This window comes from Taudactylus pleione, unplaced genomic scaffold (assembly GCF_031769625.1).
Source record: "Taudactylus pleione unplaced genomic scaffold, aTauple2 ptg000001l, whole genome shotgun sequence".
Lineage (NCBI taxonomy): Eukaryota > Metazoa > Chordata > Amphibia > Anura > Myobatrachidae > Taudactylus > Taudactylus pleione.
Window position 1 is genome coordinate 13,446 of NW_028284404.1, and position 288,358 is coordinate 301,803.

Here is a 288,358-nt window from a genome sequence, read left to right on the forward strand (position 1 = left end):
GCAGGTACAGTGTATAGCTGTACTATTATTACCTATATCCTCTATATACATACACTGTATACATTACACACCCAGAGCAGGTACAGTGTATAGCTGTACTATTATTACCTATATCCTCTATATACATACACTGTATACATTACACACCCAGAGCAGGTACAGTGTATAGCTGTACTATTATTACCTATATCCTCTATATACATACACTGTATACATTACACACCCAGAGTAGGTACAGTATATAGCTGTACTATTATTACCTATATCCTCTATATACATACACTGTATACATTACACACCCAGAGCAGGTACAGTGTATACTGTACTATTATTACCTATATCCTCTATATACATACACTGTATACATTACACACCCAGAGCAGGTACAGTGTATAGCTGTACTATTATTACCTATATCCTCTATATACATACACTGTATACATTACACACCCAGAGCAGGTACAGTGTATACTGTACTATTATTACCTATATCCTCTATATACATACACTGTATACATTACACACCCAGAGCAGGTACAGTGTATAGCTGTACTATTATTACCTATATCCTCTATATACATACACTGTATACATTACACACCCAGAGCAGGTACAGTGTATAGCTGTACTATTATTACCTATATCCTCTATATACATACACTGTATACATTACACACCCAGAGCAGGTACAGTGTATAGCTGTACTATTATTACCTATATCCTCTATATACATACACTGTATACATTACACACCCAGAGCAGGTACAGTGTATAGCTGTACTATTATTACCTATATCCTCTATATACATACACTGTATACATTACACACCCAGAGCAGGTACAGTGTATAGCTGTACTATTATTACCTATATCCTCCTATATACATACACTGTATACATTACACACCCAGAGCAGGTACAGTGTATAGCTGTACTATTATTACCTATATCCTCCTATATACATACACTGTATACATTACACACCCAGAGCAGGTACAGTGTATAGCTGTAGTTATGATCCCGGTGGTCAGGATGCTGGCGCTCAGAATACCGATGCCGGAATCCTGTCGCTAGAATCCCGACTGCCGGCATTCTAATGGTAAGTATTAGGATTAGGGGGAGGGTTGGGGTTACAGTTAGGCTTCGTGGGGGGGAGTGTTAGGGTTACGCTGCAATGGGGAGGGTTAGGCTGCGGGGGGTTTAGGGTTAGGCTGCAAGGGTGGAGGGTTAGACTTGCAGGGGGCGGAGGGTGAGGATTAAGCTGCTGGGAGGAGGAATAGTGTTCACTGCGCTGGGGGAAGGTTATGGTTAGGCTGCGGGGGACAAGTTTAGGGTTACACTGCGTGGGGGGAAGGTCAGAGTTAGGCTGCGGGGGGGAGGATAGGGTTAGGCTGCGGGGGGGAAGGTTAGCGTTAGGCTGCGGGGGGGGAGTTTAGAGTTAGGCTGCAGGGGGGGGAAGGTTAGGGTTAGGCTGTGGGGGGAAGGTTAGGGATAGGCTGTGGAGGGAAAAGTTAGGGTTAGGTGGATAGGCTGTGGGGGGAAAGGTTAGGGTTAGGCTGTGGGGGGAAGGTTAGTGTTAGACTGCTGGGGGAAGGTTAGGGTTAGGCTGCAAGGGTGGAGGGTTAGATTTGCGTGGGGTGGAAGCTGAGGATTGGGCTGCGGGGGGGAGGATTAGGGTTACACTGTGCATGGGGGGGAAGGTAAGGGTTAGGCTGCGGGGGGAAGGTTAGGGTTAGGCTACGGGGGGGGGAAGGTTTGGGTTAGGCTGCAAGGGGGAAGGTAAGGGTTAGCCTGTGGGGGGAAGGTAAGGGTTAGGCCGCTGGGGGAAGGTTAGGGTTAGGCTGCGGGGGTACAAGGTTAGGGTTAGGCTGCGAGGGGGAAGGTTAGAGTTAGGCTGCAGGGGAGGGTTTAGGGTTACGGGAGGATTAGGGTTAGGCTGCAGGGAAGGGTTTAGGGTTACGGGAGGATTAGGGTTAGGCTGCAGGGGAGGGTTTAGAGTTAGGGGATGGTTGGGTTGGGATTCTGAGTGTCGGAATGCCGATGTCAGTATTGTGACTGCCGGACCCAACCCGTTAAATGCAGCTCATTTTCTCTTCAAATTGGAATTCTCACAGTATCTTAGAATTGTATAGACCTTGACTTGAGCCAAAAATAGAACTTTTCTTATGCTGCCAACCAGAGATATGTCGCCCGAAATAGATAACATTTTTGTAAAAACATAATTTTCAAAATCTTGTAAAAAATAAATAAATAATAACTTTGGACACGAATCTCAGACTTCACCTTTTATGGCACCAAACTATTGGTGTACTTGTACCTCCCACAAAAACTAAGACCTGAGATTTCTTTCCAAACTGAGATGATGGCGCCCAGAAAAGTAATAATCACATGAATGTGTTGTTCTGATTGAGCCCCCCTTTCAGTCAATCAAACATGAGATAGGGTAAATAATGTGTAACCAAAAATGTAGCCCAAACTTTGAACACAATAGTTTTCATCCCAAGGCTCTATCACCTCTCAGTCCTCAGATATTTGCATGAACGCCTACAAACATGATAATCGCTGTCCGCCATGGTTTAACGATGGCTGCTGTTTTTTTAAAAGGAAGCAAGTGAAAGAAAAATATTTATTGTTTGGAACTATTAGCGTATAAGGGTGATAACTGTCAAAACATTAGTTTTCCGGAAGTCGTTTTCGGCCAGGAGCGGTGTCCCCACAGCATATAACTACAGTATTATGTTATTGTTTATGTTATTTACATTGATGATTATCCTCTAGTTAAATTGGACAATATCCCAAGATGAAAATAGCTTCTAACTATTTAATAGGTGTCTATGGGGCATATTTATGTGGGTTTTGCAGTAGTTGGCTGTTAGTTGTGAGTCTTTCTGCAGGCTGGCCTCCCCAATCCCCCATATAGAGGCTACACCCCTGGTCTTATTATGCTACAACACGTAGGCCCCCATGCTTGTACCACCCCCCCTCTCCCCCATATTAGTGGGAGCCCAACCTGGCTGTCTATCCGGTTCAGGAATATAGGGGGCATCTGACATATTTGTATTTCATTAATTTTAATGTGCAGAGTTTCTCGCCTGCCTGCAGATGTAGCCCTCTACAAGGCCTAGAAGAGAAATGAGTGGGATATTCTAATGATGTATTTTGGATGCATCTGCAAAAACACATGCAAGCGCGTCTAGTGGGTGCCTACCCTGGGTGTACCACGTGTGTGTCGCATATCAAATACAACTCTTAGCGCTGTTTCTACTCTTGTTCCCAGGTTATGTGGTCTCTTCTCCGCAACAAGATTTGGTGATGCTCATTGTATGAAGCAAACATGCTGCGTATGTGATAAGGCTGAGAAGAACACCGCCCATACAGAAAAAGATACAAGGTGAGGGGCACAAAAGTACCAATGTCCGGAGGGGACTTCGAACCTGGTGATTTCGGCAATGCACCTTTGCGTAACTGAGTCTGGGGCCTTTCACCTGCGGAATTGCTAGGGTGAGGAAGTTGTACAGATTGGTTCCGGTTGTAGTCCCACAGTAATGTTACTGACGCGTTTCGTGGAATAAATCTCACCTTAATTTGATGAAATTGTGGGTCATTACTCAACAAAATGCGTCTGTTACGCTACGTTAGGACTACCACTGGGCCCATCGTTAAACATCCTCAAACTAAATTTCAGTTTAATATTAATCCCTGCTCGGTTCAGCAAGTGCAATGCAGAGATTACTACATAGGACTTAAATTATGTTTATTTTCTGTGAGTTAGTGAATCCTGGATATGATCATACCCCATACCCCATATGATCATACCCAGAAATTGAAATCCGGATACAGCTACGCATTCTCCAAAAGGGGCGTAACCATCTCACACAAGGGGGTGTGGTCATGTCTCAGTGGGTGTAACCACATCATGGGGCTTTCCTAGCATTTACTAAGTGCTAGGTCGTCCCTAACAAGTCTCCCCTAAGATCACCCAATAATTGCCATGGTCACCAGAGATGCCTCCCAACTTCCTGCATGCCGACATCAGGACAGTCCCCTCAATTTGCAACTGTCCCTGCTAAATTGGGACAGTGGGGAGATATAAAATGACTGAACCCTAGGGGGTAAATTTACTAAGAATCGAGTCTAGGAGAGTTTGCTTTTTTTTCAACTCAATTAGCTACGCCGAAACTCGGGAGATTTGAGGCTACTTAAACTCTCAAATTTACCAAGAAATGAGTTTAGCTGAGAGTGAGATGTCCAATGGTGAAGCAGAGCGAGATTTCTCTCCCGAGTAGCAGGGTTTGCAGGAGATTACTCACCCCAGATTGCAGTGTCTTCTATTTGCAAAACTCTCCCGAGCAAGCAGCCTGCACATATCAGTGAGATATGTGTAAGCTGCTTGTGTTCTAACCTGTCAAAAAACGGGTCTACAGGTGCCAGCATGCCTGCCCTTTGGCACTTGTGGAACTACAAGTGTCAGCAGACGGACAGCACCTGTACCTCCTACCTATACCAGCCGGTCTGTCCACTTGTCCCATGCAGAATCCTTAATGACTGGCCCTGCAAGGTAAGATTTCATACTTACCTATATCCTGGCGCTGGTCTCCGCAGTATCCCATGGACTTGGCAAAAAAATAAAATTCTTTACCCGAGCCACAGACCCGGTATGAGTATGTGTGTTGCCACACATACTGATAGCTCGCGAATGCCAGCTGACGGGACTGCAGAGCGGCTGCTGATTGGCTCAGTCTACTGACAGTTCCCACGTGGTGTTGGTTTTTAAATTACGGTGGAACCCTACACATTTTGTTGCCCGTAATTTTAGAAACCAGGACTGGCTGGCAAGTCCGGGGCTGGTTAAGCTTTAGGAGGGGGACCTATGTAATTTTTTATTTTTTTTTAACTTTTAACCTTTTTTTTTTCACAATTTACAGGCAGAAACATACATGGATCACAGTGATCTGTGTGTGTTTCTGCCAAACTCGCAGATCACAGGCACAGGTGTATTTATTTCACGTGTTTTTACAGGAGAGTTTTCCCATCTCATGAGAGTTTAGAAACTCTCTGTTTGGTAAATTCCCGAATCCTATCTTCACCAGTGAAAAGGTTCTCGAGTTTTGCTGATGGTGAATTGAAGAGAGTTTGCTAACTTTCCAGTATTTTCCCGTAGCAAAGGAGATATCTCTCCCGAGTTTGAGAGTGGAAAAAAAATGCCCAAACTCTCCCAAACTTATTAAATTTACCCCTAGGTGCAGTGGCGTAACTAGGGCAGGGCGAGCGGGGTTCGTGCCCTGGGCGCCATTGGACCGGCGGCGCGGGGGGCGCCGTCGGCCACGGTAGATAGCCAGTGTAGCGCCGACCGCAATGAGTGCGGTCAGCGCTACATATTTGCACAGGACCGGCGCTAGGCTTCCAGCGCCGGTCCTGTGCTGCACGCCTGAGCCTGTTCCCTCCCCCTGAGCGCTTGCCCAATAGCGCTAGGAGGCGGGCTCAGGCTGTGCATAACACACGCATCGCCGCCAGCGCTGTGTGTTAAACAGCAGCCAATGAGAGTCAGATAGACTCTCAATTGACTGCTGCAGCACCCACTGCAAGAGCCGGACTTCCGTCCGGCTCCTGGAGTGGGTAATGGGACTGACGTCATGACGTCAGTCCCATAATGCTGAGCGCGCCAGCCCGGGCGGACTGGCGGGCGGGAGCGGCATCGCGGACAGGAGCAGGAGCAGCGTGGAATCAGGTAAGTATATTTTTAGATATATTTATTTATTTTTTAACCTATCTGCACAACGGGGGAGGGATTGGCTACTACTGGGAGGACCTCTACTGGGGGAGGTGTGGCTACTACTGGGGGTGCCATTGGGAGGACCTCTACTGGGGGGGGGCTACTCTACTGGGGACTACTACTTGGGGGGGGGGACTACCACTGGGGGCATTCTAAAAGGGGCCTATTACTAGAGGCACTGTACTCGGGGGACCACTACTGGGGGCAATAATTGGAAGGGCCACTACAGGGACCACTGGATAGGGGGGGTCACTACTGGGAGCCTGCATCAGGGGGACCACTACTGGGGGCACTGCATGGGAGGGGGGGACACTACTGCTGGGGGCACTATATAAGGGGCTTACTGCTAGGGGCACTGCGGGGACCACTACAGGGGGCACTAGATAGGGGGGATCACTACAGGGTGCCTGCATAAGGGGACCACTACTGGGAAAACTGCATGGGGGGGACTACTGCTGGGGGCACTATATAAAAGGGCACTGCATAGGGGGGGGACTACTACTGGGGGCACCATATAAAGGGCACTGCATAAGGGGATACCGCTACTGGGCGCACTGCATTGTGAGGACTGCTACTGGGGGCACTGCATAAGGGAGAACACTACGTGGGGCACTGCATTTGGGGGGGCCACTACTGGGGGTACTGAGTAAGGGGAACTAATTGGGGGCTGTATAAGAGGGACCACTACTGGGGATACTATATAAGGGGCACTACTATGGGCCTGCATGAGAGGGACCACAACTGCATACTGGGGGTACTGTATAAGGGGTACTACTGGGGTTAAGGTGCATATGGATAGGAATGTTCAGTTTGAAAATAAAGGGGTGTGTCATGTTGACACGCCCCATTTTTAAGTGACCACGCCCATTTTTGCCGTGCGCGCCTTCGGCGCGCGCACATGGGGGGGGGGGCTCCCTTTTCAAATTTGCCCTGGGCTCCAAATACCCTAGTTACACCACTGCCTAGGTGTTTTTAGGAGCATTCCTATGCATCTAAACTGCGAGGATGCTGCAAAACCGCGTCCTGCTGCTTCAGAGGCTAAACTTACAGATGACAATTGAGTTTTCTTGTACATTTTTGTAAGCAACATTATTGTTCACATATTTTAGTATAAATAATTTATAGAATAATTCTGTTGTCAATTGCATCCTAAAGTATGGTTCGGATGCATCTCAGTTTTGTAGTATCCCTAGTGTGTGTGTGATTCACCTCTTCTAATTAATCTCTCCCAGTTTCTAAAATTGGACAATAATTTTCAGACACTTTGGGGGAGATCAGTTAGGTACAGGGGGTTTACCCCACAGCTAATTGAATGTGCTGCCCGATTCAATTAACTGCGGAAACTCCGCTTGCTAAACCCCAGAGGGTGGATTTTTTTCCTCGCAGCCTCAGGAGCAATCTGCGTTAAAATGCAGACTCTGCCGGAAAACCTATACATTCCAGCACAAATACCAGGCAACAGATCAATAAAAAGAAAGACCAATAAATGCAATTACTAGGAGCAAATGGTACTCCTGGAAACAGGTGTATCTACATTTATATCCAACTTTGCATAGGCCACAGTTCCGTCGACTAGCCCTGTCTAACCTTTGCCGACATGAGAATGCTCCAGGGCCATACAAAGCCAAAATACAAAACCGGGTCATCTGAGTAAGGGTAACAACTATACATAGTAGTAAATGTGAGCGTAAAATATAATTAATACAGATTTATTCAGCACAACCACATAGTTTCAAATGTGGGAATAATACTGATACATAATGGATGTGTCATATACCAAGTGGCTGAGCTAGTGGACCAAGGGGAAGGGCACAAATACAGGAGGGAGGGCCTTGCCTGCCAGAGCTTACATTTTAGAAGGAATGGCGAGGACTGGAGAAACATGGGTAATGGATGTGGGATAATGGATATAGGTGGGATAAAGGATATAGAAACAATACATTTATGTCTGGCTGGGTAACGAGAACATCTTCTCTGACAGTGGGAGGAGAACGTTCTCCTGGATGTTACATGGTCATGGTCAGTAGTCCTTCTGCATTTTCCCTTCTTTCCTTACTTCCTTCTTTCCCTCCTAATTTCTGTCTCTTTGTTCCAGATGTCTCACAGTTTGACTCTTATCTGTGCTCTCTGGCTGTCTCGTGTCTATGGATCTGTGGACAACAGCACAACAGGTGAGAGGGGAGGATAATGGGAACTGCTGCTAGTACACTACGGGGGTTCTGTACCGGCCTCTCCTGACAGATCTCCGCATGGTGTGCAGTCATGTTATCATTATAGTAATTGTACTTATGTGTTATCAGAATTATGGTAACGGTGTTGTAGTACAGGACTGGGATGTGGTAACGGTGTTATAGTACAGGACTGGGATGTGGTAACGGTGTTATAGTACAGGACTGGCATGTGGTAACGGTGTTGTAGTACAGAGCTGGGATGTGGTGACGGCGTTGTAGTACAGGACTGGGATGTGGTAACGGTGTTGTAGTACAGGACTGGGATGTGGTAACGGTGTTATAGTACAGGACTGGCATGTGGTAACGGTGTTGTAGTACAGAGCTGGGATGTGGTGACGGCGTTGTAGTACAGGACTGGGATGTGGTAACGGTGTTGTAGTACAGGACTGGGATGTGGTAACGGTGTTGTAGTACAGGACTGGGATGTGGTAACGGTGTTATAATACAGGACTGGGATGTGGTAACGGTGTTATAGTACAGGACTGGGATGTGGCAACGGTGTTATAGTATAGAGCTGGGATGTGGTAACGGTGTTGTAGTACAGGACTGGGATGTGGTAATGGTGTTATAGTACAGGACTGGGATGTGATAACGGTGTTATAGTACAGGACTGGGATGTGGTAACGGTGTTATAGTACAGGACTGGAATGTGGTAACGGTGTTATAGTACAGGACTGGAATGTGGTAACGGTGTTGTAGTACAGAGCTGGGATGTGGTTACGGTGTTGGGGTACAGGACTGGGAGGTGGTAATGGTGTTATAGTACAGGACTGGGAGGTGGTAACGGTGTTATAGTACAGGACTGGGATGTGGTAACGGTGTTGTAGTACAGGGCTGGGATGTGGTAACGGTGTTGGGGTACAGGGCTGGGAGGTGGTAACGGTGTTGGGGTACAGGGCTGGGATACAGGACTGGGATGTGGTAACGGTGTTATAGTACAGGACTGGGATGTGGTAACGGTGTTATAGTACAGGACTGGGATGTGGTAAAGGTGTTGTAGTACAGGGCTGGGATGTGGTAACGGTGTTGGGGTACAGGGCTGGGATGTGGTAATGGTGTTATAGTACAGGACTGGGATGTGGCAACGGTGTTATAGTATAGAGCTGGGATGTGGTAACGGTGTTGTAGTACAGGACTGGGATGTGGTAATGGTGTTATAGTACAGGACTGGGATGTGATAACGGTGTTATAGTACAGGACTGGGATGTGGTAACGGTGTTGTAGTACAGGACTGGAATGTGGTAACGGTGTTATAGTACAGGACTGGGATGTGGTAACGGTGTTGTAGTACAGAGCTGGGATGTGGTTACGGTGTTGGGGTACAGGACTGGGAGGTGGTAATGGTGTTATAGTACAGGACTGGGATGTGGTAACGGTGTTGTAGTACAGGGCTGGGATGTGGTAACGGTGTTGGGGTACAGGGCTGGGAGGTGGTAACGGTGTTGGGGTACAGGGCTGGGATACAGGACTGGGATGTGGTAACGGTGTTATAGTACAGGACTGGGATGTGGTAACGGTGTTATAGTACAGGACTGGGATGTGGTAAAGGTGTTGTAGTACAGGGCTGGGATGTGGTAACGGTGTTGGGGTACAGGGCTGGGATGTGGTAATGGTGTTATAGTACAGGACTGGGATGTGGTAACGGTGTTGTAGTACAGGACTGGGATGTGGTAACAGTGTTGTAGTACAGGACTGGGATGTGGTAACGGTGTTATAGTACAGGACTGGGATGTGGTAACGGTGTTATAGTACAGGACTGGGATGTGGTAACGGTGTTGTAGTACAGGACTGGGATGTGGTAACGGTGTTATAGTACAGGACTGGGATGTGGTAACGGTGTTGTAGTACAGGGCTGGGATGTGGTAACGGTGCTGGGGTACAGGGCTGGGATACAGGACTGGGATGTGGTAACGGTGTTGTAGTACAGAGCTGGGATGTGGTTACGGTGTTATAGTACAGGACTGGGATGTGGTAACGGTGTTGTAGTACAGGGCTGGGATGTGGTAATGGTGTTGGAATACAGGACTGGGATACAGGACTGGGATGTGGTAACGGTGTTGTAGTACAGAGCTGGGATGTGGTAACGGTGTTATAGTACAGGACTAGGATGTGGTAACGGTGTTATAGTACAGGACTGGGATGTGGCAACGGTTTTGTAGTATAGAGCTGGGATGAGGTAACGGTGTTGTAGTACAGGACTGGGATGTGGTAACGGTGTTATAGTACAGGACTGGGATGTGGCAATGGTTTTGTAGTATAGAGCTGGGATGTGGTAACGGTGTTATAGTACAGGACTGGGATGTGGCAATGGTTTTGTAGTATAGAGCTGGGATGTGGTAACGGTGTTGTAGTACAGGACTGGGATGTGGTAACGGTGTTATAGTACAGGACTGGGATGTGGTAACAGTGTTGGGGTACAGGGCTGGGAGGTGGTAACAGTGTTGGAATACAGGACTGGGATACAGGACTGGGATGTGGTAACGGTGTTGTAGTACAGGGCTGGGATGTGGTAATGGTGTTGGAATACAGGACTGGGATACAGGACTGGGATGTGGTAACGGTGTTGTAGTACAGAGCTGGGATGTGGTAACGGTGTTATAGTACAGGACTGGGATGTGGTAACGGTGTTATAGTACAGGACTGGGATGTGGCAACGGTTTTGTAGTATAGAGCTGGGATGAGGTAACGGTGTTGTAGTACAGGACTGGGATGTGGTAACGGTGTTATAGTACAGGACTGGGATGTAGCAATGGTTTTGTAGTATAGAGCTGGGATGTGGTAACGGTGTTATAGTACAGGACTGGGATGTGGCAATGGTTTTGTAGTATAGAGCTGGGATGTGGTAACGGTGTTGTAGTACAGGACTGGGATGTGGTAACGGTGTTATAGTACAGGACTGGGATGTGGTAACGGTGTTGGGGTACAGGGCTGGGAGGTGGTAACAGTGTTGGAATACAGGACTGGGATACAGGGCTGGGATGTGGTAACGGTGTTGGGGTACAGGACTGGGATGTGGTAACGGTGTTGGGTACAGGACTGGGATGTGGTAACAGTGTTGGAGTACAGGGCTGGGATGTGGTAATGGTGTTGGGATACAGGGCTGGGATGTGGTAACAGTGTTGGAATACAGGGCTGGGATGTGGTAACGGTGTTGGGATACAGGGCTGGGATGTGGTAACAGTGTTGGAATACAGGACTGGGATGTGGTAACGGTGTTGGGGTACAGGGCTGGGATGTGGTAACAGTGTTGGAATACAGGACTGGGATACAGGACTGGGATGTGGTAACGGTGTTGTAGTACAGGGCTGGGATGTGGTAATGGTGTTGGAATACAGGACTGGGATACAGGACTGGGATGTGGTAACGGTGTTGTAGTACAGAGCTGGGATGTGGTAACGGTGTTATAGTACAGGACTGGGATGTGGTAACGGTGTTATAGTACAGGACTGGGATGTGGCAACGGTTTTGTAGTATAGAGCTGGGATGAGGTAACGGTGTTGTAGTACAGGACTGGGATGTGGTAACGGTGTTATAGTACAGGACTGGGATGTAGCAATGGTTTTGTAGTATAGAGCTGGGATGTGGTAACGGTGTTATAGTACAGGACTGGGATGTGGCAATGGTTTTGTAGTATAGAGCTGGGATGTGGTAACGGTGTTGTAGTACAGGACTGGGATGTGGTAACGGTGTTATAGTACAGGACTGGGATGTGGTAACGGTGTTGGGGTACAGGGCTGGGAGGTGGTAACAGTGTTGGAATACAGGACTGGGATACAGGGCTGGGATGTGGTAACGGTGTTGGGGTACAGGACTGGGATGTGGTAACGGTGTTGGGTACAGGACTGGGATGTGGTAACAGTGTTGGAGTACAGGGCTGGGATGTGGTAATGGTGTTGGGATACAGGGCTGGGATGTGGTAACAGTGTTGGAATACAGGGCTGGGATGTGGTAACGGTGTTGGGATACAGGGCTGGGATGTGGTAACAGTGTTGGAATACAGGACTGGGATGTGGTAACGGTGTTGGGGTACAGGGCTGGGATGTGGTAACAGTGTTGGAATACAGGACTGGGATACAGGGCTGGGATGTGGTAACAGTGTTGGAATACAGGACTGGGATGTGGTAACAGTGTTGGAATACAGGGCAGGGATGTGGTAACAGTGTTGGAATACAGGACTGGGATGTGGTAACAGTGTTGGAATACAGGACTTGGATACAGGGCTGGGATGTGGTAAAAGTGTTGGTATACAGGGCTGGGATGTGGTAACAGTGTTGGAATACAGGACTGGGATGTGGTAACGGTGTTGGGGTACAGGACTGGGATGTGGTAACAGTGTTGGGGTACAGGAATGGTATGTGGTAACGGTGTTGGAATACAGGACTGGGATGTGGTAACAGTGTTGGTATACAGGGCAGGGATGTGGTAACGGTGTTGGGGGACAGAGCAGCTTAAGCATTTTATATATATGTTCAGCACCAAAGCTCTCATGGAGCTCACCATTGCTGTAAACCTCGAAAATGAACTCCAACAGTTGCCCAGCAGTCACCAGTTCTTATAAACTACCATAAGTAAAGGGTTGGGACATGTCAAGGAGATACTTAGCGGAGCTGGTGTAGTTGTCCCCCATGCTGTTGTGGGACATGATGGAGAACTCCTCCCTGTTGTCCACCACGTGCCTCACAATTAGGTCACACACCTCCCTAGCCATTAGCTGAGTGTTACACATGAGATAGGAGAGAGATCGGAGCAGACAGGCTCTGTGTCCTGTGATGGGGACAATGGTGTAAGGCATCATCTCCCCTTTAACATTCAAAACTCAGTTGCCATGTTTGAAAAAATAAAAACTCCAAATACAAAGAAAGTGAAGTACCCAAATGGAAAAAACTTAGGGCTCGATTCAGACCTGGTCGCTAGATGCATATGCTCCTTCTCAGAGTATGCAAATCCGGCTAAGTGACGGCAAAAGGCAGGTGAACGCACGGCAAAGTATAAGCACACCCACTATCTTGGCGTGCGATCACTTTGTGTATGCAGACGCCCACCAGCCTGTCTTAAGACACCCACTTGCATACGTCATCTCCAGGAAGTCTCTGCAACCATCGGTACATCGGGTACCATCGGAAGTGAACGCAGCGCTTTAGGTTGACTATACCCTCAGTGTAAAAGTCAGCCAGGTGATGTGTACAATGACGCTGCCTCTTAATTATGCACGCCTCTGCCGCGCTCAGACATGCCTGCGTTCGCACCTCCACTCCCCCTTTTCTAGCGGCCTGCCCCTGTTACCACCCACAAACGGTTTCTCCTGTCACTCATTCAGCTGGGCTGTCTATGCTGGGTCAGCGAACGCTTCCTGATCTTTCGCAGTGCTTCGCGCACTGCGATGTATGCGCACGTGCACTGCGATGTATGCGCACAAAAAAACGAATCATCGACAGCTACGAGCGATCGCTTCTTAGCGTCCGGGTCTGAATTGGGCCCTTAGTCCTTAGCAGGGATGATTCCAGAGGGGGGACAGCAGCGCAGTCCAATATTCACGTAGAGGAGCCACACCAAGGGGTAAATTTACTAAGATTCCAGTTTGGGAGAGTTTGCATTCTCTGGAGAGTTTGTGCATTTTTTTCCACTCGTAAATTTACTAATGTAAAACTCGGGAGAGAGATCTCCTATGCTACAGGAAAATACTGGAGAGTTAGCAAACTCTCTTCACTTCACCATCGGCTAAACTCGAGTAACTTTTCACTAGTGAAGATAGGATTCGGGAATTTAACAAGAGGAGAGTTTATAAACTCTCATGAAAACGGACAACACTCCTGTAAAAATGTGTGAAATCAGGGCCTGATTCAGAGCCGCTCGTAAGCGGCCGCTCGTTCGTTCGGAGCGATGTTTTCCCAACTGCGCATGCGTACGGATCGTAATACGCATGCGCGAACCAGTCAGTGCGGCCGAAAATCGTTTGTTCGCTAATTAGCGAATGCCTGCTATTTTGAGTGACAGGAGGAGGCGTATGTGGGTGGTAACAGGGGAAGGTGCTTGAAAACGGGGTGTGGAGATCCGAACGCAGGCGTGCTTAAAGGTCAAAACGGGCGTTTTAAGGGTGTGCATAATTAATACAGCTGCATCATTGACCACGTCACTGGGTTATTTTATAGTCAGAACTGCTCGCAAGCTTGCGGTAGGAAAAACCAACCACAAGAATAGCGAGCAGTTCATACGCTGGTCGATGTACTCGATTAATCTAATAAATAGCGGACATGACGTAGGATGCGAGCGGCCAGGGGGCGTATTTTTCCAAAAAACGACCGCATGTTTTGTTCGCTCGTTCAGACCTAGAGGTGTGAATAGACCGCAAAGAGCGAACGGTTCATTTGAATAGCCACCCCTTTTTTCTGAACGAGCGAGCGCAAATAGCGTCCGGCTCTGAATGAGGTCCTCAATTCACCCGCCTGTGAGCTGCGAGTTTGGCAGAAACATACACAGATCAGTGTAAGCCATTTATGTTTCTGCCTGTATATAGTAAAAAAAGGGCTAAATGTAAAAAAAAAAATGACATAGGGTCCCCCCCCCCCCCCAAAAGCATAACCAGTCCCAGACTACTCAGCCAGTTCTGGTTCCGAAAATTACAGGGAACAAAACGAGTAGGGTTCCATCGTAATTTAGGATCCAGCACCTGGCTGCCAGGCCAGCGCTGGTTTTAAATATAGGGGGAAAAACATGCGTATGGGTCCCCCTATATTTAAAACCAGCACTGGACCCAAAACGACCGGGGTGTAATGCCATAGCCAGGAGACCCTATCACCGGGGCTCCATGGCCAATGCATTCACACCCCAAGCCGGGGATTTCAGAAGAGGTGGGGATGCCCCTCTCCTGAAACCCAAGGCTTGGTCTGAAGCCCGGGGCACTTCCCCGCACCCCTGGGCTGTAGGTACAGGGGTAAAAATTTGGAGAATTGTTAAAAACTATTGTATTTTTTCAGCTTATCGTGTAGCGACCTCATTTAATTTGAAAATCACTCAAACCTCTTTTAAATATCTAGGGATTCAAATAACTTCCAATCTGCATAAGCTATACACAGAAAACTTCACTCCGATAATAAAATCTATCCTTTCCCAATTGACTAACTGGCTCCATCTTCCACTTTCACTTTTTGGGAGAATTGCTCTGATCAAAAGCATTATTTTCCCGAAGCTGACATATCTCATGCAAATGCTACCGTTAGCTTTATCACATAGGGATAGCAAAACTTGCACTACAGCATTTACAAAATTTATTTGGCAAGGTAAAAAAACCTAAAATACCTAGAGCTAAACTGGTACAATCTAAATGTAATGGTGCCCTAGCCTTTCCTGACATACAGGCCTTTTCACACGCAACCTTTTTCAGAGACATATATCGGACTGGCTACTATCTAGCTACACATATACGAACAAAACTTTAGCAGAAGCTCAAGGGCTGATTCAGACCCGCTCGCAAGCGCTATGCGCTCGCAAGTGGGTCGATGTTTTCCCCCTGCGCATGTGCCGCTTTCGGCGTGTGCATGCGCGAGACCCGGCCAGCGATGGGCACTCCGTCGCTACGGGTCTTGCATCAAAACGGGGCGGTTGTCGATTGTGATTGACAGCTCACCCCGTTTTGGAGGCGGGCAGGGGGAGTGGCTACACAAATGGAGGCGTTCCCGAAGGACCGCCTGCCGTTTGTGGGAGGCACCACTGACATCACCAGCTCACTGGGGCTTGCGGGAACGAGACCCTACCACAAGGGGCTTGTTGCAAGCCCTGATGGTCGCAACCATCACCTGGTCGCTTGCAAAAGCTGTGGGTGGTCCCCCACAGCTATGCGAGCGGCCAGGAGGCCGAAACAAAAAAGAAAAAAACGCTCTGATTCAGAGCGAGTGCTCTGAAAGAGTGTCCGGCTCTGAATCAGGGCCTGTGGGCCACTCGTTCGCTCCGAGCGATGTTCGCACATCTGCGCATGCGTATGGGTCGTAATGCGCATGCGCCACCCAGTCATTGCGGTCGGAAATCGTGCGCTCGCAAAACAGGAAGTGCCTGCTAATTTGAGTGACAGAATGAGGCGTTTGTGGGTGGTAACAGGGGAAGGTGCTTGAAAACGGGGGAGTGGAGATCCGAACGCAGGCGTGCCTAACGGTCAAAACGGGCGTTTAATGGGTGTGCATAATTAGCAAGGGAGTGTCATCGACCACGTCACTTGGTTGTCTTTTAGCCTGAACTGCTCGCAGTGATTGCGGGAAGTAAAACCTACCACAAGCACTGCGAGCAGTTCAGATGCCTTTCGATGTACTCGATTAATCTCATAAATAGCGGAGATGACGTATGATGCGAGCGGCCAGTGTGCGTCTTTACAAAATAGTGAGCGCATGTTTCGTTCGCTCACTCAGACATAGAGGCGTCAACAGACGGCAAAGAGCGAGCGCTCAATTTAAATAGCCGGCCCCTTTTTCTGAACGACCATTCGCAAATAGCGTCCGGCTCTGAATCAGGGCCTGTGTTCCATCCTTATGTTCCTGCTGTGCTAGTACATCTACATAGATCAGATATACCTCCACACTTACCCAATCATCTTCTTCTCAGGGATACATACAATGCATGGAGAGCAATCACCAAAAGACTCACGCTAGACTATACTTTGTCTCGTCATATACCCATATGGGGCAACCCAGACTTCCCGCCCTCTCTCCAAAATGCATGGTGTCACACATGGAAACACCAAGGTATTCGAGCCATATGTGACGTCTTTGATCCAGGAGGAGCTCTTATGTCTTTTCAGCAACTTAGTACAAAATATTCCTTACCTCACAAACACTTATTCATGTTCCTCCAAGTTCCACATTGTGTGAAATCTAAACTATCCCATACCTCAGCCCCAATGCATGCTAAGTCTGACCCATTAGAATCCCTCTTGTACTGACTTAGTACTACTTCATATCATATTAGATACCGATATGCTGACTTGATTCCCGGAGATCCTATGAAATTATGGTCTAATTTACAAATAAATGGGAGAAACAGTTTGATGGTTTAGAGAATTTCTTAACAATGGTCTCCTCTACAGATAAAGTAATGAAAATACCTCTGCACAGCTTCAAGAAAGTCATTATAAAACTCTCCATAGAGCATATATTGGGCCAAAACGCAGAAAACATATGGTTTTGGTTTTCATCTGGTTAGCAGGGGGCCTAGAATGACACCCTGCAGCCCGAATCTATGCTTCAGTGCGGCCTGGAGCGTCCTTAGGATGCATTGCTGTATTCACCGGCAAATGTGGTCCCGCCCCCGTGTAAGGTCACTTGGAGGGAGCGTGGCCTGCACCGGGCCCGCAAATAATGTTATATATATCAAAATGGCCCTCGGCAGAAAAAGGTTCCCCACCCCTGTCCTAAATGTTCCATGGAACATGCTTCCTTTACACGTTTTTTGGTCTTGTTCAAGGATCAAGAAATTTTGGTACAAAGTATTACATTTTATTAATCAAACTTTTCAGATACGACTCCACTTTTTGCCTATTCCATTTTTGTTCGCTCATTTTGATTTATGGAGGGCTCAAGCCTCTATTGAACATATAGGGCCTGATTCAGAGGCGCTCGCTGTGTGCGAGCGCTCGCTCTGAATCAGGGCGGATTTGTTTTTTAAGCTTAAGCCTCGAGGCAACTCGCATTGTTGTGGGTGAACACCCACAGCATGAGCGAGCGGCCTGGAGATGGTCGTGATTATCGCGACCATTGGGCTTGCAACGAGTCCCTGTGGTAGGGTTTCGGCTCCTGCAAGCCCGAGTGGACTTCCTGCTCTAATAGAGCAGGAAGTCCACTACTGAGATCACGAGTGATGTCAGTAGGGTCGCCCACAAACACCAGACGTTCCTACAAAACCAGGTGAGCTGTCACTCACCAACGACAGCCGCCCCGTCTTGTAGCGAGCCCCGGAGCGACTGAACTTCAGTCGCTCGCTGGGGCTCGCGCATGCGTACGCCGGAGGTGGCGCATGCGCAGGGGCCAAACAGATCGCGAGCGGGTCTGAATCAGGCCCATAATACCATTACTAACTCTTATAGTGACCTTAGCAAAACAAAATTATTTTGAATAAATGGATAAAAAAAGTTTTCCCCTTCTTTAAGGGAATTGCAGTCTGCTGTAATGGAGCATTTATATATAGATAGATGGAACGCTTTGTATGATGTTGAGCATGGTGTTAAGCGTTTCTATAAAAAATGGGAACCTTACTTTCCGACTCTACCAACAGCGTCACTGGGGGCGATTCAAATGTTTTTTAGGTCGTGATAATTAATGAGTTTGCTATACAATTGTTCTGGGCGCTCATTAATTATCGCCCTCTTCGCCGCCTATGAGACGAGGTTTAGCTGTGTAAAACGGCTAAACCTGTCTAAAATTCTGGTTAGAGCGCGTTAACTGCGGTTAATATTTTGTCATGGACTGGCAGGCTCATACAACTATACATATACATAACTACATAAAACTACACACAGTGGTGTAGAGATGTATGAAGCCCTTAACCTCCCCTCCCCCCTCCTCTCCCCTCTCCCTTCCCCCCTCCTCTCCCTTCCCCCTTCCTCTCCCCTCCCCACTCCTCTCCTTCCACCCTCCTCTCCCTTCCCCCCTCCTCTCCCCTATCCCCTCCCACTCCTCTCCCTCCACCCTCCTCTCCCTTCCCCCCTCCTCTCCCCTATCCCCTCCCACTCCTCTCCCTCCACCCTCCTCTCCCTTCCCCCCTCCTCTCCCCTCCCCCCTCCTCTCCCCTCTCCCCTCCCCCCTCCTCTCCCTTCCCCCTTCCTCTCCCCTCCCCACTCCTCTCCCTCCACCCTCCTCTCCCTTCCCCCCTCCTCTCCCCTATCCCCTCCCACTCCTCTCCCTCCTCTCCCTTCCCCCCTCCTCTCCTTCCCCACTCCTCTCCTTCCCCACTCCTCTCCCTCTCCCCTCCCCCCTCATCTCCCCTCCCCCCTCAACAATATTTAGTTTTTTTCTTCTATATGTAAAAATTGTGCTTCGGATACTTATGTCCAACAGTTATATCACTGCTACTGTGCTCATATTATATTGTATGTTTTGTAATTATATCACTTGATGTGCTCCCCCTTTCTTGGGTGATATATTATGTATTTTGTTGCTCCGACGCACTCTAATAAAATGTTATTAAAAAAAACCAAAAACTATTGTATTTTACAGTGGAACTACAGGTGCCAGCATGCCTGCCCTTTTGCATTTGTGGAACTACAATTGCAAGCAGGCGGCCGGACCCTACACCTCCACTATAAAATAAATATAAAAAAAAACACAGTACACAGACAACGTCCGCTGATTGGCTCCAGTTCCTGACAGTTCCCACGTGGACTGGTCAGTGAGTCAGGAGCCAATCAGCGGCCGCTCTACAGTTAGCGCCCGTTGATTGGCTGGCGGCTCCTGACAGTTCACACTGATCAGTCAGGAGCCGGGTAGCGGTGTATGTGGTCACACACATACACCGCTACAGTAAGTATATGGATCGGGTGCCGGTTTGTTTGTTTTCCACGACCCCTGGATGCTACGGAGACAGCGTGAGGATGGAGGTGAGTATAGGATCTTTTTTTCAGGTACTCCAAACGGATTCTATGGGAACAAGTGGACCTGAACATCTGGCAGCAGGTACGTATGTGTGAGTGAGGTAGGTAAGTGTGTAATAAAGTTGTACTAGACAATGTCTGTGTACTGTGTTTTTTTAACTATTATTTTTACAGTGGAGGTACGGGTGCCGGCCGCCTGCTGGCATTTGTAGTTCCACAAGTGCAAAAGGGCAGGCAGACCAAGCCTGGGGTTTCGGGAGAGGGGGGACCCCTTCTTGGGGGGGTCCCCACCTCCCCTGAGATTCCTGGCTTGGGCTGACCGGCTTGGGGAGTGAATGCTTTGGCCATGGAGCCTCGGTGATAGGGTCTCCTGGCTGTGGCATTACACACCGGTTGGTTTGAGTCCGGTGCTGGTCTTAAATATAGGGGGACCCCTACGCATCTCCCCCCCCCCCCCCCATATTTGAAACCAGGACAGGCCCTGCAGCCAGGTGCTGGGTCCTAAATTACGGTGGAAGCCTACATGTGTTGTTCCCCGTAATTTTAGGAACCAGGACTGTCTATGCTTTGGGACCCTACACCATTTTTTTTTTTTACATTTAATCCGTTTTTTGCAGCTACAGCACACAAGCAGCCTTCGCATATCTCACTGATATGTGCAGGCTGCTTGCCTGGGAGAGTTAGGCAGAGAGAAGACACTGCAATCACGGGTGAGTAATCTCCTTCAATACGTACTACTCAGGGGAGATATCTTCACCATCGGCCAACTCACTCTCAGCTAAACTCACTTCTTAGTAAAGTTGTGAGCTTAAGGAGCCTCAAATCACCCGAGTTTTGCCGATGCTAATTTAGTTGAATAAAAAAAAAATAGACCAGACTTGATTCTTAGTAAATTTACCCCCAACTGTCACCCCAAATACTGCCAAACATCACTGGCAGTTGGTGTGACTCCCATATTTGAATATTGGATTGCGCTGCAGCCCCACCTCTGAAGACACCACTCTACCCAGACAATGAGCTTACAGTCCCACAGCACTTGGGACGTGGGACCTTATTCAGACCCGCTCGCAAGCGGGTCGATGTTTAGGCCCTGCGCACGCGCAGCGGCCGCACTGCGCGTGCCCAAGCCACGGAGCGAGAAAGAAATTATCTCGCTCCGGGGCTCGCTACCAACGGGGCGGCGGTCAATGTTGATCGACAGCTCGCCCCGTTTAATGGGAGGGGGGGTGGGTTCACAAACGGAGGCGTTCCTTAAGGAACGCATGCCGTTTTGTGGGCGGCCGCACTGACATCAGCAGTGATGTCAGTGGGGAGCTTCCTGCTCGATCAGAGCAGGAAGCTCCCTGGGGCTTGCGGTTGCCGAGACCCAACCTTAGGGTCTCGTCGCAAGCCCCGATGGTCGCGATGGTCTTGACCATCGCGACCATCAACCTGGTCGGTCGCTAAAGCTGTGGGTGGTAACCCACAGCTTAGCTAGCGACCAGGAGGCCGCACTTCAAAACACAAGCGGCTGCCCACATTCAGTGCGACCGCTCGCATTTTGCGAGCGCCTCTGAATGAGGGCCATGATGCTTTGTCACCCAATCACGTCGGTCGAGAGGAAACATTTTACCAATTTTCACCCCCTCAAGGAGTCAAATTTCAAAAAATCCCTACTAAGAGGGTGCTTATGTCATGAAAGGAATATACTCCCTGATTTTCATGTTTGTAGGTCAAGAGGTCTCGGCAGGGCGTTGAGTCAGTGGGTCAGTAAGGACATTTGTTTATATATATATGTGTGTGTATTAGCTGATGTACCCGGTTTCACCTGGGTAGACCTTAGATATTTACTGTTTCCATTTTTATCTCACCACTCCAGTGACACATCAATCCTTCACCTGTAAAGTAAGGCATCCCTTCCCTCACTGCTATAGTAAGACATTATCTTCCCTTACCTGTATACTAACACATTCCACTCACTCACCTCTGTAGTAACACATTTCACTCACTCACCTCTATAGTAACACATTTCACTCACTCACCTCTGTAGTAACACATTCCACTCACTCACCTCTGTAGTAACACATTTCCCTCCCTCGCCCATGTTGTATCACATTCCCCTCACACATCTATGTAGAAATACAATCCGTCCCTCACATCTGTAGTAACTTATTCCCCTCCCTCACCTCTGGAGTAACACATTCCTTTCCCTCACCTCTGGAATAACACCTTATCCCTGCTCATCACCGTAGTAACACATTCCTCTCCCTCACCTCTGTAGTAACACATTCCCTTCCTTCACCCGTAGTAACACATACATACATGCATGTCAGGCAGGACATTGCACAGGGGAGGAAACATTTTAGCCCCTTTCACCCTCTTAGGAGTCAAATTTTGAAAAATCCCTTCTTAGTGGGCACCTACATCAGGTCCAGGGGTTTGGGCTGGGCATTGATGAGTCAGTCAGGACATTTGTTTTATATATATATACAAGAGTGGAGAAGGTAGCGCCTCCTATTGCAGTATTGTATAGTGAATTTTAACCACCACCAGGTGCAATCACCTCTATGTGGATGGGGGTGTACCTTGAAAAGTGGATGTTGTTCAGTAGAGCCTAGTTTATTGTAGGATCCTACAATAAACTAGGATCTACTGAACAACATCCCCCACCCAGTTATGATATCGGGTTGTTCATAGGATCCTGAGATTGCGGACTAATAAGGTCATTCGTGTTGTTAAAAAGTGGTGTTTCCACTTTCCAAGGTACACCCCCATCCACATAGAGGTGATTGCACCTGGTGGTGGTTAAAATTCATTATACAATACTGCACTAGGAGGCGCTCCCTTCTCCACCCTTTAATTTTATGGACCTCATTCAGAGTCGGTCGTAAGCGGCCGCTCGGTCGTACCCAGCGATGTTCGCAAAACAGCGCATGCGTAAGTTTCACAATGCGCGTGCGCAATCTAGTTGTTGCGATCGGAAATTTCTCTCTCCTTCAACTTGGCCAGGTCGTTAGTTTGAGTGACAGGATGAGGCGTTTGTGGGTGGTAACAGGGGAAGGTGCTTGTGAACGGGGGAGTGGAGATCTGAATGCAGGCGTGCATGACTATGCAAATGGCGTTTTATGGGAGTGCATAATTAAATTAAGTAGTGTCATGGCACATGTGACATGGGAGGTTTTTACACTGATTTGATCGTAGTGCTTAAGAGAGGGTATGGTCAACCTTAAGCTCTACGACCAGCTCCGATGGTCTCGATTAATCCTTATATGCCCGGAGATGACGTGTAATGCGAACGAGAAGGGGGCGTGGTTTTAGTCTTACGGCCGCATCCTCCCCTCGCTCATCCAGCTAACGATCCCATCTTAACGACGCAACTTGCGAGCGCTTCATTTGCATATCCGGCCCCTTTTCCCTTACGACCGAGCGGCCGCAATGACCGACTCTGAATGAGGTCCTAGATGCTGTCGGAACAACAGTCTATGGGAGAAGAAGCAGCCACCCTTGAGATTTGGGGAGTGCATCTGTCAAGGATTAATAACACATTAATCTGACTGAATACAGACAGAGCGCCGTTACCACTTTTTCTTTATATATATATATATATTATAGTACCTATACCCTGTATACACACTATATACATTGCACACCCACAGCAGGTGTAGTGTCCGTGTATATATAAAATTCTTTAAGTAACATTTCTATCACTTCATCATCCTCAGTTCAACAATATGTTGTTGACATTTTGAATGTCAACAACGTACGTGTCGACTAATTAACCTTCCGGTAACGGTGCTGGTTAGAGGACTGGGATGTGATAACAATGTATAGATACAGGAGTGGGGTATGGTAACAGTGCTGGATAGAGGACTGGGATGTGATAACAATGTATAGATACAGGAGTGGGGTATGGTAACGGTGCTGGTTAGAGGACTGGGATGTGATAACAATGTATAGATACAGGAGTGGGGTAGGGTAACGATGCTGGTTAGAGGACTGGGATGTGATAACAATGTATAGATACAGGAGTGGGGTATGGTAACGGTGCTGGTTAGAGGACTGGGATGTGATAACAATGTATAGATACAGGAGTGGGGTATGGTAACGGTGCTGGTTAGAGGACTGGGATGTGATAACAATGTATAGATACAGGAGTGGGGTATGGTAACAGTGCTGGTTAGAGGACTGGGATGTGATAACAATATATAGATACAGGAGTTGGGTATGGTAACGATGCTGGTTAGAGGACTGGGATGTGATAACAATGTATAGATACAGGAATGGGGTAGGGTAACGATGCTGGTTAGAGGACTGGGATGTGATAACAATGTATAGATACAGGAGTAGGGTATGGTACCGGTGCTGGTTAGAGGACTGGGATGTGATAACAATGTATAGATACAGGAGTGTGGTATGGTAACGGTGCTGGTTAGAGGACGGGGATGTGATAACAATGTATAGATACAGGAGTGGGGAATTGTAACGGTGCAGGTTAGAGGACTGGGATGTGATAACAATGTATAGATAGAGGAGTGGGGTATGGTAACGGTGCTGGTTAGAGGACTGGGATGTGATAACAATGTATAGATAGAGGAGTGGGGTATGGTAACAGTGCTGGTTAGAGGACGGGGATGTGATAACAATGTATAGATACAGGAGTGGGGTATGGTAACGGTGCTGGTTAGAGGACGGGGATGTGATAACAATGTATAGATACAGGAGTGGGGTATGGTAACGGTGCTGGTTAGAGGACGGGGATGTGATAACAATGTATAGATACAGGAGTGGGGTATGGTAACGGTGCTGGTTAGAGGACTGGGATGTGATAACAATGTATAGATACAGGAGTGGTGTATGGTAAAAATGCTGGTTAGAGGACTGGGATGTGATAACAATGTATAGATACAGGAGTGGTGTTTGGTAAAAATGCTGGTTAGAGGACTGGGATGTGATAACAATGTATAGATACAGGAGTGGGGTATAGTAACGGTGCTGGTTAGAGGACTGGGATGTGATAACAATGTATAGATACAGGAGTGGGGTAGGGTAACGATGCTGGTTAGAGGACTGGGATGTGATAACAATGTATAGATACAGGAGTGGGGTATGGTAACGTGCTGGTTAGAGGAATATGATGTGATAACAATGTATAGATACAGGAGTGGGGTATGGTAACAGTGTTGGTTAGAGGACTGGAATGTGATAACAATGTATAGATACAGGAGTGGGGTATGGTAACAGTGTTGGTTAGAGGACTGGGATGTGATAACAATGTATAGATACAGGAGTGGGGTATTGTAATAGTGCTGGTTAGAGGACTAGGATGTGATAACAATGTATAGATATAGGAGTGGGGTATGGTAACGGTGCTGGTTAGAGGACGGGGATGTGATAACAATGTATAGATACAGGAGTGGGGTAGGGTAACGGTGCTGGTTAGAGGACTGGGATGTGATAACAATGTATAGATACAGGAGTGGGGAATGGTAACGGTGCTGGTTAGAGGACTGGGATGTGATAACAATGTATAGATACAGGAGTGGGGTATGGTAACAGTGCTGGTTAGAGGACTGGGATGTGATAACAATGTATAGATACAGGAGTGGGGAATGGTAACGGTGCTGGTTAGAGGACTGGGATGTGATAACAATGTATAGATACAGGAGTGGTGTATGGTAAAAATGCTGGTTAGAGGACTGGGATGTGATAACAATGTATAGATACAGGAGTGGTGTTTGGTAAAAATGCTGGTTAGAGGACTGGGATGTGATAACAATGTATAGATACAGGAGTGGGGTATAGTAACGGTGCTGGTTAGAGGACTGGGATGTGATAACAATGTATAGATACAGGAGTGGGGTAGGGTAACGATGCTGGTTAGAGGACTGGGATGTGATAACAATGTATAGATACAGGAGTGGGGTATGGTAACGGTGCTGGTTAGAGGAATATGATGTGATAACAATGTATAGATACAGGAGTGGGGTATGGTAACAGTGTTGGTTAGAGGACTGGAATGTGATAACAATGTATAGATACAGGAGTGGGGTATGGTAACAGTGTTGGTTAGAGGACTGGGATGTGATAACAATGTATAGATACAGGAGTGGGGTATGGTAACAGTGTTGGTTAGAGGACTGGGATGTGATAACAATGTATAGATACAGGAGTGGGGTATTGTAACAGTGCTGGTTAGAGGACTGGGATGTGATAACAATGTATAGATATAGGAGTGGGGTATGGTAACGGTGCTGGTTAGAGGACGGGGATGTGATAACAATGTATAGATACAGGAGTGGGGTAGGGTAACGATGCTGGTTAGAGGACTGGGATGTGATAACAATGTATAGATACAGGAGTGGGGAATGGTAACGGTGCTGGTTAGAGGACTGGGATGTGATAACAATGTATAGATACAGGAGTGGGGTATGGTAACAGTGCTGGTTAGAGGACTGGGATGTGATAACAATGTATAGATACAGGAGTGGTGTTTGGTAAAAATGCTGGTTAGAGGACTGGGATGTGATAACAATGTATAGATACAGGAGTGGGGTATAGTAACGGTGCTGGTTAGAGGACTGGGATGTGATAACAATGTATAGATACAGGAGTGGGGTATGGTAACGGTGCTGGTTAGAGGACTGGGATGTGATAACAATGTATAGATACAGGAGTGGTGTATGGTAAAAATGCTGGTTAGAGGACTGGGATGTGATAACAATGTATAGATACAGGAGTGGTGTTTGGTAAAAATGCTGGTTAGAGGACTGGGATGTGATAACAATGTATAGATACAGGAGTGGGGTATAGTAACGGTGCTGGTTAGAGGACTGGGATGTGATAACAATGTATAGATACAGGAGTGGGGTAGGGTAACGATGCTGGTTAGAGGACTGGGATGTGATAACAATGTATAGATACAGGAGTGGGGTATGGTAACGGTGCTGGTTAGAGGAATATGATGTGATAACAATGTATAGATACAGGAGTGGGGTATGGTAACAGTGCTGGTTAGAGGACTGGGATGTGATAACAATGTATAGATACAGGAGTGGGGTATGGTAACGGTGCTGGTTAGAGGAATATGATGTGATAACAATGTATAGATACAGGAGTGGGGTATGGTAACAGTGCTGGTTAGAGGACTGGGATGTGATAACAATGTATAGATACAGGAGTGGGGTATGGTAACGGTGCTGGTTAGAGGACTGGGATGTGATAACAATGTATAGATACAGGAATGGGGTATGGTAACGGTGCTGGTTAGAGGACTGGGATGTGATAACAATGTATAGATACAGGAGTGGGGTATGGTAACGGTGCTGGTTAGAGGACTGGGATGTGATAACAATGTATAGATACAGGACTGGCACATGATAACGATACTACTGGGATATAACAACTGTATATGTTGGAATATGGGGACTGGGATAGGATAATACTATCAGGATCACAGGGCATAATAAATTTGGCCCGTATTCAATTAGAAGTGAAAAGCCGAGATCCGGAATTTTTTTTTCGCCTGTCGCAAACTTATTTCCATATTCAATTCCACCTGCTTTTCCCGTATATGCAATGCAATGTAATAGGTGAAAAAAAAATTTGCCTCTGAATAGCAGGAGAAAAGAAGTGCAAAATTTTTGTTTTGGGGTACAAAGTTGGGAAAACACTCAGAACTCTTGGGACAGCCCCCAATGGACAACTGCGTCAAATAATTCCAGAAAAATATTATGAACACCCCGAAAAAGTACTTTGAATTTGAGAGCGAAAAAGCACAAAGTGTGGGGATAAGTTTGCAAACTAGTAAAATAAGGTTCTGGGGGTGCACTAACAAGGGGTCATGTGTTTTTGGAATTGCAGATGCTTTTATGACGGAGGAATTTCACTTTTATTTACAACTACACTATATAGACAGTAAAAGATGCTAGCACCCTTTTTCAGGTACCCCAAATTTGCCAGGACTATTTATTTTCACCAGAAAATACTGCTTTATGCCATTCTTCACCACTTGTGCAAAGACGCTAAATTAGAGGCTATTGTACCAACTAAAGTACCCCAAACAGTTTTATTAGGGCTATTCGGGCACTACTACATGGGTCCCCAATGCTTCGGCATCTTTTTAGGGGGTTCAGGCTGATTTCCCCGATTCTGACACCACTTTCCGCCTGTTTTGACTTCACGTGTCTCCTTTTTCTATTAGAGCAGAAAGTCCACTCGGGCTAGCAGGAGCCGAGACCCTCCCGCAGGGTCTCGACTCAAGCCCGATAATTGCGACTATCGCCAGGCCGCTCGCACTAGCCATGGGTGGTCATCCACAGCTTTGCAAACGGCCTGGAGGCCGAAAAAAACCCCCCAAAAACCCTGATTCAGAGCGAGTGCTCGCAAACAGCGAGCGCCTCTGAATCAGGCCCTGAGATATAATAACAATATCGGGAAATGGGACTGAGATATGATAAAGGATTACGGGACTATGGTTTGATAATACTATTGGAAATCTGCAGTTGTATATGATAACATCTTCTGGAAATGGGAGTGGGATATGATAACTTAGGGCCTGATTCAGTACGGATCGCAATAGCGATTATGCACCCAGTCTCACTGCGATCATATGCTAATCCTCTGCGATTGCTATGCCATTGCACCACAACATAAGGACGCCCACCTTACCTCACACACATCCTCTGACCTTAATCAGGAATTGCTAACTTCAATGCACGCTCTAAGGCCTTAGGCTGCGCAAGGCATCGCAGTGGATAATTTATGCACTCCCATGCAACGTCGTTCAAATGCATTGGCATGCCTGCATTCCCCGACCACCCCCCCATCACCACCCACAAACGGCACTTCCTGTCAATCACTCTGCGATGGGTTTGCATAGTGATTGGTATGTGTACGCGCACTGCGATCCTTGCTGAATCAGGCCCTTTGACACTGCTATCACTACTATGGATAGTGTCAGGAGATGACACTACTATCACTACTATGATACTGGTGTCAGCATAGGGGCTGGGATATGATAGTGGTGTCAGGTCAGGGGCTGGGATATGATAGTGGTGTCAGGAGATGGGCTGGGATATGATAGTGGTGTCAGGAGACGGGCTGGGATATGATAGTGGTGTCAGGAGACGGGCTGGGATGTGATAGTGGTGTCAGGAGATGGGCTGGGATATGATGGCGGTGTCAGGAGATGGGCTGGGATATGATGGTGGTGTCAGGAGACGGGCTGAGATATGATAGGGGTGTCAGGAGACGGGCTGGGATGTGATAGTGGTGTCAGGAGATGGGCTGGGATATGATGGCGGTGTCAGGAGATGGGCTGGGATATGATAGTGGTGTCAGGACAGGGGCTGGGATGTGATAGTGGTGTCAGGAGACGGGCTGGGATGTGATAGTGGTGTCAGGTGTCAGGAGATGGGCTGGGATGTGATAGTGGTGTCAGGAGATGGGCTGAGATATGATAGTGGTGTCAGGAGATGGGCTGGGATATGATAGTGGTGTCAGGACAGGGGCTGGGATATGATAGTGGTGTCAGCAGACGGGCTGGGATGTGAGAGTGGTGTCAGGAGATGGGCTGGGATATGATAGTGGTGTCAGGAGACGGGCTGGGATGTGATAGTGGTGTCAGGAGACGGGCTGGGATGTGATAGCGGTGTCAGGAGATGGGCTGGGATGTGATATTGGTGTCAGGAGATGGGCTGGGATATGATAGTGGTGTCAGGAGACTGGCTGGGATATGATGGTGGTGTCAGGAGATGGGCTGGGATATGATAGCGGTGTCAGGAGACGGGCTGGGATATGATAGCGGTGTCAGGAGACGGGTTGGGATATGATAGCGGTGTCAGGAGACGGGCTGGGATATGATAGCGGTGTCAGGAGACGGGCTGGGATATGATAGCGGTGTCAGGAGACGGGCTGGGATATGATAGAGGTGTCAGGAGACGGGCTGGGATGTGATAGTGGTGTCAGGAGATGGGCTGGGATGTGATAGTGGTGTCAGGAGATGGGCTGGGATGTGATAGTGGTGTCAGGAGACGGGCTGGGATATGATAGTGGTGTCAGGAGATGGGCTGGGATATGATAGTGGTGTCAGGAGATGGGGTGTCAGGAGACGGGCTGGGATATGATAGTGGTGTCAGGAGACGGGCTGGGATATGATACTGGTGTCAGGAGATGGGCTGGGATATGATACTGGTGTCAGGAGACGGGCTGGGATATGATAGTGGTGTCAGGAGATGGGCTGGGATATGATACTGGTGTCAGGAGATGGGCTGGGATATGATACTGGTGTCAGGAGATGGGCTGAGATATGATAGTGGTGTCAGGAGATGGGCTGGGATGTGATAGCGGTGTCAGGAGATGGGCTGGGATGTGATAGTGGTGTCAGGAGATGGGCTGGGATGTGATGGTGGTGTCAGGAGATGGGCTGGGATATGATAGCGGTGTCAGGAGACGGGCTGGGATATGATAGTGGTGTCATGAGACGGGCTGGGATATGATAGTGGTGTCTGGAGATGGGCTGGGATATGATAGTGGTGTCAGGAGACGGGCTGTGATGTGATAGTGGTGTCAGGAGACGGGCTGGGATATGATGGTGGTGTCAGGAGATGGGCTGTGATGTGATAGTGGTGTCAGGAGACGGGCTGGGATGTGATAGTGGTGTCAGCAGAGGGGCTGCGATATGATGGTGGTGTCAGGAGACGGGCTGGGATCTGATAGCGGTGTCAGGAGACGGGCTGGGATATGATAGTGGTGTCTGGAGACGGGCTGGGATATGATAGCGGTGGCTGTAGAAGTGGCGGTAATATGATAGCGGTGTCAGACATACATTAATCTCTTCATCAGGCTTACTCCTAGAACCAATAAGATGTAAAAATTTAAATATCTAAAACTGTATCACATTTATTCAAGAAGAACATTTGCCCCTGTCCGGGCAGTGCCAATGTCTGTGCCAACTTGGAAGTAGGAAGCTTTTGCAACCACCATTACTTGGTAACCCACCCCTGATCCTAACACTCTCTCTAACTACCGCCACATCTCTCTCCTCCCCTTTGCCTCCTGACTCCTGGAGCGGATTGTCTACAACCACCTTACAGGCGACCCTTTCCAATCCCTTTCCACTTCCGCTCTCTCCACACTACTGAAACTGCCCTCAGAAAAGTCAGCAATGACCTCCATGCTGCCACATCCAGGGGCTACTCTCTGCTCATTCTTATCAACCTGTCTGCTGCGTTTGACACTGAGGACCACCCTCTCCTACAAATCCTTCACCCCGTTGGTCTATGTGACATTGCCCTCTCCTGGCTGTCCTCTTATCTCTCTGACCGCTCTTTCTCCATCTCCTTTCATGACTCTACTCCCACACCACCCCTCCCTCTTCCTCTCAGTAGATGTCCACCTAGGTTCTGTTCTGGGGCCTCTCCTATTCTCCCTCTATACGTCCTCTCTAGGTGAGCTCATCAGCTCTTTTGGCCTCCAATATCGTCTTTATGCTGATAAAACTCAGATCTAACTTTCCTCCCTTGACTCTCTCCCTCTCTCCTCACTCCGCATATCTGTTTCTCTGCTATCGCTTCCCAGATGTCCCAGCGCTTTCTTAACGTTAACATGTCTAAGACTGGGCTGATCGTCTTCCCTCCCTCCCTCATAACCTTACACTCTCATTATCTATTGACAGCATTGACAGCACAACTATCACCTCTAGCTGAGTCTGCTGTCTTGGAGTTATCCTTGTCTCCTTCCTCTCCTTCAAACCTCACATCCACACTACTACCCGCCCACGTCTCTCCTCGCATGCCGATTACTTCCTCCCACTCCTACACCCAAGATTTTACCCGTGCTGCTCCCTACTTCTGGAATTATCTCCCGCTCCCTATCAGACTCTCCACCTCTCTACTAAACTTCAAACAGGCTCTCAAGACCCACTACTTCATCAAAGCCTTCCAGCTCTCATCCTAACCCGCTGCTCCTTCCTCACTGTCTACCCCATGTGTGACACCCCTGTCTGTCTGCCCCTCCCCTTTAGAATGTAGGCTTTCCTGAGCAGGGCCCTCTACCCTCATGTGATTCTCCTTCCCTTACTCATACTGTCACATCCTCCGTACAATGACACCTAACCCTTGGATGTTGCCGCCCTCCTATTTGAGTGTTATGATCATGGATACAGCAATGTCTATACACCCTGCCCTTGTCTCACATTGTGTTGTACTATAAGTCACTGTTTTCTTGTTTTGCTCATTTGTATGGTGCTGCGGAACCCTTGTGGCACCATAAAATAAAAGCTAATAATAATATGTTCTCATGTAGATTATAGAGACCATTCTGCATAGGATAGTGCACATGTCTCCCAGTGCTTGTAACCTACTCTGATTCCTTCTGTGGTGTTGCTAGAAATACTTTCCTATGTCTAATTGTGCCTGGCACGAGGGATTGGGCATGGTAGACTACACACTACATCTTTGGCGCACTGCATGACTGAACTTTTCATGCGCTGCCTATTAATTATTAATACTACCTGCATATGGGCAGAATTACTCTGTGACCGCTATAAAGATCAGTTGTCTGTGATTGCAGTCAGAGCGTCCGGAAACCATCGAGGATTTTTACCAAATAAACTCTGCAATTAATTGTATTTTTATGATCCAATTGATTCAGTTCATTGTTTATTACTGATGATAGAAGTAGCGTTGGACAGACTTCCTGTGCAGGCCATCCTGATATAGAGTGGCAGTCGCATATAGATGCAGCTGCATTGGCCTAAAGATGCGTCTTGGTGAAAATTAATGCACTCTAAATAAGGATGTGATGTGGATATGAAGATTATATCTTACACCTTGTGCTTGGAGTGGCGGTTTGGCTGCCTTACTGAACATATGGAGGCTTATCACATATGGAGGCTTATCACATATGGAGGCGTATCACATATGGAGGCGTATCACATATGGAGGCGTATCACATATGGAGGCGTATCACATATGGAGGCGTATCACAGATGGAGGCGTATCACATATGGAGGCTTATCACATATGGAGGCGTATCACATATGGAGGCGTATCACGCCTCTGAGATACATCCCATTTTGATTTACACAGATCTTGACTGGTGTTATACGGAGATGTACAGTATAATTTGCACCAACATAAATAAGGTGGAAGAGAATTTTATGTGTTAATGAATAGGCCCCTCAGTCACACACAGATATACAAGGGTCACATATCAGATTGATCAGCACAGTCTCCTGGTGCGGCCTAGTCGCATCACATTGCGACTTAGATGCATTTTCGGCACAAAAAGACGCCAAAATGATGCACGACGTTAGCAGAGTCTCACAGGACAAAGCACTTTGGCACAACCGCAGAAAAGACGGGTGAGGACACACCTGTGTGTACAGCTCTGAGTACGTAATCAGCACTGGGTTTGGGCACACTCGCCTACTTTCTTATTCCTCTGCTCCCAGCAGGGATAGGGGGCACAATGGTGTGCATCATCACCAACCTGATCTCTGTCGCGATTCGCCGTCGCTATGGGTCTCGCACCAAAGGGGGCGTGCTGTCGACGGAGAGTGACAGCATGCCCCCTTTGGTGGGCGTGCCGGGGGCGTTGCTGCCCAGGCGGAGGCGTTCCCATGGGTACGCCTACCGTCTGGGGCCGGCCCCACTGACATCACTAGTGATGTCAGTGGGAGTGCTTTTGGCTATGATAGAGCCAAAAGCACTCCTGGGCTTGCGGCAGCGAGACCCTACCGCAGGGTCTCGTTGCAAGCCCGATGGTCGCGATGATCTTGACCATCGCGACCATCTTTTTGGCCGCTCGCATAAGCTGTGGGTGGTTACCCACAGCTATGCGAGCGGCCAGGAGGCTGCGCCAATATTAGGTAGGAGGGCCCTGATTCAGAGCGAGCGCTCTTGTCAGAGCGTCCGGCTCTGAATCAGGCCCTCTGTCTCCTAACACTGCTCAGTAAATAGACACCTTAGTGTCAGTAGTACCTATGGAACTGATTGGTTGTATTCACCTGGATATTTATAGTGATCTCTTTAGCTAAGTTTAGTTGGAAACATTTTAAAATAATTTCCAGAAAGACTTTGCTGCTGACCCAGAGCATTTCCTCACGTCAGACGCGGTTCCGTCCCTGTGATTGTTCAGGTGCTAAAATCTCCATCAGGTTCACTGAGTTTACTGTATAGGCCAATACGATAAGTGCACATTCCTCCCAACTCTCAATTTGGGGATCTCATAAGGGGTAGGAGAGGGGTAAGGGGAGTTTGCCTGGAAGTGGGTGGAGCATACTCTTAAAAGTGGGTGTGTTAGGTTGGAAAGTGGGCATGTAAGGGTGGAATGGGGGTGGGTTTTTTAGCCTATAAATTGGTATGTGAACAGATAGTGGGAATAGCATCTATTACACAATATAGTTGATCAATATTGAAAAATAGGGGCATTTCCAGGAGGTAAAATCTTTAAAAACTGGGACTGTCTGTAGAAATGAGGGGCAGTTAGTAAGTCTGGCCAGATACACTGGTGGAGGACTGTGCCAGGACACAATATAGAAAGTAGAGGCTGGAATGAGTACAGCGCACTGGGACCGAGTTCTGGCCATTTGTACTTTCTTCTGGCAGGTAACCCGTTCTCTCTCCCCTTTCATTGCAGGATGCCGGATCATACACCCTCCTCGAGACGGGGGAATACGTTACCGAGGTCTGACGCTCTCTCAGGTGAAGGCAGTCGAGACGCTCCCTGTGGATTATGAGATCGAATTTGTTTGCCGAGGAGAGAGGGAGATTTCTGGCCCAAAAGTGAGAAAATGCCAGCGGGACGGGACCTGGACAGATATGGACAAGCCCAGCCGTTGTCGTAAGTGTCTGCTCTGTGATTGGCTGACTCTCCTGCCTTATACTGCACTCTATTGTGAGCACTCACTTACCGGTTACTGCACTCTATTGTGACCACTCACTTACCACCAGTAATTGCATTCTAATGTTACTTTCTTGTAGTGTGACCGCTCACCTACCTGTTACTGCACTCTATTTGAGCACTCACTTACCTGCTACTGCACTCTATTGTGACCACTCACTTGCCAGTAACTGCATTCTAATGTTACTTTCTTGTAGTGTGTCTGCTCACCTACCTGTTATTGCAATCTATTGTGACCGCTCACCTACCTGTTACTGCACTTTATTGTGAGCACTCAGTTACCAGTTACTGCATTCTAAAGTTACTTTCTTGTAGCGTGTCTGACTGCACTCTATTGTGACCGCTCACCTATCTGTCACTGCACTCTATTGTGAGCACTCACTTACCGGTTACTGCATTCTAAAGTTACTTTCTTGTAGTGTGTCTGACTGTGCACCTACATGTTATTGCACTCTACTATGACCTATTGTAGTGTCATTTTGTACACATATGTACCAGTTACTATACTGTGTTGTTACTTACTTGTAGTGTATCTGACTGTGCTCACTTACCTATTACTGCACTCTATAGTGAACACTCACCCACCTGGTACTGCACTGTATTGTAACCTTATAGTAGTGTGACTCAGTACACTCATCTACCAGTTACTGCACTGGATTGTAACCTTATAGTAGTGTGATTCAATACACTCATCTACCTGTTACTAACCTGTATTGTGACCTTTATAGTTGTGTGACTGAGTACACTCATCTACCTGTTACTGCACTGTATTGTGACCTTATAGTAGTGTGACTCAGTACACTCACCCACCTTACTGCACTGTATTGTGACCTTATAGTAGTGTGACTCAGTACACTCATCTACCTGTTACTGCACTGTATTGTGACCTTATAGTAGTGTGACTCAGTACACTCATCTACCTGTTGCTACACTGTTTTGTGACCCTATTGTAGGTTGACTCAGTAAACTCAACCACCTGGTACTGCACTGTATTGTGACCTTATTGTAGTGAGACGCAGTACACTCACCCACCTGTTACTGCACTGTATTGTGACCCTATTGTAGTGTGACTCAGTACACTAACCCACCTGTTACTGCACCATATTGTGACCTTATTGTAGTGTGACTCAGTACACTCATCTACCTGCTACTGCACTGTATTGTGACCTTATTGTAGTGTGACTCAGTACACTCACCCACCTGTTACTGCACCATATTGTGAACGCTCACCCACCTTTTACTGCAATGTATTGTGCCCTTATTGTAGCTTGACTGACTGTACTCACCTACCTGTTACTGCATTGTATTGTGCCCTTATTGTAGCTTGAGTGACTATACTCACCCACCTGTTACTACACTGTATTGTGACCTTATTGTAGCTTGACTGACTGCACTCATCTACATGTTACTGCACTGTATTGAGCCCTTATTGTAGCTTGACTGACTGTACTCACCTTCCTGTTACTGCACTGTATTGTGCCCTTATTGTAGTTTGACTGTACTCACCCACCTGTTACTGCACTGTATTGTGACCTTTTTGTAGTGTGACTCAGTACACTCGAGATCTACCTGTTACTGCACTGTATTGTGACCCTATTGTAGTGTGACTCAGTACACTCACCAACCTGTTACTGCACTGTATTGTAACCTTATAGTAGTGTGACTCAGTACACTCATCTACCTGTTACTGCACTGTATTGTGCCCTTATTGTAGTTTGACTGACTGTACTCACCTACCGGTTACTGCACTGTATTGTGCTTATTGTAGCTTGACTGACTGTACTCACCTACATGTTACTGCACTGTATTGTGCCCTTTTTGTAGCTTGACTGACTGTACTCACCTACCTGTTACTGCACTGTACTGTGCCCTTATTGTAGTTTGACTGACGGTACTCACCTACCCGTTACTGCACTGTAATGTGCTTATTGTAGCTTGACTGACTGTACTCACCTACATGTTACTGCCCTGTATTTTGCCCTTATTGTAGCTTGACTGACTGTATTCACCTACCTGTTACTGCACTGTATTGTGGACGCTCACCCACCTGTTACTGCACTGTATTGTGATCTTATAGTATTGTGACTGACTGTACTCATCTACCTGTTACTGCACTGTATTATGCCCTTATTGTAACTTGACTAACTGTACTCACCTACCTATTCCTGCACTGTATTGTGCCATTATTTTAGTTTGACTGACTGTACTCACCTACCTGTTACTGCACTGTACTGTGCCCTTATTGTAGTTTGACTGACGGTACTCACCTACCCGTTACTGCACTGTAATGTGCTTATTGTAGCTTGACTGACTGTACTCACCTACATGTTACTGCCCTGTATTTTGCCCTTATTGTAGCTTGACTGACTGTATTCACCTACCTGTTACTGCACTGTATTGTGGACGCTCACCCACCTGTTACTGCACTGTATTGTGATCTTATAGTATTGTGACTGACTGTACTCACCTACCTATTCCTGCACTGTATTGTGCCCTTATTTTAGTTTGACTGACTGTACTCAACTACCTGTTAATGCACTGTATTGTGACCGCTCACCCACCTGTTACTACACTGTATTGTAAGTAACCTTTTAGTAGTGTGACTCACTACACTCATCTACCTGTTGCTGCACTGTATTGTGGCCGTATATTAGTGTGACTCAGTACACTCACCCACCTGTTACTGCACTGTATTGTGTTCTTATAGTAGTGTTACTGACTGTACTCACCTACCTTTTACTGCACTGTATTGTGAACGTTCACCCACCTGTTACTACATGGTATTGTGGCTTTATTGTAGCTTGACTGACTGTACTCACCTACCTGTTACTGTAATGTATTGTGAAAGCTCACCCACCTGTTACTGCACTGTATTGTGACCTTATAGTAGTGTGATTCAGTACAATCATCTACCTGTTACTGCACTTTATTGTGACCTTATAGTAGTGAGACTCGGTAAACTTACCCACCTGTTACTGCACTGTATTGTGACCTTATAGTCGTGTGACTGACTACACTCATCTACCTGTTACTGCAGTAACAGGTAGATGAGTGTACGGAGTCACACTACTATAAGATCACATTACAGTGCAGTAACAGGTAGATGAGTGTACTCACTGTATTGTGATCTTATAGTAGTGTGACTGAGTACACTCATCTACATGTTACTGCACTGTATTGTGACACTATTGTAGTGTGACTCAGTACACTCATCTACCTGTTACTACACTGTATTGTGCTCTTATAGTAGTGTGACTTAGTACACTCATCTACCTTTTACTACACTGTATTGTAACCTTTTAGTAGTGTGACTCACTACACTCATCTACCTGTTACTGCACTGTATTGTGGCCGTATAGTAGTGTGACTCAGTACACTCACCCACCTGTTACTGCACTGTATTGTGATCTTATAGTAGTGTGACTGACTGTACTCACCTACCTGTTACTGCACTGTATTGTGAACGCTCACCCACCTGTTACTGCACTGTATTGTGACCTTATAGTAGTGTGACTGACTACACTCATCTACCTGTTACTGCAGTAACAGGTAGATGAGTGTACGGAGTCACACTACTATAAGATCACATTACAGTGCAGTAACAGGTAGATGAGTGTACTCACTGTATTGTGATCTTATAGTAGTGTGACTGAGTACACTCATCTACCTGTTACTGCACTGTATTGTGACTTTATAGTAGTGTGACTGAGTAGACACATCTACCTGTTACTGCACTTTATTGTGACCTTATAGTAGTGTGACTGACTACACTCATCTACCTGTTACTGCAGTCACACTACTATAAGGTCACAATAAAGTGCAGCAACAGGTAGATGAGTGTACGGAGTCACACTACTATAAGATCACATTACAGTGCAGTAACAGGTAGATGAGTGTACTCACTGTATTGTGATCTTATAGTAGTGTGACTGAGTACACTCATCCACATGTTACTGCACTGTATTGTGACACTATTGTAGTGTGACTCAGTACACTCATCTACCTGTTACTGCACTGTATTGTAACCTTTTAGTAGTGTGACTCACTACACTCATCTACCTGTTACTGCACTGTATTGTGGCCGTATAGTAGTGTTACTCAGTACACTCATCTACCTGTTACTACACTGTATTGTGCTCTTATAGTAGTGTGACTTAGTACACTCATCTACCTTTTACTACACTGTATTGTAACCTTTTAGTAGTGTGACTCACTACACTCATCTACCTGTTACTGCACCATATTGTGAACGCTCACCCACCTTTTACTGCATTGTATTGTGCCCTTATTGTAGCTTGACTGACTGTACTCACCTACCTGTTACTGCATTGTATTGTGCCCTTATTGTAGCTTGAGTGACTGTACTCACCTACCTGTTACTGCATTGTATTGTGCCCTTATTGTAGCTTGACTGACTGTACTCACCCACCTGTTACTACACTGTATTGTGACCTTATTGTAGCTTGACTGACTGCACTCATCTACATGTTACTGCACTGTATTGAGCCCTTATTGTAGCTTGGGTGACTGTACTCACCTACCTGTTACTGCACTGTATTGTGCCCTTATTGTAGTTTGACTGTACTCACCCACCTGTTACTGCACTGTATTGTGACCTTTTTGTAGTGTGACTCAGTACACTCGAGATCTACCTGTTACTGCACTGTATTGTGACCCTATTGTAGTGTGACTCAGTACACTCACCCACCTGTTACTGCACTGTATTGTAACCTTATAGTAGTGTGACTCAGTACACTCATCTACCTGTTACTGCACTGTATTGTGCCCTTATTGTAGTTTGACTGACTGTACTCACCTACCGGTTACTGCACTGTATTGTGCTTATTGTAGCTTGACTGACTATACTCACCTACATGTTACTGCACTGTATTGTGCCCTTATTGTAGCTTGACTGACTGTACTCACCTACCTGTTACTGCACTGTACTGTGCCCTTATTGTAGTTTGACTGCCGATACTCACCTACCCGTTACTGCACTGTATTGTGCTTATTGTAGCTTGACTGACTGTACTCACCTACATGTTACTGCCCTGTATTTTGCCCTTATTGTAGCTTGACTGACTGTATTCACCTACCTGTTACTGCACTGTATTGTGGACGCTCACCCACCTGTTACTGCACTGTATTGTGATCTTATAGTATTGTGACTGACTGTACCCATCTACCTGTTACTGCACTGTATTATGCCCTTATTGTAACTTGACTAACTGTACTCACCTACCTATTCCTGCACTGTATTGTGCCCTTATTTTAGTTTGACTGACTGTACTCAACTACCTGTTAATGCACTGTATTGTGACCGCTCACCCACCTGTTACTACACTGTATTGTAACCTTTTAGTAGTGTGACTCACTACACTCATCTACCTGTTGCTGCACTGTATTGTGGCCGTATATTAGTGTAACTCAGTACACTCACCCACCTGTTACTGCACTGTATTGTGTTCTTATAGTAGTGTTACTGACTGTACTCACCTACCTTTTACTGCACTGTATTGTGAACGTACACCCACCTGTTACTGCACTGTATTGTGACCTTATAGTAGTGTGACTGAGTAGACACATCTACCTGTTACTGCACTTTATTGTGACCTTATAGTATTGTGACTGACTACACTCATCTACCTGTTACTGCAGTAACAGGTAGATGAGTGTACGGAGTCACACTACTATAAGATCACATTACAGTGCAGTAACAGGTAGATGAGTGTACTCACTGTATTGTGATCTTATAGTAGTGTGACTGAGTACACTCATCTACATGTTACTGCACTGTATTGTGACTTTATAGTAGTGTGACTGAGTAGACACATCTACCTGTTACTGCACTTTATTGTGACCTTATAGTAGTGTGACTGACTACACTCATCTACCTGTTACTGCAGTAACAGGTAGATGAGTGTACGGAGTCACACTACTATAAGATCACATTACAGTGCAGTAACAGGTAGATGAGTGTACTCACTGTATTGTGATCTTATAGTAGTGTGACTGAGTACACTCATCTACATGTTACTGCACTGTATTGTGACTCTATTGTAGTGTGACTCAGTACACTCATCTACCTGTTACTGGACTGTTTTGTAACCTTTTAGTAGTGTGACTCACTACACTCATCTACCTGTTACTGCACTGTATTGTGGCCGTATAGTAGTGTGACTCAGTACACTCTACCTGTTACTACACTGTATTGTGCTCTTATAGAAGTGTGACTTAGTACACTCATCTACCTTTTACTACACTGTATTGTAACCTTTTAGTAGTGTGACTCACTACACTCATCTACCTGTTACTGCACTGTATTGTGGCCGTATAGTAGTGTGACTCAGTACACTCACCCACCTGTTACTGCACTGTATTGTGATCTTATAGTAGTGTGACTGACTGTACTCACCTACCTGTTACTGCACTGTATTGTGAACGCTCACCCACCTGTTACTGCACTGTATTGTGATCTTATAGTAGTGTGACTGACTGTACTCACCTACCTGTTACTGCATTGTATTGTGCCCTTATTGTAGCTTGACTGACTGTACTCACCCACCTGTTACTACACTGTATTGTGACCTTATTGTAGCTTGACTGACTGCACTCATCTACATGTTACTGCACTGTATTGAGCCCTTATTGTAGCTTGGGTGACTGTACTCACCTACCTGTTACTGCACTGTATTGTGCCCTTATTGTAGTTTGACTGTACTCACCCACCTGTTACTGCACTGTATTGTGACCTTTTTGTAGTGTGACTCAGTACACTCGAGATCTACCTGTTACTGCACTGTATTGTGACCCTATTGTAGTGTGACTCAGTACACTCACCCACCTGTTACTGCACTGTATTGTAACCTTATAGTAGTGTGACTCAGTACACTCATCTACCTGTTACTGCACTGTATTGTGCCCTTATTGTAGTTTGACTGACTGTACTCACCTACCGGTTACTGCACTGTATTGTGCTTATTGTAGCTTGACTGACTATACTCACCTACATGTTACTGCACTGTATTGTGCCCTTATTGTAGCTTGACTGACTGTACTCACCTACCTGTTACTGCACTGTACTGTGCCCTTATTGTAGTTTGACTGACGGTACTCACCTACCCGTTACTGCACTGTATTGTGCTTATTGTAGCTTGACTGACTGTTCTCACCTACATGTTACTGCCCTGTATTTTGCCCTTATTGTAGCTTGACTGACTGTATTCACCTACCTGTTACTGCACTGTATTGTGGACGCTCACCCACCTGTTACTGCACTGTATTGTGATCTTATAGTATTGTGACTGACTGTACCCATCTACCTGTTACTGCACTGTATTATGCCCTTATTGTAACTTGACTAACTGTACTCACCTACCTATTCCTGCACTGTATTGTGACCGCTCACCCACCTGTTACTACACTGTATTGTAACCTTTTAGTAGTGTGACTCACTACACTCACCCACCTGTTACTGCACTGTATTGTGTTCTTATAGTAGTGTTACTGACTGTACTCACCTACCTTTTACTGCACTGTATTGTGAACGTTCACCCACCTGTTACTACATGGTATTGTGGCTTTATTGTAGCTTGACTGACTGTACTCACCTACCTGTTACTGTAATGTATTGTGAAAGCTCACCCACCTGTTACTGCACTGTATTGTGACCTTATAGTAGTGTGACTGACTACACTCATCTACCTGTTACTGCAGTAACAGGTAGATGAGTGTACGGAGTCACACTACTATAAGGTCACAATACAGTGCAGTAACAGGTAGATGAGTGTACTCACTGTATTGTGATCTTATAGTAGTGTGACTGAGTACACTCATCTACATGTTACTGCACTGTATTGTGACACTATTGTAGTGTGACTCAGTACACTCTACCTGTTACTACACTGTATTGTGCTCTTATAGTAGTGTGACTTAGTACACTCATCTACCTTTTACTACACTGTATTTTAACCTTTTAGTAGTATGACTCACTACACTCATCTACCTGTTACTGCACTGTATTGTGGCCGTATAGTAGTGTGACTCAGTACACTCACCCACCTGTTACTGCACTGTATTGTGATCTTATAGTAGTGTGACTGACTGTACTCACCTACCTGTTACTGCACTGTATTGTGAACGCTCACCCACCTGTTACTACACGGTATTGTGGCTTTATTGTAGCTTGACTGACTGTACTCACCTACCTGTTAATGCACTGTATTGTGAAAGCTCACCCACCTGTTACTGCACTGTTTTGTGACTTTATAGTACTGTGACTCAGTACACTCATCTACCTGTTACTGGACTGTACTGTAACCTTATAGTAGTGTGACTCAGTACACTCATCTACCTGTTACTGCACTTTATTGTGACCTTATAGTAGTGTGACTCAGTAAACTTACCCACCTGTTACTGGACTGTGGGCCTGATTCAGAGCCGGACACTATTTGCGCTCGCTCGTTCAGAAAAAGGGGCTGGCTATTTAAATGAACCGTTCGCTGTTTGCGGTCTGTTCATGCCTCTATGTCTGAACGAGCGAACAAAACATGCGAACGTAATTTTGAAAAAAACGCCCCCTGGCCGCTCACGTCATACGTCATGTCCGCTATTTATTAGATTAATCGAGTACATCGAAAGGCGTCTGAACTGCTCGCTATTCTTGTGGTTGGTTTTTCCTACCACAATCATGCGAGGAGTTCTGACTATAAAACAACCAAGTGACGTGGTCAATAACGCTGCTTTGTTAATTATGCACACCCTTAAAACGCCCGTTTTGACCTTTTAAGCACGAGTGCGTTCGGATCTCCACTCCCCGTTTTCAAGCACCTTCCCCTGTTACCACCCACAAACGCCTCATTCTGTCACTCAAAATAGCAGGCATTCGCTATTTAGCGAGCACACGATTTTCGGCCGCACTGACTGGTTCGCGCATGCGTATTAAAATCCGTACGCATGCGCAGTTGTGCGAACATCGGTAGGAACGAACGAGCGGCCGCTTACGATCGGCTCTGAATCACGCCCTGTATTGTCCCCTTATAGTAGTGTGACTCAGTACACTCATCTACCTGTTACTTCACTGTATTGTGCCCTTATTGTAACTTGACTGACTGACTATTCACCTACATGTTACTGCACTGTATTGTGCCCTTATTATAGCTTTACTGACTGTACTCAACTACCTGTTAATGCACTGTATTGTGACCGCTCACCCACCTGTTACTACACTGTATTTTAACCTTATAGTAGTGTGACTCAGTACACTCATCTACCTGTTACTGCACTGTATTGTGCCCTTATAGTAGTGTGACTCAGTACACTTACCCACCTTAATGCACTGTATTGTGATCTTATAGTAATGTAACTCAGTACACTCATCTACCTGTTACTGCAGTCACACTACTATAAGGTCACAATACAGTGCAGTAACAGGTAGATGAGTGTTCTCACTGTATTGTGTTCTTATAGTAGTGTTACTGACTATACTCACCAACCTTTTACTGCACTGTATTGTGAACGCTCACCCACCTGTTACTAGATGGTATTGTGGCTTTATTGTAGCTTGACTGACTGTACTCACCTACCTGTTGCTGCAATGTATTGTGAAAGCTCACCCACCTGTTACTGCACTGTATTGTGACCTTATAGTAGTGTTACTGAGTACACTCATCTGCATGTTACTGCACTTTTTTGTGACCTTATAGTAGTGTGACTCAGTACACTCATCTACCTGTTACTGCACTATATGGTGCCCTTATAGTTGTGAGACTCAGTACACTCATCTACCTGTTACTGCACTGTATTCTGGCCGTATAGTAGTGTGACTGCTGTAACAGGTAGATGAGTGTACTCAGTCACACTATGATTGTACTGAATCACACTACTATAAGGTCACAATACAGTGCAGTAACAGGTAGATGAGTATACTCACTGTAGTGTGACTCTGTACTCTCATCTACCTGTTACTGCACTATGTTGTGACCTTATTGTAGTTTGACTGACTGTACTCACCTACCTGTGACTGCACTGTATTGTGCCCTTATAGTAGTGTGACTGACTGTACTCACCTACATGTTACTGCACTGTATTGTGACCGCTCACTCACCCGTTACTACACTGTATTGTGCCCTTATTGTAGCTTGACTGACTGTACTCATCTTCCTGTTAATGCACTGTATTGTGACCGCTCACCCACCTGTTACTACACTGTATTGTAACCTTTTAGTAGTGTGACTCACTAAACTCATCTACCTCTTACTGCACTGTATTGTGGCCGTATAGTAGTGTGACTCAGTACACTTACCCACCTGTTACTCCACTGTATTATGATCTTATAGTAATGTGACTGACTGTACTCACCTACCTGTTACTGCACTGTATTCTGGCCGTATAGTAGTGTGACTGCTGTAACAGGTAGATGTGTCTACTCAGTCACTCTACTATAAGGTCACAATACAGTGCAGTAACAGGTAGATGAGTGTACTCACTGTAGTGTGACTCAGTACTCTCATCTACCTGTTACTGCACTGTATTGTGACCTTATAGTAGTGTGACTGACTCCACTCATCTACCTGTTACTGCACTGTATTGTGACCGCTCACCCACCTGTTACTACACTGTATTGTGCCCTTATTGTAGCTTGACTGACTGTACTCACCTACCTATTCCTGCACTGTATTGTGCCCTTATTTTAGTTTGACTGACTGTACTCACCTACATGTTACTGCACTGTATTGTGACCGCTCACCCACCTGTTACTACACTGTATTGTAACCTTTTAGTAGTGTGACTCACTAAACTCATCTACCTCTTACTGCACAGTATTGTGCCCTTATAGCAGTGTGACTCAGTGCACTCACCCACCTGTTACTCCACTGTATTATGATCTTATAGTAATGTGATTGACTGTACTCACCCACCTGGTACTGCACTGTATTCTGCCCTTATAGTAGTGTGACTCAGTACACTCATCTACATGTTACTGCACTGTATTGTGACCTTATAGTAGTGTGACTCAGTACACTCATCTACCTGTTACTGCACTGTATTGTGCTCTTATAGTAGTGTGACTCAGTACACTCATCTAACTGTTACTGCACTGTTTTGTGACCTTATAGTAGTGTGACTCAGTACACTCATCTACCTGTTACTGCACTGTATTGTGCTCTTATAGTAGTGTGACTCAGTACACTCATCTACATGTTACTGCACTGTATTGTAACCTTATAGTAGTGTGTTTCAGTACACTCATCTACCTGTTACTGCACTGTATTGTGACCGCTCACCCACCTGTTACTACACTGTAATGTAACCTTTTAGTAGTGTGACTCACTAAACTCATCTACCTCTTACTGCACAGTATTGTGCCCTTATAGCAGTGTGACTCAGTACACTCACCCACCTGTTACTCCACTGTATTATGATCTTATAGTAATGTGATTGACTGTACTCACCCACCTGGTACTGCACTGTATTCTGCCCTTATAGTAGTGTGACTCAGTACACTCATCTACATGTTACTGCACTGTATTGTGACCTTATAGTAGTGTGATTCAATACACTCATCTACCTGTTACTGCACTGTATTGTGACCTTATAGTAGTGTGACTGACTCCACTCATCTACCTGTTACTGCACTGTATTGTGACCGCTCACCCACCTGTTACTACACTGTATTGTGCCCTTTTTGTAGCTTGACTGACTGTACTCACCTACCTATTCCTGCACTGTATTGTGCCCTTATTTTAGTTTGACTGACTGTACTCACCTACATGTTACTGCACTGTATTGTGACCGCTCACCCACCTGTTACTACACTGTATTGTAACCTTTTAGTAGTGTGACTCACTAAACTCATCTACCTCTTACTGCACAGTATTGTGCCCTTATAGCAGTGTGACTCAGTACACTCACCCACCTGTTACTCCACTGTATTATGATCTTATAGTAATGTGATTGACTGTACTCACCCACCTGTTACTGCACTGTATTCTGCCCTTATAGTAGTGTGACTCAGTACACTCATCTACATGTTACTGCACTGTATTGTGACCTTTATAGTAGTGTGACTCAGTACACTCATCTACCTGTTACTGCACTGTATTGTGCTCTTATAGTAGTGTGACTCAGTACACTCATCTACATGTTACTGCACTGTATTGTAACCTTATAGTAGTGTGTTTCAGTACACTCATCTACCTGTTACTGCACTGTATTGTGACCGCTCACCCACCTGTTACTACACTGTATTGTAACCTTTTAGTAGTGTGACTCACTAAACTCATCTACCTCTTACTGCACAGTATTGTGCCCTTATAGCAGTGTGACTCAGTACACTCACCCACCTGTTACTCCACTGTATTATGATCTTATAGTAATGTGATTGACTGTACTCACCCACCTGGTACTGCACTGTATTCTGCCCTTATAGTAGTGTGACTCAGTACACTCATCTACCTGTTACTGCACTGTATTGTGACCTTATAGTAGTGTGACTCAGTACACTCATCTACCTGTTACTGCACTGTATTGTGCTCTTATAGTAGTGTGACTCAGTACACTCATCTAACTGTTACTGCACTGTTTTGTGACCTTATAGTAGTGTGACTCAGTACACTCATCTACCTGTTACTGCACTGTATTGTAACCTTATAGTAGTGTGTTTCAGTACACTCATCTACCTGTTACTGCACTGTATTGTGACCGCTCACCAACCTGTTACTACACTGTATTGTAACCTTTTAGTAGTGTGACTCACTAAACTCATCTACCTCTTACTGCACAGTATTGTGCCCTTATAGCAGTGTGACTCAGTACACTCACCCACCTGTTACTCCACTGTATTATGATCTTATAGTAATGTGATTGACTGTACTCACCCACCTGGTACTGCACTGTATTCTGCCCTTATAGTAGTGTGACTCAGTACACTCATCTACATGTTACAGCACTTTATTGTGCTCTTATAGTAGTGTGACTCAGTACACTCATCTACATGTTACTGCACTGTATTGTGACCTTATAGTAGGGTGACTCAGTACACTCATCTACCTGTTACTGCACTGTATTGTGCTCTTATAGTAGTGTGACTCAGTACACTTATCTACATGTTACTGCACTGTATTGTGCTCTTATAGTAGTGTGACTCAGTACACTCATCTACCTGTTACTGCACTGTATTGTGCTCTTATAGTAGTGTGACTCAGTACACTCATCTAACTGTTACTGCACTGTTTTGTGACCTTATAGTAGTGTGACTCAGTACACTCATCTACATGTTACTGCACTGTATTGTGCTCTTATAGTAGTGTGACTCAGTACACTCATATAACTGTTACTGCACTGTTTTGTGACCTTATAGTAGTGTGACTCATTACAGCCATCTACCTGTTACTTTACTGTATTGTGACCTTATAGTAGTGTGACTCATTACAGCCATCTACCTGTTACTTTACTGTATTGTGACCTTATAGTAGTGTGAATGAGTACTTTCATCTACATGTTACTGCACTGTTTTGTGACCTTATAGTAGTGTGACTCATTACAGCCATCTACCTGTTACTTTACTGTATTGTGACCTTATAGTAGTGTGAATGAGTACTTTCATCTACATGTTACTGCACTGTTTTGTTACCTTTATAGTAGTGTGACTCAGTACACCCATCTACCTGTTACAGCACTGTATTGTGACCTTATAGTAGTGTGACTCAGTACACTCATCTACCTGTTACTGCACTGTATTGTGACCTTATAGTTGTGTGACTGAGTAGAGTTATCTACCTCTGTACTGTCTCATAGTAGTGTGACTTATGCTATCATTGCTGTGCCCTCTGCTGTTACTGAAGTCTTTCTGTAGTATTGATGGCATAACACACGTGGGACAGTAATTTGGTATGACACGTACAGGCAAAAGCAGCCTTACAGAGGCGGGTACTCAGGGCCGAAATATGTGGCACATAATACACCAAATGAGTCACATTGGGCCTGATTACGAGATGCACGCACTGCTGATGTCGGATATAGTGGAGCGAGTGTGTCCGTACAGAGTCACAGTTGTCATTTGAGGCACACGCAGGGATAGTGTGTTGAACATGTAGTTGGCTTTCTTGGGCGGAGATGGTCTTTGTCACGGGTGTGCCTGGGAAAGTGGTTGCGTGTACAGACGCTTGAGGGCTCACACAGGAGGCCATACGTGGAAGGAGAAACTACACCTGCCATAGGGCTGATGCAAGTTTAGATGATACGACCAATGGTGGCATCTAAGGACGCAGCAATCGGTATTACTGTGTGTACGGATGCTGAGAGTGGATGTGTCAGTCCTTGCTGGGAGTGGGTGTGTCAGTTCTTGGTGGGAGTGGGTGTGTCAGTCCTTGCTGAGAGTGGGTGTGTCAGTCCTTGGTGGGAGTGGGTGTGTCAGTCCTTGCTGAGAGTGGGTGTGTCAGTCCTTGCTGAGAGTGGGTGTGTCAGTCCTTGGTGGGAGTGGGTGTGTCAGTCCTTGGTGGGAGTGGGTGTGTCAGTCCTTGGTGGGAGTGGGTGTGTCAGTCCTTGCTGAGAGTGGGTGTGTCAGTCCTTGGTGGGAGTGAGTGTGTCAGTCCTTGCTGAGAGTGGGTGTGTCAGTCCTTCCTGAGAGTGGGTGTGTCAGTCCTTGCTGATTGGAGGTGTGTCAATTCTTGATGAGAGTGGGTGTGCCAGTCCTTTATGAGAGTGGGTGTGCCAGTCCTTTATGAGAGTGGGTGTGCCAGTCCTTTATGAGAGTGGGTCTGTCAGTCCTTGCTGAGAGTGGTTGTGTCAGTCCTTGCTGGGAGTGGGTGTGTCAGTCCTTGCTGATAGGGTGTGTGTCAGTTCTTGCTGAGTGGGTGTTTCAGTCCTTGCTGATTGGGGGGTGTCAATTCTTAATGAGAGTGGGTATGTCAGTCCTTGATGAGAGTGGGTGTGTCAGTCCTTGATGAGAGTGGGTGTGTCAGTCCTTGCTGAGAAGGGTTGTGTCAGTCCTTGCTGAGAGGGGGTGTGTATCAGTCCTTGCTGAGAGAGGGTGTGTATCAGTCCTTGCTGAGAGAGGGTGTGTCTGTCCTTGCTGAGAGAGGGTGTGTCAGTCCTTGCTGAGACAGTGTGTGTCAGTCCTTGCTGAGAGGGGGTGTGTCAGTCCTTGCCGAGAAGGTGTGTCTCAGTCCTTGCTGAGAGTGGGTGTGTCAGTCCTTGCTGAGAGTGGGTGTGGCAGTCCTTGCTGAGACTGTGTCAGTCCTTGCTGAGAAGGGGTGTGTCAGTCCTTGCTGAGAGGGGGTGTGTGTCAGTCCTTGCTGGGAAGGGGGGTGTCTGTCCTTGCTAAGAAGGTGTGTGTCTGTCCATGTTGAGAGGGGGTGTGTCTGTCCTTGCTGAGAGGGGGTGTGTCAGTCCTTGCTGAGATGGGGTGTGTCAGTCCTTGCTGAGAGGGGGTGTGTCAGTCCTTGCTGAGAGGGGGTGTGTCTGTCCTTGCTGAGAAGGTGTGTGTCTGTCCTTGCTGAGAATGGGTGTGTCTGTCCTTGCTAAGAGAGGGTGTGTCAGTCCTTGCCGAGACGGTGTGTGTCAGTCCTTGCCGAGAGGGGGTGTGTCAGTCCTTGCCGAGAGGGTGTGTCTCAGTCCTTGCCGAGAGGGTGTGTCTCAGTCCTTGCTGAGAGTGGGTGTGTCAGTCCTTGATGAGAGTGGGTGTGTCAGTCCTTGCTGAGAAGGGTTGTCTCAGTCTTTGCTGAAAGTGGGTGTGTCAATCCTTGCTGAGACAGTGTGTGTCAGTCCTTGCTGAGAGGGGCTGTGTCAGTCCTTGCTGGGAGGGGGGGTGTCTGTCCTTGCTGAGAAGGTGTCTGTCCTTGCTGAGAGTGGCTGTGTCTGTCCTTGCTGAGAATGGGTGTGTCAGTCCTTACTGAGAGGGGGGGTTTCTGTCCTTGCTGAGAGTGGGTGTGTCAGTCCTTGCTGAGAGTGGGTGTGTCTGTCCTTGCTGAGAGTGGGTGTGTCTGTCCTTGCTGAGAGTGGCTGTGTCTGTCCTTGCTGAGAGTGGCTGTGTCAGTTCTTGCTGAGAATGGGTGTGTCAATCCTTGCTGAGAGCGGGAGTGTCAGTCCTTGCTGAGAGGGGGTGTGTCAGTCCCTGCTGAGAGGGGGTGTGTCAGTCCTTGCTGAGAGCCGGAGTGTCAGTCGTTGCACATTAGAGAGCACAAATGTACAGAAGGGAGTGTCTCTGTATTGGCATTTGTATAAAGTCGCAGACCTTTCAGCCGCCAATAGATGCATCTGTGGGCGACTGGGTGTGTCAGTCCTTGCTGAGAAGGGTTGTGTCAGTCCTTGCTGAGAAGGGTTGTGTCAGTCCTTGCTGAGAAGGGTTGTGTCAGTCCTTGATGAGAAGGGTTGTGTCAGTCCTTGATGAGAAGGGTTGTGTCAGTCCTTGCTGAGAAGGGTTGTGTCAGTCCTTGCTGAAAGTGGGTGTGTCAGTCCTTGCTGGGAGGGGGTGTCAATCCTTGTTGAGACAGTGTGTGTCAGTCCTTGCTGAGAGTGTGTGTGTCAGTCCTTGCTGAGAAGCGGTGTGTCAGTCCTTGCTGAGAGGGGGTGTGTGTCAGTCCTTGCTGGGAGGGGGGGTGTCTGTCCTTGCTGAGAAGGTGTGTGTCTGTCCATTCTGAGAGGGGGTGTGTCTGTCCATGCTGAGAGCCGGAGTGTCAGTCGTTGCACATTAGAGAGCACAAATGTACAGAAGGGAGTGTCTCTGTATTGGCATTTGTATAAAGTCGCAGACCTTTCAGCCGCCAATAGATGCATCTGTGGGCGACTGGGTGTGTCAGTCCTTGCTGAGAAGGGTTGTGTCAGTCCTTGCTGAGAAGGGTTGTGTCAGTCCTTGCTGAGAAGGGTTGTGTCAGTCCTTGATGAGAAGGGTTGTGTCAGTCCTTGATGAGAAGGGTTGTGTCAGTCCTTGCTGAGAAGGGTTGTGTCAGTCCTTGATGAAAGTGGGTGTGTCAGTCCTTGCTGGGAGGGGGTGTCAATCCTTGCTGAGACAGTGTGTGTCAGTCCTTGCTGAGAGTGTGTGTGTCAGTCCTTGCTGAGAAGCGGTGTGTCAGTCCTTGCTGAGAGGGTGTGTGTGTCAGTCCTTGCTGGGAGGGGGGGTGTCTGTCCTTGCTGAGAAGGTGTGTGTCTGTCCATGCTGAGAGGGGGTGTGTCAGTCCTTGCTGGGAGGGGGAGTGTCTGTCCTTGCTGAGAAGGTGTGTGTCTGTCCATGCTGAGAGGGGGTGTGTCTGTACTTGCTGAGAGGGGGTGTGTCTGTCCTTGCTGTGAAGGTGTGTGTCTGTCCTTGCTGAGAATGGGTGTGTCTGTCCTTGCTGAGAGTGGGTGTGTCTGTCCTTGCTGAGAGTGGGTGTGTCAGTCCTTGCTGAGAGTGGGTGTGTCTGTCCTTGCTGAGAGTGGGTGTGTCAGTCCTTGCTGAGAGGGGGTGTGTCAGTCCTTGCTGAGAGTGGGTGTGTCAGTCCTTGCTGAGAGTGGGTGTGTCTGTCCTTGCTGAGAATGGGTGTGTCTGTCCTTGCTGAGAATGGGTGTGTCTGTCCTTGCTGAGAATGGGTGTGTCAGTCCTTGCTGAGAGTGGGTGTGTCTGTCCTTGCTGAGAATGGGTGTGTCAGTCCTTGCTGGGAGGGGGGGTGTCTGTCCTTGCTGAGAAGGTGTGTGTCTGTCCATGCTGAGAGTGGGTGTGTCAGTCCTTGCTGAGAGTGGGTGTGTCTGTCCTTGCTGAGAAGGTGTGTGTCTGTCCATGCTGGGAGGGGGAGTGTCTGTCCTTGCTGAGAAGGTGTGTGTCTGTCCATGCTGAGAGGGGGTGTGTCAGTCCTTGCTGAGAGTGGGTGTGTCTGTCCTTGCTGAGAGGGGGTGTGTCAGTCCTTGCTGAGAGGGGGTGTGTCAGTCCTTGCTGAGAGGGGGTGTGTCAGTCCTTGCTGAGAGTGGGTGTGTCAGTCCTTGCTGAGAGTGGGTGTGTCTGTCCTTGCTGAGAATGGGTGTGTCTGTCCTTGCTGAGAGTGGGTGTGTCTGTCCTTGCTGAGAGTGGGTGTGTCAGTCCTTGCTGAGAGGGGGTGTGTCAGTCCTTGCTGAGAGTGGGTGTGTCTGTCCTTGCTGAGAGTGGGTGTGTCTGTCCTTGCTGAGAGTGGGTGTGTCAGTCCTTGCTGAGAGGGGGTGTGTCAGTCCTTGCTGAGAGTGGGTGTGTCAGTCCTTGCTGAGAGTGGGTGTGTCTGTCCTTGCTGAGAATGGGTGTGTCTGTCCTTGCTGAGAATGGGTGTGTCTGTCCTTGCTGAGAATGGGTGTGTCAGTCCTTGCTGAGAGTGGGTGTGTCTGTCCTTGCTGAGAATGGGTGTGTCAGTCCTTGCTGGGAGGGGGGGTGTCTGTCCTTGCTGAGAAGGTGTGTGTCTGTCCATGCTGAGAGTGGGTGTGTCAGTCCTTGCTGGGAGGGGGAGTGTCTGTCCTTGCTGAGAAGGTGTGTGTCTGTCCATGCTGAGAGGGGGTGTGTCAGTCCTTGCTGAGAGTGGGTGTGTCTGTCCTTGCTGAGAGGGGGTGTGTCAGTCCTTGCTGAGAGGGGGTGTGTCAGTCCTTGCTGAGAGGGGGTGTGTCAGTCCTTGCTGAGAGGGGGTGTGTCAGTCCTTGCTGAGAGGGGGTGTGTTTGTCCTTCCTGAGAGTGGGTGTGTCAGTCCTTGCTGAGAGTGGGTGTGTCAGTCCTTGCTGAGAGTGGGTGTGTCTGTCCTTGCTGAGAATGGGTGTGTCTGTCCTTGCTGAGAATGGGTGTGTCAGTCCTTGCTGAGAGTGGGTGTGTCTGTCCTTGCTGAGATGGGGTGTGTCAGTCCTTGCTGAGATGGGGTGTGTCAGTCCTAGCTGAGAGGGGGTGTGTCAGTCCTTGCTGAAAGTGGGTGTGTCAGTCCTTGCTGAGAGCGGGAGTGTCAGTCGTTGCACATTAGAGCGCACAAATGTACACAAGGGAGTGTCTTTGTATCGGCATTTGTATAAAGTCGCAGACCTTTCAGCCGCCAATAGATGCATCTGTGGGCGCTTCTTTGTCCACCTCTTAATCAGACCCATTGTATCTTTTGCGCAGTTGCTTGTTGTTATACATTCCCCAGGTATATTTTCCTCTGCGCTCTCAGTATCTCTTCTGTGGGCTTCTCGCACTGTGGGTTAATGTCACCTGTCTCCCTTTTCCCTGCAGTTCCCACCTGTCTCCGCATGCACCTGAAGCTGGAGAATGGGCAAGCGGATGTCAGCATGTCTGGGCGCGTGCCAATGGAGGGCACAAGTGTACGATTCAGGTGTGACCCGGGCTTCTTGCTGGTCGGCTCCAGTCATAGCATGTGCACCAAGTCGGGCAAGTGGGACCACCCCAAACCTACCTGTCAAGGTGAGGCCAGAAATATGGAGAGTGACTGTAAGATGCAGAGGTGTGTGAGTCACACATTGGCACATAGCAGCAGTGTAGGTGTAGACGGGGGAGTGACTGTAAGATACAGCGGTGTGTGAGTCACACATTGGCACATAGCAGCAGTGTAGGTGTAGACAGGGGAGTGACTGTAAGATGCAGCGGTGTGTGAGTCACACATTGGCACATAGCAGGAGTGTATGTGTAGACGGGGGAGTGACTGTAAGATGCAGCGGTGTGTGAGTCACACATTGGCACATAGCAGCAGTGTAGGTGTAGACGGGGGAGTGACTGTGAGATGCAGCGGTGTGTGAGTCACACATTGGCACATAGCAGCAGTGTAGGTGTAGACGGGGGAGTGACTGTAAGATGCAGCGGTGTGTGAGTCACACATTGGCCCATAGCAGCAGTGTAGGTATAGACGGGGGAGTGACTATAAGATGCAGAGGTGTGTGAGTCACACATTGGCACTTAGCAGCAGTGTAGGTGTAGACGGGGGAGTGACTGTAAGATGCAGCGGTGTGTGAGTCACACATTGGCACATAGCAGCAGGGTAGGTGTAGACGGGGGAGTGACTGTAAGATGCAGTGGTGTGTGAGTCACACATTGGCACATAGCAACAGTGTAGGTGTAGAGAGGGGAGTGACTGTAAGATGCAGAGGTGTGTGAGTCACACATGGGCACATAGCAACAGTGTAGGTGTAGACAGGGGAGTGACTGTAAGATGCAGATGTGTGTGAGTCACACATGGGCACATAGCAGCAGTGTAGGTGTAGACGGGAGTGACTGTAAGATGCAGTGGTGTGTGAGTCACACATGGGCACATAGCAGCAGTGTAGGTGTAGACGGGGGAGTGACTGTAAGATGCAGAGGTGTGTGAGTCACACATTGGCACATAGCAGCAGTGTAGGTGTAGATGGGGAGTGACTGTAAGATGCTGCAGTGTGTGAGTCACACTAGGGCACATAGCAGCAGTGTAGGTGTAGACGGGAGTGACTGTAAGATGCAGTGGTGTGTGAGTCACACATGGGCACATAGCAGCAGTGTAGGTGTAGACGGGGGAGTGACTGTAAGATGCAGAGGTGTGTGAGTCACACATTGGCACATAGCAGCAGTGTAGGTGTAGACAGGGGAGTGACTGTAAGATGCTGCAGTGTGTGAGTCACACTAGGGCACATAGCAGCAGTGTAGGTGTAGACAGGGGAGTGACTGTAAGATGCTGCAGTGTGTGAGTCACACTAGGGCACATAGCAGCAGTGTAGGTGTAGACGGGGGAGTGACTGTAAGATGCAGCAGTGTGTGAGTCACACATGGGCACATAGCAGCAGTGTAGGTGTAGACGGGGGAGTGACTGTAAGATGCAGCGGTGTGTGAGTTACACATGGGCACATAGTAGCAGTATAGTTGTAGACAGGGGAGTGACTGTAAGATGCAGAGGTGTGTGAGTCACACATGGGCACATAGCAGCAGTGTAGGTGTAGACAGGGGAGTGACTGTAAGATGCAGAGGTGTGTGAGTCACACATTGGCACATAGCAGCAGTGTAGGTGTAGATGGGGAGTGACTGTAAGATGCAGAGGTGTGTGAGTCACACATTGGCACATAGCAGCAGTGTAGGTGTAGACAGGGGAGTGACTGTAAGATGCAGTGGTGTGTGATTCACAAATTGGCACATAGCAGCAGTGTAGGTGTAGACAGGGGAGTGATTGTAAGATGCAGCGGTGTGTGAGTCACACATTGGCCCATAGCAGCAGTGTAGGTGTAGACGGGGGAGTGACTGTAAGATGCAGCGGTGTGTGAGTCACACATTGGCACATAGCAGGAGTGTAGGTGTAGACGGGGGAGTGACTGTAAGATGCAGTGGTGTGTGAGTCACACATTGGCCCATAGCAGCAGTGTAGGTATAGACGGGGGGTGACTGTAAGATGCAGCGGTGTGTGAGTCACACATTGGCCCATAGCAGCAGTGTAGGTATAGACGGGGGAGTGACTATAAAATGCAGAGGTGTGTGAGTCACACATTGGCACATAGCAGCACTGTAGGTGTAGACGGGGGAGTGACTGTAAGATGCAGTGGTGTGTGAGTCACACTAGGGCACATAGCAGCAGTGTAGGTGTAGACGGGGGAGTGACTGTAAGATGCAGCGGTGTGTGAGTCACACATTGGCACATAGCAGCAGTGTAGGTGTAGACGGAGGAGTGACTGTAAGATGCAGTGGTGTGTGAGTCACACATTGGCACATAGCAACAGTGTAGGTGTAGAGAGGGGAGTGACTGTAAGATGCAGCGGTGTGTGATTCACACATTGGCACATAGCAGCAGTGTAGGTGTAGACGGGGGAGTGACTGTAAGATGCAGTGGTGTGTGAGTCACATTGGCACATAGCAGCAGTGTAGGTGTAGATGGGGGAGTGACTGTGAGATGCAGCGGTGTGTGAGTCACACATTGCCACATAGCAGCAGTGTAGGTGTAGACGGGGGAGTGACTGTAAGATGCAGCAGTGTGTGAGTCACACATTGGCACATAGCAGCAGTGTAGTTGTAGACTGGGGAGTGACTGTAAGATGCAGCGGTGTGTGAGTCACACATGGGCACATAGCAACAGTGTAGGTGTAGACAGGGGAGTGACTGTAAGATGCAGAGGTGTGTGAGTCACACATGGGCAAATAGCAGCAGTGTAGGTGTAGACAGGGGAGTGACTGTAAGATGCAGAGGTGTGTGAGTCACACATTGGCACATAGCAGCAGTGTAGGTGTAGACAGGGGAGTGACTGTAAGATGCAGCGGTGTGCGATTCACACATTGGCACATAGCAGCAGTGTAGGTGTAGACAGGGGAGTGACTGTAAGATGCAGTGGTGTGTGAGTCACACATTGGCACATAGCAACAGTGTAGGTGTAGAGAGGGGAGTGACTGTAAGATGCAGCGGTGTGTGAGTCACACAATTGCACATAGCAGCAGTGTAGGTGTAGATGGGGGAGTGACTGTAAGATGCAGTGGTGTGTGAGTCACACATTGGCACATAGCAACAGTGTAGGTGTAGAGAGGGGAGTGACTATAAGATGCATCGGTGTGTGAGTCACGCAATGGCACATAGCAGCAGTGTAGGTGTAGACAGGGGAGTGACTGTAAGATGCAGAGGTGTGTGAGTCACACATTGGCACATAGCAGCAGTGTAGGTGTAGACAGGGGAGTGACTGTAAGATGCAGCGGTGTGTGAGTCACGCATTGGCACATAGTAGCAGTGTAGGTGTAGACGGGGGAGTGACTGTAAGATGCAGCGGTGTGTGAGTCACGCAATGGCACATAGCAGCAGTGTATTTGTAGTCGGGGGAGTGACTGTAAGATACAGCGGTGTGTGAGTCACACATTGGCACATAGCAGCAGTGTAGGTGTAGAAGGGGGAGTGACTGTAAGATGCAGCGGTGTGTGAGTCACACATTGGCCCATAGCAGCAGTGTAGGTGTAGACGGGGGAGTGACTGTAAGATGCAGCGGTGTGTGAGTCACACATTGGCACATAGCAGCAGTGTAGGTGTAGACGGGGGAGTGACTGTGAGATGCAGCGGTGTGTGAGTCACACATTGGCACATAGCAGCAGTGTAGGTGTAGACGGGGGAGTGACTCTGAGATGCAGCGGTGTGTGAGTCACACATTGGCACATAGCAGCAGTGTAGTTGTAGACAGGGGAGTGACTGTAAGATGCAGCGGTGTGTGAGTCACACATGGGCACATAGCAGCAGTGTAGGTGTAGACAGGGGAGTGACTGTAAGATGCAGCGGTGTGTGAGTCACACATTGGCACATAGCAGCAGTGTAGGTGTAGACAGGGGAGTTACTGTAAGATGCAGAGGTGTGTGAGTCACACATTGGCACATAGCAGGAGTGTAGGTGTAGACGGGGGAGTGACTGTAAGATGCCGCGGTGTGTGAGTCACACATGGGCACATAGCAGCAGTGTAGGTGTAGACGGGGGAGTGACTGTAAGATGCAGAGGTGTGTGAGTCACACATGGGCACATCACAGCAGTGTAGGTGTAGACGGGGGAGTGACTTTAAGATGCAGCGGTGTGTGAGTCACACATTGGCACATAGCAGCAGTGTAGGTGTAGACGGGGGAGTGACTGTAAGATGCAGCGGTGTGTGAGTCACACATTGGAACATCGCAGAAGTGTAGGTGTAGACGGGGGAGTGACTGTAAGATGCAGCGGTGTGTGAGTCACACATTGGCCCATAGCAGCAGTGTAGGTGTAGACAGGGGAGTGACTGTAAGATGCAGAGGTGTGTGAGTCACACATTGGCACATAGCAGCAGTGTAGGTGTAGACGGGGGAGTGACTGTAAGATTCAGCGTTGTGTGAGTCACACATTGGCACATAGCAGCAGTGTTGGTGTAGACGGGGGAGTGACTGTAAGATGCAGAGGTGTGTGAGTCACACATGGGCACATAGCAGCAGTGTAGGTGTAGACGGGGGAGCGACTATAAGATGCAGAGGTGTGTGAGTCACACATGGGCACATAGCAGCAGTGTAGGTGTAGACGGGGGAGTGACTGTAAGATGCAGCGGTGTGTGAGTCACACATTGGTACATAGCAGCAGTGTAGGTGTAGACGGGGGAGTGGCTGTAAGATGCAGCGGTGTGTGAGTCACACATTGGCACATAGCAGCAGTGTAGGTGTAGACGGGGGAGTGACTGTAAGATGCAGTGGTGTGTGAGTCACACATTGGCACATAGCAACAGTGTAGGTGTAGAGAGGGGAGTGACTATAAGATGCATCGGTGTGTGAGTCACGCAATGGCACATAGCAGCAGTGTAGGTGTAGACAGGGGAGTGACTGTAAGATGCAGAGGTGTGTGAGTCACACATTGGCACATAGCAGCAGTGTAGGTGTAGACAGGGGAGTGACTGTAAGATGCAGCGGTGTGTGAGTCACGCATTGGCACATAGTAGCAGTGTAGGTGTAGACGGGGGAGTGACTGTAAGATGCAGCGGTGTGTGAGTCACGCAATGGCACATAGCAGCAGTGTATTTGTAGTCGGGGGAGTGACTGTAAGATATAGCGGTGTGTGAGTCACACATTGGCACATAGCAGCAGTGTAGGTGTAGAAGGGGGAGTGACTGTAAGATGCAGCGGTGTGTGAGTCACACATTGGCCCATAGCAGCAGTGTAGGTGTAGACGGGGGAGTGACTGTAAGATGCAGCGGTGTGTGAGTCACACATTGGCACATAGCAGCAGTGTAGGTGTAGACGGGGGAGTGACTGTGAGATGCAGCGGTGTGTGAGTCACACATTGGCACATAGCAGCAGTGTAGGTGTAGACGGGGGAGTGACTCTGAGATGCAGCGGTGTGTGAGTCACACATTGGCACATAGCAGCAGTGTAGTTGTAGACAGGGGAGTGACTGTAAGATGCAGCGGTGTGTGAGTCACACATGGGCACATAGCAGCAGTGTAGGTGTAGACAGGGGAGTGACTGTAAGATGCAGCGGTGTGTGAGTCACACATTGGCACATAGCAGCAGTGTAGGTGTAGACAGGGGAGTTACTGTAAGATGCAGAGGTGTGTGAGTCACACATTGGCACATAGCAGGAGTGTAGGTGTAGACGGGGGAGTGACTGTAAGATGCAGAGGTGTGTGAGTCACACATGGGCACATAACAGCAGTGTAGGTGTAGACGGGGGAGTGACTTTAAGATGCAGCGGTGTGTGAGTCACACATTGGCACATAGCAGCAGTGTAGGTGTAGACGGGGGAGTGACTGTAAGATGCAGCGGTGTGTGAGTCACACATGGGCACATAGCAGCAGTGTAGGTGTAGACGGGGGAGTGACTGTAAGATGCAGAGGTGTGTGAGTCACACATTGGCACATAGCAGCAGTGTAGGTGTAGACGGGGGAGTGACTGTAAGATGCAGAGGTGTGTGAGTCTCACATTGGCACATAGCAGCAGTGTAGATGGGGAGTGACTGTAAGATGCAGCGGTGTGTGAGTCACACATTGGAACATCGCAGAAGTGTAGGTGTAGACGGGGGAGTGACTGTAAGATGCAGCGGTGTGTGAGTCATACATTGGCCCATAGCAGCAGTGTAGGTGTAGACAGGGGAGTGACTGTAAGATGCAGAGGTGTGTGAGTCACACATTGGCACATAGCAGCAGTGTAGGTGTAGACGGGGGAGTGACTGTAAGATTCAGCGTTGTGTGAGTCACACATTGGCACATAGCAGCAGTGTTGGTGTAGACGGGGGAGTGACTGTAAGATGCAGAGGTGTGTGAGTCACACATGGGCACATAGCAGCAGTGTAGGTGTAGACGGGGGAGCGACTGTAAGATGCAGAGGTGTGTGAGTCACACATGGGCACATAGCAGCAGTGTAGGTGTAGACGGGGGAGTGACTGTAAGATGCAGCGGTGTGTGAGTCACACATTGGTACATAGCAGCAGGGTAGGTGTAGACGGGGGAGTGGCTGTAAGATGCAGCGGTGTGTGAGTCACACATTGGCACATAGCAGCAGTGTAGGTGTAGACGGGGGAGTGACTGTAAGATACAGAGGTGTGTGAGTCACACATTGGCCCATAGCAGCAGTGTAGGTGTAGACGGGGGAGTGACTATAAGATGCAGTGGTGTGTGAGTCACACATTGGCACATAGCAGCAGTGTAGGTGTAGACAGGGGAGTGACTGTAAGATGCAGAGGTGTGTGAGTCACACATTGGCCCATAGCAGCAGTGTAGGTGTAGACAGGGGAGTGACTGTAAGATGCAGAGGTGTGTGAGTCACACATTGGCACATAGCAGCAGTGTAGGTGTAGACGGGGGAGTGACTGTAAGATGCAGAGGTGTGTGAGTCACACATTGGCACCAGTGTAGGTGTAGTATAACTTGTGAGCGCCTTGTAGTGCTGGGCGTCTTTTCATGTGACTTTTTCCCTTCAAATACATTTGCGATCGGAATTGCTGATCTGCCGGGTGAAAACGCCGGCCGACCAACATCTATGTTCACCGATCCGTCGCAGGATCGCTGAAATATTACATGTTAAATGTCCCCGATTTGACGATAGCGATAATTTTTTGATTGCGACCGTCAAATGGGGAAAATCCAACATGTTGCAGCATCGCGGGATTGTGGCAATCCGTCACTGATGGATGGGCCCCATTTTTCCTGAAATTAATCACATTGATTATTGGATAATTATTGGACAAGAAAGGGCACATCTCTCCCTGCAAGGATAATACTGTAGGTGGAGGCAGGCCTACTAATACTTACAAACGCAGATTCACAGGTGTGAATACCGTAGTACTTTAATACAGCATTCTCTGTAGTCACCACTAGGGGGCCCCCTTGTATAAGTTTTGTGTCCCACATGTGACCGTTCAATGCTGACAAAAATGTCTCTGTAATTATATTGTGTCATTGCAGCAATAAAAATGATTTCTGACGCTCTTTGTGGTCTGTATATTGTATTTCTTGACACTGTTACATCATGTCCAATGCCAGGTTTGTGAATGCTGCACATGTGTCTTGCTACATGGAGTTAGGCCACATTTTGTATTCCATGTATGTTGCAGTTGTCGTGTGTGGTTGTCAGGGAATTCAAATTGGGTTTCAGGATCGTGCTTGGCTCAGTGAATAAAGTGTCACTGAGGCAAAGCAGCTGTTAAAAAGTGGGAGGAGTAATTAGAGGTCCTCCACATGACTGACAGATACCATTGTTACTATGCCGGAGCCCAAACAAAGTAAGCATGTTCCAGCATCCTGTAATGGCGGCCCACGGAATGCCGTTGGTTAGCCACGCCGTCTGTTAGCCTGATGCATTTGGGGACTGTAAATGGCAAACTATGTGTTCCCTGGGGACGCCCTGTATGGCTGAGGAACTCCACATCGGGGGCCTGATTCTGAGTCCTGCGTAATGCAGTCGCAGTTCCGGATGCCTCCAGCGATTGGTAGTCCTTTCCGCCCGTCATATACGTCTGTGGTTTTACTGCCCCCAACCCTCCGGTCACCAGAGCAACCGCCATCACCAGTAACGGCACATACACCAGTACACCACCCCTAAGCTTGGTGCAGAGGACGCCAACTGCAAATGGTGTGCACTGTGCATAGGCGCAATTCAGAATGGGTCACAACTCTGTCTACTGTCTACATTTCCACGGGACTCTAATCTTACGTGCGAATGCCCCTTCACACCCATTCAGCCGTCGGCGCGAAGCGACTGAGTTGCGTAAGACTCGTTCGGAGCTGCGCTGAGTTGCGTGTGCCGACTGCGTCGCATGTGCAGTGCGCAAAAAATAATCGTGAGACACGGCTGCATTCGGACTGGCGCGCAACTTGGAATCGGGCCTTGGGTGTTTTCACTAGGTTTAAATACATTTTTACACTTCTGTCACCGGCAACTTTTTAAATAGAGTTCACGGTTATGCCGTCCAGTGTCCCAATGATGAATAGGCAGAAACTGGAGCCATTATTGTTGTGCTGCCTGAGAACGAGAGCAGCGTCCTCCATTTCATGGGAACTGGGCGGGAAGATCGTCCTGTGTGAGCCGTGAGCTTCTGTGCTGTTTATTCTAAATGCAGTTAAAGTATTAAGCTACATACACAGGTAAAGATTTTCTGTCCAACCAGCCAACTAGTTGATTGGTTGGTATGAAAGCAAATGACAATCAGCAATTTGCTCCCAAACGCCGGAAAATGGACGAAAACTGTTGTTTGAACAATAGTTTAGATCAAACATTTCACAAACTTGTCTGACGCCATTTTCATCTGTTTTCTGGCATTTAGGAGCAAATTGCTGATCATCAGTTACTCCCATACGTTACCAGATTTTCATTCCAACCAATCAACTAGTTGGATGGTTGGACAGAGAATCTTTACGTGTAGCATACACACACAACGATTTAGTAAATGAACGATTTTAGTAAACGATTTTCGTTCATTTTTCCCTTGAAAAAATGAACGAAAATCGTTTACTAAAATCGTTCATTTACTAAATGTAATGAACGATTTTTTTGAACTACAAACGATTTTTGCATATTCCCTTACTGAAAATCGTTCAGTTGGTCAGTCTGACTGAACTACAAATGTGAACGCGCATGAACGATAATGGTTCGTTTTAACTCAGAAAGTGAACGATCTTTTTTCAACGATTGAACGATAAACTAGATCATTAACGATAATCATTCAAAAAATCATTGTGTGTGTATGCATGTGTCTAATACCGTCCTGAGACCGGGTCACACATGGCATCATTGTCACCAGGATCTATACCGCAGGCGGTGCCAAAATGTTCTCCATGTTGTGGCAAAATCTGATGACGCTTAGTACATTCTGCAGTTATGTATATATTCTATGTATTGTATGCAGCCTAGAGGGTTTGACACTTAGGGCCTGATTCAGAGATTAATGGAATTGCAGAGACGCACACATGTGACTGTGCAGTTCCGTCCATCTCAAATGCAGCAGGAGGTGTCTACACATCACCTTACTGCGTCTGTGATCCCAGCGCTGCGACCCAGGTTGCAGCCTGGGATCACCGTCACAGCCATGTGCAGACCCTAAATCATTGGAGGTGTGCGCCAACCATCGGGTTAGCGTACATCTCTGAATGGGGCCCAGAGTTCTTAAATGTGCGTGCGGCGGCCATTGTTGGGGAGGGTTTTGGAGGAACCCTCTCCCGGTACATTTTGTGAAGTGTAGCCCGTAGGCGGTGGTGGCCAAACTCCAGAATGCTTCGCAATCGCCATAGAAACCTATAGGAGTTGTGGCTGCTATCGGAAATGGTGCCGTGTCCCTGCTTCATACATTGGGGTGATACTTATTATTTACGGATATTCCCCGAAAATTGGTGGAGTTTGCCTTAAATATATAATGATAAATAGCCGCCTAAGTGATCCTTCTTCCTTCACAGGTATCAGTCTGGGCTAATGTCTCCTGGCCTAACTGTGCAGCAGTATAACATTCATTCTCCCACCTTCTCCAGCAATCTAACCTGTCTCTTACCTTTCTTGCTAACACTTGCTGCGTCCCTGCAGTCAGGCGGACGGACTCTTCACGTAAGTCTCTGTGTCTACCTGTGCTGTAGCCGTGTTGTCTCTGTGTGTCTGCCTGTGCTGTAGCCGTGTTGTCTCTGTGTGTCTGCCTGTGCTGTAGCCGTGTTGTCTCTGTGTCTACCTGTGCTGGAGCCGTGTTGTCTCTGTGTGTCTGCCTGTGCTGTAGCCGTGTTGTCTCTGTGTGTCTGCCTGTGCTGTAGCCGTGTCATCTCTGTGTGTCTGCCTGTGCTGTAGCCGTGTCGTCTCTGTGTGTCTGCCTGTGCTGTAGCCGTGTTGTCTCTGTGTGTCTGCCTGTGCTGTAGCCGTGTTGTCTCTGTGTCTACCTGTGCTGTAGCCGTGTTGTCTCTGTGTGTCTGCCTGTGCTGTAGCCGTGTTGTCTCTGTGTGTCTGCCTGTGCTGTAGCCGTGTTGTCTCTGTGTCTACCTGTGCTGTAGCCGTGTTGTCTCTGTGTGTCTGCCTGTGCTGTAGCCGTGTTGTCTCTGTGTCTACCTGTGCTGTAGCCGTGTCATCTCTGTGTGTCTGCCTGTGCTGTAGCCGTGTCGTCTCTGTGTGTCTGCCTGTGCTGTAGCCGTGTTGTCTCTGTGTGTCTGCCTGTGCTGTAGCCGTGTTGTCTCTGTGTCTACCTGTGCTGTAGCCGTGTTGTCTCTGTGTGTCTGCCTGTGCTGTAGCCGTGTTGTCTCTGTGTGTCTGCCTGTGCTGTAGCCGTGTTGTCTCAGTGTGTCTGCCTGTGCTGTAGCCGTGTTGTCTCTGTGTGCCTGCCTGTGCTGTAGCCCTGTTGTCTCTGTGTGTCTGCCTGTGCTGTAGCCGTGTTGTCTCTGTGTGTCTGCCTGTGCTGTAGCCGTGTTGTCTCTGTGTGTCTGCCTGTGCTGTAGCCGTGTTGTCTCTGTGTGTCTGCCTCTGATGTAGCCGTGTTGTCTCTGTGTGTCTGCCTCTGATGTAGCCGTGTTGTCTCTGTGTGTCTGCCTGTGCTGTAGCCGTGTTGTCTCTGTGTGTCTGCCTGTGCTGTAGCCGTGTTGTCTCTGTGTGTCTGCCTGTGCTGTAGCCGTGTTGTCTCTGTGTGTCTGCCTGTGCTGTAGCCGTGTTGTCTCTGTGTGTCTGCCTGTGCTGTAGCCGTGTTGTCTCTGTGTGTCTGCCTGTGCTGTAGCCGTGTTGTCTCTGTGTGTCTGCCTGTGCTGTAGCCGTGTTGTCTCTGTGTGTCTGCCTGTGCTGTAGCCGTGTTGTCTCTGTGTGTCTGCCTCTGATGTAGCCGTGTTGTCTCTGTGTGTCTGCCTGTGCTGTAGCCGTGTTGTTGTCTCTGTGTGTCTGCCTGTGCTGTAGCCGTGTTGTCTCTGTGTGTCTGCCTCTGATGTAGCCGTGTTGTCTCTGTGTGTCTGCCTGTGCTGTAGCCGTGTTGTCTCTGTGTGTCTGCCTGTGCTGTAGCCGTGTTGTCTCTGTGTGTCTGCCTGTGCTGTAGCCGTGTTGTCTCTGTGTGTCTGCCTGTGCTGTAGCCATGTTGTCTCTGTGTGTCTGCCTGTGCTGTAGCCGTGTTGTCTCTGTGTGTCTGCCTGTGCTGTAGCCGTGTTGTCTCTGTGTGTCTGCCTGTGCTGTAGCCGTGTTGTCTCTGTGTGTCTGCCTGTGCTGAAGCCGTGTTATCTTTGTGTGTCTGCCTGTGCTGTAGCCGTGTTGTCTGTGTGTGTCTGCCTGTGCTGTAGCCGTGTTGTCTCTGTGTATATGTGTCTTGTGTGGACTTTGTGTTACCCTTCCTGTCCGTATTGCTAAGATCTCCCGTCTCCCCTGTGACTTTTCCTGTTATTTTCGATTTTATCCAATGACCTCTTTTTATGAAGCCATATTTACCCTCTTTCATTAACCATTCAGTGCAGAGTGCAGGAAGCGGGGTTGGGGGGGGTCTGTTATAAATATTTATTTTGGTTTTATACACAACCCACATTGATATCTCTTCTCATTGTCTGCCCCCTGTCAGTCCCTTGTGCCCAGTCAGCCCTATGACGGTCACTGTACTGTGACTGAATCCGGTCTTACTAGCAGGGAGAGCGGCAGCACTTCACAGAAAAAGAAAAAATTCCAGCACATACCTTGTCTTATAGGAAATACACGAGCGGCAGCACTTGTCTGAAGTGTTGACGTGCGTCTGTCAGACTGGGGGGCATATTTACTAAACTACAGGTTTGTAGAAGTGGAGATGTTGCCCATAGCAACCAATCTCACTGTACTTATCATTTATCTATCACCTTTTAGAAGATAATAGCTGGAATCTGATTGGTTGCTACATACAGTCAGGTGCGTAAATATTGGGACATTGACAGAATTTTCATATTTTGGCCTCTATTCACCACCGCAATGGCTTTGAAATGAAACAATCAAGATGTGCTTTAACTGCAGACTTTCAGATTTAAGTTGAGGGTAATTACATCCAAATCAGGTGAACGGTGTAGGAATTACAACGGTTTCTATATGTGACTCCCACTTTTGCAGGGGCCAAAAGTAATGGGACTAATAACTCAAAAGCTATTTCATGGACAGGTGTGGGATTTTCCCTCGTTATTTCATTATCAATTAAGCAGGTAAAAGGTCTGGAGTTGATTCTAGGTGTGACATTTGCATTTGGAATCAGTTGCTGTCGACTCTCAATATGAGATCCATAGAGCTGTCACTATCAGTGAAGCAAGCCATCATTAGGCTGAAAAATCAAAACAAACCCATCAGAAAAACATTAGGTGTGGCCAAATCAACTGTTTGAAACATTCTTAAAAAGAAAGAACGCATCGGAGAGCTCAGCAACACCAAAAGACCCGGAAGACCACGGAAATCAACTGTGGTGGATGACAGAAGAATTATTTCCCTGGTGAAGAAAAACCCCTTCACAACAGTTGGCCAAATCTAGAACACTCTCCAAGAGGTAGGTGTATATGTGTCAAAGTCAACAATCAAGAGAAGACTTCACAAAAGTGAATATAGAGGGTTCACCACAAGATGTAAACCACTGGTAAGCCACAAAAACAGGAAGAATAGATTAGAGTTTGCCAAACATCATCTAAAAAAGCCATTACAGTTCTGGTACAACATCCTATGGACAGATGAGACAAAGATCAACTTGTACCAGAGTGATGGGAAGAGAAGAGTATGGAGAAGGAAAGGAACTGCTCATGATCCAAAACATACCACCTCATCAGTGAAGCATGGTGGTGGTAGTGTCATGGCGTGGGCATGTATGGCTACCATTGGATTGGTTCCCTTGTATTTATTGATGATGTGACTGCTGACAAAAGCAGCAGAATGAATTCTGAAGTGTTTCGGGCAATATTATATGCTCATATTCAGTCAAATGCTTCAGAACTCATTGGACGGCGCTTCACAGTGCAGATGGACAATGACCCGAAGCATACTGCAAAAGCAACCAAAGAGTTATTTAAGGCTAAAAAGTGGAATGTTATGCAATGACCAAGTCAATCCCCTGACCTGAATCCGATTGAGCATGCATTTCACTTGATGAAGACAAAACTGAAGGGAAAATGCCCCAAGAACAGCGAGGAACTGAAGACATTTGCAGTAGAGGCCTGGCAGAGCATCACCAGGGATGAAACCCAGCGTCTGGTGATGTCTATGCGTTCCAGACTTCAGGCTGTAATTGCCTGCAAAGGATTTGCAACAAAGTATTAAAAAGTGAAAGTTAGATTTAGGATTGTTTAGTTTGTCCCATTACTTTTGGCCCCTTAAAAAGTGGGAGGCACATATAGAAACCATTGTAATTCCTACACCGTTCACCTGATTTGGATGTAATTACCCTCAAATTAAATCTGAAAGTCTGCAGGTAAAGCACATCTTGTTTGTTTCATTTCAAAGCCATTGTGGTGGTGAATAGAGGCCAAAATATGAAAATTCTGTCAATGTCCCATTATTTATGCACCTGACTGTTAAGGCAACATCTCCACTTCTATAAACCCGCATCTCCAGCTGTTGTTGGACTACATATACCAGCTTACCTTGTTAGCCAGAGGCCAGATTCTTTCCTGCAAACTAAAAGTAGAAAGCTGCATGTTCCTAAACATCAGTTCAGTGCACAAAATGGCTGCCACTTACTAATGTTCATATAGACACCAGTGATTTTAAACTTTATCGTATTGACAATAATGAAGGCCATTTTGTTTGCTGAACTGAAATACCACCAATCGATTCACTAGGAACTAGTGGCATCACTGCTTGTGACTATGTCGTCCGTGCCACAAAATGTCTGCTTCCACCGTGCAGGAAATGGGCGCTCATTAATAAACCCTTCAGTTATTGCACCTCAGGCATCAAAGCTTGCGATTTAATATTAATATGCTTTAGTGGGTTTATTTTCTCCTGACGATATATATGAAAGTAACTCGCTAAACTCATTAAAGAGCTGCTATACTTTTAAATCCTGCATGTACAGTATATGTACTTTCACATCCATATATCTGATTTATATGCTGCGGGAAGTGCCTCTGTATCGGGTCTGAGCTACAGTTTGACTGTAATGGCGTGATCACCGGGGATGTAAACACTTGTAGACCTGCTGCGCTATCCTATTTAATTGGATGATTTGATTCCCGTCTGTAACCTGAACCAGGTTTACAGAACTGTTTCATGCACACAGACACCTCCATATAGTGCAATTCCAGCCTGTTATACCCCTGCAGGGGCAGTCCGCCATCATCCCTCTAAGTGCCCATAATCCAGTAGTGACTGACACTCATAGATCTACAGGCAATAGTTGTAATTTCACCTACAGTCTGAGAAACCTGCGCTGTTCAGTGTCTGAGCACAGGGCTAAGCACCACTGTCCTAATGTCATTAGACGTATTCCCACTCTCTGATGTAATGCAGTATACGGTACTTGTAATTCCTCTTCTGCAGTATCAGATACCTCACAGAGGAACCAATGGTATTGTGCTGTTTATTATGCTGCTAAGTTTCAGGTCTGAATCATAGAGCTAGAGAGAGTCATCTGGAATCGTGTGGCTTTATATATAACGCCATTTATTCACCATTCCAGAAAACGTTCCCCAAAAAATATATGTGCGTGTTTATGATCTGTATATGTGTGTGTGTACAGTATGTATGTGTGTGTGTTTATATATACTGTTATTTTGTACTTTGAAATCGATCCTCAGTCTAAAATCAGGGGTTTCCACCCACAGTCCTCAAGGCACACTAACAGTCCAGATTTTAAGGATAGCCATACTGGAGCACAGGTGACTTTATTAGTACCTCAGTTATTTTGATTTAACCATCTGTGCTCAAGCCTGGATATCACTAAAACCAGGACTGTTAGTGTACCTTGAGGACCGAGGTTGGGAATCACTGGTCTAAATGCTAAGATGGTGGACTGTGCCGAGCCCGGAAACCATATTGTCTGGGCATTGGTTGCTAGGGTCGGCTAGCTGTAGCAACAGGCAGGGAGATATTGACGGGAAACAAATCTTTATTTTCCAATCGCTAGAAATGACAATTAGATAGTGAAAACCATTTAAAACAGGGATTAGAACTGCCTTTATGTTTATATGAGAAGGTTTTTGTGAAAGTCTCCCTAATAGCTGGCAACATTGTGGGGTATTCCTGACATCTTAATCCCCTCAGTTTTGCTTACAGTACAAATCTGTAGATAGCTGGGCCTCATTTATTATCAATGAGTTTTATCATTCACAATGAGTAATAAAACTCGTTGCGTATGATAATGGTGCTCCAGCCAATCAGCTCCCAATTGTCATTTTTGAAACAGATGACAGTTGGGAGCTGATTGGCTGGAGCACCATTATCATACGCAACAAGTTTTATCTCTTGTTGTGAATGATAAAACTCATTGATAAATGAGGCCCCTCGATGCTAAATAATCTGTCATGAGGCTCTAGCATACTGGTTTAGGGCCCACTTACCCTCTCTGAAGACAAAATACTATGGGGCCTATTCATCATCGAAGGCCGTATGGCCTCTGATGACAAAGTATTGAACTCGCTGCGAGAGATACTTAAGGAAACGTGACACTGGAGCAATTCATCATTCCTCCAGTGAGGGGACAGCTGCTCCGAAAATCAGTTGTCCCCTTGGTTGGTATCGCAGCTACTTCTGTAGTTATGTTACTTACCTGCTCCCCGTCATCCTGGCTACGCATGTACAAAGCTGCCGGAGAGGAAGTGAGAAGGTAGCGGAAGGATCTGCTTGGATCCCTCTTCGCATCCCCGGAACTCCTTCCTATAGGAAGGAGCAGGGATCCGAGATCCGTCTGAAGATGGCGCTTGTTCTCGGAATCAAACTCCGAAAACTTTCAGTTTTCAGAGTTTGCTGAATATCAGGGGTCCTATCGGACCCCTGATGATGAATAGCCTGGTAACCTAAATATGCGGAAACTAGCCTTTCCGCTTTGTTACCGGTCCATTTATAGTTTGATGAATAGGCCCCTCTACCTGGTTAGAGTAATTGCAGGCCCCTCAGTGCTTACTGGTCCCTAGGCAAGAGTCTTGGTTACCTAATGGATGACCCAGCCCTCTGCAGAGTCCATCTGCCAGGATGGATTCAGGAGATTGGGGGTCTTCTGAGACCAAGGGTAATCTCACTAAAGGTGCCTACACACATAGCGATATTTTACCTGATCTGGCTGATTCCAATGCATTGGAACGACAGATCGTGTAAAATATTCCCAAATCGTGAGTCCCCACTCACGATCACGATGCGATGCGCATCCCCGCAGGTCGCACATCGTATCTTGAGATCTGCCGTGCTGTAGGGCAGATCTGACAATCTCAAATCACGATGCACTGGATAGTTTAGGAGGCACGATAAATCGTATGTCAAATTGGCATCTTTTTCAGACCAAATTGTGCCCACGACTGCCGGGGAGCTCCCGGGGAGAGTTCAGGGGGAAATCGTACACATCATGGGATTGTGAGCACATCGCTATGTGTGTAGGCACCTTAACAGTATAGTGCCCACCACTTTTAAAAAATACAATAATTAATAAATGTCATGGTCCTGCACGCTAGCAAGTGTTCTGCTCGCTGGGAGCAATAGAATAGACAAAAAATTCCAGCACCCTTTTTTTTTTTGGTTCATGGAAATAAAATGGAACATGTGCAAACTGAGTGGGGAAATGAAATATTGTAATTTAATGCCCTATATCCACATTTTTAAGCATAGTATCCTGCCACAGGTATAGGAAAACCATGCTTTGCGTTACACATTTTTAGCATTGGTTTTAAAGTGGATGTAAAGTCAAAAATATACATATTCGTATGTCATAGAGGAGGGTGAACTGTATCATGTTGTATTTCCCCTAAAATGATTTGGTTACTCACTGCACACTGCTACATTCCTTTGATTATCCATTCCATAACATTAATCACTGACTTGGATCAATATATATTACCTCATTGTTTGCGACCAAAAAGAAATGAGGAAGATATAAAGCACTGTTATACTATTTACTTATTCCTGGTTTTTGTGGTAGATTTTTCCCTGTAGATGCAATGCATTGTCATGGCCATTTAAAAATGGTTTGCTCTCATTATATACAACGCTGAGCCACAGATATGGCGGCCATCATTCATCACTAGGTTAATAGAAAACAAATAGCCGTCACTTACATACGCATCATATCGATGAGAATAGATGCTCCTTATTTGGAGAACCTATTTATTTGTGTCTGTTCTCTTTCATTTATTTTTCAGTAAAGAAAAAAAAAATTAAAGCATTTTTTTTTAAAAGCCCAACATATGCGAAGAGGTTACCATATAGAGACCCAAAAACACCCGTACTAGTATGTTATCATGGTTTATTTTTTATAGCACCACCAATTTACACAGTGCTGTAGGGATGTAGTTGATAATCCGGCGGACGAGATGCCAGTGGTCGATATACTGATGCCGGCATAATGCCGCTGGGCAAAATGCCGATGCCGCTATCTCTGCATGAATCAGGGTACCGGCATCGGAATCCCGTCAGCCGGCATCCCGATCATGAGAGACCGCAGGCAGGTAAGTATGAGCCGTGGCTGGGAAGGGGTGGGGGGGGGGGGGTTAGGTTTAGGCACGTCCTGGGGGGACTTGGGGTTAGGCACCCCCCAGGGAGGGTTAGGAGGGGGAGTGGGCGGGTTAGCGGTAGGCACCACTGGGGTGGAGGTTAGGGTTAGGCACCACCCAGGGAGTTTTAGGGTTAGGCGACACCAAGGGAGGGTTAGTGGGGGGGGAGAGGGGAGGGTTAAGATACTTACCTTCCTTCATCGGGATCTCCTCCCTAAACAGCCGCCAGTATTTCAATCCCATTCCGTGCTGTAGATAGCAAATAAATCATTCATAGCGGTCTCTGCTCCACTGGAGCTTCCAATATAAATATACAAACACACACTAGGGCTAAATTGTCCGAAGCCAATTTACCTACCAGTATGTTTTCGGATTGTGGCAGGAAACCCGTGCCAAACACGTGGAGAACATACAAACTCCATGAGCAGGAATTGAACCCATGATCTTAGTGCTCTGAGGCAGTAAGGCTAGCTGCTGTGTCACTGTGCTGGCAAATACATCTTTTATTTACAATTAGAGTGACAGAGGTGCAGAGACGGCGGGCTCCGGCCACCATGTCACTGATTGGATGGGTCGTCTGACCGCTGTAACCCTTCAGATGCGCTGCTTTCCTACGCCACTGTAATGTGCTGTCTATAAGAGCGCAATATAGTGCAGATGAGATGTTTAATGTGCTATGAAATACAGGACAGTACGTTGCCTTGCCAGAGCTGCATGGAGCCTGGGAATCCATTATCACGCAGGCTTGGAGCAGGGAGAGTGAGAGCGTGGGGATAGGTACAGTAAGTGTACATATAAAATACAGTCCTGTTATGCAGGAAGATTTCCATGGGCCTGGAAAACCCATTTAAATTAGTTTTGCCATCTCAGCCTTACCACAGTGGGTGCTGTAATGTAGAGCGTTATGGTAATGGAGATACTTAGCGTGTGTGTGTGGCATATTATATATATATATATATATATATATATATATAATATGTGTGCAGGAAATGATAATATCCTATGTCTCTGTAAAAATAGGATTCGGTTCAGGAGAAAATGGGGTGAGCTTAGAGGGGCCACAGTGCAATATTTATATATAAATAGCAATTCCACATCAATTCAGTATGTTTACATTGTTTGTACTGTTATTCTCCCCAACCTATAGTTACACTAACCTAAAGTAACGCTAACCCTATATCAATGTCGACATTTTGCAGGTTTCGACATTAATGATGCCGACGTAATCAGTGTCGACCTACTGCTGTATACATGTCAACATTGTGGACGGCACTATCCTGACTGCACACCATTGTGCACAGTATATCTGTCTGACAGGTTTCTATTATTATAAAAATGCCCCGTATTGTTGCTGCCTGTGCAATGGACGTTGTAGAAATACACTAGCACTCAGCAGCGTCCAGTGAGCAACTTCTGAATAACTTTGTGATTATCCAGCGATCTCCTGGCATTGGGCCTGATTCAGTAAGGAACGCTATTGCGTAAGCAGCTGTAAATTTGCACGGAACGCAGCTGCGAAAGTATGCTAATGCCTGCCGCAGCTCAGCTGCCATAGAGACGCCCATTGCTGCTTTCTCACATACCTCGCACTCCTGCGTATACATCGGTACCATCGACGCATATTGACGCGTCACACACATCTACACCAGGTCTGACCATCCGCACAAACTGCAAGATTCGTTGCACGTGGTGAGTACACAAGCTGCGTATGCTGTCGCAGTGGTTAATTTATGCACGCCCATGAAACGGCGTTCAAATGAACAGGCACGCCTGCGTTTCCCCCGACCACTCCCCTAGTCACCACCCCCAAATGCTCACAGCCTGTCACTCACTCTGCGATGGGATCCTCAGTGTGTCCCTAATCACAGTGAGATCGCTGCGCACGCGGAGGGCGTTGCATATTCATGCGCAGTGGTAAACAATTGATCGATCTGCGTTCGTAATTTCAATTGCGTGCGCTGCTGAATCAGGCCCATTGATGTTAATATTTACTTATATGGCACCAGCGTACTGCGTGAGGACTTACAGTTAAAGTGCGTACACACTGGGCGATATTTTGGGCAACGGAACGATAACGATATCGTCCAAAATATTGTTCAGTTTTTGTGCAAAAAGGATCAACGATAACGACCAGCGATGCGTGCTCCCGCAGGTTGTTGGTCTTTGACGTTCATCGCCTGAACATGCAGGCCAAGCTGGCGATATTGTCAGGTTGTTGCATGTTCGGGACTGAGGGAGGGAGCCCGGCACTGAACGATATTGTTCATGATATCATTCAGTGTTTGTGCTCAGTGCCGTTAACGACATTGAGCACACTCCTGCCGGGGACACACTAGACGGTGTCTCTCAGGGAGCAAAGCATCTAGGCTCCTTCGTGCGCATGCGTGAGACCCGCTACGACCGACAGCGCCGGTCGTAGCGGGTCTCTTTCCAAAGGGGGCGAGCTGTCGATGTTGATTGACAGCTCGCCCCGTTTGGAAGGCGGGCCGGGGGGGTGGCAGCCCAAACCGAGGCGTTCCCATGGGAACGCCTACCGTTTGGGGGAGGCCCCACTGACGTCACTAGTGATGTCAGTGGAGAGCTTCCGGCTCTGACAGAGCCAGAAGCTCTCTGGGGCTTACGACAAGTGAGACCCTACCCTAGGGTCTCGTCGTAAGCCCTGATCAGAGACCATTGCGACCATCACCCTAGCGGTCGTTTACACCCACAGCCTAACGACCGAAACAGAGGCGGGCGGTCAGGATGCAATTGGCCGCCCAGTTTCTGAGCGACCGCTTGCATCCTCCGACCGCCTCTGAATGAGGCCCTTAGTGTGTACGCACCTTTAGGGACAAACATATCATATAAATAAAGGATAATAATAATAATAATAAACATGATAATATAAGGAGGCTGGACATCAACAGAAATACGGGGTTAGAGGACTCGGCTGGTGAGCTCACATCTACGAGATATGTACAGTAAAGAGACTCAAACCAATAACATTTCACAACATTGTGTCCGTTAAACAGATGAACCGCACTGTAAGCACAAAGGGGTCTTAATAGTGACCCCTGCAGGTATTTCTGGCCCAACACATTTAGAAGCTCTTTTTGGTCCTTTCAATGTTTTGACAACGTGCTGTGGAACTGTAAGTCCCAGAGTGACATGCATGCTGGGTGTTGTGGTCCTCCAGCAGCTAGAGAGGCCCAGTTTGCCCGCCGCTCCCATATTCCTGCCCCAATGTTACGTCCCGCTGACACTGACCACTTCTCTCTGTGTATAGAGATTGTGAAAGATTCTGTAAAAATCCTTTTGACCTAAATACAAATTGAATGAAGGAGAAAGATGGGGAGGGGGACTAGTGCATGGGGAGCATAAATAAATGCAAGGCCCCCCCCCCGCTCCTCTGTAACCTGCCGTATATTTGTTCTTCTCACCGCTCCCCAATTCTGCGTCTACTTTGCCGTACCTAAATCTGTGCCTCCCACCTCCCGTGCTTTATTCTCGTACCTCCCTCCATCTCCCTGGCTGGCTTCCCACCCTGCTAACTCTAATGCAGATTTCCGAAGCATTTACTGACATCTAGCAGTTTTTTACTGACGTGGTATTTCATTGTAGAGAAGATTGTGTGATAGTGGGAAGAGAACGGGTTCTAGCGGGGTAAAGTCAGAAGTTCACATCTGTATTGCGGATCTGTTGTTTTGCTGCTGTTCAGTACTGATGTGATGAGGAGAGACTTTTGCTGACCTTTATTTCCATCTGACTGATAGGTGTCAGTAAATTGAATAATGTTAGTGCGCTCGCTTTGTGTGTTCGTTATTCCTCTGTAAAGTCCCCATTGTCTCGGTTACTGTCTTCCACCCCCCTTTGGGTTTCTCTTCTCAGCGCCTGTCGGTGGCGATCTTTTTTCTTTTATGTCTGACATTTATCGCAGCAGGTCTCCCTGCAGTTTTCTGTCTATATCGGCCATCCTCTGCCATCACCGTGTTCCTAAGGCCTTTAGCTGTGTGTGTCTGTCCCTATTGCTTTCGCTTCCTACATCTGCTCTGACCAGTGTCTTCCTCCCGTACCCTGTGTCTCTGTCCCGTACCCTCATGTCTCCTTTTTGTACCCCTGTCACATACCTCTTTGGCTCTGTTCCCTACCCCTGTGCCTCCTTCCCGTACCCCGTATCTCCATCCCATGCTCCTGTGTCTAAGTCCTGCGCCCCTATGTCTCGGTGCAGTACCCCTGTGTCCCGGAGCAGTACCCCTATGTCTCGGTGCAGTACCCCTGTGTCTCAGTGCAGTACCCCTGTGTCTCGGTGCAGTACCCCTGTGTCTCGGTGCAGTACCCCTATGTCTCGGTGCAGTACCCCTGTGTCCCGGAGCAGTACCCCTATGTCTCGGTGCAGTACCCCTGTGTCTCAGTGCAGTACCCCTGTGTCTCGGTGCAGTACCCCTGTGTCTCTGTGCAGTACCCCTGTGTCTCGGGCAGTACCCCTGTGTCTCGGTGCAGTACCCCTGTGTCTCGGTGCAGTACCCCTGTGTCTCGGTGCAGTACTCCTGTGTCTCGGTGCAGTACCCCTGTGTCTCTGCGCTGTACCTGTGTATCTTTTTTGTACCTTTGTGTCTCTATCGCTTAGCCCTTTGTGTCTGTGCCATACCCAGGGGTTCATGTCGTGTACCCCCTTGTTCCTGTCCCATATTCCAGTGTTTCGTACCCCTGTGTCTCTCTCCCGTACCCCTTTGTCTCCATGTTGTACCCCCATGTCTCTGTTCCGTACACTGTTTCCCTTCTCTGTACCCCCATATCTCCATAACGTACCCTTTGTCTCTGCTCTGTACCCCCCTTGTCTCCATCCCGTACCCCTGTGTTTTATCACCCTGTATTCTTTTTCTGCTCACTCCCTGCCCCATGCCATCCTATTAGCTGTGCCCCCTGTATCCATTCCTCTCCCTTGCCCCTCACATCCCCCTCTCACTTCTCATTCTCTTTGTAATCCCTCGCTCCCTTCGGCGTGGGTGACATCAGTGTGTCTCCTCCCTCCTGCTCCTTCTCTCGCTCCCTCTCTCCATCTCTCTGTCGCTCTCTAGACTGCAGAATAAAAATCAGGAATCATGCAGATGCTGCGTCTCTCTCCTGCCACATCCATGGGCTGTCTCGCTGCACTGTCTCTGCCTGCCTGATCTGGCTGTCTCTGGCTTGCGGTTTCCCAGGGCAGCATCTCCTCTCCCCTTCATCACTCCCTGACCGCTCTCTTGTGTTGCTGATCACATATTTGCTTTATTCCCTGCCAGTCTCATCATTCCACCTGTTCTCCCTCCTGGCTCCCCCCTGTTGATCTCTCTCCCTGCACTCTGCCTCCCGGTCTCTCCCAGCTGTGTAGCATTCTCTGCCGTGCGCTGCTCGCAGCTCCACCGCACTCTTGCACCTTTTAACCCTCTCCGATCCCTGAGTGTACAATGTCTCCCTCAATCCCTACTCTTTCAGGCCTCCTCTTCCCCTTCTTCACCCCCCTCCCACAGTGATGTCTCTCCCCCTGGTCATGTTTGTCTCTCTGTGTCTACCTGTCCTGACCCTCTTGCTGTGTGATGCGGTCTCAGGTAAGAAAGCCCTGCACGTGGGTGCTCTCTTCCCCATGAGTGGGGGGTGGCCCGGTGGACAGGCCTGCCACCCAGCTGCCCAGATGGCCTTGGAGGATGTCAACAACAGAAGGGACATCTTGCCGGAATATGAACTTCGGCTTATACACCATGACAGCCAGGTGAGCAGGATTGGAGAGGGGGGGCACTTGTGGTGTTAGGGTATCTGTATTGTGGGTGGAGGGTACAGCTGAGAACTACCGATGCGAAAGTCGGAATGATACTGAGTTTGGGTGCTGCTAGGTAACAGTTAGGAAGTTACCTGTCTCATCTGTATATGACACCTGTATGGTTAGGTTTTAGTGATTGTAACTGAGGGACAGAAGAGAGACAGGGGGGCAGATGTACTAAGCTCTGGAAAGTGATAAAGTGGAGAGTGATAAACGACCAGCCACTCAGCTCCTAACTGTCATGTTACAGGCTGTGTTTGAAAAAATGACAGTTAGGATCTGAGTGGCTGGTGGTTTATCACTTTCCAGAGCTTAGTACATCTCCTCCGGAACTCTCAGCTGAATAGTTCAGAGACAGCATACAGGTGACAATGAAAACGGGACTCAGTCATTCATTAGTCGGTGACTATGAATAAAAACAGGGACAAATGTAGGAGAATATGTATTCGGAGTAAGGAGATGTTGAATGTCAGTGTCAGATAGGAAAGTGAGAGGGGTTAGTGCATGAAGTAGAAGCCGACAGAAAGTGAGGGGGAGGGAGAGATTCTGTGTGAAAGTGACAGGCGACAGAAAGAGACAGCAGGGGAGGTGAGAGACAGCTGTTCCAGCAGAGGGGACGTGAGACCACCGTAGGGGGGCCCCGGAGACGGTGTGAGTGACCTTTACTGAGACTATCTCTGAGGGGGGTAGAGAGCGCAGGGGGTGCAGCCAGTCTCTCTCACAGGATTACCCCCTGCGCTCTCATTATTCCACTTAGCTCTCACTGTTACCACGGCAACAGAGGAAAGGGTAAAATATTCCGGAGAATAGAGATAGACGGGGAGAGAGGAATGGGCAGAAGGGGAGGGGAGGGGGTAGAGAAAGAGACAGATGGAGAGACAAAAACACGAGGTAGAAAGAGAGGATGAGGAGGGAAAAAGAGTGGTCTCATTATCTACCTGCCCTCTCTGTAACCCACACGTTCTCAATCACAGTAACCAGATGATATATGCATGTCTTCCTATGACTTATTCTTCCCTTCCTCTCTCATTCTCCTCTCTGAATCCTGCGCTGATCAGTGTGACCCCGGCCAGGCTACGCGCCACCTGTACGAGTTGCTCTATAATGACCCAATAAAGATTATGCTGATGCCAGGGTGCAGCAGTGTGTCGACTCTCGTGGCAGAGGCAGCTCGCATGTGGCATCTCATTGTGGTAAGCGGCTGTCTCTCGCTGCTGATCGCGTTTACCTGTTCTTTACCCCCTCGTGTCCTCAATCCCAAACCTTCACCAACTTCCAGTAACAGTATTCCTGCGCTCTAGCTTCCTCTTTCCCTATGTAACTCTCACTTCTGCCTCTCATCCTCCGGTCTGTCACTCTCACTTCTGCCTCTCATCCTCCGGTCTGTCACTCTCACTTCTGCCTCTCATCCTGCGGTCTGTCACTCTCACTTCTGCCTCTCATCCACCGGTCTGTCACTCTCACTTCTGCCTCTCATCCTCCGTTCTGTCACTCTCACTTCTGCCTCTCATCCTCCGGTCTGTCACTCTCACTTCTGCCTCTCATCCTCCGTTCTGTCACTCTCACTTCTGCCTCTCATCCTCTGTTCTGTAACTCTCACTTCTGCCTCTCATCCTCCGGTCTGTAACTCTCACTTCTGCCTCTCATCCTCCGGTCTGTCACTGTCACTTCTGCCTCTCGTCCTCCATTCTGTCACTTCTGCCTCTCATCCTCCAGTCTGTCACTCTCACTTCTGCCTCTCATCTCCCATTCTGTCACTCTCACTTCTGCCTCTCATCCTCCGTTCTGTCACTCTCACTTCTGCCTCTCATCCTCCGGTCTGTCACTCTCACGTCTGCCTCTCATCCTCCGTTCTGTCACTCTCACGTCTGCCTCTCATCCTCCGGTCTGTCACTCTCACTTCTGCCTCTCATCCTCCTCGTACTTCTGCCTCTCATCCTCCTTTCTCTCACTTCTGCCTCTCATCCTCCGGTCTGTCACTGTCACTTCTGCCTCTCATCCTCCGTTCTGTCACTCTCACTTCTGCCTCTCATCCCCCAGTCTGTCACTCTCACTTCTGCCTCTCATCCTCCGTTCTGTCACTCTCACTTCTGCCTCTCATCCTCCGGTCTGTCACTCTCACTTCTGCCTCTCATCCTCCGTTCTGTCACTCTCACTTCTGCCTCTCATCCTCCGGTCTGTCACTCTCACTTCTGCCTCTCATCCTCCGGTCTGTCACTCTCACGTCTGCCTCTCATCCTCCGTTCTGTCACTCTCACTTCTGCCTCTCATCCTCCGGTCTGTCACTCTCACGTCTGCCTCTCATCCTCCGTTCTGTCACTCTCACGTCTGCCTCTCATCCTCCGGTCTGTCACTCTCACTTCTGCCTCTCATCCTCCTCGTACTTCTGCCTCTCATCCTCCTTTCTCTCACTTCTGCCTCTCATCCTCCGGTCTGTCACTGTCACTTCTGCCTCTCATCCTCCGTTCTGTCACTCTCACTTCTGCCTCTCATCCCCCAGTCTGTCACTCTCACTTCTGCCTCTCATCCTCCGTTCTGTCACTCTCACTTCTGCCTCTCATCCTCCGGTCTGTCACTCTCACTTCTGCCTCTCATCCTCCGTTCTGTCACTCTCACTTCTGCCTCTCATCCTCCGGTCTGTCACTCTCACTTCTGCCTCTCATCCTCCGGTCTGTCACTCTCACTTCTGCCTCTCATCCTCCGTTCTGTCACTCTCACTTCTGCCTCTCATCCTCTGTTCTGTAACTCTCACTTCTGCCTCTCATCCTCCGGTCTGTAACTCTCACTTCTGCCTCTCATCCTCCGGTCTGTCACTGTCACTTCTGCCTCTCATCCTCCATTCTGTCACTTCTGCCTCTCATCCTCCAGTCTGTCACTCTCACTTCTGCCTCTCATCTCCCATTCTGTCACTCTCACTTCTGCCTCTCATCCTCCGTTCTGTCACTCTCACTTCTGCCTCTCATCCTCCGGTCTGTCACTCTCACTTCTGCCTCTCATCCTCCGTTCTGTCACTCTCACGTCTGCCTCTCATCCTCCGGTCTGTCACTCTCACTTCTGCCTCTCATCCTCCTCGTACTTCTGCCTCTCATCCTCCTTTCTCTCACTTCTGCCTCTCATCCTCCGGTCTGTCACTGTCACTTCTGCCTCTCATCCTCCGTTCTGTCACTCTCACTTCTGCCTCTCATCCCCCAGTCTGTCACTCTCACTTCTGCCTCTCATCCCCCAGTCTGTCACTCTCACTTCTGCCTCTCATCCTCCGGTCTGTCACTCTCACTTCTGCCTCTCATCCTCCGGTCTGTCACTCTCACTTCTGCCTCTCATCCTCCGGTCTGTCACTCTCACTTCTGCCTCTCATCCTCCGGTCTGTCACTCTCACTTCTGCCTCTCATCCTCCGGTCTGTCACTCTCACTTCTGCCTCTCATCCTCTGGTCTGTCACTCTCACTTTTGCCTCTCATCCTCCGTTCTGTCACTCTCACTTCTGCCTCTCATCCTCCGGTCTGTCACTCTCACTTCTGCCTCTCATCCTCCTCGTACTTCTGTCTCTCATCCTCCTTTCTCTCACTTCTGCCTCTCATCCTCCGGTCTGTCACTCTCACTTCTGCCTCATCCTCCGGTCTGTCACTCTCACTTCTGCCTCTCATCCTCCTTTCTCTCACTTCTGCCTCTCATCCTCCGGTCTGTCACTCTCACTTCTGCCTCTCATCCTCCGTTCTGTCACTCTCACTTCTGCCTCTCATCCTCCGGTCTGTCACTCTCACTTCTGCCTCTCATCCTCCATTCTGTCACTTCTGCCTCTCATCCTCCATTCTGTCACTTCTGCCTCTCATCCTCCATTCTGTCACTTCTGCCTCTCATCCTCCATTCTGTCACTTCTGCCTCTCATCCTCCATTCTGTCACTTCTGCCTCTCATCCTCCTTTCTCTCACTTCTGCCTCTCATACTATATTCTATGACTTTCACGTCACTCATCATTCTAAGTGGGCCGCGTAAATACCTTTGTTTCCAGGGATATCTTTTGCATCTATTATACGCTGGTAAAGTGCGCATTGATGGTGATGATGATGATGACTGGTATTCAGACTAAGGGGTATATTTACTAAAGTGCGGGTTTTTAGAAGTGGAGATGTTGCTCATAGTAACCAATCAGATTCTACTTAACATTTATCTAGCACCTTCTAGAAGGTAATAGCTAGAATCTGATGGGTTGCTATGGGCAACATCTCCACTTCTGAAAACCCGTACTTTAGTAAATATACCCCTAAATGTATGGATAGGCGGTCTGTGCATACAACTCTGTATGTTTTCTTCCCTCTCTCTTCACCTCTCTATCTCTCTCTATTCCTCTCTCCCTCTCTCTTCACCTCTCTATCTTTCTATTCCTCTCTTCCTCTCTCTTCACCTCTCTATTCCTCTCTCCCTCTCTGTTCCCCTCTCCCTCTCTTTTAACCTTTCTATTCCCCTCTGCCGTTTTCTTTACCTCTCTATCGCTCTGTATTCCCCTCTCCCTCTCTCTTAACCTCTCTATCTTTCTCTGTTATTCTCTCCCTCTCTCTTCACTTCTCTCTCTCTATTCCCCTCTATCATCACCTCTCCCTCTCTCATCACCTCTCTATCTCTTTTCCTCTTCCCCTCCCTCTTCACCTTTCCCTCTCTTCACCTCTCTATCTCTCTTTCCTCTTCCCCTCCCTCTTCCCCTCTCTATTTCTCTCTATTCCTCTCTCCCTCCCTCTTCACCTCTCTATCTGTCTCTTTTCCTCTTCCCCTCCTCTTCACCTCTCTATCTCTCTATTCCTCTCTCCCTCTCTCCCTCTTCACCTCTCTATCTGTCTCTTTTCCTCTTCACCTCCCTCTTCGCCTCTCTATCTCTCTCTATTCCTCTTTCACTCTCTCATCACCTCTCTATCTGTTTCTATTCCTCTCTCCCTCTCTCTTCACCTCTCTATCTCTTTTCCTCTTCCCCTCCCTCTTCACCTCTCTATCTCTCTCTATTCCTCTTTCCCTCTCTCTTCGCCTCTCTATGTCTCTCTTTTACTCTTTCTTCACCTCTCTATCTGTCTCTATTCCTCTTTCCCTCTCTCTTCGCCTCTCTATCTCTCTCTATTTCTGAAGTTTTTGTGGACTTTGTGCTGAAATAGACATTTACAAACCTATCTTATGTTTATTCCTCTTTTGGCCCCTCGGTTCGTACAGACTTTATTTTTCTATACTGTTTGATTATTCTTAGTCACTGTTGCTTTCTTGACCCTGCAGCTTTCTTATGGCTCCAGCTCTCCGGCGCTCTCAAACCGTCTAAGATTCCCGACCTTCTTCCGCACACACCCGTCGGCAACCTTGCACAATCCTACCAGGGTCCAACTTTTCAAAAAGTGGGGATGGACTAAGATTGCGACCATACAGCAGACTACTGAGGTCTTCACCTCTGTAAGTGTCTGCTAGGACAGGATAGGTCAGACCCAAAGTAACCTGCAACCAACTGGCTCAGATGGTACCCCAGTAGTGTACGAGGATGGACCTTTTTAACCTAATAAAGTGTTGCCCTCTTCCCCAGCAAAAAACTTATGAGAAGGTTACAGTTACCAACTCTTGTTACATTTATTAAAATCACGAACAATGGGCTCATGTTTTCAGGTGTCTCTTAAACAAAAATAGTTACAATCTTATATCCTCTATATTAGCAGGCCGCATGCTATTCCCAGCAGGCCCCATGCTACAGAGGGCACCATGCTATTCCCAGCAGTCCCCATGCTTTCTCCCAGCAGTCCCCATGCTTTCCTCCAACAGTCCCCATGCTACTCCCAGCAGACCCTATGCTACAGAGGGCATCATGCTGCTCCCTGCAGTCCCCATGCTGCTCCCTGCAGTCCCCATGCTACTCCTAGCAGTCACAATGCTACTCCCAGCAGTCCCCATGTTACCTCCCAGCAGTCCCCATGCTACTCGCAGCAGTCCCCATGCTTTCTCCCAGCAGTCCCCAGTAGTCCCCATGCTATTTCCCAGCAGTCCCCATGCTATTTCCCAGCAGTCCCCATGCTATTTCCCAGCAGTCCCCAGTAGTCACCATGCTTTCTCCCAGCAGTCCCCATGCTACTCCCAGCAGGCATCACCAAACTATGACGGGTTAAGTTTATATCTTTGTCACCTAAGAAAAATATATAACAAGATGGTTGACAAACGAGGCTAAGGGATTCAAATATATTATGATAACCTTGTTGGAGCTATTGGTTTTTTTTTGTGTTGATTTTATTTACTTTAGTTTTTGATTATTTGGAGTATATACTGTACTGTAGACTTCACAGTTATTACAAACCGTCCTCTATATAGCAAATAGTTGGCCCTCATTGTACTTGTAAAGCTATGCTTGGCCCAAGGGATCTCTAAATGACTGAGATTATGAATATATATCTCATGATGGTCTATGAATATGACATTAAAAGATCATTAAATCTGGATTGTTGGGCCATTATAGTTTTCGTTACTCTCTTTTTATTATTATTTATATTTAAATTTGAATAAAATCTCCACACATCTCAAAGGCTTTTGAAGGAAGGGAGATGATATCATAAGACCTGTCTGCTGCAATATCACATAACTCATTATCTTAATAACTGGGCCCTTCCTCCCCATAGAAATCCCGCAGGTCTCTATAATTACAAGACATGTCAGACCTTTCGAGAGGCTTCACTGATTAATTCCTTCCCTTTTTAGACTCTGGACGACCTGGAGGAGCGCGTGAAGGAAGCCGGGATTGAAATCACCTTCCGACAAAGCTTCTTTTCCGACCCAACGGTTCCGGTGAAAAATCTCAAGGTACAGGGCTCGTGTCCTAGTCGTCTCTTGGGAGATGGCTGCTGGTTGGAATTAGAATTCATCGAGCGCAGCGTCCTTCCCGCGAGACTAAGCTTTAGTCGATGGTTAGGACTGCACCGCAACGATTGACTCTCTGCGTGGTCAATAAAGCTCATTAATTGACTTCACTCTACCACATTCCCTCGTCTGCCTCCTCTGTTCTCTACCTCTGCTTTCTTCTTTTGTCACTGACCTGGAGTCCTTTCTGTCCCTTCTACCTTCACTTCTCCTTCAATGCTCCAAAGTCTTGATCTGCTCTCTATCTTCTCTCCTCATTGTATTATTATCACCGCTCTTTATCTCTACCTTTCAGCGGCAGGATGCCAGGATAATAGTTGGATTATTCTACGAAACTGAAGCACGGAAGGTCTTTTGTGAGGTAAAATGAGACATTTCTTACTGGTTCCTCTGCGGTACATGACGTTTCTTGTTCTTAGAACTGCTGCTTCTTAATCTTCTCAATATGGAGTCACCTCCGAGTTGTTGTCGGCTGTACAGCGCTATGATCTTGTACACATCCTGACTCTGCACGTCCCCCTGATCTTAAGGTTCATACAGTATGTGTCTCCTGAAGTTATCTTTTTGAGGTCCCTTTAGAAGTCTATAGGGGAGATGTATTAAAATTTTGGAGAGAGATAAAGTGGAGAAGTTTCCCAAACCAACCAATGAGATTCTAACTGTCATTTTACATGCAGTGCTGGATAAATGACAGAAGCTGATTGGTTGCTATGAGCACTTTATCTCTCTCCAAGATTTGATACATCTCCCCCCATATATATATATGTCACCACATAATATTCGCTTTTTTTCTACATGAAAACCTTACAGGTTCCCTCGATTCTCAAAAACTTCTTCATGACTTCTTCTTTCATAAGGTCTACAAGGAACGTCTCTTTGGTAAAAAGTATGTTTGGTTCCTGATTGGTTGGTATGCCGACAACTGGTTCAAGACTCCCGACCCAGCCATTAACTGCACCGTGGAGGAGATGACTCGGGCCGTGGAGGGTCACGTGACCACAGAGATAGTAATGCTGAACCCAGAAAATACACGTGGCATCTCCAACATGGTACATTTTTACCACTGGTTATGTGACTGCGCCGTGCTCAGGCTCCTCCCTTCTATTGCTCCTCTTTGATGTATCTCCCTTACTCTCTTCCCAGACATCTCAGGAGTTCATGGAGAAGCTTCAGAAGCGTCTCGGTAAGGACCCAGAAGGGGTTGGAGGTCTGCAGGAGGCCCCTCTTGCATATGATGCCATCTGGGCCCTTGCTCTTGCCCTCAATAAGACCGCCTATGAATTGTCCAAGAAGGGATTATGGCTGGAAGACTTCAACTACAACAACGACAACATCAGCCGGGAGATCTATAAGGCCATGAACTCGTCTTCCTTCGACGGCGTCTCAGTGAGTTCCCCCCATTCATCATCAGGTCTTTGATTTATACTGTGGTGTCACCAGCATTTCCCCGTCGCTGCGTATCATTTGTGCTCCATCATGTTCTTCTGCCTGCCCTTCTCTCAGGGAGCAAACGGATGATTCATTTCCCTCATCTTTTATACATAGCGTGACATTTTCAGAATATTAAAATACAAATATAAGAACTTCAGGAAAACATTTTTGGTGTATTACCCGTGTATTTTATTCCATCGCAAATGACAAAATGAAGACACTTTAAAAAAAAATAAAAAGAATATTTGTAAACTATGTACTTGAACACAATTCTTTAGAGAACAATGCACCAAATTTATTAATGTGTATAAATATGATTGTTGCCGTCTACAACGTTTTCTGCTCAGTTGTGGAAAAGTTTTCAAAAATGTTTCCCTTATTTTTATTTTATTTTCTTCTAGCAACTGTGACGTTCAGTCGGGCGGGTTAGGGTCCCTCTCCTGGGTAGAAGGACTCCTTTCTTACACACACACAGCAGCAGGGAAGCAGCACACCAGTCTGGATGCGAGTAAAAGCTGGTCGGCGCCAGTCTTTATTGTACAATGTCAGAAATAACATAAAGAAAACATAAACATAAATCCTAGCCCTGTCGGGGCACTAACTTCACAAGTGACTTCCCTTACTACATGATCCTGGCAGGGCCTAATGCCCTCACCAGCCGCAAAAACATAACACAGTCCTCATAGCTAGGTTTCCCAGGGTCTCTGAGCAAACTCCCTGTCTGCTCACCCAGGTGAGACACTCAGCCCTAAACAAACTAAGCATATGTTGGCCATTCTCAGCTGGAAGCCCTAATGAGCCTGTTACCAAGCTGAAAGGCCCAAAACCTGGAGTGGCCGTGGGTGGAGCCCTTCCTCTCACCCACAACTCCCAGAACCCAAACCGGCTTTTCAAAAAGCCAAGAATCAAGCCTGCTACACTGCAGACTTTCCCCCTTAGGGATTTTAAACACATAGGACAGGAATCTGGGATAAATGTCCCTGTCACAGACCACTTTACCAGTGATCCTATCACACAACCTAGAAGAGAGTCTATTGCATGGCTCTGCAGGGTTTTAAAAGTGTCGTCACTTTCAAGTGTGTTGGCTTACACGTGACACCATGTTGTTTCATGTGTTATCTCCATAGCACTCAATAGCATTGCACGTACACCTTCAATCACCTTGCATTGGGACTAATTCGTAGCTGGGTACCTGTACATTTCTGTCTTTCTCTTATCTACATGAGTCTCCCAACAGTATCATCACCTAATGTTTATTCCCACTTCATGTTTATGTCATTACCACCTTTGACACGCATCCGTACTTCAACCCCCAGGGTCACGTGGTCTTTGACGCAAGCGGTTCTCGTATGGCCTGGACGCTTATAGAGCAGCTTCAAGGTGGGTGATCTTGGGATCCGATCCAAAGAGTTGCATAGAGACCAGGGCGAGTATTTGGGCTATTTAGATGGCGTTCTGTACACCCCAAATACCCCAAAATCTTCTTAGACTCTCACTCCGAAATGGTCTCTCTCCAATACAGAACACCTCCACTAAATTGATTAACAGTTGGGGATGAAAACTGGTGCTCAGACTAAAGGTGATGTCTCCCATAGCAACCTGTTTAGCTTTTGTTTTCATAATTCCCCAATGGTGTAGCTATCACACCTGTCAGGTGTTTGTTGTCAGCAGTCTGATACTAGATGAGTGTGATCTGGTCTAAGCTACCTTCTCCTTCCGTGGTTGGTGGGTGACCTTGCAGTTGCACCAGTAACCACAACCCATAATTCTTCCAGGCAGTTCCGTTCTGCCTGATGGTTTTAGTGGACTGGTCGTACGTTAGGCGATGTGTGGCCAGTTTTGTTCCCATGATGAGCGTAACTGACTGTCAGATGATAAGCTGATATTTGATTGGCTGCTTTTGGGTACAGTGAATTTGTTCTGTGTACTATCCCCCTCTTGTTCCACAGGTGGCATCTACAAGAAGATTGGGTATTATGACAGCACGAAGGACAATCTCTCCTGGTATAACAACGACAAGTGGATCGGTGAGTTAAAAGATGGGACATTTCGCCCACATGATCCTTTACCCAAAAACATCTTGTGAGATGTATCAAACCTTGGAGAGAGAGAGATAGTCCCAACCAATCAGCTTCTAACTGTTATGTTACAGGCTGTGTTTGAAAAAGACAGTTAGGAGCTGATTGGCTGGTACTTTATCTCTCTCCAAGGCTTAGTGCATCTTCCCCTAAGTCTCTTCTGTGTGATTATCATCCCTCCTCCTTTATGTCCCTTTCCTTCCATCTGTATTTATTTCTCATTTCCTGTCGTCATCCTCCCTTTTGTTCTCAAACAAATGCTCTCATCAGTGCTTATTTTTGGCACTCTATATTTATCTCCGATGTCTGCATCCTCGCACTCTCCCCCTGCTGGTTTTACTGTCTGACTCTATCTATCTATCTATCTCATATTTAGGGGGGTCTCCTCCCGCGGACCACACCAAGGTGATCATCACTTTCAGATACGTTTCTCAGAAGCTCTTCATTTCTGTCTCGGTTCTTGCTGGACTTGGTATACTCCTGGGGTTTGTCTGTCTGTCCTTCAACATATACAATAGTCACGTGCGGTGAGTGCCAGGGCTTTTGGGCCATGTACAATATGTTAGATCAGTTCATTGGAGAGGAGAAAGTGAGTAGAAGTGTGATTGGTTCGCAGAGGAGAGTAGGAAACCAGTGAGAGTGGGGAAGAGAGGAGAGAATCAGGATGAGGGTGAGTGGTGACCAGAGAAAATAGTAGGGATGAGGGTGAGTGGAGAGCAGAGGAGAGCGTGGGGATAAGGACGATTGGTGAGCAAGAGGGTGAGTGGTGAGCATTGGAGTGAGTGATGAGAATTGGAGATAGTGTGGATGAGGGTGAGAGGTAGGCTCTGAATAAGATAAACTGTGGATTAGTGGTGGGGATGAGGGTGAGTAGTGGTGATGAGGGTGAGTATTGAGGAGAGAGGGGATGAGGGTGAGTGGTGGTGATGAGGGTGCGTAGTGAGGAGAGAGTGGGGATGAGGTTGAATGGTGAGGAAAGGAGAGAGTGTGGGATGAGGGTGAGTAGTGCGGAAAGGAGAGAGTGGGGATGAGGGTTGGTAGTGAGGAGAGAGTGGGGATGAGGGTGAATGGTGAGGAGAGGAGAGAGTGTGGGATGAGGGTGAGTAGTGAGGAAAGGAGAGAGTGGGGATAAGGGTTGGTAGTGAGGAGAGAGTTGGGATGAGGGTGAATGGTGAGGAGAGGTGATAGTGTTGGATGAGGGTGAGTAGTGAGGAGAGGAAAGAGCGGGGATGAGGGTGAGTGATAAGAATTGGAGAGAGTGTGGATGAGAGTGGGTGGTGAGCTGTGGATATGATAAATTGTGGGTGAGTGGTGGGGGTGAGTAGTACGGATGAGGGTGAGAAGTGAGGAGAGAGTGGGGAAGAGGGTGAATGTTGTGCATAGAAGTGAGTGGGGATGAGAGTGAGTGATGAGAATTGGGGAGAGTAGGGATGAGGGTGAGTGATGAGAATTGGAGAGAGTGGGGATGAGGGTGAGTGATGAGAATTGGAGAGAGTGGGGATGAGGGTGAGTGATGAGAATTGGAGAGAGTGGGGATGAGGGTGAGTGATGAGAATTGGAGAGAGTGGGGATGAGGGTGAGTGATGAGAATTGGAGAGAGTGGGGATGAGAGTGTGATGAGAATTGGAGAGAGTGGGGATGAGGGAGAGTGATGAGAATTGGAAAGAGTGGGGATGAGGGTGAGTGATGAGAATTGGAGAGAGTGGGGATGAGGGTGAGTGATGAGAATTGGAGAGAGTGGGGATGAGGGTGAGTGGTGAGCAGTGGAGAGTGGGAATGAGGGTGAGTGATGAGAATTGGAGAGAGTGGGGATGAGGGTTAGTGATGAGAATTGGAGAGAGTGGGGATGAGGGTGAGTGATGAGAATTGGAGAGAGTGGGGATGAGGGTGAGTGATGAGAATTGGAGAGAGTAAGGATGAGGGAGAGTGATGAGAATTGGAAAGAGTGGGGATGAGGGTGAGTGATGAGAATTGAAGAGAGTGGGGATGAGGGTGAGTGGTGAGCAGTGGAGAGTGGGAATGAGGGTGAGTGATGAGAATTGGAGAGAGTGGGGATGAGGGAGAGTGATGAGAATTGGAAAGAGTGGGGATGAGGGTGAGTGATGAGAATTGGAGAGAGTGGGGATGAGGGTGAGTGATGAGAATTGGAGAGAGTGGGGATGAGGGTGAGTGATGAGAATTGGAGAGAGTGGGGATGAGAGTGAGTGATGAGAATTGGAGAGCGTGGGGATGAGAGTGAGTGATGAGAATTGGAGAGCGTGGGGATGAGAGTGAGTGATGAGAATTGGAGAGCGTGGGGATGAGAGTGAGTGATGAGAATTGGAGAGAGTGGGGATGAGAGTAAGTGGTGACTGTGGAGAGGATAGAGTGGGATGAGGAGGAGCAGGGAAGGGAGTGAGATTGAGTGTTGAGCTGTGGATAGGAGAAACTGTGGCTGAATGGTGGGGTGTCTCCATTCCTTATCAATTTAAAAGGACCTTGTTTTTTTTACCTTTGCACTATAACTGCCCTTATGCTGTATTTGTGAAAGCTTGTAGTGCAATCACTTCTTTTCTTTGTTTATCAAATGTTTTCAGTGTTCCCCCTCTTACATCTCCAACCTTATCCCATGCCACTGACTGTCTCCTTGCCTCTGGGCTGGTCACTGTACCTCCTTCTCCTCCTGCAGCCAATACTTCTCTCATGCTGCTTTCTCTTCTCTGGAACTCCCTGCCCCACCCTATAAGACTGTCTACCAGCCAGTAGGCACAGTGCTGCAGTGCTGGGCAGTCAGAAATTCCATTTCTGTAGGAGATCAATGAGAGGTGACAAGCTGGCAGCTTTTTACCAATACACCCCAGAGGTCATTCAGAAACTGTATGGTAAAATCCGCTGGTTAATTCTGTAATAGAAATTCACCTCTAGGGACTGTCAAGCATGGAGTACCTCCATTTATAGTTCTGGAACAGCTGCTCCTTAATGATTGTAGTCACTGGTCTAAGCCATTAGATCACAGCCATACAGTTACAATTCTGGGAGTACCACCATTATACTGGGAGACAGCTGTATGATACATAAAGTAAGAAGATGGTCATTATGTTGCTTTATCTTTATTGCAGGTACATTCAGAACTCCCAACCCCACCTGAATGATGTGACAGCCGCAGGCTGCATCCTGGCCCTCGCAGCCGTGTTCCCTCTCGGCCTCGATGGGTATCACATTGAGACGTGGCACTTCCCGCTGGTGTGCCAGGTGAGAGGCTGCCGTACATGACGCGACAACAAAAGCAAGATCAGGACAGTTGGGCAGACCGTGAGATGAGGCACATATATCACCAGGCGCACCAAGCAACACACATTGGGACAGTCAGCGGAGTCATTTACCCACAGTGCAGCTGTCCAGTAACATGTCATATAGTAGATATCTGGGGCTAAATGTGATAGACTGCGAGCCGCCCCCGTTGCGGGAATACATGCAAGTATGGCCGTATTTTTAAAGCAGCAAGCGTGTTAATGGCTAAACCAAGCTGCTTTAGCCTTTATCATGCTTGCTGCTTTAAAAATACGGGCAACTCGCATGTATTCCCGCAGAGGCACTGGCTCGCAGTCTATTACATTTAGCCCAAGGTTTTCTGTCTCAAATTCCAAGTAAATATTGTACCATCTTACAATGTACCCGTCACCGGTATACCACACTGGGACAAAGGGGGAGATGTATCAAGTGGAGAGAGTTAAAGTACCAACCAATCAGCCCCTAACTGTCATTTTACAGGCTCAGGTTGAAAAATTACAGAAGTTGATTGGTTGGTACTTTATCGCTCTCCAAGGTTTGATACATTTCTCCAGTCTTTCGTGCCTAACAGATGAATGGTTCCTTGTGGTTGCATTCTCATTAACGTCTGTTGCCCACAAAATGGCTGCCACCACTGTATAGGCGATGGGTATGCTTTAATGATTAGGAAAGATGAATGTAAACGGCTGGAGGTAGTGAGGTCACCAGTACTGTATATAGACTGTGTGTCCATTCCTCTTACACTTTGTAATCTCTACCCCTGTGTGTCTTCTGATGACTCCCGTCCTCCGCTGTTGGGTTCCCGTCGTGTCACACAGGCCCGTCTCTGGCTCCTGGGTCTGGGCTTCAGCCTGGCGTACGGCAGCATGTTTACCAAGATCTGGTGGATTCATACAGCATTCACTAAGAAGGACGACAAGAAGGAGAGGAGGAAGGTAAGGCTGTGATCTTGTGTAATCATTGGCGAGTGATGGGGGTGGGCTTACTAAGGACCTTCCGCTGAGGAGTCTGCTCTTGGAAATAAAATGTCTGCCATCTTACGGCTACTGGATATTGGTGATATTACTGTAATGTCTTATAAATGCTTCCATGAAGTTATTGTTGGTACTGTGTGAGCATTCTTCAGTGTTTCATTGGATTTTGGCCAGTAGGTGGCACTGTTCTGTTGGTGATCGGTTGATACTTCATTTTAGCAGAGCAAGTGGTCTATTTGTATATTCTAAATAGAGGCTTAAATAGCCAGGCTATTCCAGTGTTTTGCTCCCAAAGTCCAGGACCTCATATAACATAAAGTCCCGTCAGTGTGTGCACAGGAGCATCAGTAGCAGGGATAATTGGTACCCTGAGCAGCTTATCCGTCCATTTTTGTTTCGTTTTAACTGAAATAGTGAAAAGTGGGGACTGAGACCTAAGTAATGTGGGTTAGACTGTTTGGGTGTCATTTAATGAGGTGTAAGAATAACCTGCAGCATGGTTACATTGTGAATGGAAGTGCCCACAGTGTAGTTGGAGATATACGTCTCTCCATAATGCACATGCTAGCTCCTGTATGCAGACAGGAGAGAGGCAGGAAGGGATGGGCAAGCGTTCGGCGAGTACAGTGCTCAGGCCCCGGCGCAGAATACGCCCTGATGATGACGACCGGTAGCCGTGTCTGGATGGCTGATTGCGCCTGGACCCCTCTTACTGATATAAATCATTTATGTGGCCGCCATGTTGTGTGACGTTGCTGAATTGTTACACGGGGAGACAGTGATCGTGCGCAGTATTTATGTGAATTAGTACTTTTATTTTGTATTCAATTCTACTTCGCATGGTAAATGTGACTTTTGCATTTTATCAATAACTCTGGGGGTGATTCAGCTTGGGACGGAATTGTAAAGCTTCATGCAGGCAGCTGTGCAGTTCCGTCTTTGCAAATATGCAAATGCAGCAGGAGGTGTGTATGACACCCCCTGTATGACACCCCCTGTATGACACCCCCTGCTGTATTTGCGATCCCAGCACTGCAACCGAGGTCGCAGGCTGGGATCATCATCACGACCATCGGTGGTCGATGATCGCAATGGTGGATGGCGCCAGGCAGCCAAGTAAGTCTCAGCTTACTCAGGCAGGCCGGCTTGTGAGGCCAGGAAACTGCGCCGGTGGACGCAGCCCCTGGCCTTGCCACTGTTCTCTTCTGGTATAACCCAGGCGTATATACTACTGTTCTCTCCTGGTGTAACCCAGGCGTATATACTACTGTTCTCACCTGGTGTATCCCAGGCACATATCCTACTGTTCTCTCCTGGTGTAACCCAGGCACATATCCTACTGTTCTCTCCTGGTGTAACCCAGGCACATATATTACTGTTCTCTCCTGGTGTATCCCAGGCACATATCCTACTGTTCTCTCCTGGTGTAACCCAGGCACATATCCTACTGTTCTCTCCTGGTGTAACCCAGGCACATATATTACTGTTCTCTCCTGGTGTAACCCAGGCACATATCCTACTGTTCTCTCCTGGTGTAACCCAGGCGTATATACTACTGTTCTCACCTGGTGTAACCCAGGCACATACACTACTGTTCTCTCCTGGTGTAACCCAGGCACATACACTACTGTTCTCTCCTGGTGTAACCCAGGCGTATATACTACTGTTCTCACCTGGTGTATCCCAGGCACATACACTACTGCTCTCTCCTGGTGTAACCCAGACACATATACTACTGTTCTCTCCTGGTGTAACCCAGGCACATATACTACTGTTCTCTCCTGGTGTAACACAGGCACATATACTGCTGTTCTCTCCTGGTGTAACCCAGACACATATACTACTGTTCTCTCCTGGTGTAACCCAGGCACATATACTACTGTTCTCTCCTGGTGTAACCCAGGCACATATACTACTGTTCTCTCCTGGTGTAACCCAGGCACATATACTGCTGTTCTCTCCTGGTGTAACCCAGACACATATACTACTGTTCTCTCCTGGTGTAACACAGGCACATACACTACTGCTCTCTCCTGGTGTAACCCAGACACATATACTACTGTTCTCTCCTGGTGTAACCCAGGCACATATACTACTGTTCTCTCCTGGTGTAACACAGGCACATATACTGCTGTTCTCTCCTGGTGTAACCCAGACACATATACTACTGTTCTCTCCTGGTGTAACCCAGGCACATATACTACTGTTCTCTCCTGGTGTAACCCAGGCACATATACTACTGTTCTCTCCTGGTGTAACCCAGACACATATACTGCTATTCTCTCCTGGTGTAACCCAGACACATATACTACTGTTCTCTCCTGGTGTAACCCAGGCACATATACTACTGTTCTCTCCTGGTGTAACCCAGGCACATATACTACTGTTCTCTCCTGGTGTAACCCAGGCACATATACTGCTGTTCTCTCCTAGTGTAACCCAGGTACATATACTACTGTTCTCTCCTGGTGTAACCCAGGCACATATACTACTGTTCTCTCCTGGTGTAACCCAGGCACATATACTACTGTTCTCTCCTGGTGTAACCCAGGCACATATACTACTGTTCTCTCCTGGTGTAACCCAGGCACATATACTACTGTTCTCTCCTGGTGTAACCCAGGCACATATACTACTGTTCTCTCCTGGTGTAACCCAGGCACATACACTACTGTTCTCTCCTGGTGTAACCCAGGCACATATACTACTGTTCTCTCCTGGTGTAACCCGGGCACATATACTACTGTTCTCTCCTGGTGTAACCCGGGCACATATACTACTGTTCTCTCCTGGTGTAACCCAGGCACATATACTACTGTTCTCTCCTGGTGTAACCCAGGCACATATACTACTGTTCTCTCCTGGTGTAACCCAGGCACATATACTACTGTTCTCTCCTGGTGTAACCCAGGCACATATACTACTGTTCTCTCCTGGTGTAACCCAGGCGCATATACTACTGTTCTCTCCTGGTGTAACCCAGGCGCATATACTACTGTTCTCTCCTGGTGTAACCCAGACACATATATTACTGTTCTCTCCTGGTGTAACCCAGGCGCATATATTACCGTTCTCTCCTGGTGTAACCCAGGTGCATATACTACTGTTCTCTCCTGGTGTAACCCAGGCACATATACTACTGTTCTCTCCTGGTGTAACCCAGGCACATATACTGCTGTTCTCTCCTGGTGTAACCCAGACACATATACTACTGTTCTCTCCTGGTGTAACCCAGGCACATATACTGCTGTTCTCTCCTGGTGTAACCCAGGTACATATACTACTGTTCTCTCCTGGTGTAACCCAGGCACATATACTACTGTTCTCTCCTGGTGTAACCCAGGCACATATACTACTGTTCTCTCCTGGTGTAACCCAGGCACATATACTACTGTTCTCTCCTGGTGTAACCCAGGCACATATACTACTGTTCTCTCCTGGTGTAACCCAGGCACATACACTACTGTTCTCTCCTGGTGTAACCCAGGCACATATACTACTGTTCTCTCCTGGTGTAACCCAGGCACATATACTACTGTTCTCTCCTGGTGTAACCCAGGCACATATACTACTGTTCTCTCCTGGTGTAACCCGGGCACATATACTATTGTTCTCTCCTGGTGTAACCCAGGCACATATACTACTGTTCTCTCCTGGTGTAACCCAGACACATATATTACCGTTCTCTCCTGGTGTAACCCAGACACATATATTACCGTTCTCTCCTGGTGTAACCCAGGTGCATATACTACCGTTCCCTCCTGGTGTAACCCAGGCGCATATACTACTGTTCTCTCCTGGTGTAACCCAGGCGCATATACTACTGTTCTCTCCTGGTGTAACCCAGACGCATATACTACTGTTCTCTCCTGGTGTAACCCAGGCGCATATATTACTGTTCTCTCCTGGTGTAACCCAGGCACATATATTACTGTTCTCTCCTGGTGTAACCCAGGCACATATACTACTGTTCTCTCCTGGTGTAACCCAGGCACATATACTACTGTTCTCTCCTGGTGTAACCCAGGCACATATATTACTGTTCTCTCCTGGTGTAACCCAGGCACATATACTACTGTTCTCTCCTGGTGTAACCCAGGCACATATACTACTGTTCTCACCTGGTGTAACACAGGCACATATTCTACTGTTCTCTCCTGGTGTATTCCAGGCGCATATACTACTGTTCTCTCCTGGTGTAACCCAGGCACATATACTACAGTTCTCTCCTGGTGTAACCCAGGCACATATACTACTGTTCTCTCCTGGTGTAACCCAGGCACATATACTACTGTTCTCTCCTGCCCCCAGTAGTAGTCCTCCCATGCAGTGCCCCCAATAGTGGTACCCCTTATGCAGTGCCCTTTAAACAGTGGCCCCAGTTGTAGCCTCCCCTATGCAGTACCCCCATTATTGCCCTTTATATAGTGCCCCCAGTAGTGGTCCCCCAATGTATTGCCCCCAGTGGTAGTCCCCCCCCCTTGTAGTGCCCCTAGTAATAGTCCCCCCCTTGTAGTGCCCCCGGTAGCAGTCCCCCCCCTTGTAGTGCCCCTAGTAGTAGCCCCCCTTGCAGTAGTCCCCCCCACCTTGTAGTGCCCCTAGTAGTAGTCCCCCCCATGTAGTAGTCCCCCCTTGTAGTGCCCCTAGTAGTAGCCCCCCCTTGTAGTAGTCCCTCTAGTAGTAGTCCCCCCCCTTGTAGTGCTCCTAGTAGTAGTCCTGCCTTGTAGTAGTTCCCCCCCTTGTTGAGCCCCCAGTAGTAGTCCCCCTTGTAGTAGTACCCCCCTTGTTGAGCCCCCAGTGGAGGGTCCCCCCCTATGCAGTGCCCCCAGTAGTAGCCCCCCTTGTAGTGCCCCCCCCCACCCCCCAGAAGATACACACGTAATACTAAAAACTGTCCTGAATCCCTGCTCCGGCTCCCGCTGCCACTATCCCTCATCCGTCCGTCCTCCTGGGCCGGGCCGCTCTGCATTATGGGAGAGACGGAGCGCATGAGTAAGCTCCAGCCCGGCTCCGGCAGTGGGCGCAGCAGTCAGAGAGAGTCTGACAGACTCTCATTGGCTGCTAATTACAATAAACACACAGCTGCCGGCGCCGACGGTCAGCGCTACACGCGCTGTGCAACTGTGTCACAGAGACACAGTCTGCCCGTGGCCCGCATGATCGCAGCTGAGGCGCCCTCCACTATGTGGCGCTCTACTCAGCTGCATACCATGCGTATTGGTAGAACCGGCCCTGGTTAAGTGTATACTTGCCAACTCTCCCTGATTGTCGGGGAGACTCCCTGAAATAGTAGCAATCTCCGTAACTCCCTGAAGAGTCTAGCAATCTCCCTGATTGCACCTTACCCCTATTATGTAGCTGTTATATAAACAAAATCAGCAATATATACATTCAAATGGGATCATTAGTGCCATTTCCATGCATTGGTTATAAGGCACCATGATCCCTATGGTTACATGTATTTTCTGAAAAGTATCGGTGTGAATTCATTAACAAATAGATCTTACTAACTGCTTTGGGGCTTATTTACATAGGTGTTGCTTCCACAATCTCCCTGAAATGCTTTTTCAAAAGTAGGTACGTATGGTTCAGTGTAGGTAGTTTTAGCTCTCCCTCCCTGCCTGCTGTGTGTTAGGGAATACAGTGTGTCTCATCCTCCTGTGAGCAGCTCTCTGATTGGCTGATTGCTTGCAGCTCGGTGCAGAAGTGTACATTCCATTCCAGCACAAAAGAATAATATATCTGCCCTGTATTAATATAGATGCTATTCTTATATAACGTTGCAGTCAATGTGATTATTATGTGTGATCGAAGCTGTAGTATACATTTATATACAGCTGTAGTGTACATTTTTCTACTTCAGGGTCCATAGGGTATCCACAGGATACCTTGGGGTATAGGTGTGACGTCAGTCGCAGGGCACCAAAGAGTTAAGCTTTCAGCCTCCCAGGATGCACTAGGTCCCCCTCCTATACCCCGCCCCCGGGCCAAGGCACCTCAGTTTAGTTTGGTGCCCGGCCGGAGTCGGGTGCACCTGTTGGAGTGGGGGCTAGAAGAGCCCCTGAAGCTTATTCTTCATGCAGCTGTGGCTGCACATCTGGATGAACAGCATGGACAGTCAGTCCTGACGTCCATGCTGTCTTCCCTACACCCCGCCGGTACCAGAACGCCGGTACTGATCCGGGGATGCTGGTGGGCGTCTGGGGTCACAGCTAGCGGTGACCCCAGATGCTCCGGACCATGGCCGGATTCAAGGGGGACAGAGGTAAGCAGCGGGGTCCCGCGGTGGGTCCCCGCTGATCACATGGTCCTAAGTCCCCAGGCAGGGGGCTCCCTGGGGACTGGCTGCAGCGTGGAGCCAGGCGACCAACCTGCGCTTCCACTACCCCCTGGGACAGCGGACCGCAGCAGAGCGGTAGCGCTGCGGCGTCCCAGGGGTTAAATGCATGCCAGGGGAGCGCGCCTTCCCTGTCTCACAGCCGGCGCCTCCCCCGCTGCACACAGCCCTCTCTGCATGCTGCCGACTGGTCCTGTGGCAGCGCTCCTCCCCCAGGCCAGCCTCCTCTCTGCTCCTCGGCGGCCATCTTCTCCAGAACGCATGGTGAACGCTGCTGGAAGCGCTGGACGGAAGCATCGTGGTCTGGGTCCCCCCGCATACCTCTCCTCCGCTGTGGTCAGGTCTGTGTATGCAGCGCTGTGTCCTACCAGGCCCTGTGTCTGTGTAGTTGAGTGATCAGCGCTGTTAGTGCAGGAATTGTTATTTCTCTGCATTGTATGTGACTGTGCTAGCGCTGCTGCCTGTAACTTTTCTTCTCTAAACTGTCAGCTTTATTACTGTCCCTGTTCTTTCTGCTAAAGCCCTTGCGGTGCGGTGCTGCAGGGTGGTCTCTCGCCTATTTAATACTTAATTGGTGAGAGAGGTCACATACGTGGTGCCATCATGTCTGAAAGTGATTTTCCCCTCCGGCTACAGTGTACCACGTGCAAAGTACCGTTAGCGGAGGGGGAGGGTAGCGCGGAGGGCCTTTGCCGGCAGTGTTTGTACATGGCGGGGCCTGTTACGGTTACAGCACCGGTACAGGAGCCGCCCTGGGCTTGTTTCGCTCAGGCGTTAACAGCTTTAGTGGGCCAGTTAGCTCCGCAGCCCGCGTTTACTCCGATGGGTTTGTCCCAGCAGTCTGTGGTGTCGTCACCCATGCAGGGGTTCCCACGACAATTGGTGGTACCCCATAGTCTCCCTATTTCCCCGCTCCCGGGTTCTCAGGAGCCAGCGTGGGTTAACTCCCTGACGAGTTCTGTACAGCACTTGTCGGATGTGTTGCAAGGGGAGTCTGTGATGCGGTCTCATAAAAGGCCGGTGGCGTCTCTGTCCGCTCCTTATGAGGATGACGAAGGGACGTCTGATGATGGGGAGATTCTAGATCCTTACGATCAGGAACCTCTCCATACTAAGGACGCTGATGCTAAGTCCAAAGTATATATTCCTGGACTTATTCGGGCGGTCCGCACAGCCTTGGTGATTGAGGACGAAGTTCCCCCAGCGGCTAAATCTAAGTATGCCTTTTTCAAAGATGTGAAGGGCAATGCCACAGTCTTTCCTCTTTCGGGTCAGTTGGTGGACCATTTAGAGGAGGCGTGGAAACAACCTGGCAAAAGATACCAGCCGCAGAGACGCTTGGCGGTGGCTTATCCGTTCGCGGATAATTATTTTGCTAAGTGGGAATCCCCTCCACAGGTGGATTCTCACGTGACCCGTCTTGTCCGTAGTGCCACATTGCCGATGCCATCCATGTCCTCCCTTAAGGATGCTACGGACCGCAAGGTAGAAATCTGCCTGAAGTCCGCTTATTCCCTTGCAGGGGGGGCAGCACGGCCGGCTATGGCCATTTGCTGGGTTGCCAGAGCGATGGAGCGCTGGGCGGATTCATTAGAGGCTTCTTTTGAATCCGACTGTCCGGCCGATCAGGCGGAGTTGATTGGCAATCTCCGTGATTCGGCCACCTACATCAACGAGGCGGCTCTAGACATTAGTACTCTGGTGTCTAGAATTTCTTCAGCAGCGGTAGCTGCTCGTCGCACCTTGTGGCTGCGATCCTGGAAGGCGGACGCAGATTCCAAGAAAGGTCTGGAAGCGTTGCCGTTTACCGGAGAAGTTCTCTTCGGTCCGGATCTGGATAAGATTGTGGCCACGCTGGCGGCAGCCAAATCTGCCTGTCTCCCGTCGGCCGCTGCTCCTTCTGGTTCGGGACCATCGTCCTTTCGGTCATCTAGGGCCCAGGGCAGGCCCAAACCACAGTCGTTTCCTCGACAGGCTGGCCCTAAGAAATCGGTCAAGCCCCGGAAGCAGGCATGGAGTACCAGACGTCCGGCCCCAAGCCAGATGACAAGCCTGCGGCCTGACGGTCCGGGCCTCCCTTTGGGGGATCCCAGGGTGGGAGGCCGCCTGCTACAGTTCGCCCAGTGTTGGTCGACCACTACGACAGACACTTGGGTTCTGGAGGTGGTTTCCCACGGATACGCCCTCTCCTTCCGGCACAGACCCCCGGCTCGCTTCTTCACCACGGGTCTCCCATCAGACCGGAACAAGGCTACGGAGCTGCGGAAGGTATTGCACACTATGCTCCAGGCTGGAGTTATAGTGGCGGTTCCATTCTCCCAGAGGGGCCAGGGTTTCTATTCAAATCTATTTTTGGTACAGAAACCCAATGGGTCATATCGTCCGATTCTCAACCTCAAAGCACTCAACAAGTCTTTGCGGGTCCCGAAGTTTCGGATGGAGACCCTACGGTCCATCATTCTGGCGCTGGAACCTGGGGACTACTTGGTGTCATTGGACATACAGGACGCTTACCTGCATGTCCCTATTCTTTGGCGCCATCAACAGTTCCTCAGGTTTGCAATCAGCAGCGACCACTTCCAGTTTCGGGCGTTACCTTTTGGCCTGGCAACAGCACCACGTGTTTTCACCAAGGTGATGGCGGTCATGGCGGCTTCTCTGCGGCTGCAGGGAGTCCGCATGTTGCCATATTTGGACGACCTGTTATTGGTGGCAGGATCTCCAGAGCTCCTGTTACGCCACTTGGACCTGACCATTGCACTGCTGCAACGGCACGGCTGGCTAATCAACTGGCAGAAGTCCACTCTAATCCCGTCTCGGAGGATTCTGCATCTTGGAGCCTTATTGGACTCGGGACAGCAAAGGATCTTCGTGACGGAGGACAAGATCTCTGCTTTACAGTCAAGGGTGCGCAGTTGTCTGCACAGCCGCCGGGTGTCCTTACACTCGGCGATGAGGTTACTGGGCTCCATGGTGTCGGTGTTCGACATGGTGGAATACGCCCAGTTTCACTCCAGACCTCTGCAGCACCTGATCCTGTCCAAGTGGAACGGGCTGACTCAGTCTCTGAAGTCCCAGACGATTGTGCTCACCCAGGAGGTTCGCCTGTCCCTTACGTGGTGGTTACAGACGACCCACCTCAACAAGGGACGTCCGTTCTGGGTTCCAAATTGGGTCCTGTTGACAACGGACGCCAGTCTTCGGGGCTGGGGAGCAGTTTCGGGTCCACACTTGTTCCAGGGCAGGTGGACGCCGACAGAAGCGGAGCTTCCAATAAATATCTTGGAACTCCGTGCGGTCTTCAATGCTCTCCAGCAGGCACAGCGGTTTCTCCAGGGTCGCCCGGTGCAGGTCCAGTCGGACAACGCTACCACCGTGGCCTACATAAACAGGCAAGGAGGAACTCGCAGTCGGGCGGCTCTCGTAGAGGTCTCTCGGATCCTGGTTTGGGCGGAGCGCAATCTTCCGGCCATATCAGCGGTCTTCATCCCGGGAGTGCTCAATTGGGAGGCGGACTTTCTAAGTCGCCAGGACGTTCATCCGGGGGAATGGTCCCTGCACCCGGACGTTTTTCAACTACTGGTGGACAGGTGGGGTCTTCCAGAAATCGACCTCATGGCGTCCCGGCACAACAACAAGTTGCCGGTGTACGGGTCTCGCACAAGAGACGAAGGGGCGTCTCTGGTGGATGCTCTGTCCGTCCGGTGGACGTTCCGGTTCGCATACCTGTTCCCTCCGGTCTCCCTTCTTCCACGGGTAATCCGGAAATTCAAACAGGAAGGAGGGACGCTCCTGTTGATAGCTCCCGCGTGGCCCAGACGGCACTGGTTCTCAGACCTTCAGGGTCTGTCCGTGGACATTCCTCTGCGGTTGCCGCTACGACCGGACCTTCTGTCTCAGGGTCCTTGCCTTCACCCGGACCTGACTCGGCTGTCTTTGACGGCGTGGCTGTTGAGACGGCCATGCTGAGGTCCCGGGGGTTTTCCAGCTCTGTGGTGCGTACCATGTTACGAGCTCGGAAACCGTCTTCCGCGAGGATATACCATCGCGTGTGGCATACGTTCTTCCAGTGGTGTCGACCGAGAGGTTATGCACCGCGGGAGTTTCGTCTGTCTCGGATTCTCGCCTTCCTGCAAGCGGGACTAGATCATGGGCTTCGCCTTGCTTCTTTGAAGGTACAGGTTTCGGCCCTATCTGTCTGGTTTCACCGTAGGATTGCTACAATCCCGGATGTGCGCACCTTTATGCAGGGTGTTCTCCGCATTCAGCCGCCCTTTGTTCCACCTGTGGCGCCTTGGGATTTGGCTGTGGTCCTGAGGGCTCTCCAAGGACCGCCGTTTGAACCACTGGGCTCAGTGGATCTTAAATGGCTAACAGCCAAGACTGTTTTCCTTCTGGCCATTGCTTCGGCCAGACGTGTTTCTGAGTTAGGGGCTCTTTCTTGTAGACCCCCTTTCTTGGTTTTTTATGGGAACAGGGCAGTGCTCCGCACTCGGCCCGAGTTTCTTCCCAAAGTTGTTTCCCAGTTTCATATTAACGAGGAAATAGTTGTTCCGGCCTTTAACTCACCGGGTCTTTCCGTGGGTGAGGCCTCTTTGGATGTTGTGCGGGCCTTAAGGACTTATGTTGACCGCACTTCTTCGTTTAGGAAGTCGGACGCTTTGTTTGTCCTCTTTGGCTTCCGTAAAAAGGGTTGGCCTGCTTCAAAGCAAACTTTGGCAGCCTGGATCCGTATGGCTATTTCTGAAGCTTATCTTCATGAAGGCCTACCGGTCCCTCCTTCTCTGAAGGCTCATTCCACTAGGTCTGTGGGTCCTTCGTGGGCAGCTCGACGTGGTGCCTCGGCAGTTCAGATCTGCAAGGCTGCTACGTGGTCTTCTGTCCATACCTTCGTGAGGTATTACAGGTTTGACACCTTCGCCTCTCAGGATGCTTCCTTCGGGCGGCGGATTCTCCTTTCTGCACAGGAGCGTCCCCACCCTTAAAGGATACTGCTTTGGGACATCCCCAAGGTATCCTGTGGATACCCTATGGACCCTGAAGTAGAAAATATGAGATATGGTAAGAACTTACCCTTGTTATCTCTATTTCTCCGAAGTCCATAGGGTTCCACAGGACTCCCGCCCTGTCGCACCTGTGCTGCAGATGGGCTTTGCTCTGGTCACCGGTTTTCCGTCTCCCTCTGGTGAGAATGTGATTCTTGTATGTGTCCAGATCTTTGTTCTCTCTCTTCCTTCTCCTCCTCCGGCCTATGGCTTGGTAACTAACTGAGGTGCCTTGGCCCGGGGGCGGGGTATAGGAGGGGGGACCTAGTGCATCCTGGGAGGCTGAAAGCTTAACTCTTTGGTGCCCTGCGACTGACGTCACACCTATACCCCAAGGTATCCTGTGGAACCCTATGGACTTCGTAGAAATAGAGATAACAAGGGTAAGTTCTTACCATATCTCATATTATTTTTTAAATTAGATAAAGTATCACCTTCTCAGGGCCAGATTATCAATAGTTTGAGTGAGACTGCAGACCCAGGCCTCCACATAAAAATAGGCCCATCATTGTGACAGCATTATGATGATAGGCCCATCATTGTGACAGCATTATGATGATAGGCCCTTCATTGTGACAGCATTATGATGATAGGCCCATCATTATGACAGCATTATGATGATAGGCCCTTCATTGTGACAGCATTATGATGATAGGCCCATCATTGTGACAGCATTATGATGATAGGCCCATCATTTTGACAGCATTATGATGATCAGCCGCCCAGCTGGCCCCTCGGTTAGGCAGAAATCATAAGTATTCAAATTGTATTTCAGTCATGCAATTCTACTACTTTTATGTAGTTAGGATGACATTGGGGCTAAAATTATGGGGTGGACACGCCGACATGGCAATGGCCACACCCACACAGCTCCTCTGCTTCTCGCAATAGGCCCTTAATAATTTTCAACCCCAGGTACATGTGGCCATTGATCCAGCCCTGCACCTACTATTTAATACTCTGCAATCATATGTGTCTGGGGGGGTTGGATACAGGATGCCGACACCTGTATCCCTACAGGGTTAGGATACCGACACCTGTCGGTAAGTATCTGAACACTACCACTAAACCTAACAACTCCCCCTCCCTCCCCCCTGCAGCCTAACCCCTCCCACGGCCCTACCCAAACCCTCCCCCTAGTGCCTAACCCTCCCTGGTCGGGAAGCTGGTGCTGGGATTCTGACTAGTGTCGGGACTCCGGCGCCGGCAATCTAAGTGCCGACAGCCGGGATCTCAACTGCACCCCGTCTGGAGCCTTCTGTTACCGCACAAAAGCCGTTAACACAGACCAAGAGCTTTTGTTAATGATATTAATCCAGTTATTAATATTAATCCTATGATATTATTATGATATGATATGATGATATATTATTAATGAATATTAATCCTGTTATTAATCCAGGAATTTTTATTAGTCATTGTTTTGTGTGTTAACTGTTGGCCTTAATATAACCAGCATATACTGATGTCACACACCAGAGATAATCCCAATATAATGCACACATTATGATGATACATCTATACACTCTTGCAAATAACATCGGTATAAATGCTTTGCTGCGATGCTGTCACTGGGAATGCTGTAATGGTATCACTGGGAATGCTGCGGTGCTGTCACTGGGAATGCTGCGATGCTGTCACTGGGAATGCTGTAATGGTATCACTGGGAATGCTGTAATGTTATCACTGGGAATGCTGTAATGGTATCACTGGGAATGCTGCGGTGCTGTCACTGGGAATGCTGTAATGGTATCACTGGGAATGCTGCGGTGCTGTCACTAGGAATGCTGCGATGCTGTCATTGGGAATGCTGCGATGCTGTCACTGGAAATGCTGTAATGGTATCACTGGGAATGCTGCGGTGCTGTCACTGGGAATGCTGCGGGGCTGACGGCATTTACAGATGATAATTCTAATCATTTACATTTCCTTTGGGCTCATGCACATCATAGTATAAAGTTTACATGTCTGTACGCTACTGTATGTTCATGTACAAATGCTTCCTGTCGTCTCGCACACTAGAATAAAAGTAATTGAAACACATGAATATTTGTCAAATCATGTTTTTCTTTCCAAGTAAAAAAAAAAAAAATGTACTTAATGACGCCACAGCTCAGTAACTGGCACAGAACGCAGCACATAGAAATGTTTCTGCAGATATATACATTGACGGTTGTTGTATTAATGTACTTGTTATACACTTAAAGGGGCTGCTATTAAGTCGGACACAGAGCGGCTGTATTTGCGGCCATCGCGGACACTAGATTTAGGGTCCGATTCAGACCAGGACGCTAAACCGCGTTCGCTCGCTATGGGCGATAGTCGCCCATCTGCGCATGCGTATGCGGCAAAATACGCATGCGCGAACCAGTATTTGTGATGGGGAAGTGCTCGCTCCAAGCCCGCAGACGGGCCACTCCTTTGAGTGACAGATAGTGCCGTTTGTGGGTGGTAACAGGGAAAGGTCCGGGAAAACGGGGGAGTTGATGTGCGAACGCAGGCGTGTCTGAGCGTCAAAACGGCGTTCTGTGGGCGTGCATAATTAGCATGTCAGCGTCATTGTACACGTCACCTAGTTGTATTTCAGCCTGCAGTGATCACAGTGCTTGCGGTGGGGTAGGGTCTACCTTAAGGGCTACGAGCAGCTCCGATGGCTCTCGATGTTACTTCCTGGAGATGACGTGTGCTAAGAAAAAAATGGGCGTCATCACACCGGCGAGCGTTCACTCTGTCGTCGCTCTCTAAGACATAGAGGGCGTCTTTTAGCCTGGCTGTGCGATCGCGGCATTTCAATATCCGCCCCCTGACAGCTGCGAGAGAGCGCAGCTTAGCGTCCAGGTCTGAATCGGCCCCTTACTACTTTATGCTGAAGAGAGATTCCTTACAGCTAACAGGAGAATCTCGTGCGTCCTCAAGCAGAACGCCGCATAGCCCCGTTATTTTAATGTCACAGCCATCATCATCAGCATCTGCACAGGCACCAGTCCCACGCTACAAACAGGCTTTCTCTTCCCAGTATGCACGACTCAGATCGCACAGAGCTTTAGATACATGCCCACGGCACCCCCATGACTCTCAGGGTGGTTCCATGCCCGAATTTCACGGAAAAACAGATCCGGCCAAGTTCCGTCCTACTCAGAATAGGACGTACGCAAAAATGCGCAAATTCGCATCTGCGCGTGAGCTGTGTGCTATAGCTCGCCATCTGCATCTGTACACAAAATTGTCCCCAAAGGACTTAAAAACCCACATTGGTGTGAATGAGCCCTAAATCCAACAGAAGATCGTCCAATATTGTCAACTTCATTAGTTATAAAGAAATTCCAAACTATTCCTAATATGTTTTGTCCAGAAGGATAAGGATGAGAAGAGGAGGGATCACTCGTACACAGATGATAAAGGAAAACGGCATTATAGGAATAACGCTTAAACGTGAATATGTGTACTTATCGCTTATTCAGCAAGGATCGCAAGTGAGAGAACGCATGCACTCGGCCGCTGCGTGTATATGCTAATCAATGTATACGCACGGCAACCGCTGCTTAAGATGCAGACGGCCAGCACTACACAAGGCCGCCCACTTCCCTTTACGCAAAGCCTGAGTAGTCCGCAGACAGCGGTAACATCGAGAACCATCGGAACCAAACGCACAATAGAGGTTGACCTGATGTCATGCAGGATTTTGGCCACTTCCTGCGTGCATCGAGTCATCTGGCTGCGTATGCCGCCGCACTGCCGTAATTATGCACGCCCCTATAACGGCGTCCCAATGCACAGGCACGCCTGCGCTCGCCCGACCATTCCCCGTCACCACCCACAAACGGCACTTCCTGTCAATCAATATCGGAAGGGTATGCGCACACACTGCGTGTAGTCTGCGTACCCTTACCCGATCACAATGGCTAGCTCGCGCACACGCAGTGCGATAACACTGGCCAAGTGTGTGCGTGCGTTCTCTCACTTGTGTTCCTTGCTGAATCAGCCCCTTAGCTAGATAGAGCACGAGAGAGAGGATAGATAATACACAGAACAAATATACAAACTCTTTTCATGTTGAATGAAACCACTTTTCGTAACAAATTTATTTTCAAAAACTAATATATGGGGTCATTTTCTATAAATGTACGACAGTATCATCTGCTTTTTAATTAAGATTATTAGGAATCTGTGAAATTTGTATTCCCCACGCAGCAGCGTTAGAAGTCTGTGCGCTTTTCAGTGAAGCAGCCGACCCCCCATGGAGAGGCAATAGAGCAGAGCGGAGTGTCAGCATTTCTGTCAGCGAGGGGAGGGGGGAGAGAGGGAAATAAAATTCATGGGGCGAGGGTTAGAGATCAGAAGGACAATGGCGGTCAGAAGGGAAATAAGAGACCGATAACAATGGTATAGTTACACAGGTCAATTAATTTCAACCTCCTCTAAATTCTAATTGTGTTGATCCGCAACACAGGGGGAAGAAACTCCCCAGGGGAGCAACAGCTAAATGACCCGCACTAGGAGAAGTGATATTGTGCTGGCTCTCCTCATTATATATGTAATCGTCTTAGAGGTTCGCAGGGGACTGTGTAAGGCAGAGCAGTCTTGGGCTACCTGTTGTGGTGGAACTACAAGCCCCAGCTCACTATGTGTTCCGCCATAGCTTGAGGGCCATGCTTTGCTTATCTCTGTGGGCATCCCAACTGGCTTTTCTCACTATTATGATGAGAGGGAACGTAAGGGACCGGAGATCCTGCACAAAATTATCTGCAGGAATAGCGTTCTCTTAATGTTCAGATTTTTTCTGGGGTGAAATGAATCTTGTTTGGAGCTACTCATGGATCGCTATGTAATTTAGAATAAATGTGTTTTTCGGGTTGTGTCTCTGCCAAAGAGCTTACTTATTAATAATAATAATAATAATAATAATAATAATAATAATCTGCAATGTGCATGTGGTAGCTGTTGCTATGACAACCATTCATGCATTTCCTAATTAGAAAAAAAAATAACCCACAGGCTGTGTTGCTATGGGTTACAGGACCCTTGCCTGCTCCACCTCCCTTTCGAAAAGCTTTAGCATACGATTTACAGATGCGTCCACGTACATCTATCCTCCGTGCGCTATAAGTGATATGCGGCATGCCTACATTCTTGGCGCGACTGCGGGTGTATCAGCGGCTGTGACGCTGTAACGTAGCGTTTCGCATACAGACACAGCCGCCGTCACACACAGGATATAGGCATGCCGCATATCATGTTACACATCTGTGTTTAATGTCATTGTAAAGAAATATAGACATTTGTACACCTCTGTCTGCTCCACGCCCTGCACAGATGCAGTTAGGAATACTTTATTTTCTCATTATGTACCGTGCGGTAAGGGGTGCGGAAGGGACTTCTGAGGAGCAACCGAGCTGCTGCGTGCAAAAAAAATACATAACGAGAGAGAAATAAATGGGTTCAGGGTCCCTTTAAAGCCTCCCCCCCCAAAAGTGTTGCAGGAAGACGCTCTCCTCCTGGAGTTAGGTAGAACTGACAAGCATAGCGAGATAAGGATGACAGGGGAAATCAGACATGGGGGGGGGGGGGGACGGCAGTAAGATCATATTTTTTTCCTTTGCTTTGTGTTTCCGTGGCAACAGACAGCGACGCAGTGCAGGAGCCTCACTCTCGTACCTGCCCCCCCTTCCTCATCGCACATCATCTGTACAGAGGGAGAGGCGGCAGAATCACACCTCATCATGAGGAGAGATTACAGAGGAAACAGCGGTGATCAGACTTAATATAGAAGATGGAGTATGACAAATAACAGCTGGGGGCTGCGCGCGGCGTCTGGTGCCTTTATCTGAGCAGATCCTGTGCTGTCCCCTCCGGACATATCGCACATTCGGGAGCCTGGCATCTCCCTTTCTGCTGGCATCTTTCTCCAATTCCCTCCATCTATACAGTACACCCAGCTGCAATAATCATCTGGGCCCCTCTGCCCGCTTTGGGGAGGATGGCTTGTCGGCCTTTGCAGGCGGATATTGCCCATCTCTAAAACATTTGCGTTGAGTTGTTGCTGTGCGGTGAACGCTGCACGTTACGTCGTCTGCTGTTCTGATTTTATTACACTGGAATGGCCGGGCATGTTTTGTATAGCGAGAGAAGCCCAGGAACCCATCTGCGCCGCCATGCAACTTGCATGTCTCCTGTCTGCCCTATAATAGCTGCATGGCTCCTGACTGGGGGACCTTGGTTTTGCAGCAACCTGGCCACATGCCACTTCTGCCCATGGTTTGTAATTGTAACACTGGAAACCACCTTTACAATGAAAGCAGTTAGAGCTTTACTTCCCCGTTACATGTATTGCTCACTTTCAGTCAACTTTAATATATTGGTGAATTTGTACCATACTGCGGCTTTTACGAAATGCATTGCCTTATAGGCCTGTCTTCCATGTCAGATGTCCTGATTTCTTTTTATCATCCGGGGAGCGTTGTTTATTTTGGGTTTGGTGTAAGAGATAGACAGTAATTAGTCTAGATAGACACCAGATGTTAGTCAATAGTTAAGGTGCATACGCACATGATTTTTTGAACGTTTTAACTATAACAACGTCGTTATCATTCAAAAAATGTAAAACGATAAACGATGAACGATTATCGTTCATGCGCGTTCACGTTTGTCGTTTGTAGTTCAGTCAGACTGGCCAACTGAACGATTTTCAATAGAAGTTGCAACATTTTTCCTTCAACCCACAGAAAATCGTTTATTAAGTAAAGTAAAACCAACTACTTTGTAAAACGATTTTCGTTCACTTTTTCAAGGGAGAAACTGAAAGAAAATCGTTCAACGAAAATCGTTCATTACTTACATCGTTGTGTGTGTAATATGTATGCACCTTTAAGCTGCATACACAAACAACGATTTTGTTACCAACGATTTTATGAACGATTTTTATGAACGATTTTCTGTCAGATTTTTTAATGTGTAATGAACGATTTTTATGAACTACAAACGATTTTTGCATATTCCCTTAATGAAAATCGTTGAGTTGACAAGTCTAACTAAACTACAAACTACAAACTACAAACGTGAACGGGCATGAACGATAATCGTTCATCGTTTGACTCAGAAAGTGAACGATTTTTTTCAAACGATTATCGTTAAACGATATCGTTTAACGATAATCATTAAAAAAATCGTTGTGTGTGTATGCAGCTTAAGACAGGGAAAAAAGTTAGACACAAACAAAAGTCAGACACACTAAATTTAGACATGTAAAAAGTTCGACAGGTACAAAAGTTCGACATGAAAATGGTCGACACAAAAATGGTCAACTTTTTTTTTTTTTATAGCCATAATCATCTGCCTAACCCTAACCGTCTGGGTAAGTGCCTAACCCTAACTCTCCAGTAAGTGCCTTAACCCTAAACCTAAAAAAAAAAGTGTCGATCTTTTTCATGTCGAACTTTTGACCCTGTCGATCTTTTGCACCTGTCGAACTTTTTACATGTCTAACTTTAGTGTGTCTGACTTTTGTCTGTGTCGAACTTTTATCCTTCTCTAACTATTAACCGTCTAACATCTGGTGTCTATCTAGGCATTGTCTAACTAATTACTGTCTGTCTAAAGTCCGGAACCCGTTTATTTTGACTTTCCGTTGGATACAACATAGATCTGCTTTACTCCCTGCCTTGGATACCATTGTATCTAGTGTGCAGCTCTGTGTAATTCAAATTAGCAGCTGTCTATGGGGGAGATGTGTCAAACTTTCTAAAGAGGAAAAAGTGGAGACGTTGTCCCTAGCAACCAAATCCGCTTGCAACTGTCATTTTATAGAAGATTCTAGATAATTGACAGTAAGAAGCTGATTGGTTGCTTTTGGCAACTTCTCAATTTGATACATCTCCCCCTAAATTAGAAGTATACCGTGTTAAACAAAACATAGGTAAGAGTGGCATGTAAAACCTAAGAAGTTAAAGTTGCCGGCTGGTGGAAAGCTCCTAACAGTTGGCGCTATATGATGCATGGATCATAATATGTTCTGTGCCGCTGCGCGCTGCCTGGTGACGCCATATACCGCAGTCTCACAGGGACTGGCTGAGAACATCGTGCCCGACGGCTCAGGTTCCCTGCACTTTTCATACATACATCATAATGCTCCATATGCCCCGGTACACACGGTTATATATCTTAATCTGTGGACGGTAATACTCTCAGCCGTGCCTGCAGGCCTGCACTCAGTATCCCAGTTATTAGGATGCCGGTGATTTATAATCGCTTATCACTGTAATGGCCTCATTTCTGCCGGCTCGGTTACTTTGTCTCAGCACGTTATTAATGGATCTCAGTACCCCCGTTCCCGGCGTCTTGTCAGTTTGTGACATTTCATCCAGGACTCTGCTTTGGATTATAGGGTTATAAATCTCTTATTTTCCCCTTTTTTCATTACACTGTACTTGTCACCTTTAAGATAATGTTTTTGGCTGTTGGATAAATCTTTGGGTGGAATATAATCAGCGCTACACATCTGTGAGCTGTACCCAGTAAAATATGTCCCGTCTTCCGACACCTTCAGAATGTCGCCCTGCTCGGAAAATACATTGTTGGTGAAAGGTTCCTGCTTTGTGTTATCAGTTTGCGTGTTAGGCATGCAGGAGGTAGCGTTATGGGGCCTATTTTTATAGCGAGGTTCTTAGTTTACTTTAAAGACACCAACAACCAAGACCCAGGTTCTTTTGGGGGATCCTCCCATTGTGTTGCCCAGCGGATGAGTGCCAGACATCATCTCCACCTTGTAATGCTTATGTTATTTTTGGACATGTGCTGTGATGAAACTGCTTAAAGTACTGTTCATTATTATACAGTCAGGTGCATAAATATTGGGACATTGACAGAATTGTCAGATTTTGGCCTCTATTCACCACCACAATGGCTTTGAAATGAAACAAACAAGATGTGCTTTAACTGCAGACTTTCAGATTTAATTTGAGGGTAATTACATCCAGATCAGGTGAATGGTGTAGGAATTACAACGGTTTCTATATGTGCCTCCCACTTTTTAAGGGGCCAAAAGTAATGGGACTATCAACACAAAAGCTATTTCATGGACAGGTGTGGGCTATTCCCTCGTTATTTCATTATCAATTGAGCAGGTAAAAGGTCTGGAGTTGATTCTAGATGTGACATTTGCTTTTGGAATCAGTTGCTGTCGACTCTCAATATGAGATCCAAAGAGCTGTCACTATCAGTGAAGCAAGCCATCATTAGGCTGAAAAATCAAAACAAACCCATCAGAGAGATAGCAAAAACATTAGGTGTGGCCAAATCAACTGTTTGGAACATTCTTAAAAAGAAAAAACGCACCGGAGAGCTCAGCAACACCAAAAGATCCGGAAGACCACGGAAAACAACTGTGGTGGATGACAGAAGAATTATTTCCCTGGTGAAGAAAAACCCCTTCACAACAGTTGGCCAAATCAAGAACACTCTCCAGGAGGTAGATGTATATGTGTCAAAGTCAACAATCAAGAGAAGACTTCACAAGAGTGAATATAGAGGGTTCACCACAAGATGTGAACCATTGGTGCGCCTCAAAAACTGGAAGACCAGATTAGAGTTTGCCAAACAACATCTAAAAAAGCCATTACAGTTCTGGAACAACATCCTATGGACAGATGAGACAAAGATCAACTTTTACCAGAGTGATGGGAAGAGAAGAGTAAGGAGAAGGAAAGGAACTACCCATGATCCAAAACATACCACCTCATCAGTGAAGCATGGTGGTGGTAGTGTCATGGCGTGGGCATGAATGGCTGCCAATGGAACTGGTTCCCTTGTATTTATTGATCCTGTGACCTCTGACAAAAGCAGCAAAATGAATTCTGAAGTGTTTCGGGCAATATTATATGCTCATATTCAGTCAAATGCTTCAGAACTCATTGGACGGCGCTTCACAGTGCAGATGGGCAAAAACCTGGCCTCCTGACCGCTCGCTAAGCTGTGGGTGACCACCCACAGCTTTAGCGGGCGGCCAGATGATGGGGCTTGCGACGAGACCCTTGTGGTAGGGTCTCGTTCCCGCAAGCCCCAGTGAGCTTCCTGCTCTAATAGAGGAGGAAGCTCACTACTGACATCAGAAGTGATGTCAGTAGGGCCGCCCACAAACGGCAGGCGTTCCTTCAGGAACGCCTCCGTTTGTCCAGCCACCCCCCTGCACCCCGCCTACAAAACGGGGCAAGCTGTCGATCAACGTCGACAGCCGCCCCGTTTGTAGCGAGCCCCGGAGCGATTTCTCTCTCGCTATGGGGCTTGCGCACGTGCGCGGTGCCCCACCATCGACCCGCCTGCATTTTAGAGGTTTCTAAATCAAGCTGATTACATGTAACGAGACGTGAAAATGACTATCATTGTCCATATCTGCACTTTTACATGCGTTTGAATTGCACTGTGCTGAAGTGTGTTGTTGTTAACACTTCGGGGCTTGTGCAGAGTGAAGTATACGTTCGTTTGTGTAGCGTATCTTGTGTGTATCGGCACTGCATATGTTTAAGAAATAAGTGTGCGAAAATGCGTAGCCGCTGCATTCAGATGGCATCTACCCTTTCAGCCGGAGTGAATCGGTGTTCTCACGAAGGGTTAAGTTCAGTAAAGGTGCATCCACGCCAATGCATCTCATGCAGCCCAGCCTGATTGGTGGTGCACCGAATATAGGGCAGGTGGAAGTACACACTGACGACGATGGTGACTTGTAGTAAGCCAGACGCGTATGCTGCCGGCGCGGAGACGGACGCATATATCGATCTGCGTACATTTTATGCCATTTTCCTGTGCACGTTTCCATTATACGACCAGCCCTGCTTCGGCCATGCCTTGTTCCATATCAGTGCACCTGACATCCGTCATCCCAGCAGAGTGCTTACATTCATCTCAATGGCAGCATCAGAGCACCGTCCTGCTATGTCACAGACACTTGACCAAGAAACGTACATTGTTAATGCATGGAAATTGTTATACAACTTATACATGTGTGCATTGGGGCTTATCCAGGGCGCTCTCTGTGTGGAGTTTCTATGTTTTCCCCACACTGGAGTGGGTTTCCTCAGTGTGCTCCAGTATAAATAAGTTAAATAACTGTGAATATATAATAATTAAATACATTAGTGTTGTTATTTGCAATTAAATAAAGACACATTGTGAATGCGTGTACATAGCCAGAAGAAACTCCTAGTGGGGCCCAGGCCCTGGTTAGAAGCGCTGAGCTTACAATCTGTTTCCTGTCAGGTGGTCACAGCGCAAAAGTTACCTCTAATCGGTCTGTTTCAGGGTCAGAGCAAAATAAAAGTGCAAGTGACTTTGCATCTAGAACAAACCATGTTGCAATACAAGGAGGACAAATACATTTATTATTATTCCTTGCAGGGTAAATACTCTCTGCTTTTGCATGTAGCCCACACTTCCTGGGCAGCTTTCTTCTTACACTGCAATTTAGATTTGAGTGTGGACTCTCCCCTCTCAAATCTAAATTTATCTGCGCACGTTCTTTTTGTTTACGTTACTCCCCACATACAGCCCAATGTGTGTATAACGTACAGAGGGCCTGATTCATCGACCCGCGCTCACAAGCGGGTCGATGGTGGCCCAGTGCGCATGCGCAACGACGGAGCCGGCTCCGTCGTGCACATGCGCGAGACCCGGATAGCGACGGGCAAACCGTCGCACCCGGTCTCGTACCAAAGGGGGCGTGCTGTCGATGTTGAGTGACAGCACGCCCCCTTTGGTGGGCGGGCCGGGGGAGTGGCTGCCCAGACGGAGGCGTTCCCATGTGAACGCCTCCTTTTTCAGGGCAGCCCCACTGAAATCACAAGTGATGTCAGTGGGAGTGCTTTCGGCTCCGTTAGAGCCGAAAGCACTCTGGGGCTTGCGGCAACGAGACCCTACCACAAGGGTCTTGTCGCAAGCCCGATCTTCCTGGCCGCTCGCTATAGCTGTGGGTGGTCACCCACAGCTATGCGAGCGGCCAGGGGGCCGCTCTGAAAAACAAGAACGACGGCCCTGAATCAGAGAGCGCCGGCTCTAAATCAGGGCCAGAGCCCCCTTTCATTAGTCCTTAGCAGCGCCATTCTCAATTCAAATCTAAATGAGTGTGTTGTAGATTGCTGGCTGTATTGCATGGCACTCCGCGGTGAATTACACATCAACGTCACTTAAAGTGTTGGCTTCAACATACCCTCATATACAGATGTGTCCTTATACATCTTTGCCGCGGTATCGCTAAAAAGCCGATCTCGGCGCGTCAGGTCCCATGATACACTGCTAGCGCCGGGCGTCTTTTTTGCAGAAAATGTGACTAGGACGCACCAGCAGACTGCGCTGATTAATCTGATGTGTGACACTTGTATATCTGTGTGTGACTGATGCCGCGTATCCACTAGGCGACATTACTCAGTCATCGTAATCGTGCAGTCGCTCAGCGATCGGGCACAAATCGCGCACATTAATGTCAGAAACGACCAGCGATGCGCGCTCCCGCTGGTCGTTTCTGACATCAATCATCGCTTGAACATGCCGGTTAATCTGCCGATAATGACAGATAGACCATGCACGGGGATGATTGATGTGCCTACACTGAGCGACTGAATGTTCATTGTAGCCACAGCACAGACTGCTAAACGACTGCATGATTACAATGTCACAGTCTGCTATTGGATACGCACCGTAAGTCTCTGCATCTGTATACGAAGTGCTAGAATGTAGCGGTCGCAGCTTTTTTTCATTCCAAGTGCCGTTGTGCTCCATGTACAGACTCAGGAGCACACATATATACAGGTGTCACATATCACATTACTCAGCGCAGTCTCCTATATACAGACTCAGGAGCACACAGATATACAGGTGTCACATATCACATTACTCAGCGCAGTCTCCCATATACAGACTCAGGAGCACACAGATATACAGGTGTCACATATCACATTACTCAGCGCAGTCTCCCATATACAGACTCAGGAGCACACAGATATACAGGTGTCACACATCATATTACTCAGCACAGTCTCCTATATACAGACTCAGGAGCACACAGATATACAGGTGTCACATATCACATTACTCAGCGCAGTCTCCCATATACAGACTCAGGAGCACACAGATATACAGGTGTCACATATCACATTACTCAGCGCAGTCTCCCATATACAGACTCAGGAGCACACAGAGGTGTCACATATCACATTACTCAGCACAGTCTCCCATATACAGACTCAGGAGCACACAGATATACAGGTGTCACATATCACATTACTCAGCGCAGTCTCCCATATACAGACTCAGGAGCACACAGAGGTGTCACATATCACATTACTCAGCACAGTCTCCCATATACAGACTCAGGAGCACACAGATATACAGGTGTCACATATCACATTACTCAGCGCAGTCTCCCATATACAGACTCAGGAGCACACAGATATACAGGTGTCACATATCACATTACTCAGCGCATTCTCCCATATACAGACTCAGGAGCACACAGATATACAGGTGTCACATATCACATTACTCAGCACAGTCTCCCATATACAGACTCAGGAGCACACAGATATACAGGTGTCACATATCACATTACTCAGCGCAGTCTCCCATATACAGACTCAGGAGCACACAGATATACAGGTGTCACATATCACATTACTCAGCACAGTCTCCCATATACAGACTCAGGAGCACACAGGTATACAGGTGTCACATATCACATTACTCAGCACAGTCTCCCATATACAGACTCAGGAGCACACAGGTATACAGGTGTCACATATCACATTACCCAGCACAGTCTCCAATATAGAGACTCAGGAGCACACATGTGTCACATATCACATTACTCAGCACAGTCTCCCATATACAGACTCAGGAGCACACAGATATACAGGTGTCACCTATCACATTACTCAGCACAGTCTCCAATATAGAGACTCAGGAGCACACAGGTGTCACATATCACATTACTCAGCACAGTCTCCCATATACAGACTCAGGAGCACACAGATATACAGGTGTCACATATCACATTACTCAGCATAGTCTCCCATATACAGACTCAGGAGCACACAGATATACAGGTGTCACATATCACTTTACTCAGCGCAGTCTCCCATATACAGACTCAGGTGCACACAGATATACAGGTGTCACATATCACATTACTCAGCGCAGTCTCCCATATACAGACTCAGGTGCACACAGATATACAGGTGTCACATATCACATTACTCAGCGCAGTCTCCCATATACAGACTCAGGAGCACACAGGTATACAGGTGTCACATATCACATTACTCAGCACAGTCTCCAATATAGAGACTCAGGAGCACACAGGTGTCACATATCACATTACTCAGCACAGTCTCCCATATACAGACTCAGTGGCACACAGATATACAGGTGTCACATATCACATTACTCAGCACAGTCTCCCATATACAGACTCGGGAGCACACAGATATACAGGTGTCACCTATCACATTACTCAGCACAGTCTCCAATATAGAGACTCAGGAGCACACAGGTGTCACATATCACATTACTCAGCACAGTCTCCCATATACAGACTCAGGAGCACACAGATATACAGGTGTCACATATCACATTACTCAGCGCAGTCTCCCATATACAGACTCAGGAGCACACAGATATACAGGTGTCACATATCACATTACTCAGCGCAGTCTCCCATATACAGACTCAGGAGCACACAGATATACAAGTGTCACATATCACATTACTCAGCGCAGTCTCCCAAAAACAGACTCAGGAGCACACAGATATACAGGTGTCACATATCACATTACTCAGCATAGTCTCCCATATACAGACTCAGGAGCACACAGATATACAGGTGTCACATATCACATTACTCAGTGCAGTCTCCCATATACAGACTCAGGTGCACACAGATATACAGGTGTCACATATCACATTACTCAGCGCAGTCTCCCATATACAGACTCAGGTGCACACAGATATACAGGTGTCACATATCACATTACTCAGCGCAGTCTCCCATATACAGACTCAGGAGCACACAGATATACAGGTCTCACATATCACATTACTCAGCACAGTCTCCCATATACAGACTCAGGAGCACACAGATATACAGGTGTCACATATCACATTACTCAGCGCAATCTCCCATATACAGACTCAGGAGCACACAGATATACAGGTGTCACATATCACATTACTGAGCACAGTCTCCCATATACAGACTCAGGAGCACACAGATATACAGGTGTCACATATCACATTACTCAGCGCAGTCTCCTATATACAGACTGAGGAGCGCACAGATATACAGGTGTCACATATTACATTACTCAGCGCAGTCTCCTATATACAGACTGAGGAGCACACAGAGATACAGGTGTCACATATCACATTACTCAGCGCAGTCTCCCATATACAGACTCAGGAGCACACAGAGATACAGGTGTTACATATCACATTACTCAGCGCAGTCTCCTATATACAGACTCAGGAGCACACAGATATACAGGTGTCACATATCACATTACTCAGCGCTGTCTCCCATATACAGACTGAGGAGCACACAGATATACAGGTGTCAAATATCACATTACTCAGCACAGTCTCCCATATACAGACTCAGGAGCACACAGATATACAGGTGTCACATATCACTTTACTCAGCGCAGTCTCCCATGTACAGACTCAGGAGCACACAGATATACATGTGTCACATATTACATTACTCAGCGCAGTCTCCCATATATAGACTCAGGAGCACACAGATATACAGGTGTCACATATCACATTACTCAGCGCAGTCTCCCATATACAGACTCAGTCACACACAGATATACAGGTGTCACATATCAAATTACTCAGCGCAGTCTCCCATATACAGACTCAGTCACACACAGATATACAGGTGTCACATATCACATTACTCAGCACAGTCTTCCATATACAGACAGTCACACACAGATATACAGGTGTCACATATCACATTACTCAGCGCAGTCTCCCATATACAGACTCAGTCACACACAGATATACAGGTGTCACATATCACATTACTCAGCGCAGTCTTCCATATACAGACTCAGGAGCACACAGATATACAGGTGTCACATATCACATTACTCAGCGCAGTCTCCCATATACAGACTCAGGAGCACACAGATATACAGGTGTCACATATCACATTACTCAGCACAGTCTCCTATATACAGACTCAGGAGCACACAGATATACAGGTGTCACATATCACATTACTCAGCGCAGTCTCCTATATACAGACTGAGGAGCACACAGATATACAGGTGTCACATATCACATTACTCAGCACAGTCTCCCATATACAGACTCAGGAGCACACAGATATACAGGTGTCACATATCACATTACTCAGCGCAGTCTCCTATATACAGACTCAGGAGCACACAGAGAGACTCAGGAGCACACAGATATACATGTGTCACATATCACATTACTCAGCGCAGTCTCCCATATACAGACTCAGGAGCACACAGATATACAGGTGTCACATATCACATTACTCAGCACAGTCTCCCATATACAGACTCAGGAGCACCCAGATATACAGGTGTCACATATCACATTACTCAGTGCAGTCTCCCATATACAGACTCAGGAGCACACAGATATACAGGTCTCACATATCACATTACTCAGCGCAGTCTCCCATATACAGACTCAGGAGCACACAGATATACAGGTGTTACATATCACATTACTCAGCGCAGTCTCCCATATACAGACTCAGGAGCACACAGATATACAGGTGTCACATATCACATTACTCAGCACAGTCTCCTATATACAGACTCAGGAGCACACAGATATACAGGTGTCACATATCACATTACTCAGCGCAGTCTCCTATATACAGACTGAGGAGCACACAGATATACAGGTGTCACATATCACATTACTCAGCACAGTCTCCCATATACAGACTCAGGAGCACACAGATATACATGTGTCACATATCACATTACTCAGCGCAGTCTCCTATATACAGACTCAGGAGCACACAGAGAGACTCAGGAGCACACAGATATACAGGTGTCACATATCACATTACTCAGCGCAGTCTCCCATATACAGACTCAGGAGCACACAGATATACAGGTGTCACATATCACATTACTCAGCACAGTCTCCCATATACAGACTCAGGAGCACCCAGAGATACAGGTGTCACATATCACATTACTCAGCGCAGTCTCCCATATACAGACTCAGGAGCACACAGATATACAGGTGTCACATATCACATTACTCAGCACAGTCTCCCATATACAGACTCAGGAGCACACAGATATACATGTGTCACATATCACATTACTCAGCGCAGGCTCCTATATACAGACTCAGGAGCACACAGAGATACAGGAGTCACATATCACATTACTCAGTGCAGTCTCCATATACAGACTCAGGAGCACACAGATATACAGGTGTCACATATCACATTACTCAGCACAGTCTCCTATATACAGACTCAGGAGCACACAGATATACAGGTGTCACATATCACATTACTCAGCACAGTCTCCCATATACAGACTCAGGAGCACACAGAGATACAGGTGTCACATATCACATTACTCAGCGCAGTCTCCATATACAGACTCAGAAGCACACAGATATACAGGTGTCACATATCACATTACTCAGCGCAGTCTCCCATATACAGACTCAGGAGCACACAGATATACAGGTGTCACATATCACATTACTCAGCGCAGTCTCCCATATACAGACTCAGGAGCACACAGAGATACAGGTGTCACATATCACATTACTCAGCACAGTCTCCCATATACAGACTCAGGAGCACACAGAGATACAGGTGTCACATATCACATTACTCAGCGCAGTCTCCATATACAGACTCAGGAGCACACAGATATACAGGTGTCACATATCACATTACTCAGCGCAGTCTTCCATATACAGACTCAGGAGCACACAGATATACAGGTGTCACATATCACATTACTCAGCGCAGTCTCCCATATACAGACTCAGGAGCACACAGAGATACAGGTGTCACATATCACATTACTCAGCACAGTCTCCCATATACAGACTCAGGAGCACACAGATATACAGGTGTCACATATCACATTACTCAGCGCAGTCTCCCATATCACATTAATCAACACAGTCTGTTGGTCTGTCCTGTTTGCATTACATTGTGAATTAGGCGCATTTTTGGTAAATAAGACACCCAACGGTAGAAGAGTAGCATGGGACCTAGGGGCTCACTCACACCAAGGAAGTCACGCTGCATGGCGTATTGACGCTACATGTATGAGAACACATCTGTACCCCAGAGTAAGGTGGTAGAGGTGCAGGTGGAAAGGTTGCTGAGTGTGTCTATACAGACAGCGCTAAGTTCCTCGGAACCTGAGCACAGTGCAGATAATTACTGGAGGGCAAACCTTGCTAGGTTTCGCTCGCAGCTCTATGAGGTACAAGCAAGGTTCTCCTGCCCGTGTAACCCGCTTTATGGTAGTGCTCAATGTACCAGTGGAACCTCTGGCCCTAGTGACTGGTAGATATCGTAGGTGGAGAGAGGAGAGATCAGGGGTGGACTGGCCACCTGGCACTTCTGGCAAATGCCGGAAGGGGCAATGGCCTGATGAGTCAGTCCAGCTGCCTGAAGGCATGGCCATGCAGCTGTGCCTCCCGGTGCTCTGCTTGGCCCGGCATGCTGAGACCAGGGAGAGCCATGAGGCCACACCCCCATGATGTGCTGCCACATTCATTTTACGTCATACACTCCAAGTGCCATGGCCGATTATTGCCCTCAGTCCGTCCCTGGGAGAGACCCAGTATGTGTGTCAGACAAGCACCGGCGGCTATATAGATCTGAAATGAATGGGAACATGGGCCCTCATTCAGAGCCGTACGCTCTGAGCAGAGCGCACGCTCTGAATGAGGGCCGGCCTCCATGAAAATGGAGCGTCCTCCTGGACGCTCGCATAGCTGTGGGTCACCACCCACAGGATATACGAGCGTGCATTTTGATGGCCGCGATGGTCGTGACCATCACGACCATCGAAATTGCGAGCCGGAGCCTGCGGTTGAGGTTTTCAACCGCAAGCTCCGGAGTGATTTTGGCTCTATCAGAGCCCAAATCACTCCCACTGACATCACTAGTGATGTCAGTGGGCCGGCTTCTGACGGGAGGCGTTCCCGTGGGAACGCCCCCGTCAGGGAGGCACGCCCCCGGCACGCCTACCAAAGGGGGCGTGCTGTCAATCAACATCGACAGCACGCCCCCTTTGATCAGACACAACGAGCGAAGGACTTTCCTTCGCTCGTTGCGTCTGGCGCATGCGCACGACGGAGCTCCCTCCGTCGTGCGCATGCTCAGTCCATAACATCGACCCACTTGCGAGCGGACAGCCGCTCGCGAGTGGGTCTGAATCAAGCCCATTCTTCCCCTGTCCCACATATAATTATTATATGAGGAATAATATAAACCTTTTTAGGGCTTATTCACATGTATGCAGAGTGCACACATTACGGTTATACCACGTTACCCCCATGCACACCACAGGGGCGCACTAGATTTAGGCCTTGATGATCCCTACAGAAGAGTCCTCTTTTCTCCTTTTGAGGCATATTTACTATCTATCAGATTTTATACCCGATAATTTACATATCTTATAACAGCAATACAAAATTAAGGAGCGCCCAGATGTATAAAGATAAAAACGGATGTAGGGACGGTGGCTTCGAGACTAGCCTGTCCCTGCGATGTGTTAGAAGTAAAGTTATCGCTAACATTTATTTCTTCTCCGTGGACCGCGCGCTAATGCACATGCGCAACCTTCTGACCATGCATATGCTGCCGGCCATTGCCAGAGGGGGTTCCTACGGATCCCTCTCCCGGTAATTACTTTGAAGAGTTGCCCATCTGAAGACGGTGTTAGCCACCTGTGCAAGCTCCAGAATGCTTCGCTGGGTATATTTGGCAATAAAGCAGCCTTATGGGAACCTAGGGGGGCTAGATTTGCCTACGAAATTGCAGGATTGCAGCAGATATCTCCAATATTTGCTGCGATCTCCTGTACATACATCCTGGGAATACTTGTGTGTACCCCCGAAAACCCACCAATATTCATTGATAAATAGGCCCGTTATTGATATAACATCACCCCCCTGACTCTTGGGAGCACCACCAACATAAGGAGAACTCTCTTTTTCTTCATCTATTTTATATTAGTTGGTATCTTAAGTGTGTATTAAAAAGTGTGCCCATAGCAACCAATCAGATTCTAGCTATTATCTTCTAGAAGGTGCTAGTCAAATGTTAAGTAGAGTCTGATTGGTTGCTGTGGACAACATCTCTTCTAAAACCCATTTCTAAAATCTCTCACTTTAGTAAACGTACCCCTTAGAATGCATGATGTGTGTATGACTAAGAAGTGCAGGCGAGCTGTTTGTGGCCACGATATCAGCTTGCGGGTGTAATCTGGGCACCAGATGTGACCGCACACCTGAAATCGGTGCCCTGGTCCCTGGCATCTCTCTCTATGTCTAGTATTCAGCCCCCCGGCCACGTCTGTCTGCAGAGATCTGTATCTAGCAGAGCGCTGCTGTCCTGGTTCATTGCACAGTGCAGCACATAACCCCATTCTGTCACCGCACCGCGCATAGCCAGACACTGCGATAGCCGAGCCCTTGTCAGGGCCTCAGAGGTGATCACTACAGTAATATCTATTAACAAACAGCCTAGAGCTCATCGCCCCAGATGGAACCAGCAAATAATACCGTGTAAGATCACGATCCAGGGCTGGAACAACCACTGGGGAAATTACTATCGCTGCTGTTTTTAAATCTTGAAAATAAAAATAATTGCAGATTTCCCGGCACGTGGAACAAGAGTCAGGTAATCTCCTTGTGCTTGGAGTAATTCCCCTAATGCATTCTAGTGATTACTGAGGGAAGGACAATTGCCATGGGAGATCTGGGCTTTGAGGGTCTGTATTTCGACTTTACCAGTGAGGTATTACAGTCACTGTTACCTGCCATGGAGGCATGAGGCTTGTGCAGCCTAGAACTGCAGTTACATGTACAGAATAGCCACTAGAGGGCGACGTGTGAGAACGCAATTGCTCATGATCATTGCTGGGTGTTTTGTACCTTGGAGCTCATTCAGACCCGCTCGCTCGATGCGTATGCAAATTTGGGACGGCAGGCGATCGCACAGCAAGGCATTAGCACGTCCACTATGTCTTGGCGTGCGATCGCTTTGTGTATGCAGACGCCCACCAGCCAGTTTTAAGACGCCCACTTGCGTACGTCATCTCCAGGAAGTGTATGCAACCATCGGGTACCATCGGATGCGATCGCAGCGCTTGTGGCTGACCATACCCTGCCGCAAGCACTGCGAGCACTTCAGTGTAAAATTCAGGCAGGTGACGTGTACTATGATGCTGCGTCTTAATTATGCACGCCTCTGAAATGGCGTTGAGACGCTCTGGCACGCCTGCGTTCGCACCTCCACTCCCCCGTTTTTAATGGCCTGCCCCTGTCACCACCCACAAGCGGCTTCTCCTGTCACTCACTCTGCTGGGCAGTCACTGCGATGCGTACGCATCCTAGTGAGTGGGTCTGAATCAAGGGCCTGATTCAGAGCCGGACGCTATTTGCGCTCGCTCGTTCAGAAAAAGGGGCCGGCTATTTAAATTGAGCGCTCACTCTTTGTGGTCTGTTGACGCCTCTATGTCTGAGCGAGCGAACGAAACATGCGCTCGCTATTTTGTAAAGACGCCCCCTGGCCGCTCGCATCATACGTCATCTCCGCTATTTATTTGATTAATCGAGTACATCGAAAGGCGTCTGATCTGCTCGCAGTGCTTGTGGTAGGTTTATCCTACCGCAATCATGCGAACAGTTCAAGCTAAGAAACAACCAAGTGACGTGGTCGATGACGCTGCTTTGTTAATTATGCACACCCTTAAAACGCCCGTTTTGTCCGTTTGGCACGCCTGCGTTTGGATCACCACTCCCCGTTTTCAAGCACCTTCCCCTGTTACCACCCACAAACGCCTCATCCTGTCACTCAAATTAGCAGGCACTCGCTATTTTGCGAGCGCTCGATTTTCGACCGCAATGACTGGTTGGCGCATGCGCATTACAACCCATACGCATGCGCAGATGTGCGAACATCGCTCGGAGCGAACAAGCGGCCGCTTACGAGCGGCTCTGAATCAGGCCCCAAGTCCCTTATTCCATGGAGGGTGATGTCACATATGTGGATGAGACCTATTTTTGGAGTACATAATTATTTGTTTTTACCAATGCTGGTGAGCAGTATTTACCGCTCAGCGTATGTTATATTAGAGTATATATTGCAGATTTGAACTATTTATTGAAATGACTGTAACATTGCAGCGTTTGTGCCTTTTCTCGCCAGCAGTCTCAGACGGTGGAGCCCTGGAAGCTGTATAGCACGGTGGCGCTGCTGCTGGGCCTGGACGTGATCGTGCTGGGCATCTGGCAGATAGTGGACCCTCTGCAGCGCACTATAGAGGTGAGAGGTGGGGGGAGGAGGAGAGGACAGATTGTTCCAGAAAACGGAAATAAAAATCTACCTTGTTCTCGCCCCGATTTGCACCAGTTATAGGGTGGCCGCTGTGTGGCCTGGAGAGAATGTTAGGCTTTTAGTATGGCTGTCGTAATTACTGCTAACTTCAAATAGACTATAGCGACATCATTAAGGTTAAAAAAGACACTGGTCCATCCAGGTAATCTGTTCATAACTTGTAATTGTGTGGATCCAGAGGGCGAAAAACAGACTCACCCCCTTCCCCAACCCCCACCAACTGTCTAGTCACTAGAGTCTAGTGCACACCTTAAACATTTTAGCTGCTCTGTGTTATCATAGTGTACCCAGGTGCATGGTGATGTCACAGTGTGTTCAGGTGCATGGTGATGTCACAGTGTGTGCAGGTGCATGGTGATGTCACAGTGTGTGCAGGTGCATGGTGATGTCACAGTGTGTTCAGGTGCATGGTGATGTCATAGTGTGTCCAGGTGCATGGTGATGTCATAGTGTGTGCAGGTGCATGGTGATGTCATAGTGTGTGCAGGTGCATGGTGATGTCACAGTATGTGCAGGAGCATGGTGATGTCACAGTGCAAACAAAAAATATGGTGGTCGCTCATATCAGCTTAATGACATAGCACAGGTGCTTGTAAAGGGCGGGGTTTACACTGATCACAGAAAAAAAGGGATTTGCCCTCCAGCACACTGCAGCAAAATCAACAAAAAATACTTAAATCCTACATGATAATAGAGATTCAGAGGTATAAGTTACACACATTTGCAAATATATGAATAAGCGCCAGGCCATCGTCAAGGCTCCTCTATACTGGAGTCCCTAACATTAAGGGGTTCACGTCCGAGAAGCAAGGTACCCCCAAAAATTCCAATACCAAGGACCATCCCCAGGGCATCACATGAAAACGGGAAAAAAAGGTGATAGTGAAGTGTAAAGAATAGATGTCACAGTGTGCCCAGGTGCATGGTGATGTCACAGTGTGCCCAGGTGCATGGTGATGTCACAGTGTGTGCATTTGCACAGTGATGTCACATTGTGTGCAGGTGCATGGTGATGTCACAATGTGTGCAGGTGCATGGTGATGTCACAGTATGTTCAGTAGAATGGTGATGTCACAGTGTGCGCAGGTGCGTGGTGATGTCACAGTGTGTGCATTTGCATAGTGATGTCACATTGTGTGCAGGCACATATAGAAACCGTTGTAATTCCTACACCGTTCACCTGATTTGGATGTAATTACCCTCAAATTAAATCTGAAAGTCTGCAGGTAAAGCACATCTTGTTTGTTTCATTTCAAAGCCATTGTGGTGGTGAATAGAGGCCAAAATATGAAAATTCTGTCAATGTCCCAATATTTATGCACCTGACTGTATATATGAGTATTCTTTGTACATGTAGTAGGTATATGAGTATTCTTTGTACCTGTAGTAGGTATATGACTATTGTTTGTACATGTAGTAGGTATATGAGTATTCTTTGTACCTGTAGTAGGTATATGAGTATTGTTTGTATATGTAGTAGCTATAAGAGTATTGTTTGTACAGGTACATGTAGTAGGTATATGAGTATTGTTTGTACATGTAGTAAGTATTGTTTGTACATGTCGTAGCTACAGTATATGAGTATTGTGTGTACATAATGTAGGTATATGAGTATTGTGTTTACCTGTAGTAGCTATAAGAGTATTGTTTGTACATGTAGTAGGTATATGAGTATTGTTTGTACATGTAGTAGGTATATGAGTATTGTTTGTACATGTAGTAGGTATGTGAGTATTATTTGTACCTGTAGTGGGTATGTGAGTATTGTTTGTACCTGTAGTAGCTATAGGAGTATTGTTTGTACATATAGTAGGTATATGATTATTGTTTGTACTTGTAGTAGGTATGTGAGTTTTGTTTGTACAGGTATCTAGTAGGTATATGAGTATTGTTTCTACATGTAATAGGTACATGAGTATTGTTTGTACATGTAATCGGTATATGAGTATTGTTTGTACATGTAGTAGGTATATGAGTATTGTTTGTACATGTAATCGGTATATGAGTATTGTTTGTACATGTAGTAGGTATATGAGTATTGTTTGTACATGTAGTAGGTATGTGAGTATTATTTGTACCTGTAGTGGGTATGTGAGTATTGTTTGTACCTGTAGTAGCTATAGGAGTATTGTTTGTACATGTAGTAGGTATATGATTATTGTTTGTACTTGTAGTAGGTATGTGAGTTTTGTTTGTACAGGTATCTAGTAGGTATGAGTATTGTTTCTACATGTAATAGGTACATGAGTATTGTTTGTACATGTAATCGGTATATGAGTATTGCTTGTATATGTAGTAGGTATATGAGTATTGTCTGTACATGTAGTAGGGATATGAGTATTGTGTTTACCTGTAGTAGCTATAAGAGTATTGTTTGTACATGTAGTAGGTATATGAGTATTGTTTGTACATGTAGTAGGTATATGAGTATTGTTTGTACATGTAGTAGGTATGTGAGTATTATTTGTACCTGTAGTGGGTATGTGAGTATTGTTTGTACCTGTAGTAGCTATAGGAGTATTGTTTGTACATGTAGTAGGTATATGATTATTGTTTGTACTTGTAGTAGGTATGTGAGTTTTGTTTGTACAGGTATCTAGTAGGTATATGAGTATTGTTTCTACATGTAATAGGTACATGAGTATTGTTTGTACATGTAATCGGTATATGAGTATTGCTTGTATATGTAGTAGGTATATGAGTATTGTCTGTACATGTAGAAGGGATATGAGTATTGTGTTTACCTGTAGTAGCTATAAGAGTATTGTTTGTACATGTAGTAGGTATATGAGTATTGTTTGTACATGTAGTAGGTATATGAGTATTGTTTGTACATGTAGTAGGTATGTGAGTATTATTTGTACCTGTAGTGGGTATGTGAGTATTGTTTGTACCTGTAGTAGCTATAGGAGTATTGTTTGTACATGTAGTAGGTATATGATTATTGTTTGTACTTGTAGTAGGTATGTGAGTTTTGTTTGTACAGGTATCTAGTAGGTATATGAGTATTGTTTCTACATGTAATAGGTACATGAGTATTGTTTGTACATGTAATCGGTATATGAGTATTGTTTGTACATGTAGTAGGTATATTAGTATTGTTTGTACATGTAGTAGGTATATGAGTATTCTTTGTACCTGTAGTAGGTATATGAGTATTGTTTGTATATGTAGTAGCTATAAGAGTATTGTTTGTACAGGTACATGTAGTAGGTATATGAGTATTGTTTGTACATGTAGTAAGTATTGTTTGTACATGTCGTAGCTACAGTATATGAGTATTGTGTGTACATAATGTAGGTATATGAGTATTGTGTTTACCTGTAGTAGCTATAAGAGTATTGTTTGTACATGTAGTAGGTATATGAGTATTGTTTGTACATGTAGTAGGTATATGAGTATTGTTTGTACATGTAGTAGGTATGTGTGTATTATTTGTACCTGTAGTGGGTATGTGAGTATTTGTGTACCTGTAGTAGCTATAGGAGTATTGTTTGTACATGTAGTAGGTATATGATTATTGTTTGTACTTGTAGTAGGTATGTGAGTTTTGTTTGTACAGGTATCTAGTAGGTATATGAGTATTGTTTCTACATGATCATAGGTACATGAGTATTGTTTGTACATGTAATCGGTATATGAGTATTGTTTGTACATGTAGTAGGTATATGAGTATTGTTTGTACATGTAATCGGTATATGAGTATTGTTTGTACATGTAGTAGGTATAGAGTATTGTTTGTACATGTAGTAGGTATGTGAGTATTATTTGTACTGTATGTAGTGGTATGTGAGTATTGTTTGTACCTGTAGTAGCTATAGGAGTATTGTTTGTACATGTAGTAGGTATATGATTATTGTTTGTACTTGTAGTAGGTATGTGAGTTTTGTTTGTACAGGTATCTAGTAGGTATGAGTATTGTTTCTACATGTAATAGGTACGTGAGTATTGTTTGTACATGTAATCGGTATAATGAGTATTGCTTGTATATGTAGTAGGTATATGAGTATTGTCTGTACATGTAGTAGGGATATGAGTATTGTGTTTACCTGTAGTAGCTATAAGAGTATTGTTTGTACATGTAGTAGGTATATGAGTATTGTTTGTACATGTAGTAGGTATATGAGTATTGTTTGTACATGTAGTAGGTATGTGAGTATTATTTGTACCTGTAGTGGGTATGTGAGTATTGTTTGTACCTGTAGTAGCTATAGGAGTATTGTTTGTACATGTAGTAGGTATATGATTATTGTTTGTACTTGTAGTAGGTATGTGAGTTTTGTTTGTACAGGTATCTAGTAGGTATATGAGTATTGTTTCTACATGTAATAGGTACATGAGTATTGTTTGTACATGTAATCGGTATATGAGTATTGCTTGTATATGTAGTAGGTATATGAGTATTGTCTGTACATGTAGAAGGGATATGAGTATTGTGTTTACCTGTAGTAGCTATAAGAGTATTGTTTGTACATGTAGTAGGTATATGAGTATTGTTTGTACATGTAGTAGGTATATGAGTATTGTTTGTACATGTAGTAGGTATGTGAGTATTATTTGTACCTGTAGTGGGTATGTGAGTATTGTTTGTACCTGTAGTAGCTATAGGAGTATTGTTTGTACATGTAGTAGGTATATGATTATTGTTTGTACTTGTAGTAGGTATGTGAGTTTTGTTTGTACAGGTATCTAGTAGGTATATGAGTATTGTTTCTACATGTAATAGGTACATGAGTATTGTTTGTACATGTAATCGGTATATGAGTATTGTTTGTACATGTAGTAGGTATATTAGTATTGTTTGTACATGTAGTAGGTATTTGAGTATTATTTGTACAGGTGCATGTAGTAGTCTTATGAGAATTGTTTGTACATGTAGTAGGTATATGAGTATTGTTTATACATGTAGTACCTATATGAGTTGTTTGTACATATTGTAGGTTTATGAGTATTGTTTGTACAGGTATCTGTAGTAGGTATATGATTATTGTTTGTACATGTAATAGGTACATGGGTATTGTTTGTACATGTAATCGGTATATGAGTATTGTTTGTACATGTAGTAGGTATATTAGTATTGTTTGTAAATATAGTAGGTATATGAGTATTGTTTGTACCTGTAGTAGCTATAAGAGTATTGTTTGTACATGTAGTAGGTATTTGAGTATTGTTTGTACATGTAGAAGCTATAAGAGTATTGTTTGTATATATTGTAGGTATATGAGTAGTGTTTGTACCTGTAATAGCTATAAGAGTATTGTTTTTACATATTGTTGGTTTATGAGTATTGTTTGCACAGGTATCTGTAGTAGGTATGAGTATTGTTTGTACATGTAATAGGTATATGAGTATTGTTTGTACATGTGATAGGTATATGAGTATTGTTTGTACATGTAGTAGGTGAGTATTGTTTGTACAGGTACCTTTAGTAGGTATATGAGTATTATTTGTACATGTAATAGGTATATGAGTATTGTTTGTACATGTAATTGGTATATGAGTATTTCTTGTAGTATTTCTAGTTTGTATATTATTATTATTATTATTATTATTATTATTATTATCATCATCATTTATTTATATGGCGCCACAAGTGTTCCGTAACACCTTACAAAGTACAAGTTGTAGACAAGCGACTTACAGTACAATACACTACAGGACAAGGACATGGATAATATATATTGCTACATTAGCGACCATAACACCCAGATAAGCAGCAGAGATTAAGCACCAAGTGTTAGGTGCCCTAGTGGGGAGTAAGGAGTAGATGAAACTAAAGTAGGGAGAAGCACAAGAGGGTAGAGGGCCCTGCTCATAAGAGCTTACATTCTAAAAGCGGAGTATTTGTAAATGTAGTAGGTATATGAGTATTGTTTGTACATGTAGTAGGTATATGAGTATTGTTTGTACATGTAGTAGGTATATGAGTATTGTTTGTACATGTAGTAGGTATATGAGTATTGTTTGTACCTGTAGTAGGTATATGAGTGTTAGTACCTGTAGTAGCTATAAGAGTATTGTTTGTACATATGTAGGTTTATGAGTATTGTTTGTACAGGTACCAGTAGTAGGTATATGAGTATTGTTTGTACCTGTAGTAGCTATAAGAGTATTGTTTGTACATCTTGTAGGTATATGAGTATTGTTTATGTGCACTGTAGCTTAGTCTGTCTTAGTCTTTACAGTACTCTGCTCTCCCTCCTTGGCAAATGCATTTGTTGTACTCTCCATTCCAGGAGTTTACTAAGGAAGAGCCTCGTGGAGACCTGGATGTCCTCATCCTCCCCCAGCTGGAGCATTGCAGTTCTGTGAAGATGAACACATGGCTTGGTGAATTTATCGCAGTTCTCTAATCTCTCCTTCCCTCCAAAGCTTCAGGGCCTGATTCAGCAAGGATCGCAGATGCTAATACGCACGCAATCGGCCCATTGTTGCGTTCCTCGCATGCGTATGCATCGCAGTTCGCATTCGTGAACTAGCTATTGTGATCAGGACTGCGATCGCAGTGACTACGCAGACCCCTCGCAGAGTGATTGTTGGGAAGCACCGTTTGTGGGTGGTGACTGGGGGCGGGGGGTCAGGGAACACAGGCGTGCCAGTGCGTTCGCACGCTTTTGCAGGGGCGTACATAAATTAGCCACTTCAATGCCATACGCAGTGTGAGGTCTTATAGCGTGCGTGGTTGCTAACAATTCCTGAGTAAGGTCAGAGCTTGTACAAGTGTGCGTGAGGCTGCGATGGTACTCCATTGTACCGATGGTTTTGCAGTCTTGCTAAACATTACGGATGTGTGTAAGGTAAAGTGGGCGTCCTTGTGTAGTGCTGAGTTTGCATTGCGATCGCAATGGATTAGCCTACTATCGCAGCTGAACTGCGTGCGTGCGTATGCAATATTGCAATCCGTAGTGAATCAGGCCTTTAGTTCTAACAATGACTGTAACATCTTCCCAGCCCCGTTGTCCCCTTACTGTCACATCTATAGTCTCTTCTCTGCCTCCTCTTCTTCAGTCTTCTGACACCCCTCCTCTATGACTGATACTCAGGTATTGTCTACGGCTCTAAGGGTCTCCTCCTCCTGCTTGGGATTTTCCTGGCCTACGAAACAAAGAGCGTCTCAACTGAGAAAATCAATGACCATCGTGCGGTGGGGATGGCCATATACAATGTTGCAGTGAGTATTCCGAGTAATTGTACTGAGAGATAAGCCCTGAGAAACCAATGGTCCCCTGTTTACCTATACAGTCAGTAACTGCCAAATTGTTTTGTTTGTGGCACAAAAAAGTCCAACCACCTCTAGCGCCAACAACACAATGGACACCTCACCTCATCCGTTTGTGAAATGCTCATCACCCGCTGACCCTTAACTGCTACAGTGCCATATTTTTGATTTCAGGTTCTTCAACACCACCATGAGTTTTGGTCGTGAGAGTACTGACTGGATGATGAACAGGGGTCCTACTGGATATATATTATATATATAATATCACATGTTTTTTGAGATAGTGTTCCTCCAGGGCTGCCTTATCCCTGTCTTATCCTTATCCCTATTGTTCACTAGGTCCTGTGTCTGATCACCGCACCAGTCACCATGATCCTCAGCAGTCAGCAAGATGCCTCCTTCGCCTTCTCCTCTCTAGCCATCGTCTTCTCAGCCTACATCACACTGGTCGTGCTGTTTGTACCTAAGGTGAGGAACCTCGTGGCACATGAATAAGAGGTGGTTCTGAGTGAGCATCTCTGCTACTTCCATGGTCAAATTCTTCAAAGTCTTTCATGGAACTGGGAGGTTCCTTAGTGGGAATGGGTATGTAATGCCGGCTGTCGGGATTCCTCCTGTCAGAATACAGGGGTCAGGTTACTTACCCTTGTCCCCCTAACCCTCCCTTATTGTAGCCTAACCCTAACCCTCCCCACCCCGCACCCTAACCCTCCACGTTAGTGCCTAAACCTGTCTCCCACCTTCGTGCCTAAACCTAACCCTCTCCCCTTAGTGCCTAACCCTAACCCCCCCTGTAGTGCCCAACCCTAACCCTCCCCCTTAGGGGTGCCTAACCTTGACCCCCCTTCCAAAACCTATCCCCACTATACTCCCTAAGACTAACCCTCCCTCGCAGCTAACACTAAGGGCGCCTTGGACTTACCCCATTCAGCTTGGCGTTCTGGCGTTGGGATTTAGATAGGTGTCAGCATTTCAACTCCTATCTTAAATCACTTGTCAGGATTCCCCTGTCGATATTGAGACCAGCGGCATTGTGGCCGTCGGTCTCATAGCTACATCACCCTTAGTGGACTGGACTGTCCCGTGTTTTGACTGGGCAGACAAGGGAATGGGTAGAGAAAGAATATTAATTGGTTAGTAATGGATGAAGAAACACTCCTATTATAAAAGCATATATGAGATCATAATTGAGGCTACAGTTTGACAGTAGACTGCACCAAAGGGGTTTCAAGGTTTTGACTCATAGGAGTTTACTTACTAGGCACTGTCACTTCCTGGAGTGTTTAAGCCTGAAATTTAAAAGGGCAATGCTAAGAAAAGCAAGACATGGGGTGGACTTGGGTATCAAAGTTAAAGGGTAACATCACCCAAATATTACGCTGCCTATGTAAGACAATTAAGTTGGGTTCTATTGCTTGCTGTAATAAGTTCTGATACTTGAAAAAGGGCTAATTCTTGGAACTTATTGGAATCTCAGGTTTATGAGAACCTGTGCACGGAAAGACTGTAGTGTTATTCATATCAGCCAATCGGGTGTTTTCATTTGTTTTCTAAACTGCAATACAAAGCTGTCAGCTAGAATTTGATTGGTGACTAAAGATCCACAGTTGTCCTGGGCACTAGTTATCATAACCTGCTCCCCCTGCTGTTGACATTTGACAAACAGGTTGTGAATTACCACTTTCTTAGCAACCTCATGGAAATAGTCAGCTTGTTTTCATATGGGCAGTTATTATCTGCCTATATGGCATTGTAACTCATCGGAGAACCTGTGATAGATAAAAATTGATCAAGAGTGCGACAGTGGCAACCAGTAAAGTGTCCTCCATTTCATGTTATGGGTCTTGTCTTGATAAGATTGTACCTGCTCCGCCCATTCCTTTAGAAACCTCAGATCTTCTCCAACATCTCTGTCTTTTGAATACTCCGAATTTGCTGATGTCTTTTGCAAATGTAACTCTGAGCCTTCAGCCATAACATTGTCTACTTGATTGGGGCATCAATTTAAAGACCTACAGAAGATCATGTCTACTCTCACCTTACCAGGGACTTTTATTAATACATATTCAGGGCGGGTTTCCATTGTTGAGAAGATAGGTCCATTGTATCAATTCCTATTGACTATAGAGGGTTGAACAAAACAACCACCAAAATATGGTACCCCTTTTCCACTCATCTTGGTCTTTTTTGATCAGAGGAGCCTCAACATTCCCAAGACACATGGAACTATCTCATCCCATTAGAAGAAATGTAAGTATTTGCCAAGCTTGAGAAATCTGTCTTTTAATAAAAGCAGATTTCATTCTTGGAACACTTTATCATACAATCTGGCCTTCAGATAGATCCTGCAATAGTCTTTGCAGTACTTAGCTGGCCACAAACCAGAAGCTGTACAGTACATTCTAGGCTTTGCCAGTTACTACTAGAAGCCATCATGGCCCTCATAAGAAAAGGGGCTAGATGTTGTGTTTAGCCTCCAGAATCTGTGTCCTCCAGGTCATTAAAAAAGCTTTTTGTTTGGCCCTGGTGATAAGACAATCTAAAGCTATTATATCCTTTTATCTTGACGTATCTTCAATCCGGCTTATATCTGCGCAACAAACTAGGCCGACACTAACCATGCGGAAATTTTCATCTGCCGAGAAGAACTACTCTGTTAGTGACAGTGAATAAATATTTAGCTGTTAAACTTGCCTTAAAGGATGGAAACATTTTAAAAGAAGTACTCTTCTCTTCCCTTCATTTTCTTCTCTTTTATCTTCTTCCCTTCATTTCCTTCTCTTCCCTTTACTACCTTTCCTTCTCTTCCCTTCCCTTCATTTCATTCTCTTCCCTTTACTACCTTTCCTTCTCTTCCCTTTACTACCTTTCCTTCTCTTCCCTTTACTACCTTTCCTTCTCTTCCCTTCCCTTCATTTCCTTCTCTTCCCTTTACTACCTTTCCTTCCCTTCATTTCCTTCTCTTCCCTTCCCTTCATTTCCTTCTCTTCCCTTTACTACCTTTCCTTCTCGTACCTTTCCTTCTCGTACTGTACCTTTCCTTCTTTTCTCTTCTCTTCCCATCTCTGCCCCTTCCTTCTCTTCCTTTCTCTTCTCTTCTTTTTCCTTTCTTCCTGTTCCATCTCTTCTTCCCTTCTCTGCTTTTCATTCTCTTCCTTCCCGCTTCTTTTCTCTTTTCTTCTATTCTCTTATCGTTCCATTCCTCCTCTTCCCCTTCCTTCTCTACCCTATCCTTATCTTGCCCTTTTTTTTTCTCTTCCCTCTCCTTCCCTTTCCTTCTCTTACCTTTCCATTTCTTACCTTCTCTGACCTTTTCTTCCTTCCTTCTCTTCCTTTCTCTTCTCTTCTTTTTCTTTTCTTCTTGATCCATTTCTTCATTCATTTACTTCCCTTCTCTTCCTTCCTCCTTTTCCCTTTCTTTCTCTTATCTTTCCTTTCCTTCTCTCCTCTCTCCTTCTCTTTCCTTCTACCCTATCCATCTCTTGTCCTTCTTTCTATTCTTTTTTCTCTTTCAGTTCTTACCTTTCATTCTATATTTTCTTATTTCCTTCCCTTCCATTTCCTTTCCTTCTGTTTCTTTTCTTTGTTTCCCTGTTCTTCCATTCCCTTCCCTTCTTTCTTTTCTTTGTTTTTCTTTCTTTTTTCTTTTCTCTTCCCTTTCCTTCTCTTTCTTCCCTTTCCTTCTCTTTCACTTCTTTTCCTTTTTTCTTTCCTTCCCTTCATTCTCTTCCCTTTCCCTCTTTCTTTTTTCCCTTTCTTTCTCTTTCTTTTCCTTTCCTTCCCTTTCTTTCCCTTTCCTTTCCTTCTCTTCCTTTTCCTTCCCTTCCATTCTATTCCCTTTCATCCTCTTTCTTTTCTTCCCTTTCTTTCCCTGTTCTTCCATTCTCTTTCCTTCTCTTCCCTTCCCTTTACTTCTCTTGTGAGAACTACTGCTCTTCCTCAATCCTAGTGACAAGAATGTCTGCAGGTGTCCTCTTCTATCAATGTTTGTAAATCCCTCATGAGCAGGTGTTTTTGGCCCACAATTTTCCAGACCATGCAGGCAGTAAGACAGCACTGAACCAGATATTATTGGTGACGTGATTTAACCTCTTCGTCGCTGAAGCATTTTACGCCTCTGTGCTGAGCCTATTTTGGCACTTTCTGAGCTGGTCACATTCCAACATCAATTTCAATCTTTTTTATACAGTAGCCACACAAATAATAGAACTATTTAAAAAAGACATTGAAGAAAATGTAGTCTCTGTGATGTCCATGGCTTCTCTGCAATGATCTTCCATCTTTCAAATGACTGTACCCCTGACTTTATTGAAGTCAGACGGTGATATCGTCATCCCTGGACTTCTTAGTGATTGCTCCAGTGTTTTTGTTATTCTGTGGTGATCACACATGATTACCTTTCAGGGGCAAAATCACTTGAAAGAGGGGACTTGAGTCTGCAGGTCCCAAGATTGGGAAGATTGGATAATTTTAATGCCCTCCCTGATTCCCTTTGTTTTTACAATTATCCACTGTATATTTAGTTGCTGAGAGGTGGCTAGGCTCAATGACATCATCGACCCCTGGCACGATGATGCAATGAAGCCTATCGCCTCCCCATCTTCCACCATCAGAAACTAGCAGTGGGTAATGTTTGGGTAAGCTTTTTTTCTCCCTCTGAAATTTGACAGCGATGAGGATGCATCCCACTCGTCTTTAGCAGTTTTGAGGTATATGCTGAGGACAAGTCCCACTCATCCTTAGCACTGAAGGCATTAAAGGAGGGTGTAGACGATTTTGGCTCAGCCTATATTCCCTGGTCTTCCTCTTACTCTAACCATTGCAGGAAATAAATGGATTGTATTTCTGTGGACATGATCACGCATCCTCCACCCTATAACAATTTCACAATTATCTGGTTCATTGGGGATAATTTTTCTAACAAGTATCACTTTGTTCCCCTCAAGGGTGTTTCAACTCCATCTATTCTTGACAAACTCCTATATTAAAGAAATCTTCCATTTACATGGACTAGTTCTCTGTTTTGTGTCTTTCTCCATAGCATTTGCACCCCTGCAGTGGCATTAGTCTGCCACTGGGTAGAGACATTTCAGTAGCAGTAATCAGAATGAGTGAATAGTTGTTGCTCTCTTCTCCCTGACTCAGTATAGGGATAAGTTGTAGTGAAGGGTGGGTTTGGCACTCAGAGAGGGGTTCAGCATATCTCAGGCAGGGCAGTGGGGGAAGAGATAATGAGACACTGCTTCAGCCTTTGAACCCTGTGTTACGTACAGATGAGAAGACTGATTACCAGGGGAGAGTGGCAGTCCGAACAGCAGGACACTCTGAAGACCGGATCTTCCACCAACAACAACGAAGAGGAAAAATCTCGGCTGCTGGAGCGGGAGAACCAGGAACTGGGCCGGATCATTGCCGAGGTGACGTTCTGCTTTCTCCATAGCCACCGGCATGTGTGTGTGTGTGTCTTCCCAAATACGTCCTTATGCTGACTTGTGCCACTTTATAAAGTGTCATGTGACGGACCTGGCGAGAGCGCCAACATTCCGTGACCGACCACTTTGTGTCTCTCTCGTCCTTTGTGAATTTTTTTTTCCTTCTCTTTTCCTCTCGACTCATTTCCCCTCTAGAAAGAAGAGCGGGTCCTGGAGTTGCGCCAGCAGCTGCGCTCTCGCAGGAAACAGTCCGTGACGCCCCGTGAAAACTGCTCTGACAATCACTACCCTAATTCCTCCGGGGCCGTCTCCTCTCTGTACCAGCCGGGCTTCCCTCTTGCTAGGTGCCTGGTAGCGGAGGGGGGCGACAAGCTGGGGAGGAACAGCTGCGATGGAAGCAGAGTCCATCTACTCTACAAGTAGAGACGCCACGAAGCAGGCAGCCACGTATTCCACATAACTGTCAGTACACTGTGTGGCCTCTCTTCCAGGATGTGTCTTCTCTGTCTCTGCCCCATGTCTGTCTTTCTTCCATCTTCCCTCCCTTCTCTGTCTCCACGCACTCTTCTATGTCTCTCTGTAGCCTGGATGTCTCATCTATTACGGCACTTTATACAGATCAGCCTACACTAGACACAGATTCCTGTCCCTGTGGAAGCCACACTTGTGAAGCACCCGAATAACACCCCCTGCCCCCGCCCCAGCCTCTCCCCCTCAGGGAATATTCATTATCTAGTCATTTGCACCCACTGCACTTACAACATGTTTTCTAAACTGTGATTGGCTATTGCAATAAATAAATAAGAGAAGATTTTTTTCATTGTTTTGTTATTAATTTAGTTAATGAGTAACTTCCCAGTTATTGCAAACAGATGGCTCTCTGCAAACAGCTGTAAATGTGCACAATGCAGGTCTGGTCAGAACAGAGGCACACACACACTGCAGGAGCAGAGGCACACACACACACACTGCAGGAGCAGAGGCACACACACACACTGCAGGAGCACAGGCACACACACACTGCAGGAGCAGAGGCACACACACACTGCAGGAGCACAGGCACACACACACTGCAGGAGCACAGGCACACACACACTGCAGGAGCACAGGCACACACACTGCAGGAGCACAGGCACACACACACTGCAGGAGCACAGGCACACACACTGCAGGAGCACAGGCACACACACACACACTGCAGGAACAGAGGCACACACACACTGCAGGATCAGAGGCACACACACACACACTGCAGGAGCACAGGTGCACACACACACACTGCAGGAGCAGAGGCACACACACACACACTGCAGGAGCACAGGCACACACACACTGCAGGAGCACAGGCGCACACACACACTGCAGGAGCAGAGGCACACACACACTGCAGGAGCAGAGGCACACACACACTGCAGGAGCAGAGGCACACACACACTGCAGGAGCAGAGGCAAACACACTGCAGGAGCACAGGCACACAAACACTGCAGGAGCACAGGAACACACACTGCAGGAGCACAGGCACACACACTGCAGGAGCACAGGCACACACACACACTGCAGGAACAGAGGCACACACACACTGCAGGAGCACAGGCACACACACACTGCAGGAGCACAGGCACACACACACTGCAGGAGCACAGGCACACACACACTGCAGGAGCACAGGCACACACACACTGCAGGAGCACAGGCACACACACACTGCAGGAGCACAGGCACACACACACTGCAGGAGCACAGGCACACACACTGCAGGAGCACAGGCACACACACACACACACTGCAGGAACAGAGGCACACACACACTGCAGGATCAGAGGCACACACACACACACTGCAGGAGCACAGGCGCACACACACACACTGCAGGAGCAGAGGCACACACACACACACTGCAGGAGCACAGGCACACACACACACACTGCAGGAGCACAGGAGCACACACACACTGCAGGAGCAGAGGCACACACACACTGCAGGAGCAGAGGCACACACACACTGCAGGAGCAGAGGCACACACACACTGCAGGAGCAGAGGCACACACACACTGCAGGAGCAGAGGCACACACACACTGCAGGAGCACAGGCACACACACACTGCAGGAGCACAGGCACACACACACTGCAGGAGCACAGGAACACACACTGCAGGAGCACAGGCACACACACACACTGCAGGAACAGAGGCACACACACACTGCAGGAGCACAGGCACACACAAACACACTGCAGGAGCACAGGCACACACACACTGCAGGAACAGAGGCACACGCACACTGCAGGAGCAGAGGCACACACACACTGCAGGAGCACAGGCACACACACACTGCAGGAGCACAGGCACACACACTGCAGGAGCACAGGCACACGCACACTGCAGGAGCAGAGGAACACACACACTTCAGGAGCACAGGCAGACACACACTTCAGGAGCACAGGCACACACACTGCAGGAGCACAGGCACACACACACACACACTGCAGGAACACAGGCACACACACCCTGCTGGAGCACAGGCACACACACACACACACACACAAACTGCAGGAGCACAGGCACACACACACTGCAGGAGCACAGGCACACACACGCTGCAGGAACAGAGGCACACACACGCTGCAGGAGCACAGGCACACACACTGCAGGAGCACAGGCACACACACACACACACACTGCAGGAGCACAGGCACACACATACTGCAGGAGCACAGGCACACACACTGCAAGAACAGAGGCACACACACACTGCAGGAGCAGAGGCACACACACACTGCAGGAGCAGAGGCACACACACACTGCAGGAGCACAGACACACACACACTGCAGGAGCACAGGCACACACACACTGCAGGAGCACAGACACACACTGCAGGAGCACAGGCACACACACACTGCAGGACTACAGGCACACACACACTGCAGGAGCACAGGCACACACACTGCAGGAGCACAGGCACACACACACTGCAGGAGCACAGGCACACACACACTGCAGGAGCACAGGCACACACACACACACACTGCAGGAGCACAGGCACACACACACTGCAGGAGCACAGGAACACACACTGCAGGAGCACAGGCACACATCTATACTGCAGAGCAGCACTGGGCAGAGACACATCTATACTGCAGGGCTGCACGGGGCAGAGACACATCTATACTGCAGAGCTGCACGAGGCAGAGACACTTCTATAGTCTATACTACAGAGCAGCACGGGGCAGAGACACATCTATACTGCAGAGCAGCACGGGGCAGAGACACATCTATACTGCAGGGCAGCACGGGGCAGAGACACATCTATACTGCAGAGCTGCACGGGGCAGAGACACATTTATACTGCACGGGGCAGAGACACATCTATACTGCAGGGCTGCACGGGGCAGAGACACATCTATACTGCAGGGCTGCACGGGGCAGAGACACATCTATACTGCAGAGCTGCACGGGGCAGAGACACATCTATACTGCAGAGCTGCACGGGGCAGAGACACATCTATACTGCAGAGCTGCACGGGGCAGAGACACATCTATACTGCAGGGCTGCACGGGGCAGAGACACATCTATACTGCAGAGCTGCACGGGGCAGAGACACATCTATACTGCAGGGCTGCACGGGGCAGAGACACATCTATACTGCAGGGCTGCACGGGGCAGAGACACATCTATACTGCAGAGCTGCACGGGGCAGAGACACATCTATACTGCAGGGCTGCACGGGGCAGAGACACATCTATACTGCAGGGCTGCACGGGGCAGAGACACATCTATACTGCAGAGCTGCACGGGGCAGAGACACATCTATACTGCAGGGCTGCACGGGGCAGAGACACATCTATACTGCAGGGCTGCACGGGGCAGAGACACATCTATACTGCAGAGCTGCACGGGGTAGAGACACATCTATACCGCAGGGCTGCACGGGGCAGAGACACATCTATACCGCAGGGCTGCACGGGGCAGAGACACATCTATACCGCAGGGCTGCACGGGGCAGAGACACATCTATACCGCAGGGCTACACGGGGCACAGACACATCTATACTGCAGAGCCGCACGGGGCAGAGACACATCTATACTGCAGAGCAGCACGGGGCAGAGACACATCTATACTGCAGAGCTGCACGGGGCAGAGACTCATCTATACTGCAGAGCAGCACGGGGCAGAGACACATCTATACTGCAGAGCTGCACGGGGCAGAGACACATCTATACTGCAGGGCTGCACGGGGCAGAGACTCATCTATACTGCAGAGCAGCACGGGGCAGAGACACATCTATACTGCAGAGCTGCACGGGGCAGAGACACATCTATACTGCAGGGCTGCACGGGGCAGAGATATCTATACTGCAGGACTGCACGGGGCAAAGACAAATCTATACTGCAGAGCAGCACGGGGCAGAGACACATCTATACTGCACGGGGCAGAGACACATCTATACTGCAGGGCTGCACGGGGCAGAGACACATCTATACTGCAGAGCTGCACGGGGCAGAGACACATCTATACTGCAGGGCTGCACGGGGCAGAGACACATCTATACTGCAGAGCTGCACGGGGCAGAGACACTTCTATACTGCACGGGGCAGAGACACATCTATACTGCAGGGCTGCACGGGTCAGAGACACATCTATACTGCAGAGCTGCACGGGGCAGAGACACATCTATACTGCAGGGCTGCACGGGGCAGAGACACATCTATACTGCAGGGCTGCACGGGGCAGAGACACATCTATACTGCACGGGGCAGAGACACATCTATACTGCAGAGCTGCACGGGGCAGAGACACATCTATACTGCAGGGCTGCACGGGGCAGAGACACATCTATACTGCAGAGCAGCACGGGGCAGAGACACATCTATACTGCAGAGCAGCACGGGGCAGAGACACATCTATACCGCAGGGCAGCACAGGGCAGAGACACATTTTATACCGCAGAGCAGCACGGGGCAGAGACACATCTATACTGCAGAGCAGCACGGGGCAGAGACACATCTATACTGCAGAGCTGCACGGGGCAGAGACACATCTTTACTGCAGAGCTGCACGGGGCAGAGACACATCTATACTGCAGGACCGCACGGGGCAGAGACACATGTATACTGCACTGCAGGGCTGCACGGGGCAGAGACATATCTATACTGCAGAGCTGCATGGGGCAGAGACACATCTATACTGCAGGACTGCACGGGGCAGAAACACATCTATACTGCAGAGCTGCACGGGGCAGAGACACATCTATACTGCAGAGCAGCACGGGGCAGAGACACATCTATACTGCAGAGCAGCACGGGGCAGAGACACATCTATACTGCAGAGCAGCACGGGGCAGAGACACATCTATACCGCAGGGCAGCACGGGGCAGAGACACATTTTATACCGCAGAGCAGCACGGGGCAGAGACACATCTATACCGCAGGGCTGCACGGGGCAGAGACACATCTCTACCGCAGAGCTGCACGGGGCAGAGACACATCTATACCGCAGAGCAGCACGGGGCAGAGACACATCTATACCGCAGGGCTGCACGGGGCAGAGACACATCTATACTGCAGGGCTGCACGGGGCAGAGACACATCTATACTGCAGAGCAGCACGGGGCAGAGACACATCTATACCGCAGGGCCGCACGGGGCAGAGACACATCTATACCGCAGGGCTGCACGGGGCAGAGACACATCTATACTGCAGGGCCGCACGGGGCAGAGACACATCTATACTGCAGAGCAGCACGGGGCAGACACACATCTATACCGCAGGACTGCACAGGGCAGAGACACATCTATACCGCAGAGCTGCACGGGTCAGAGACACATCTATACCGCAGGGCAGCACGGGGCAGAGACACATCTATACTGCAGGGCTGCACGGGGCAGAGACACATCTATACTGCAGAGCTGCACGGGGCAGAGACACATCTATACTGCAGGGCTGCACGGGGCAGAGACACATCTATACTGCAGAGCTGCACGGGGCAGAGACACATCTATACTGCAGGGCTGCACGGGGCAGAGACACATTTTATACCGCAGAGCAGCACGGGGCAGAGACACATCTATACCGCAGGGCTGCACGGGGCAGAGACACATCTATACTGCAGAGCAGCACGGGGCAGAGACACATCTATACCGCAGGGCTGCACGGGGCAGAGACACATCTATACTGCACGGGGCAGAGACTCATCTATATTGCAGGGCTGCACGGGGCAGAGACACATCTATACTGCAGGGCTGCACGGGGCAGAGACACATCTATACCGCAGAGCAGCACAGGGCAGAGACACATCTATACTGCAGAGCAGCACGGGGCAGAGACACATCTATACTGCAGAGCAGCACGGGGCAGAGACACATCTATACTGCAGAGCAGCACGGGGCAGAGACACATCTATACTGCAGGACTGCACGGGGCAGAGACACATCTATACTGCAGAGCTGCACGGGGCAGAGACACATCTATACTGCAGGGCTGCACGGGGCAGAGACACATCTATACTGCACGGGGCAGAGACACATCTATACTGCAGAGCAGCACGGGGCAGAGACACATCTATACTGCAGGACTGCACGGGGCAGAGACACATCTATACTGCAGAGCAGCACGGGGCAGAGACACATCTATACCGCAGGGCTGCACGGGGCAGAGACACATCTATACCGCAGGGCTGCACGGGGCAGAGACACATCTATACCGCAGGGCTGCACGGGGCAGAGACACATCTATACCGCAGAGCTGCACGGGGCAGAGACACATCTATACCGCAGGGCTGCACGGGGCAGACACACATCTATACTGCAGGGCTGCACGGGGCAGAGACACATCTATACAGCAGAGCAGCACGGGGCAGAGACACATCTATACCGCAGAGCTGCACGGGGCAGAGACACATCTATACCGCAGAGCAGCACGGGGCAGAGACACATCTATACCGCAGAGCAGCACGGGGCAGAGACACATCTATACCGCAGAGCAGCACGGGGCAGAGACACATCTATACCGCAGGGCAGCACGGGGCAGAGACACATTTATACCGCAGAGCAGCACGGGGCAGAGACACATCTATACCGCAGGGCTGCACGGGGCAGAGACACATCTATACCGCAGAGCTGCACGGGGCAGAGACACATCTATACCGCAGAGCAGCACGGGGCAGAGACACATCTATACCGCAGGGCTGCACGGGGCAGAGACACATCTATACCGCAGGGCTGCACGGGGCAGAGACACATCTATACCGCAGGGCTGCACGGGGCAGAGACACATCTATACCGCAGAGCAGCACGGGGCAGAGACACATCTATACCGCAGGGCCGCACGGGGCAGAGACACATCTATACCGCAGGGCCGCACGGGGCAGAGACACATCTATACCGCAGGGCCGCACGGGGCAGAGACACATCTATACCGCAGAGCAGCACGGGGCAGACACACATCTATACCGCAGGACTGCACAGGGCAGAGACACATCTATACCGCAGAGCTGCACGGGTCAGAGACACATCTATACCGCAGGGCAGCACGGGGCAGAGACACATCTATACTGCAGGGCTGCACGGGGCAGAGACACATCTATACTGCAGAGCTGCACGGGGCAGAGACACATCTATACTGCAGGGCTGCACGGGGCAGAGACACATTTTATACCGCATAGCAGCACGGGGCAGAGACACATCTATACCGCAGGGCTGCACGGGGCAGAGACACATCTATACTGCAGAGCAGCACGGGGCAGAGACACATCTATACCGCAGGGCTGCACGGGGCAGAGACACATCTATTCTGCACGGGGCAGAGACACATCTATACTGCAGGACTGCACGGGGCAGAGACACATCTATACCGCAGAGCTGCACGGGTCAGAGACACATCTATACCGCAGGGCAGCACGGGGCAGAGACACATCTATACTGCAGGACTGCACGGGGCAGAGACACATCTATACTGCAGAGCTGCACGGGGCAGAGACACATCTATACTGCAGGGCTGCACGGGGCAGAGACACATGTATACTGCAGAGCAGCACGGGGCAGAGACACATCTATACTGCAGGGCTGCACGGGGCAGAGACACATCTATACTGCACGGGGCAGAGACACATCTATACTGCAGAGTAGCACGGGGCAGAGACACATCTATACTGCAGGGCTGCACGGGGCAGAGACACATCTATACTGCAGGGCTGCACGGGGCAGAGACACATCTATACTGCACGGGGCAGAGACACATCTATACTGCACGGGGCAGAGACACATCTATACTGCACGGGGCAGAGACACATCTATACTGCAGAGTAGCACGGGGCAGAGACACATCTATACTGCAGGGCTGCACGGGGCAGAGACACATCTATACTGCAGGGCTGCACGGGGCAGAGACACATCTATACTGCAGGGCTGCACGGGGCAGAGACACATCTATACTGCAGAGCAGCACGGGGCAGAGACACATCTATACTGCAGGACTGCACGGGGCAGAGACACATCTATACCGCAGGGCTGCACGGGGCAGAGACACATCTATACCGCAGGGCTGCACGGGGCAGAGACACATCTATACCGCAGGGCAGCACGGGGCAGAGACACATCTATACCGCAGAGCTGCACGGGGCAGAGACACAGACACATCTGTACCGCAGGGCAGCACGGGGCAGAGACACATCTATACCGCAGGGCTGCACGGGGCAGAGACACATCTATACCGCAGGGCTGCACGGGGCAGAGACACATCTATACCGCAGGGCTGCACGGGGCAGAGACACATCTATACCGCAGGGCTGCACGGGGCAGAGACACATCTATACCGCAGAGCAGCACGGGGCAGAGACACATCTATACCGCAGGGCTGCACGGGGCAGAGACACATCTATACCGCAGAGCAGCACGGGACAGAGACACATCTATACCGCAGGGCTGCACGGGGCAGAGACACATCTATACCGCAGAGCAGCACGGGGCAGAGACACATCTATACCGCAGAGCTGCACGGGGCAGAGACACATCTATACCGCAGAGCTGCACGGGGCAGAGACACATCTATACCGCAGAGCTGCACGGGGCAGAGACACATCTATACCGCAGGGCTGCACGGGGCAGAGACACATCTATACCGCAGGGCTGCACGGGGCAGAGACACATCTATACCGCAGAGCTGCACGGGGCAGAGACACATCTATACCACAGGGCTGCACGGGGCAGAGACACATCTATACCGCAGGGCTGCACGGGGCAGAGACACATCTATACTGCAGAGCAGCACGGGGCAGAGACACATCTATACTGCAGGACTGCACGGGGCAGAGACACATCTATACTGCACGGGGCAGAGACAGATCTATACTGCAGGGCCGCACGGGGCAGAGACACATCTATACTGCAGAGCAGCACGGGGCAAACACACATCTATACTGCAGGACTGCACGGGGCAGAGACACATCTATACTGCAGGGCTGCACGGGGCAGAGACACATCTATACTGCAGGGCTGCACGGGGCAGAGACACATCTATACTGCAGAGCTGCACGGGGCAGAGACACATCTATACTGCAGAGCTGCACGGGGCAGAGACACATCTATACTGCAGGGCAGCACGGGGCAGAGACACATTTTATACCGCAGAGCAGCACGGGGCAGAGACACATCTATACTGCAGAGCAGCACGGGGCAGAGACACATCTATACTGCAGAGCTGCACGGGGCAGAGACACATCTTTACTGCAGAGCTGCACGGGGCAGAGACACATCTATACTGCAGGACCGCACGGGGCAGAGACACATGTATACTGCACTGCAGGGCTGCACGGGGCAGAGACATATCTATACTGCAGAGCTGCATGGGGCAGAGACACATCTATACTGCAGGACTGCACGGGGCAGAAACACATCTATACTGCAGAGCTGCACGGGGCAGAGACACATCTATACTGCAGAGCAGCACGGGGCAGAGACACATCTATACTGCAGAGCAGCACGGGGCAGAGACACATCTATACTGCAGAGCAGCACGGGGCAGAGACACATCTATACCGCAGGGCAGCACGGGGCAGAGACACATTTTATACCGCAGAGCAGCACGGGGCAGAGACACATCTATACCGCAGGGCTGCACGGGGCAGAGACACATCTCTACCGCAGAGCTGCACGGGGCAGAGACACATCTATACCGCAGAGCAGCACGGGGCAGAGACACATCTATACCGCAGGGCTGCACGGGGCAGAGACACATCTATACTGCAGGGCTGCACGGGGCAGAGACACATCTATACTGCAGAGCAGCACGGGGCAGAGACACATCTATACTGCAGGGCCGCACGGGGCAGAGACACATCTATACCGCAGGGCTGCACGGGGCAGAGACACATCTATACTGCAGGGCCGCACGGGGCAGAGACACATCTATACTGCAGAGCAGCACGGGGCAGACACACATCTATACCGCAGGACTGCACAGGGCAGAGACACATCTATACCGCAGAGCTGCACGGGTCAGAGACACATCTATACCGCAGGGCAGCACGGGGCAGAGACACATCTATACTGCAGGGCTGCACGGGGCAGAGACACATCTATACTGCAGAGCTGCACGGGGCAGAGACACATCTATACTGCAGGGCTGCACGGGGCAGAGACACATCTATACTGCAGAGCTGCACGGGGCAGAGACACATCTATACTGCAGGGCTGCACGGGGCAGAGACACATTTTATACCGCAGAGCAGCACGGGGCAGAGACACATCTATACCGCAGGGCTGCACGGGGCAGAGACACATCTATACTGCAGAGCAGCACGGGGCAGAGACACATCTATACCGCAGGGCTGCACGGGGCAGAGACACATCTATACTGCACGGGGCAGAGACTCATCTATATTGCAGGGCTGCACGGGGCAGAGACACATCTATACTGCAGGGCTGCACGGGGCAGAGACACATCTATACCGCAGAGCAGCACAGGGCAGAGACACATCTATACTGCAGAGCAGCACGGGGCAGAGACACATCTATACTGCAGAGCAGCATGGGGCAGAGACACATCTATACTGCAGAGCAGCACGGGGCAGAGACACATCTATACTGCAGGACTGCACGGGGCAGAGACACATCTATACTGCAGAGCTGCACGGGGCAGAGACACATCTATACTGCAGGGCTGCACGGGGCAGAGACACATCTATACTGCACGGGGCAGAGACACATCTATACTGCAGAGCAGCACGGGGCAGAGACACATCTATACTGCAGGACTGCACGGGGCAGAGACACATCTATACTGCAGAGCAGCACGGGGCAGAGACACATCTATACTGCAGGGCTGCACGGGGCAGAGACACATCTATACCGCAGGGCTGCACGGGGCAGAGACACATCTATACCGCAGGGCTGCACGGGGCAGAGACACATCTATACCGCAGAGCTGCACGGGGCAGAGACACATCTATACCGCAGGGCTGCACGGGGCAGACAGACATCTATACTGCAGGGCTGCACGGGGCAGAGACACATCTATACAGCAGAGCAGCACGGGGCAGAGACACATCTATACCGCAGAGCTGCACGGGGCAGAGACACATCTATACCGCAGAGCAGCACGGGGCAGAGACACATCTATACCGCAGAGCAGCACGGGGCAGAGACACATCTATACCGCAGAGCAGCACGGGGCAGAGACACATCTATACCGCAGGGCAGCACGGGGCAGAGACACATTTATACCGCAGAGCAGCACGGGGCAGAGACACATCTATACCGCAGGGCTGCACGGGGCAGAGACACATCTATACCGCAGAGCTGCACGGGGCAGAGACACATCTATACCGCAGAGCAGCACGGGGCAGAGACACATCTATACCGCAGGGCTGCACGGGGCAGAGACACATCTATACCGCAGGGCTGCACGGGGCAGAGACACATCTATACCGCAGGGCTGCACGGGGCAGAGACACATCTATACCGCAGAGCAGCACGGGGCAGAGACACATCTATACCGCAGGGCCGCACGGGGCAGAGACACATCTATACCGCAGGGCCGCACGGGGCAGAGACACATCTATACCGCAGGGCCGCACGGGGCAGAGACACATCTATACCGCAGGGCCGCACGGGGCAGAGACACATCTATACCGCAGAGCAGCACGGGGCAGACACACATCTATACCGCAGGACTGCACAGGGCAGAGACACATCTATACCGCAGAGCTGCACGGGTCAGAGACACATCTATACCGCAGGGCAGCACGGGGCAGAGACACATCTATACTGCAGTGCTGCACGGGGCAGAGACACATCTATACTGCAGAGCTGCACGGGGCAGAGACACATCTATACTGCAGGGCTGCACGGGGCAGAGACACATTTTATACCGCATAGCAGCACGGGGCAGAGACACATCTATACCGCAGGGCTGCACGGGGCAGAGACACATCTATACTGCAGAGCAGCACGGGGCAGAGACACATCTATACCGCAGGGCTGCACGGGGCAGAGACACATCTATTCTGCACGGGGCAGAGACACATCTATACTGCAGGACTGCACGGGGCAGAGACACATCTATACCGCAGAGCTGCACGGGTCAGAGACACATCTATACCGCAGGGCAGCACGGGGCAGAGACACATCTATACTGCAGGACTGCACGGGGCAGAGACACATCTATACTGCAGAGCTGCACGGGGCAGAGACACATCTATACTGCAGGGCTGCACGGGGCAGAGACACATGTATACTGCAGAGCAGCACGGGGCAGAGACACATCTATACTGCAGGGCTGCACGGGGCAGAGACACATCTATACTGCACGGGGCAGAGACACATCTATACTGCAGAGTAGCACGGGGCAGAGACACATCTATACTGCAGGGCTGCACGGGGCAGAGACACATCTATACTGCAGGGCTGCACGGGGCAGAGACACATCTATACTGCACGGGGCAGAGACACATCTATACTGCACGGGGCAGAGACACATCTATACTGCACGGGGCAGAGACACATCTATACTGCAGAGTAGCACGGGGCAGAGACACATCTATACTGCAGGGCTGCACGGGGCAGAGACACATCTATACTGCAGGGCTGCACGGGGCAGAGACACATCTATACTGCAGGGCTGCACGGGGCAGAGACACATCTATACTGCAGAGCAGCACGGGGCAGAGACACATCTATACTGCAGGACTGCACGGGGCAGAGACACATCTATACCGCAGGGCTGCACGGGGCAGAGACACATCTATACCGCAGGGCTGCACGGGGCAGAGACACATCTATACCGCAGGGCAGCACGGGGCAGAGACACATCTATACCGCAGAGCTGCACGGGGCAGAGACACAGACACATCTATACCGCAGGGCAGCACGGGGCAGAGACACATCTATACCGCAGGGCTGCACGGGGTAGAGACACATCTATACCGCAGGGCTGCACGGGGCAGAGACACATCTATACCGCAGGGCTGCACGGGGCAGAGACACATCTATACCGCAGGGCTGCACGGGGCAGAGACACATCTATACCGCAGAGCAGCACGGGGCAGAGACACATCTATACCGCAGGGCTGCACGGGGCAGAGACACATCTATACCGCAGAGCAGCACGGGACAGAGACACATCTATACCGCAGGGCTGCACGGGGCAGAGACACATCTATACCGCAGAGCAGCACGGGGCAGAGACACATCTATACCGCAGAGCTGCACGGGGCAGAGACACATCTATACCGCAGAGCTGCACGGGGCAGAGACACATCTATACCGCAGAGCTGCACGGGGCAGAGACACATCTATACCGCAGGGCTGCACGGGGCAGAGACACATCTATACCGCAGGGCTGCACGGGGCAGAGACACATCTATACCGCAGAGCTGCACGGGGCAGAGACACATCTATACCGCAGGGCTGCACGGGGCAGAGACACATCTATACCGCAGGGCTGCACGGGGCAGAGACACATCTATACTGCAGAGCAGCACGGGGCAGAGACACATCTATACTGCAGGACTGCACGGGGCAGAGACACATCTATACTGCACGGGGCAGAGACAGATCTATACTGCAGGGCCGCACGGGGCAGAGACACATCTATACTGCAGAGCAGCACGGGGCAAACACACATCTATACTGCAGGACTGCACGGGGCAGAGACACATCTATACTGCAGGGCTGCACGGGGCAGAGACACATCTATACTGCAGGGCTGCACGGGGCAGAGACACATCTATACTGCAGAGCTGCACGGGGCAGAGACACATCTATACTGCAGAGCTGCACGGGGCAGAGACACATCTATACTGCAGGGCAGCACGGGGCAGAGACACATCTATACTGCAGAGCCGCACGGGGCAGAGACACATCTATACTGCAGGGCTGCACGGGGCAGAGACACATCTATACTGCAGAGCAGCACGGGGCAGACTGACATCTATACTGCAGAGCCGCACGGGGCAGAGACACATCTATACTGCAGGGCTGCACGGGGCAGAGACACATCTATACTGCAGAGCTGCACGGGGCAGAGACACATCTATACTGCAGAGCTGCACGGGGCAGAGACACATCTATACCGCAGAGCAGCACGGGGCAGAGACACATCTATACCGCAGAGCTGCACGGGGCAGAGACACATCTATACCGCAGAGCTGCACGGGGCAGAGACACATCTATACCGCAGAGCTGCACGGGGCAGAGACACATCTATACCGCAGGGCTGCACGGGGCAGAGACACATCTATACCGCAGGGCTGCACGGGGCAGAGACACATCTATACCGCAGAGCTGCACGGGGCAGAGACACATCTATACCGCAGGGCTGCACGGGGCAGAGACACATCTATACCGCAGGGCTGCACGGGGCAGAGACACATCTATACTGCAGAGCAGCACGGGGCAGAGACACATCTATACTGCAGGACTGCACGGGGCAGAGACACATCTATACTGCACGGGGCAGAGACAGATCTATACTGCAGGGCCTCACGGGGCAGAGACACATCTATACTGCAGAGCAGCACGGGGCAAACACACATCTATACTGCAGGACTGCACGGGGCAGAGACACATCTATACTGCAGGGCTGCACGGGTCAGAGACACATCTATACCGCAGGGCAGCACGGGGCAGAGACACATCTATACTGCAGGACTGCACGGGGCAGAGACACATCTATACTGCAGAGCTGCACGGGGCAGAGACACATCTATACTGCAGGGCTGCACGGGGCAGAGACACATGTATACTGCAGAGCAGCACGGGGCAGAGACACATCTATACTGCAGGGCTGCACGGGGCAGAGACACATCTATACTGCACGGGGCAGAGACACATCTATACTGCAGAGTAGCACGGGGCAGAGACACATCTATACTGCAGGGCTGCACGGGGCAGAGACACATCTATACTGCAGGGCTGCACGGGGCAGAGACACATCTATACTGCACGGGGCAGAGACACATCTATACTGCACGGGGCAGAGACACATCTATACTGCACGGGGCAGAGACACATCTATACTGCAGAGTAGCACGGGGCAGAGACACATCTATACTGCAGGGCTGCACGGGGCAGAGACACATCTATACTGCAGGGCTGCACGGGGCAGAGACACATCTATACTGCAGGGCTGCACGGGGCAGAGACACATCTATACTGCAGAGCAGCACGGGGCAGAGACACATCTATACTGCAGGACTGCACGGGGCAGAGACACATCTATACCGCAGGGCTGCACGGGGCAGAGACACATCTATACCGCAGGGCTGCACGGGGCAGAGACACATCTATACCGCAGGGCAGCACGGGGCAGAGACACATCTATACCGCAGAGCTGCACGGGGCAGAGACACAGACACATCTATACCGCAGGGCAGCACGGGGCAGAGACACATCTATACCGCAGGGCTGCACGGGGTAGAGACACATCTATACCGCAGGGCTGCACGGGGCAGAGACACATCTATACCGCAGGGCTGCACGGGGCAGAGACACATCTATACCGCAGGGCTGCACGGGGCAGAGACACATCTATACCGCAGAGCAGCACGGGGCAGAGACACATCTATACCGCAGGGCTGCACGGGGCAGAGACACATCTATACCGCAGAGCAGCACGGGACAGAGACACATCTATACCGCAGGGCTGCACGGGGCAGAGACACATCTATACCGCAGAGCAGCACGGGGCAGAGACACATCTATACCGCAGAGCTGCACGGGGCAGAGACACATCTATACCGCAGAGCTGCACGGGGCAGAGACACATCTATACCGCAGAGCTGCACGGGGCAGAGACACATCTATACCGCAGGGCTGCACGGGGCAGAGACACATCTATACCGCAGGGCTGCACGGGGCAGAGACACATCTATACCGCAGAGCTGCACGGGGCAGAGACACATCTATACCGCAGGGCTGCACGGGGCAGAGACACATCTATACCGCAGGGCTGCACGGGGCAGAGACACATCTATACTGCAGAGCAGCACGGGGCAGAGACACATCTATACTGCAGGACTGCACGGGGCAGAGACACATCTATACTGCACGGGGCAGAGACAGATCTATACTGCAGGGCCGCACGGGGCAGAGACACATCTATACTGCAGAGCAGCACGGGGCAAACACACATCTATACTGCAGGACTGCACGGGGCAGAGACACATCTATACTGCAGGGCTGCACGGGGCAGAGACACATCTATACTGCAGGGCTGCACGGGGCAGAGACACATCTATACTGCAGAGCTGCACGGGGCAGAGACACATCTATACTGCAGAGCTGCACGGGGCAGAGACACATCTATACTGCAGGGCAGCACGGGGCAGAGACACATCTATACTGCAGAGCCGCACGGGGCAGAGACACATCTATACTGCAGGGCTGCACGGGGCAGAGACACATCTATACTGCAGAGCAGCACGGGGCAGACTGACATCTATACTGCAGAGCCGCACGGGGCAGAGACACATCTATACTGCAGGGCTGCACGGGGCAGAGACACATCTATACTGCAGAGCTGCACGGGGCAGAGACACATCTATACTGCAGAGCTGCACGGGGCAGAGACACATCTATACCGCAGAGCAGCACGGGGCAGAGACACATCTATACCGCAGAGCTGCACGGGGCAGAGACACATCTATACCGCAGAGCTGCACGGGGCAGAGACACATCTATACCGCAGAGCTGCACGGGGCAGAGACACATCTATACCGCAGGGCTGCACGGGGCAGAGACACATCTATACCGCAGGGCTGCACGGGGCAGAGACACATCTATACCGCAGAGCTGCACGGGGCAGAGACACATCTATACCGCAGGGCTGCACGGGGCAGAGACACATCTATACCGCAGGGCTGCACGGGGCAGAGACACATCTATACTGCAGAGCAGCACGGGGCAGAGACACATCTATACTGCAGGACTGCACGGGGCAGAGACACATCTATACTGCACGGGGCAGAGACAGATCTATACTGCAGGGCCTCACGGGGCAGAGACACATCTATACTGCAGAGCAGCACGGGGCAAACACACATCTATACTGCAGGACTGCACGGGGCAGAGACACATCTATACTGCAGGGCTGCACGGGGCAGAGACACATCTATACTGCAGGGCTGCACGGGGCAGAGACACATCTATACTGCAGAGCTGCACGGGGCAGAGACACATCTATACTGCAGAGCTGCACGGGGCAGAGACACATCTATACTGCAGGGCAGCACGGGGCAGAGACACATCTATACTGCAGAGCCGCACGGGGCAGAGACACATCTATACTGCAGGGCTGCACGGGGCAGAGACACATCTATACTGCAGAGCAGCACGGTGCAGACTGACATCTATACTGCAGAGCCGCACGGGGCAGAGACACATCTATACTGCAGGGCTGCACGGGGCAGAGACACATCTATACTGCAGAGCAGCACGGGGCAGAGACACATCTATACTGCAGAGCAGCACGGGGCAGAGACACATCTATACTGCAGAGCAGCACGGGGCAGAGACACATCTATACTGCAGAGCAGCACGGGGCAGAGACACATCTATACTGCAGAGCAGCACGGGGCAGAGACACATCTATACTGCAGAGCAGCACGGGGCAGAGACACATCTATACTGCAGAGCTGCACGGGGCAGAGACACATCTATACTGCAGAGCAGCACGGGGCAGACTCACATCTATACTGCAGAGCCGCACGGGGCAGAGACACATCTATACTGCAGAGCCGCACGGGGCAGAGACACATCTATACTGCAGAGCCGCACGGGGCAGAGACACATCTATACTGCAGAGCAGCACGGGGCAGACTCACATCTATACTGCAGAGCCGCACGGGGCAGAGACACATCTATACTGCAAAGCCGCACGGGGCAGAGACACATCTATACTGCAGAGCCGCACGGGGCAGAGACACATCTATACTGCAGAGCCGCACGGGGCAGAGACACATCTATACTGCAGAGCAGCACGGGGCAGAGACACATCTATACTGCAGAGCAGCACGGGGCAGAGACACATCTATACTGCAGAGCCGCACGGGGCAGACTCACATCTATACTGCAGAGCCGCACGGGGAAGAGACACATCTATACTGCAGAGCCGCACGGGGCAGAGACACATCTATACTGCAGGGCAGCACGGGGCAGAGACACATCTATACTGCAGAGCCGCACGGGGCAGAGACACATCTATACTGCAGAGCAGCACGGGGCAGAGACACATCTATACTGCAGAGCAGCACGGGGCAGACACACATCTATACTGCAGAGCTGCACGGGGCAGATACTCATCTATACTGCAGAGCTGCACGGGGCAGAGACACATCTATACTGCAGAGCAGCACGGGGCAGACTCACATCTATACTGCAGAGCCGCACGGGGCAGAGACACATCTATACTGCAGAGCAGCACGGGGCAGAGACACATCTATACTGCAGAGCAGCACGGGGCAGACTCACATCTATACTGCAGAGCTGCACGGGGCAGATACTCATCTATACTGCAGAGCTGCACGGGGCAGAGACACATCTATACTGCAGAGCAGCACGGGGCAGACTCACATCTATACTGCAGAGCCGCACGGGGCAGAGACACATCTATACTGCAGAGCAGCACGGGGCAGTGACACATCTATACTGCAGAGCAGCACGGGGCAGACTCACATCTATACTGCAGAGCTGCACGGGGCAGATACTCATCTATACTGCAGAGCTGCACGGGGCAGAGACACATCTATACTGCAGAGCAGCACGGGGCAGACTCACATCTATACTGCAGAGCTGCACGGGCCAGATACTCATCTATACTGCAGAGCCGCACGGGGCAGAGACACATCTATACTGCAGAGCCGCACGGGGCAGAGACACATCTATACTGCAGAGCCGCACGGGGCAGAGACACATCTATACTGCAGAGCCGCACGGGGCAGAGACACATCTATACTGCAGAGCAGCACGGGGCAGAGACACATCTATACTGCAGGGCAGCAGACAAGCAGATTACTTTTTGCAGAACATTTATGTCAGTGCTGTAGCCCAGGCCATCAGTGCGGTGTATACTGCTGTTACCAATCAGATCCATGTCCAGGAGGTGCAGGCCACATAAATACTCTGTGCTGCTCTGAAATATTCTGATTATCTGACTGTAGGTTATTCTAATAAGATGAAGACTGACTGCAGTGAGGCACTATAAGCCTAGACAGTATTGAGAGCCGCGACTGTGTCTTTTAACGCTGAACGACTGCATCTTTTTGCTAATGCCGCAGCCAAAGGGATTCGCACAGGGGCATCCACCGGCTGCTGCGCTAATCCACAGCTGTGCGCGTTATGACGCACCATCAGCCGCATCGGTTGCACCACTGGACACACCATTGGAATTTGCACCAGCTCTATGAAGGCGCGGAATCTCCATCTAAACATGGCCGCCGAGGGTCAGTGCAATTGCTTTTTAAGACGCAGTCACTGACCGCCACACATTTGCGTCTAACTAGCCGCCCTCCTGTCCACTAGAAACACCCATCAACGTTGCCTCACCAAGCATCCTAATTTTGTTCCTGCGATAACTATCGGGACACATGCGCAGTGCGACTCAGATGCAAACACGGACTGAAAACATCGGCTGCCAGCGTGTGGCACCGATACTGCGCACATCGGTGAATCAGACCCTGCGGGGGAGATTTATCAACTATTCCACAGAGGAGAAGTTCCCCATAGCAACCAATCCGCTTCTAGCTATCATTTTATATGATGGACTTGATAAACGCTAGAGAGAAACTGGTTGGTCGCTATGGGAAACGTCTCTGCTTGTCCTATATAGAAGGTTTGATAAATCTTCCCCTGTAACTTTACACATGAAAACACTACAAAATTCCTTGTGAGATACATCTAGTGATACGCTCAGGCAGGGGCTATAATGGGTGCAGGGGGGCCCACACCGCACAGCATAAGTAAATATACTTACCTCTCCGCCGTTCCCGAAGTGCAACACCCACAGCTCTAACGACCGCTCCGGTGTTGGTCGCGATGGTCAGAGACCATCACGGCTTACGACGAGACCCTAGGGTAGGGTCTCCCTTGTCGTAAGCCCTGGAGAGCTTCTGGCTCTGTCTGAGCCGGAAGCTCTCCATTGACATCACTAGTGATGTCAGTGGGGCCTCCCCCAAATGGCAGGCGTTCCCATAGGAATGCCTCCGTTTGGGCTGCCACCCCCCCGGCCCGCCTTGCAAACGGGGCGAGCTGTCTATCAACATCGACAGCTCGCCCCCTTTGGATCGAGACCCGCTACGACTGGCGCTGTCGGTCGTAGCGGGTCTCACGCATGCGCGCGCCGTCGTGCGCATGCCCTGTGGGGGGCCATCGACCCGGTTCGAGCGCATCGGCGCTAACGACCGGGTCTGAATGACCCCCTCAGTGCCGCTGAGCCCCGTTAGAGAGGATGGGGTCCAAACAGAGGCTGCACACGGGCCCCCTCCTCTCTTAAAACGCGTTATTATTGCACAAATCTAATGTAACCTAATGCAACCAGTCAAATACTAGCTGTCATTTTCTTTGCAGTATAGAAAATTAAAGCAAGTGTCTGATTGGTTGCATGTCGCCATAGATGGTGATTTGTAATAATGCACAGAAGCTGCTGCTTTTCATGGTGATTTGAAAACTAGGCCACCTATGGATGAAGAAGATGTAATATAAGCTCCATGGCTGTGACGACTCATTGTGTCATATAAATATATACGTGGGAATTAGAGATGAGCGGTTCGGGTTTGGCTCGGATCTTCCCACCAAGTTCTGTGCCGAGATGTCCGTGAAAGATGACCTTGTGCCTCCTCCTGAGATCCAAACTTTGCAGCCAAAAACAGAGACGCTCATCTCTACAAATAAGCGACTAAGGGCCTGATTCAGCATGGATCGCTATTGCGTTCGTAGCTGCGATTACGCACTGAGATCTACTGCGAAAATATGCTAATGAATGCAATCGCTGAGCCGTTGCACAGGCAGCATAGAGACCCCCACTACCGCTGTCTCACATCCATAATACCTTGCAGTCCTGCGAATACATCGGTAACATCGAGTAACATCGGACCCTCACGCAGAATTACAGCAGGTCTAACCTGCCGCGATAACGGCAAGACTTGTTGAACGCAAGTGAGTACACAAGCTGCGTATGCCGACTCAGTGGCTAATTTATGCACGCCCAGGAAATGGCGTTCCAATGGACAGAAATGCCTGCGTTTCTCCGACCACTCCCCCGTCACCACCCCCAAACGCTCTCAGTCTGTCACTCACTCTGCGATGGCTTAATTCTGCGTGAGTGATCGCAAAGCAATTGCAATGCTAACTCATGCACGGGCACTGCACTGCATACGCACGCGCAATACGCACCATCGACCGAACTGCGTACGCTGTTGCAATAGCGATCCGTGCTGAATAATGCCCTATGTGCTATAGTATACTTCACTGTGTGTACCATAAATGAATGAACATGATTCCAACTTACAGATAATAGAGTAGTAATAATAGTGATCTGGACTGGTGACGAGACACCCACATTCCGTGTCCTGTGACACAAACATATGTACATGTGATGGGCTCTGATGTCATCTACCAGTCAGTGACTCCATCTACCAGTCAGTAATACAATCTGAATCCCAATACGTTCCTGTCCCATGACTCTAGTGCTTAGCGCAAATGCTCAAAGCTTTTCCTGCTCAGGAAAGGATCTAGGACGTGTAAATGACAGTTCATTTGTATAATTACCTAATGGATAATTATTTTTTGCTGAGGATTGTAGGAGCATGAAATAGTTGGAGACATGAGTTACAGTGGATGAAGATTCCCACGTTGTGACTCATGTACAAAGTATTTCCCTGGAAGTAGGATTTCAGCACGTGCCCGTCCAGATGAATACCACGTGAAGTTGCCCATTCACGCAGTCTTTATGCGTACCTATAGAGCAGGAGACGCCCCCATTCTCTGGAACGCTGGTCGTCGCCGCCCCTCAAACGCCAGCAACATGGCAGCCGTGCTGCGGTTTTTGGGACATTGCGAGCGACATCGCAGACCCAGATGTGGATATTGGCAGTACGGCTCCTGCACATGTGCAGATCTTAAATCATTGTAGATGAGCGTTAACATCCAATGAATGTACATCTCTGAACAGCCCCTATATTCACATTTACTTTCCTGCATTCATCCCAAACAGAGAGGAACTGGAGGTCAGTGTCCCTTTAACACAACGCTGACCCCACCTGGGCTGTATTATAGCCAAAAAGGCTCAAGGCTGCCACATGAGTGGCTCTAATTCAACCACTAAGGGCCTGATTCAGAGCCGTTCGCTATTTGTGGTCGCTCGTTTAAAAACAAGGGGTGGCTATTCAAATGATCCGTACGCACATTGCAGTCTGTTCACACCTCTAAGTCTGAACGAGCGAGCAAAACATACGCTCGTTTATTTGTTAAAAACGCCCCCTGGCCGCTCGCATCCTACGTCATGTCCGCTATTTATTAGATTAATCGAGTACATCGACCAGCGTATGAACTGCTCGCTATTCTTGTGGTTGGTGTTTGCTACCACAAATTTGCGAGCAGTTCTGGCTATAAAATAACCCAGTGACGTGGACAATGACGCTGCTGTTTTAAATATACACACCCATAAAACGCCCGTTTTGACCTTTAAGCACGCCTGCGTTCGGATCTCCACTCCCCATTTTCAAGCACCTTCCCCTGTTACCACCCACATACGCCTCATTCTGTCACTCAAAATAGCAGACACTCGCAATATAGCGTACAAACGATTTTTGGCCGCACTGACTGGTTCGCGCATGCGTACTAAAAAGCGTACGCATGCGCAGATGTGCAAACATCGCTCGGAACGAGCGTACTGCCGCTAACGAGCGGCTCTGAATGAGGGCCTAAGATCCTATCGAAATCAACAATTGACATCAATGTAATACGTACCCTGTATCCCCCCCACTATGCACTTTGTGTTCCCCATTCGCCTTTAGAATGTAAGCTCTCATACACAGGACCCCTCCTCATCCATATCTACCGGGTATGCAATATGGATCCTCGTGTACCTCGTACAGACTGTACAGTGCTACATAAATCCTTGCCACTTGTACAGCTTCTGTATAATAACGATATCGGGAATGTTGGTGAATGCAGTGAATAGATGACCCCTATCTCAGTGGCAAACGTAGGATTTCTAGAGGGGGGTTTCCAAATGCTTGATTTTAGAGTGAGTGTGGCCAGTCCATGAAGAGGGTAAAATTAGCACTTATCCATCTTTAATAAGCGTCATACAAAGTGTATTGTGTATAATAATCCCAGCATATACAGGACCAGAGATCACAGTGAGCCAGTAGATGCAGCAGTAGGGCCATCCTTCCTGAGCTGAATGGTTTTATTTTGGATGTGGGCGCCATTCCAGAGTATTAGAGCAAGTCCAGGAGTCTGGGGGAGCAGCAGAGGAACGTAGCCCTGCCCTGGACATAAATGTACATATTGGGTTCTATAGTAGCACATCCCTAACAGTGCATGTTTTCCAGACCTCGTAGTTGGTGCACAGGTGTATTTATTACTGGCTGACACATGTTAAAAGATCCACAGGTGGTGTTATTTATTTCACTTGTGATACTGAGAAGAACATGCAGCACTAGTAACATTCTATTATAGTACTATTTCTATTGTGGTCATTGTGTGGGCTGAGGAGGGGGGGTTTCCAGGCAGACGGAAACCCCCCCTGCGTTTGCCTATGTATCTGTCTGTCAGTGGGGATCCTTTCCCAATCAAATCTAGTGATGCTGGAAGTGACTAAGTAGCTCGGCGTGTATCGGGTCAGTGACCCCCTCCGTGCATGGGTCCAGCCAACAACTGATCAATGGCCCGAGAGTTTAGCAGCCAGATCGCTAGCCAATCACAGAATTGCATAGGAACCACCTGGCACATGAGGCCGGGTCACTCAGACCGCACGCGCAGGCCAGCGGCGGACATCTCTCAGCCGCATTCATCAACAGGCTGCTAATGATCAGATTGATTTCAATAGGATAATGATCATAAATCTCAATCAATTTGGGGCTGTGCGTGTGGCGGTAGCAGGACCATTGTCTGATCAGGATTGTCTCACTCACGTTAATGTTATTACCCCCTAAAACCCCCCTGGTTACCCATATAGAGGGCAAGCTCCCAGCTTCAGTCACACCCTGTTGCTGTCAGTATTAGAATCTCCCAGTCGGGTTTGGTATCGCTGTGTATATTAGTTGCTTCAGATCAGTTCTTCACACTTATTATGGACGTATATTCTTACTGATCTGGCAGATTATACTGTTTTCTTGGTTGGCTTCTCGTGTCTCATCCTTTTATAGTATTGTAGGTGTAATGCGGGGTACACACGAACGATACATCGGCCAGTGTGTACCCAGCACTAAAGACCGGTACACACTAGGGGGTCTAGTTACTAAGCAGTGTTAGGAGACAGAGTGAAAAGTGTTAAGAAAGTGATAAGGTGCCAGCCAATCAGCTCCCAACTGTCATTTTTCATACACAGCCTGTGAGATGACAGTTGGGAGCTGATTGGCTGGCACCTTATCACTTTCTTATCACTTTTCACTCTGTCTCCTAACACTGCTTAGTAACTAGACCCCTAGATGTGGGAGCGCGCATCGTCGTCGATATAGCGGTTACACACTAGACGATGTGCCCAATATGTCGTCCCATCCGGCCGGATCAGACGACATATCGTCTAGTGTGTACCCGGCGTAAGTTGTACACATCTAGTTTTCCCAGGAATAAACTGAACCATCATTGAACAGTAATGACTTGGGCAGCAAAGTTTGTTTATTGCATATTTTTTATTCTTATTTATTGCATAGAAAAACATTGGAGAAAAGATTAGATTACAAAGAGATGCAGCCGGGTACAAGTCACTCCCATCTATTTGTCAGGTTGTCTAATTGTGGCTCCTACAGACACCCAGCAGGTTGTTGGCCTATTTCTTTTCATGGAATACTTAAAACAAGCTACTAACCGGTCGGACGCTGACATTTTTGTTATCCCTCCTCCTCCTTTATTGCAGCTCTGAAAACGTTATTTAAAACACTGTACTTTTTTTTTCACATAGACCCATTTATCCTGTCTGCAGAGCTGACATTCTATACAAGTGTTTCCCAACCTCGGTCTCCAGGTTAGCATAGGTGACTGGGAACGACTGTTCTATACTATAATATATAGCATGGACCCTGACAGTCAGTAGAATTCTCAGGAGTTGATTTTGAGTTGGGGGCAAAAAAAAAAAAATCCTTTGCACTTGGACAAACCATGTTGCACTGCAGGTGGGGGGAGATGCACAATGTGCAGGGAGATTTACATTTGGCAGTGTAGAAATAAAGCTGCCCAGTATTTGTGGCCAACATGCAAACACAGACAGTACTTACCATGCATGCAACATATATTAAATGTATTTGCTGTTATGCTGGTTACACGCTTAGCGATGTGTACCCAGCACGATGTCATTCGCGGCGGGGGTGCCGGCATCGGCAAGTGCATACACACTGGCCAATGCCAGCAGCAACGGAGTGACAGTGGGGGTCATGCTGCATTCGGCGGCATGGCCCCCGCTGACGATATTGCCCGTCGGTGGCGACGTTGCTCCCAACTTACAATCAGGCCCCTCAGTGTCTTCCTGATCTGACATATAACCAGTATAATGGTCACAGCTGGAATTCTATGCATGATAGGTTACAGTATTGCTGTATAGTGAGCTTTTATTGACCAAGGTGTGAATGTGGCAGTTGGTGACCTCCAGATACAAACAAAAGGATAATGCTGACATTAGACAGAGACCAACTGACCGGATCTGTGTAACTTGTTCCCCCGGCTGCTGGGTGGCTCTTAAAAACAGGTTTATCCCCTTCACAGTTAAATTCCTTTGCAGTGCATTCATCTACATATGCTGGTCAACTCATCCAAGCAACTACTACGTTTTCACTAACATCATCCTCCTTACCTTATAAGGACTAATAACACCCCGGAATCCCACAAGGGTCTCACCCCCCCCCCCCCCCCCGTTCCCCTGCTATGTACATATGACACAGACAGACAGAGCACTTCCTGCCCTGTGAGGTAGAGCGTTGCATTTTGAATTGCACAAATGTCTCATTAATTCAATGGGCCTCATTTACGCGGAGCACTGAAAGGTGTGCTCCCACTTTCCAGGCGTCACGGATGCCCTAGAACACCAGAAGAATGCTTACACTTGCGAATAGGTGTTAAAAAAAAAAAACAGGACGCACCATGCAAAAGTGACATCAAAGTCCAACGTCCGACCACTACACAAACACTGCTCTCCATGAAATAAGACGTTCCCCTTTCTTCTCCTAAAACACTCTGCACTGCTTTTTTATGGCTAATTGTATCATGAGAGAGAGTAGAAACTGGGGCGGTCTTAATTAACTCTTATTAGCAACTCTGCCGACGCACAACTGCGCGATGTCCGACTCATCCCACTGAGATCATAGCAAAAGTCTCATCTCTGCCTGCTTGGAACTAATGAACTGAGGTTTTGCAGCATGAAATCGGCAATGTGCTCTTAATCCTTTGAAATATGCCCCACCCCCCTCTTTTATCTAATTTAAATAAGATTACTCCATAAGGTGAATTCTTGGTTACGCATCACAGGTCCACAAAGCTTTCCCCTATCATCCAGGAAGACAATGCACTGTCAAGAGGATCTAGAGGACAATGTGAGGTACATGGCACTAGTAAAAGCACTTTCCACCGCGCTTCATAAATGAGGCCCCCTGTGTTTTTATCTGCAGGATTTGCTGTGGGATCTCAAATATAATCTGTCGCTGAGCCATGGTAACCCATGATTATCCGTTATTTTAGGGATTACAGGTATATTAGGGGGTCATGTAGTCAGGACACAGCTCGGGAACCGCAGGTCCTAATTGGTAGCTGGCACTTACTTAATTGACGGTTCCATTGTGCAGAAATTATTCCCACTAGCTCCCACTTCATGTTCAGTTCCACATACTGATCGCTCATAATAATCACAAGTTCCCCCTACTCTATTACAGCATGTCCAGCCCCCCCCCTCCAGCAATGGCCAATTCCAGAAGCCACCCGTCTTCAAAACCATCAAAGGAAACCGTTCTCCTATTTCCACATCGGAGAACTATAGTCCATAAGTTGTTTAGAGATTTAGATGCTAAATAAAACCTTGTTTAGAATAATTTACATCTTTAATTCCTCATTACAGAAGCAGCAAGTTAATAGCGAGAGCCCTGTGAAGAAGCTCTCTCTCTGTGTCGAAGACTTATTGGCTCATTCTTGGCTTCATGCCTCGTTACAGCAGTGTTTAGATGAGGCGGTATTCATTAGAACACATTGGAATAACTGTGAACTTACATATCAGCATTATATATTGGTTTTACTTTCCAGACGTCTCACCAGTGCAAGAATGAAGGAAACGTAACTCCGCAGAATTGTCAGTAGACATAAGGTGCAAAGAAGTCACTCCGGTAGGAAGATCCTAATGTCCACCAACATTTCACCAATCAAATTCGATTTCACATTGACTTTCTGCCTGGCAAAGTGGCCTCATCCTCACTGAGTTGTACAGTAGTTGAACGAGTAGAATGTGGGACACCACTTAAATGTTTTTGAAAGTCCAATGAGTGAAAATTATTTACGATCAATAAAAAGTTCTTTAATGGGTGGAGTGGTGTTTTTCCAATGGCTCAGTTGTGGTGAGGTGCTAAGCTGGTGGCATTCGGAGAGAGTGTGTTATTGCCATTCCCTGGCTCAGTAGATGAATTACCATAACGCCACGGAAGCAGGTAGAAAATGTAGACTCCAGCCAGGATAAGTGCCACAGTTAGCACCACAATTAAAGCAATGGAGCCGTAGAAGATGCAGCCTCCTGACCTGAAAAGTAGGCAGAGTCCTCGGGGAGAATGAGGTTCTGGTGGTGGGCGCCCAAGGTCTACACTGAGACTGACAGAGCTAATGTTTAGGGAGTTGGTTTGTGGCACATACAAGAGGCCCCGTTTTCTGTTGAACCTCAAGGAGGGTGCTGGGCAAGTGAGTGACTTGTTAAGCCTACTCAACAAGTGTTTGTCAGTGGACAACGCAGGAGGGCCCTTCTTTTTGGGAAGCAAGGTCGGTTCTCGACAAATCGGGCAAGGGAGAGATTCCGGCTCTGTTGAGCCCACAGTGATGCGGGAGAGACATTCCAGGCAGAAAACGTGGCCACAGGAGAGGACCTTGGGAAGATGGAAGAGTGTGTCGTATGGCGTAAAGCAGATCACGCACTCAGAGAGTCCATCTCCGTCCAGGGATGATGTTGGCTGCTCGTCTTCCATGATAAAAGTGGGCACATCACAGTCCTGTGGAGAGAAGAAAGAAAAATAAAGGACAAGAATATACTGATCACGGCAAGAGGTAGAGTTTTTTAAATGGTATCTCTGAAACTTTTTTTCTTCTGGTTTTTAGAATGTTTTTAAGGAACGTTGGCTTCAGCAACAGTGACTGTACACGGACGGAGGTGAGACCAAGGGGCGTATTTACTAAAGTGAGAGTTTTTAGTAGTGGATATGTTGCCCATAGCAACCAATCAGATTCTGGCTATTATCTTCTAGAAGGTGCTAGTTAAATGTTAAGTAGAATCTGATTGCTATGGGCAACATCTCCATTTCTAAAAACTTTCACTTTAGTAATATACCACAAAAGCTGGCACCCTCAGCCCTGTGACTATTGTTTGCCCTTATACAAACTTCACAGTACAAAGAATGGTTCAATAGCCCACGTTTCAGGTTGCACTTTTTTTTTTTTCTGTACAAAACTAATCTAGAAATAATAAAACACAGTAAATACACAGCTATGAATTACTGCCGGATATTACAGGGAGTTTTGCCCAGTTTGGCTACTCTGCACTGGGTTACGTAATGTATCAATTATTAGAAATGCAGAGCACAGATTCTTATTTGTCCTCTACTCAAGTATACCTGGCAGGCCATCTATTTAGGATTTCCTCTTTTATGCTGGTGGAATAACTGAATGCTCTCCAGCATAGTAAATTCTCAGAACGTGACCTGTTGGAGGTATATCCGAAGACAGTCATATGCTAGTGATTTACACCATAGATAACTGAGGACCTGATGCAGAGGTGGGCGCATCGGCGATTTCGGTTACAAGTAGCCGTTTGTTTTAAGTCTGCAGATGCATCCAAGTCACAATGCGCATATCTGTAATGGGTGCAGGGTGCACACGGCCACCGTGCACCCATATTACTTAAAACTTACCTCTCCGAGGTCTCGCGCTGGGTGTCAGCGCCGTACAAAAAGCCGGAAAAATTGCTCTAGTGCCCAGAGTCTACTAATGCTCCAGTGGCTGGCCAGCTGCGTTAGTCGGCTGCCGGCCTCCGGGAAGAGAGGAAGGGGGGCCCCGGACGGGGAATACACAAGGGCCCCCTCCTATCTAAAGACGCCCCTGGTCCCGATGGTCACCGCCGAGGGGGACGCAGAACAAATTTCGTACACCGAAAGAGACAATCTCAGTGGGCGTTCCAGGGTAATAACAGGAGGGTGACTATCCAGGCGCGTTCGCGTCGCGGCCAGCGACTGCGTCTTTTTGCAGTTACACTGGCCCTCGGCGGTTCATGTACCAACGGACACTCTGAGCAACCACAGGGCTGCTGTAATGGGCGATGTGCACCCGATGGTGCGACTTATTACGCAAAGTGGCGGATTAGAGTTGCAGCTGGTGGGGACATCTGTACTAATCCCATCGGCTGCGGCAATAGCATATAGATGCACTGCGTAAAACAGACATAGGGTACAATCTAATTAGGTGCGAATTGCGAGATGCGAGTTGCTGTTTTAATTTTACAATCCAGTTAGCAGCTCGCACTGAACCAATCAAAGTAAACTATATTTCCATTTTTCCAATCGCACCTCCCTGAGGGAAAATCTTTATTTTAAGGTTAAAATGTCAGGACACCGTGCTGGACCCCCCCCCCCCCCCAAACTGGCGCTGTTTGGGCTTATCAATTTTCTGCTTATAATCATTCTCACTTTTGGCCTCCTTAACTTTTATCCCTGGCATCTCCTTGCCACCCCCCCATCTCTCTGGTTGAGGCAAACTCCCCTTCCATCTGGTCACCTTCCCAAGCACCTTCTGTCACATCCTCTTTTAGGTAACACACACATTTTAAAATACTGACATACCCGGGACTTTAACCTATCACCTCTTACATAGTAGTCAGACACCTTACAGATGGAGCTATCTGCCCCACAATTTCTGCCGGTGAAAGGTACATACACCGGCACATCAAGTAGCACTCTTTCTATACCATCAGTCGGTGATCTACACTGCCGGCTCCAGGCTTGTGCGTAACTGTTCTGATGGACAAATCCTGTTGCAGGTACAGCTTCACCAGCGCTATACTGCATCTAGAGCTGGTGAGTTACACATAATTATTGTATCATCACTGCAGCCATTGTATTCACATTGTATTTGGCAGTGACACCTGCATAACAGTGGTACAAAGGGATTGGTACCCTTTCATCATCGTATGGGTCAAATCAGATATGTCATGCTCCTGGCATATAAGGCCTCATCCCTTTTTCAGGGAATACATTTTATGTTCCTTTTTGAAAATGGGGGGGGGCGTCACTACTCTTTATGGCACAGGGCACCAAAAAGTTTAGTTACGGCTCTGCCAATAAATTGCCTCAAATTACCCCCAAATCAATATTACTGTTAATTTAGACACCCAATTTTAATTATGGAATTTTTTAATTGAAAGATTATTATTTTTTTTTTCATTTATATATATATATATATATATATATATATATATATATATTTAAAAATTATAAAAAAAAAATTTCAATTATATATTTATTTTTACATTTTTTCAAAGTGCCCCAAAATCACCCAACAAACTGGATATTAGATCGGACCACAAAATGGCTGTGATGGGTCCTCTAAAAAACATACAATGCAAATAATATATATGCCCACAGACCCACATTATTTTCAGGCACTAGAAAGTTTAACCGTGTCCTTGGCTGACAGAGCAGTGTAGTTTGGCAGCAGAGGTTAATGTAATTAGCATTACAACTGGCCACGCTGCATCTGAATAATCTGCTGGCTGGTGCTAAACTCACATATAAATGGGGCTGTTATTGGCACATATCTGTGTATCACTATGTATTTCATCCAAAGTTATGAAATGTAAAAAAATATGCTGACAATTCGGCACTTTAATATCTTTGTGACAAACAGGAAGAAAAAAGAATGACGCGCTACACGCAGGGAATTGTGTTTTTTGTTTTTTTATGTTTTCATTTTCTTAAGATTAAAATTTTAATATTAAAATATTTCTTACAGTATTTTAGAACCGTATTTAAAAATGGAGGTTCACTTAATAGGTAAATTGTGTACACACTCGGCTCGATATGTTGTTTCTGGACAAATCAAAATGACATATCGGCCTGAGTGTGTCCGGACGATCTGCGCGCCCCCGCGGTCGTTAGCGAAGTCTTCCGGTCAGCTGTTGCTGCACGCCAACTGGATAATATTACATATGGCGCCATGCAAGGTTATGGGAGGGATTGTTCCGTCCTTCATTGCATCGTTCTGATGTGTACCGCGGATATGATATGTTGGTCGGCCGCCATATAGTCCGGCTGCAGCGAGTACCCAGATTGAAGCCAGGTCACAGCTGAGCAGTGCAGCCAGGGAGGGAAATAGATTAAATAAAAAGCAAAAAAAAAATCGAAGGACTTTTAAAAGCGGTGCAGTGCGTCACCTGGAGGTAACCGCACACTAGCATACACCGCAGTCCGAGATCAGGCCCCGACACCTGCGTAGGACAGATATTTATTTTGCACCTTGCTCTTATTATTTTATTGATCTATGAAATGTGCGGGAGAACAGGACGGGGAGAATCACCGGTATCACGGTCACAGAGAACTTGGGGGTGGGAGCATAACCCCTAATCGCCCCCCTCTGGATCCGGCACTCTGGTGCAGGGTAGTATGGAAATTGTGCCTATGTTGCTCCCGAACTGCGTACGTGGGGGGGGGGTGTATATTCCCCCATTTTTATGCGTGCTTGGCTTTTATCATCATCCTCATCGTCCGCCTCTATTTTCGGTTATATCCAGCTCTGAATAGCCGGCACTTGTGTAAAACACACCCTCACTGAACTTTGACTACATGAGAGCACCCCATTACAAACCAAGTTCCACCTCTACGGTCAGACGTGTAGATGCAATAAAAATGCGCACGACTGCATCACCCGTACTTACGTGCGATCAGTTTCCGGGGCGCGCTCCGAGCAAAACTGACATTTAGAGATATAAGGGTTGCCAGGACAGATGGTAGAAGTGTCTGTAGGCTACTTATCATAGGATCGTTTAAACTGGATGATTTTATATATAATTATATTGTAGAAATATCGGGTTATAATTACGTGTCCGTCATTCGCACCGCTGTGAATTCAGGCGTTAAGGATATTCCCGTGTAATATGATTTTGCGAGCAGCAGCGACCTGCGTACGGTCTTACCTGTGTGACAGCCTGCGTGGCCGTGTGCAGTCTATGTGTCAGGCAGGAGAGGTGTCACTTTCTGTGCCCTCAGCTGTCTCGTGCACCTCTTCCACTCCTCACCCTGTCACTGCACCAGCTCCCGTGTTTGCCACCTCTCTGCCAGTCTCTTTATCTCTGCACCTTACTCCAGGTGCTGGTACTGCCCGCTCTGCACACTCTCTTATCAGTTACTCCAGCTTCCCCTCACCTCCATATGCCAATTTCCACTCCTGAGTTTGCCTATATATCTTCTGTCTTGTGCATTTATAAGGACTTATTAATAGTGTATGTGTGTATATATATATATATATATCTCCTATATCTCTTACCTCCTCTTACTTTTCAGCCTCTCTTTTCACAGCAGACACTTGGTACTCCCATTTCTCGCTATGTGGTGCCTCCAACCTCTCATCCCCGAGAGTGTCTCCCTTTGATTAACAGTTGCCCTCTGCTTGCTGACAGTTTTCCAGGCTGTCTAATCTTGCCCAGTGCAGCTCAGGGAATCTCACCCAACCTGTCTGTCTGGAAGTCTCACCTACTACACATTCAGTCCTCTTCCTTGTTCACTCCCTCTTGGCAGGTGCAATGCTAAGGGACCTGTCACCTATAGCAATTGTCCCACTGACGCACATAGACAGCAGGTACACAGCACGGTACCTCCCCTGCTAGGGTGACAGGAACTGCGACTCCGGCCCTCCCATAAGAGGGTCACGAAGTCATGATAATCATTTTATTGTTATGTAACGCTGACAATGCATTCATTCTGTGGCTCAACAGCTGTTGGAGAACTACACGGCACCTTACAGTCCAGGCTTACCGAAAAGGTTAGACAACCTGCGTCTCATCAGATGTAGTGGAACTACAAGCCCCAGCAAGGCCACACCAGACACATTCTACTTCAAAGCAAGAGAGTATTTTTTAGAAACCCTGCCTGATTTAGAGGTAGGCGACTCATGACTAGGCAGCTACTGTATCATTGAAATGCAAGCAGCGGCAGGCATTCTGGTGCTTGTAGTTCTACAACAGCAGGAGGGGTACAGGTTGGCCTACCACTGATCTAACTCTTGGCGATTAAGCTAAGTCGGTGTCAAGCTTTCCTGACACATAGATCCCTAAAGGGCTTCCTGGCACTTGTAGTCCCCGCTAATAGCTGTCTACGCTTCTTCTAGATTTGTGTAAACAGGTGACGCTGGAACCAACCGCCCGACAAGTCTCTCAGTGACTTTCTATGAAAAGTTAAACTTCATAAACTCATGAGGACTTTCTCTCAATATCTCACTGTCACTAAAGGACAATAACATTAAAATATTTTTCCATCACCTGCGAAAATAAAATCTGATCTCAGGTTGACAGGTAGAGAAGAAATACAGGTTCTGCAGCCTCCTGTTATGTACCGATATATATTCATTATCGTCATCATACAAGTGTGAGATATTTTTAACTTTTGTTTTCCAGTTTGCTCAGTCGGGCTTGTCTGTATGTGCCGAAAGCCATACACAGTATCACGGCTGGGGTGTACAGGGCCGGCGCTATAATTAGGCAAACTTAGGCAGTCACCTTGGGCAACAAAGTTTAGGGGGCACCTATAATGCTGAATAGTTACATACACTACTCCCTGGTTACCCCAGGAGCAGGCTGGGAATTTGGAACTGGGCTATGATGTCATTGGCCAGCGCCCCATTCTTTGGCTGATAGAAGCAGGAGGTACCCCACCTGCTAAGGTAAGAAGCAGTGGGGGCAATCGGCCATGAAGTTAGGAAGAGGTGTAGAAGAGGGTTGACCGAGGTGCCCCAAGAGCTTCAAGCGTCCCTGTTTTTGTAGTATCATCAAAATCTGGAACAAGGTGAAGACAGAAAGGGGTATCTGTCTGTAACTCTAGTGCAGGTCCAGCTATGAACATGCCCAGATGCTGTGTCAGGTCTCCCCTGAAGTCAGTGAAGGTTCATTTATGGAAAACTGCAAAAGATGGGCAAATTCCACCAGAGATTTTAGGATTAGTTTACAGAGTAGCCGGGAGCTGAGGGGTACTGGGTGGGGTGATGAGTTTTTTGCACAATACGGACCAGACAGACTGGTCACATACTGGAGCGCTGCAAATACAAGATTTCATCTGGTAGAACAAGGTTATTAAGTGGCACAGAGGTGGAGAAGAAGATTTTAGGGGGTTTTCCACCATTGTTTCCACTCCTCAAGTTACTATCAATGTTCACTGATGTTTGTACAAGTAACATACTACTATCGCCCCTGCTAGATTGCCGAGGAGTTTGCAGGGAGCAGAAAGTAGGCGTGCCCCTCCCTGTGCGCTGGGCGGACAATCTAGACTCACTGGTGCAACACCAAGATGTATTGTGCCGCGCATCGGATTGCCTCCTATATCTGAACCTTAACCATCACCAGCAGTTTAATATTATTGTTCTCTTTTATTTTTCTATAAGACGACATATGGGCTGATTCTCAGTCGTATGCTGCCTTGTCCCTGTGTGCGTCTTTCGCTGGTGTACCGTGTGCGGCTTTATGCTAATACCACTACAAGCCCTTCCCTGTTGTACAGTCATGTGCCTGACTGTGCCAGGACTGAGACACCCACCATGAGTGTGTTAAGCTGCTGAAATACCGCTCGGTGCGTCCTTAGGTGCAGCCATTGGCCGCACCATTGAAACTTGCATGCCCCACGCTAGGGTGCAGAATCTCCATCAATGGCCTCCAATGTGAGCGATAATTTTTTTTCGTGCGTCTGAATAGCCACCTCCCAGTCACCGCCCGGGAACGCCCACCACATATCCAAGACACTTTGGATACTGTGTGTCTCAATCTCAGCTGCGCCTCTGTGCGTACTCACCGCGCGACACGTGCTGTGTGACTCTTTAATGACTTAGTGGTATATTTACTAAGATTCAAGTTTGGTCGAGATTGTAATCTCGGGTGAGTTTAGGCATGTTTTTCATCTCACAAATTTACTAAAGACAAACTCGTGTGACTTTGGGAGAGGGTTTTAATTTTTCACTGAAAAACTCGGGTGAGATTGCAAACTCGAATCAACTCACCATCGGCCAAACTCGGAAGTACTTTTCATGAAAAAGATGCAAATCGGTAATTTACCAAGAATCAAGATTACAATCTCGGGTGAGAATGTAGCAAACTCGCAGAGAAATTGAAGTTTCAAATAGACCACCTCCTGAGCTGCGAGTTTTGCAGAAACATACACAGATCAGTGTGATTTCTGCATGTGTACCTAATTTAAAGTGTTTTTATTTTTAAAAATGACGTAGGGTCCCCCCCAAAAGCATAACCAGCCCTGGACTGCTCAGCCAGTCCTGGTTCCTAAAATTGCAGGGAACAAAACTAGTAGGGTTCCACTGTAATTTAGGAACCAGCACCTGGCTGCAGGGCCAGTGCTGGTTTTAAATATAGGGGGGTAAAAAATGCGTAGGGGTCCCCCTATATTTAAAACCAGCTCCGGACTGACCGGGGTGTAATGCCACAGCCAGGAGACTCTATCACCGGGTCTCCACAGCCAAAGCATTAACACCCCAAGCCGGTCAGCCCAAGCCGGGGATCTCAGGGGAGGTGGGGACCCCCCCAAGAAGAGGTCCCCCCTCTCTCGAAACCCCAGGCTTAGACTGAAGCCCGGGGCTCTTCCCCGCACCCCTGGAGAGGTGTGTACGGGGGTAATAATGTGTTAAATAGTTCAAAACTATTGTATTTTACAGTAGAACTACAGGTGCCAGCATGCCTACCCTTTGGCACTTTTGGAACTCCAAGTGCCACAAGCGGCCGGCACCCGTACATCCACTGTAAAATAAATAGTTAAAAAAGACAGTAAAAACACCATCTAAAGTAAAACTTTATTACACACCTACCTACCTCACTCACACATACTTACCTGCTGTGGCATTACACCCCGGTTGGGTTGGTCCGGTGCTGGTTTTAAATATAGGGGGACCCCTACGCAATTTTTTTCCCTCTATATTTAAAACCAGCACTGGCCCTGCAGTCAGCTGATGGTTCCTAAATTACGGGGGTACTCTACTCGCTTTGTACCCCATAATTTTAGGAACCAGGACTGGTCGAGCAGTCCGGGGCTGGTTATGTCTTTTGGGGATGGACCCTATGTCATTTTTTTTTTTACATTCAAACCGTTTTTTACAGGTACAACACAGATCTGGCCCTAGGCATAGGCATTATAAGCAAATGCCCAGGGGCGACTGGAATGCCCAGGCTCTGCTGTTGCCCCAAGGCGTAGCTCCCCCTGCCTGCCGCTGGCACCCCAGCGCTGCCGCGATCGCAGCTGCCCTGCGCAGCTCCCCCCGCCTGCCACTGCCCCCCCCCGGCGCTGCCGCGATCGGAGCTCAGTGTTTGGCCAGGACCTAGGTCTGAATGAGCTTCTGTACAGGAGCTCGTTCTGGCAGGGCTGGAGGTGCATGTGCACCGGGTGCGCCGCTGCACCCAGGGCCAGTGTCCTCCAGCCCGGCGCCGCAGGAGGGGCTCCAAGCCGGACGCCCGCTGGTAATAGCATCTGGTACAACACTTAAGCAGCCTGCACATGTCTCGCTGATATGTGCAGGCTGCTTGCTCGGGAGAGTTTTGCAGAGAGAAAACACTGCAATCTGGGGTGAGTAATCTAAACCTGCTACTCGGGGGAGAAATCTCCATCTGCTTCACCATCGGAAAACTCTCAGCTAAACTCACTTCTTAGTAAATTTGCGAGTTTAAAAAAGGGGAAAATCACTCGAGATTCGGCGATGCAAATCGAGATTTAAAAAAAATTAACACGACCAGACTCGATTCTTAGTAAATTTACCAGCGGGCGCCCGGCTCCTTCCCTGCAGCACCGCGTTAGCCGGAGGCTGGAAATCTCTTCTGAACTCCAGCTTCCGGCTCTCACCATGTGCACTATGACGTCTCTCCCATAGTTGTGAGGAGCAGCCGGGCGGACAGGACGGCGGTGGATGCAGGAGCGGGGATTAAGGTGAGTGTTGGTTTTTTTTTTGTATAAGCGGCACTACAGGGGCAATACTATGGGGGTATTACTATGGGGGTATATGAGCCCTACTACAGGAGCAATACTATGGGGGTATATGGGCCCTACTACAGGAGCAATACTATGGGGGTATATGGGGACTACTACAGCGGCAATACTATGGGGGTATTACTATGGGGGTATATGGGCCCTACTACAGGAGCAATACTATGGGGGTATATGGGGACTACTACAGCGGCAATATTATGGGGGTATTACTATGGGGGTATATGGGCCCTACTACAGCGGCAATGCTATGGGGGTATTACTATGGGGGTATATGGGCCCTACTAAGGGGCAATACTATGGGGGTATATGGGTACTACAGCGGCAATACTATGGGGGTATTACTATGGGGGTATATGGGCACTACTACAGGGGCAATACTATGGGGGTATTACTATGGGGGTATATGGGCACTACTACAGGGGCAATACTATGGGGGTATTACTATGGGGGTATATGGGCACTACTACAGGGGCAATACTATGGGGGTATTACTATGGGGGTATATGGGCACTACTGCAGGGGCAATACTATGGGGGTATTACTATGGGGGTATATGGGCACTACTACAGGGGCAATACTATGGATGTACATGGGCACTACTACAGCGGCAATACTATGGGGGTATTACTATGGGGGTATATGGGCACTACTACAGGGGCAATACTATGGGGGTATTACTATGGGGGTATATGGGCACTACTACAGGGGCAATACTATGGGGGTATTACTATGGGGGTATATGGGCACTGCTACTACAGGGGCATTACTACTGTATATGGGCACTACAGGGTCATTACTATATACATGTGTATATATATATATATGTGTAGGGGTAGGGGGCACCAGCCAAAATTTGGCCTAGGGCACCAAATTGGCTAGGGCCGGCTCTGGTACAACACTTAAGCAGCCTGCACATGTCTCGCTGATATGTGCAGGCTGCTTGCTCGGGAGAGTTTTGCAGAGAGAAAACACTGCAATCTGGGGTGAGTAATCTAAACCTGCTACTCGGGGGAGAAATCTCCATCTGCTTCACCATCGGAAAACTCTCAGCTAAACTCACTTCTTAGTAAATTTGCGAGTTTAAAAAAGGGGAAAATCACTCGAGATTCGGCGATGCAAATCGAGATTAAAAAAAAATTAACACGACCAGACTCGATTCTTAGTAAATTTACCAGCGGGCGCCCGGCTCCTTCCCTGCAGCACCGCGTTAGCCGGAGGCTGGAAATCTCTTCTGAACTCCAGCTTCCGGCTCTCACCATGTGCACTATGACGTCTCTCCCATAGTTCTGAGGAGCAGCCGGGCGGACAGGACGGCGGTGGATGCAGGAGCGGGGATTAAGGTAAGTGTTGTTTTTTTTTTTGTATAAGCGGCACTACAGGGGCAATACTATGGGGGTATTACTATGGGGGTATATGGGCCCTACTACAGGAGCAATACTATGGGGGTATATGGGCCCTACTACAGGAGCAATACTATGGGGGTATATGGGGACTACTACAGCGGCAATACTATGGGGGTATTACTATGGGGGTATATGGGCCCTACTACAGGAGCAATACTATGGGGGTATATAGGAGGACTACTACAGCGGCAATATTATGGGGGTATTACTATGGGGGTATATGGGCCCTACTACAGGGGCAATACTATGGGGGTATTACTATGGGGGTATATGGGCCCTACTACAGGGGCAATACTATGGGGGTATATGGGTACTACAGCGGCAATACTATGGGGGTATTACTATGGGGGTATATGGGCACTACTACAGGGGCACTACTACAGGGGCAATACTATGGGGGTATTACTATGGGGGTATATGGGCACTACTACAGGGGCAATACTATGGGGGTATTACTATGGGGGTATATGGGCACTACTGCAGGGGCAATACTATGGGGGTATTACTATTGGGGTATATGGGCACTACTACAGGGGCAATACTATGGGGGTATTACTATGGGGGTATATGGGCACTACTGCAGGGGCAATACTATGGGGGTATTACTATGGGGGTATATGGGCACTACTACAGGGGCAATACTATGGGGGTATTACTATGGGGGTATATGGGCACTACTACAGGGGCAATACTATGGGGGTATTACTATGGGGGTATATGGGCACTGCTACTACAGGGGCATTACTACTGTATATGGGCACTACAGGGTCATTACTATATACATGTGTATATATATATGTGTAGGGGTAGGGGGCACCAGCCAAAATTTGGCCTAGGGCACCAAATTGGCTAGGGCCGGCTCTGGTACAACACTTAAGCAGCCTGCACATGTCTCGCTGATATGTGCAGGCTGCTTGCTCGGGAGAGTTTTGCAGAGAGAAAACACTGCAATCTGGGGTGAGTAATCTAAACCTGCTACTCGGGGGAGAAATCTCCATCTGCTTCACCATCGGAAAACTCTCAGCTAAACTCACTTCTTAGTAAATTTGCGAGTTTAAAAAAGGGGAAAATCACTCGAGATTCGGCGATGCAAATCGAGATAAAAAAAAAATTAACACGACCAGACTCGATTCTTAGTAAATTTACCCCTTAGACGCATGCACAGTTGAAAAACTGATCAATTGCGCGGATATCGGGATTACATCGGACTCAGAAACAGGTCCATATTGTGCCGCTAAGTACAAATAGGGGATCACAATACAAATGACTGACAATGGCAGATAAAGCCGGCCCCAAGCTTACAATGTACGAGATTACTTGTGGCTGTGTGGTTCATCAGAATAGATGGAGGATGAGATTTGGGTTGCACGCTGTCACTATGTAGTCATATATGACTCTGAAATGTTAGGGAGATTTGGAACACCGAACATTTGAGTTTTAATATAAGAAGTTTAAAATATATTCTATATATTTTTAAAGTACGTATTTTAAACATTTAAACTGAAGGAAATGTTCAATAAATGGAATAGAATGAAAAAAATGAACTAGTTATTTACATGTTACATGAGCAGGAGTCAGGGCACAATCCCCTCTTATAGGGGTATTCAATATGGGAGCGAAAACATTGTTTTTGCGATGTTTTCGCACCTATGATGTCATTATCGCAGGTTTTGCTTTTACATCGTATTCAATTTCAAAGACTTTTCGCAGGTTCAAAAAGTCTTTGAAAAAAAACAGGGATAACTTTTCACCACTGAATAGGTGGCGAAAAAAAGTGCAGAATTGGGGTTTAGGGGTGCAGGCTTAAAAAAAATAGCCTGCACCCCTGGGAATTACATTTTAAAATTAACTGTGTCAAAAAAAAGGGACACCCCAAAAAATGAATTTAAAAATTGGGGTGAAAAAAAAAAAATGTGAAAAAAGTGTTTAACGATAGGGAAATAGGTTCAGGGCTATTCTGCAAGTATGCGGCAGGTGTATTCTAGAATAGGCTATTAGCGGCAGGTGTTTTCTAGAATAGACTATTAGCGGCAGGTGCATAGTTGCAGAATTTTTTAAAAATTACTTTAGGGACATAAAAATATGCTAGTACCCATTTTCATGTACCCCAAATTTTATGGGACCACTTAAAAAAACGACAAAAATAACCTAAGTGCTCTTCTGCAACACTTCTTCAATGTTGGGAAAAAAAACACTTGCTGCGGCTATTTAAATCCCCGACTTTCATTTGCAGGCTAAAACGGGGGTACCCATAGTGATCCCCCATGTTTTTACAACTTTAGGGGGGTCCTTCAATTTTTTTAAGGAAAATTTCGTAACTTTACGCAAATCCCACTTCGCAGGCTCCCGTTTTCACTAGTTTCATATTGAATACGGGGATAAGCGGGCGCGCGCCCGATACTTTATCCCAGGTAAACGCTCCGATATGAAACGTAAACTTCGACAGCGCAGTTTACGTTTCATATTGAATTCCCCTCTATATATGATAAATTACAGTTTTTATCCAGTGCTATATTATGAAAGTTTGGCACAATCTGAAGGCAGTGTTATAGTCTCTCATTGCCTAAAGAGCTTTGTGAGTTTCACTTTATTGCGTTCATGTGCCGGGACTGGCAGTTGAAATCTTGGGGCCCGGCACACTCATGTTATTGGGGCCCCCCGTTGCTTTTTCTTAGGTACAAGCTGGTTGGCCATCAGCTCGTTCCCCGTGTCACAGGGCCTGATTCTGCAAGGAACTCTATTCTGATTATACGCACGCAACTGTGTTACTAATATCAGTGGTGCTATTTAAATGTCTGACATAAGAACAACCACCTTCCCTTACTCACATCCGTACACTTGCCCAACATAGCGAAACAATCGGCAACATCGAGTAACATCAAATCCAGGCGCAGAATTAAGAAAGCCCAGACCTCACTCAGGAATTGCTAACTTCTGCGCACGCTATGAGTACTCAGGAGGCGTCTGGTATCGCAGTGGATCATTTATGCATGCCCCTGCAACGGCATTGAAACGCACTGGCACGCCTGCATTCACCTGACCAACCCCCGGTCACACCCTCAAATGGTGCTTGGGATCACTCACTGTGGTCTCAAACCCAGACGCAGTGGCTAGTTCGCACATGCGCACTGCGATGCAAATGCATGCACAGATCGCAAACATCGTCCGAGAGCGTGCGAATTCGCAACTGCGTTCCTTGCTGTATCAAGCCCTCAGTCTCAACCTTATGTCTCTCCATCCCCATCTCTGTGTCTTAAGCACCCTTCCCCCTACGTCTCTCCTGCCCCATCTCTGTGTCTTCAACACCCTCCCCCCTATGTCTCTCCTGCTCCATCTCTGTGTCTTAAGCACACTCCCCTTATGTCTCTCCTGCCCTATCTGTGTGTTTTCAACACCCTCCCCCCTATGTCTCTCAAGCCCCATCTCTGTGTCTTAAGCACCCTCCCCCTATGTCTCTCCTGCCCTATCTGTGTGTTTTCAACACCCTCCCCCCTATGTCTCTCCTTCCCCATTTCTGTGTCTTCAGCACCCTCCCCCCTATGTCTCTCCTTCCCCATCTCTGTCTTCAGCACCCTCCCCTCTATGTCTCTCTTGCCCCATCTCTGTGTCTTCAGCACCATCCCCACTATGTCTCTCCTGCCTCAACCCCCATGACTCTCTAGCCCTTGGCTCATCATATCCCTGAGTTTATCAACCACATCTCCCCTGTGTCATGTCAGCCATGTCTCATAGTCTTACCCCCCGCCCCTGCTGTGTATTTGAGCCTCATCCCCCCATGGTGCTCCAGCACATCCCCTGTGGCTATCCAGCACGTTCCCCTCTGTCTCTCAGACCCATACCCCCATGTCTCTCTATGCACACCCACATGTGTCTCGTGAACCCCATCTGCATCTCCAGCCCCCTCCCGATCCTTCTGACTCTCCAGCTCACAGTAACCTACATGCTGCCTGCTCCTGTTCGCAACTCCTCTGCCATCCAGCGGTGCAATGTCATGCGCACTGTGCTGGGAATAAAAACATTTATTGTGCTGGCTGTCGGGCTGCCAGCAACCTGACTAGTCCGGGGGGTGCACATGACCTGGACTCCCTGTATTCCTGAGGGCCCGGTGCCCCAATTAAATTTTGGGGCCCAGTACAAGTGTCCCTCTTGTACTCAGGTGTAAAAATGCATATTCAAAAAGTGAAGTAGATCCAAACATTGTTAACAAGAGGACAATTTGACTTAAATTCGGTAATTGGTCTGAATCCACATCAATCCAAAACTAGTTTGTGTTTCTGAACAAGTGCAGATGAGGACTGTGCATCTATTACTTCCGGCTGTATGTGACCTTTGTCAATTGTAGGCAGCAGCTGCTTAAATAATCTAGAAAAGTCCTCACACTGCAAAGGGGAGAATGGTTTCCAAACAAAAGACATTATTTGACCATCCACACTGAAGCCTTGAAAATGTTCTTCAAAGTTATGATTAAGATGAACCAAGAAATCTGTCATAACTTGAGTGACATCAACAGACGAAGAGTTGATAAAATCCATCAACTTTGGAACATGGAGACGTTTCTCAGACGTGAGGTCAGGCACCAATAAGTCCAATTTTAACTTAAATGTTTTCAGTTTTTCAACGAGATGAACAATCTCATCTTTTCCTTGTAACTGTTGGTTCAGCACGTTAAGGTGAGCCAATACGTCACATATAAAACACACGGCCATAAATTCATTGTCCTCCATCAACTGCTTGTATTTATTAGTGTTCTTGACTGCCAAAGCGTGAAGAAATTGTACAATTTCAGCTTAGAGATCAATGAACCTCTCCAAAACTTTGCCCTTAGACATCAGAGTGTAGCAAGAGATCGCTATGTTCAGCCGACATGCCAGAAAGGAATTGTTTGAAGTCTGGCCTGAAGAAATAGGTCTGTGCTCGGCTTTACCCATACTGTGAATGGTACCAGCTGAGTGGCAATATTAATGCCATATATGTATACAAAACGGAAAGACTTTGTTATCGGCACTAATAATAATATACTGCAAATCTGTTTGTATCAAATAAAAGCATGGGCATTTTGTTCATATTTTGATCAAAACATGTAAGCTTGCAGGCCTTCGTCAAGGGACCCCAAATCTCTGCAAGTCCCTACACTAGCACTAGCATATGGAAATTATGTATGTGCAGGTGTTGATATTGCAGAGTTATATAGGCGCACACCAGCAGATGACTCAAACAATGAACAGCCCAGTTACTTAACCAGTGGTGTTGGTTTATAGGGAGATAGCAGGTACAGCCGTACTCACTGTTACATGTACACAGGTAATGGAGAGGAGATTGAGCAGAGCAGGATTCTATACAGCTGACCAGCCAGTTAGTGTATGCTGCAAATGGGTAGCAGTGCAGGATGCTGGAACAACATTAAATGAAGGTATTAATCAGGTTTTCTTTAGGAGCTAATTAGGAGACTTCTGTCTCCCACAATGTCACTCTAACACAGTACAGGACAAGATGGTCCCTTCACATGTTCAATAGTGATCTCGGTGTCCATCCTGGAGAACAGGAGCCTGGAGCCTTCCTGGAGAACAGGAAGACTGAAGTCTGCGCAGTAGTGCACTCTTCTTTCAAGTCAACACCCCCCACTCGCAACAAGCTTCTCCATGGTACACAAACATGTAATTTCAGCTGTTATTTAGTGACCTGTAAAATAAATTGGTATAGGCACATGAAAAGGCATCAACACATCATGTGACTTCAAGTTGGCCTTCTCGGAGGATACTTTAGCAAAAGTTCCTTGTAGCATGGGCGTTATGGCTCTTGACTCACGAACTTGGGACTGTTGCAACTATTATGATTCTTTATGCTTATCACACTTTTGGTTTTTAAATCTTGCAAAGTCTCTTTGCCTTTCTTGGATTTCCATTCACACCATTCAGTCTTTGGGTTTGGTTTATGTTTGCAAATTTCTCATCATATCTTCTACCGATATTTGATCTTTCTGAAAACCTTTTATGTGGTTGAACTTCCATGATGATAGTCTCTGACACAGATACATCTTCAGTTGCTGGTATGTCCATTGACACATACTTGCTCCGCATATCGGCTTCCAACATTTCATCAATTTGTATTGTTTCTTTAAAGATAACATCTCATGACTTAACAAGCTTACTGGTATTTGGATTCCACAATCTGTAACCTTTGCTCTCATGGCAATAGCCAAGCATGACTTTACTGACTTTGTATCCATCTTTCGTCTTATCTCCTTTGGAATATGCACATAGGCCGTTCCTCCAAAAATTTCAGAGATGTCTTGGTATTCTCTCTGACCTTTAGTTCAACTGTAGAAGAACGGTTCTTGAGATAAACTGCTGTTGAGATGGCTTCCAACCAAATCTGCTTATCTAGGCCTGCATTCTTTAGCATGCATCTTGCTCTCTCTACTAGTGTACGGTTTGCTCATTCACGGACACCAGGCAATGGTCAATTGATGCTCTTTTCCATATTTTCTTAAGAATTGTTCCACCTCTGTGTTGAGATATTCTCCACTGTTATCAAATCTCAGGATATTGAGTCTGTAACCTATTTGATTTTCTAGAAGTCTCTTGTAATCTGCAAACTTTTTTGCCACTTCAGATTTCTCTCTGATGAAGTCCCCATGTGTCATCATGTGAAGTTACCTATAAGTGTCACAAAGTATCCGTAATCCACTTACAGACTTTACTTCCATTGGACCACACACACATATCTGAATATACTAGTTCAAGTGGTTTTGTAGCTCTGTTTGTTGATCTTGGACAACTTTTTTTTCCCTTCAATACAGCTTTGACATATGGGCTTCTCTGCATTAGTCACAGACATTCCTGTGACCAGTCTTCTTTGTAGCTTCTGAACACTGTCATATCCAAGGTGACCAAATCTTATATGCCAGAGTTGTAATAACTGCGACTCAGTTGTCATCATTGTGTAACAGTGCTGTAAATCAATGACGTACAGTTGGTGACATCTTGTGCCTGTAGCTCTGACGGTCCCTGTTCTGTTTCTCACAATGCACATTCCTCTAGCAAAGTGAACTCTGTGGCCTCTCTGTTCTAGGACACTGATGGTAATAGGATTTGTTCCCATTTCTGGAATATAAAGCACATCTTGGATCTCTGTGACTTTTGTTCATGTTCCTACTTTTAAGTGAGCTTTAATTGTCCCAACTTTAATTGCTGTAAGGACTTGATTGCCAATTCGTTTGATAGTGATTGGGTCATATTTGATTAACTTGGTGAACCATTTCTCATTGCAGCTAAAATCTGTGACGTGCGGTGAGGTCAATAGCTGGGGAGGCACACGTGGAGATGGGTCTGAGTATTGGGAGCTGGTCTCATCCCCTTCTCACTGTAACTCTCCCCTCAGTACACTAATCTTCAGTGTCCATTGATTCTCCTACCTGCATCACTGTCTGCTCTTGCTGCTGCTGACTGAGCTCCGATCTCTAAACACTGCAGTGCACTTCCTGGTCACATGACACATCCAAGGTGTCCCACAACAACAAGGAATTGAGGGCCTGATTCAGAGCTGCTCGTAAGCGGCCGCTCGTTCGCTCTGAGTCATTGCGGTCGGAAATCGTGCGCTCGTAAAACAACGAGGGGCTGCTAATTTGAGTGACAGAATGTACCGTTTGTGGGTGGTAACGGGAAGGTGCTTGAAAACGGGGGAGTGGAGATCCGAACGCAGGCGTGTCAAACGGTCAAAACGGCGTTTAATGGGAGTGCATAATTAGTAAAGGAGCATCATCGACCACGTCACTTGGTTGTCTTTTAGCCTGAACTGCTCGCAGTGATAGCGGGAAGTAAATCCTACCATAAGCACTGCGAGCAGTTCAGATGCCTTTCGATGTTCCCGATTAATCTAATAAATAACGGAGATGAAGTGTGATGCGAACGGCAAAGGGGCGTCTTTACAAAATAGCGAGCGCATTTTTTGGGCGTTCGCTCAGACATAGAGGCGTCAACACACCGCAAAGAGCGAGCGCTCAATTTAAATATCCGGCCCCTTTTTAAGAACGAGCGTCCGCAAATAGGGTCCGGGTCTGAATCAGGCCCTGAATCCGCACTAGAAAAAATATATTGGTCTATACAGATGAGCCTATAATTGGCACATAAATATTTGTTACACAAAAACCAACTCAAAGTATTCCATATACAGAAAAGCTGTATTAAAATTAAGTGTTGGTAGTGCTCCCTCTGAGTCAGAATACACAAAATTCGTACCAAGAGGAGAGAAAGCAGACTCTTTTTTTATGGGGCACTGTTATTGATTTGTATGATTCAGCTAAAATATAACCTTTATTAATGTATTAGTTAAAATGAATGAGTCAAAAAATTATTTAGACAAACTATGTTAATAATTATGCTCGAGGTATACACAGCAAAAAAAATTTTGTTCAAAAAACATCAGATCCGCAAATATCACTTGACATGAGTTTAGTTTCTCTCATAAATAATACCCAATTCTGCCACTCCTACTTATCATCAAATATATAGGTAGGACATGCAAGCAACAGCGAATTTCGAGTTCCACATAAATGCACCCACATGTAATAAATTGCGTATTAATTACAAAATATAAAAATTCAAAAGAAAAAACTTTTAGTGCAAAACCCTTCAGTTCAGCACTAAATCATATAGGCCGACAGAGCAGGTCTGATTTATATCATATCACAAAACCATGTAATGGACATATAGGGGGTCATTCAGAGTCGGTCGCAAGCGCTGAGCGCTCACAACCGACTCGATGTTGCCCCACTGGGCATGCGCACTACGGAGCTGGCTCCATCGTGCGCATGCGCGAGACCCGGCTAGCGACGGACGCTCTGTCGCTAGGGGTCTCGCAGCAGGCGGGGCGAGCTGTCGATGGTGAGTGACAGTTCGCCCCATTTTGGAGGCGGTCAGGGGGCGTGCCTGTCCAAACGGAGGCATTCCTGCCAGAACGCTTATTGTTTGGGGGCGGCCCCACTGACATCATTGCTGATGTCAGTGGGAAATTTCCTGCTCGATCAGAGCAGGAAGCTCCCTGGGGCTTACGAGTGCCCAGACCCAACCTTAGGGTCTGGTCGTAAGCCCCTATGGTCGCGATGGTCTTGGTCATCGTGACCATCACCCAGGATGCAGGCGGCCGCCCTGATTCAGTGCGACGGCTTGCAACTAACGACCGACTCTGAATGAGGTCCATAGTTCCAACCCGGTTTATCACATTCATTAAATATACCATGTGACTTTTTATACTTGTGACATGTATCACTTTTGCTGGTAACTGAATAACTAGTGTTCTCAGTATATTATCATAGGATTAAATCCTGTTTATAGTAACACAATTACCACATCCATATATCCATTATAAACATGAGCTGCGGTGTCCTATGTATCAATTTATACAGAGAAAGCATGTGTTTGTGCGTCAGTATTAAATCCTCCAACTACTGTCCGTATATCAATTGCCACAATATTATTAGTAAGTGAATAAAGAGAAAAGGAAATAATAACCTCCATTCTCATGACATCTGATCTAATCTCAGCATGCCCGTACATATAAACATAACGTCAGAATATAACACATCAAACCACACATGCTAATGAGTGCTATAATTGAGATAGGACTCTCAGAGCTTTCGGATCCTGTATCACATGAAATTAATGCTCATTTAGTGGGTGTAGGTATTGGAACAAATGCATATCACCGTCTAATAAGTCGCAGTGTCTGCAGGGCTGGTTCCCGTGTCGGCTGGTCCCGGCTAAGGTAAATGGAAGACGATCATTTCACCTGAGCAGCTTGCTCACTTCCTCACCAGTCATCCAAGGTGTCTATCAGTTCTCAAGGCACACCACCCCATACTCAGAGGCATGCCTCTATTAGCTCTCTTTCTGTGCAGCTTACTGCCTGTGGTGTGGCCCCGCCCCCAGCCCTGCAAGCAGTGTCTGACTACACAGAAGCGATGTTGAGCTGTTGCTGCCTCATCTCTCATCTCCCTGCAGTCCCAGCGAGCTCCACAGAGCTGGTGAGTGTTAACTATAAAAATGTTTCCTCAGCGGCACCTCGTCTGCACATTCCTACTACTGCAAAATTTGATGGGAACCCCCAAAAATTGCAGGGGCTTCCTAAATCGATGGAGAAATACAGTTCGAGTTCCAACCCAGCAATTTTCCTACAGACCATACCAGTGTGGCATATATCATCTCCCTATTATCTGGATCCGCCTTAGACTGGGCTTCACCCTTATGGGAAAGATTGGATCCCATCCTAACATCTTATAAGGAATTCGTCACGGTATTCTGCCGAATCTTCGACGAGCCTGGGAGAGTGTCATCTGCATCTTCAGATCTTCTACGTCTGCACCCGGATTCAAATTCTGTAGGCCAGCATCTAGTACAGTTTTAAATACTGGCATCAGAACTCCCTGGGAATAATGAGGCATTCTATGCAGCCTTTTGGAATGGCTTATCTGGCAAAATTAAAGATATTCTTGTTACTCGTGATCTTCCGGACAAGTTAAGCTGGATACACACTGACAGATACATTGGCCGATCAGTTGATCAGCCAATGTATCTGCTGCCCGTCGGGCAGTGTGTACCCGTGACATGTCTGTGAACATCGGCGTTCACCAACATATCGCATTGGCTATGCTGCACAGCCGATGGACAGATATGTCTGCAGACATATCTGTCCATCAGCAGGTGAGTACGGGCGGTCGGTAGACCACCCATACACACAGAGCGGTAGCCACGAGGTGGTGGACGGGACATGCCCCCCGCCGGGACATGCCCCCGACACGCCCGCTGGATGCCGGGACCTGCGGGTAGACACAGATGTTTGTTCAGTGTGTACGAACAACCATCATCTGCAGATATATCTGCAGATCACTCGATCTGCAGATATATCTGTATAGTGTGTACCCACCATTAGAGGACTTAATCTCTCTGTGCACCAAGGTGGACTTAGGTTGCTCTACACTTAAGCCTGTGGTTCCCATGGCCCTCTATATCATCTGGGCTTGAATCTGCATCTGGTTCTACAGTGACCTTCAACAACCTTTCACACTTTAATTGCATTTCCATTGCAAACTTCCAGGTTGTATAATTTTCTGCACCTTATAGCTTGATTTCCCCCATTATGTGTTTAGCTCCTGTGTTTATGTTTCTTATAGACATAACTATGCAGCTTCTGTACTTCAATCAGCTGCACTGCTGCTACTGTATACAGCGCTGGAAACACACTGTGCTGTCTTCACTCTGTGTTTTACGCAATCTGCACTACATGTACCTAAGACGGCATCTGTGTGCTGCTCTGGGTGTCTCTAATAACCTGTATGTCTACACCTGGGGGCCTGTGTACTTTACACCTGCATGCCTGGGCTTTTTATAGCCTTTATTGGGAGCAGCCAAGATAGCACTATGCAAACTTTTGATATAAACAAGAAAATAAATATGCACTGCGCTTGGTTTTACACATACTGTATTGTGATTGGTACCAGGCATGGCAATATTAATGCCATACCTACCGTACTATCCCTTTAAACTAGGACATCCATGAATTACACAGGCTCTGTGGCTGGCTTACTTCAAGCCTGCATTTCACCTGGTTTTAGTCAGCCACGGAACCTGTGTAATTCATGAGTTTCCCGGTTTAAATGGATACTATGGTAAGCTTACATATATGTTTACTAAACAGAAAGACTGCAAGTTCCTACACTATCATTTATTGTTAGAGCTGATAACAAAGTCTTTCTGTTTTGTGTACTTATATCACATTAATACTGCTACGCAGCTGGTACCTTGTACAATATGGGTAAACAATCTTTCTTTCTGTTTTGTTTCAAACTTTTTCCTAGTGATGTTATCATGGCTGCTTCCATTCAAGGTATAAAAGTTTTATGAGCCATTGTGACAGCTCACATCTGCTGCAGGTTATGGCCCTAGCTGAGAGAGGTTAACAGGCAAAGACAACCACAGTGAAGTTTGGTCCAGGCTGATTGCTACCAGCTGGGAAGCCTCTGTGAACATGCAACACTCAGCTGCTCATAGTGGTAATTACCAGAGGCCGGTCTTGTTTGCTCACCCAGGATTGGCTGTGTTTATATGCAGTCGTATTTTATTATTGTCTGCAGTGCACGCTGCTCTGTGATACTTGTTCTGCGATATATTTACTTAGTATTGCTGATATTCACGCTACAGTACCAGTTTATTAGTGTGCATTTTATCTTACTTGTGTACACAGCTGCAGACTGCTCTGTAGTAAATCTTACCTTTGTACTACTACTTCGGTTTTACCTTGCAAACTCCTGCTGTTTGTATAAGCCTCTACTGCCTGGAGGTTAAGACCAAGTGGCATCCTAAGTACCGGTGAGTGCATTGTACTCTATGTGAACAACGGGAGGTTGTTATAAGCAGAAGCCCTCCCTAGAGTAACTCTAGGGGACTTATGCAAATTCAGGGTAGAAATGCCTGCATCGGCATGGCCCCCTCAAGGCCTGATCTCACCCCAGACCTGTACATTTTTGTTCGCAGCCCTATAAGGCTGAGAAGTAAAATGTGCCATTTCTGTGGTAAAGTAAGTACAGAAAAAAGGGATTTGCCCTCCAGCACACAGTAGCAAAATCAACAAAAAATACTTAAATCCTACATGATAATAGAGTTTCAGAGGTATTAGTTACATACATTTGCAAATATATAAATAAGCGCCAGGCCATCGTCAAGGCTCCTCTATACTGGCGCCACTAACATTAAGGGGTTCACGTCCGAGAAGCAAGGTACCCCAAAAAACGTAAGTACGGCATACAACCGCACTTACTCGCGTGTGCGAGCAATTTGCACCTAATTTGATCAATCCCATATTGTTGATTGGGTGTATTATTATATTTTATATTATAAACAGAGAAACAAAAAACACTGGGTGCTAATTAATGAATAGAATATTATAAATAATAGCAGCAAATTCACCCAATGGGCTTGTGTCTCCCCACTACTAATATATAGATATACCACAACAAGACAATGTTGATGCACTAATAAACAAATAAATAATATACTGTATAAGTCCTAAAATGGCAGAAAAAAATTCTCAAGACACCACCTATATAATATTAATAATCTTTATAAAAATGGAATATGTCAGTATATATAATCATATTTACATTTATAAATAATCAAATGTATTCAGTATAGAAAGACTCAAATGCACTTCTAAGAATTGAAATAGAATATACTGCCTCTAATAAAAATGAATCACTGGATCTTTGATGCCTGGAGCAATCTCTTGTCAAATTAATGACATGTGGAAAATCCAATAATATATAAAGCTCTTTCTGTATGATATAAGTGCACACACTGTTATACCAGTCTCTCACCACATTGATACCTAGTTTCAGAGTCCCATGAACAATCTGCTGAGTTTGGGAGGACACCTCCTATGAAGCACGCTCATGGTGGGCACACCTGGTAAGTAGTGGGGGTCCGATCTGTGTTTCACGTGTGCAACTGATAACCAAGTGAGTTTCCAAAACCTACCCCTGACACCTAGTATACTATACAGTCCCAGCCAAGATACATAGTATACTATACGGTCCCTACCCCTGATGCTTAGTATACTATACGGTCCCAGCCCCTGATACTTAGTATACCATACAGTCCCAGCCAAAATAAAATATATATAAATATACTATACAGCCCCACCCCCTGATGCCTAGTATACTATACATTCCCAGCCAAGATACATATAATACTATACAGTTCTGGCCCCTGATACCTAGTATACTATACAGTCCCAACCCTTGACACTTAGTATACTATACAGTTCTGGCCCCTGATACCTAGTATACTATACAGTTCCAGCCAAAATACATAGTATACTAATACTATACAGTTCTGGCCCCTGATACCGAGTATACTATACAGTACCAAACCTTGACACCTAGTACAGTCCCAACCCTTGACACTTAGTATAATATACAGTTCTGGCCCCTGATACCTAGTATACTATACAGTCCCAGCCAATATACATAGTATTCTATACAGTTCTAGCCCCAGATACCTAGTATACTATACAGTCCCAACCCCTGATACCTGGTATACAGTACAGTCCCACTGGGTGTCCCAGCCCTTATATCCGGTAAACCTGTACACACAATACCCATATACATTATGCCCTACTGATGACTATACACTAAGCTGAGCTGTAGAATACAGTACAGCCTGGAAACCTGCTATACAATACAGTTCCAGTCCCATTACTTATTGGTGAAGTATACATATAATTGCCATAATATCCCTTTAACCAAGGACACATATGTATTACACAGGTTCTCTGGAGCTGTCTGCATTTCACCTGGTGCTACTCAGCCACAGAACCTGTGTAAGTCATATGTGTTCCTGATTACAGGGGTATCATAGCAGCTCTAAGTCTACACCATGGGCCAGATTCATTGTTAGCAGCAAATCAAAAAAAGGGAACGAACAATCTTATGAGACTAACAAGCCCTAGTCATGCGGGAAATGATCAGGATCTGACCTTGTCCCAAATTCCCCACAGGTAAAAAAGTGCAACCTGCTTCCGTGGCTTATTTGAGCCACTGGTGGCTGGTGCAGGGACGTGGCCTGGATGGCTCAGTGGTGTGGCCACTTATAAGCTGATTTTTATAATTTACATGTAATTTGAGCCGTCCAGAAATCTAAGGGACATTTTAGCCCAGCCGCCTTGTCATGTATCCAGGTAGCTACAGAGTTACAAATAATGTTCATATAGTTCAGGGAACTGACCTACACTGTATGTAAGTTGCCCATATTTAGGATAAACGCAAGTCGGATGCAATTGCTACAGATGCGACCACAATGCCCCTATCAGTTCTATAGCCGGCATCATTATCAGTGCTACGCCAGCCCTGTGCCTGGTGTAAGATGTCCCTCTTTGCACATACATAACTGCATAGCTGTCAGGGCACCAACGACACGCCCTCATTAAAAGTAACCTACGTGCTAACCCCCCTATCCCCGTTACCACCCAGGTACGCCCCTTCAGCTGCGAATAGAGTTGCGACTGATTTGCGTACAAATTTGAATCACCTGTAGATTCTTGCATTCAGTCCAGAGAAAGCGCAAAAAGTCGACACTGAAATGGTCGACACAAAAATGGTCGACATACGCTTTTTTGCTTCTTTTTTTGCCTTTTTTTTAGGGTCAGGCACTTACCAGAAGGTTAGGCTCTAGGAGGGATGATTAGGGTTAGGCAATTACCCCGGTGGTTAGGGTTAGGCACTATTAGCGACAGGTAGGATTAGGCATTTAGCAGAGGGTTAGGGTTGGGCACTAGGAGGGACAGTTAGTGTTAGGCACCAGTAGGGAGGGTTAGGTACTAGGAGGGACGGTTAGTGTTAGGCACTAGTAGGGAGCGTTAGGCACTAGGAGGGATGGTTAGGGTTAGGAACCAGGAGGGAGGGTTAGACACTTATCCTGACGGTTAGGGTTAGGCACCAGGAGGGAGGGTTAGGGTTAGGTACTAGGAGGGACGGTTAGTGTTAGGCACCAGTAGGGAGCGTTAGGCACTAGGAGGGATGGTTAGGGTTAGGAACCAGGAAGGAGGGTTAGACACTTATCCTGACGGTTAGGGTTAGGCACCAGGAGGGAGGGTTAGGCACCAGGAGGGAGGGTTAGGGTTTGGCACTAGGAGGGACAGTTAGTGTTAGGCACTAGGAGGGACGGTTAGTGTTAGGCACTAGGAGGGACGGTTAGGGTTAGGCACTGGGAGGGACAGTTAGTGATAGGCACCAGGAGGGAGGGTTATGGTTAGGCACTAGGAGGGACGGTTAGGGTTAGGCACCAGGAGGGATGGTTAGGTACTAGGAGGCTCAGTTAATGTTAGGCACCAGGAGGGAGGGTTAGAGTTGGGCACTAGGAGGGACAGTTAGTGTTAGGCACCAGGAGGGAGGGTTAGGTACTAGGAGGGACAGTTAGTGTTAGGCACCAGTAGGGAGGGTTAGGCACTAGGAGTGACGATTAGGGTTAGGAACCAGGAGGGAGGGTTAGACACTTATCCTGACAGTTAGGGTTAGGCACCTGGAGGGAGGGTTAGGGTTAGGCAGTAGGAGGGTGGGTTAGGGTTAATCACCAGGAGGGAGGGTTAGTGTTAGGCACTAGGAGTGACGGTTAGGGTTAGGCACCAGGAGGGAGGGTTAGGGTTAGGCACCCGGAGGGAGGGTTAGTGTTAGGTACTAGGAGGGACGGTTAGTTTTAGGTGCTAAGAGGGAGGGTTAGGGTTAGACACCAGGAGGGAGGGTTAGGGTTAGGCACCAGGATGGAGGGTTTGGGTTAGGCATATGGAGGGAGGGTTCGGGTTAGGCACCTGGAGAGACAGTTAGTGTTAGGCACCAGGAGAGAGGGTTAGGTACTAGGAGGGGGGGTTAGTGTTAGGCACCAGGAGAGAGGGTTAGGCACCAGGAGGGAGGGTTAGTGTTAGGCACCAGGAGGGAGGGTTAGTGTTAGGCACCAGGAGGGAGGGTTAGGGTTAGGCACCAGGAGGGAGGGTTAGTGTTAGGCACCAGGAGGGAGGGTTAGGGTTAGGCACCAGGAGGGAGGGTTAGGGTTAGGCACCTGGAAGGAGGGTTAGGGTTAGGTACTAGGAGGGATGGTTAGTGTTAGGCACCAGGAGGGAGGGTTAGGCACCAAGAGGGAGGGTTAGGGTTAGGCACCAGGAGGGAGGGTTAAGGTTAGGTACTAGGAGGGACGGTTAGTGTTAGGCACCAGGAGGGAGGGTTAGGGTTTGGCACTAGGAGGGACAGTTAGTGTTAGGCACCAGGAGAGAGGGTTAGGTACTAGGAGGGAGGGTTAAGGTTAGGTACTAGGTGGGACGGTTAGGGTTAGGCACTAGGAGGGTGAGTTAGGGTTAGGTACTAGGAGGGAGGGTTAGGGTTAGGCACCTGGAGGGACAGTTAGTGTTAGGCACCAGGAGAGAGGGTTAGGTACTAGGAGGGAGGGTTAGTGTTAGGCACCAGGAAGGAGGGTTAAGGTTAGGTACTAGGTGGGACAGTTAGTGTTAGGCACCAGGAGGGAGGGTTAGGGTCAGGCACTAGGAGGTAGGGTTAAAGTTAGGTACTAGGAGAGACGGTTAGTGTTAGGCACTAGAAGGGAGGGTGAGGGTTGGGCCCCAAGGGGAGAGTTAATGTGAATATTGGGGTTGGAAAACAAATAATTGTGTGTCGACATTTTGACCATTTCAACCATTTGTACCTGTATATATTCATCCATGTCGACCTTTTGTATATCAACCTTTTGTCCCTGTCGACCTATTAACTGTCTATCATGTGGGGTCTATCTAGGCATTGTCAACCTTTGTAATGTAGATCTATTGACTGGAACCCAAGGTCAACCCCGGAGGGCTACTAGGTCTAGTCGGAAGGCTTAGGGTTATGTTGAGGCACCATAGGGTTAGGTTAGTCAATAGGGGGATGGTTAGAGTTAGGCTGCGCTAGGGAAGGATAGGGTTGGTCACTAGGGGGAGGGTTAGGGTGCAGAAACTGTAGAGTTACTGTTAGACACTAGGTTAGGGTTAGGCTGTGGCACCAGAGGGTTAGGGTTAGTGTTTAGGGGGAGGGTTAGGGTGCAGAAGCCGCAGGGTTACGGTTACACACTAGGTTAGGGTTAGGCTGCGGCACCAGAGGGTTATTGTTAGTCATTAGGGTGAGGGTTAGGGTGCAGAAGCCGTAGGGTTACTGTTAGACACTAGGTTAGGGTTAGGCTGCGGCACCAAAGGGTTAGGGTTAGTTATTAGGGGGAGAGTTAGGGTGCAGAAGCCGTAGGGTTATGGCTAGACACTAGGTTAGGGTTAGGCTGCACACCAGAGGGTTATAGTTAGTGATTAGGGGGAGGGTTAGGGTACAGAAGCCGTAGGGTTACGGTTAGACACTAGGTTAGGGTTAGGCTGCGGCACCAGAGGGTTAGTCATTAGGGGGACGGTTAGGGTGCAGAAGCCATAGGGTTTTGGTTAGACACTAGATTAGGGTTAGGCTGTGGCACCAGAGGGTTAGTCATTAGGGGGATGGTTAGGGTGCAGAAGCCATAGGGTTATGGTTAGACACTAGGTTAGGGTTAGGCTGTGGCACCAGAGGGTTAGTCATTAGGGGGATGGTTAGGGTGCAGAAGCCATAGGGTTATGGTTAGACACTAGGTTAGGGTTAGTCATCAGGGGGAGGGTTAGGGTGCAGAAGCTGTAGCGTTACGGCTAGAAACTAGGTTAGGGTTAGGCTGCAGCTCCAGAGGGTTAGGGTTAGTCATTAGGGGGGGGGTTAGAGTTTAGGCAGCGGGAGAGGAGGTTCGAGATAAGAGTTATCTATGCTCGCCAGAGACGCTGCAGGAAGTCACTGTCAGATGACCAGTGTCACACGAAAGACACCGTTGGAGTCGCTGACCCCGCCAAACGAGGTAAGTTGCCGCTAAACACCAGGAAAGGTTTTTTTTTAAAAACATTCTAACCATGTCGACATTTAATCAGTGTCGACATGATGAGTGTCGACGTGGTCAGTGTCGACACAGCCGGTATGTCAACAAAACATTCGGAACTCCTGATAGTAGCAATGGAGATTGTTAGCTTAACCACTTGCCTTGCACTAACGCATGAGATGCGACCGCAGCCCCGAGTGCCTTACCTGACCAGGACGCATCTCATGCGCTAATGCTGCATGTCCGGATTTCCTCCACCTTCTCAGGCTCCTCCAATATCGTGCCCCAGAATGCCGTGTGAACAAAGTTTAGCTTACATGGGTTAGTTTATTCCCAGGTGCTCAGTAACTGATATGCCTGTGCCTGTAAGCCAGGACCCATACTCATGGAAGAAGCATAATGTGTATGTAAAATCTGTGTGGTACCTGGAGCCAGACGTGGCAGAGCAATGCTCATATTTTTGAGAGTCCGTGTAGGGACTGACCAGAGGGGAGACCAAGACGTGGTTGGTCAGCTGGACAATTATTGCAATACTTTGGAACTAACTTTCCCATTGGGAGGGGGTGGGGGAACTGGGGACCCATTGCCCCTGGGGGTGAGGATGGGGGCTCTTCCACAGGGACATTAAGGGGGTGGGTTAATGTTGCTGGAAGTTTTTTTTACACTGGGGGGGGGCTATTTTTGATGGTGTGTGGGAAATTAAACTTCAATGGTGGCCTATGGACACAGGGGCTGGGGGGGGGGGCATAACACTCCCTAGGTATATTTTTTATAAATTAAATATTAAAATATATTTTTATAAATACTCTTTAAATTTAATTGCATTTAAAAAAAAACAATTTCTCTGCGGTTTTGACAGAAATTTTTTTTGTCAGTTAAGTGGTGAAAGGTGAGTGTCCATTTTTACTGAATATAAATATACGTTATACAAAGCTATATGTGTTTATGTTACCAGGCTATACAAGCTGAAGGAACCATGGGAACAGCTCAGTACACCTTTAAGTGCAGGTTTAATGATTTTAACAAAGATACATGTAAGATCCGAGTGATTTGCCAGTGTCCTGTGACTGGGATCATTTAGTCTCATTTGGAAATGTGTCCTTCTCATCCGGAGCCCTTAATGCCCCGTTCATTAGCTATAAGTGAGCAGCAGCTCTGCAGACATCAAGGGCATTAAAGGAACAGAATAAACGTTACAATCGTGCTCATTTGTAAAACTCTTAGTTTGGCCACGTAAGTAAATAAGCAGTAGAGCCTTTGTCACAGTATATAACCCTAATTATCGTCTTTCTCGTTATATTAAATCAGATCTTCTGAGGTGGAGAGATTATGGTGTATCCCAGAGACGGGAGATGATGAGGTTGTGCATGTGTGTCATTACAATGAAGTGGAAATTTGAGTTGATTGGAATATAAAATCCGCAGCTGAAATTATATGTACAGTGTGTGTGTGTGTGTGTATATATATATATATATATATATATATATATATACACACACACTGCATCTGGAGAGTATTCACAGCGCTTCACTTTTTCTACATTTTGTTATATTACAGCCTTATTCCAAAATGGAATAAATTAATTTTGTCCTCAAAATTCTACACGCAATACCCCATAATGACAACATGTAAAAAGTTTTTTTGAGATTTTTGCAAATTTAATAAAAAAAAACAAAACACTAAGAAATCACATATACATAAGTATTCACGCCCTTTGCCATGAAGCTCAAAATTGAGCTCAGGTGCATCCTGCTTCCACTGATCATCCTTGAGATGTTCCTACAGCTTAATTGGAGTCCAGCTGTGGTAAATTCAGCTGATTGGACATGATTTTCAAAAGCATACACCTGTCTATATAAGGTCCCACACTTGACAGTGCATGTCAGAGCACAAAGCAAGCATGAAGTCCAAGGAATTGTCTTTAGACCTCCGAGACAGGATTGTCTCGAGGCACAAATCTGGGGAAGGGTACAGAAAAATATCTGCTGCTTTGAAGGTCCCAATGAGCACAGTGGCCTCCATCATCCGAAAAATCCGAAAAACATCCGGAACCACCAGGACTCTTTCTAGAGTTGGCCGGCCGTCTAAACTGAGCGATCGGGAGAGAAGGGCCCTAATCAGGGTAGTGACCAAGAACCCGATGGTCACTCTGTCAGAGCTACAGCATTCCTCTGTGGAGAGAGGAGAACCTTCCAGAAGGACAACCATCTCTGCAGCAATCCACCAATCAGGCCTGTATGGTAGAGTCTAGATAGAGAGAACCAGGTGCGCTAATTAGTTGAGTGTCAGAATCTCCTACATCCTCAGCTGCTGACCCAAAAACAGAGGATTTCTGCCTATATCCCCCAAAAGGGTTGCACAGAAAAAAAGAGTGTTTAAAGGGTCTGTGCTAGGATATATAAAAAACTTAGAATAAATATAATGTACCAATGCCAATGTGTTGTTGCAAAAATTTATTGATAAATATCTAAATGATTAATTGACTGCAGTCAAATTGTAAATAAATAAGAAAATATATGCGCTTTAAAAATTAAAAACAAGAAACAATATACTCTTATTGCATAAACACAATCTACTTGTATTAAAAACAGATGGCCTGATTCAGAGCCGAACGCTCTGACCAGAGCGCTCGCTCTGAATCAGTGCCCTCCTACCTAAAAATGGAGCGGCCTCTTGGACACTCGCATAGCTGTGGGTTACCACCCACAGCTATAGCGAGCATCCATGATGATGGTCGCGATGGTCAAGACCATCGTGACCATCGGGCTTGCGACGAGACCCTGCGGTAGGGTCTCGCTGCCGCAAGCCCTGGAGTGATTTTGGCTCTATCAGAGCCAAAATCACTCCCACTGACATCACTACTGATGTCAGTGGGGCCGGACTCAGACGGTAGGCGTTCCCATGAGAACTCCTCCGTCTGGCAGCCACGCCCCCGGCACGCCCACCAAAGGGGGCGTGCTGTCACTCAACATCGACAGCACGCCCCCTTTGGTGCGAGACCCAGAGCGACGGATTCCTCGTCGCTCGCCGGGTCTCGCGCATGCGCACGACGGAGCTCCCTCCGTCGTGCGCATGCGCATTCGGGCACCATCGACCCGCTTGCGAGCGTCCCTGAATCAGCCCCAGAGAACCAGTCTCATACCAGCTATTTATAAAGCTGTAAAATACCAGTCTCCCAGTGCATGCCCTCCAGAGGATTAGTTGTGACCTCTGATCGAGGGGTCCATATGCATAGGTGCGTGAGATCTCTTCAAAGGAGGGAGAGCCAGTTGTTGGTGTGCTCTAACCTGTGTGTGATAAAGTCACCTTCAGGCTATAGAATTCGGTACTAAGCGCAGAGTAATGGAGACCAGAAGCAGCGGAGAACACTACAAATCCCCACTTATGCCACTTTACTGTATATACAACATACTTAACAATTAAATTTTCATGCTATGAATTATCACCTCACGCCCAGAAACCTTCTCTCCCATCGAACTATCGTCGCCCTTTGTTTCTAAACTTTGCCAGACATAAGCACGGCGTTGGCTGGGCCGCATAAAATGTAAGCTTGTTACTATAACATGTATGATTAGACACCTGTGAGCTAGGGTATTGGGACTTGTGTTTCCATGCCAGGGACTTATTCACATTTTATTTACTTAAATGTGAACATTATAAATTACTTGGTCGTTAATGAGCCCGGTATGTACATTACATGTCAACGCACCATGATTTTAAAAACATGTAGGTGTGTGGAATCTAGACATATGTACGGACCCCCGTGTTTTGGTTTTGGCAAACCACAGCCAGAGTGTTTTCATTTGGATTTGGTTTTGGATTTCTTTAAAATTGATAAAACGGCTAAAATCCTGTAATTTGGACGTTTGTACGGAAGCGGTATGAAATACCGCCGACCGCATGGCCGGGAGTTCGAATCCCGGCAGCGGCAGGCAGACAAATGAAGAGATCCTGGCAGCGGCAGCCTGACAGCGCTGGAAATCCCGATCGTCCGTAGGTGAGTACTTACTCACCTAACCCCCCTAACCCTCCTTATGGGTGCCTAAACCTAACCTACCCCCTGTGCCTAACCCTAATCCCCCTCTAAGTGCCTAAACCTAACCCCGGGGGGGTGCCTAACTCTCCCTCCCCCTACACTAGATTTAGACGCCTGTCATTTAACGCTCGCCAGGATAAAGCAGTCGGGAAGCCGGCTGTCGGGCTTACGTCAGCTGGCTTCCCGATTGCATCCCGTGTGTACATGCAACAGAAACCGTGATTTGGTTTTGAAATCCGAGGTCTGAGCCAGCACTCGATTCTATTTGGACTCCAAAAGTGATCTGAGCCGGGACTCTGTTCTACTCCGACCCCAAAAGTGATCTGAGCTGGGACTGTTCTACTCCGACCCCAAAGGTGATCTGAGCTGGGACTCAGGACCTCATTCAGAGCCGGACGCTATTTGCGCTCGCTCGTTCAGAAAAAGGGGCTGGCTATTTAAATTGAGTACTCGCTCTTTGCGGTCTGTTGACTCTTCTATGTCTGAGCGAGCGTCTGAAACATGCGCTCGCTATTTTGTAAAGACACTCCTTGGCCGCTCGCATCATACGTCATCTCCGCTATTTATTAGATTAATCGAGTACATCGAAAGGCGTATGAGCTGCTCACAATTCTTGTGGTAGGATTTTCCTACCGCAATCATATGAGCTATTTTGTGAGCACACGATTTCCGACCGCACTGACTTGTTGGCGCAAGCGCATTACAACCCATACGCATGCGCAGATGTGCGAACATCGCTCGGAGCGAACGAGTGGCCGCTTACGAGCGGCTCTGAATCAGGCCCAGAGTCCCAGCTCTGATCACTTTTGGGGTCGGAGTAGAACTGAGACCCTGAATCAGGACCGTCCTTCCTAATTTTAGAACGGCCTCCTGGCTGCTCGTATAGCTGTGGGTGACCGCCCACAGCTATAGCGAGCGGCCAGGAAGATGGTCGCGATGGTCAAGACCATCATGATCATCGAGCTTGCGATGAGACCCTTGTGGTAGTTTCTCGTTGCCGCAAGCCCTACACTGCTTTTGGCTCTATCATAGCCGAAAGGACTCCCACTGACATCACTACTGATGTCAGTGGGGCAGGCCCCAGACGGTAGGCGTTCCCATGGGAACGCCTCCGTCTGGCCAGCCACGCCCCCGGTACGCCCACCAAAGGGGGCGTGCTGTCACTCACCATCGACAGCATGCCCCCTTTGTAGCGAGACCCATAGTGACGGCTTGCCCGTCGCTATCCGGGTCACGCGCATGCGCACAGCTAATGCGAGCGGCCAGGATGATGGTCGCGATGGTCAAGACCATCGCCATCTTCGAGCTTGCGATGAGACCCTTGTGGTAGGGGCTCGTGGCTGCAAGCCCCAGAGAGCTTTTGGCTCAAACAGAGCCGAAAGCTCTCCCACTGACATCACTTGTGATGTCAGTGGGGCCGCCCCCAAATGGTAGGCATTCTCATGGGAACGCCTCCGTCTGGGCAGCCACGCCTCCGGCACTCCCACCAAAGGGGGCGTGCTGTCAATCACCATCGACAGCACGCCCCCTTTGGTGCGAGACCCATAACGACGGCTTGGCCGTCGTTATTCGGGTCTCGCGCATGCGCACGACGGAGCCGCCTCCATTGTGCGCATGTGCACTTGGGCAACATCGACCCGCTTGCAAGCACTTAGCGCTCGCGAGCGGGTCTGAACCCAAAAAGTGATCTGAGCTGGGACTCTGGGCCTGATTTAGACCTGCTCGCGAGCGGGTCGATGTTTGGCCACTGCGCATGCGCACGCCGGAGCCGGCTCCGTCGTGCGCATGCGCGAGACTCGGCTAGCGACGGGCGCTCCGTCGCTCAAGGTCTCGCACCAAAAGGGAGCGGCTGTCGATTTTGATTGACAGCTCGCACCATTTTGGAGGTGTGGCGGGGGGGTGGCTTCACAAATAGAGGAGTTCAAGTGAACGCCTTCTGTTTATGGGCGGCCCAACTGACATCTGGAAGCTCTCTGGGACTTGCGGCAGATGAGACCCTACCACAAGGGTCTTGTCGCAAGCCCCGATGGTCAAGACCATCGCGACCATCATTCTGGCCGCTCGCCCTAGCTGTGGGTGGTCACCCACAGCTATGAGAGCGGACAGGAGGCCGCACAAAAAACCCCCCCAAAAAACGCCCTGATTCAGAGCGAGCGCTCTTTCAGAGCGTCCGGCTCTGAATCAGGCCCACTGTTCTACTCGAACCCCAAAAGTGATCTGAGCCGGGACTCCTTTCTACTTGGACCACAAAGCCGGGACTCGGTTTGACTTGGAAACCCAAAGTTCGGGTGCTTTCGTTTTTCAGGAACACTGAACTGCGTATCTCTATTGGAATCTATTATTTGGAAAACACACATGGACCGTTTTGAAAATAATAATAACAGGAGGTGATTGGTGCTGTTTAGTGATAATGTAACTGTGGGGCCTATTCATCAACACAAAAATAACGTTTTTAAGGACATTTTCCTTAAATAACGTTATTTTAGTATTCATGAAGCCACTTAGCACAGGAGATAACACTGATATCTCCTTGCTAAGCTCCCCTGCGTTAATTTGCACACTCCCCATACATTAGTACATTAGTATGGGGATATGGAAATTATGGTATTCATCAAATTCCGACAATTATGTATTTTCGGAATTTGATGGAGTTACTAATCGCCACTGTGAGGTAGTGTATAGCAGGACAGACTTACCTGCTTCCAGCTGTGCAGGTCCCCTGGAGTCTTCCTCCGGCGCTCCGGTGCGTCCTCTGGCTCCATCTGCAATGCTGACATTGTGTTCTATCAGCAGAACACAATAAAGTTTCAAAAAAAAAATGTTTTTATTTTTTTTTCTAAACTGCACCGTGTGCTGCTGGGAGACCACATGACAGCATAGCAGGACGGAGCCGGAGGCGCTGCAGCGGGCAGGTAAGTGCGGGAGGAGGGGGGAGGGGTGCGCACACAAACTTACCGCAGCTGTAAGTAGTGCTGCACATGCGCTGATTTTACGAATGTAACAGCGCATGCGCAGCACTGATTACAGCTGCAGTAAGTTAGAGTAGAGAGGGAAAACTATCTATTTCCCAAAAAGCTGTCATCGCAAAAATGAGAGCTTTTCGGAATAGATAGTTATAGGGAGGAGGAATGATGAATTCCTCCGGTAATTAGGTAGAACTCCATGCGAGTTCTAAACCTAATTACCTACCTCAATATTTTAGGTATGATGAATAGGCCCCACAGGCACACTCACTATGGGGCCAGTTACATGTTTGGATAAGAGCGGATCTTCTCCCATGTTCAGAGTTGGCCGCCTCTGTCGGCCACTAGTGGAAGTAGTCATCATCACTATCATTTGCACCTGTACCTAGTGCAAAAGACCCGTCTGATATCAGACAGATCTACGCTCAACTCCAAATAGCCTGCAAATCGGTCTACGTGCCCGTGATGCTCTCTCAGAACACTTATCCTACTAAGCGCAGTCCGTTTTGCAAACAGATCTTGCCTGCAACTCAGCCCTATGTATTGTGTTCTATAGTCACTGGGCTGATGCTGAGTTGCATTGGAGTATCTACAATGGGTGCATGGTGACGGGCCCCTGTGTCCCACACTGCACCTATATATAGTTATACATACCTATCCACAGTCTCCACAGTCCTGAAGCTGCAGAGCAGCATAAATCACAGGGAAAATGGTGGTGGCCATTTTCCCAGTGACTTGCACATGCGCAGTAGAGATGTCCCAGGGAATAAGACATTGGCGCCATTTTCCCAGAGACCAGCGCATGTGCAGCAGATTCTGGCGCCAAGAGGAAGGGGCCAGCACTGAGTCAGCACACAGGCCCTCTCCTCTCTTAAAACGTCCTTGCTGACTTGGGCTCCTTCATTCAAAATATATGCTCTAAAGAACTGCTTGTAACAGTAGCGTATTTATGTCCGTATTCTGAGCCATAACTAGGAGTCTGCAAGCATTGCCATCGCACAGAGCTCTTGGGGCGGCACAGACACTGCCCAACGGCACTTGCTTCTGGCTAGCAGGGTGACTGGAAAGGTGCTCTGCAACTAGTATCACTGCTTTCCTTTGGATGCTCCGTTCAGGCACCCTACAGTCTGTACAGCTGCTTGGAGCGTACTCAGGGAGTACTTCCTGGTGCTAGTGGCCCCACCCCCAATCCATGACATCATGATGTCATGTGCTCAGGGGGCTGGCTTCACCAGGGCGCACTGCAACCTTGTCATGCCGGGCGCACACAGCCCTTCAATAGGCGCACATGTGCCAGGTTTATGTCAGGTGCATGTACACTCAGATACACTTATACCTAACCAGGTCATAAGCACAAAAATAAAAAATTGTATACGCTGGAGAAAACTCTCTGCAAATTCCCCAGCCTTGCCCTTTGCTCCAAGCTCCTACTGCTGGGCTCTGTCATGACGAAGCAACAAAGCCAAAGTCCTTCACTTCGCCAGGGTCACTCCCTAAATATGGGCCTGTGAGGAAAGGTCCTATCAGCTACAGAGGTGAGACCCCAAACACCCACTCAGAGGAGACCAGATTGTGTGGGCCTCCGTCATCGTCATCAGCGCAGCTTTGCACCCACCCTCACTTACCTGCCAGTGATACACCTGAAGAAGAATGGATCACTGCCTGAGGAAGTGGCCAGGTGCCGTGAAACGCGTTGCAGATTTTAAGTGAGAACTGTATTTTTCTTTATTTATATGCCTCATTTTCATTTTGTGATACTGTGTCTTTATGTTACTTTTTATTACTTTGATTTAATTGTTATCATCTATTTGTCTGCACTAGTGAAAACTATTTTAGCATATTTTTACTCATTTGTCCATGGCAATATTTTGATGTACAGTCAGGTCCATTAATATTGAGACATTGACAGAATTTTCATATTTTGGCCTCTATTCACCACCACAATGGCTTTCAAATGAAACAAACAAGATGTGCTTTAACTGCAGACTTTCAGATTTAATTTTTTAAGGTAATTACATCCAAATCTGGTGAACGGTGTAGGAATTACAACAGTTTCTATATGTGCCTCCCACTTTTTAAGGGGCCAAAAGTAATGGGACTATCAACTCAAAAGCTATTTCATGGACAGGTGTGGGCTATTCCCTTGTTATTTCATTATCAATCAAGCAGGTAAAAGGTCTGGAGTTGATTCTAGGTGTGACATTTGCATTTGGAATCAGTTGCTGTCGACTCTCGATATGAGATCCATAGAGCTGTCACTATCAGTGAAGCAAGCCATCATTAGGCTGAAAAATCAAAACAAACCCATCAGAAAGATAGCAAAAACATTAGGTGTGGCCAAATCAACTGTTTGGAACATTCTTAAAAAGAAAGAACGCACCGGAGAGCTCAGCAACACCAAAAGCCCCGGAAAACCACGGAAAACAACTGTGGTGGATGACAGAAGAATTATTTCCCTGGTGAAGAAAAACCCCTTCACAACAGTTGGCCAAATCAAGAACACTCTCCAGGAGGTAGGTGTATATGTGTCAAAGTCAACAATCAAGAGAAGACGTCACAAGAGTGAATATAGAGGGTTCACCACAAGATGTAAATCATTGGTGAGCCACAAAACCAGGAAGACCAGATTAGAGTTTGCCAAACAACATCTAAAAAAGCCATTACAGTTCTGGTACAACATCCTATGGACAGATGCGACAAAGATCAACTTGTACCAGAGTGATGGGAAGAGAAGCGTATGGAGAAGGAAAGGAACTGCTCATGATCCAAAACATACCACCTCATCAGTGAAGCATTTTTTGTGGTAGTGTCATGGCGTGGGCATGAATGGCTGCCAATGGAACTGGTTCCCTTGTATTTATTGATGATGTGACTGCTGACGAAAGCAGCAGAATGAATTCTGAAGTGTTTCGGGCAATATTATATGCTCATATTCAGTCAATTGCTTCAGAACTCATTGGACGGCGCTTCACAGTGCAGATGGACAATGACCCGAAGCATACTGCAAAAGCAACCAAAGAGTTTTTTAAGGCTAAAAAGTGGAATGTTATGCAATGGCCAAGTCAATCCCCTGACCTGAATCCGATTGAGCATGCATTTCACTTGATGAAGACAAAACTGAAGGGAAAATGCCTCAAGAACAAGCAGGAACTGAAGACATTTGCAGTAGAGGCCTGGCAGAGCATCACCAGGGATGAAACCCAGCGTCTGGTGATGTCTATGCGTTCCACACTTCAGGCTGTAATTGCCTGCAAAGGTTTTGCAACAAAGTATTAAAAAGTGAAAGTTAGATTTAGGATTGTTTAGTTTGTCCCATTACTTTTGGCCCCTTAAAAAGTGGGAGGCACATATAGAAACCGTTGTAATTCCTACACCGTTCACCTGATTTGGATGTAATTACCCTCAAATTAAATCTGAAAGTCTGCAGTCAAAGCACATCTTGTTTGTTTCATTTCAAAGCCATTGTGTTGGTGAATAGAGGACAAAATATGAAAATTCTGTCAATGTCCCAATATTTATGGACCTGACTGTATATAAGAATCCATTGGCCTTATTACAAATATTTTAAATATTGACTATTATGTTTTTGGTCATTCCTTATTTGCATATTGCTGCTCACATTTGGTGAGTACGAGGTTTCTTTGACCATCTTTAGTCTAATCTTTTAGCAAAATCACATTTCCTTTCGTTATATATAATGAAACGCGACCAAAACGAATTGGTTGCTAGGGGTACCAGCACATTTGTGTACACTGCACCATGTTATTATGCCTGGTGCTAAACTGAACTATGAGAGAGATAGAGACGTCTATGTACTGTACTAAGCCTTGGAGAGATGTAAATTGAATGGCAATAAAGTACCAACTAATCAACTCCTGTCTGAAAACTGACAGGAGCGGATTGGTTGGTACTTTATCTCCGTCCACTTTGTCTCTCTCCAAGGTTTAGTACAGAGATAGAGAGCTGTCATAGAGACAAATCCTACAGTGTCATGAAACATAAGAAGTCTGTGCACCAGTGTATGAGGCAGGAGGCACCAATGTCAGAAATGCGATCAAACATCACAAAATGCTGTTTTGTGGGTTTTGACAGCATTTCTCATATGCATCAATCCCTGGAACCTGGATGAGGTTGAAGATGGCGTTGCCTACGGCCTTCTATTTGCGATGCCCCCCTGGGAGGTATCAGAGCGGATCCCTCCCAGCACCCTCTGTAATGCGCACTTCCTTCTGTGCATGTGCACATGGACGCCAGAGGGACTTCTGGGTCATAGACCTGAGGTCCCTCACTCGCAAAGGACAGCTCTTACCGAGAGAGCAAAGTACAGCTCTTACCGAGAGAGCCAAGGACAGCTCTTACCGAGAGAGCCAAGGACAGATCTTACCGAGAGAGCAAAGGACAGCTCTTACCGAGAGAGCAAAGGACAGCTCTTACCGAGAGAGCAAAGGACAGCTCTTACCGAGACAGCAAAGGACAGCTCTTACCGAGAGACCATAGGACAGCTCTTACCGAGAGAGCATAGGACAGCTCTTACCGAGAGAGCATAGTACAGCTCTTACCGAGAGAGCATAGGACAGCTCTTACCGAGAGAGCATAGGACAGCTCTTACCGAGAGAGCATAGGACAGCTCTTACCGAGAGAGCATAGGACAGCTCTTACCGAGAGAGCAAAGGACAGATCTTACTGAGAGAGCATAGGACAGCTCTTACCGAGAGAGCATAGGACAGCTCTTACCGAGAGAGCATAGGACAGCTCTTACCGAGAGAGCATAGGACAGCTCTTACCGAGAGAGCATAGGACAGCTCTTACCGAGAGAGCATAGGACAGATCTTACAGAGAGAGCAAAGGACAGATCTTACAGAGAGAGCAAAGGACAGATCTTACAGAGAGAGCAAAGGACAGCTCTTACCGAGCTGTCCTTTGCTCTCGGTAAGGACAGCTCTTACCGAGAGAGCATAGGACAGCTCTTACCGAGAGAGCATAGGACAGCTCTTACCGAGAGAGCAAAGGACAGCTCTTACCGAGAGAGCATAGGGCAGCTTTTACCGAGAGTGCAAAGGACAGCACTTACCGAGAGAGCATAGGACAGCTCTTACTGAGAGAGCAAAGGACATCGCTTACCGAGAGAGCAAAGGACAGCTCTTACCGAGAGAGCAAAGGACAGCTCTTACCGAGAGAGCAAAGGACAGCTCTTACCGAGAGAGCAAAGGACAGCTCTTACCGAGAGAGCAAAGGACAGCTCTTACCGAGAGAGCAAAGGACAGCTCTTACCGAGAGAGCAAAGGACAGCTCTTACCGAGAGAGCAAAGGACAGCTCTTACCGAGAGAGCAAAGGACAGCTCTTACCGAGAGAGCATAGGACAGCTCTTACCGAGAGAGCAAAGGACAGCTCTTACCGAGAGAGCAAAGGACAGCTCTTACCGAGAGAGCAAAGGACAGCTCTTACCGAGAGAGCATAGGACAGCTCTTACCGAGAGAGCATAGGACAGCTCTTACCGAGAGAGCATAGGACAGCTCTTACCGAGAGAGCATAGGACAGATCTTACAGAGAGAGCAAAGGACAGATCTTACAGAGAGAGCAAATGACAGATCTTACAGAGAGAGCAAAGGACAGCTCTTACCGAGAGAGCATAGGACAGCTCTTACCGAGAGAGCATAGGACAGCTCTTACCGAGAGAGCAAAGGACAGCTCTTACCGAGAGAGCATAGGGCAGCTTTTACCGAGAGTGCAAAGGACTGCTCTTACCGAGAGAGCATAGGACAGCTCTTACCGAGAGAGCAAAGGACATCGCTTACCGAGAGAGCAAAGGACAGCTCTTACCGAGAGAGCAAAGGACAGCTCTTACCGAGAGAGCAAAGGACAGCTCTTACCGAGAGAGCAAAGGACAGCTCTTACCGAGAGAGCAAAGGACAGCTCTTACCGAGAGAGCAAAGGACAGATCTTACCGAGAGTGCAAAGGACTGCTCTTGCCGAGAGTGCTATCCTTTGTGTTTATCTTCATGCATATCGGCGTAATTAACATCGCATGCATCCCGCCCTGAGTGTGTTACACAAGTGTTCACATCTACAAAGTGCATAAAGTGCCAGTCACTGATAATACTTTGGTGGGAATGTATCAAAGCTTGGCGAGAGATAAAATGGAGAGAGATAAAGTACCAACCAATCAGCTCCTGATTCAAGCACAACCTGTAACATGAAAGTTAGCAGCTGATTGGTTGGTACTTGATCTCTCTCTAAGCTTTGATAAATCTCCCTTTAGTCTCTCGTTGGACAACCAACCTGCGCAACTTCCGTGTACTTGAGGCCTGACATAGGAGAGAGCAGCCCCTCGCGTTCCATCCCCTCCTCTTACACCTCACACACACAACTCTTTATATCACTGCTCTCTCCTGGGTGTGTTATGTGTAGGCTGCCTCTCTAGCTTGCCTTCACTCTTCTGTTCTGTTTTCTGCACTTTTAATATGAGTTTCACAAACATATAGTACAATCTGTCACAAAGGAATATGGCAATCCATAGTAACTATATTATCACATAAGGCCAGATGTACTAAGCTCTGGAAAGTGATAAAATGGACAGTGATAAGCTACCAACCAATCAGTTCCCAACTGTCATTTTTCAAACTAAGGCGTCTATTTACTAAGCTGTGTTAGGAGATAAAGTGAACGGTAATAAGGTACCAGCCAATCAGCTCCTAACTGCCATGTCACAGGTTTTGTTTGAAAAATGACAGTTGGGAGCTGATTGGCTGGTACCTTATCACCGGTCATTTTATCTCCTAACACAGCTTAGTAAATAGACCCTTAAGTCTGTAACATGACAGTTAAGGGGCCTATCCATTAGCAGATAAATTTGAACGATGAACGATATATATCGTTCAGTCGTTCAATTTATCTGCTAATGGATAGGCCCTGAACGATGACAGATGCGCACTCCCGCGGCCGACAAATTGTGTCTTTCGTCTCTCCAACATGTTGGTCAATTATCGCTTATCGCTGACAGATATTAGAAATATCTGTCAGTTTATAAGCGGTAAACGACGAACGATATTTTTAATGAAAATTAATAGAAACAAAAAAAAATCCACTCCCTGAATGATGTCATGTAATATCATTCGTCGTTCGCATAAATCTGTCATGTACATGACGGATATCTGTCACCGCAGCCCCAGGGATTTTCAAGGGATAAATCTTTTGTCTTTCATCGTAGAGAAAGATCAGCTAATGGATAGGCCCCTTTAGAAGCTGAGTGGCTGGTCATTTATCACTCTCCATTTTATCACATTTCAGAGCTTAGTACATCTCCCCCCTATTATTTTGCATCAAGAATGCATATTATTTCAGATATTATTATAAAATAAACCTACTGCACATGTTTATTGTATTTGTAAATACTTTTTAAGTTAAGTGTAATGCATTTATTTTGCATGTTACACATCTGTTAAATTGGTCTGAAAATGCATATTAAGCATTGCCAGTTCCTGGGATTTCTCTTCACCCAGGATATAGTAAGGCACTCCATGTATCATTTAAATAATAAAGGCCCTCATTCAGAGCCGCACGTTAACAACAGTACGCTCGTTGCGTTCCGATGTTGACTAACCGCGCATGCGTCGGTGTTACACTGCGCATGTGCGTACGGCAGATTGCGTTTTTTTTTTCTCTCGTTCCTAAAATAGCGTACAGGAAGTGACATGTCAAATGTGATTGACAGAACAGGGCGTTTTTGGGTGTTGACGGGGGTGGAGATGAAAAAACGCAGGCGTGGCGAGGCGTTTTTGGGGCGTACATACATTAGCAGATGCGAACGTCAAATGTGTTCGGACCGTCTCATACGTCACTGGAACATCCGCTTTCCCTTCAAAATGCTCGCACAGCTTAGGGTCAGGATTACTCGACCACATTGGCGATGGCCTTCTCCTCCGTCCCGGGACTCAACGATGGTGCTGCGATTAATCGCGGCTGGTCAGTAAAGTAATTAGTGTTGGATTGAAAACCGGCTTGGTATGTGTTTGGAAAGCAGTTTATTGGGATAGCACAAAAGCGTACGCAGGTGGAAATCAGAGCTGCTAATGTCATGATTACACAATCAATTAGCGTACATTTTTGGTGTTTTATTTTGGCCACAATTTGTTGGTTATGGCCTATTGTAACAATAATGTCATCATGTTTTAATTAGCTCCCCTTTTTTTTGGTTTACTGTGGAATTTGCATCGCTATGTGATTTTTTAAACGTTCCTTAAAGAGGCCTTTTTTTTTTTTTAAGAGGGTCAGTTTTTGCCTTTAGGGCCAGGATTAAATGTAACCCATTTGTACAATAATGTCACAATACAATGTCAGTTTTTGGTTTTAAATTTATTGTTTAAACACAAACAAATTGGCCTAATATTTTGTTGCCTTTTTTTTGTGGCAAAGATATTTGTTAAAAAAAAAAAAAGCCATAACTGGTAACATAAACGTAAATACCAAATTTAAAAAAATTTCACAAGAAAGGAGAGGGAAGTTTTGACCAGAAAGGAATATGAGCCAAGCACAGAAGGAGTGTGGGAAAAGTCGCCATTGCTGTCACCGTTTTCTCGCCCGTTTGGCTGGGTGAGGGTGGGCGCCAGACCGGGTCCGGGATGCCATCGGGCTGGCCTGTCCAGAGGCAGATGTTGTGGCCTCTGGACTAGGCACAGGGCTAGGCACATTTGGAGGATTGGCTGATGTTGTGCCAGAGGTGGAGGATCCGGATGTTCCGGCAGGAAGGGAGGTCGGCTCCACCATGTGCTGGCGAACGAGCTGCTCCAGGGCATCGGCGATGCGGATGTTGGCCCTGGTATTTTCCGCCAGGGCCTGAGCAATGGTCACGTTGGCCGCAGCATTTTGCTCCAGGGCCTCAGCCACCCGTATCAGACTGGCGTCCATCCTCTGCAGAATCTCCGTATGGAAATCCGATTTAAAATTGAGTTCTGTGAGGAGGCCCACTGCCTGCGAGGGGGCACGCCCTGGACTGGCTTCTGCAGGGTCCTCAGCCGGATGTACTGGTTCCTCCCCTGCAGAGCCAGCAGAAATTCTGCGGCCAAGGCTCCCCTCTGGAGCAGACTCATCCGCCTCTGTCTCTGTTAGGAAAAATGCGAAAAGACTCACATTAGAATCTACATATTGGCACAATAGCATTTCAGAGTTGGTGACATCACAAGACTTACCTTGGCCAACATGAGGAGCCGCAAAGTCTGGCATGTCCGTATCCATGTTGGACACGCCAAACACCTCCACAGCCTGCACACACCCCTGTGCCAGCTCTTCTAAGTCTGTCAACTCCAATGACACAGGGGTGGGACCCCCACCTGTCCCCCTTGCATGCCTAGCCCTGTCGGCAAGTTTTTGCTTGAGACGATATTTGAAGTCTGCCCATCTGTGGAATGAAATTGGAACCATTATCCTTTTTTTTACAATGGGGTTTGTTTATAGGATGGGAAAGTGTTTACTTACCGCCGTTTGACATCCCGGGCTAGACGGACATAATCACCCACCCTATTGACAGCAACGGCGACCTCCTCCCACATTCTCCACTTCTGGCTTTGGCTCATATTCCTGGCTGCCTGGGGCAGGATGTCAACGCACTTCTGGATCAAAACCTCCATCTCCTTGCTTGTGAAATGTGGCTGCCTTTTTTTTTTGGCAGCTTTGGCGGGTTGACTGGGGCCAGCAGTCTCTTCCATGTCATCCTCCTCACCTATTTGGGTAAATATGCAGATTTAGCCACTTCACAACTTGCACAATATTATGTTTTAAAAGAATCATTGAGACAAAATGCATGAAGGCCTTACCGCCGGATTTTTGGCCATTGTTTCCCTGGTCTGAAGCCATGTCTCTGCTTCCAGAATGAAATCAACCAGAAATTAAATGTGATTTCGTGACGTATTTATACATGCGTCCTTAGTTTGCGGCCGCATCATTGATTGTGCGTCCCTATGATTCATCCTTAATTTGTGCGGGAAAATAAACACTATTTATGGCTTGGTGTGTGTGGAGTCGAGGTTGCGTTGTTGGATTGTTGGCGGTTAAGTTGGTTGGATTTGGTTGTTTGCGGTTGGAGGATTTGGCGGTGTTTGTATTTTTTTTGTTTTGCTACAGTTGTTTTGGTTTTCCGTTCGCATTGTTTTGGTTTATTTTTTGCCATCGTTTCCTGATTTGGTAAGTTTTGTGCAGTCTAATTTGTGGCCAATTGTTGTCTACTTCTGGTTTTTTGTTTTATATATTTTTTTTTACACTAATTTCATCTATTTTAGTTTGTTTTGGCTTTCGGACCCAAAGACCTTTTTGTTGGAAATCTTATATATTCGATTTTGGTAAGTCCATTATTTTTCTTGCATTTGCGAACTAATTAACGCATTTTTGACTGTTGGTGTAGTGACTTGCATTTGCAAACTAATTAACGCATTTTTGACTGTTGGTGTAGTGACTTGCATTTGCGAACTAATTAACGCATTTTTGACTGTTGGTGTAGTGACTTGCATTTGCGAACTAATTAACGCATTTTTGACTGTTGGTGTAGTGACTTGCATTTGCGAACTAAGTAACGCATTTTTGACTGTTGGTGTAGTGACTTGCATTTGCGAACTAATTAACGCATTTTTGACTGTTGGTGTAGTGACTTGCATTTGCGAACTAATTAACGCATTTTTCGAGGCTTATTCATCATGTAAACCAGTTTTGCTTTTCCCTTTTCCATTTTTGGGGTCCATTTGACCCCTATTTGACGTACGGTGTGCAATGTCGTTTTCATCGATGGCCAAATGTGTGTTTCGCCTATTTTATGTGTTGGCTTGCACCAATTTGACAAACATAAAATCACCCTCTAAATTTTTGATGTCTCATTTTTGGCTTTTTTAAAGTTTATACGTATCATGACAATACCCTGGCATGTAAGCAGCTATGGATGGTATCATAAAGCTAAGTTGTTTTATGTTACTTTTGGGGTGGCTCAAAAGCCTTACATTGTAAACTTTGAATTTCAGGTAGATCTGGGGCGAATTGTTCTGGCCCTGCTCCCGGAAGACGACCAACCTCAAACTCGTCCCAGGCGTAGGCATCGTAGGCATGCAAGGCCCCAGATATTTCGAACACGTGTCACCCTTTTTGGAATGCCCGATGATGAGGTTTTAAGACGCTACCGTCTACCTCCCAAAATCATCATAGACACTCTCTCATTAATAGAAAGTGATCTTGAGCAGCAAATTGACAGTCCAACAGCAATACCACCACTGACGCAATTTATGGCGGTGTTACATTTCTGTGCCTCAGGATCGTTTCAAACAACGGTGGGAATAGTGGCGGGCATCTCCCAATCCTCCTTTTCCCGGATCCTGAGGGCAGTGATGGAGGAACTTTTCAAGCACCTCCATCATTTTATTAAAATGCCTTTGGATATGGGTGCCCTTAGTGTGGCCAAGGCCAATTTTTACCAAATAGCTGGCTTCCCACACATCATAGGGGTTGTGGATGGTACTCACATACCACTTCAGCCTCCAGCACGGCTGGAGGCCATATTTAGAAACAGGAAACACTATCACTCCCTGAATGTAATGGTGGTATGTGATGCCTCCCTCCAGATCCTGTCCCTGAATGCTAAATTACCAGGAAGTGCTCATGACTCCTTCGTCATCTGGCAATCAGGGATATGGCAGAAATTAACCAACCTACAAGCTGGTGATGCGTGGCTTCTGGGTAAGTGGAGACCTTTAGTACATAACAATGTTAAGCTTGATACACAGTGTTCCTGATGTTGTCTATTTTTTTTCACAGGAGACAGTGGATACCCTTGCATGTCCTGGCTGCTCACTCCTTATTTGGCTCCCACACCAGGGCCACAAAGTGCGTATAATTCCGCACTTACAGCCACCAGGCAAGTGGTGGAGCGCTGTATCGGCCTTTTAAAAGGCCGATTCAGATGCCTCCACCGCTCTGGTGGCGAGCTCATGTATGTGCCGGATATGGTGTCTAAAATTGTGGTCCTGTGTGGGATATTTCACAACATTGCCATAAGGAGTGGTGTCCCAATGCAGCCAGAGGATGCCTTACCTGAGGATGGCCCCCCCGAGGTTGGTCGGAGGTCAGTATGTGGGGGGGCCATACGCGATGATGTGGTGGCCAGATTTTTTAGGTAAGTTGTAGCAAAACTACAGTGTTTATACCTAATGTGTTTGTGTTTGTTTGCGAACATCTAATTTTGTGTTCTTTTTCTCAACATCTTCTGTTTGTTCACATAATCTTTGGCACTCCAACGCTCACTACTTCCTGCTACCCTTACCAAACCTGGATCTGGTCCTTTTGGGCATATATTCTGGAACCCATATTGCAACGCCATGTTTGTGGAATCATGTTGGCATGGTCCTTCGTCAACCAGTTCTTGATTTTTTGTTTTTATTTAATTATTTCTTGGTATGTGTTGTATTTGAATTTATCACTGTGTTCTTTTTTTGGGAGTGACCACTTTGTTTTCTCTGTTATGTTGTGAATAAATGTTTGGAGAGTGAAATGGTCTTCCTTTTTTGGGACGTTAACAGCAAGTGTAACCAGGTTAACACAAGTTACATTTGACTAAGGGGTAATCCAGTACTGACGCCAGTTGAGCTAAACTGAAATATGTTTTCAGCTTCCCAATCCACACCAAAAGGAAGCCTGGCCCAACCTTGGGATTTGTAAGATTGGCCTAAGCAGCTTGCGCACCAACTAGGAACCTGTAAAATGTAGAAATATGTAATTGACACTACACCCAAAAAGGGAAATGACATTGTTACTGTTATGTGTTTCTTGTGTCTGTTTGACATACAAAGACAAAACACAATCTAACTTTTAAAAAAGGGAAATCCTTGCAGGAACAGTCTACTTATGTCATGCTAAACTATCTTGGTTTTGGATTTAAAAAATGAGCCAGAACGTATATTTGTCTGAATAAATTTATTTTGAAACGTTAACAAAAATAAAAAAACTACTGGCGAAGGAGGCCAGACAGCCGGTCGAGGGCCACCAGAATGCCAATTACATGTTGGCGCATCTGGCCAACACAATCCGCCACCTCTTGCCGACGCCTCTGTTCCTCTGTTGGTGAGAAAAGTGTGTGGGTTAATACAACAATAGGGAATCCACATTAAAAAAACAAAAACACAACGAAATCACTCCTAAACCTAAAAAAAAAAAAAAAAAGGGGGTGCTGCCAAAAATACAAGGCCTAGGTACAAATTCCCACAGGTATGATATGTGTATGTTGAAATCACCAGGAAGAGGTAAAGGCAAACTGCGAAATCACCAAAAGTCAAGCCACAAAAACACGAAGAAAGGCACGACACATGATTACATACAAACAGTTTGTGCTTTAAAAAAAAACAAAATAAAAACATACCGGGAGCCAAAACGGGAGCTCCGGAAATACCTCCATGATCCTCCTCGGAGGATCCGTCATTCCCCAAAGAATGGGGAGGAGTTATGATGGACTCCGGGGAGGGGGTAATTGAAAGAGGGGTGGGTGGAGGAGAGGGGGAAGTGGGACGGAGGGGAAGGAGGCCCGACATTTCCGGGAGAGGGTCTGGGAAGGATGGGGAGGAGTGGGGAATAGGGGAAAGATTTGGGGTGGAGTGTTGGCTGGGGGTTGGGGATAGTGGCCGGGAACGCCGTCTGGATGGACGGTGACGGCGGAGTCTTGGCTGTCCCCCTAAAATATGTCAAAGAAATTGCGGTTAGTTTATGGACAAATCCGGGGACCAAAACTAAAAAAAAAAAATAACCCAAAAAATAAGCCAAATAGGAGTAGAATGAATAAATCAGAAATAGAGGGAAAACATGCACACGCAGATATGAGTACAAATAAGAAATAGGACAGACAGGAAAACATGCACACGCAGATATGAGTACAAATAATAAATAGGACAGACAGGAAAACATGCACACGCAGATATGAGTACAAATAATAAATAGGACAGACAGGAAAACATGCACACGCAGATATGAGTACAAATAAGAAATAGGACAGACAGGAAAACATGCACACGCAGATATGAGTACAAATAAGAAATAGGACAGACAGGAAAACATGCACACGCAGATATGAGTACAAATAAGAAATAGGACAGACAGGAAAACATGCACACGCAGATATGAGTACAAATAAGAAATAGGACAGACAGGAAAACATGCACACGCAGATATGAGTACAAATAAGAAATAGGACAGACAGGAAAACATGCACACGCAGATATGAGTACAAATAAGAAATAGGACAGACAGGAAAACATGCACACGCAGTTTGCCCCACAAACACAAACATTAAAACCACAATACATAACACTTACTTTCCAGGATCTGCATGCGAAAGCATGCCAGCAAGCGGGGCGTTCGCCGTTGCAGGTCGGACCACCTGTGCTCCAGCTGCCCGATGTTGCGGCGTGAGCCGAAGGACCGCAGGCGGGACCGTGCCTCCGCATACGCGGAGCGCTTCTGCCGGTTGGTCATGGGTTGAGGTTGGCTGGTGATCCGGCGATCCATGACCTCCGTAAGCACCAGCAGCTCGCGCCTGGTGAATGCGGAGGCTCTCATGATGGCAATGGTGTTTTTCTTAAAAATCATTTTTGATAAAGTGTGTAAAAATTTTCTGATTGGCTAATGTATTTTGGAAATTAACAGGAGCAATTTTATTGGTTAGTGTATGAGTCATGTGTTCGACAGGGCCAGAAATCTCTGGAGAGTTATGATAGGCTTGATGCAGTGACATGCGTAAGCAAATTTAAATAAAGAAATGAACCCAGGGAAATATGCGGGGATCCACAGCAATAGAACAATTGTTTAATTGTGGTTCACATGTTTTTTGAACAATAAAAGCGAATGTTTCATCCGTACGTATTCTGCGGGTAAACACAAACACGGACAAGAGTAAAGTTTCTTGCATTGTGTTGAAAAAAAACAAACAATTAAGCTAATTGATACATTGATTGGCATGATACGATTGATGGAGGTAGGCAGAATAAAGGAGCAGGTAATCGACATCTGACAAGGCCACTTCCTGTTTATACTTGTGCGTGCGTTCCTTTCAAGCCATTTCGGGGATGTACGCTCGCTATTTCGTACGCTCGTTAGTTAGAGGAGGGGTCGTCAGAGTTTAGGGAGGAATTTTAGATGCGAACGAAAATACGAGCGAGCCATTGAATTTAAATATTTTTGTACGTACGCCTAACGTACGTGCGCCCGCTTGCGAGTGGGTCTGAATGAGGGCCAAAGTTTTTAGTTGCAATCCATTAAATCTACAGGTACAGGTGAGAGAATGCAGGCAGATATGGCATGAGGGTGTGGTACAAAATGTCGACATGCCGAATGTCGACACCAAAATGTCGACACAAAAATGCAGACATTCTAAATAGTGACATTCAGAATTTCGACATTGATATGTTGGCACGTGACATATCGACATGTCCATATGGTCATAATATCGACACTGCATTTGGACAGTCGGCATGTTGACATAAAGGTTTTCTACTACTATAGCAATAACTCTAAAGCTAAACCTAACAGCAATCTAACCTTTAATGCAGCCTAATGCTAACCCAAAACCTAGCCCTAACCGTGACCCTAACTCTGAAATGTTGACACTGTGAATGACGACCCGGATCCTTCAGATCTCTCTCAGTAGATTTGTGCGGAAAGGAGTCCCCAGGCTTTTATCTATGGATGGCATTGCCCGTCAGGCACAAGCTCCAGAAAGTTTTGCTGTCCAGAGCTTGGTGCATATCGGCCCATCGCAGCTCCATAGCATTAGGACAGCAGTGCCGACAGGCCGCAGCTTTCGGAAGTTTGACCGCGTTATTAGCATTAATATACCTGGCAGAAGGGGGGACCCAGAGAGCTGATACCGGTGCCCTTATCTCCGCCACTGTGATACACCCAGCTCGGCTTCTCAGACAGAGTAAATATTTAACAGATTTCATTTTAGCATTTGTCTTACTTCCTTTTTTTGTTACATTGTCTTTTTTTTACAATGACAAATACATTTCACATAGCAGAACACGTCAATGCAATATAAACATGTCACCCTTTGTCATGCCAGAGACTGCAGCCAGCACGGAGCACACATTAGGCTTGAACTGCACCCTTAAATCTTTAATCCAGATCAATCAATCGGCCCTTGCATTTGTTGTTCATGGTAAACATATATTTGATAAATTTGCGTTTGCAGCATTGATAGATTATTTCACTTTATGCGACTTTTCAGCTCGTTTTATTCCTCTAAGAGGAAATCATTCACACTGAGTACTTAGGGCCCGATTCAGACCTGGACATTAATCCGCGGACGCTATGGGCGATTGTCGCCCGTCTGCGTATGCATCGCGGTGCGTGAACCAGTCACTGCGATCGGGAATCATGCACTCATTGTACAAAGACTGAGCGCTACTTTGAGTGACAGAATGCGCCGTTTGTGGGTGGTAACAGGGGAAGGTGCTTGTGAACGGGGGAGTGGTGCTGCGGACACAGGCATGTCTGGGCGTCAAAACTGAGTTTTATGGGCGTGCATAATTAGCATGGAAGCGTCATTGTACGCGTCACTTGGTTGCATTTCAGCCTGCAGTGATCGCAGTGCTTGCGGTGGGGTAGGGTCTACCTTTAAAGGCTGCGTGCAGCTCCGATGGCTCTCGATGTTACTGATTAATCACACACTTTCTGCAGATGGCGTGTGCTAAGAAAGAAAAGTGGGCGTCTTTACACCGGCGTGCGCTCACTCTGCCGTCGCTCTCTAAGACATAGAGGGCATCCTTACACCAGACAGTGCGATCGCGGAATTTGCATACCCGGCCCCTTTTGGATGCGAGCGATTGCGGCTTAGCGTCCGGGTCTGAATCGGCCCCTTAGTCCCATTAATACAGAGAGGCCAGTTGACGTGTTAATTAGGGTAGTTGAGAAGAGATTAGACAGAAGTCCACACCCGTAAGGGGATAACACATTATTCAGCGGTGCGGGTGGAGCCTAAACTTCATTAGCATTCAGCAAATCATTTCTTATTTACTGACGTACTGCACTTGATAAATGAAGATGGATATTTTCAAAATGATTTTCAGAGTGGTCTCTTATCACAAGGTATTATTTGACGAATGAATGAGATACTTTCAAGGGTTTAAGTAGACATTTGTGAGCCCCTTAAGCTGGGTACATACCTAATAGATATATCTGCAGATGATGGTTGTTCATATACACACTGAACAACAAGTAACTGTCTTCTGGCCGCGGGTCGAGCTGGCAGGGGGGAGTGTTGCAACCCCCTCACCGCGGCCTCTGCTGCAAATGTACTGATGGTCATCTGACTGCCCGTGCACACAGCACGATGCCCCAATATATCTGCAGATATATTGGGCATCGGCTATGCAGCACACCTGTCGCGATATGTCTGTGAACGACAATTGATCAGCCAATATATCTGTACCCATATTAGAAACAATTTCTAAGGATCCAAAATGAAGCAGACAATGTCTCCCTGTACCATGTTCACCAGTTTACCAAATCTCCCTTTATTGAGGTCAACACTTTACAGAAGCTCCCATTATTGAGGCCACCAGCTTACAGAAGCATCCTTTATTGAGGCCACCAGCTTACAGAAGCTGTCTTAATGAGCTCACCATCTTACAGAAGCACCCTTTATAAGGCCACCATCTTACAGATGCTCTCTTTATCGAGTTCACCAGCTTACAGAAGCTCCCATTTCGAACTCACCATCTTACAGAAGCTCCCTTTATCGAGTTCACCAGCTTACAGAAGCTCCCTTTGTCAAGGTCACCACCTTACAGAAGCTCCCTTTATCAAGGTCACCACCTTACAGAAGCTCCCTTTATTGAGGTCACCGGCTTACAGAAGCTTCCTTTATTAAGGTCACCAGTTTACAGAAACTCCCGTTATTGAGGTCACCACCTTACAGAGGTTCCCTTTATCAAGCTTACTAGCTAACAGAAGCGCCCTTTATCAAGCTCCCTAGCTTATAGTAGCTCCCGTTATTGAGCTAACCAGCTTACAGAAGCTCCCTTTATAGAGGTCACCTGCATACAGAAGCTCCCTTTTATCAACCTCACCAGCTTACAGAGGCTCCATTTAACAAGCTCATCAGTTTAAAGAAGCTCATTTTACCAAACTCACCAGCTTAAAGAGGCTCCTGTTAATGAGCCCTCTGCCTTACTGAACTCCCTCTAATGATTAGTCTGTAAGACTGTTATAGTGACTATTAGGAAGCAGTCTGCACTGCTAACCTATCACAGGCTTTCTTTTAGCTGTTATAAACGCTGCAACAGCCTGCCCACTATTTAGAGCTTCTGTAAACAAGAGAGATGGACACTGTTTAAGGCTCTAGTACTGCTGTACAGAACTGTGGTGTCTTCAAACCGATGATGATGATGATGATGAGGCACCAATTTTGGGTGGCTAAACAGGACAATATCTGCTCATTTGTCTCTCTGGCTGGGCAGCTTTATCGCTTCCGTTTGGAAGCCCTGTTGCAGCCAGAAGATGATCACACACAAATAGCGTCCAGCTTCCATAATATTGGGATTGGCTATTATACAAAGTCTGGGGGCGGCATGTGCTGCAGTATGTGGAACTAATGCTAGATATAGCTGGCAACATACATAGGTCATTTGGTCCATTTTAGAAATGTATTTGAAGCAAACTATGTTGTTCTATTTTAAAAATGTAACAATAAAATTTTATATACTGTATATACATATATATACAGTCAGGTGCATAAATATTGGGACATTGACAGAATTTTCATATTTTGTCCTCTATTCACCGCCACAATGGCTTTAAAATGAAACAAACAAGATGTGCTTTAACTGCAGACTTTCAGATTTAATTTGAGGGTAATTACATCCAAATCAGGTGAACGGTGTAGGAATTACAATGGTTTCTATATGTGCCTCCCACTTTTTAAGGGGCCAAAAGTAATGGGACAAACTAAACAATCCTAAATCTAACTTTCACTTTTTAATACTTTGTTGCAAATCCTTTGCAGGCAATTACAGCCTGAAGTCTGGAACGCATAGACATCACCAGATGCTGGGTTTCATTCCTGGTGATGCTCTGCCAGGCCTCTACTGCAAATGTCTTCAGTTCCTGCTTGTTCTTGGGGCATTTTCCCTTCAGTTTTGTCTTCATCAAGTGTAATGCATGCTCAATCGGATTCAGGTCAGGGGATTGACTTGGCCATTGCATAACATTCCACTTTTTAGCCTTAAAAAACTCTTTGGTTGCTTTTGCAGTATGCTTCAGGTCATTGTCCATCTGCACTGTGAAGCGCCGTCCAATGAGTTCTGAAGCATTTGACTGAATATGAGCATATAATATTGCTTCACTGATGAGGTGGTATGTTTTGGATCATGAGCAGTTCCTTTCCTTCTTCATACTCTTCTCTTCCCATCACTCTGGTACAAGTTGATTTGTATTGCTCACACGCAGGCACTGACTGATGACGTCATTGTGCCCGCGACGTTGAGCTTTGGGATGCGGCTTCGGAGGTCTATTGCTGGTGTCCTTTGGGCGCCGGGGAATGACGTCACGAAGTCCGTGACACTGAGCTCCGGAGCGTGGTATTGGCCGTCTCATTATAGCGCCCTGCAGGTGAGTTTAATTGCAATCTTATGTATGTGTATAAATGCCTGTATTGTATGTGTTTAGTCTTTATCCTGCTGCTTATAGTTATGATGCAATAAAGGATTTTTATTTACTTCGCAAGCCTATTGAGTGCCTCCCTTTTGGTTCCATATTTTATATATTTTTTTTTTATTATATATGTTTTACTTTGCTGTTTTTCAGCAGGAACTCAGTTCCTGAACCTCTCATTAGCTATGATGTAATGTCCTGGGTAAAAATGTATTTTCAATAAGATAAGCATCCCTATTATATATAATGTTTTTTTTTCTATAGCTCCACTCCCAGTTCCTGAACCTCTTTACCCCCCCAAAAAAACCCAAAAAACAATATATATGTGTATATATATATAATTTATTACTATTATTTATTACCAGTTATTTATATAGCGCACACATATTCTGCAGCGCTTTACAGAGAGTATTTGGCCATACACATCAGTCCCTGCCCCAGTGGAGCTTACACTCTATATTCCCTATCACATGCTCACACACATACACAATAGGGTTAGTTTTGCTGGGAGCCACTTAACCTTCCAGTGGAATGTGGGTGGAAACCGGAGTGCTGTGAGGCAGTAATGATAACCATTATACCGTCTGTGCTAATATATATATGTGTGTGTGTATATATATATATATATATATATATATATATTAATTAATTAACCAAAAGGTGCGTCACTCAGGTAAATCAATACTCAAAGTCCAGGCAGTGGTCATATCATAAAATGAGGTTAAGCTGCATTTTTAGTGGGAGTGCCGGACCTATTGAACTGTACATATATATTATATATGATATTGTTTCTATGTGTCCATGTGATGTGATCAGTGCACCCGCCCCATTGCCTTTACACTATTTCTGTAGCACATGATAAGGCTATAACTAGAAGATAACCAATGGAGGAGGACAGTATTATATGTACCTTGTTGTGCCAGTGTAGCCTGTTGTATTTGTACAGTCTCTGAGGTATGTGAGTTATGTCAGATACATTCGGATATGAGACCTTTACTCTATAGAAACAAAGGTCTCGCATTGTGCTAAGGCACCGATATAGCAATGACAGATACAATTGTGCTACAGGTGGGAGGTATTGAAGCGTTCCATTGATTAGCTGGAATATTCCCTATCGGCAGCTGAGCCCATTACTCTGCTGCTTGCTGCAGGTGTTATATATTTATTTTATTAATTGTATTTATTAACAGTTTCTTATCTAGCGCAGCATATTCCGTTGCGCTTTACAATTGTAAACATTAATAGAACAAAACTGGGTAATAACAGACAGATATATAGGTAGGAAGGCCCTGCTCGCAAGCTTACAATCTATAGTATAAACTCTCTATTGTCAGATGATGGATGTAACCATAAGTTCTTCAAACCACATTATTTCCAAAATAAAGACACAGAACAAATTAATGCCGATCGAAAATAAAAGGTCAGGTTTATTTATTACAATAATGAGTATGGTGGCAGAGGAAAGAACGGCAAACCACCGGCGCCAGCTTGACCAACGGCAAAAGACAAAAGATGTGCACAACTTACCAGGGCCAACTATCCCACAATGGTAAGTGAGCTACTTGCAAGGGCCAACTCTCCCTCTCTAAGCAAGTAAGACACCCATGTCAATATAATACTTGCAAGGGCCAATACCCCTTTCTAAGCAAGTAAGACACCCATGCCAATATAATACTTGCAAGGGCCAATACCCCTTTCTAAGCAAGTAAGACACCCATGCCAATATAATACTTGCAAGGGCCAACTCTCCCTTTCTAGCAAGTGAGACAGTATCCAACACCCATACCGATGCACGATTTTAGCCCTCCCGGATGAGAGGCGCTGCAGACCCCAGTAGGGTGAAATCAGCCTAACCCGTGCATTGAACGGGTGTGCACCGCTCCTTACTGCAGCAATATGGACGCTTTACAGACTGACGGTCTTTTCCCGCCACACATGGTTCCCATTAAGGAACCAGGCCCGCTACCATACTACCTATCTCACTAAAACCCCCAACACTGAAAAATGCTCCTCAAGGAACAAACGATTCCCCTCCTCCATGAAATAAAACCCCATCCCTTCGAAAAGATGGGCAACCTAGACTCTGAGTAGTTGATGATGCACTGCATTCCCGCCCTACTCCAAAAAGTGTCTGGCCACCCATTTGTACACCATTTTCCAGGCCATGTCAATCACAAACCCGCTTACCCCGCGCAAAGAAAGCCTGGCACAGATCACTAACACACAATGGCACCCAAAGGAATCTGCTGCTGTCTGTAGGCCGGGCAACAAAACATCCCACGAAATAGAGGAATTGGATGAAAAACTGGACTGTGCAGCCCAAATATAAAAGTGACCAACCAGTTAGACGGGCCTAGAAACCAGGTAATCACCCGTAGTGCACACAAATGAATATATGATGAACATGTAACTATAGTAAACATCACCAAAGGAGGAGGGAGGGAGGGAAAGGAGGAGGAGGAGGACTTGACCCGAGGTAAAAACCTACAAAAAACCTGCTGGGTCTTTTTATTTTTATTAGTAATGTCATTCTCATATTCTTATTGTTTATTTGTCTCCATTCAGTTGAACTATTAGTATTAGCCAAGCCAAACGTTGACCTAAGCAGGGCAAAAAATAGGGCAAAATCCCTCGAGACCCCCACCGGAAAGGCGGCAAGTTGGCCGAAGCACTCAAGTCCACAAACAAAAATTACACATCATTAGTCCACATGAAATAGTCGTTGGACCTCCATCATCATAGAGCCTGTATCCCCTGCCGAGCTGAGACTGCAAGAAAGTCTCTCACTGCTGCCACAAAGCCTGATAGGCAATCAAGGGACTGAGGAGCCAAGGACCGACATGCGAAAACTCTCCATGGTGGCTTGAGGATTGTACGGGGTATCATCTGTGCTGACGACTCCATCCCTGACAACAGAAGCGACAAAATCGATCCCTGGGGTGGCGGTGGGAGGAGATCCGGCCAACTCGATGTCTGAAACAAAAGAAAAACAGGGGCAGTATCGAACTCCAGGGTCCCTTTCGTTCATGCAATGGACCGTATGCACAGGCTCAGCCGTGTGAAGAGCAAACGAGACACCAATCAAACCTAACTGCTGTATGAGTGGACCCAGCGCGCCGACATGGCGGATGCTGGGGGAGCAAACAATGCCAACCCTTGCTGTAAACAGAGCCCCCCGACTGCTATGACAGCAGGGGCCTCAATGCACCCCCACTAACACAAGCAGCACAGCGATGGCTCCTGAATCGAGGAATGTAGTATTCCCCGATATTGGCAACCCCGCATAAACACTGACCGTGCGTCACCAAGCCATTAGGAGATCACAACCCACCGCTCGGGGAAACCCAAGCCAGAGGCGTGTTCCGATATTACAGAGGGCTGTATATAAGATATGGTGTGCTTTGAAGAGCGTTGTATGTGGGGGTTGTGGACTCGGATCAAACCTGTTTCCCTATGTAAGATAGTAAGATATATATATATATATATATATATATATATATATAATTAGGTATATATGAATGGGGATGAGAATACAATGTAAGTTGTGTAGCTCCCTAAATTCTATGAACATATATTTGTATAATAAAAAGGGGGGTGTGTATGAGATATGTTGCATTTTGAAGAGCGTTGCATGTGGGGTGAACTCGGGGCAAACCTGTACCTGTATGTAAGATAAATATATATCTGATTAGGTCTCAATTGGAATAGGGATGAGACTACAATGCAAAAATGTGTAGCCTAACTCTTATGGACAATATTTGGATTATAACAATTGTCCACACCAAAATGTAAAATATAAAACAAATGCTCCCAAAGGCCAGATCCTGCGTCTGAGGAGGAACTGGACCACTGAGGGGATATTTGCAATCATGCCAGCAGTTATCGCATGAACGTACCTTATGTATGACCTCACAATGTTTTAGACAGAGCTCTCTAATTAAACTGGTATGGAAAAAACACCCTCTCATGGGTAAGAAAAACCAAACCGCGAGCGCCGGCTATAGGGAAAGGGCCAGAAAACCGTATGGAATAAATGCAATACAACTACCGCAAGTATCAGGGAAAATTATATGCGCACGCTTCCAGTCCCTACGTGGTCATAGGGTTACAAACAAACACAAAATGGCAGCTGCTCAATCAATCTGGCAATATTATTCAGGTGCATGAAAGGAAGGGGTCATACCAAGGAGAAAAAAGAGGGGGGGTTTAACACCCTATTGTTCCTCAGCACACTGCAAGGCCGCGTCACGGCTTCTCTGTCACTAGCCATCCCTAACACTAAGCGGTTCACGTCCGGGGAGCAGGGTGCCCCAAAAAATGTCCATCCCAGGAACCCCCCAGGGCATCGCACGAAAAAAGGAAGAAGGGTGACAGTGAAGTGCAAAGTATAGATGTGTAAGACTAATTAATTAGTTTTGAAAAAGGGGTTAAAATATATGTGAACAATTACATGAATAAGGGCTCTATTTATTAACATTATTTTTACTAAAATAAAGTGAAAAAGGTTGTTTTCACACCCTTTTCACATTATTTTAGTATCACCTATAGTTATTACAGGGCAATTGGAGTAGAATTCATAAAATTCTACTCCAACCCCTAATTATCACTTATTTTTAGCAATCAGATCGCATTTCCCATAATTGTAATGGGAAATGTGATCTGGCCAAAGTTACTAAAAATAAATTGTGAAAAAATACAGGGGAAAGCCCTGTGATAATAACGCCACCTGGAGGTGGCGTTATCCAGGGTCTCCCCCAGTTACCGGACTCCTGCTCCGCTCTAATGGGGAGAGCAGAGCTGGGAGTCGGTCCCAGTGATCAGCTGTGTGGTCTAAACAGACCGCAAGCTTTCACTGCAAAAAAAAATAGTAAAAAAAAAAATTTACTTACCTGACTCCATGGACTGCTGATCGGGGCTCTGGGTGATGTCCTCCCTCCGGTCATCTGGTGTCCAATGCTGCACTGCGGCCTGGTCATCAGGCGATGGGGTCCCAGTGCAGTATGGGAGATCACCTGATCGGAGGCATGGAGGACATCACCAGAGGCCCGGATCATGCAGGGTAGTGTAATTAAGAGAGGAGGGGGTCGCGCGGGGGGGGTGGGGGTTTAGGTTGCGGGGGGGCCGTGATCATGGGGGGCGGGGCTTAGCGCCGGGGGGTAGCAGTGGTGGCCAGTCGGCGCATGCGCGGGCACTTTGTCAGAGTATTTTTTCCGAAAATACTGTGACTAGTGTGCGGATGGGAGTCGCAGGGACAGAGCTTTATCGCAAGCTCTGTCCCTGCAAGGGATTTGTAGTAAATCCCTGTGATATTGCCTGAATTCGCAATGCAAATTCAGTCGATAATATCACACTACAATCTGCATTCAATATGCGGATTGTAGTAAATAGAGCCCTAAAAGACAAACATTAAAGGTGATGTGAAAAATTAAGTGGTGATGCCATGAGGAGGCCCAACCAGAGCAGCCTCAGGGGCCCTATGCCCAAATGCTTACCCCAAATGTAATATATATCAATTATATGCCATAGTGTTCCAAGACACTCCCAAAGTATTAAACTCGGGGATACCCATGTAATGTAAATGAGTACATTTAGGACATAGAAAGTATATATTTAGTATATTTAGCATGATAGTAATATTGCGCAAGAACTCATTTGTGATTATTACTATTACATTTTATTTATAGGGCGCCACAAGTGGTCTGCAGCACCGTACATACAGTAAAGGGTACACAGAACATTACATTACAATACAGTAACCAAAATATAAACAGAGCACAAGTAACAATTAGCAACACAATTCTCCATACACTGTACAGCTCTGAAGGTGACGGCTGTCATAGAAGTGCTAGAGAAGAAGGCTATGAGACAGTGGGGAGGAGGACCCTGATCCTAGGAGCTTACAATCTAAGGGAGAGGGGAGACAGATAGATGACATGAGGCATGAGTGTGTAGAGGGGGACCTGAGTGCAGGAAGTAAGTGAGGTAGAGATGGCTGAGGCGGGAGGGACAGAGACCTGGTAACATGGTTATGTGGTGGAGGGGTATACTTTGATGAACAGGTGGGTTTTCAGTGCACGTTTGAAGCTCTGCAGGGTCGGGGAGAGCCTGATTGAGCGAGGAAACTCATTCCAGTGAAGGGGGGCTGCACGGGCAAAATCTTGGACACGAGCATGAGATGAAGCATACTTGCCTACTTTTGGAAACTAGTTTCAGGGAGATTCTAGATGGAATGAGAGTTTGCATGGCATGTCACTGAGGGGGCATGTTATGCTCTGCCTGTGGCTGCTTGGGGGTGTCCTGCAGTGGCAGGAGGACTACTGTAAGTGCAGCATGCTGCCAGGGGGGGGGTTTGTGTATGGGTGTCAAAGTGTTTTTATACCTTCCATGGAAACACAGGGGTCAGTGCCACCATACACCTACCCAGGGTCAGTGCCAGACTATATACACAGGAGTAGGTTCTAGACACACACACACTTGTCACACAGGAGTCAGTGCTAGACACACACACGTGTCACATAGGAGTCAGTGCTAGACACACACACACTTGTCACACAGGAGTCAGTGCTAGACACACACACACTTGTCACACAGTAGTCAGTGCTAGACACACACACACTTGTCACACAGGAGTCAGTGCTAGATATACACACACACTTGTCACACAGGAGTCAGTGCTAGACACACACACACTTGTCACACAGGAGTCAGTGCTAGACATACACACACACTTGTCACACAGGAGTCAGTGCTAGATATGCACACATACACTTGTCACACAGGAGTCAGTGCTAGATATACACACACACTTGTCACACAGGAGTCAGTGCTAGACACACACACACACTTGTCACACAGGAGTCAGTGCTAGACACACACACACACACACACACACACACACACACACACACACTTGTCACACAGGAGTCAGTGCTGGACACACACACACACACACTTGTCACACAGGAGTCAGTGCTAGATATACACACACACACACTTGTCACACAGGAGTCAGTGCTAGATATACACACACACTTGTCACACAGGAGTCAGTGCTAGATATACACACACACATACACTTGTCACATAGGAGTCAGTGCTAGATATACACACACACACACTTATCACACAGGAGTCAGTGCTAGACATACACACACACTTGTCACACAGGAGTCAGTGCTAGACACACACACACTTGTCACACAGGAGTCAGTGCTAGATATACACACACTTGTCACACAGGAGTCAGTGCTAGATATACACACACACTTGTCACACAGGAGTCAGTGCTAGATATACACACATACACTTGTCACACAGGAGTCAGTGCTAGACACACACACACACACACTTGTCACACAGGAGTCAGTGCTAGATATACACACACACTTGTCACACAGGAGTCAGTGCTAGACACACACACACACTTGTCACACAGGAGTCAGTGCTAGATATACACACACACACACACTTGTCACACAGGAGTCAGTGCTAGACATACACACACACTTGTCACACAGGAGTCAGTGCTAGACACACACACACTTGTCACACAGGAGTCAGTGCTAGATATACACACATACACTTGTCACATAGGAGTCAGTGCTAGACACACACACACACACACACGCTTGTCACACAGGAGTCAGTGCTAGACATACACACACACTTGTCACACAGGAGTCAGTGCTAGACACACACACACTTGTCACACAGGAGTCAGTGCTAGACACACACACACTTGTCACACAGGAGTCAGTGCTAGACACACACACTTGTCACACAGGAGTCAGTGCTAGACACACACACACACACACACACTTGTCACACAGGAGTCAGTGCTAGATAGACACACACACACACTTGTCACACAGGAGTCAGTGCTAGATATACACACACACTTGTCACACAGGAGTCAGTGCTAGATATACACACATACACTTGTCACACAGGAGTCAGTGCTAGATATACACACACACATACACTTGTCACATAGGAGTCAGTGCTAGATATACACACACACACTTATCACACAGGAGTCAGTGCTAGACATACACACACACTTGTCACACAGGAGTCAGTGCTAGACACACACACACTTGTCACACAGGAGTCAGTGCTAGATATACACACACTTGTCACACAGGAGTCAGTGCTAGATATACACACACACTTGTCACACAGGAGTCAGTGCTAGATATACACACATACACTTGTCACACAGGAGTCAGTGCTAGACACACACACACACACTTGTCACACAGGAGTCAGTGCTAGATATACACACACACTTGTCACACAGGAGTCAGTGCTAGACACACACACACACTTGTCACACAGGAGTCAGTGCTAGATATACACACACACACACTTGTCACACAGGAGTCAGTGCTAGACATACACACACACTTGTCACACAGGAGTCAGTGCTAGACACACACACACTTGTCACACAGGAGTCAGTGCTAGATATACACACATACACTTGTCACATAGGAGTCAGTGCTAGACACACACACACACACACACGCTTGTCACACAGGAGTCAGTGCTAGACATACACATACACTTGTCACACAGGAGTCAGTGCTAGACACACACACACTTGTCACACAGGAGTCAGTGCTAGACACACACACACTTGTCACACAGGAGTCAGTGCTAGACACACACACTTGTCACACAGGAGTCAGTGCTAGACACACACACACACACACACACTTGTCACACAGGAGTCAGTGCTAGATACACACACACACACACTTGTCACACAGGAGTCAGTGCTAGATATACACACACACTTGTCACACAGGAGTCAGTGCTAGATATACACACATACACTTGTCACACAGGAGTCAGTGCTAGATATACACACACACATACACTTGTCACATAGGAGTCAGTGCTAGATATACACACACACACTTGTCACACAGGAGTCAGTGCTAGACATACACACACACTTGTCACACAGGAGTCAGTGCTAGATATACACACACTTGTCACACAGGAGTCAGTGCTAGATATACACACACACTTGTCACACAGGAGTCAGTGCTAGACATACACACACACTTGTCACACAGGAGTCAGTGCTAGACACACACACACTTGTCACACAGGAGTCAGTGCTAGACACACACACACTTGTCACACAGGAGTCAGTGCTAGACACACACACACTTGTCACACAGGAGTCAGTGCTAGATATACACACATACACTTGTCACATAGGAGTCAGTGCTAGATATACACACACTTGTCACACAGGAGTCAGTGCTAGACACACACACTTGTCACACAGGAGTCAGTGCTAGACACACACACACACACACACACACACTTGTCACACAGGAGTCAGTGCTAGATACACACACACACACACTTGTCACACAGGAGTCAGTGCTAGACACACACACACTTGTCACACAGGAGTCAGTGCTAGGCACACACACACTTGTCACACAGGAGTCAGTGCTAGACACACACACACTTGTCACACAGGAGTCAGTGCTAGATATACACACATACACTTGTCACATAGGAGTCAGTGCTAGATATACACACACTTGTCACACAGGAGTCAGTGCTAGACACACACACTTGTCACACAGGAGTCAGTGCTAGACACACACACACACACACACACACTTGTCACACAGGAGTCAGTGCTAGATACACACACACACACACTTGTCACACAGGAGTCAGTGCTAGACACACACACACTTGTCACACAGGAGTCAGTGCTAGGCACACACACACTTGTCACACAGGAGTCAGTGCTAGATATACACACATACACTTGTCACATAGGAGTTAGTGCTAGATATACACACACTTGTCACACAGGAGTCAGTGCTAGACACACACACTTGTCACACAGGAGTCAGTGCTAGACACACACACACACACACACACACACACACACACACACTTGTCACACAGGAGTCAGTGCTAGATACACACACACACACACTTGTCACACAGGAGTCAGTGCTAGACACACACACACACACACACTTGTCACATAGGAGTCAGTGCTAGATATACACACACACACTTGTCACACAGGAGTCAGTGCTAGACACACACACTTGTCACACAGGAGTCAGTGCTAGATATACACACACACACACTTGTCACACAGGAGTCAGTGCTAGACACACACACACACACACTTGTCACACAGGAGTCAGTGCTAGATACACACACACACTTGTCACACAGGAGTCAGTGCTAGATATACACACACACATACACTTGTCACATAGGAGTCAGTGCTAGATATACACACACACACTTGTCACACAGGAGTCAGTGCTAGACATACACACACACTTGTCACACAGGAGTCAGTGCTAGACACACACACACTTGTCACACAGGAGTCAGTGCTAGATATACACGCACACACTTGTCACACAGGAGTCAGTGCTAGATATACACACACACTTGTCACACAGGAGTCAGTGCTAGACATACACACACACTTGTCACACAGGGGTCAGTGCTAGATATACACACATACACTTGTCACATAGGAGTCAGTGCTAGACATACACACACACTTGTCACACAGGAGTCAGTGCTAGACATACACACACACTTGTCACACAGGAGTCCGTGCTAGACACACACACACTTGTCACACAGGAGTCAGTGCTAGACACACACACACTTGTCACACAGGAGTCAGTGCTAGACACACACACACTTGTCACACAGGAGTCAGTGCCACACACACTGTCAGTGCCTATGGAGCTGCTGAGGTAGAACCACAGAGTACAGACACTCACCTTGGGCACAGGCACTCCTCCTCCAGCCTCTCCTCCGAGCTCCGGGACCCCGCCGCCACCATACTGAGCAGAGCTGCTCTCCGCGCCAGACCAGCTCCCCCATCACCAGCAGACATCTCCCTCACCCTCCTGGATGTCTCTCCGCAGCTCCCAACATGCAGAGGTGAGAGGGGCAGGGATCCACCGCTTCTGCCATAGCCGCTGATGCTGGAGAAAGAAGACACTATAGTGTCTTCAAGCCCGCCCTGCCCTGCACTCACAGGCTCTACTGGGCTGGGCGGCTGACGCTGCCTGCCAAGAGCCCGCGGCGCGTGTCCTGGACTCTTCTACATGCTCACTCCATGCTCCACCCCTGTCGCCTTGATCAGTGATGCGCAGTGCGAATTTCAGATGGGGCTGCTGGATTCTGGGGGATTGGAAGGGTTTTACAGGGCAGCGGGAGGCTGGTGGGTAAAACGGGAGACCCCGCCAGATGCGGGAGTGTTGGCAAGCATGAGATGAAGTAACCAGGGTGGAGGAGAGGTAACAGTCATTGGCAGACCGGAGTGAGCTGGAGGGAGTGTGTAAGCAGATGAGGTTGGAGATGTAGGGAGCAGTAGAGTTATGGTGGGTACACACTGGGCGATATTACTGAGCGACTGCACGATTACGACATCGTAATCGATCGTGCAATCGCTCAGTAATCATGCACAAATCGTGCACCTTTATTTCGGAAACGACCAGCGATGCGCACTCCTGCTGGTCGTTTCCGACATTGTCCATCGCCTGAACATGCAGCACAATCTGACGACCTCGTCAGGTTGCTGCATGTCGGGGAATGGGAGAGAGAGCCCGGCGCTGAACGATATCGTTAATGATATCGTTCAGCGGCTGTGCTCAATGTCATGAACGACATTGAGCACAGCCTGCCGGGGACACACTAGACGATATCGCTCAGGGAGCATATCGTGTAGTGTGTACCCACCATTAGAGAGGGCCTTGTATGTGAAGGTGAGGAGTTTGAAGAGGATTCTGTAGGGGAATGGGAGCCAGTGCAGGTTTTGGCAGAGGGGAGCAGCAGAAGTGGAACGGCAGGAGAGGAAGATCAGTCTAGCTGCAGCATTGAGAACAGACTGGAGGGGAGCAAGATGGCAATGTGGGAGGCCAGTAAGGAGAAGGTTGCAGTAGTCAAGCCGAGAAATGATTAATGAATGAATAATCAGTTTGGTAGCATTCTGGGAGAGGAAAGGCCTTGTGATAGATTAAACTCATGAATACCCCATGATACATATCTTTTTTAACCACGTTTCTCTTATCTAAGGGCATGACTAAAACATGAATGTTTTGCTGTAATAAATGAGTTTGATGGACGATATGGTCTTATTCAGAGATTGAAATAATTAATTGCTTGTTTTAATATTAAATCAATATATCTTTATTGTGTGTACTGACTTATAATTCCCGAATGTCAACAATGTGCATGACTGTAACATGAATGTTTGCTGTAATAAATGAATGTCATATGACAAAATCTATAACGCAATAAATCTAATAATGAAACCGTGCAGAAGAACCGCAGAACAAAGGGCCAAATGCACCGCGGTTTCCGACATGCTGCCTTATGATAACTTGTGCTACAGCGCATTTATCGTGCAGAAAAATCACTGCATTTATTTATGAAATAAGTGCTCTAACAATAGTATTGATGAATAAAACTGTTTTTGGACTAGATTAATAAAAACTGTTTTGCTGACAATGACCAGCCGACTGTGAATAGCCCAATAAAGGCAGTGCAGAGGTGGGCTGGTAAGCTTCTGAGGAACCGGCACATGGCCGAGAAACGAGATACGCCACGGACTTGTAGTCGTGGATTACGTATGAAATGAGCCCTCACAATAACAAAATCGACAAGCAAGCATAAGGACGCCGTCTCCTGACAGAGCAGCGAGGAAACCTCCCAGCCCTGTACATTACATATTCCCCCAGCCCAGCCCAGGAACTGCGGCTGACATAAGCGCTGGAGAACTGCTTTTTGACTGCAACCAGATATGAATGCAACTGCCTCCCTACAGGTATTTTTAATACATTATACTACTGGCTTACCGATACATAATTATACTATAATATATACATATATTATACTGCTGGCTTACCGATACATAATTATACTATAATATATACATATATTATACTGCTGGCTTACCGATACATAATTATACTATAATATATACATATATTATACTGCTGGCTTACCGATACATAATTATACTATAATATATACATATATTATACTGCTGACTTACCGATACATAATTATACTATAATATATACATATATTATATTGCTGGCTTACCGATACATAATTATACTATAATATATACATATATTATACGGCTGGCTTACCGATACATAATTATACTATAATATATACAGTCAGGTGCATAAATAATGGGACATTGACAGAATTTTCATATTTTGTCCTCTATTCACCACCACAATGGCTTTGAAATGAAACAAACAAGATGTGCTTTACCTGCAGACTTTCAGATTTAATTTGAGAGTAATTACATCCAAATCAGGTGAACGGTGTAGGAATTACAACGGTTTCTATATGTGTCTCCCACTTTTTAAGGGGCCAAAAGTAATGGGACAAACTAAACAATCCTAAATCTAACTTTCACTTTTTAATACTTTGTTGCAAATCCTTTGCAGGCAATTACAGCCTGAAGTCTAGAACGCATAGACATTACCAGACGCTGGATTTCATCCCTGGTGATGCTCTGCCAGGCCTTTACTGCAAATGTCTTCAGTTTCTGCTTGTTCTTGGGGCATTTTCCCTTCAGTTTTGTCTTCATCAAGTGAAATGCATGCTCAATTGGATTCAGGTCAGGGGATTGACTTGGCCATTGCATAACATTCCACTTTGGTTGCTTTTGCAGTATGCTTCGGGTCATTGTCCATCTGCACTGTGAAGTGCCGTCCAATGAGTTCTGAAGCATTTGACTGAATATGAGCATATAATATTGCCCAAAACATTTCAGAATTCATTCTGCTGCTTTTGTCAGCAGTCACATCATCAATATATTCAAGGGAACCAGTTCCACTGGCAGCCATACATGCCCACGCCATGACACTACCACCACCATGCTTCACTGATGAGGTGGTATGTTTTGGATCATGAGCAGTTCCTTTCCTTCTCCATATTCTTCTCTTCCCATCACTCTGGTACAAGTTGATCTTTGTCTCATCTGTTCATAGGATGTTGTTCCAGAACTGTTAATGGCTTTTTTAGATGTTGTTTGCAAACTCTAATCTGGTCTTCCTGTTTTTGTGGCTCACCAATTGTTTACATCTTGTGGTGAACCCTCTATATTCACTCTTGTGAAGTCTTGTCTTGATTGTTGACTTTGACACATATACACCTACCTCCTGGAGAGTGTTCTTGATTTGGCCAACTGTTGTGAAGGGGTTTTTCTTCACCAGGGAAATTATTCTTCTGTCATCCACCACAGTTGTTTTCCGTGGTCTCCGGGTGTTTTGGTGTTGCTGAGCTCTCCGGTGTGTTCTTTCTGTTTAAGAATGTTCCAAACAGTTGATTTGGCCACACCTAATGTTTTTGCTATCTCTCTGATGGGTTTGTTTTGATTTTTCAGCCTAATGATGGCTTGCTTCACTGATAGTGACAGCTCTTTGGATCTCATATCGAGAGTCGACAGCAACTGATTCCAAATGCAAATGTCACACCTAGAATCAACTCCAGACCTTTTACCTGCTTAATGTGATAATGAAATAACAAGGGAATAGCCCACACCTGTCCATGAAATAGCTTTTGAGTTGATAGTCCCATTACTTTTGGCCCCTGCAAAAGTGGGAGGCACATATAGAAACCGTCGTAATTCCTACACCGTTCACCTGATTTGGATGTAATTACCTCGAATTAAATCTGAAAGTCTGCAGATAAAGCACATCTTGTTTGTTTCATTTCAAAGCCATTGTGGTGGTGAATAGAAGCCAAAATATGAAAATTCTGTCAATGTCCCAATATTTATGCACCTGACTATACATATATTATACTGCTGGCTTACCGATACATAACTTATCACAGGCATAATCATATACACCTAATTAATACCAGAAAGGACCAATTAATAGCGCCCTTACCATTATGCGTATCATTCAGCCTGTTATTGAATATGCATGTACTACTCATGACTTTTTGCTTTGTATAAAGGAAAAGGTGGAGGGAGAGGCCGCACACATTTCCTAACTGCTGAGCCCGTGTGACGTATGCCGCAGGCACAGCCGAGGACGCTCAAAACTACCCCACCCCCAGACTGGGGAGACCGTAGGGGTGTAAGAGCACCCCCACTGCTACCAGCAGTCCGGCAATATTAAACCAGAGTACCACAGGGAGAATATACAAACTCCACACAGTTAGGTGAAGGTGGGAATCAAACCCACAACGTCTGCACTGGGAGAAGGGAACGCTAACCACTACACCATCTGTGCTGCCCCATTACCAATGAGGGGTAATGGGCAGCACCAATGCCCTGCTGCACTGTGAGGGGTACAGGGCTGCCATGGGAAACATGGCATGGCACGAACATGGCTGCGGTTGACTTTCCCCCTTGGGACTGGGAAGATGGCCGCTGCCCCTCCCCCTGGCCCGAGAAAATGGCCGCTGGCCCCTCCCCCGGCCCTAGAAGGTGGCCGCTGGCTCCGCCCCCGCAGTCATTGAGAGAGCCGGCGCAATATAGGCTCCCTGCTCACTCACCCATGTCTGCGCTCTGTACGGGACTCAGCTGGGGACAGAAACCTCCCACGGGGGGGAGGGTTAGGTTAGGTTTAGGCTTCCCAGGGGGGACTTAGGGTTAGACACCCCCCGGGAGGTTAGGCTTAGGCTAGGGGAAGGGGGGGTTATGGATAGGCACCCCCAGGGGGAGGTTAGGTTTAGGCACCCCCGCGGGGAAGGGGTTAGGTTTAGGCACTTAGTGGGGGGATTAGGGTTAGCCACTTGGGGAGGAGGTTAGGCACCCCTAAGAGAGGGTTAGGGTTAGGGGGTAGAATTAGGTTAGTAAATACTTACATTTGACGATCGGGATTTCCTCCTATGCCGGGATGCCGCTGTCAAGATTAAATTGCCGGCCGTATGTATTTCCTTGTAATTAGTAATTACTGGACCTACTGCACGTTACCGCTTGTGTGGGATTGAAGGCAGCGCCATTGTTTCCTCACATTTTTTGTTCTTGTACCACATATTCTGTCTAAGATCTATAGGGAAAGGTCTCTTCTGGTGAGGAGAGCAGCAGTTTTTTTTGTGCAGCGCCATTCCGTCTCCCTAACACCCCAATTTTTTTACACCAATAGAAATACTTGCCTACTATATCCAAATATCTGGGTCACTCACAAAGTTTGGTGAGTTCCTTTTGTACTCCTAGGAAAGTAGCACACCTTTTGCTGCAAATTGCATCAATATACAGTAGGCACCCCCAACGCCCTGGGTGCTTGCTGCCCTGTATGCGATAACTTGCAGCATAGGGCAGGGCGCAAGACGCAAGAGGTGTAAACTAGCATTTGGACCTTGTCATTCGCCAGGTTGCTAGTTACCGTGCCTCACGTTGTAAGAGTTTTTCCTGTTGTCTCTCATATCTGTCCCTTCCCCACCATCTACCTGTCTCTCATCTCTGTCCCCTTCTCCACCATCTCCCTGTCTCGCATCTCTGTCCCCTTCCCCACCATCTCCCTGTCTCTCATCTGTCCCCTTCCCTCCTGTCTCCCTGCTCTCATCTGTCCCCTTCCCTCCTGTCTCCCTGTCTCTCATCTGTCCCCTTCCCTCCTGTCTCCGTCTCTCATCTCTGTCCCCTTACCGTCCCGTCTCCTGTCTCTCATCTGTCCCCTTCCCTCCCGTCTCCCTGTCTCTCCTCTGTCCCCTTCCATCCAGTCTCCTGTCTCTCCTCTGTCCCCTTCATCCCGTCTCCCAGTCTCTCCTCTGTTCCCTTCCATCCCGTCTCCCTGTCTCTCATCTGTCCCCTTCCTCCGTCTCCCTGTCTCTCATCCGTCTCTTCCTCCCGTCTCCCTGTCTCTCATCTGGAGAGTGTCCCCTTCCCTCCCCTCTCCCTGTCTCTCATCTGTCCCCATCCCTCCTGTCTCCCTGTCTCTCATCTGTCCCCTTGCTCCCTCTCCCTGTCTCTCACTGTCCCCTTCCTTCCATCTCCCTGTTTCTCATCTGGAGAGTGTCCCCTTCCCTCCCGTCTCCCTGTCTCTCATCTCTGTCCCCTTCCCCACCGTCTCCCTGTCCCTAATCTGTCCCCTTCCCTCCCGTCTCCCTGTCTCTCATCTGTCCCCTTCCCTCCCCTCTCCCCTGTCTCTCATCTGTCCCCTTCCCTCCCCTCTCCCTGTCTCTCATCTCTGTCCCCTTCCCCACTGTCTCCCTGTCTCTCATCGGTCCCCTTCCTCCCGTCTCCCTGACTCTCCTCTGTCCCCTTCCCTCCCCTCTCCTGTCTCTCATCTGTCCCCTTCACTCCCATCTCCCTGTCTCTCATCTGTAGAGTGTCCCCTTCCTCCCGTCTCCCTGTCTCTCATCTCTGTATCCTTCCCCACCGTCTCTCTGTCCCTCATCTGTCCCTTCCCCACCATTTCCTGTCTCTCATCTGTCCCCTTCCCTCCTATCTCCCTGTCTCTCATCTGTCCCCTTCCCTCGCGTCTCCTTGTCTCTCCTCTGTCCCCTTCCCTCCCATCTCCCTGTCTCTCATCTCTGTCCCCTTCCCCATGGTCTCCCTGACCCTCAACTGTTCCCTTCCCTCCCGTCTCCCTGTCTCTCATCTGTCTCCTTCCCTCCCCTCTCCCTGTCTCTCATCTCTGTACCCTTCCCCACCATCTCCCTGTCTCTCCTCTGTCCCCTTCCCTCCCGTCTCCCTGTCTCTCATCTCTGTCCCCTTCCCTCCTGTCTCCCTGTCTCTCATCTGTCCCCTTCCCTCCCATCTCCCTGTCTCTCATCTGTCCCTTTCCCTCCCATCTCCCTGTCTCTCATCTGTCCCCTTTCCTCTCATCTCCCTGTCCCTCATCTGTCCCCTTCCCTCTCATCTCCCTGTCTCTCATCTCTGTCCCCTTCCCCACCGTCTCCCTGTCTCTCATCTGTCCCCTTCCCCACTGTCTCCCTGTCTCTCATCTGTCCCCTTTCCTCCCGTCTCCGTCTCTCATCTGTCCCCTTCCCTCACATCTCCGTGTCCCTCATCTGTCCCCTTCACTCCCATCTCCCTGTACCTCCTCTGTCCCCTTCCATCCCATCTCCCTGTCTCTCATCTGTCCCCTTCCCTCCCGTCTCCCTGTCCCTCATCTGTCCCCTTCCCCACCGTCTCCCTGTCTCTCATCTGTCCCCTTCCCTCCCATCTCCCTGTCTCTTATCTGCCACCTTCACTCCCGTCTCCCTGTCTCTCATCTGTCCCCTTCCCTCCCGTCTCCCTGTCTCTCATCTGTCCCCTTCCCTCCCGTCTCCCTGTCTCTCATCGGTCCCTTTCCCTCCCGTCTCCCTGTCTCTCATCTGTCCCCTTCCCTCCTGTCTCCGTCTCTCATCTCTGTCCCCTTACCTCCCGTCTCCCTGTCTCTCATCTGTCCCCTTCCCTCCCATCTCCCTGTTTCTCATCTGGAGAGTGTCCCCTTCCCTCCCGTCTCCCTGTCTCTCATCTCTGTCCCCTTCCCCACCGTCTCTCTCTGTCCCTCATCTGTCCCCATCCCTCCCGTCTCCCTGTCTCTCATCTGTCCCCTTCCCCACCGTTTCCCTGTCTCTCATCTGTCCCCTTCCCTCCTGTCTCCGTGTCTCTCCTCTGTCCCCTTCCCTCCCATCTCCCTGTCTCTTATCTCTGTCCCCTTCCCCACCGTCTCTCTGTCCCTCATCTGTTCCCTTCCCTCCCATCGCCCTGTCTCTTATCTGCCACCTTCACTCCCATCTCCCTGTCTCTCATCTGTCCCCTTCCCTCCCGTCTCCCTGTCTCTCATCTGTCCCCTTCCCTCCCGTCTCCCTGTCTCTCATCGGTCCCTTTCCCTCCCGTCTCCCTGTCTCTCATCTGTCCCCTTCCCTCCCGTCTCCCTGTCTCTCATCTCTGTCCCCTTCCCCATGGTCTCCCTGTCCCTAATCTGTCCCCTTCCCTCCCGTCTCCCTGTCTCTCATCTGTCCCCTTCCCTCCCCTCTCCCTGTCTCTCATCTGTCTCCTTCCCTCCCATCTCCCGGTCTCTCATCTGTAAGAGTGTCCCCTTCCCTCCCGTCTCCCTGTCTCTCATCTCTGTCCCCTTCCCCACCGTCTCTCTGTCCCTCATCTGTCCCCTTCCCTCCTGTCTCCCTGTCTCTCATCTGTCCCCTTCCCCACCATTTCCCTGTCTCTCATCTGTCCCCTTCCCTCCTATCTCCCTGTCTCTCATCTGTCCCCTTCCCTCCCCTCTCCCTGTCTCTCATCTGTCCCCTTCCCTCCCATCTCCCTGTCTCTCCTCTGTCCCCTTCCCTCCCGTCTCCCTGTCTCTCATCTCTGTCCCCTTCCCCATGGTCTCCCTGACCCTCATCTGTCCCCTTCCCTCCCATCTCCCTGTCTCTCAGCAGTCCCCTTCCCTCCCGTCTACCTGTCTCTCATCTGTCCCCTTCCCTCCCGTCTCCCTGTCTCTCATCTGTCCCCTTCCCTCCCGTCTCCCTGTCTCTCCTCTGTCCCCTTCCCTCCCGTCTCCCTGTCTCTCATCTCTTTCCCCTTCCCTCCCGTCTCCCTGTCTCTCATCTGTCCCCTTCCCTGCCATCTCCCTGTCTCTCATCTGTCCCTTTCCCTCCCATCTCCCTGTTTCTCATCTGTCCCCTTCTCTCTCATGTCCCTGTCTCTCATCTCTGTCCCCTTCCCCACCATCTCCCTGTCTCTCATCTGTCCCCTTCCCCACTGTCTCCCTGTCTCTCATCTGTCCCCTTCCCTCCCGTCTCCGTCTCTCATCTGTCCCCTTCCTTCCCATCTCCCTGTCCCTCATCTGTCCCCTTCCCTCCCTTCTCCCTGTCTCTCCTCTGTCCCATTCCCCCCCATCTCCGAGTCTCTCATCTGTCCCCTTCCCTCCCGTCTCCCTTTCCCTCATCTGTCCCCTTCCCCACCGTCTCCCTGTCTCTCATCTGTCCCCTTCCCTCCCATCTCCCTGTCTCTTATCTGTCACCTTCACTCCTGTCTCCCTGTCTCTCATCTGTCCCCTTCCCTCCAGTCTCCCTGTCTCTCATCTGTCCCCTTCCCTCCCGTCTCCCTGTCTCTCATCGGTCCCTTTCCCTCCTGTCTCCCTGTCTCTCATCTGTCCCCTTCCCTCCCGTCTCCGTCTCTCATCTCTGTCCCCTTACCTCCCGTCTCCCTGTCTCTCATCTGTCCCCTTCCCTCCCATCTCCCTGTCTCTCATCTGTCCCCTTCGATGCTGTCTCCCTGTCTCTCCTCTGTCCCTTTCCATCCCGTCTCCCTGTCTCCCCTCTGTCCCCTTCCATCCCGTCTCCCTGTCTCTCCTCTGTCCTCTTCCATTCCGTCTCCCTGTCTCTCATCTGTCCCCTTCCCTCCCGTCTCCCTGTCTCTCATCCGTCTCTTCCCACCCGTCTCCCTGTCTCTCATCTGGAGAGTGTCCCCTTCCATCCCCTCTCCCTGTCTCTCATCTGTCCCCTTCCCTCCTGTCTCCCTGTCTCTCATCTGTCCCATTCCCTCCCCTCTCCCTGTCTCTCATCTGTCCCCTTCCCTCCCATCTCCCTGTCTCTCATCTGGAGAGTGTCCCCTTCCCTCCCGTCTCCCTGTTTCTCATCTCTGTCCCCTTCCCCACCATCTCTCTGTCCCTCATCTGTCCCCTTCCCTCCCATCTCCCTGTCTCTCATCTGTCCCCTACCCCACCGTTTCCCTGTCTCTCATCTGTCCCCTTCCCTCCTATCTCCCTGTCTCTCATCTGTCCCCTTCCCTCCCCTCTCCCTGTCTCTCATCTGTCCCCTTCCCTCCCGTCTCCCTGTCTCTCCTCTGTCCCCTTCCCTCCCGTCTCCCTGTCTCTCCTCTGTCCCCTTCCCTCCCGTCTCCCTGTCTCTTATCTCTGTCCCCCTTCCCCACCGTCTCCCTGTCCCTCATCTGTCCCCTTCCCTCCTGTCTCCCTGTCTCTCATCTGTCCCCTTCCCTCCCCTCTCCCTGTCTCTCATCTGTCCCCTTGCCTCCCCTCTCCCTGTCTCTCATCTCTGTCCCCTTCCCCACCGTCTCCCTGTCTCTCCTCTGTCCCCTTCCCTCCCGTCTCCCTGTCTCTCATCTGTCCCCTTCCCTCCCGTCTCCCTGTCTCTCATCTGTCCCCTTCCCTCCCGTCTCCCTGTCTCTCATCTGTCCCCTTCCCTCCCATCTCCCTGTCTCTCCTCTGTCCCCTTCCCTCCCGTCTCCCTGTCTCTCATCTCTTTCCCCTTCCCTCCCATCTCCCTGTCTCTCATCTCTGTCCCCTTCCCTCCCGTCTCCCTGTCTCTCATCTGTCCCCTTCCCTCCCATCTCCCTGTCTCTCATCTGTCCCTTTCCCTCCCATCTCCCTGTCTCTCATCTGTCCCCTTCCCTCCCGTTTCCCTGTCTCTCATTTCTGTCCCCTTCCCTCCCGTCTCCCTGTCTCTCATCTGTCCCCTTCTTTCCCGTCTCCCTGTCTCTCCTCTGTCCCCTTCCCTCCCGTCTCCCTGTCTCTCCTCTGTCCTCTTCCCTCCCGTCTCCCTGTCTCTCCTCTGTCCCCTTCTCTCCCTTCTCCCTGTCTCTCCTCTGTCCCCTTCTCTCCCATCTCCCTGTCTCTCATCTGTCCCCTTCTCTCCCGTCTCCCTGTCTCTCCTCTGTCCCTTTCCATCCCGTCTCCCTGTCTGTCATCTGTCCCCTTCCCTCCCGTCTCCCTGTCTCTCATCTGTCCCTTTCCCTCCCGTCCCCCTGTCTCTCATCTGTCCCTTTCCCTCCCGTCTCCCTGTCTCTAGTCTGTCCCCTTCCCTCCCGTCTCCCTGTCTCTCATCTGTCCCCTTCTCTCCCGTCTCTTTGTCTGTCATCTGTCCCATTCCCTCCCATCTCCCTGTCTCTCATCTGGAGAGTGTCCCCTTCCCTCCCATCTCCCTGTCTCTCATCTCTGTCCCCTTCCCCACCATCTCTCTGTCCCTCATCTGTCCCCTTCCCTCCCGTCTCCCTGTCTCTCATCTGTCCCCTTCCCTCCTATCTCCCTGTCTCTCATCTGTCCCCTTCCCTCCCCTCTCCCTGTCTCTCATCTGTCCCCTTCCCTCCTGTCTCCCTGTCTCTCCTCTGTCCCCTTTCCTCCCGTCTCCCTGTTTCTCATCTCTGTCCCCTTCCCCACCGTCTCCCTGTCCCTCATCTGTCCCCTTCCCTCCTGTCTCCCTGTCTCTCATCTGTCCCCTTCCCTCCCCTCTCCCTGTCTCTCATCTGTCCCCTTCCCTCCCCTCTCCCTGTCTCTCATCTCTGTCCCCTTCCCCACCGTCTCCCTGTCTCTCCTTTGTCCCCTTCCCTCCCGTCTCCCTGTCTCTCATCAGTCCCCTTCCCTCCCGTCTCCCTGTCTCTCATCTGTCCCCTTCCCTCCCATCTCCCTGTCTCTCATCTGTCCCCTTCCCTCCTGTCTCCCTGTCTCTCATCTGTCCCCTTCCCTCCCGTCTCCCTGTCTCTCATTGGTCCCTTTCCCTCCCGTCTCCCTGTCTCTCATCTGTCCCCTTCCCTCCTGTCTCCGTCTCTCATCTCTGTCCCCTTACCTCCCGTCTCCCTGTCTCTCATCTGTCCCCTTCCATCCCGTCTCCCTGTCTCTCCTCTGTCCCCTTCCATCCCGTCTCCCTGTCTCCCCTCTGTCCCCTTCCATCCCGTCTCCCTGTCTCTTCTCTGTCCTCTTCCATCCTGTCTCCCTGTCTCTCATCTGTCCCCTTCCCTCCCGTCTCCCTGTCTCTCATCCGTCTCTTCCCACCCGTCTCCCTGTATCTCATCTGGAGAGTGTCCCCTTCCCTCCCCTCTCCCTGTCTCTCATCTGTCCCCTTCCCTCCTGTCTCCCTGTCTCTCATCTGTCCCATTCCCTCCCCTCTCCCTGTCTCTCATCTGTCCCCTTCCCTCCCATCTCCCTGTCTCTCATCTGTAAGAGTGTCCCCTTCCCTCCCGTCTCCCTGTCTCTCATCTCTGTCCCCTTCCCCACCGTCTCTCTGTCCCTCATCTGTCCCCTTCCCTCCCGTCTACCTGTCTCTCCTCTGTCCCCTTCCCTCCCGTCTCCCTGTCTCTCATCTCTGTCCCCTTCCCTCCCGTCTCCCTGTCTCTCATCTGTCCCTTTCCCTCCCATCTCCCTGTCTCTCATCTGTCCCCTTCCCTCCAGTTTCCCTGTCTCTCATCTCTGTCCCCTTCCCTCCCGTCTCCCTGTCTTTCCTCTGTCCCCTTCCCTCCCGTCTCCCTGTCTCTCATCTGTCCCCTTCCCTCCCGTCTCCCTGTCTCTCATCTGTCCCCTTCCCTCCCGTCTCCCTGTCTCTCCTCTGTCCCCTTCCCTCCCGTCTCCCTGTCTCTCATCTGTCCCCTTCTCTCCCGTCTCTTTGTCTGTCATCTGTCCCCTTCCCTCCCGTCTCTCATCTATGTGCCCCTCACCTCCCCCATCTCCCAGGAAGGGAGAATATTACATTATGGAGCCTATTCATTATTTAGCCCCATCTGCCCCGTTAATTAGTTATCTAACTTGCCGCAAATTTAGGTGGCTGCTAACTAAACCCCGGAGTTATTCAGTATTGGTCCAGTTCCGGGACAGCTATTCCAAAAAACACCTCTCCTGCTAGCCCTCACACTGACACATTCGCCGCTATTAAGGACCGCTGATAGTTTGCACAGATGGCAGTGTAAGTGCGCACGTATTCACACATACAGTATGCACAGAGGTGGCGGAGAGGTCTGAAAGGAGTCCTATTCGCACTCCGGAACTCCTTTAGTAGGGGGGAGCGCGGCTGTATGAACTGACGCCAAGTTGACGTCAGTTCCCACTATCAAACCACAGAAACATTCAGTTTTCAGAGATTGATGAATATCCGGCAGCCACATTGGTCCCTAACCGCAGCTGCTCCTGCAATCTTACCTGAGAGGGGCTGCCGCTGCTTCTGGTCCTGGCGGCTGCACAGCGGCCATGTTTGGTAAATCCGGATGCTGTCAAAAATGGAGGGACCACAACAGATATTGGAGATATCTGCTGCCGTCCTTCCTTGTTACAACTTGGGGATACTTAATATATACTTATATATGTGTTTCCAGGGGATATGCCGCAAATATATACTTTTTAATAGGCCCCTATATGAGGCAAAGAGCCAGGGCGGCTGGATCATGGTGCCTGACACTCTCCAGCCTCCTCCTCAGAAGCGTTTCTGCAGCTGCAGGGATCAGGCAGTGCAGTGTCAGCAGTCACAATGGGAGGATAATGAGAGAGTGACAGAGAGAGCGCACGTCGTAATGACACGGTCAGAGACCAGATGCTGATGAGAGGTCGGGATAATGGCTGACAGGCCTCTTCCTTCTGTGACTAAATATAATCTCTTTCTGCAACAGCTTGAAGTCATTTTTATTTGTTCATCAGAGCGACAGCCCAGGTTCTGTAGCCAAAATGGGACAATTTACCAGATTCATGCCCAAGGCGGGCGTATGATATCAGCGGAAAGAGAGCGACTGGAAACTCCTCACAGCTGTCAGCACCTATACTGTACGTAGCATCTTTCTCGGGCGCCTGAGGTAACCAGAACTATTGTTACCATAGAAACATAAAATGGTGCCCTAAGAAGGTCCTGGGGCTCCTTTGGCAATCAGGTTGGCAGTGCCAACCTGGGCATATCATTTATGTTAGAAAATGTCCTAGCGCTGACTTATGAGACTAATGCAGCAAGTCTCTCACACATCAATGACTTGTGGTTGTTATATATGGAACATGCGTATCCCACTGATTGGTATGGACCTGCTGTGCGGAGGGAATCCATTCATATGAATAATTAAAGTGCCACAGTGCATAGAAATAAGTCCGGTCAATGCCACATCACAGCGAGCTGCACATTACCAGCATCTTGGCAGAAGATCTCAAGCTGGAGATTAACCAGCGCCTGACCAGAGAACTGGCATTAGAGCGCACAATGCGTTTCCACCTGCACAATACTGGTGGTCAGGTGCATCTTGCACATTTAGGGGGAGGTGTATCAAACCTTGGAGAGAGGTAAAGTGGATGGAGAGAAAGTACCAACCAGTGGTCGAAGTGGAAATTTTAAAGTGGGGATATGGAACTATCTGGAAGGCTTTACTTAGGCATGCCCAAATCCTGAGCCCCCCTGATATTACCATACCACCTCTTCCTCCCCTCACAGCACACCACACCTCGCTGTGCTGTGCTCTGCTTCGGTGACTGCAGCACCCCCTTCCCCTCACTCCACGGTGATATTTGGAATTTAGGGGTCTATTTACTAAGCAGTGTTAGGAGACAGAGTGATAAGAAAGTGATAAGGTGCCAGCCAATCAGCTCCCAACTGTCATCTCACAGGCTGTGTTTGAAAAATGACAGTTGGGAGCTGATTGGCTGGTACCTTATCACTTTTCACTCTTTCTCCTAACACTGCTTAGTAAATAGACCCCTTAGTGCCAGCCGCGAGCCTTTGTCCCGCTGCGTCACGTCCCCTGGATGATGACTTTTTGGGTGTGTGACTCCGTGTAACGCCCCCAATTCACGTCACACTGGAGGTATATGGACTTCATTGAATGGATTGCGCGGTTTTCATTCACTTTCACCCATGGCGATGACGGCATGTCCCCCAACCTCCCGACCGCCCGCAGGACACTGCGGCCCAGTGGTATTATTAAATAATAATATTAAAGTCAAATTTACCATGTAAAATCATACGTGCCTACTTTTTAAAAAGCATTTCAGGGAGATTGTGAAACCAACACCTATGAGCGCGGCGGTAAAGTGGGCGTCTACTGCTACATCTGAGGGGCGTGGCATAATACTGACTTATATCCAAATGTAAATGAGCCCCAAAGCAGTCAGTAAGATCTACTTGTTGATGAAAACACACTGATACTTTTCAGAAAATACATATAGCCATAGGGATCATTGGGGTAGATGTATGAAGCCCAGAAACGGTGCGCTGATACCGTTTCTCCCCGATGTATGATCGGGGGTCTGGGCGGTAAATGACAGGGGCGCTATGCGCCCCTGTCATTATCGGCGCTGCTATCTACAAGATAGCAGCGCCGACAGCCTGGGCTATCTACGAACGGTCAGATCGTCTGACCGTTCGGCCGGCTGTAGCTCTCGTTATCGACAGCTACAGTCAGGCGCTAGCCTATACCCACAGCAGGGACAGCGCTGTCCCTGCTGTGGCGGCTACCGGCTCCAGGGCTGCACGCGGGGATCTTGCGATACTTGCGAGATCCCGCGCATGCTCATTGGAGCCGGCCGGGCCTGACACACATCGCATCAGCACTAGGCTGATGCGATGTGGTCTGTAGCGGGTAGCGCCGGAGGGGGGAGTTAACGCTCCTGCTCTCCGGCCGGTGAGATGTTCACACATCTCACCGGTAGTGCTTCCTGCTTCGCCTCGGTAAAGAGGCGAAGCAGGAAGCGTTATAGCGGCACTTAACGTGCCACTATAATACATCTACCCCACTGTGCCTTATAACCAATGCTGGGAAATGATAGTAATGATCCCATTTGAATGTATATATCTCTGTTTTTTATATATAACAGCTTCATAATGGGAGTAAGGTGCAATCAGGGAGATTACTAGACTCTTCAGGGAGTCTCCCTGACAATCAGGGAAAGTTGGCAAGTGTGTGTAAAATACAGATACAAATACAAATAAAAGTTCTAATTAACTTTATATAATTACCAGCATCCGTTGCCTTCCACTTTAAAACATGAAATGTGAATCTGCTTTTGTGTCACAGACCGAAATATCATGTAAAATACAGTGACCAGGGAAGCCTCACTAGTAACAGAACCGTGCTGTGCTCAGACAGAAGCAGCTATAGATTGTCGCGGTGATTGGTGCGTATTTTGCAGCGAGAGTTGCAGGATGTACTTTGCAGGAGACAGAGGGCCTTATTCAGCAGTGATGATCGGGAATCTGCGCATGTGCAGAACGGGTCTGCGATCCCGCACGCAGACTGGCAGCAGACTGGCAGAGATTGACAGTCTGCTGCTCTTTGTGGGCGGGGAGGGGGCGGCGATGGCCTCCGTTTCCCGAAACAGAGGCTTGTCGCCACAGTTGGGGGGGGGGGAGGCCAGGATCTCTGTCGGCTAATGGAGATTTCCTGGTCTCTTCCTCTAAATTGCTGCAGCCGGCTGTGGGACACCATGGGTCACCGCAGCCGGCCGATGGTACGCAGATGGTCCAATGCTGCGTTGGACAATGCAGCTCGGATAAGTAATGCACAGGGGGCGTGAATGCCTCCTGCTGCATTACCATATCTGCAAAGGATCGGAATTTGAAAGCTGCCTGTGTGCATACATCATATATCTATAGCCTGAGTGCATACATCATATATCTATAGCCTGCATACATCATATATCTATAGCCTGCATACATCATATATCTATAGCCTGAGTGCATACATCATATATCTATAACCTGCATACATCATATATCTATAGCCTGCGTGCATAAATCATATATCTATAGCCTGCATGCATACATCATATATCTATAGCCTATGTGCATACATCATATATCTATAGCCTGCGTGCATACATCATATCTATAGCCTGCATGCATACATCATATATCTATAGCCTGCGTGCATACATCATATATCTATAGCCTGCATGCATACATCATATATCTATAGCCTGCGTGCATATATCATATATCTATAGCAATACATGTTGGTAGCTGCTCAATCACTTCAGTAATATCACTCAGGTGCATGTAAGGGAGGGGTTAGTCTATACAAGAAACAAAAAAAGTAATCCTCCAGCACTCAGAATGAAATCAGCAATAAGATTTGAAAAACTACATGGTGGTAGATGTTTCAGAGATCTCAGTTGCATATATTTGCAAAGATATGGCTAAGCCTCCGGACGGCGTCTCTGATACCGGAGGTCCCTATCACTTGGTCAGAGTCCGGGGTGCAAAACCCCCAAAAAGCCGGCGAAGGCCAACCACCCTATTGAAGCACACCAGTGAGAGACTAAAGTATTAGTTTTTGCTTTATTCTTATTAACCCATACTATGTGTTAATGGGTGATATACTGTAGGTGAATGGTGAAATTAAAATGCTAAGAAAAAATAAAAAATGTAAATAAATAAATATATATACAATAAAATAAAAAATAAATAAAAAATAAATAAATAATAATTTGAAGGTGTTAAAGTGCTAAATAAAGTGTTACATTTTAACACTTTAGCACTTTAACACCTTCAAATCATTATTTATTTTTTCTTTCTTTTTTTCTTTCTTTTATTGTGTATATATATTTATTTATTTATTTATTTTCTTAGCATTTCAATTACACCTTTCACCTACAGTATATCACCCATTGACACATAGTGTGGATTACTAAGAATAAAGCAAAAACTGTGTGTTAATGGGTGATATACTGTAGGTGAAAGGTGTAATTAAAATGCTAAGAAAAAATAAAAAATGTAAATAAATATATATATAATAAAAGAAATTAAAAAAAATAATGATTTGAAGGTGTTAAAGTGCTAAATAAAGTGTTATACTTTAACACTTTATTTAGCACTTTAACACCTTCAAATCATTATTATTATTTTTTTGTTTATTTTTTTCTTTCTTTTATCAGATCTGTCAGGAAATGATTCATGCAAAATTCTCACAGCTAAACCGAAAGAGGAATTTACTCACATAAAAGATTAACTGCACAATAGATGTATGTTATGTGTATCCACCATACTGACCAACAAGAGCCAAGTATGGTCTGAAGTTGGCCACACACTAGACCAGGGGTAGCCAACCTCGGTCCTCGAGAGCTACCAACAGTTCACGTTTTCCAGGTCACCCAGCAGGTGCACAGGTATATACATTACTCACTGACACATTTGAAAAGATCCACAGGTGAAGCTAATTATTTCACTTGTTTTCTGTGAGACCTGGAAAATATGCACTGTTGGTAGCTCACGAGGACCAGGGTTGGCTACCCCTGCACTAGACCAACTTTCATCCAAGCATCCAACTAGTTGATTGGTTGGAATGAAAATCTGGTAAGGAATGAGAGTAAATGATGATCAGCAATTTGCTCCTAAATGCCAGAAAACAGATGAAAATGGTCGTTCAGACAAGTTTGTTAAATGTTTGATCTAAACAATTTGTTCAAACAACAGTTTTTGTCCATTTTCCGCCGTTTGGGAGCAAATTGCTGATTGTCATTTGCTTTCATACCTTACCAGATTTTCATTCCAACCAATCAACTAGTTGGCTGGTTGGATGTAAGTTGGTCTAGTGTGTGGCCAGCTTTAGTGTCTCAAGGCCCAGAGGCTGACTCACTCCCAAGTCCCAACATACTATGATAGATAACATGTGGCAGATATCCAATTTAATAAGTAAAACATAAAATGTGCAGCATAAATTAATGCACTTATATATAATCATAGAGCCTGTAAGTGTGACGGCATAAATAGAAGAATGGGTGGACATCCAAGAGTTTAAATTAATGTATACTGTGTAAATGCAGCTAGAACTTCCAGAGATTCTGCATTCTGTTATTACTGTCATTGGCGCCCTCTGCTGCCACAAATAATGTAATGCAGTGACAGAAGACTGGCCTCTGCCAAGATTAGTAGTTCACAATACTTAGAACATAGTGGATAGAAGAACCCGTGATTCTGCTGCTTTTGGTACCACCTGAAATAGTGAGAATCCCTTCCCATCCATACACAGCCATAGATATATGATTTGTGCGCTCCATAAAGACATTACACATAATTACTACCAACAAGGTTCCTAATTCCTCAATTTGCTGTAATACCCCTCCCCCACAACTTGCTGCCTCAGCTGTCTCATTATAGTCTTTTACCAATCTAACAAGGGCACTAAAGCTGGAAACACACTATACAATATAGCAGTGATTCTCAACCTCGGTCCTCAAGGCACACTTGTACCACTTTCAGACAGAAAAATCCCTAAATCCTGGGTTTTTCCAATATCTTTCAACCCGGGAAGGAGCCGGGAATTTGCTCCTAACCCCCTTTCACACAGCACATAATTCCCGGGAAATTCCCGGGTTGACCCCTTTCACACAGAACACAGATTATCCCTGCAATATGCAGTGTGTCATAATAAATGGACTGCTTTTATGGCACACAGAGATGAGGTCATGAAAAGTGCAGCCCATGCACCACCATCTCAGCCAATAAGCACTGCTTATTATGCCCGGAGTAGAAAAACTCGGGTCGGCACCTTTCAGACAGCCGCCAACCCGTGTAAGACCCGGGATAAACCCAGGTAAATACCTGGGTCGAAGTACCGGGAATTAGGTCCCGTGTTGGCCCTTTCAGACAGAGAAAAAACCCGGGTCGACCCGGCTAGAGGGTTCTTTTCTCTGTCTGAAAGGGGTATAACAGTCCTGGTGTTAGTGAGAGCCATGATTGTGCACAGATGGTTAAATCAAAATAACTGAGGTACTAATTAAGTCACTTGTGCTCTAGTATGGCTATCCCTAAAACCTGGACTGTTAGTGTGCCTTGAGGACTGTGGTTGGGAACCCCTGCAATATAGCATACTTGCCTGCCCTCCCGATTCGGCCGGGAGCCTCCCGAAAAATGGGTGCCGCTCCCGACCCCCTGGAAAGGCAGGCAAGCCTTCCGGTAGCCGCCGACCCCTCTGCCTTCACCCCTGCGTAACATGAGAAACCCCCGCAGCGTGGGGAATGGTCAAGCGATTCACGCTAAATCACCTCATTTTGGCCTTGCCCCCTGCTGCCGGTAATCTGTATTGTGTAGCAGAGCCAAAATGACACATTTGAGTGGCCACGCCCCTTGCTCCGCCCACAAATGCCGGGTAAGCTGTCCGGCCGCACCCCGTTATTCAGGCAATACCCACCCTGCTATGCCAATCTGCCATTCTGCCTGCCATCCCGGAAGGGGCAGCCAGAATGTCGGCAAGCCTGCATTATACTGGCCAATCTTACTAGATGGGATCACAATGATCATCGTATAGTCAAAGGCGTGCACTAAAGCCGCCACAGGGGGGTGCCGCTACGTCCACCCCTCCAACTGGGACATAGGGGGTCATTCAGAGTCGGTCGCAAGCGCTGAGCGCTCGCAACCGACTCGATTTTGCCCCACTGGGCATGCGCACGACGGAGCCGGCTCCGTCGTGCGCATGCGCGAGACCCGGCTAGCGATGGACGCTCCGTCGCTAGGGGTCTCGCAGCAGACAGGGCGAGCTGTCGATGGTGAGTGACAGCTCGCCCTGTTTGGGAGGCGGGCAGGGGGCGTGCCTGCCCAAACGGAGGCGTTCCCGCCGGAACGCTTGCCGTTTGGGGGTGGCCCCACTTACATCATTGCTGATGTCAGTGGGGAGCTTCCTGCTCGATCAGAGCAGGAAGCTCCCTGGGGCTTACGAGTGCCCAGACCCAACCTTAGGGTCTGGTCATAAGCCCCGATGGTCGCGATGGTCTTGACCATCGCGACCATCACCCAATCATCACCAGCCAAACAGCTCCCAACTGTCATTTTTCAAACACAACCTGTGAGATGACAGTTGGGAGCTGATTGGCTGGTACCTTATCACTTACTCTGTCTTCTAACACTGCTTAGTAACTAGACCCCTTAGAGAGAGATGGTTGTGTGGTTGCTTTGGGCAACTAATCAGCTTCTAACTGTCATTTAGAATATTGTGTTACTGTACATAATAAATAACAGAAGCTGATTGGTGGCTTCTGACATCATCTACACTTTATCTCCCTCCAAGTCTGCTGTATATAAATAGGAATGTGTCTAGCTGCTATACAGCAGGCCAGGAGCACCAGCAGGACAGTACAGTAACCGTCATATCAGTAATAATTTGTGGATCCTGCGAATGTAGCAATCAGTAAGGAATGGAGACTGGCAAAAAAGAATACATGAAACAGTTTTTTATTATATGTTAAAATATAAAAAAATTTATTATGCAGAATTAGGGGTGAGCGGGTTCGGATTTCTGAAATCCGAACCCCCCCGAGCCCCCCCGATCCGAGTCCGATCCGAGTCAGGCTCGACTTTTCCCGCCTGACTCGGATCTGAAATCGAGGCAAAACGTCATCTTCCCGCCTTCCGAGTCTCGCGGGTTTTGGATCCTATATAAGGTACACACGTCGGCGCCATTTTCTCACTCGGCTGTGGACAGTGAAGAGGGAGGGTGGGAGTTAGGGCTGTGTAGTGTAGTGTAGTGTAGTGCTGCTGTTGTCCACTACTTCAAAGTCCATAGGGGCTGGCTGTGTTGTGCTGTGCTGCTGTTGTTAATAGGGGCTGTGTCCACTACTTCAAAGTCCATAGGGGCTGGCTGGACTGTGTTGTGCAGTCAGTTCTCCATAGGGGCTGTGTCCACTCCAAAGTCCTGTGCAGTGTCCCAGTCCTAAAGGAGTGCTGTAGTGTTGTCCAGGGGGTGCTCTGTCCATCAGGGGTGCTCCCCCCAAGTGCTAAAAAAATAATATATTTTCTGTGTTTGTGAATTGTGTGCGCAGTAGCCGCACGTGCATCAACAAAGTAGTGCCAAGCGTGCGCCTGTGTCATAAGTAAAGGGCCGGCTGGCTTGACCGTTAAGGGTGCTGTAACCCCCGAAAGTACACTCCAGTCCAAACCAAAAAAAAAATTATTTTCTGTGTTTGTGAATTGTGTGCGCAGTAGCCGCACGTGCATCAACAAAGTAGTGCCAAGCGTGCGCCTGTGTCATAAGTAAAGGGCCGGCTGGCTTGACCGTTAAGGGTGCTGTAACCCCCGAAAGTACACTCCAGTCCAAACCAAAAAAAAAATTATTTTCTGTGTTTGTGAATTGTGTGCGCAGTAGCCGCACGTGCATCAACAAAGTAGTGCCAAGCGTGCGCCTGTGTCATAAGTAAAGGGCCGGCTGGCTTGACCGTTAAGGGTGCTGTAACCCCCGAAAGTACACTCCAGTCCAAACCAAAAAAAAAAATATTTTCTGTGTTTGTGAATTGTGTGCGCAGTAGCCGCACGTGCATCAACAAAGTAGTGCCAAGCGTGCGCCTGTGTCATAAGTAAAGGGCCGGCTGGCTTGACCGTTAAAGGGTGCTGTAACCCCCGAAAGTACACTCCAGTCCAAACCAAAAAAAAAAATATTTTCTGTGTTTGTGAATTGTGTGCGCAGTAGCCGCACGTGCATCAACAAAGTAGTGCCAAGCGTGCGCCTGTGTCATAAGTAAAGGGCCGGCTGGCTTGACCGTTAAGGGTGCTGTAACCCCCGAAAGTACACTCCAGTCCAAACCAAAAAAAAATTATTTTCTGTGTTTGTGAATTGTGTGCGCAGTAGCCGCACGTGCATCAACAAAGTAGTGCCAAGCGTGCGCCTGTGTCATAAGTAAAGGGCCGGCTGGCTTGACCGTTAAAGGGTGCTGTAACCCCCAAAGTACACTCCAGTCCAAACCAAAAAAAAATTATTTTCTGTGTTTGTGAATTGTGTGCGCAGTAGCCGCACGTGCATCAACAAAGTAGTGCCAAGAGTGCGCCTGTGTCATAAGTAAAGGGCCGGCTGGCTTGACCGTTAAAGGGTGCTGTAACCCACAAAGTACACTCCAGTCCGAACCAAAAAAAAATTTATTTTCTGTGTTTAGCCGCACGTATATATCAAATCGATATAACATAAATGGAGGACCAAACTTTCTCCGATAAAAATAAAATAGAGAAAGATCAAGAACCACTTCCTCCTAGTGCTGAAGCTGCTGCCACTAGTCATGACATAGACGATAACATGCCATCAACGTCGTCTGCCAAGGCCGATGCCCAATGTCATAGTAGAGGGCACATACAATCCCAAATGGCAAAGTTCAGGAAAATGACCTTGAAAAAGACATTTAAATCAGCTGAAGAGAAACGTAAACTTGCCAATATGCCATTTACGACACGGAGTGGCAAGGAACGGCTAAGGTCGATCCCTAGTATGTTCATGACTAGTGGTTCAGCTTCACATGACGATAGAAGCACTCCTCCCACTAAAAAAATCAAAAGAGTTAAGCTGGCAAAAGCACAGCGAAGAACTGTGCTTTCTAAGAAGATATCACAAATCCCCAAAGAGAGTCCAAGTGTGGTGGTGGTTGCGATGCCTGACCTTCCCAGCACTGGACGGGAAGAGGTGGCTCTTTCCACCATTTGCACGCCCCCTGCAAGTGCTGAAAGGAGCACCCACAGTCCACTTGCTGATATGCAAATTGAAGATGTCACTGTTGAAGTACAACAGGATGAGGATACTGGTGTAGCTGGCGCTGAGGAGGAAGTTGGCGAGGAGGATTCTGATGGTGATGTGGTTTGTTTAAATCAGGCTCCGGGGGAGACAGTTGTTGTCCGTGGGATGAAAAAGCCCATCACGGTCATGCCTGGGCAGAAGACCAAACATTCCACCTCTTTGGTCTGGCAATATTTCTATCCAAATCCGGACAACAACTGTCTTGCCATATGTACCATATGTAAAGGTGAAATAAGTAGGGGTAGGGACGTCAACCACCTAGGAACATCCTCCCTTATACGGCACCTGCAGCGCGTTCATAAAAAGTTACTGTCAAGTTCAGAAACTTTGGCTCAGACCGTAAGCAGTCCAGGGACACCTAAATCCCGTTGTCCTGTTGTATCCAAGCGCCTGCAAACCACACCGTCAACTCCCTCCTCGTCAATTTCCTCCTTAGTCAGGATCGGAAGTAGTCCTGCAGGCCATATCACTGGCATGACTGACTCTCCTATCCGGGATTCCTCCGGAGGATCCTGCATTGCTACGCCTACTGCTGCCGCTGCTGCTGTTGCTGCTGCTGCTGGGAGTCGTTCATCATCCCAGAGAGGAAGTAGGAACACCACTACTTTTACTAAACAATTGACCCTCCAACAGTCCTTAGCGAGGAGGATGAAGTACGACAGCAGTCATCCTGAAGCAAAACGTATAACTGAGGCCTTGACTGCTATGTTGGTGTTAGACGTGCGTCCGGTATCCGCCATTAGTGCAGTGGGATTTAGACAATTGATGGAGGTAGTGTGTCCCCGGTTCCAAATCCCGTCTAGATTCCACTTCACTAGGCAGGCGATACCGAGACTGTACAGAAACGTCAGAAAAAGTGTCCTCAGTGTCCTGAAAAATGCCGTTGTACACAATGTCCACTTAACCACGGACATGTGGACAAGTGGAACAGGGCAGACTAAGGACTATATGACTGTGACAGCCCACTGGGTAGATGTATCACCTTACGCAGCAACAGCAGCAGCGTCACCAGTAGCAGCATCTCAGAAACGCCAGCTCGTTACAAGGCAGGCTACGCTGTGTATCACCGGTTTCAGTAAGAGGCACACCGCCGACAACCTCTTAGAGAAACTGAGGGAAATCATCGCCCAGTGGCTTACCCCACTTAGACTCTCCTGGGGATTTGTGATATCTGACAACGCCACCAATATTGTGCGGGCATTACATCTGGGCAAATTCCAGCACGTCCCATGTTTTGCTCACACAATAAACTTGGTGGTGCAGAATTTTCTGAAAAGCGACAGGGGCGTGCAGGAGACGCTTTGGGTGGCCCGAAAAATTTCTGGCCACTTTCGCCATTCAGCGACTGCGTGCCGAAGACTGGAGCGCCAGCAAACACTCTTGAACCTGCCCCGCCATCACCTGAAGCAAGAGGTTGTGACGCGGTGGAACTCAACCCTCTATATGCTTCAGAGGATGGAGGAGCAGCAAAAGGCCATACAAGCCTATACATCCACCTATGACATAGGCAAAGGAGGGGGTATGCACCTGACTCAAGCGCAGTGGAGAATGATTTCCGTGTTGTGCAAGGTTCTTCAGCCCTTCGAACTTGCCACACGTGAAGTCAGTTCAGACACTGCCAGCTTGAGTCAGGTCATTCCCCTCATCAGGCTTTTGCAGAAGCAGCTGGAGAAAGTGAAGGAGGAGCTAAGACGGAGCGATTCCGCTCGGCATGTGGGACTTGTGGATGAAGCCCTTCATTCGCTTTGCCAGGATTCCAGGGTGGTCAATCTGTTGAAATCAGACCACTACATTTTGGCCACCGTGCTCGATCCTAGGTTTAAAGCCTATGTGGTGTCTCTCTTTCCGGCCGACACAAGCCTGCAGAGGTGCAAAGACCTGCTGGTGAACACACTGTCAGCTGAAGCGGAACGTGACACGTCAACGGCTCCTTCTTCATTTTCTCCCGCAACTGGGGCTGCCAGGAAAAAACTTAGGTATCCTAAGCAACCCGCTGGCGGTGATGCAGGGCAGGCAGGACCAAGTTTGGACATCTGGTCCGGACTGAAGGACCTGGCAACAATTTCTGACATGTCTACTGTCACTGCATATGATACTGTCACCATTGACAGAATGGTGGAGGATTACATCGGTGACAGCATCCAAGTAGGCATGTCAGACAGTCCATACCTGTACTGGCAGGAAAAAGAGGCAATTTGGAGGCCCCTGTACAAACTGGCTCTATTTTACCTGAGTTGCCCCCCCTCCAGTGTGTACTCCGAAAGAGTGTTTAGTGCAGCCGGGAACCTTGTCAGCGAAAGGCGTAGGAGGTTGCTTCCACAGAATGTGGAGAAGATGATGTTCATCAAAATGAATTATCAGCTCTTCCAGGGAGACCAGCCTCCAGAAGGTACAGAGGGACCTGTGGTGGTGGATTCAAGTGGGGACGAGTTAATACTTTGTGAGGATGAGGATGTACACACTGAAGAGGGTGAGGAATCGGTGGATGAGGAGGATGAGGATGACATCTTGCCTCCGTAGAGCCAGTTTGTGCAGGGACACATTAATTGCCAGCTTGTTTTGTGGGGGCCCAAACGAACCAATCATTTCAGCCACAGTTGTGTGGCAGACCCTGGCGCTGAAATGATTGATTTGTTAAAGTGTGCATGTCCTGTTTATACAACATAAGGGTGGGTGGGAGGGCCCAAGGACAATTCCATCTTGCACCTCTTTTTTTCTTTGCATTATGTACAGTTTGGGGCCTAGTTTTTCTAACTGCCATCCTGCCTGCCACTGCAGTGTCACTCCTAGATGGGTCACGTGTTTGTGCCGCCCACTCGTGTCGCTTAGCATAGTCATCCAGCTACCTCGGTGCAACCTTTTGGACATAAAAACACTATTGTGAGGTGTGAGGTGTTCAGAATAGACTGGAAATGAGTGGAAATTAAGGTTATTGAGGTTAATAATAGCATAGGAGCAGAAAAACCTACAAATTCTGTGATTTTAGCTGTTTTTATGCTTTTTTTCAAAAAAATACAGATCCAAAACACAAAACCCAGAACCCAAAACACGGAAGGGTGGTTTTGGCAAAACCAATCCAGATCCAAAACACGAAGAAAGATCCAGATCCAAAACCAAAACACAAAACACGAAAAGTGGCCGGTGCACACCCCTATGCAGAATATTTAACAACAAAAATTTGTACGTTATCCCTGAAAAGTCATTTTCGGGGCCTACCCGCAAACATTAGGCACCCCCTGAATGTATGCACTGGGGACTGCAACATATATTATTTTGATCACAAAAGCAGCCAACGTAGGTTTTATATAAATTTACCAAGCTCCGGAATACAAACCATTGCAGAGCTTGGCCTCAGCAGCTAATGACATTTATAAATGGCCTATGGGCTACAAGGTGCAAAACTTCGAGGAGGGGATCCCTCTGGTACTGGCCACTCTCACATACCCAGTCTGATGATTGAGCGCAGCCGGGGTCTGATCCCAGATGTAAAGTATTCTACGTAGCGATCATTTTACTACTTACACATCACAGGGACGAGCTCCAATCAGGGCCCCTGTTCCTGCATGTCATTGATAGGTGACTTGATAGGTGCTCCAGAAGCATCTGACATCCTACATGTGGGAAAGGACACAATGCAGATCCTGCCTTCCTACGCTCTGTGGCTTCCTCCAGTCGTCTGTCATCCTCAGGCTCGGACTGGGCCGCCGGGGAGTGGGTAAATCCCCGGTGGACCCTCCTGCTTTGTAACTCCGCCCACTTTAACTGGGAGGCGGGGCCATGCAGGATCAGACTACTTCAATTACCAGCTGTGTCGGGCCCCTCCCTCCTCAGCATCGGGATCATACCTCCACAGCATCGGGCCGCTCCCTCCTCAGCACCGCCAGCATCGGGACCATCCCTCTACAGCATCGGGCTCCTCCATCCTCAGCACCGGCAGCATCAGGTCCCCCGTCCTCAGTGCTGGGCCCCTCCATCTTTAGCCCTGGCAACATCGGGCCTCGCCATCCTCAGCGCCGGTAGCCTCGCCCCCCCCATCCTCAGCACTGGCAGCAGTGGGCCCCCCTTGTGTCCTCAGTGCTGGCAGCAGTGAGTCCCTCCCCCATCCTCAGCACTGGCAGCTGTGGATTCCTTCCCCGTCCTCAGCGCCGGCAGCTGTGGATTCCTTCCCCGTCCTCAGCGCCAGCACCCCCCGTGCGTTCTCACCGCTGGCAGCAGCGGGCCCCCCCGTGTCCTCCGCGACGGCACTACTGGACCCCTTCCCCGTCCTCAGCGCCAGCATCCCCCGTGTGTTCTCACCGCTGGCAGCAGCGGGCCCCCGTGTCCTCAGCGCCGACAGCAGTGGACCCCTTCCCCGTTCTCAGTGCCAGCACCCCCCTCGCGCGTTCTCAATGCTGGCAGCATTGGGCCCCTGTGTCCTCAGCGCCGGCAGCAGTGGACCCCTTCTCCGTCCTCAGCAAAGTCCCCCCTGCGCGTTCTCGTGGATGTTATACTGGAGTTAGACTGGGACCTCTCTATCCAGGTACTATACTTGATTCCTACACCTCACTAATCCCTGCGCAAGTCTCTTACCAACACTCTCCTGACCCCTACACTCTGGCAGCAGTGGGCTTCCCTATCATCAGCGGCAGAACAGGGGGTTGTAGTTGGGGGGCTTGGATCCCATCCCTCTGAGGGGCCTCCAGACAAGCTGTATTTCCTTCCTCCCCATAATACCCCACACCTCGCTCTAATTGGGTCTGATAAGTATTACCGCCACCCTCATGGCCGGCAGTTCAAATCCCAGCAGCGGCAGCCTGGCAAGGGCGAAGATCCCGATCGTCCCTAAGGTAAGTATCGCTAACCTAATTCTACCCCCTAACCCTCCCTTAAGGGTGCCTAACCCTAACCTCCCCCCCAAGTACCTAACCCTAACCTCCCCTCAAGTGCCTAAACCTAACCCTCCCTTCCCCGCTGCCTAAATCTAAGTCCACCGGGGGGGGGGTGTGCTCAACCCTAACCTCCCCCCCAGGGGTGCCTAATCCTAACCTCCTCCTAGCCTAAACCTCACCATCCCGGGGGGGTGCCTAACCCTAAGTCCCCCTGGGAACCCTAAACCTAACCCTCCTCCTGCGGCTGTCCACGCCCGGTGCCCGGCTTACCTTCGTTCGGTATGCCGGGCGTCGGTCTTCCGACATATGGTTATTGACAGGCGTCGAGTTTTCGACGCCTGTCATTAGTCCCATGCCGGGATTATAGTGTCTGCTAGCCGGCGGTCGGCATTTAGACCGTCGGCTTCCAGACTACATCCCGTCTAATTCTCCCATTACTTCCATTGGCCAGACCTTGAATGTGTATGCACTGTAAACCCCTAAGGATAGTGTCTCTAGGCCCCCTTTACTAGCCGAGCTTCTGCCCTTTCACCAGCTGTGCCTCTACCCATCTAACCTGGCTGTCCCTTTGCCCCTCTCTCTGGCTGTCCCTTTGCCTCCTTCTCGGCAGTCCCTCTGCCACCTTCTTCAGCTGTCCCTCTACCCTCTGTCCTGGCTGTCCCTCTACCCCCTTACCCGGCTGTCCCTCTGCCATCTTCCACAGCTGTCCAATCTGCACCCCTCTCTACTGTCCCCAGAGCCGTAACTAGACTTTTTGGTGCCCTGTGCCAGATTAAGCATTGGTGCCCCTCTCTCATTTTTTAAATAGGGACATAAGATAGTGCACCTGAAAAAGGGCCATGGCCTCATGGGGAAGGGCCAGGGTAGAGATAGGGGAGACCAGGAGATGCTGGGGATAAAAGAAGAGGAAACTACAAGTGAGAATGATAATGAACAGGAAAATTGACAGACCCAAACAGTGCCCCCTGCCCTGCGGTGCCCTGTGCCATGGCACTGGTCACACTCCCCTAGATACGGCCCTGACTGTTCCTCTTCCACTTTCCTCACCTATCCATCTGCCAACTTACACTGTTGTCTCTGCCACTTTCCACATCTCTACCTCTGCACCTTACCCAGGTGTCCCTCTGCACCTTACCCAGGTGTCCCTCTGCACCTTACTCTGCCCCACTGTCACTTGTGCCTTTGCCCACTTTTCCATATATGCCTCTGTCCCCCTGCACATCTGCGCCTTCTCCCTATGGCAAATTGCTGCCATTCAGAAGTGGTGTAGATACTCAATAATGATCAACGTCACACCTAAGGATGGCAGGTAAGCACAATTAATGTAAATAAAGCCTTTTTTAGTCTTTACATTTTTTATTCTGTAAAATAAATCATTTTTTTCCTAATTTAAATCTGTGTTTGTTCTATGTATACATATGTGTATATCCAGGGCCGAAACTAGGAGATTTGTCACCTAGGGCAAGGCAGTAATTTGGCGCCCCCCCCCCCCCCCCTTATGCCATATATAGTAATGCCCCTTACCCTGATATGACACACAGTAATGCCCCTTATACATAATTCCACAGACAGTAATGCCCATTATACATAATGCCACACACAGTAATGCCACACACAGTAATGCCCCTTATACATAATGCCACACACAGTAATGCCCCTTATACATAAAGTCACACACGGTATTTGCCCCTTATACATAATGCCACAGACAGTAAAGCCTCCTATACATTATACCACACAAAGTAATGACCCTCACACCATTATGGCACACACAGTAATACCTCATACAAAATGATGGCCCCCACCCCGTAGCCTCTCACCTGGTCCCCCTCCTTCCACAGCAGCCCAGCAGGGGTTGATTTGAAGTCACCCACCCTGTAGCTAGCCGCCCACAGTCCTTCCTTGAGAGAGACAAAGCGCCTTCCACCGTCATTTGGTTGTGCCCCTGGTATGTCATACCTCCCAACTTTGGTGATTATTGATTTGGGAATTTGCGCACACCAAATACTATTTTATATTATTATTCTACCAGTGCTGCAAGTGATTAGTATTATTAGCCTTAAGGGGACACAGATAAAATGTATTAAACTAAATTGGGCACAGTGCTGTCTGAGAATGCATAATATATTATGTTTCCTTTGTGGAACAGTCGTGCACCTCTTTTTAATGACTATACCTACCCAATGGTTGGTCACACCCCTTCAGCGGGCTCCGCCTCTGCATTTCCCTGGTGGGCCCTCAATGCCCCAGTCCGACACTGTCATCCTGACTACATCACTGCTCCAGAACATCCAACGTCCTATATGTGGGAAAAGACACATTGCAGATCCTGCCTTCCTACGTTCCGTGGCTCCCTCCAGTTGTCTGTCGCCCTGATTACACCACTGCTCCAGAAGTGCCCTATATACTACATGTGGGAAAAGACACATTGCAGATCCTGCCTTCCTACACTCTGTGGCTCCCTTCAGTCATCTGCCGTCCTGACTACACCATTGCTCCAGAAGCATCTGATCTGCCGACCTATCTGACAGTTGATAAGTGCATATACACTTACCAATCATCTGCCCAATGTGTCAGGCATAATACAACTGGGTTTAAATTTGCCCGCCCAGTTGAGCTGTCACCGCTGGGTCCCTACAGCATGTGTACGGGCTATTGGCAGGTTGATAAAAAAATATCAGCTTAATTATTGCAATTTGTGCTTAGTTGATAAATACACCCTTAAACTTCTATATGTACAGTCATTGTTATCACATGCTGAGCACATTTACCTCAAACTGATACAAATGAATTTATCTGCTCCGTCTGTCTCTCACTCCATCATCCTCTCTCTCCTCACAGCCCATTGTATTACTAATGATCCCTCTGACAGTCCTCCTCACTCTGCACTGACCTGTAAAGGTGCATACACACACAACGATTTTTTGAACGATTATCGTTAACGTTATCGTTTATCGTTCAATCGTTGAAAAAATCGTTCACTTTCTGAGTGACAACGATGAACGATTATCGTTCATGTTTGTAGTTTGTAGTTCAGTCAGACTGACCAACTCAACGATTTTCATTAAGGGAATATGCAAAAATCGTTTGTAGTTCAAAAAAATCATTCATTACACTTTAAAAAATCTGACAGATAATCTGACAGAAAATCGTTCATAAAATCGTTCATAAAATCGTTTAGAAAATCGTTGGTAACAAAATCGTTGTGTGTGTATGTAGCTTAATACTTTCTCACATGGACAGTTCTGACTTTCTCTCTTCCATGACCCAAGTCCCTGTTCTTTTGGCCACTTTATGTGTAATTTCTCTAATACTACATTATGAATTTTTGTTCCTAAGGGCTCTATTTACTACAATCCGCATTTGTAATGCAGATTGTAATGTGATATTACCGACTGAATTCGCCCCACCATCGACCCGCTTGCGAGCGGGTCTGAATCAGGCCCATAATCCATTGTCTGCCTGTTTGGGTGAATGGTATGCATATAATCTATTGTCTGCCTGTTTGGGTGATGGTACGCATATAGGCCCTGATTCAGAGCCGGAAGCTCTGAAAGAGCGCTCGCTCTGAATCAGGGCGTTTTTTTTTATTTTTGGAGTGGCCTCCTGGCCGCTCGCAAAGCTGTGGGTAACCACCCACAGCTATTGAGAGTGGCCAGGATGATGGTCGCGATGGCCAAGACCATCGTGACCATCGGGCTTGCGACGAGACCCTTGTGGTAGGGTCTCGTGGCCGCAAGCCCCAGAGAGCTTCTGGCTCTAATAGAGGCGTTCCCTCCAAACGGAGGGAACGCCTCCTTTTGGCCAGCCACCCCCCCTTTAAGTATTGAGTTAAACTTTTTGATTGTCCAAATATTTTTTTTCAGAAAGAATAAACAAATAAATTGTTTAAAAATCATACAATGTGATATCCGGAATTTTTTTGTTCTGATTCTGTCTCTCAAAGTTAAAGGGCCAAATGTAATAGGTAGTCTGTTTTGGTAAATTGCGAGTTTGGTGCTAAACTCGCAATTTTTTACAACTCTGCAATGTAATAGGGTGTCTGTTCACTAAAACTCGCATTTTTCAGAGTTACTAAAACTCTCCATTCTCAAACTCGCATCCAGATGTTTTCACATTGAAAACAATCAACTCGCCCAATGTAATAGAGTGTCTGTTTCAGACTTGCAAAAAAAAGATTACCAAAAGTCCCCAAATAATAGACCTGCTTCAGGCTAGCGAGTACATCCTGAGCAGGTCAGATTAACACAGAAACATGCACATATCCATGAGATATGTACATGTTTCTGTGTGTACTTATGTTAAATGTTATAAAATAAAAAAAAATGACGTGCACCCCCTCCCCAAAAGCATAACCAGCCCCGGGCTTTTTACAGCCTGTTCTGGTTCTAAAAATACAGGGGCCAAAATGCGTAGGGGGCCCCTGTATATTAAGAACCAGCACAGGGCTTTGTTGAGCTGGTCCTGGTTCTGGAAAATCAGGGGACAAAACGAGTAGGGGTCCCCTGAAAATTCCTGAACCAGCACCGAACTCTTTCTAGCAGGGGGATAATGCCACAGCCAGGGAAAACCTTTCACCGGTTTCCCCGGCCAAAGCATTATCCCTGACTGCTAGTCAGTCCAGGCCGGGGATCCCTGGGGAGTTGGGTACCCCCCCAATAAAGGGGTGCCTCTCTCCAGGGCACCCCAGGCCTAGACTGATAGCCCGGGGATATCCCCGGCACCCTAGGGCGGTGGGTGCCGGGTTGATAGTGTAAAGTGAAAGTGTAAAATTAAATTTACCATATTGTCTTTATTTGTAGAACCACAAGTACCAGCAAGCCTCCCCTGCATGCTGGTATTTGGAGAACCACAAATACCAGCATGCGGGGCATTACGGGCCCACTGGCACTTGTAGTTCCACAACTAAAGAAATACGTAAATAAACAAACTTACACCGTGAAAGTATAATTTTAATAAAACATACATGCACACTCACACTCACACTCACACATATTCACCTAGTATCCGAAGTAATCCATAGGGGTGTACCTGAAAAAAAAAATCCATACTCACCTCTCCTATGCGTAGATCACGTCCTCTTCTCCAAGTAGGCAATCCAGGGGTTAAAATAAAAAACGAAAAAAACCCGATCCATGCCGGACTGAGCAAAGGTATGTGTGTACACATACCTTTGCTCCGCATAAATGACCGGGGCACACGTGTGCCCCGTCAGTGCAGGGGCCGCCAGCCAATCAGGGAGCATCTCCGTCAGAGCAGCTCCCTGATTAGCTGAATGCGGCCAGCCTCTGTCTCCCTTAGACGTCTATGGTGAGAAATCCCCATAGCACGTCTATGGTGAGAGCCGCTACATAGTAACCGCAAGATTAATTGATGTTAATCTTGTGGTTACATCAATCAATGTATCATTGATGTAACCACAAGATTAACATCAATTAATCTTGCGGTTACTATGTAGCGGCTCTCACCATAGACGTGCTATGGGGATTTCTCACCATAGACGTCTAAGGGAGACAGAGGCTGGCCGCATTCAGCTAATCAGGGAGCTGCTCCGACGGAGATGCTCCCTGATTGGCTGGCGGCCCCTGCACTGACGGGGCACAAGTGTGCCCCGGTCATTTACGCGGAGCAAAGGTATGTGTACACACATACCTTTGCTCAGTCCGGCATGGATCGGGTTTTTTTCGTTTTTTTTATTTTAACCCCTGGATTGCCTACTTGGAGAAGAGGACGTGATCTACGCATAGGAGAGGTGAGTATGGATTTTTTTTTTCAGGTACACCCCTATAGATTACTTCGGATACTAGGTGAGTATGTGTGAGTGTGAGTGTGAGTGTGAATGTATGTTTTATTAAAATTATACTTTCACGGTGTAAGTTTGTTTATTTACGTATTTCTTTAGTTGTGGAACTACAAGTGCCAGCGGGCCTGTAATGCCCCGCATGCTGGTATTTGTGGTTCTCCAAATACCAGCATGCAGGGGAGGCTTGCTGGTACTTGTGGTTCTACAAATAAAGACAATATGGTAAATTTAATTTTACACTTTCACTTTACACTATCAACCCGGCACCCACCGCCCTAGGGTGCCGGGGATATCCCCGGGCTATCAGTCTAGGCCTGGGGTGACCTGGAGAGGGGTACCCCTTTATTGGGGGGGTACTCAACTCCCCAGGGATCCCCGGCCTGGACTGACTAGCAGTCAGGGATAATGCTTTGGCCGGGGAAACCGGTGAAAGGTTTTCCCTGGCTGTGGCATTATCCCCCTTCTAGAAAGAGTTCGGTGCTGGTTCAGGAATTTTCAGGGGACCCCTACTCGTTTTGTCCCCTGATTTTCCAGAACCAGGACCAGCTCAACAAAGCCCTGTGCTGGTTCTTAATATACAGGGGCCCCCTACGCATTTTGGCCCCTGTATTTTTAGAACCAGAACAGGCTTTATAAAGCCCGGGGCTGGTTGTGCTTTTGGGGAGGGGGTGCACGTTTTTTTTTTTAACACACACAGAAGCCATCACGGATCTCACTGATCTGTGATGGCTTCTCTAAAACTCGCACCTTTTAATGCTACTCGTATTAAAAGGTGTCAGCTTACATAGTCCTAAACTCGCCTGCACTCGCAAATGCAGTAGCCTCGAGCTGAAAAGTTCGCAGGCTATTGAATTTGCGAGTTTCAGTACAAACTCGCACTTTCTAAAAGTGCGAGAAAGTGCGAGTTTGTACTGTTACTAAAACTGACACCCTATTACATTTGGCCCATAGTGTATCTATGATGGAAATTACAGACCTCTCTCATCTTTTGAAGTGCAACAACTTCCACAATCGGTGGCTGTCCAAATACTTTTTTAGCCCCACTGTATATATATATTCAGTATGTGGTATCTGATTACTTGAGATCACATTATTATCTTACCACTACGAAGTTATATGAATTACAACTGTATGCATTGTGTATATGAAGCAACGGATGTGTTCCTGATGCAGATTATTGCATAAACTATAAACAGATCCACAGATCTCATATACATACATCCCATAGTGATATATTATCAAATAATCCACTGAATTAAGAGTGGTATGATACCTATACAGTGGGGAATATAAGAATTGTGATAACTGTATTAGATCAGTGGTCGGGGAACAGTGGTAAATTACCCCACATGGGATAAAAATGAATTCCTGGGGGTAATGGACGTTTCATATGATTCATATGCATGCCCGGCTGTGCCGCAGGGAGGCTCTAAGCCGGATGCCCGCTGAGATGTTATTACCAGCGGGCGCCCGGCTCCTTCCCTGCAGCGCCGCGTTAGCCGGAGGCTGGAGTTCTCTTCTGAACTCCAGCTTCCGCCTCTCTCCATGCGCACTATGGGATAGATGTCATGATGTCTCTCCCATAGTTCCGAGGAGCAGCCGGGCGGACAGGACAGCGGCGGATGCAGGAGCGGGGATTAAGGTAAGTGTTTTTTTTATTTTTTATTTTTGTGCAAGCGACACTACAGGGACATAACTATGGGAGCAAAATTGATAGATAAAGGACATGCACCTAATGATGTAATATTTAAGAGTGGACAAGTGGTACCTGTATGTACATGATGTTGCTTGTACCAAAAAGATGGTCTAAATGGTTTTATAATAGTTTTCAGCAATTGAGATTATTGTAGCTGTATTTTCTCCTTGGCATAGTGTTAGTACAAACTTGAGTTCTCCAGACCACACTGTTCCTTATTGTGTATAGAGGCGCTGGCACCCAGGGCGTATCTACCGATTGGCCAGGATGGCACTCGCCAGGGGCGCCGGCCAAAGAGGGGCGCCGTCCGGCAGTGACACCAGCAGCCAATGGGTGGACTACCCCACTAGTCCCCAAGTGTAGGGCAGACCGCAGTGAGAGCGGTCTGCCCTACATAGTTTACAAACACACAGCCACCAGCGGCGGCTGTCTGTATGTTATAGCAGCCAGCCAATGAGAATCAGATAGATTCTCATTGGCTGCTGCATCCACGGAGGGAGCTGGCTGGAGCTCACTCACATCCATTTTTCCGTTGCCGTACACTGGTAGAAAATCCAGGGCCACTTAATCACATTTGCCCCCCAGGCTAAAACTTTCCATTCAGCCTCTGGTCAAGGAACTGGATGAATCAAGCATCGCGTGCATATCGCCACTCCTACCATGCGTGCCGGCATAAATAACGCTGTTATGCATGAATAAAGTCACAAAGGACAGCACTCCCGGTAAGAACTGTCCCTTGCGTTTGAGGGACTTCCAGGTTTATGACCCAGAAATCCCTCTGGCATCCTTCTGCGCAGAGGGTGCTAGGAGGGATATGATTGTATCCCTCTCAGGGGTGTCATGTTTAGAACCCCATAGGCTTCTATTGGGCAACAATATCCCAAGATGGCGTTGCCAACCACATCCAAGCCCGGGAAATGTATCAAATGAGCAAAACAAGAAAGCAGTGACATACAGTACAAATTGAACAAGGACATGGGTTATTAATATTGCATAGTTTAATATTTATCTCCCTATCACTCCTGTACTTAAGCTCAGAGCTGTAAATTGCACCCTTTGCCGGCACTGGCCCCAGTCAGCTGATGACTTTATAAAGGAATGTGCCTTACTGATAAAGCTTAAATATGTAAACATCATTTGCAATAGATAAGGCTGTCACATTCTCTGCAGCTGTTACTTGGGAGGGGCGGAGGGGGTGTGCCGTCATTCAGCGCGGTCTGGGAAGCCATGAAATATCATCAATATACTTATGCTATACCTACTGTACCTTCCCTCACTTGTATCTGCACTTATGGCAACTAAAGTCTGTCTTATTTAACCATGGCATCATGATATCGCGCAGAGGGGGTGTGACCGGCAGCTCTGTTAACTGCAGCGCTGACTGGTTAGTCCTCAGGATGCCCAATCGGCTGTATATCCGGCCTGTCTGGAGCGTACACAGGTGCTACAAACTCAGTAGTCCATATGCTACTATAGGATAACACCGTGCATTCTGAAGCTTAGCAAATCTGGCAGCACATCAGCCCCCATAGAAACCTACAGTATGGGGGCTGCGGCTGCTGTAGAAAATGGAGGTAATGGCTTCTGTCAGAAACAGAGATATCTGCTGTGGATCCCTTCTTGGTACATTCAAGGGATACTATATTTACTGATATCTCCCAAAAACTGGTGTTTTCTGGGAATATCCCGCAAATATTACTTGGTAAATAGACTCCTAAGGGGCACATTTATCAATTATCGCTTTTACAAAACGATCAGGGCATTCCAGTAACGCCGCTGATCGCTTTGCAAAAAGCGATCTCTTTGGCCGGATGTATCATCAGGGACATGCAGGGATACCGGCTCCGAAAGGAGCCCGTCCCTGCAATGTCTCCGGAGAGCGTCCGGCCAGCGCAGGGGGTGGTGAGCATGCACATCCGCCATAGCCGTGGGAGGGTTTCAGCGGATCCCTCCGCCAGCTAATAGTGCGCGGTGTAGCCCATAGGCTACGGCGGCTAATACCGTCTTCAGAGGACGTTAGCTGCCGGGGCCAATATCTGGAATGCATCACATTCCTGATATTGATACATTTGGCAGCATCGCTTCCCCCATAGAAACCTATAGGGGAGGCGGCTGCCAGCGGCAATGGAGGGATCACGGGCAGTATATACAGCCGATTGGGCATCCTGTGGTCCCTCCTTAATACATCTGGGGGATACTTAGTATTTGAGGTAAACCCCCGAAAACTAGGGTTTTTGGGGATTTTACCTCAAATACACTTTGATAAATTGGCCCCTAAGTGTCCAAACAAAAATGGCAGCTGCTCAATCAATCTAGCAGTACTAATCAGGTGCATGAAAGGGAGGGGTCATACTAAGTAGTAAAAGGAGGGGGGTTTAACCCCCTATTGTTCCTCAGCACACTGAATAATACCTGCAACAATATATGAACACTATATGGTCAAAGAAATCAGATATATTGGTTGCATGCATTTGCAAATACATGGGAAGCTGCTAGGCCACGTCACGGCTTCTCTGTCACTAGCAGTCCCTAACACTAAAGGGTTCACGTCCGGGGCATAGTGCACCCCGAAAAACATCCAGCATTTGGATGCATTTATGTATGTGGCTTTATCATGAGGCCTTACATTTGACAAAAAATGTATATGTGCCTTAATCATGAGGCCTTATAATTGGTATATTTTACATTTGGGGTGAGCATTTGGGCATATGGCCCCCGGGTTGGTCTGGCTGGGCCTCCTCAGGGCATCACCACTTAATACACATAGTTGCTTTTCACATCACCTGTTATGTTTGTATTTTATTCATGTAATATTTCACATATATTTTAACCCCTTTCTTCAACACTTATTAATTAGTCTACACATCTATACTTTACACTGCACTGTCACTCTTTTTCCATTTTTCGTGTGATGCCCTGGGGGGGTCCTGGGCTGGACATTTTTCAGGGTGCACTGCGCCCCGGACATGAACCCCTTAGTGTTAGGGACTGCTAGTGACAGAGAAGCCATGACATGGCCTAGCAGCTTCCCATGTATTTCCAAATGCATGCAACCAATATCTCTGAATTTCTATGACCATATAGTCTTCATATATTGTTGCAAGTATTATTCAGTGTGCTGAGGAACAATAGGGGGTTAAACCCCCCTTCTTTTTCTACTTAGTATGACCCCTCCCTTTCATGCACCTGATTAGTACTGCTAGATTGATTGAGCAGCTGCCATTTTTGTTTGTTTGTTATGAGTTGCATGAAGGAGCCAGCATTAGTAGGGCATGCTGGTTCTAGTAGTGCTAGTTGGAGTTCCCAGGGGTGACTCCCAGTTAAGCTGGCTCTCAATTTGGATGCATTTATGTATGTGCCTTTATCATGAGGCCTTATAATTGGTATATTTTACATGTGGGGGGAGCATTTGGGCGTAGAGCCCCCGGGGCTGGTCTGGCTGGGCCTCCTCAGGGCATCACCACTTAATACACATAGTTGCTTTTCACATCACCTGTTATGTTTGTATTTTATTCATGTAATATTTCACATATATTTTAACCCCTTTTTTCAACACTTATTAATTAGTCTTACACATCTATACTTTACAGTGCACTGTCACTCTTTCCATTTTTCGTGTGATGCCCTGGGAGGTCCTGGGCTGGACGTTTTTCGGAGTGCACTGCACCCCGGATGTGAACCCCTTAGTGTTAGGGACTGCTAGTGACAGAGAAGCCGTGACGTGGCCTAGCAGCATCCCATGTATTTGCAAATGAATGCAACCAATATCTCTGAATTTCTATGACCATATAGTCTTCATATATTGTTGTAAGTATTATTCAGTGTGCTGAGGAACAATAGGGGGTTAAACCCCTCTACTTTTTCCCCTAAGTGTCCAACCAGATACTGTTCCACTGTTTGTAGCTAACAGTGGCCCTGATTCAGAGCCGGACGCTCTGACAGAGCACTCGCTCTGAATCAGGGCCGTCCCTCTGAAATTAAGAGCGGGTGACCACCCACAGCTATAGCGAGCGGCCAAAATGATGGTCGCGATGGTCAAGACCATCGCAACCATCGGGGTTGCGACGAGACCCTTGCAGTAGGGTCTCGTGGCCGCAAGCCCTGGAGTGCTTTTGGCTCTATCAGAGCCAAAAGCACTCCCACTGACATCACTAGTGATGTCAGTGGGGCCGGCCCCAGACGGTAGGCGTTCCCATGGGAATACCTCCATCTGGGCAGCCACGCCCCTTTGGTGGGCGTGCTGTCACTCACCATCGACAGCACGCCCCCTTTGGTGCGAGACCCATAACGACGGCTTGGCCGTCGTTATTCGGGTCTCATGCATGCGCACGACGGATCCGCCTCCGTCGTGTGCATGCGCACTTGGCCAACATCGACCCGCTTGCGAGTGCTCAGCGCTCGCGAGCGGGTCTGAATTAGGCCCAGTGTGTTAGCTATGGAGAGCAACTGCATGTTGTTTTAAGCTTGCAATGCATTTTCACACCACAAGATGGCGCTTGTATAGGTAAAACTGTTACATCAGGTGTTTAAGTAAAGGTGATGACTTTATAAAAGAATGTGCCTTACTGTATATGTTAAATAGATAAGGCTGCCACATTCTCAGCAGCTGTTACTTGGGTAGAGGGGAGGGGGTGTGCTGTCATTCAGCGTGGTCTGGAAGTCATGAAATATCATCAATATACTTATGCCACAGGTTCTCAAACTCGGTCCTCAGGACCCCAAACAGTGCATGTTTTCCAGGTCTCCTCACAGAATCACAAGTAAACTAATTAGCTCCACCTGTGGATCTTTTAAAATGTGTCAGTGAGTAATGAATACACCATACTTGCCTACTTTTGAAAATGTATTTCAGGGAGACTGTGGAAGCAGCACCTACGAGCGCGGCGGTAGAGTGGACTATACTGCTACATCTGAGAGATGTGTCATAATGCTGACTTACAATAAAATGTAAATGAGCCCCAAAGCAGTCAGTAAGATCTACTTGTTGATGAAAACACACTGATACTTCTCAGAAAATACATGTAGCCATAGGGATCACTGTGCCTTATACCCAATGCAGGAAATTATACTATTGATCCCATCTGAATGTATATAGCTATGTTTTTTGTTTTAATATAACAGCTACATAATGGGGGTAAGGTGCAATCAGGGAGATTACTAGACTCTCAGGGAGACAGGGAGATACTATTTCAGGGAGTCTCCCTGACAATGAGGGAGAGTTGGCAAGTATGGAATACACCTGTGCACCAGCTAGGTGACTTGCAAAACGTGACCTGTTTGGGGTACTGAGGGCCCAATTCAGAGCTGAACGCTCTGACCATGCCCCTGGCATGCCCACCAAAGGGGGTGTGCTGTCAATCAACATCGACAGCACGCCCCCTTTGGTGCGAGACCCGGAGCGACGGAGAGCCCATCGCTATCCAGGTCTCGCGCATGCGCACGACGGAGCTCCCTCCGTCGTGTGCATGCGCAGTGGGGCAACATCGACCCGCTAGCGAGCGTCCTTTGCTCACGAGCGGGTCTGAATGACCCCCTGAGTTTGAGAACCACTGACTTATGCTATACCTACCTTCCCTCACTTGTACCTTCACTTATGGCAACTAAAGTCTGTCTTATTTCATCGTTTCTTGGAGTGTCCTGATTTATCCTGGATATCCGTTCAAGTGTTTTAAGTGCTGGAGATGTTGGGAAAATAGGGAGTAATATACTATTTGTATCAGAGATCCTCCTATAGAAAGTGATGACATTTTGCCATGAAAGGTCTTTAGTCTCTGCATAATGAATACCGTGCAAAATATCCCACATGTCACCTTTATCCTCCCTCTGCCTATAAAGCTGGAGATTTCTCTCTGAGGCGTCTATACATCAATACATAAAATTATTTGGAGATAGAACTTGCATGGAGTTCTACCTAATTACCGGAGGGATTCATAATTTCCTCCTCTCCTTAAGTATCTACTCCGAAAAGCTGTCCGTTTTGCCATGACAGCTTTTTTCGGAAAGAGACCCTTTTCTCTACCTGCTCCTATCTTTAGGAGGCTGTTAGGCCTACAGCGCATGCGTGGCACTGGTTACAGCTGCGGTAAGTGTTTAAATTATATTTAAATTATATTTGTTTTATTTTTCACTGTTCCCCCCGGTGCTGCATGCAGCTGAAGCGTCTCCCCTCTGTCTGTTTCCCGGTGGCACTTGTAACTGCTTCTTCAATTGTGTTATTTTATTAAGTAACTGTTTATAGTAAATAAATAGTTAATGAAGCACTTACAAGTGCCTCCGGGGAACGGACAGGGCAGAGAGACACGCGGCAGCAGCATGCAAGGGAGCAGGGGGGAGAGTGCTGCTGTAGTCCTGCTGCTTCACAAGCTGCCGTGGTAGTATCCTCTGCCTGTGGGGGGGGGAGCGATCACACTGAGGTGCCCCCCCCCTGGATTTGTGTCGGGGGCTCACAATGCCCCTTCCCCAGCGCGCAGTGCTGCTTTCTCTTTTTTTCCTCCCTATGGGAGCGTGACCACCTCTCCCATGATTAGGCCACATCTCCTCCCCTTGGGGCTGGGCCAGCTCTCTATGGCCCTGGCGGTCCCTTGCGACTGCTTGCTCACAGTTTGCATAAAATACACATGTATTATAAGAAATATATATTTCATATGTCAACCATAAAAAGAGTGTAAACTCACTGTTTTAAATCAATACCAACAGGAAACAGGAGCATGGAGCACATCCCTGAAGTGTTATATGAAACGCGTTGGGGCACATCCCTGAAGAAGTGTTATATGAAACGCGTTGGTGCACATCCCTGAAGTGTTATATGAAACGCGTTGGAGCACATCCCTGAAGAGGTGTTATATGAAACGCATTGGAGCACATCCCTGAAGAAGTGCTATATGAAACGCGTTGGAGCACATACCTGAAGAAGTGTTATATGAAACGCGTTGGAGCACATACCTGAAGAAGTGTTATATGAAACGCGTTGGAGCACATACCTGAAGAAGTGTTATATGAAACGCGTTGGAGCACATCCCTGAAGAAGTGTTATATGAAACGCGTTGGTGCACATACCTGAAGAAGTGTTATATGAAACGCGTTGGTGCACATCCCTGAAGAAGTGTTATATGAAACGCATTGGTGCACATCCCTGAAGAAGTGTTATATGAAACGCGTTGGGGCACATCCCTGAAGAAATGTTATATGAAACGCGTTGGGGCACATCCCTGAAGAAGTGTTATATGAAACGCGTTGTGGCACATCCCTGAAGAAGTGTTATATGAAACGCATTGGTGCACATCCCTGAAGAAGTGTTATATGAAACGCATTGGAGTACATCCCTGAAGAAGTGTTATATGAAACGCGTTGGAGCACATACCTGAAGAAGTGTTATATGAAATGCGTTGGAGCACATCCCTGAAGAAGTGTTATATGAAACGCGTTGGGAAACATCCCTGAAGAAGTGTTATATGAAACGCATTGGAGCACATACCTGAAGAAGTGTTATATGAAACGCGTTGGACCACATCCCTGAAGAAATGTTATATGAAACGCGTTGGGGCACATCCCTGAAGAAGTGTTATATGAAACGCGTTGGCGCTCATCCCTGAAGAAGTGTTATATGAAACGCATTGGTGCACATCCCTGAAGAAGTGTTATATGAAACGCGTTGGAGCACATCCCTGAAGAAGTGTTATATGAAACGCATTGGAGCACATACCTGAAGAAGTGTTATATGAAACGCGTTGGAGCACATACCTGAAGAAGTGTTATATGAAACGCATTGGAGCACATCCCTGAAGAAGTGTTATATGAAACGCATTGAAGCACATCCCTGAAGAAGTGTTATATGAAATGCATTGAAGCACATCCCTGAAGAAGTGTTATATGAAACGCGTTGGAGCACATCCCTGAAGAAATGTTACATGAAACGTGTTGGGTGTTTCCCATCGGAATCCTGCCATCGCCCACATTAGAAGTTGCACAGGGACTGGAGCACCCACACTCTGAGTGCTGCTGTGACGTGTACTCCATCTCTTCCTCTTGAGACAATACCGTCCAACCAAAATGCTAAAGTAGCAGGAGATTGGCGCTAATGCAAATGCAACGGCAATCTCTCATGGATCACAGCTGCTAAATATGCTATTGCCTTCCAAAGCTTAGCCGAGCATAGGGAAGCACGCTGCTACCTTCTCATATCCGTACCAGGGCTGGCTCTAGGGGTGTTCGACCAGTGCGGTCGCACAGGGGCGCCACCCATAGAGGGGCGACACCCCTCCCCAGCATCCCGATTTCAGCGGGACAGTACTGTCCCGCTGTTCCACCCACGGGCCGATGTGGCCCGCGGGTGGTCAAATCGGGAGGCTGGGGACCCCCACCGCCGCAGCTGTGTGGTGGTGCTGGACCCCCAGAGAGTGAATGGATGACGCGCGCATGCGCGCAGCAACCATTCACTGATGGGAGAGGGCTGGGGAAAGCCCTGCCAGTGACGGAGTGCTGGGCTTTACCCCCAGCTTGATGTTATTTGGAGGCGTGCCATGCGGGCACGCCCCCAAATGAAATCACAAAGGGGGCATTGCCTATGGTAATCAGGCCACGCCCCCAAATTCGGTCACACGTGGCGAAGTGTTAGGGCACCATCTCCAGGGCCGGCACAGGGTACTCCGAACCCTGGAGCCGGCCCTGATCCATACGATGCCGTACAACAGCGTAAACATCGGTAACATGGATGCACATTGGATAGCCATGCGTCTGCAGCTCTCCTGACACGCAGAGAGCTCTCATGCTGCGAAGGAGATCATAGTGGCTAATTTATGCACGGCCCATCAAATGGCGTTTAAACGGTCCCGACACGCCTGCGTTTGTCTAGCCGCCCTCAGTTACCTCCACCAAACGCTGACTACCTGTCACTCACTTTGCGAATGGATCCTCTGTGTGAGCGTAATCGCAAAGCAATCGCTGCGCGTGCTCAGTGCGTCTTACACGCTTGCACAATGGCAAACAATTGCTCGATCTGCGTAAAAATCACCATTGCGTCCATCTCTGAATCAGGTCCTCTGTTATTTTGGAGTGCTGTTGGTGCTGGGATTTATTGCAGAATTGTTACAACTACTTAAACCATTGGAGTTTGCCCATAAGCCATTGATTTCATTGCTGCGATGACCACACTATGGAGAAATATCAGATAAGCCTGCTTAGGTTATTCTACCAGTATGCACAATATATGAGAGGTGCTTTCATGTCACTATTGGATTATAATTACTGCACCATGAGCGTCTTCCTGCTTTGTAACTCCTGTACATAACATTTCACAAACCCCCAAACCACAAGTACAAACTAGGTCAACAACACTGCATGCAATACCGGTAACACAGATGTTATCATCTTCATACTACGACAAATAATATTTCCACTGTACCCTCGTCCCGGGTCGCCTCTGTTTCCACTGAACCTGGGTAAGCCCAGCAAAACCCGTGGATGTCATTTAAAATGGCCTTTTTTTAAAAGTAATTTTTAATGACATCACATTTTATTATATTTTTAATTACATCCTTTATTATTTGTTATTATTATTTATTTTATTTAATTCTTATTATTAGTATTTCTTTTATTTATGATTTATTTAATTATTATTATTATTATTTATTTAATGCCATGTCATTTTTAATGACATCCTTTATTCAGGCGTTTCCTCTGGTCTCTGGGTGATGACATCAGCAGCCAGCGCCCTGGAAGGCCCAATCAGCGGCTTTTGCAATTACCTGGGTTTTACCCACGGAAAACCCTGCTCAGTAGACCAGGGATATTTTCCTTTGGGGTCCCAGGTAGACACGGCAGTTACCCAGGTTTTTTAAGCAGTGGAAAAGGGGTATACGACACACTCCTTGCAGACTTTGCAAATGTCACTCCAATAATAAAAACAATGTATCCCTTTGTTATAAACTTGCAGAAATGCATCCGAATACTTGAATAAGTTTGAGGATAGATAAGCACCCTGTTTGATATGTAATTTTGTTAGGTAAGTTAAGAGTTAAAAGCTGGAGGGGGATGTGGTTAGTATTCGTCACTTAAGGAGTATAAGCCTATGGTAGGATTTAAGGGAGGGCTTAGAGGTCTCATATAAATAGCCTGGTGAGGGGAGCCATCTTCCTCTTTCCAGTTTATTTCAACCCCACCCACCCGTGTAAGATGGTTTGTGTAAATTTTTCTGTTGTTGGTTTTGTGCATTTGTCTGTGTTTGCTTCCAACAGGTAGAGGTGCAGCCTGGCGGGAAGCAGTGCTCATGGGCGGCCTATCATTAGCGCAGGAGTGCCTGTGGTAGCATTCTTCCTTTGAGAGCGGCCAGTTTGTCACCACCTAAAGGGGGGACATGGTCATTGTTCCAAGGGAGGGGCCAATGCTGTGCCAATTAGGGGAGGATGGTACTGCCCCAGGTCAGTCTGCGCAGGGCGGGGATCCGCCCCTTTTTATTTGTATTGATATCCACCGGGCTGTGGCCTTGGAGCACTGCTTTCTTCTTGCCACCTATTCTAACATTTCAATTTGATCAATAAATTCTGGCTGTGACCTCTTTGAATTCCATATACATGTGTCAGTGTGTTATTTCTAGGTTTAAGTTTAAGTTAACAAAAGGGAATAATAAAACAAATGGGTGACTTATATCACATTGTAGGCAGATTACCCATTATCAGCACAGTAGCACCGTACTTGTTATCCAATGTTGCATAGAAACAAGTCTTTGGGGGAGATGTATTAACGGCAAAAATGCGGTAAAACCCCCAAAAATGTAGTTTTCGGTGGTTTTACCGCATTCCCCGTATGTATTCGCGTCGCTAGGTAATGCCACCTTAAGGTGGCGTTACCCAATAGAAGCCTATGGGCTTCATAATGCGACGCTCGGGGCTGGGAGGGATCCGATGGGATCCCTCCCATGAGCCCCCGCGGCCCGCGGCCTTCTGTGCCCGGCAGCATCGCAAAGGACAGCTCTCATCGAGAGAGCTGTCCTTTGCGAAATCCTTGGTACATAGCGCGGTAATGAACCGCGGTATGTACGTGAAGTCAAGGGGGATGTACCACATCGGCGATGTCGCCGTTAATACATCTCCCCCTATGTCTTTTCCTCTTAAATTTAGATTAACATCTCCATAGGTATTAATGTTGCTACCACCCCTGTAGTAATACTGCCAATTTTGCCTCTGTATTCAGCCTTTTATTTTATTTTCCCACCGGTATGTTATACATCATGCAAGATGTAACCTTTTCCGTTGTGCCCAAGATGGCTGCCCCAGATGGTGCTGCCGTAGGCTGGATGAGCAACCTGTGCATCTATTCATGCAGGGCATATCACACCACACGTTTCAGTGACCCATATATGTTCCATGTAGGGTACCTCACACACTGTAACCGTCGTAGTGCACCTAAGATGGCTGCCTCATCTGATACGCCCATGTGAGGGGATGAGAAATACTTGGAACCGCTGGCTATGTAAGGTCTCTGCTCTTATATTTAGTATGTTGCAACTTCCCTATTCTGTGTTATCTCTCCTAAGCATTACGTACAGGGGCAAACGCAGTACACTCACTTCCATATCTCTCTCTCTCTCTCTCTCTCTCTATATATCTATATATACACATACTGTATACATACACACACATATATATATATATTAGGGGTGTGCACCGGCCACTTTTCGTGTTTTGTGTTTTGGATATGGATCTTTCTTCGTGTTTTGGATCTGGATTGGTTTTGCCAAAACCACCCTTCCGTGTTTTGGGTTCTGGGTTTTGTGTTTTGGATCTGTATTTTTTTGAAAAAAAGCATAAAAACAGCTAAAATCACAGAATTTGTAGGTTTTTCTGCTCCTATGCTATTATTAACCTCAATAACCTTAATTTCCACTCATTTCCAGTCTATTCTGAACACCTCACACCTCACAATAGTGTTTTTATGTCCAAAAGGTTGCACCGAGGTAGCTGGATGACTATGCTAAGCGACACGAGTGGGCGGCACAAACACGTGACCCATCTAGGCGTGAAACTGCAGTGGCAGACAGGATGGCAGTTTGAAAAACTAGGCCCCAAACTGTACATAATGCAAAGAAAAAAAAGAGGTGCAAGATGGAATTGTCCTTGGGCCCTCCCACCCACCCTTATGTTGTATAAACAGGACATGCACACTTTAACAAACCAATCATTTCAGCGCCAGGGTCTGCCACACAACTGTGGCTGAAATGATTGGTTCGTTTGGGCCCCCACAAAACAAGCTGGCAATTAATCTGTCCCTGCACAAACTGGGTCTACGGAGGCAAGATGTCATCCTCATCCTCCTCATCCACCGATTCCTCACCCTCTTCAGTGTGTACATCCTCATCCTCACAGAGTATTAATTCGTCCCTGCTGGGACCACAGGTCCCTCTGTACATTCTGGAGGCTGGTCTCCCTGGAAGAGTTGATAATTCATTTTATGAACATCATCTTCTCCACATTTTGTGGAAGCAACCTCCTACGCCTTTCGCTGACAAGGTTCCCGGCTGCACTAAACACTCTTTCGGAGTACACACTGGAGGGGGGGCAACTCAAGTAAAATAGAGCCAGTTTGTACAGGGACCTCCAAATTGCTTCTTTTTCCTGCCAGTACAGGTACGGACTGTCTGACATGCCTACTTGGATGCTGTCACCGATGTAATCCTTTAACAGACAGACGCACGCTTGTCGCTGCTGCTTTGAGGATGCAAGTGCGGCTACAGCCCACACAATTCACAAAGACAGAAAAAAAAAAAGAATATTTTTATTGTTTGTGGAGCGCACTTTGAGGGTTACACCACCCTTTAACAGACAGACGCACGCTTGTCGCTGCTGCTTTAAGGATGCAAGTGCGGCTACATCGCACACAAGTCACAAACACATTAAAAAAATAGTTTTTTATTTTTTGGAGCACTTTGAGAGTTACACCACCCTTTAACAGACAGACGCACGCTTGTCGCTGCTACTTTAAGGATGCAGGTGCGGCTACAGCCCACACATTTCACAAAGACCGAAAAAAAAAGAACAATATTTTAATTGTTTGTGTAGCACACTTTGAGGGTGTCACCACCCTTTAACAGACAGACGCACGCTTGTCGCTGCTGCTTTAAGGATGCAGGTGCGGCTACAGCCCACACAATTCACAAAGACAGAAAAAAGAAGAAGAATATTTTTATTGTTTGTGTAGCACACTTTGAGGGTGTCACCACCCTTTAACAGACAGACGCACGCTTGTCGCTGCTGCTTTGAGGATGCAAGTGCGGCTACATCGCACACAAGTCACAAACACATTAAAAAAATTTTTTTATTTTTTGGAGCACTTTGAGAGTTACAACACCCTTTAACAGACAGACGCACGCTTGTCGCTGCTGCTTTGAGGATGCAAGTGCGGCTACAGCCCACACAATTCACAAAGACAGAAAAAAAAAGAACAATATTTTAATTGTTTGTGTAGCACACTTTGAGGGTGTCACCACCCTTTAACAGACAGACGCACGCTTGTCGCTGCTGCTTTAAGGATGCAGGTGGAATCTAGACGGGATTTGGAACCGAGGACACACTACCTCCATCAATTGTCTAAATCCCACTGCACTAATGGCGGATACCGGACGCACGTCTAACACCAACATAGCAGTCAAGGCCTCAGTTATACGTTTTGCTTCAGGATGACTGCTGTCGTACTTCATCCTCATCGCTAGGGACTGTTGGAGGGTCAATTGTTTAGTAAAAGTAGTGATGTTCCTACTTCCTCTCTGGGATGATGAACAACTCCCAGCAGCAGCAACAGCACTAGGAGGAAGTGGTTCTTGATCTTTCCCTATTTTATTTTTATCAGAGAAAGTTTGGTCCTCCATTTATGTTATATTGATATATACGTGCGGCTAAAGCTCACACAAACACAGAAAATATTTTTTTATTTTTGCTGGAGAGTAGTGCACTTTGTGGGTTACACCACCCTTTAAGAAATGAGCCAGCCGGCTCTTTACTTATGGGAAACAGGCGCATGCTTGGCGCTGCTCCTTTGTTGATGCACGTGCGGCTACTGCGCACACAAGTCACAAACACAGAAAATATATATTTTTTTGTTTTGGAGTGTACTTTGGGGGTTACAGAACCCTTTAACGGTCAAGCCAGCCGGCCCTTTACTTATGACACAGGCGCACGCTTGGCACTACTTTGTTGATGCACGTGCGGCTACTGCGCACACAATTCACAAACACAGAAAATAAATTTTTTTTTGGTTTGGACTGGAGTGTACTTTTGGGGGTTACAGCACCCTTAACGGTCAAGCCAGCCGGCCCTTTACTTATGACACAGGCACACGCTTGGCACTACTTTGTTGATGCACGTGCGGCTACTGCGCACACAATTCACAAACACAGAAAATAATTTTTTTTTTGGTTTGGACTGGAGTGTACTTTCGGGGGTTACAGCACCCTTTAACGGTCAAGCCAGCCGACCCTTTACTTATGACACAGGCGCACGCTTGGCACTACTTTGTTGATGCACGTGCGGCTACTGCGCACACAATTCACAAACAGAAAATAATTTTTTTTTTGGTTTGGACTGGAGTGTATTTTGGGGGTTACAGCACCCTTTAACGGTCAAGCCAGCCGGCCCTTTACTTATGACACAGGCGCACGCTTGGCACTACTTTGTTGATGCACGTGCGGCTACTGCGCACACAATTCACAAACACAGAAAATAATTTTTTTTTTGGTTTGGACTGGAGTGTACTTTGGGGGTTACAGCACCCTTTAACGGTCAAGCCAGCCGGCCCTTTACTTATGACACAGGCGCACGCTTGGCACTACTTTGTTGATGCACGTGCGGCTACTGCGCACACAATTCACAAACACAGAAAATAATTTTTTTTTTGGTTTGGACTGGAGTGTACTTTCTGGGGTTACAGCACCCTTAACGGTCAAGCCAGCCGGCCCCTTACTTATGACACAGGCGCACGCTTGGCACTACTTTGTTGATGCACGTGCGGCTACTGCGCACACAATTCACAAACACAGAAAATATTTTTTTTTTTGGTTTGGACTGGAGTGTACTTTCGGGGGTTACAGCACCCTTAACGGTCAAGCCAGCCGGCCCTTTACTTATGACACAGGCGCACGCTTGGCACTACTTTGTTGATGCACGTGCGGCTACTGCGCACACAATTCACAAACACAGAAAATAATTTTTTTTTTGGTTTGGACTGGAGTGTACTTTGGGGGTTACAGCACCCTTTAACGGTCAAGCCAGCCGGCCCTTTACTTATGACACAGGCGCACGCTTGGCACTACTTTGTTGATGCACGTGCGGCTACTGCGCACACAATTCACAAACACAGAAAATATATTATTTTTTTAGCACTTGGGGGGAGCACCCCTGATGGACAGAGCACCCCCTGGACAACACTACAGCACCCCTTTAGGACTGGGACACTGCACAGGACTTTGGAGTGGACACAGCCCCTATGGAGAACTGACTGCACAACACAGTCCAGCCAGCCCCTATGGACTTTGAAGTAGTGGACACAGCCCCTATTAACAACAGCAGCACAGCACAACACAGCCAGCCCCTATGGACTTTGAAGTAGTGGACAACAGCAGCACTACACTACACTACACAGCCCTAACTCCCACCCTCCCTCTTCACTGTCCACAGCCGAGTGAGAAAATGGCGCCGACGCGGGTACCTTATATAGGATCCAAAACCCGCGAGACTCGGAAGGCGGGATGATGACGTTTTGCCTCGATTTCAGATCCGAGTCAGGCGGGAAAAGTCGAGCCTGACTCGGATCGGACTCGGATCGGGGGGGCTCGGGGGGGTTCGGATTTCAGAAATCCGAACCCGCTCACCCCTAATATATATATATACACATACTGTATACATACACACATATATATATATATATATACACATACTGTATACATACACACACATATATATATATATATATATATATATATATACACACACACATGTATGTCACACATACATTACACACACACACTTACCATGCTGCAGGTTGGAGATGGAGACGGGACCAAGCACCATGTCAATAAGCCCCACCACCCTCGCCCCAAAATGCCGCAATTTGCAGGGCAATTGGGAGGGGGCTGAGCCAAATGATGCAATTAGAATAATATTGCATCATATTGGCTCCGCCTCCTCCCATCGACCGCGAATCACGACATTTTGCTGTGAGGGGGTGGGGCTTAATAACATGGTGGTGCTTGCTCTCTCCTCTGTCAGGGGGGGTTCTGGGTACTCAGAACCCCCCCTGCGTGTGCTACTGCCATATTCCACCCAGGGTAACCTATGTAACGCGCCCAAAATGGCTGCCTCGCCTGGTCATGAGTTGGATATATAACCTGTGGAAGTTATCACCCAAAACGGTTCAATCAACCTTGCATTATGGGTCTGATTCACTACCGTCCGCAACTGCGTATGCAATTGCGATTACGCACGCAGTGCACTGATATAATATGCCAATTCACTGCAATCGCTATGCCGCTGCAGCACTGCACAAGGACGCCCACTTTACTCAGCACACAAACGTACTGTTTAGCAAGACTGCGACACCATCGGTACAATCGAGTCCCATCGCAGCCTCACGCACACTTGCACAAGCTCGGACCTTACTCAGAAATCGCTAACTTCCACGCACGCTATGAGACCTCAGACTGTGTACGGCATTGCAGTGGATAATTTATGCACGCCCCTGCAACGGTGTGTGAACGCACTGGGACTCCTGCGTTTCACAGACCACCTCCCCCAAACGGCACTTCCTGTCAATCACTCTGGATGGATCTGCGTAGTCACTGTGATCGCAGTCCCGATCGTAGCGCCCGGATCGCGCACTGCGATGCATTCGCAGAATGCAACAATCGGCCAATTGCGTGCGTAATCGCAGTTGCGTACGATAGTGAATCAGGCCCTGTGTCCATCGTACCCATTATGTTGACTGTTTTTGGGTTGTTTTATTCTTTCTGTAATACTAAACCTCTGTGCTTTGTTTCTCATGCTGTAAAGTGACTGAGGGGCCTATTTACTAAGCAGTGTTAGGAGACAGAGTGAAAAGGGATAAGGTACCAGCCAATCAGCTCCCAACTGTCATCTCACAGGCTGTGTTTGAAAAATGACAGTTAGGAGCTGATTGGCTGGTACCTTATCACTTTTCACTCTGTCTCCTAACACTGCTTAGTAACTAGACCCCTGAGTCCTGACGGAGAAAAGCGCTATATAAATACAATTGTTATTATTATTATTATTATTATTATTGATAAAGCCCTTTTTTCCCCACATATATTCAGAGACTAAAATAGAGCATATGTACTATACACAAAGTTAACCATAGCTCTTGTAAAAAGCAGGGATATAAACATTACAGTAACATCACACGGTCAGGGACAGAACAGGCGCATACAAGACACAAGACATGAGAATTACAAGTAGGCAGAATTAAAGTGAATGGCCGCAATGGCATGGCAGACAGCAGGGTCCGGCCTCGGGCGTGGAGGACAGGGGTGACAGACATGAACATGACAGCAAAGCAGAATAAGATGAGAGGAAGCAGCTTGTGTAAAGCGCAGACAGAACTAATTCACCATGAGACAATACAGGGATCCGTGAGGAGGATGATGCGTGGAAAGACGTGAGACCATGGGTGTAACTAAACCAATGGGGTTCCCACAGCAAAATAGGTACGAGCTGAGAGCTGCCAGTTTGTGAGATTTGTCTCATTGCTGGTACTCGCTGGTGTATTATTTACCTGCTCAGCACGAGGCCCCTTTGCTGGAATTTCTACTTTCCAGGAAAAAGAAAATGCAGGTGCCCAACGTTCTCTGCCAGCTGGGCCAACTCTGGTTTGTTTTTTACACTCAGTGAAGTCTCACCAGACATGTACATAATATAACTGACTCCGTGGTTATTCCAACCACAGCAAGAAGAAAACATCTGTTCTCACAGCCTGGGGTTTCCCTGTCCTCAGCGTCAGGACCACAAACTGCACACGGAAATACATTTTTAATGTTCCCTCCAATGAATCCACGACAACATGTCCTAAAGTGCCTCCAGCATGTGCTGCAACGGTTGTGGGAATATTTGTGTTGCAATCACCATTTCCTGAGCAGCGTTCTACAGAAAACTATGGGCCTGATTCAGAGCCGGACGCAATTAGCGCTCGCTCGTCCAGAAAATAGG

The 288,358-nt window shown here is 47.8% G+C and overlaps 2 protein-coding genes across 6 annotated transcripts; one reads left to right on the top strand and one right to left on the bottom strand.

The window, feature by feature from the left end:
- The first annotated feature begins 3,279 nt into the window (after positions 1 to 3,279).
- GABBR1 (gamma-aminobutyric acid type B receptor subunit 1) lies at positions 3,280 to 139,802 on the top strand. 3 transcript variants are annotated; one of them, XM_088467161.1, is made up of 23 exons: positions 3,280 to 3,390; positions 7,868 to 7,943; positions 34,192 to 34,395; positions 53,642 to 53,830; positions 63,859 to 63,879; positions 77,483 to 77,643; positions 78,750 to 78,884; positions 82,944 to 83,114; positions 84,399 to 84,500; positions 84,853 to 84,918; positions 85,415 to 85,606; positions 85,701 to 85,943; positions 87,305 to 87,368; positions 87,938 to 88,015; positions 88,443 to 88,593; positions 91,165 to 91,297; positions 92,155 to 92,271; positions 126,143 to 126,259; positions 132,568 to 132,661; positions 133,375 to 133,502; positions 133,890 to 134,018; positions 138,824 to 138,967; positions 139,178 to 139,802. In XM_088467161.1, exons 2-23 carry the CDS (start codon positions 7,868 to 7,870, stop codon positions 139,403 to 139,405), a joined length of 2,943 nt encoding a protein of 980 aa, XP_088323287.1. In that variant the 5' UTR covers positions 3,280 to 3,390; the 3' UTR covers positions 139,406 to 139,802. The 3 variants fall into 3 exon arrangements, with proteins under 3 accessions (XP_088323287.1, XP_088323543.1, XP_088323789.1); XM_088467417.1 differs by having other exon boundaries at positions 126,146 to 126,259; XM_088467663.1 differs by lacking the exon at positions 63,859 to 63,879.
- A 25,753-nt stretch (positions 139,803 to 165,555) lies between these two features.
- Positions 165,556 to 172,641, bottom strand: LOC148543474 (RING finger protein 225-like). Of its 3 annotated transcripts, none has more exons than XM_088472804.1 (2): positions 172,616 to 172,641; positions 165,556 to 167,872 (listed from the first exon to the last, which is right to left on the bottom strand). In XM_088472804.1, exon 2 carries the CDS (start codon positions 167,846 to 167,848, stop codon positions 167,225 to 167,227), a length of 624 nt encoding a protein of 207 aa, XP_088328930.1. In that variant the 5' UTR covers positions 167,849 to 167,872; positions 172,616 to 172,641; the 3' UTR covers positions 165,556 to 167,224. The 3 variants fall into 3 exon arrangements, with proteins under 3 accessions (XP_088328930.1, XP_088324653.1, XP_088315664.1); XM_088468527.1 differs by lacking the exon at positions 172,616 to 172,641 and adding an exon at positions 172,420 to 172,585; XM_088459538.1 differs by lacking the exon at positions 172,616 to 172,641 and adding an exon at positions 172,410 to 172,585.
- Positions 172,642 to 288,358: the final 115,717 nt, after the last annotated feature.

Excerpts from the sequence above, each read along its gene's own strand:
- GABBR1 (XM_088467161.1), top strand. The coding sequence starts at position 7,868 with ATGTCTCACAGTTTGACTCTTATCTGTGCTCTCTGGCTGTCTCGTGTC. Across the intron at positions 78,885-82,943 it reads GCATGTGGCATCTCATTGTG|CTTTCTTATGGCTCCAGCTC; the intron begins GTAAGCGGCTGT and ends TTGACCCTGCAG. Across the intron at positions 126,260-132,567 it reads CTCTGCAGCGCACTATAGAG|GAGTTTACTAAGGAAGAGCC; the intron begins GTGAGAGGTGGG and ends TCTCCATTCCAG.
- LOC148543474 (XM_088472804.1), bottom strand. The coding sequence starts at position 167,848 with ATGGAAGACGAGCAGCCAACATCATCCCTGGACGGAGATGGACTCTCT.